Below are 273,654 nucleotides of genomic sequence, written 5' to 3' on the forward strand. Positions count from 1 at the left end.
GAGAGGGGTGAGTGGTGAGGGTGAGTGGTGAGCGTGAGTGGTGAGGGACAGGGGTGAGTGGTGAGGGTGAGTGGTGAGGGAAAGGGGTGAGTGGTGAGGGTGAATGGTGAGCGTGAGTGATGAGGGAGAAGGGTGAGTGGTGAGTAGTGAGGATGATTGGTGAGTGGTGAGTGGTGAGGGTGAGTGGTGAGGGTGAGTGGTGAGCGTGAGTGGTTAGGGAGAGGGGTGAGTGGTGATGGTGAGTGGTGAAGGAGAGGGGTGAGTGGTGAGGGTGAGTGGTGAGCGTGAGTTGTGAGGGAGAGGGGTGAGGATGAGTGGTGAGGAAGAATGGTGAGTTGTGAGGGTGAGTGGGGAGGGTGAGAGGTGAGTGGTGAGCGTGAGTGGTGAGGGAGAGGGGTGAGTGGTGAGGGTGAGTGGTGAGGGAGAGGGGTGAGTGGTGAGTGGTGATGGTGAGTGGTGAGTGGTTAGGGTGAGTGGTGAGTGGTGAGTGTGAGTGGTGAGGGTGAGTGGTGAGCGGTGAGAGTGAGGGTGAGTGGTGAGAGTGAGTGGTGAGGGTGAGTGGTGAGGGTCAGTGGTGAGTGGTGAGAGGTGAGTGGTGAGGGTGAGTGGTGAGGGTGAGTGGTGAGGGTGAGTAGTGAGGGTGAGTGGTGGTGGTGAGGGTGAGTGCTGAGGGTGAGTGGTGGTGGTGAGGTTGAGTGTGGTGGTGAGGGTGAGTGTTGAGGGTGAGTGGTGGTGGCGAGGGTGAGTGAGTGTGAGTGGTGAGGGTGAGTGGTGGTGGTGAGGGTGAGAGTGAGTGGTGAGCGTGAGTGTTGAGAGAGTGGTAAGGGAGAGTGGTTATGGAGAGTGGTGAGGGTGAGCGTGAATGGTGAGGGTGAGTGGTGAGTAGTGAGTGGTGAGGGAGAGGGTTGAGTGGTGAGGTTGAATGGTGAGCGTGAGTGGTGAGAGTGAGTGGTGAGGGTGAGTGGTGAGGGTGAGTGGTGAGTGTGAGTGGTGAGCATGAGTGGTTAGGGAGAGGGGTGAGTTGTGATGGTGAGTGGTGAGGGAGAGGGGTGAGTGGTGAGGGTGACTGGTGAGCGTGAGGGGTGAGGGAGAGGGGTGAGTGGTGATGGAGAGGGGTGAGTGGTGAGGGTGAGTGGTGAGGGAGAGGGGTGAGTGGTGAGGGTGAGTGGTGAGGGAGAGGGGTGAGTGGTGAGGTTTAGTGGTGAGCGTGAGTGGTGAGTGGTGAGGGTGAGTGGTGAGGGTGAGTGGTGAGCGTGAGTGGTTAGGGAGAGGGGTGAGTGGTGATGGTGAGTGGTGAGGGAGAGGGGTGAGTGGTGAGGGTGAGTGGTGAGGGTGACTGGTGAGGGTGAGTGGTGAGCGTGAGTGGTTAGGGAGAGGGGTGAGAGGGGTGAGTGGTGAGGGTGAGTGGTGAGCATGAGTGGTGAGGGAGAGGGGTGAGTGGTGAGGGTGAGTGGTGAGGGAGAGGGGTGAGTGGTGAGGGTGAATGGTGAGCGTGAGTGATGAGGGAGAAGGGTGAGTGGTGAGGGTGAGTGGTGAGTAGTGAGGATGATTGGTGAGGGTGAGTGGTGAGGGTGAGTGGTGAGGGTGAGTGGTGAGCGTGAGTGGTTAGGGAGATGGGTGAGTGGTGATGGTGAGTGGTGAGGGAGAGGGGTGAGTGGTGAGGGTGAGTGGTGAGTCGTGAGGGTGACTGGTGAGCGTGAGGGGTGAGGGAGAGGGGTGAGTGGTGATGGAGAGGGGTGAGTGGTGAGGGCGAGTGGTGAGGGTGAGGGGTGAGTGGTGAGGGTGAGTGGTGAGGGAGAGGGGTGAGTGGTGAGTGGTGAGGTTTAGTGGTGAGCGTGAGTGGTGAGAGTGAGTGGTGAGTGGTGAGGGTGAGTGGTGAGGGTGAGTGGTGAGCGTGAGTGGTTAGGGAGAGGGGTGAATGGTGATGGTGAGTGGTGAGGGAGAGGGGTGAGTGGTGAGGGTGAGTGGTGAGGGTGACTGGTGAGAGTGAGTGGTGAGCGTGAGTGGTTAGGGAGAGGGGTGAGAGAGAGGGGTGAGTGGTGAGGGTGAGTGGTGAGCGTGAGTGGTGAGGGACAGGGGTGAGTGGTGAGGGTGAGTGGTGAGGGAGAGGGGTGAGTGGTGAGGGTGAATGGTGAGCGTGAGTGATGAGGGAGAAGGGTGAGTGGTGAGGGTGAGTGGTGAGTAGTGAGGATGATTGGTGAGTGGTGAGGGTGAGTGGTGAGGGTGAGTGGTGAGCGTGAGTGGTTAGGGAGAGGGGTGAGTGGTGATGGTGAGTGGTGAAGGAGAGGGGTGAGTGGTGAGGGTGAGTGGTGAGCGTGAGTTGTGAGGGAGAGGGGTGAGTGGTGACGGAACGGGGTGAGGGCGAGTGGTAAAGGGTGACTGCTGAGGGTGAGCGTGAGTGGTGAGGGAGAGGGGTGAGTGGTGAGGGTGAGTGGTGAGCGTGAGTGGTGAGGATGAGTGGTGAGTGGTGAGGGTGAGTGGTGAGGGTGAGTGGTGAGGGTGAGTGGTGGTGGTGAGGGTGAGTGGTGAGAGTTAGTGGTGAGGGAGAGGGGTGAGTGGTGAGGGTGAATGGTAAGCGTGAGTGATGAGGGAGAAGGGTGAGTGGTGAGGGTTTGTGGTGAGTAGTGAGGATGATTGGTGAGTGGTGAGTGGTGAGGGTGAGTGGTGAGGGTGAGTGGTAAGCGTGAGTGGTTAGGGAGAGGGGTGAGTGGTGATGGTGAGTGGTGAAGCAGAGGGGTGAGTGGTGAGGGTGAGTGGTGAGCGTGAGTTGTGAGGGAGAGGGGTGAGTGGTGACGGAACGGGGTGAGGGCGAGTGGTAAAGGGTGACTGCTGAGGGTGAGCGTGAGTGGTGAGGGAGAGGGGTGAGTGGTGAGGCTGAGTGGTGAGCGTGAGTGGTGAGGATGAGTGGTGAGTGGTGAGGGTGAGTGGTGGTGGTGAGGGTGAGTGGTGAGAGTTAGTGGTGAGGGTGAATGGTGAGAGGTGAGTGGTGAGGGTGAGTGTTGTGGGTGAGTGGTGGTGGTGAGGGTGAGTGTTCAGTGTGATTCGTCAGGGTGAGTGGTGGTGGTGGGGGTGTGTAGTGAGAGTGAGTGGTAAGTGGTGAGGGTGAGTGTTGAGTGTGAGTGGTCAGGGTGAGTGGTGGTGGTGAGGGTGAGTAGTGAGAGTGAGTGGTGAGTGGTGAGGGTGAGTGTTGTGGGTGAGTGGTGAGTGGTGAGGGTGAGTGTGAGTGGTCAGGGTGAGTGGTGGTGGTGAGGATGAGTGGTGAGAGAGTGGTGAGGGTGAGTAGTCATGGTGAGGGTGAGTAGTGAGGGTGAGTGATGGTGAGTGGTGTGAGAGAGTGGTGAGGGTGTATATATTTTTGCCTATGATGACAGCAGTACATGCTGACGTTTAGTATTTTAAATGTAAAAGCTAAATGTGTGAATGTGTGTGTCTGTTGGTAATGTTAAGCAAACTTTGCGACATGCAGATTTTAAAACGGGAATAGTGCGATTCTAAAGTAATCTACAACCTTCGATCATTCCTTTGCGTGATTCAAAGAATCGATTCCTGGCGTGTTTGGGGTTTACATTTTGAATTACAGAGTTTTATTTTCATTGTTATGTTATGTTTTAATGTTTTCAGGAGTTTTTAATTATATTTTTGCCCCGGTCAACGCCGGACATTTCCCGTTCGTAGCAGTTTATATCGACTCTATAACCAACTTATAGTAAACGGGAAAAGGCCGATTCTAAAGGAGTCTACAACGTTCGATTCATTTGCACGATTCAGAGAATCGATTCTTGGCTCGGTCGGGTTTAAAATTTTTATTACACAGTTGTATTTTCATTGGTATGTTATGTTTTAAAGTTTTCAAAAGATTTTAAATGTATTTTTCCCCTGGGCAACGCTGGGTATATCGAGTTTATAGCACAAAGTCTTCGCCTGACACGTGTGGGGTGTCGAGGCCTAGTACCGTGCAGAGCCTCCGGCCTCGCCTAGATTGCCCACCCGGCCGAGGCTGGGGGCTGGGCCGCTACCCCCACCCCCCCCACCCCCCCGCGCTACAAAAATACTGTCTAATCGCTATAATTTTATTATCTACCGACCGTATAATAGTAAGTGCATACATTGGGGTGGGGGAAAGTGAAACTTTGATGAATTTACCTCAGCGTCGCGTGTTAATGCGTGCGCATATTTTTAACGGGAATAAAAAATGGCGTCCACCCCGCAACGACGGCGTTGCTGCCCGTTGCCAGGGGCAACCACCCTGGTCGGCGTCTCGCGCATGCGCAACGGCATGCTTCGTCACGTGCCGGCCGGCAATAGTAAATAAATAAATATAGAGAAAATATATAAATAAAGAGAAATCGCACTAAATCGATAATCGAACCGATTTAAAGGCGACGGACGAAAAATCGGAAATACCTATGTTGACCGCGGGGCACGGGACGTGCCTCCCGGCAAATTTTTTTTGTCCTAAACCCCACGGCCCGAGCGCCAAATCCCTCGCAAGCGAGTGTACGCAGACAGACAGACAGACGGACAGACAGACAAAAAGTGACGTTTATAGGTAAGATTGTTCAAGTTCTGGTCCGGCATGTCGTCACCAACTATGATAATATATTAATATCATAATTGATAATTACAATAATAATAATTTCCTTCTTTATCCAGGAAAGCCACGCTGAGTCGCAGGGCTCGTTATCAGGAGAGTCCTGCCACTACATTGGACTTTTTCTTTGAACTGTTTTCAGCAAATGAATGAGCTGTTTATACAAGTGGGAGGAAACCAGAGCACCTGGAGAAAATCTTGATTTGAAGCTTTCGTGACTGCAGGAATCCATACTCTTTGGTTCTTTCGGTAAATTCACGTAGTTAGAAATAAAAAAAACAAATCACAACGTTTCGATTGCAACACAAGCGATCATCATGTGGCAAAACTACAAGAAGAAAAAAATTGCTGAAGTGGGAGATAGCTGCCATGGCAAGAGGCTATATAGGTGTAGTGACCAGTAGCTTCACTACTGTGTAAACACACGCACACACATGTGTGAAGTCACCATGCGGGGGAGTGTCACTACCACGCGGGTCTACACACACACAAGACTTCATCCCGGCTGGAGGCGGGGATGACGTCAGGGCTGGTTCTGGACTCAGGAGGCCACGGGGGTTGTGTGAGGCCATGGCACTCTCTGTGACCCTGGCTGGACACGTGACCGGATCCTGGTGGGGGCCGTCGGCCCGGGGGGCACCTTGGGGGGCACGTGGACAGCAGGGAGGCTTCGAGAGGAGTTTTCCGAAGGGATGCGTGACCAGGACGGGGCCCGGGCGTGACCGGGGCGGGGCCCGGGCGGGGCCCGGGCGTGACCAGGGGCGGGGCCCGGGCGGGGCCCGGGCACGCCGAGGCCCATATAAGCAGCTTCCTCACGAGGTTCGGGGCTGCCCGTGTCAAGAATGAAGGTGCATCGTGGAAACGCCGAGAAGAGAGAAGCCTCCAGTCAGCAGTAGCCCACCTGGCTGGGTCACGCGAAGTGTATCCGAGAGTCAGTGCTAGAGAGGATGGTGTGTGTTAGCTAGAGAGGACGGTGTGTGTTAGCTAGAGCAAAGATGTGTCCATGAAGCCATCCAGATATACAAACATAGACACAACTTCAACCGACAGGATGGTTTTAAATTAAGCAATCATTGGAAAGATGTCATCAACCAAGCCAAACTCTAGCTGCCTTATAATTATACAGCCATAGTAATTTTTTTAGCTTTTCACACACTGCTTGCCTGCTTTGGAATATAACCCACCAGCGAGCATAACAAAAGGCGGCTTAATCCTAGCTTGCTTATCTACTTCCGCCATCCACATCACAAAGTTCCAGGCATGTGTGCAGCTGCAGCGCCAGGCGTTGTCTCGGCCCATCCTGGCTCCTTCCCCCTCCCCTTCACCAGTATTTAAGGTCGTGTCTCTTAGAGCTCTCTTCACTTGATACAGTAATTTTGTTGTGACAGTTCCACCTGAAGACGGAAGCTTGTGTTGCCTCCGAAACGTCGTGATTTAATGTATTTGTTTTCTTTTAACCTACGTGACTTTACCGAAAAAACCAAAGAGTATTAATAAACAGTGTTGCCTCCCGAGGAGTTGTGAGCGCCTATCTGAGCCCATTACATTTGGTGCCAGAAGTGGCAATAACTAAGGTTAGACTTACTTTTAGGCGCTATATCCACATGCTGTAGGCAACTTGGAAGGCGCTCTTCTGAGCAGGAGGAGGACGACGGGTCCCGCCGAGGTGTCGCCGGCGGTGGAGCAGCGCTGCGGGGTCCGGCCGGCGGATTCATCTCCGGCCGAAGATCGGTGGACGATGAGCGCCCAATCGGGGAGTTGGTGGGCACAGTGGCGGAGCTGGTGGCCAAATTGGACGTCGGCCAGCCGGCGTCGAGCGAGCCAGGACCGCGGAGCGACGCCGCGACAGCGGCGTTGCAACCGCGGAATTTTCCCCCCATTCCGGCAGACCACGTGGCAGCCATTTTGGCGGGAGCACGCGGCGTGAAGGCCGTCATTTCCACTCATCCACCAGGCACGCAGTGGGAGGACCCTGCGCTGCATCGCCGACTCCCCTTTGTGAGGGAATTTTCCGCGGCTGGCGGGGATTGAGGGGCGTTCAAACGGTGGTTCACCGCGGGTTGCACCATGGCAGGGTGGTCAGATGAGAAAGTGCTGAGGGCGCTCCCGACGTGTCTTGACGACGACTCGTTGGGGGCATTTTCCACCTGTGCGGCGCTCCTCGCTGGCGTCGGCTTTTAAGGAGATGGCCACCATCTATGACCCGCCGTCCACCATTCGCAACCGATTTGTGAAACGACGGCGGGGGGAAACCGAGTCGCCCCTCGCCTTCAGAAGTGCCCTCCTGTCACTGGCACAGGCGGCATTCTCGGACCTTGGGCCGACGGGGGTCGACTCCCTTGTGCTGGACCGGTTGTTGGGTTTGGCCAAGGAATTGAACATTCTCCTGCCCGTGACCGAGAACGACAACCCGACGTCCCTCGTGATCGCCCAGTGTATTCAGTCCCATCTTGGGTTGAAGAAGCACTCAGGCCTCATGGCCTGCATTGCACCAGCGGAGGAGACATCCAAGGAGGACGAGGCCGCTCCTTCCTGTGCCGCCGTGACCTCCTCGTCTTCCTCCTCGCCCAGGCTCCACTCGCGGCGTCTGCTTTAACTGCGGGTGGCCGGGTTATGTCGCCATGGAGTTCCGGGCGCCACATCGAGGACGCCCGGGGCCTCCGTCTTCGTCTCCTCACCCGCCTTCGATGTCCAAGGATCCCCAGGTGAGTCTCGGTGCACCACACATTCGGCCCTCGGTTCCACCTCACCCATCTGTTGATCGTGCCGATCCATGCACGGTCGTCGTTCCGTCACATCGGGGTGCGTCGCGTGGCCGTTCCATCGCGTCGAGTGAGACGTGGGCCATTGGGCGCGCTCGGTGGTCGCTGTTGGCTCATCGAGTTGTAGCCGCGGCCATTGGGTCATCCACGGTCGTCGGTACTGTACAGGGTATTGATGTGCGGATTCTCATTGACACCGGCGCCTCCGCCACCATCATTTCGGAACTTATCTTTAACATCTTGCCGGCTCATTGCCGTCGGTTGCATCCCATCCCTGTCCCATAATTTGTGGCTAACGGGGGGTTGCTGGGGATTTTGGGCCAGATTGATGCGGAGGTTTTGATCGGCAGCATTTCACTGACGGGAGCCATCTTGGTGTCCGAGTCCCTGGCAGTACCGTGTCTGTTAGGGGCGAACTTCATTGGGAAGATGCCCCTGAAATTTTTGACTGACCATAGGTGTCTGGAATTGCCCTCAGGACGGAGGTTGGCGTTCTTGTCGCCGGCCAGGGATACACCCAGGGGTTGTGCGTCAGTGCAGGCACTGGTGACAGACACAGTGACGATTCCCCCAGGGGGTCAGATGCTCGTTCCCCTCCAGTTGCGCAAGCCGCTTGATCATGATGCCACCGAGGGGGGAGTCGTCCTTATGCCCATGAATAATGCGGCCTGGGTGATGGCACTTTTGGGAGCGCAGACATTGGTGTCTCGGGACCGCCAGCCCTTTCTCCAGGTGTTGAATGTGGGTGCCAACGCGACTGTGATCCAAGCCGGTACAGTGCTCGCTCACGCATCGGCTGTAGGGGTTGACTGTGTTGCAGAGGTGGAAGGGTCGCGGGATAGCAGGCAGGTGCGGCCTTGTGATGACAAGTGGGTTGACGCCCTTTGTGAGGAGAATCGGGACCTCTCCCTCAGTCAGAGATCAGCATTGCGGGCTTTGTTGCTCGAATTCGGGGACGTGTTTAGTCACGGAAAGTTCGATCTGGGTGGCACCACCCTGTTGAGCAACCACATTGACACTGGTGACTCCCCCCCTATTCGACAAAACCCCTTGGCAGGACTCCAGTGGGATTCCTGCTTCATTTACCTAGACGACATGATCGTCTTTGGACGCACGTTCGAGGAGCACCTCGGTAGGTTGCGCGCTCTTTTCCTCAAAATGAGACAGGCCAACCTCAAATTAAAACCCCAGAAGTGCCATTTGTTGAGCAAATCGGGCATCGCGACTGATCCTGGGAAAACTGAGTGCATGCGCACATGGCCCACCCCCACGTCCATGGGCGAGGTCCACAGTTTTATCAGCTTGACTTCATATTATCGCCGATTTGTGCTGGGATTCGCCACCGTTGCCAAGCCTCTACATGCTCTCACAGCAAAGGGGCAGAAGTTTCATTGGGGGGACGAGGAGGAGGCCGCCTTTGTTGTCTTCCGGGATGGGTTGGTGCACGTCCCTCCCCTATGATACCCAGACTTCGCCCGGCCCTTCATCTTGGACATCGATGCCAGTAATACGGGCATCGGTGCTGTTCTGTCCCAGTGGCATATGGGAGCAGGGTGCTCTTGCCAGGCGAGCAGCGTTACTGTGTAACGAGGAGAGAGCTGCTCGCCATTGTTTATTTCGTGCAGCAGTATCGGCCCTATTTATATGGCTGGACTTGTGGGGTGCGCTCCGACCACGCTGCACTCCAATACACTCTGCGCGTTGACCAGCCTTCAGGATAATTGTCTGGCTGGCTGGAGATAATCCTGGACCACTCCTTCCGGGTGTTGCATCGAATAGGGACCCTGCACACGAATGCTGATGCGTTGTCGCGGCTTTCCCCGGGCAGCCATTGCGCCTGCCTGTTGAGTTCTCTCCGCTGTCGGTCTCCGGAGGCTCGATTGCCTGTTCAGCTGGTCCTGGCAGCCTCGACGTCCTCCTCCGAGACCCCCATCCCGTACGATTCTGTCCTAGAGGTGTCCCGCTCTGAGTGGGGGCGCCTCCAGACCGAGGACGCTTCCCTGACGAAACTGCGCCGCCGGGTTGATGGCCGTCATGATGCCGCGGGCCATCGTGATGTTGCTCCGGTCATCCTTAAAGGGGGCTTGTTGATGTGTTGGGATGGCGGGCTGCAACGGTATAATGTCGTGGTGCCCACATGCCTCAGAGGCAGGCTGGTCGTCGCCGTGCATGAACGGCTGATTCATTTAGGACGGCACAAAATGCTTGCTGCCCTCAAATTAGATTGTTTCTGGCCAGGTATGGTGGCAGATGTCACGAATATCATTAAGGGGTGTATGTGTAGTGGTGATACGCGCTGGGGTAGAGATCGTGTGCCAGCGCATAGTGATTGGCTGTGTGTGTTGGTGACGCGCGCTGACGGTGAAGGATCAGGGGTCAGCGCGGGGTCGGGGTTATGACGCAGTGATTGGCTGGGTATCGGTGACGCGCGCTGACAGCGATGGGATCCTGGGGCAAGCGCGCGGGGATTGGTCAACTAAGGGGGATGCTCACGTCGAGGTCCGCATACGCTCCGTCTCCCGAGAGCGGGGGCTATATAAGGTGGTGCGCACAGGCGCAAAGGGAGTTGGTGACCAGCGAAGACTGAAGACGGAGGAGGAAGAGATAGGGCCCTGCGGCACCTAGTCCCGCTGTCCTTGTAAGGGCCGGGGCTCTGTGTGACCCAGAGGCGGGACCCTGGGACCCGGGGCCGAACGTCCGTGTGAGGGCCGGCCCTCGGGACCCAGAGGTTGTGACCCACGCCCAAGCTGGGGTGGGCCTGGAGGCTCCACGGACGTTACGGGGCTGGAGTGCAGTGTGAGCATGCAGTGTGAGCATGCAGCGTGAGCCATAGTAACTACACGTGTCAAGTGGAGTGTGTAGTGGGAAAGGTAGTGACCACACGTGTCAAGTGAAGTGTGTGTAGTGTGAGGAATAGTGACCACACGTTGTATCGTGACAAGTCAAGGTTTAATAAAAAGTGTGCTACCCGTCAAGAGGTTTCCTGCCGTCATTCCGATACTTCATATGCAGTGTGCACGCCGGAAGCCGCCGCCTGTTAAAGGCTGCCCGCCCTTGCAATCTATAAAGGTGTCCCGCATAAATGAGCTGGTGGATCTGGACATATTGGGCACCTACCCCATTTCCGCCCGGGTGAACACATTTTTGCTGGTCAGGGTCAAATATTTTTCCCAATGGCCTGTCACGTGGCCGCTCCCAAATCAGATGGCTACCAGCATTACTGAGGAGTTCCTGCACGGGTACATGCTGGATAAGGGGGCCCCGGAACGCCTCTTGACGGACCAGGGGAGACATTTTTCGGCAGGGTTGCTGAAAGAGGTGTGTAACTTTCTGGGTATCGAGAAGGTCCGCATATCGCCTTACCACCCACAAACAGATGGGATGGTAGAGCGGCTAAATCGGACCCTTGTCTCGATGGTCAGCCACTAGATGGTCGAATCCCAGAAGGATTGGGACCTATGCGTCCCGGGGGTGCTTGCAGCCTACAGGATGGCCCCCCCATTGACATTCAGCTCAGGGCCGGCACTTCTAAGGCCCTGGTGGTCATTCCCGAGCCGATGCGAGTTACCCTACAGCGTATTTTGGAGGCGCGCGAGGCCTCCAGGGCCCATTCGGCTGCTATTCAGAGGGCAAACGAACGTTTGCGGGGTCGTCGGGTGGCGGGCAAGCAGTGGGTTCCTGGGGACAGGGCCTGGCTACACTGCCCGCAGGTGCCAGCCGGGACGTCCCCTAAGTTGTACAAACCTTGGCGGGGGCCAGTCGAGGTCGTGCTGGCCGACCGCCCCCAATGTGTGAAGATTCAGTTTGGTCGTTGGTCGTGGTTTGTTCACTCATCGCCGCTTAAACCATTCATTCCGCCCTGGTTCGTTTAATCATCCCCAATCCCTGAGGGCCACGTGTCTGGTGCGCCGGGCAAGCATGGGGACGCGCCTGCTGAGGTGCTCCCTCAGGGTGGTTCTGTGATTCCGCCCACAGGACCGGAAACAGTGACCTCACCCACACATCTTCTTGGTTCTTTCGGTAAAGTCACGTAGAATGGAAATAATAAAATAATAAAAATAAAACATAATAAAATAATTCTCACGACGTTTCGGCATCAACGCAAGTAGCCGTCCTCAGGTGAAGAACAGGTCTGTCGATAAGACAGAGTCTGAATGACACGTCCTGGGCTTGGAGCGTCTATTTAAGCTGGGAGGGAGGAGGAAGAGCGCCTTGACAAAATAATTTGCATATCAAGAGGATTTTTTAGCATATTTATGTGATATTACACCCTACTGCACACCACACTGCTGCATATTCACCATACAACTACGAATTTTAGCATATTCATGGGAAATGCAGATATGCGACTAGTACTACTTGTGAATGCGTCTAACCACCCTACTGCACACCACACTGTTGCATATTCACCATACAACTACGACACCGTGTATTACCTTGTACATTGTATTAAACATTACAATTTTATACTATTTATTATTATACAATCCGCTATATACTATACCATTGACCGTAGCGTGAAAGATACTAAGAGGAAGCAGCGAAATATGTCAATGGGAGAGTGGTGAGTTTAACACGTAGGCTTTCGAGACCAATATTATTCATAATCAACGTTTTTGGGTTTAGATCGCGTTATTTATAAATGTGTCGTAACCCTCCACCACCCGACACGGCCAATCAGTAAAAAAGTGTCACGTTGACAAAAGACAAATAGTTCACTGCTTTAGCCCACCGGTGTGTTGAAGCGTGAAACCACAACATTTACAATTTGAGTACGACGTTTCGCTGGTAATTGCGATTTAAAGGTTTTTATTAACTTCTCAACGGGTACAAGGAAAACCAAAGAGAGTACTGAAAACCACTCCTTCCCGGGCGCCCCGGTTGGCCCCTTCGAGTCTCCGTCACATCCGCGGGCTCCACCCACATACAATGCAACAAAACAAAGCTCGCAACCATAACGCACACCGCCCCGTTCCCCTTATTCACATTCATCACCACCATTCACCCATGCGCTGCTCCATCACATCGCCTTCCCCCGATCGAACACGTACATTCCTCGCCCACACGATTTAGCAGGCCGGCTAAAATGTGCGTGGCCATCCTTCACTATCCCTTCCCTATACCCGCCGGTCCCCTCGCTACCCCACCCCGGGTAGGGGCCACTTCCACTTCACACCTGCGGCCTTGTATCCCAGCCTAACCCGGTCTACTTCCATCACCCTTTCTAGCAACCTCCTCGCCCAGTAGCACACCTCCACCGGTGATATAGGGGACCCATCCAACTCTTTTCTGCGAGCTCCCCACAAGGCCTCCTTTGTCGCGCCTATTATAGCCCACGTTCGATCTCTGTCATCTCCCCGCACCTCCCTTAAGACTCCCCACATAATGTCCCGACTTATCATCTGCGACGGGTAAAACCAGGACAACAGCGGACTGCTCAGTCTCCACACCTCCTGTGCGAAGGGACACCTCACCATGACGTGCACCGCGTCCTCATCTGTGTTGCAGCCCCTCGGGCATTTGGGCGAACGTGCCATTCGGCGAGAAAACATGAAGCCCCTCGTCTCCAATCTATCCCACACCGCCAACCAGGACAGATCTCTCTGTTCTTTTGTGAGCGCCGTTGATGAAGTGTTCCTCCACACTTGACGGTACATAGTCCTCTTCGCGCCCATCACCCCCTCGCAGGCCTCCCCTTCGTTTACTTTGGCCAATACCTCCTTGGAGTTCCACGATCCCCCTCTCTGACTCAAATTGTACTCTTTTATGTAGTCACCCACCGCCGCATTCAGCCATCCTTGTGGCCAGGCCAAGGGCGTGCCCGCCGGTAATTGGGTCATCCCAAGCCCCCTCAGGAGCCACATCAGGCGATACCTTAAATAACACGCGGCCTTCCCCCGGGGCTCTTCGGAAAAGAATAACCTCAAAGTGTTGCACACAAAAATTGAGGACAGCACACGTGCAATATTTGGGGCACCCTTCCCCCCGTTCTCGACACGTTTACACATCACCACTCTCTTCACTCTATCCATCCCGCCTCCCCAAATGAATTTAAACAACATCGATTCCAGGATTCTTGCCTCCCTCCTACCTGGCGGGTACACATATGCGAGGTAGTTGAGTGTTGGTAAAACCACCACCCTCACTACCAGAATCCTCCCTTCCATCGTGAGCCGTCTCCCGGCCCACTTGCCTAACTGTCCCTTTACCTGCTTTATCCTCCCGTCCCAGTTTCGTTCCGCCGACCTTTCTCGGCAAAAGGACACTCCCAAGACCTTGACTTCCTCCGTCTTTATCCCCAACTCAGGCGGCCGACCCTCAAATAGTCTCGGGTCCCCGAAGGCCATCAATCCGCTCTTCCTCGCATTCACCTTCAAGCCGGAGGCCAGGCCGAAGCGGTTTGTCTCCTTCATGGCCCCCCACACTGATGCCACGTCCCTACAGAGCACGACTACGTCATCCATATATAGCGCCACCTTCCCCTGTTCCTTATTCCCGGGGATGGTCACTCCCTTAATCTCCTCATTGTTTCTTATTGCCTGTGCAAGGGGTTCCATACACATTACAAATAGAACCGCGGACATCGGGCACCCCTGTCTCACCCCTGACTCTACTGGAATTGTCCCCGAGAGCTCCCCATTTATCAGTAGTCTGGTCTTGAGCCCTTGGTAAAGACGCCTCACCCAATCGACCAAGGGTCCCCTCACTCCTATTTTTTCCAACACTGCGAACATATACTCGTGCGAGAGGCGGTCGAAAGCTTTCTCAAGATCCAGGCTAAGAAGCCCTAGGGGGCATCCCCTCTCTCCTTCTACCTCCATTGCCTCCCTTAATAAAATCAGGGAGTCCGAAATCCTTCTTCCTGGCACCGCACACGTCTGGTCGGGTTCGATTACTCCCTCCACCACCTTCCCCAGTCGCGTCGCAGCTATTTTTGCCATAATCTTGTAGTCCGAGTTCAGGAGCGTAACTGGACGCCAGTTTCCCAACTCTCTCCGGTCCCCCTTCTTATACATCAGTATGATGAGCCCCTCACACATTTCTTCTGGCACCAGTCCACCCTCCAGCATTTCCCTATACATCTGCAGCATGTCCCCTTTCATTAAATCCCAGAATGTAATATAGAATTCTGCTGGAATTCCATCCAGTCCTGGCGTCCTATTCTTATTCTGCCTCCTCACTGCCTCCTCCACTTCCTCCATCTGGATCCTCCCTCCCAGTACCTCTGGGTTCTTAACCTCATGTCTTAGCTCCCCTAGTAGTGCCTCCCTTATTCCCTTATCCGTTCCCTTCCTCCCATACAACTCCCCATAGTACTCCTCCGCTATCTCTATCATACCCTCTGTCGTTGCCTGCCTGCCTCTGACCGGACTCACCAATTCCCTAAGTGTGTTGTCTCCTGCCTTGCATTTCTTAAAGAAGAAACTCGTACATTTCTCTCCCTGTTCCGTTTCCCTGACCCTTGCCCTGTATGCCATTTGTTTGACTCTTTTCTCCAATACCGAGGATAACCTTCCCTTCAATCTCCATATATCCTCACCCACCGGGAATCCCAGCTCAAGTAACCTGTGCTTCTTCTCGATTCTAGCGTTCCACAGCTGCAGTTCCCTGTTTACACTCCTCCTTCTACTATGTGTCTGGAAGAGGGCCTTTATCCGGCCCTTCACCATGCTCCACCACTCCACCCTCGTGGCAAAGCATTCCTGCAGGGTCGTCCAGTCTTCGTACTTCCTTACAAAGTCTTCCACAACCCTTCTGTCTTCCAACAGGCTCACATTCATTTTCCAGGTTCCCTTCCCCATCTTCAGGCCACCTGGAATACCGAGCTTTGCCTTCACCAAATTGTGATCTGACAAGGGGAAGGGTTCCAGGTCTGCTCCATCCACCTTCACATTGGCAGACACAAAGATGAAATCTATTCGTGATTGCCTTCTACCACCCTTATCCGACCACGTGTATCCCGGTCTCACCGGGTGTACCTTTCTGAAGGTGTCAGTCATTTTAAAATCCTCTATCAGCTCCTTCAACTTCCTAGAGGAAGGATCGAGCCTCCTCCTCCCAGCCACCGATAATAGGTCTGCCAGGCACAACGGGCAGTTAAAATCACCCCCCATTATGACTTGCCGTCTCGTCACGAGTAGGGTCGCTACATTATTCCATAGGTCCACTCTTTCTGTGCACGTCGTGGGGGCGTACACATTTATTAGTCTCAGGTCTGCCTCTCCATAAGACACGTCCACATAATGGAGGCGGCCCGGGATCACCTCTTGGGCCCCGACTATCTGTATACCCCTCCTGCCTAGGAGGGTAACCACCCCCGTGCATCGATTTTCATTACTCCCGGACCAAAAGTAGTAGCCATCCCAGCTCTCCAACAGCTCCTCCCGGCCCAGGGTGTACGGTAGGTGGCATTCCTGGAGGAAGACCACCTCCCACTTGGTAGCCTGTAGCAGTTGTATTATTGCTCCTCTCCTCCCCTTTCCCTTCAAGCTCCTCACATTTACGGACGCCACGGAAAGTTCCATGTTGGGATGTGTCAGTCCGAAGTGGCCTTCTCCGCTCGCCCTCCGTAACCGTCTTCATTCGCCAGTTCCCGCAATTTTATTTTGCCCCTTGTTCTCAAGGGTGTCCCCCTGCGCTGGCTCTCCACCCTTTCCTCCATCCGCTCCCTCGAGGCCTCTGTGTCCAGCGAGGAGTCCGAGGATTCCGTGCTGCCTAAAGGGGTGCCTCTTTTTGGGGCTCTCCGTATCCTCCTTTTCCTTCCGATTGGTCCCTCCCATGTCTCGCTACTGCCTTCCTCCTGCTGTCGTTCCCCTTTTCCTTCATCCTCCTCCACTGCCTCCGCCCAGTCTTCCACGGTCGTCTCGGAGATGCTGCCCATGCCGTCGCTCCCCTCCCCCGCCAGCCCCTCTTCCTGCTCGCTCGATGTCGATTCTGCTCTTTTTGCATGCCTCTCCCCTTCTCCCCCTCCATCCGTCGCTGGTGGCTGCTGCTCAGCCACCTCCCCACGTCCTTCCCTCACCAGTTCCTTATCCGGGTCCAGTTTGGTTCCACCCTCTTCCTCATCCCTCACTCCTCCTACCCTATACGCCCTAACCTTGTTGGCGTACGACTCCGGACAATTTTTGTACAGATGTTCTCGGCTACCGCAGAGGTTACATTGTGCCGGAACACTGCATTCTTCTACCTCGTGGTCCAGTGCCTTGCATCTATAGCAGACTTTTGTCTTGCACACTGCAGCCAGGTGACCGCTGCCCCCACACCTCCTACACAGTTTAGGTTGTCCGGCATACACAACATATCCCCGGTTGCCTCCTATGTTCAGGGCACTCGGGATGTGTCTCAAGGTCCCTCCCTCTGTTTTCAGCCGCACCCTCCATTGTCTTGCCCCTGTCCATATCCCCACTGAGTCCCTCACCTTTTTACAGCCCGACACTACCGAGCAGTGCTGTCTTAACCAGACCTCCACGTCGTGGTCATGTAGGGCTTCATTGTATAGGAAAATAGTCACCACCTTCGTGTCCAGCTCTGATAACAGTTGTAGCTTCATTGATATCAATGGCTTCTCCTCCGCCTTTTCCTCGAAGCGGGTCATAAATCTTTGTAGCAGGGGGCTTGAGTTGAAGCTTACATCAAACGCCCTCCCTCCCGGCAGAGTTATCAAACAGTACAAGTCTGTCGGCTCTATTTGTAGCAAGCCCATCATTATTGACCGTACAAAGGTCGCTCGGTCGATGGTCACTTCTTCTGCTACCTCGTCCTTCATCATTACTCTGACGCAATTATGTCGTTTGACATGAGGTGGTGTCAGACTCACCCCTGCCCCGCCTCGCCATTTCCCGTCTCGTTCCCGGGGCCTCCCAGCTCCCACCGGTCCAGCGTCCACTGTCGCGTTCTCCCTCCGGGCCTCCCCCTGCCCCAGGGTTGCTGGCGTCTCTCTGGCTTCGTTCCCCACCCTCCGCTCGGGGGCACCCGCATCTCTGCGTCCGGACGCCGTACCTTTTTCTCCTCGGCCTCCCTCACCCACTCCATCAGCTCCCGCCCTCCCATCCAGTTCCTCCATCCTCTCCTTCTGCCGTGCCTCCGCCACGTTCCCCTCCATCCGTCTCCATGCCTCCTCCACGCATCCCCCTGCTGCCAGCGGGTCGGTCTGGTTGCCCCAGTCCCCTCCGGCAGCGTAGGTGGTGTCGGTGGCCCTCTGCTTTCGCCGCGTCTTCTTCTTATCTCCTGCAGTCACCGTCTGGCCGACTCTGTCGTCCCAGGCTCCCTCAGCAGTGCAGGTGGCATTCATTTCTCTTGACGCACTCCCCACTTCCTTTTCATCTGCTGCGAGCATAAGCTGGGTGGCTCGGTCATCCCGGTCTCCTTCAGCAACTCGGGTGGCCCTCGTGGTCCTTGACTCTTGCCGTTTCCCCTCTTCGTCTGTTGCGATTTCCGTCTCCATTCTCCAGCAGTCCCCGCTTCTTGGCAGCGTGGTCATCCCTGGCCACACGGTCAGGGCCCTTGCAGGCCTCGGGGCTGGTGGCTAGGTCTCACTTGAGATCCGGACGGGCTGGAAGGATCACCTCGATGCTCCTGGTGTCTCCCCTGGCAAGCCAGGGCAGTTTCCCCCTCATCGGGCAATTCGCCAGAATGGTGAGGCTCTGCTGTGTCTCCCGTTCTTATATAGAGCAGCAGCAGGGTGACTTCATCATTAACTCATTAATTCGTCAGGTGCAAAGATTTGAGGGGGGGTTATTGTAATTATATACTAGATTAGTAATCAGGCTATTGTTACGATGCGAGTTGTAGATTAGTAATCATTTGCCATGTGTTTTATTGTGATTATGCTACATTAGTAATCAGTTAGTGTTTGTTTCCCTTATAAGGAATTGTAATGTATCTTATTTAATAATACGCTTCCAGGCCGCACTAAGCCTGTAGCTGTCTGAGCGATTAAAGTTATTTCTGTTTCTCTCAATTTCAATGGATTCTCTCATTAGTCTTTGCCAGTAGTAACTAGTTTTACACAATACTTCAACGTTGTCAAAATCAATTGAGTGTCCCTGTTGGCATGCATGTTCTGCCACTGCCGACAGTTGTGTTTGCGATAGTTTAATATTTCTCTGGTGTTCTTTTAGTCTTACACTAACGTTTACGCCCTGTCTGTCCAATATAGCATCTGCCACATACACAATTAATCCGATATACACCTTCTGTTGATAATTTAGGTAATTCGTCTTTAGTGCACGTTACTAGTTGTTGAATTTTGTGTACTGTACCAAATCTTACTGTAATGTTTTGCTTTTGCAAAACACGGGCTAATTTGTCAGTTACTCCTGAGATAAATGGTATTTTTATTGTTTTGATAATCTGATCGCTTTCAGCAGTGTTGCTTTGCGATCGTGATTTGGCATTTAGTGCTCTGTTAATTTGAGCATTATTGTAGCCATTCTGTCTTAGTGCTTCTTTAACATGTTTAATCTCTCTCACTAGACTTTCACCATCTGACACTGTTTTAGCCCGATGCATGAGCGTCTTGATAAGAGAGGATTTCTGAGCTGGGTGATGATGTGAATCTGCATTCAGATAGGCATCAGTGTGCGTTTGCTTTCTGTAAACGCTGTGTGTTATTTTACCATTTAGGCAATGCCCAAGTAAAATATCTAGGAACGGGAGTGTGTTAATCACCTCCATTTCCATGGTGAACTGAATGGCCGGGTTTTATGCATTGAGATGATTTAGACAACCAAAGTGTCATCCACGTATCTAAACCAAAAGGATGGTTTTAATGTGCTCGAGGCAAGTGCTCTGAGTATGCTCTGATTATGTGAGAGTGGTGGTTGGAGACTTGCTGCGGAGCAAAGAATCCATTCCCTGCGGAGAATACAAGATATATAGTCAATGCCAGTGAGTGGAACGCGGTGTGAAAGTCACTGTAAACGTGAACACAATCAGTTATGATCAGAAATGGGTTATTACGTCCTTCCAATGATTACTGAGCCAGAATCCATGTCGGATCTTAACTGATTGTGTTCACGTTTACAGTGACTTTCAGACCGCGTTCCACTCACTGGCATTGACTATATATCTTGTATTCTCCGCAGGGAATGGATTCTTTGCTCCGCTGCAAGTCTCCAACCACCACTCTCCCATTGACATATTTCGCTGCTTCCTCTTAGTATCTTTCACGCTACGGTCAATGGTATAGTATATAGCGGATTGTATAATAATAAATAGTATAAACTTGTAATGTTTAATACAATGTACAAGGTAATACATGGTGTCGTAGTTGTATGGTGAATATGCAGCAGTGTGGTTTGCAGTGGGGTGGTTAGACGCATTTCACAAGTAGTACTAGTCGCATATCTGCATTTCCCATAAATATTCTAAAATTCGTAGTTGTATGGTGAACATGCAGCAGTGTGGTGTGCAGTAGGGTGGGTAGAATAATACATAGTGTAATATCACATAAATATGCAAAAAACTCCTCTTGATATGCCAATTATTTTGTCAAGGCGCTCTTCCTCCTCCCTCCCAGCTTAAATAGACGCTCCAAGCCCAGGACGTGTCATTCAGACTCTGTCTTATCGACAGACCTGTTCTTCACCTGAGGACGGCTACTTGCGTTGATGCCGAAACGTCGTAAGAATTATTTTATTGTTTTATTTTTATTATTTTATTATTTCCATTCTACGTGACTTTACCGAAAGAACCAAGAAGATGAATCCCTGCAGTCATGAAAGCTTCAAATCGAAACTCACCCACACAGTCGTGTGCTGCTTGTCCGAATAGCCGGAGGGGCCGCGGCCACCTACCTGTGGTGACGTTGGCCCGTCGACCTCCGGCACGTTTCGGCCAGCCTCGGACGGTGGTCCGGCCACGCGATGCTCGCGTTGTTCTGTTGTCGTGCCCGCGCGTTGTTCGGCGGTGTGGGCAGGGCTGGGTTGGCGTGCGAGTTGTTTCTTCTAGACATAACTTCAACGAGAAGATGGATTCAAATTTAGCAATCATTGGAAGGATGTTATTAACCAGGTAGAACCTTAACTGCTTTATGGACATGTCTATCATATCTGCCGGGTACTAGTCTATTTTTCCGAGTTAATTTCCCTCCGCATCCCCAGCTCTCTCGGCCTCACACTTCCAGCCCCGCCCACTTCCCCCCCATCCTCGCGTCCTCTCTCTCCCTAGTGCTCACGCAGCGCCCCCCCTCTCTCCCTCCTTGCCCCTCCCCCCTTTCTTTTACCTATATAACCTCTTGCCACGGCAGCTCTTTCTCCCACTTCAGCTATTTTTTCTTGCTGTGGTTTTCCCACCTGGAGAAAACCTACGCTTTGCATGAATGCCGAAACACTCTATCCCCGTAAAGATGGAAACAGATGGATATTCATCTTCTTGGTTCTTTCGGTAAAGTCACGTAGATGGGAAATAATAAAATATTAGTTCTTTCGGTATATTATTTCCCTTCTACGTGACTTTACCGAAAGAACCAAGAAGATGAATCCCTGCAGTCACGAAAGCTTTAAATCGAAAGATGGATATTCATCAATTTGTTGTACTGCTTTCTCCTGGCAAGCCAGACTATGGCACCTCCTCGATGCCTATGGGAAGAGAGTTGCACAACATTTGTGCAATCCATCAACCTTCTCTGCCTCCACAGTGCTGGATTACAGGCGTGCATAGCCACCACCAGCCATATATACACTACTTCTATGGCAGTTATATATTGTATAATAAGGTGTAGTCACTGCCCAAGCACAGTAAAACATGTTCCATGTGTAAAACAGTTTGCACTTAATATTTGTTGTCCAGTAACCTATTTGTGCATGGTACGACAGCCATTCTAGCCAGGCAGTGGTGGCACACACATGTAGTCCAGCAATGTGGAGAGGCGAGGGTTGGTGGATCACACAAATATCGGGAACCCCTTCACGTGTGTATTGACGTTGCCATATCTTGGCTCGCCAGAGTTATCTCCGGGAACTCTGTTTTTTCCCAAGTATATAAATACTAATGAAAGGAGTTGGCCAAACTCTAAAATCTAGTCACAGAACTTGGGCAATTGTTGGTGCCGATTCAGACTAACTTCCGATTTGTCTGGTTTTCCATGCCTCTGAATGTAAGGAAATGTGTGCGTGTTATAATTGTTTTACTTTATTATCTAGAGATAATGTTATCTTTTTTACATACGTATGCAGCTATACCTGCGCCCGCAGTGAGTCACATATGTGAGACTGTGGCTCAGCGCTAGATCGACCAGCTCACACTTGGAAGGTCGCAAGTTCAAATCCTGGTCGGGAGTTCACTTACTCTATTATCCCTCTGGGCCATTTTGTGTGGAAGTCAACAATGGTTGTCCTATTAAAGTGGAATTGTCGCCACTTGCTCAGGGCTAAACACAGGTGATGAGCACTTCCCAACTTCTCGTAGAAGCAAGGTACCATTTTGGCTATAGAGCCATATGCAAAGAACGAAAATACTCCAATGCAAAAATACCTATCGGCGAGGGCAGTTAAATGCTTGACTTGAAAGCTAAGCGGTAAACTCACGCGACTCCTCACCCACGCTCTGGGCATCTCTGTCTCACGCACTCAACTTGTGACTGACACAAATACGCTTAGAAAGGTGGCTTGTGCAAAGAGCAAGCAGTAATAAAACTCAGATAATCATTATAAGTCCTTTCTTTGTTAATACATGGGTGCAAAGTTGTATACAAAATATATGTAAGATGTGTAAAGCAACGATTTATATCACTAGTGTAATTGTTTGTCATATGACGGGTTCATAAAAATGCTATTTAATGAGAAATAATGAAATGTAGAGATTGTATTCAATTTATTTAATAAAACATGTATCTATATATCACATTTGGTGTAAATTGACGATCATCTCCCAAAAGTTTTCCTTAAGATGAATTTTGTTGAATCGGCACTTTGATGTTGGTTGGATTTTTGCATCTTGACAAAGCAACATGAAGTTGTCCATGGGACAAAAACAGATTCGTTGAGATGAAGTCCAACATACTCAAAACTTTGTCCTTGTGACTTATTGACAGTGATAGCAAATGCAGGAATAATTGGAAACTGCCTTCGCTTCTAAATAAATGGTAAATTGACATCAGACGGTGCCAGATCGATTCTGGGAATGAAGGCAATATCTCCACAATTGTATTCTGAAATTATTTTTCCCACAACACAATTACAGTAAATTTCACAAATCACAAGAAGTGTGCTATTGCATCATACTTTTTTGGGGTTGAGATTTGGAAAACAGCATTACAATGGTTCCTTTATTCAAAACCAATTCATGAGGTGGCATTCCAGATTATATTAGCATGTGCAGAAATTCTACTGCATAATTTATGACGTCACTTGGATCAACGTCGTAGCCTACCCAGCGTTAAACATTGCATACAGAGTGGCAGGCGTTAGGCACAGATCACCAAAACCATACAGTGAGGGAAAAAAGTCTTTGATCCCCTGCTGATTTTGTACGTTTGCCCACTGACAAAGAAATTATCAGTCTATAAATTTTATGGTAGGTTTATTTGAACAGTAAGAGACAGAATAACAACAACAAAATCCAGAAAAACACATGTCAAAAATGTTATAAATTTATTTGCATTTTAATGAGGGAAATAAGTATTTGACCCCTCTGCAAAACATGACTTAGTACTTGGTGGCAAAACCCTTGTTGGCAATCACAGAGGTCAGACGTTTCTTGTAGTTGGCCACCAGATTTGCACACATCTCAGGAGGGATTTTGTCCCACTCCTCTTTGCAGATCTTCTCCAAGTCCTTAAGGTTTCGAGGCTGATGTTTGGCAACTCGAACTTCAGACGGGCATGTATATGTGCTTTCTTGAGCAGGGGGACCTTGCAGGCGCTGCAGGATTTCAGTCCTTCACGGCATAGTGTGTTACCAACTGTTTTCTTGGTGACTATGGTCCCAGCTGCCTTGAGATCATTGACAAGATCTTCCCGTGTAGTTCTGGGCTGATTCCTCACCGTTTTCATGATCATTGCAACTCCACGATGTGAGATCTTGCATGGAGCCCCAGGCCGAGGGAGATTGACAGTTCTTTTGTGTTTCTTCCATTTGCGAATAATCACACCAAATGTTGTCACCTTCTCACCAAGCTGCTTGGCGATGGTCTTGTAGCCCATCCCAGCCATGTGTAGGTCTACAATCTTGTCCCTGACATCCTTGGAGAGCTCTTTGGTCTTGGCCATGGTGGAGAGTTTGGAATCTGATTGATTGATTGCTTCTGTGAACAGGTCTCTTTTAAACAGGTGTAATGCGGGCGCGGGCGACCTCCCGGATGTGACGTCACGGAGAGGTGGAGTTAGGTGACGTGGGAGCAAGGTTAAGGTTCTTAAGGGATGAGACCGGAAGAGGAGGGGAGAGAGTGGGAGACTGGACAAGAGTAAGGCCACGTTGGGCGAAGCCAGGAAGAGTGGCACCGGCGGCCAGCGGTGGCCAGCTAAGGGAGCAGCCAGCGGAGCTGCGAGAGAAGACAGCAGTGTGGCTGCTGGAGAGAGGGTGGTTGAGGAGCTGCGGTGAACACAGCCGGCGAGGCTGTGTGTGAGAGGCTACGAGAGTGACGAGAAGAGAAACAGCAGCGAGTACAGCCAGTGGGGGCTGCGTGAGGGTAGCAGCGGCGAGGCTGCTGGAAGGTTACGAGAACAACGGGAGACCAACAGAGGAGCTGTTGGCGTGACGGGGTAAACAGCAGTATCAGTATCAGTGCGGAAGGCGTATAGAAGGAAAGCCGTGTGGGTTGCGAGGAAGAACCGAATAAAGGACACCAAGCCAGACTTCGTGGTCGAGTCCTTTATTACATTGGTGTCGGAAGTGCAACGGCATGTCGAAACAAGTGAGAAAGAAAAATGTTCCAGCGCCAGCATCGGCTTCTTCGTCCGAAGACGACGACTTCCCTCCAAACATGGATCCTGCCGGGGTGGTGGAGGAGAGCCCTGCTGAAACGAGTGCGGGGACTGGGGTTGAAGATGTAGTCGCAGTGTCGGGGCCGCCGACAACATCAGACGCTGATCCGCGATGGCTGCAGGTGGCGGAGCAACTGGAGACTCTCAAGGACGTCCTGGGCCAATTGTGTCATCTCGTCACCCCAAGGACGGCGACGGAGAGGGCGGAGAGTGCTCCACAGGCCGCCACGGTATCTTCGCTCCCGGCGCCATTGGCCACGCGGCAGGAGGCCGCCATCTTGCGCGTTCCGTGGCGGGAAACCGCCATCTTGACCACGCCGCGGTTCGACGCCATTTTGAATTTGCCACCGGAGGAGCCATCAGCGGAGGGCGGAGTAAAGAGAAGTCGGAGTCGCCATCTCACCACGGTCAAAGAATTCGCCATTGGGGGCGACTGGAGCGCTTTCGCCTGCAGATTTTTGGCGGCGGTCCGTTCTGCGAGATGGACCGATGCTGAGGCCTTAGAAGTGTTGCCGACTCTTCTGGACGACGAATCTGTTCGATTTTTTCGTTCCATTAAGGCCGAAAAGAAGAAGACATTATATGGAGTTTTTCAAGAAATGGCCGACGCCTACGAGCCACCTGACGACGCGCATCGGCGATTTGCTCAACGACAACGAGCGCCCGAGGAATCGCCCGTGGCATACAGGGGTGCGGTGCTTGATTTGGCTATGGCCGCGTATCCAGAAACAACACCTGACCTGCTCGAGCCTCTCATCTTGGGCAAGATGCTCGAGCTGTCGCGGGATCTTGGGATTCCCATGCCGGTGTGTGGGCATGAGAAGCTCACTTCCCGGGCGGCGGCAAAATGTCTGGATGCACAATTCAACCTCCGACGGTGGAAACAAGTCGCGGCGTGGACAGGGGGGCCCGTCGCAGAGGGTGGTGCTCTGGGTTGGGACCCTACGAAGTCGGTATACGTGCCGGATGGGGGGGGCCCTCAGGAGCTGACGGCCGCCTCTGGGCCATGGTCAGGCCGCGGTGGGCCGGCCTCTCGCGCTGCACCACCGGTACGGGGCCGGAGGGATGCAAGGCCTGCGCTTCGGCGCAACGACGCCGATTGTTTCCGCTGCGGACGGAGGGGCCACTACGCGAAGGACTGCTGGGCCCGCATCCCGGGTCCGCCGCAACAGGAGGCCTCATCAACGGCCAAGCCGACCAAGGAACCACCGAACCAGGCAAGTCGGCACGCACCAGACACCCGGCAAGGCTTTACACCTCACCCATCACCTTCGTTGTGCGATCCTAGTGTTGTTGTTAAAGAGAGACCTTCGACGGGGCCTTGTCGCTCTGTGACGCAGTGGCGCAAATTGGCACGGAGGGTTGTCGCGGCCGCTACGGGTTCGTCCACCGTGCCGGGGTCTATACAAGGGGTGGACGTGCGCATTTTGGTCGATTCCGGAGCGTCCGCGACTATAATATCGGATGTCATTTTTCATCTGTTGGGCATCTCACCCGGGGCCGTGCGTCCGGTTTACGGGTCGTGCGTCGCTGCGAACGGGGGTAGTATGGGCATCGTGGGCCAGGTGGACGCTAAAATATCTATCGGGGATGTGTCGGCCTCGGGCGTTGTGTTGATTTCAAGATCCTTGGCAGTTCCTTGTTTATTGGGCACTGATTTCCTGGCTAAGATGCCTATTTTGATCAAAATTAATGAGAATTGTATTGAACTGCCGGGTGGCCGTCAAATTTCGTTTCTGCCGTCGCCCTGGGGGCGACCTGCTTCGGCCGTACAAGTGCAAGCGCTATCCGTGGCATCTGTTGACATCCCACCTGGCTCACAGATGCTTATTCCCTTGCGGTATCGGAAGCCCCTGCCTAGTCAGCTAGGAGCGGTTGGGGTCTTGTTGTCACCTTCAGCCTCGATAACGGCCGGGTTGGCGCTGGTTGGGGCACAGACCATCGTCCGGCCAGATCAATTGCCGTTTTTGCAGGTGCTCAACGCGGGTACTGAAAATGTTCGCGTCCCGGCTGGCACGGTTGTGGCACATGCCACTACGGCATTTACGGCTCACGATTGTTCGCATAGCCAGGAAGTGGTTGCTGGTGTTTCCGAGCCTGTGGCTTCGGATGATCGCTGGATTGCTAGCTTATGTGACGGAAATTCTTCCCTGTCTGTGGATCAACGGGGTGCGCTTCACAAATTATTACTGACGTATTCGGATGTGTTCAGCTCCAATGATTTGGATTTGGGACGCACCTCGTTGCTTCACCATCATATTGATACAGGCGACGCTGCCCCTATTCGGTTGAATTCGCACCGAATGAGTCCCGCCGAGCGAGAACACGTTCGGGGGGCAGTGGAAGACATGTTGGCTGCGGATATTATATCGCCATCAAACAGCCCATGGGGCGCGCCTGTGGTTTTGGTTAAGAAAAAGGATGGCAAATTGCGATTCTGTGTTGACTTTCGAAAATTGAATAAGATATCGGTGGCAGATGCGTATCCCCTGCCGCGTATGGACGACTCCCTCGACGCATTGTCGGGGGCTAAGTTCTTCTCTACACTGGACCTCTCTTCGGGATTTTGGCAGCTTCCCCTTGACGAGCCCTCACGGGAGAAGACCGCATTCCGTACGCCGCAGGGGTTATTTCAATTTAACTGCCTTCCGATGGGGCTGAATGCGGCCCCTGCCACATTTCAAAGGCTCATGGAGCTCGTTTTGACGGGGTTGCAGTGGGAGACATGTCTCATATATTTGGACGATATTATTGTCTTCAGCCGCACATTTGATGAACATTTAAGGCGGTTGGAGACGGTGTTCGCGAGGATGCGCTCCGCGAACTTGAAATTCAAACCAAAGAAATGTCACCTACTGCAACGGTCCGTCCGTTATTTGGGGCACATGGTGAGCGCTGAGGGGGTGTCTACGGACCCGGAAAAAACGGCGTGCGTCCGAGATTGGCCAACTCCGGCCACCGTGGGGGATGTACGTCGCTTTCTGGGATTTGCCTCGTATTATCGAAGATTTGTACCGAATTTTGCGACCATCGCGAGGCCCTTGCACCTCCTTACGGGTAAGGGACGTAAGTTTGTGTGGGGACCGCCAGAAGAGGCGGCCTTTCAGAGTCTGCGTAATCTGTTGGCTACGGCCCCAACATTGGATTATCCCGATTTCGATCAACCGTTCATCCTTGATACGGACGCGAGTGACACAGGTATTGGCGCGGTGTTATCTCAGTCTAAAGGGGGCGTAGAGCGCGTCGTTGCGTATGGTAGCCGGGTCTTGTCGCCCGCGGAAACCCGCTACTGTGTCACTCGCAGGGAACTCCTAGCCATTGTTTTTTTCCTACGTCAGTTTCGACCGTACCTATACGGCCGTTCCTTTCTCGTACGTACGGATCATGCGGCCTTGCAATATGCCCTTAAAATGGATCAACCTTCCGGCCAGCTGGCGCGTTGGTTGGACACGCTACAGGAATTTTCATTTCAAATTCACCATCGCAAAGGGGTGCGCCATGCGAACGCAGACGCACTTTCCAGATTGCCGCAGCGCTCCCCTTGCAAATGTGCGTCGGGGACGCATAGATGTACGCCCAGCCTATCCCCCCCTCAGCCGCTGGTGTTGGCTGTTGAGGAGCCGGATGCTCCTGTGAAACCGGGGCCGACTGATGGGGTTTTGAATCTGCCACGGTCTGTTTGGATACGGGAGCAGATGATGGATGATTCGTTAGTGTCCTTGCGGAAGCGATCTAAAGTGGAGATGGGGGGTCCGGTTACGGAGGGTGCGCCGGAAACCGCGATCCGAGATGGTCTGCTCATGTGGAGGGAAGGTCTCCAGGAGCGCTGGCGTCTGGTGGTGCCTGCGTCCCTGCGATACGAGTTGATTAGAACTCTCCATTGTGACACGCTATTACATCTGGGTGTGCAGAAGACCTTGTTGACGTTGCAACGTCATTATTTTTGGCATGGCATGGCGACGGATGTCGTGGGGCACGTCCGCGCGTGCCCTGATTGTGCCCGACATAAGCCACCTAAACATCCTTATGTGCCGCCTTTACAGTCAATTCAGGTGTCGCGGGTTAATGAATTGGTGGCACTGGACATTTTGGGACCTTTCCCACCATCGGCGAGGGGTAATAAATATTTGCTGGTCGGGGTTGAGTACCTCTCCCGTTGGCCGATGGCCTGGCCGTTGCCCGACCAATCGGCCTTGGCCATTACCAACGCCTTTTTGTTCGGATACGTTATGGACAAGGGTGCGCCGGAGAGACTCCTCACGGACCAGGGCCGAAATTTATCTTCTAAATTATTGGCGGAAGTATGCGCGGGCCTAGGGACTAAGAAGGTCCGGACATCCCCATACCATCCGCAAACGGATGGTATGGTTGAGCGGCTAAACCGGACATTGTCTGCCATGCTGTGCCATACGGTGAGTGAACAACAATCGGATTGGGACCTGCACATCCCAGGGGTGCTTTCGGCGTACAGGATGACTCCTCATGCGGCTACGGGTTATTCGCTGTTTTACCTTATGTATGGTCGGGAAAACGTGCCGCCGATGGATGTGCAGCTGGGAACCGGTGTGAAGGGACCTTGTAAACCACTCCCTGACTACATTCGGGACATTGTTCGCCGGGTCTCGGAGGCGCGGGAGAGTGCCCGCGTGGCTACGGCCAAAGCCCAGGCCCGGAACGAGAGGTATGCACGGCGTTCCAAGGGGGAATGCCCCTGGAAGGTTGGGGACCTGGCCTGGCTCCATTGTCCGCAGGTGCGGCCGGGTACCTCTCCCAAATTTCACAAACCTTGGCAAGGGCCCGTCCGCCTTATTGAGGTTCCTAACCCTCAGTCGGCGCGTGTTCAGATTGGTTCTCGCCGCTGGTTTGTTCACACGTCGCGCTTGAAACCGTATGTTGCTCCCCTACATGATGCTTCATCTCCCAATGTTGCCTTGCCGGGGTCTGTTGCTGCCGACTCTCCCCCGCCTGCGTCCATTGATCTTGCTAGAGCGCCTGTCATACCTGTTCCAGGCAGGCCGGCCTTGACATCAGAGGGGACGAGGCGCCCTGCTCGGAGGGTGCCTGCCAGATCTGCGGGAACTTCGAGCCCTGCAGCCCTTCCGACCCCGCTGCAGACACATCCGCGGGACACGCCCGAGACTGATCCTTCAGGGACACGGGACGTTGGTGGACTTCCAACAGCGACAGGGGGATTTCACCCTGTCACTCCTCAAACTCCATCACGTTCCCGTTCCGCGGATGGGCCGCCGACCGTCCGGGACGGGCCGGCGACCCGCACACGTTCTAAATCCCTTGTGTTTCGTTGATTGTTACGTTGCGTTATTGCTCTTACTGTGTATTTATTGCCTGCTTCTGCTACGTTACTTGATTATTGAGTTGTGTTGATTGTTCTTACTGTTATATTGCATGGTTGGTGTCCTTTGGTGTGTTAGGGTCGGTTTCGCCCGCATTACTGTTGGTGTTGTTCAGCCGAGGTCGGCTGGGTTTTTCTCCACGGGGGAGGGTGGTGTAATGCGGGCGCGGGCGACCTCCCGGATGTGACGTCACGGAGAGGTGGAGTTAGGTGACGTGGGAGCAAGGTTAAGGTTCTTAAGGGATGAGACCGGAAGAGGAGGGGAGAGAGTGGGAGACTGGACAAGAGTAAGGCCACGTTAGGCGAAGCCAGGAAGAATGGCACCGGCGGCTAGCGGTGGCCAGCTAAGGGAGCAGCCAGCGGAGCTGCGAGAGAAGACAGCAGTGTGGCTGCTGGAGAGAGGGTGGTTGAGGAGCTGCGGTGAACACAGCCGGCGAGGCTGTGTGTGAGAGGCTACGAGAGCGACGAGAAGAGAAACAGCAGCGAGTGCAGCCAGTGGGGGCTGCGTGAGGGTAGCAGCGGCGAGGCTGCTGGAAGGTTACGAGAACAACGGGAGACCAACAGAGGAGCTGTTGGCGTGACGGGGTAAACAGCAGTATCAGTATCAGTGCGGAAGGCGTATAGAAGGACAGCCGTGTGGGTTGCGAGGAAGAACCGAATAAAGGACACCAAGCCAGACTTCGTGGTCGAGTCCTTTATTACACAGGTAACAAGCTGAGATTTTGAGCACTCCCTTTAAGAGTGTGCTCCTAATCTCAGCTCGTTACCTGTATAAAGACACCTGGGAGCCAGAAATCTTTCTGACTGAGAGGGGGTCAAATACTTATTTCCCTCAATAAAATGCAAATCAATTTATAACATTTTTGACATGCGTTTTTCTAGATTGTGTTGTTGTTATTCAGTCTCTCACTGTTCAAATAAACCTACCATTAAAAATTATAGACTGATCATTTCTTTGTCAGTGGGCAAACGTACAAAATCAGCAGGGGATCAAATACTTTTTTCCCTCACTGTATGTATAATTATAGTAATTGGTAAGGGCTTTGACCACCTTCTGCCAGGTCCAGCGTCATTTTCATGAATAAAAATACCAAACAAAATGAGTTGTCAGCAATATGTCATATTTGAATTCCGCAGCCTTCAACAACACAAATAATTTTAGCGAAGCAGGGTGGGCCAGGATCGTGCTTGAATGGGTGACTCCCATATCCTCAAAGAAGATCTAACGAGGTGATGTGGACAGTAGAGGGCAGTGCACGAAATCCATTGTGCTGTCCACCACCAACCTAAACAATCATCATGTTTAGTTTTATATCATGTCGTTGTTTGTGAAAATTGCATCTCATATTCACGGAGGAACCATACACAACCTGGAAGGCAGCGAGACGATGAGCCTGCATAACACATTTTCAACCTATGCAGGTCTCTATATATTAAAATAGTTTAAGCCAATTAATGAGTTATTATATGTGGGAGGACATTTTGAGTAACGAGTTAAAACAATCAGCTCAATGACACTGTCATCACAATGTAACGATTAGCAACACACTGGAGGCGCCGATTCAATTCCATCTCCCACTGCGACAGTTGAAACAATGGTGCAGGTTTCTTAAATCCTCCCCGTTGCCTCTGTTCACCCAACAGTGTGAATGGGTTCAACACAGTTGCAAAAGAAGGTCAAAACCCCTCTTGAGGGCGGCTTTCTGGGGCTCCCTCCAGTGGAGGCTCTTCTGCCAGTAGTGGCGTAAACAATTGCAGGGTTGCACCTTTATCTTACGTTCCACAACTTCATAACAATTTTAATATTCACTTAGTCCCTGCCTATTGGCCTTCCAGCCGCATGTGTTTACGCACGCAACTCTAGTCCAGTTTCATTCTTCAAGGCTCATCAGCAGTGTCAGGCATGATAAATCAATATTGCTGGTTCACCAACTATTATTGGCAAGTGCCATCTCTCGACACCATGTAGGTAAAATAATTATCAACAACGGCCTCCCCCAAGGCTCAATATGAGCAGCGTCACTATGTAACCTGCCATGTGTATCATCTTGCAAGTTCATATATGCAGATGGTTTAATACGTAGGCTTTCGCGACCAATATTATTATAATAAAGGTTTTCTTGGTTAGATCGCATACATATGTGTCAGTAAACCCGCCAATACAGCCAATCATTAAGGTTTGTCACGTAAATACAACTTACCAATTAGTTACTACTTCAGCACGCCGGTGTGTTGAAAAGTAAACCCACAACGTTTACAATGTGAGTACGAAGTACGAAGTTTCGCCAGTGAACTTCCTCTATTTACAAATCTTAAATAGAGGAAGTTGCAATGGATCATGATAATCTGAGAATATGCCATACCTCTTCTTGGTTGGGTTAGTCACAGTAAATCAACATACATAATGTATGTACACATGATGTTGACATACCCTTTTCTGTACAGGGCCCAAACCTCAAAAACATTACCAATACTCTAATAGCTGATCTAATGTTACTATTAACATATTTCCTCGCTGGAGACTGACCATATCCTTCAAAAACCACCACACACGCCTTCCACCTCAACAATAATGTAGCAGATCCTACCTTTGATGTGGAATTCTGTAGTAGCGCTGTGTGCTATGATCCCACTCCAAAATATCTAGGGGTTATCATGCATTGAAGCCTGACCTTCAAGCCCCACATAAAACGTATCTGTGAAAAGACCAAGTCAAGAATCAACCTGCTATAGAAACTTACAGAAATAACCTGGGCTACCTCAGCTGATCTGCTGCAAACCGCCACCTAGCCCGGTTCAGGAGCTTATACAAAAACATATAGATTCACAAACAAATAACCAGAACACTCAAGCCGACACCAATCCCCTGTGCACGGTGGTCATCCGTCCAAGCACTATCCAGGCTCAAGCCTGCTTGGTTTCCGAGATCTGAAGAGATTGGACGCATTGAGGCTGATTTGGTTCGCTCTTAGCGTGTGATTAATTAATTATACATTCCACACTAACGTCCAGCCCACGACACTATAGTAAGGCCTTACTTTTAGCCGGAGTTATTTGGAGTTGAGCTCTGGGAAATATTCTCGCACCCGGCACACAACATCCAGTGCATCTCTCGCTACGGCTGCGGATACCAGTCACGTGACACCTTCTGGTCTACCAGCACCCCAGAGAATATTCATGTGGCATGCGCCACATGAATATGGAATTCCACATTACCGGGAACCGCCGCCAATAAAGGTTATGGAGGTAAAGAAGATAATGCACAACCACCAGCACTTTATTGAAGGACACCACATGTCAATATTTGACTGATCACAGATTCCCAAGCCACTTGGTCTCTCGCCGTGTCTATGGCGCCACCGAGTGGAGAACTATTAACACTACGGCTTATAAGCTGTGAGTGTATGGGCCATTCTAAATAGATGATCATTATTTAAAACCAGATGACAGGCCACTGACATACGTTGATCTCATGCGTAGTGAGCTGACGGTCTCAATTTCTAATGATTGGATAAAAAAAACTTAACATTAATTTTCGTTCCGCTTCATTTGGCAAAATTCCGAGATTTTAAATATTGGTTTGGCATATAACGAAAATTACTTTCATATGCAGAGCAGGTGGGGAGATGTTTTACTGTGTGAATCAGAGGTCCCTTGAAGAAATCTCAATGGAATGATATGTTTCTGCAGGCCGTTATCTACCACTAAGGGTTGCACTACTCTGCAAGAGATGCCAATGGATATTTTGCCACCATTTTCCTCTCATTCTCCCATCCTCTTTTTATTTCCTCCTCTTCAGCCTCATTCTCGCTCCTTTGATCACAACTAGAGAATGCTACGATTACGGTCGGACACGTCGCTCACTCAGAAGGTGTGTACCCCGGTTCCTTGTGTCTCTGCACTGAAAATATAAATAAAATATCTTCTCCCCCTGCTCTGCATGGATTTCTTCCGGGATAAAAAAAACAATGTAACTGGTATTGGCCAAACATCCCATTGCTGAAAAATGTTCTGCAAATTACTCAATCGAGATCACATATAGCAACATCGCCCACTCCTGTGAAAACCAGGCAGAACCTTAGAGAACAAAACACTTTTGAGACTCGGTGTGACTTTCTTGGGTTAGCAAGAGTAATAATTACGAAAAAAGTGTCCATTGAGGTCAGGAATGTTCTGTCAAAAGTGGTCTTTTAATGTCAAGCGCCAATGTAAAAAACGTTGCACCAACGTCAAGTGTGTGATCCAGAAGGCTGCTATATTTCTGGTACAGATCACTGCCTTCACTATAAGTCTAGCCCCCATGAGGCGCCCTCCCCGTTTATCCCGCACTCCCCTAACGTGCACGACCCCTTAGCACACACGCCTCAGACATTCACACATCCCGCACACCCTCTCTACCGTGTGTCCCCGTGCCCTTGTCACTCAAGCTGCTGATGCCCACCTACCCGCAGTTGGCTCACGATCTGCCCGGCCTTCTCGAGCGAGATGTCTCCTCACCGGCTCAGCAGCTGCTGCACCGTCTTGAGGACATTGCACGCCATGGTGACGTCGGTGACGTCACGTGTAGAGGTGCCCACCCCTCTCCTGCAGCATCGAGAACACCTGCGCGGCCAAGCGCTCGCGCAGGAGGTCCTGCACGTACACCTGGGGGGGGGGGGGGGCGATGGCAGTGTGGCGGGCACAGATGCAGCCGGAACATCGGACATGAGACACGCCTGAACTCATCTAAGGCAGATTAGTGATGATGATGGTGGTTAGGATAGAGCTGCTCACATTGGGCGTGCTGTGCTCGTGTGAGCGATGGTGGTGAATGGTGTTCACCTTGGGGGTGCTGGGCTCGCGTGAGTACGCCGTGTGCACCTCGGAGAAGACGCCTTTGCTGCGTGCGAGCTCCGTCTCGTCAGAGTAGATATGATCCACGTCTCTCTCCCTGCAACCAAACAGCAGCATCATCCCACACGGATGCACACCTGTAGCACAGACAAAGATTACCATGTAGCCTCAAGAGACTGTTGGGGCAAGTGCTGTAAACGAACACCTATGAAGGCTAACACGGCACACGAGATGGTGATGTGGCTAGTACCACAGAAGGCTGCCATTATCTACGCCAGGGGTCCTCAAACTTTTTAAATAGGGGGCCAGTTCACTGTCCCTCAGACCGTTGGAGGGCCGGACTATAGTTAAAAAAAACTATAAACAAATTCCTATGCACACTGCATATATCTTATTTTGAAGTGAAGAAACAAAACGAGAATAAATACAATATTTAAAATGAAGAACAAGTAAAGTTAAATCAACAAACTTTCCAGTATTTCAATGGGAACTATGGGCCTGCTTTTGGCTAATGAGATGGTCAATGTCCGGTTCCATATTTGTCACTGCTAGTCGTAACAAGTGATGCAAGTGTGCATCCGTTCTGGTTGGAGATTTCAAATGTATCATTCTGGAAAAAGTCTGTTCACAGACATAAGTGCTGCCAAAGATGGTTGCCATTTTGAGTGCATGGTTCCTGAGATGAGGATATGTCTCAGAGGGGAGAGATGCATAGAAATTATGAAGGCTGCTTGACTTGAATGCATCTTTCAGAGAGTCACAATTCTGCAGTTCAGCCAGTTCCATTTGGTAAATTGTATCCACATTTTCAATGTCAATAGAAAATGGGTTACGGAAAAGCTGTATGTCCTGTTCATGGAGATGAAGCTCTTTAAATCTAAATTGGAACTCATTTTGCAATTTTTCCAGTGAATCCACACATTTTTTGTTTGGGAATGCAACCAATGGTTTTTCCGCTAACAGATTTTGAGTTGTGGGGAGATGGCAGACGTTTTCCTTGTTCACTTGTTTGATGAGGAGGCCTAATTTTACTTCAAATGCTTTGACATGTGATTGCATATCACAGATGAGCTTCCCCTTTCCTTGAAGTTGCACATTGAAACTGTTGAGTAGCTCTGTTACATCTGTCAGAAAGGCAAGGTGCCATTTCCATTCTGCATCATTGAGCTCTGGTACTTCTTTGTTTTTTGAAAGCAGAAAAGCTGTAATCTATGGAAGTAAGTCATAGAAACGTTTCAAACCTCTCCCTCGACTCAGCCAACTGACTCCTGTGTGGTACAGAACATCTTCATAGTCAACATTTAGCTCAGACAGAAATTCCTGAAATTGTCTGTGGTTTAGTGCATGAGCTCTAATGAAGTTAACACAAGATACCACAATTTTCATAACAGAGTCCCACTTCAGTGATTTACTACACAGCGCTTGTTGGTGGATGAGGCAGTGTATGGCTATTGGATGAGAATGGTTATGTTTGTCCATCTCTTGGTTAATGCGAGCAATTACTCCTTTCTTAGATCCCACCATGCTAGGAGCACCATCAGTTGTCACACTGGCTAGTTTAGCCCAGTTCAGCTCCAAAACATTCACAGTTTGGCAAACCTTTTCATAGATATCCTCTCATGTAGTTGTTCCTTTGATGCTTTGCAGTGCAGCAAGCTCTTCTGTGACTTCGAAATAGTCATTCGTCCCACGAATAAAAATTAGAAGTTGTGCAGAATCACGAACATCATTGCTTTCGTCGAGTGCCAAGGAAAAATAGGAAAGTTTTTTTGTGGAGTTTTGCAAATGCTGATGCAAATTGTCTCCCATTTCTTCAATCCTCCGTGTGATTGTAGGTCCTGAAAGACTCACTGTACTAAATAAATCGGACTTCTCTGAACACATCTCTTTGGCAACAGAAAGAAGGCATTATTTAACAAATTCTCCCTCCACGAATGGTCTGCCAGTGCACGCTATTCGCTTGGCAACTTGAAAACTTGCTCGCAGTAATGAAATATTTAGCTGCTTCTGCTTCACAAAAGTATTTTGCTGAGTTGTTAATGTATTTTTCAGTTTTAATATTTTATCTTTTCTCCCTTCTCCGACCAAACAATCATATTTATCTTTATGTTGAGTTTCATAGTGTATTCTTTGAACACAGACACTATATTCTGGCATATCAGACACACAGCTCTTTCCTTGTACTGCATGAAAAAGTAATCATAAGTCCACTGTTCTTTGAATATCCTACACTCCGAGTCAATTTTTCTCTTTCTTGACATCATTGTTTCCTAGGGAGTCAAAATTGCTATTAGTAAAATACCAATATATATACAGCGCCACAAAAACAATATACCAGCAATAACTTTGCCCACACAGAGACATACAGACTGCACTGCCCATCAATGCAGTCTGATTGGGGGAACTCCGCTTTTACCCCAGGCTCACACTGGTGCGGGTGCCATTAAAAAGTTAATTACACCTGCAGTTTTGTTCACAGATCGCAGTGCGATCTGCGAACTCGCATAGGAATCTGATCGCATGGGGGAGAAGACCCATGCGATCCGATTCCACTGCAGGAAAAAAGAAGGCACATGTGCCTTTTTTCTTCCGAATCTAATGCAAGTTCAGCCATACAAGCAAATGGCTGAACTCGCACTGCTCAGAGATCGCAACAGTATGAACCGGGGCTTACACAACATACAACATATAACCTCATACAACTGAATAGCAATCAGAATATAAATGCACTTACTGTCATTTAAATTGGGTTTCCTACTCCTCGGCTGTCTGTCACTGACCAGCACGGGAAAACAGCAGGCAGCCCCTCCAGAGATCAGAGATCACTCTGTTATTACCCCTCTATCATTTACTCAGCGGTGCGTGTGCTGGGGATCTACATCCCCAGCACACAGGAATATCACTGGGAGTGGAGCCGAGGGGCAAGTGAGGGAGCTGAGGGAGGGAGAGCCAGTCAAGCGCAGCCAGGGGAGGGCTGGCAGCCTTAGGCCTGGGGGGCAAGTCCAGTCAATTGGCCCATTGAACCATTCACCAGCGCAGCCCAATGAGTGCCCACCGCCGCAGCTCAATCAGTGCCCACCGCCGCAGCTCAATCAGTGCTCACCAGCGCAGCCAAATCAGTGCTCACCACCGCAGCCCAATCAGTGCCCACCACCGCAGCCCAATTAGTGCTCACAAGCGCAGCCCAATTAGTGACCATGGGCTGGATAAATATCCTCGGCGGGCCGCATGTGGCCCGCGGGCCGTAGTTTGAGGACCCCTGATCTACGCAATGCTGATGCTTACACACTGCACCAGGTGCTAATTTAAGACTGAGTCGACGTACGGGAGACTCAGTATCAGTTCAGATAATCGCCACTGACGTTGGCCATGAGCAGAAATAAAACTTGGGTCGCTGGTTTTATTACGCAGTGTGCTAATCACTGTATCACTACTCCCTGTGCACCACACACACGTGTGTGTGGATTACTAGTAGATGAGGTTGCGTGGTGGTTGAATATATCGTGTGGTAGTGGTGGTTATGGTTTTTGTTGTGGTTGAATAGTGGTTGTGTTGTAGTGTTGGTTGAGCTGGTGTTGATATGTTGTCAGGATATCCTCCACATACACCTGGGGGGTGAGTGGGTGAGAGGGGAGCATGTATGCTGGTGTGGAGGAGGTGGTGGAGGTGATGAAGACTGCTTCGTGAAGGTGGCGGTGGAGAAAATCTTGACCACATTGAAGGGGATCGTAACCCTTATTTGTCACGACACAGTATCCACATCACGAGATGCAGTATCCCTTCAGATCTCTCAGAGCAGTGCGACCTCCTCGTGTTGGAGAATGGACAACTGAAACGAATATCACAGAGCTACTTTACAAGACCCTTAAAAGTGACCTCTGGTCCACACACAGACCTCTGGTCTTCATCAGCAGTAGATCATGGTCCATTTAACGTCTCGATTATTAAAATGCAAGCTGCTGTGCACCTACTCGTAACTAGGGTACGCATTACTAGCCGCATCGGTTGTGTTCACTCTGACTCACACTCCAAACACGGAACTGCTACTGACATGAGTGTTAATCGGCCTAGCCAGGCAATCTCCACCGTTGCATGTCAACCAGTGGATAGCAGTAGTGTAACAGCGTGTTGCGCTACGAACACGGCGACCCGAGTTCAGTTCTCGCTCACGACCAACACCAGTGACGAATATCTGAACCAGTCGTGGGCCTCCTCTAGGTCGACTCAGGCTCAGATGTGTGCCTGGTGTGGTGTATAAACATCGTCACTAGGGAGACAAAGGTGGTCGGGTGTGATGCTGGCCACCCACCCTCTCATGTACCATTCCGGACTTCATAGGCACTTGTAGTGCCACGGCCACGGAGCAACTCCGCAAGCGCCGCGACTCACCCCTGCCCCCCTACCCTGAACACACGCAGCACACACACACAAAGTTAGTCCGCAGCAAAGGAAGGGAAAAATAACGAGCCTACCTTTACCCTACATTTTACCTTACCACAATACAATCATTCTACCCTTACCTTTTACCCTTTAACAAGGTAAGGTAATAAGGTAAAAGTTAAAAAGCAAGAGCCTACCTTTACCCTACCTTTTACCCTTACCCCATGCAAATGACCTGATTACAGGATTATTACCGGGGTACTACACATGAAAAAGGTTTATAACAGGTAAATACGAGGTAGAGCGCTTTATTCGTATAGAATATTCTCGAATCGGGCGTTGAGGCTGTCGACGACACCGTCCTCCATAACCTCCTCTCCCCAGTCATCTTAGTCGATGACGATCTCATCAACAACCTGATCAAGTTCGTCATTGCCGTCATCCTCGGACGAACGACGGGCAATAAGATCCTGTGCCACTCCGGCCCGGTTAGACGGGACCTTCAGGCAGCCGGCCGCGATCCACGAGTGCAAGCACGAGGACTGGATGCAGAGCGTCGATAACAGCGACTGGCGAACGCATGTGAACTCCCTCCCGCTCCGATTTTTGCGCGTTCGCAGGGAGTTGACGTCACCAGCGCTCCCAAATAGTCGCAGTAGGCAGGGAGCAGCTCTTTGCGGGGAGACCACCACTTCATTACGTCAATGAAGGCGCTGGCGGTCGTGACGCCCATGCTCAGAAAACGACCAACTTCATCGTCGTCGTCGATGGACGTTGCTGAATAGGGTGCTGAACAGCGACCCCTCCTCCATATGGGCAGCGACTGCCGTCGGCGGGATCGCGAGCACGTCCGAGTAGCGATGCTGCAGGACAGAGCGGATCGTGGCCCCTTAGTGTCGGCAGCTCGTCTTGGTCTATCGTTTTCGGCAGCTGTGGATTCAAGTAGGATGCCACAATGGCGGGTTCTTGAAACTGGAAGTCGCGGTACTGCACCAGCTCGACCTTCATCCCCGTCGCGGTCAAGGACTCATCGACTGCTCTAAGAGCAGCTTCACCGCGATCGCAATGACGGATCAGGTGCTCCATCGTCACCGGCACGAGACCTAATGAAGACTTGCGGTCCGCCGACAACGAGGTCATGACCTGGCGCGGCATTCTCAGGAATGCTGTCACACCCTCGATGTTTCCCCACTGCAGTTCAGAGAAAGCACCGACGCCGATCACATCCTGGAAGCGCGCCATGATAATGTCCAATGGGACACGCTTTTTGATGGCGTCGTCTCCCATGTCAAACGTCGAATTCCACCTGGTCGGCGAGTCCTGGTGCGTCGGCTCTTTGCTGGCGAGCTTGGCGATCTCGGTCTCGCGACTGCCGGACGATCTTGCTGTGCCTGATATTGACGAGCGCCTTGCGCAGTTTGGCGTTGGTCGACTTTATCAGTTTCAGAACTTGGACGACGCCGATCTGGACCGAATATGGTGGCAAGCCCGCAACTGCTCATATCCGGCGTCCGGGTTGACCAGGGCAAACAAGGTTTTGACAGCACTGATCATATCGGAGCCATTGGTGACAGCGAGCAGCTTAGTCGAGACATTGTTCCCGAGGCTTTGGAGGTGCTCAAATACAGCGGTGCCAATGTGCTTGCCAACACCCCTTCCGGACTGCACATAGAGGATCGTCAGCATCATGGATTTCGACGCACCAGATTTGGTGTCGATCCAGTGCACCATGACCATCCAAAATTCCTTCAGGTTGCGGTTTGACCACCCGTCGATGGTGAGCGAGATGGCAATATCCAGGTTGGAGGAGAACACCCCGACGATGGGCAGCATGATGGTGTGAAGCTTCACAATCCTGCTAATGACGGTGCGGGTCGACGGGCCCTCGTATCCCTGCGTCAATATGTGAACCAAGGTCTTGAACTTGTCGCTGCTGGCGACCCGCAAAGAGATTGCACCTTGTAAAACAAAATCAACCACCGCGTTCTCAAACTTTACCAGGAGGCGATCCAGGATTGCTGGCCGGCTCAGCGTTTGCTGCATTCGGTGGCTCACCGACGCCGACATCCCGACCTCCCTGCCTGGGGGCGAGCACGTTGTGCTTCTTGAGGTGAACTTTCCACCCCGACGCGTTCGTGTGGGAGGAAAACCACTTGCAGCAGTGCATGTGTAATATCTTCAATAATGGCGGGAGACGAGTTGATGGGGCAGCACTGTTTATTCACAACGGTTGCACACGTAACAGTCCCAACCGAGATAACACCTATGTCACGCGTGCCTGACTTGGCCACGCACTCCGTCTCCCCCGTGGGGTACGCGTACCTAACTCTGCCTCGACTCAGGCTCTCCGGCTACGTTCTTCCCACGGGGAGCTATCAGACCCCTACGCGCAACCGGCTCGGGCCGCACTCAGTCTCTCCCGTAGGGTACGCGTGCCTATCTCTGCCTCGACTCAGGCTCTCCGGCTACGCTCTCCCCACGGGGAGCTATCAGACCCGCCTTGTCAGGCCACGGGTCTCGACCACTGGGTTACACAGCCGAGCCCTTACAAGGGCGTCGGACCGTGAATCCCAAGGCCTCGCCTCTGAGCCTCACAGAGCCCCGGCCCTTACAAGGGCAGCGGGGCTAGGGGTCCCAGGGCCTATCTCTTCCTCCGTCTTCTGTCTTCACTGGTTACCAACTCCCCGAGTGCCCGCGCGCATCGCCTTACATAGCCCTCCGCTCCTGAGGGGGCGGAGCCTATGCGGACCGCGATGTGAGCACCCACTTGCGGACCGTGATGTAACCACCCACCACGCGCTGCCTCACGATCCCCCCTGCCAGCACGTATCACCACTACACATGCACTGCCACTTTCCTTACTGCCCACAGGGATCACTCTGCATCCAATCGTGCATGTGCTCCCATGGTAACCATGCCGCTGCCTCTTTCGATTGCTGTGCGCAGCGATCCTCGACCTCATCCTCTACCTCAAGAACGTGGTCTGTCTCCATCTGGTCCGACATCAATGATTCAAATTTCAAATGAAGGCCACGGACTGCGCCACGGAGCTATTAGCGAGCGGTAAACAGCGTATTTACCGGGTAACACTTTGCGCTACCTTTACCCTACTGGGTAATTCTTCCGCGCTACCTTTACCCACCCTTTACCTTACCCCTTGGCATGGTCGACACCTTTACCCTTTACCTTTAGCCTTTTACCCGGTAAAAAGGGTAAATTACCTTACCTTGCCGAGGCCTACATGTAGTGTCCCCGTGGGAGATCGCCTGGCACAATTGGTTTTCATACAAAGGGCCCCTAGGTGGGAAGTCCCGCGGTTTCCCAGTGCCAGGAGATTGGCCGACCCTCCAAGGACAAATCACATTGCGGCGCCCCTAAAATTGTCTTAAAATTGTATAGGCGCACAAAGGTTCACCGGGCCAGCAGCAATGAGTCACGCACGACATCAGGGAGAGGGCTGGGGTGAAATATTAAGTGAGCAGAGCAGACAATGACGGCGGGGGGATCCTAGCGCCACCGACCAAGTAGAAACTAACCGGGTGTGTATTCGCCAGCTGTACGCCCTCCAAGATTAAACCAGCTGAGTCAGGGATTAATGAGTACGGGCGCAGAGACAATGGGCCGATAAATAACGTAACGTAACACTTAATGTAAGGGTAGAAAAACTTTGAAAATCACAGGTAGGTGCACGATTGGCTGCGCAGGATAACGTATCCCTGGATGTCTTTTTTTAAATCAAGGGGCATAAAAAGGCGAGCCCGAAACGATTCAGTTCAGTTCTCTCATCTCTGACCGCTTGGCCGCCCAGACAGACTCCCTGCCGGCCTGCCTCCTCGAGCTGCTCGCAGCATCCGCGTGATGCCATTGAGTGATGCTACGTGACGGGGTAGCGCATAACCACCCGCCGGCGCGCGCGTGTTCACACAGCCGCTTAGCGAGAGTCTTAGTGTGGGTGCGGGGTAGCGTATAGCCGCCCGCTGGCGCACGCATGTTCGCCCCACCGCTGTAGCGCTAGTCTACGGACGCACATTTGGATATACTTTCCGCAGGCACACGCGCGTTCACGCAGCCCCTAGCGTTAGCTGTAGTGTGTGTTAAGAGGAAACCGCTCGCAGGTTTTAGTGTTGGTGTGTGTGCAAGTGAGGACTAACTCTGTACAGCGGTAAGCCAATAGTTCAGTCATGTCCCTCAGAGAGAGCGCTAGCGGGGGGCCGATCACCCGGTCGGCGGGGGCCCGGCGGGGGCCCGCCCCACCTACCCAGTGAGGTCAGTGGGGCGGATGCCGGCCCCCACACACTCGCTGACAGCACCTGCCCCAACAGTCTGTTAAGGCTACACGGGGGATCTTTGTCTTTGTTTGTGGTTCGTGTGCTCAAACCACCAGCTCTGCCCCTGAAGCTGCTGAAGTTGGCGACTCCTCCACCTTGCTGCTCCGGCCTCCCCACGTCGTTCGACGCACTCCTCCTTCCTGCTATCCTCTGTTCACTCGTCTGCTCGTCAAGTTGTCCCGACGAGGAGATTATTGCATCATCCTCATTATGGGCCACTCTCAATTGCGACATAGACAGCCTCACCAACAAATTCAACCACAACGATCACATGGGGGCGGCCACACAGCAGCGTCATCCCGCACGGACACACCTGCAGCAAAGACACCCCGACAATGATGTTCATCTGCAACGCACAACAACACCATCCTAATTGTGGCTGGAACTATAGTTGTGGTTGAGTAGTGGTTGTGGTTCAACCGTAGTTGTGGTTGAGTTGTGGTTGAACTGTATTTGTGGTTTGGTGGTTGTGGTTGAACTGTAGTTGTGGTCGAGTAGTGGTTGAACCATAGTTAGGACCGTCAAATGGAAGTATTACATCTAACACGTTGACGTCGAAACACCAAGCCCTAGGGACAGCTCTGACTGTAGTTGTGGTTATGGTTAAACCATTGTTGTTGTTTAGTACTGGCTGAGTTGTGGTTGAACCGTAGATGCGGTTGGGTTGAGCTTGAACCGTCGTTGGGGTTGGGTTGTGATTGAAGCATAGTTTAGTTGTGGTTGAACCGTAGTTGTGGTTGCCTTGTGGATGGACCATAGTTGTGGTTGCATTGTAGTTGTGGTTGGACCGTAGTTGTGGTTGAACCGTAGTTGTGGTTGCGTGTGACTGCACCTTGGTGGTTGATTTCATGGAGCCGCTCCTGCCAGAACCCACGGAACGGAGCGATGCCTGTTCTGGGACCAATGAGGATGCAGGGCAGGCTGGGGTCAGAGGGCTGATGGAACACCGGAGCCCTGCCACCACAATCAGACACCAAATAATAACAACAAAAAGCAACGATGGTTCACGACAGATTATTTCTTGATTAGTTAGGCCTTTCAATTGTCTCACGAAAAAAATATCCTCCACCACCCGACATGGCCAAATAAATTGACAGGTATATAAGCGTTTAATGTGTAAATTAGCATCGTTACAGCTTACCGGAAAGCTGAGGCACAAATCTCACGACCGAATTTAGCAATTAGTTCAAATCGATGGCAATAATTCCAAGAAATTTTTATTTGGCCATGTGCAGGGTCTTACAACACAACTCAGATCGTGGCCTAACCCAAAGACAATTTCATAGACATCTGAATTACATTGCAGTTTAAACAAAAGTATCCACGTGTCTGCGTTCATGTACAGTATATTTTGCTCGGTGAGTTCAGAGCCAGGGCTGAGCCAGGACGAGCAGAAGCCGTGGAGCAGGGCCCGTGGCTATATAAGGTGCGTGTGATAATGCAATTCGAGTCCGAACACACAACACTGAAGACTGCAGCGCCTCTGGGAGTATTGTGAGCTGGTTGTGCTTGTGGTACTGACCTCATCGTCCCCGTACTTCATGCGGCTGCTTCTGGAGTCAGCCCAGGTGGGCCGATGGAGGTTGTTGGGCAGCTTCCAAATTATCGTGGCAGTCTTTTCCAGACCAGTGATCGGCGTGACTCTGTGGTCGACTCGATATTTATTTCCATTGGCTGAGCTGGAGAACTGTAAGTCTGTATGAAGAATATGGATTGGAGAACTTAGACTGTTGTACAACACAGTTATTTTATTGTTTTTACTCTCTGATGTATTTGGAAGATATAAAGTCGCTCAGGCAGTATTCCCCCACCAGGCTCATGCACCTCTCGCCTTTTGACTTTCCCCAATTATCTTCAAAGGCATATAGAATGAAGAGTTGGTTGAAAATTGTGCATGATGGGGGGAAATGGAGAGGGATGGACGGATTAAGGTGGTAGGAACACAGAGAAGCCCTGAGGTAAATGTAACCAGACTAGAGGTCCTCCCTGTCTGGTTTCCAGACCCAAGAGTCCTGCTTTGTGCAGACAGGTTGCGCGGCCTTCCTTCATGGCTATCCAACTCCGGTGGTTTTGTGCAATGCTAGGTCTATTGAAAACAAGACCACTGTAATCACTGACTCACTCACACATCATACACTCACTCACACTACCACTGACTTACTCACACATCATACACTGACTCACTCATCATACGCTGACTCACACATCATACACTTGTAGAGGTGGTACGTACCGGGGTGTAGCGAGCCATTATGTAGCCGGTGTCTACATCACGGTCCGTGCATGGGGTGGCTACATCGACGTCCGCATATAGCCCCACCCCTTGGGGCAGGGGGGTATATAGGGTTATGCGCGAGAGAGCTCGGGGAGTTGTTGGAGCCAGTGAAGAAGGAAGACGGAGCAAGCTAGATAGGACCATGGGACCCCTAGCCCCGCCGCCCTTATCAGGGCCGGGACTCTGTGTGGCTCAGTGGTGAGACCCTGGGAACCCCCGGCCCGACGTCCTTATCAGGGCTGGGTCCAATGGGCCAGTGGTTGGGACCCGTACCCTGGCTAGGTCGGGTCAGATAGCCTCCTCTAGGAATTAGATAGCCGGAGGACCTGAGAGCGTAGCCGGTGTCAGGCACGCGTAGCCGTAGGCTGTGTTCCTAGGCTGTATAGCTGACTGTTACTGTAAAGTGTTATAAATAAATACGTGTTGCCTCCGTCAACTCGTCTCCTGCATAATTTACACCATTACAACTGGAGTCAGAAGTGAAACTGTCTTCACGTGATGGATACCAGGAAGACAATTCGTACTCACGAGCCGGGCCAGGGCGATGACCAGGAGGAGACGAGTCAGCAGGCCTTGGACGGGGAACCAGAGGGGGTGCCGACGCTGCAGCACCCATCGCGGACACCTGACACACCGCTGCAGATGGGGGGTGGGCTCCAGGATGCTCACTCCCGCCTGGCTGAGTTGCTGCTCGCCGCTACCTCCATATTGGCGGAGATTACTGCATCTGGAGGAGGGGGGGCTGGTGCCCGTGGAGAGAATTGGCGCCAAGCGCCAGCTCGCACCAGCATCGCGCCGCAACGCAAGGATTGGCGCCAAAATCAGGCTCCCGCCACGAACACTGAAGTTGGCGCCATTGTTCCGCCCAGTTCATTGACTGGCGAAAACCGAGAGCATCACGTGAGGGAGGGGTTCCAGTCACCGTCTCCCACGTCATCGTGACGCGACAAATGTCGCCATGAACAACCCGTGGAAGGGGCCGTCATTTTCCTGGGCGACGGCGCTGCGCGGGAAAATCAACAGCCGGGAGAGGGGCAGGCATTCCAACAGCGACTGCCCACGTTGACGGCTTTTCAAGCTGAGGGAGGCGACTGGGGAGCCTTTCAACGGAGGTTCCTCGCTCACCAAGAGATGTCGGGGTGGACCGATGCCGAGGCACTGCGCGCGCTACCAGCGACTCTGGATGATGACGCTCTGGCCACCTTCAGGTCGACTCCAAGGTCTGGCTGCTCCACACTTTATGCTGCGCTTCGCCTGATGGCCAGGGTCTACGGACTGCCGTCTGCCTGTCGCCACCACTTCTATGCTCGCCGTAAAGGGGAGACGGAAACTCCTCTCGCCTACCGCACTGCACTTCTGGCTCTCGCTGACGCCGCTTTTCTTCGCATGAACGAAGAGGGCAAAGACGCAATGGTCACGAAGCAGATTTTGGCATTGGCACAGGACTTGGGTGTTCCTATTAACGCGGCAGATGAGGTAGATATATGCTCGTTGCGAGTTGCTACGAGCATTCACGCGCACGAAGTTCTTAAACGAAAACGGCCTGTCATTGTCTGCGCCTCAGCCTCAGTTTCTGCCTCAGCCTCGGTGCCCAGCGAACCCCAAGGCGCTCTATCACAGGAGGAGGTCTTCGCCACGGCACGGTCGGGGGACTGGAGGTCTGGAGGTCGTTCACCCCTGTGAACGCCACGCAAGCTGGAGCGACCGAAATCAGCGACGGCTCTTGTCACATGTTACAACTGCGGCCTTCGAGGCCACATTGCTTCTGGGTGCCGGGCTCCACGTCAACGCGCTACAGGACCTCGGCTGGACGACGCCCAAGGTCCCAAGTCGTCCCAACAGTCCCCGGCAAGTCGCAGCACCACACATGCTCGGCCCACTCACATGTTGCACACGAGTCACTGCGCCACGCCTGATGGGCCACGGCATTCGGGTGCCGGTTCAGTGTGGGGAGGGGGGTTCGTACGGGAGCTCGGACCAGGCCAATTGTCTGAGCCTTCCCATAGGGTGGTGGCTGCGTCGGCCGGTTCATCCGTGGTTACTGGGTCGATCGAGGGTGTTGAGATTCGTGTTTTGGTTGACACGGGGGTGTCGGCAACGATCATTTCCGACCTTATTTATAATATTCTTCCTGTTCAATGTCGACCCTTACTCCCGGTAGGCGTTCCATGTTATGCGGCGAATGGAGGATCCTTGGGTATTGTGGGTCAGATCCGGGCGGGTATTTGCATTGGGGATATTAAATTGTCGGGACCTGTCTTGGTCTCATCGTCTCTTGCGGTCCCATGTTTATTGAGAACGGATTTTCTAGCTAAAATGCCGATCAAGATCCTCATTGATCAGGGTTGCATCAAGCTCCCCTCGGGCCAATGCATAGCATTTTTGTCCTCCCCCAGCAATCTATGCACGGCCTGTGCAACGGTGCAGGCGATGGTAACCCAGACGGTACGCGTACCCCCGGGGTCACAGATGTTAGTGCCCCTACGCTTGCGGAAATCTCTTGGGGTGGGTATGACGGAGCATGGTGTACTGTTAGGCGCGTCTAACGCAGCTGTCAGGGGTTTGGATTTGGCGGTGGCTCAGACGGTGGTGCGGGGAGACCCCTTCATTGTGGTTTTAAATGCGGGGTCACGGGCAGCTGTGATTCCACAGGGTACCGTGCTCGCTCATGCAGCACCGGTGCCCGTGGGAGAGCCGCTGATAGCGCATGTTGATACTGCTCCGGCTCCGCATCTTAAATCGGGGGGTGATCAGGGGTGGTTGGATTCACTGTGTTCTGGAACCAGTGACCTGTCTAGTTCACAGCTGGCGGCATTACGCGCCCTGTTGCTCGAATTTTCGGACGTTTTTCAGCAAGCACAAATATGATATTGGTTGCACTGACCTATTACGTCACCACATTGACACGGGTGACGCTGCCCCCATTCGGCAAAATCCCTTCCGGCTGAGCCCAGCCGAGAAGGAACATGTGCAATCAGCTGTTAATGACATGCTGTCTGCTGACATCATTTCGCCCTCATCCAGTCCATGGGGGGCTCCCATTGTGCTTGTGAAAAAACACGATGGGTTCCTGAGGTTTTGCATTGATTTCCGTCGCCTTAATAAGATCTATGTGGCTGACGCATTTCCGCTCCCCAGGATGGACGAATCCTTGGATGTTTTAGCGGAGGCACGATATTTTTCCACATTGGACCTGCTATCGGGATTCTGGCAACTACCCCTTGATGAGGTGTCGAAACCCAAGACCGCGTTTCGGACACCTGTGGGCCTTTTTCAGTTCAATCGGTTGCCCATGGGACTCCATTCAGCTCCCACAACGTTCCAGAGGTTAATGGAATTGGTTTTGTCCGGCCTTCAATGGGATACCTGTTTAATTTCCCTGGATGACGTCATCATCTTTAGTAGAACGTTCGAGGAGCACCTCCAACGTTTGAGGGCAGTGTTCCTCAGGATGCAATCCGCCAAATTGAAGTTTAAGCCACAAAAGTGCCACTTACTCCGGGAATCGGTACGGTACTTAGGGCACATCGTCGGCCGTTCGGGTATCTCCACTGATCCCGCTAAGACACATTGTGTCAGTTCTTGGCCAACGCCCTCAGCGAGGTCCGTAGTTTTATTGGGTTTGCCTCCTATTACCGGCGTTTCGTCGAACAGTTTGCCACCATAGCCAAACCCCTGCACGCCTTGACGGCAAAAGGTGGGAAGTTTCGCTGGGGGCCGGAGGAGGAAGCCGCTTTTCGCTCCCTTCGTGACGCCTTGGTGAGTGCTCCGCCCTTGTTACCCTGATTTCACCGAGCCGTTTTTGCTTGACACGGACGCCAGTAACACGTTGTCGCCTATGATAGCAGTGTTTTGTCGCCGGCGGAACAGAGGTACTGCGTGACCCGTCGCGAGTTACTGGCTATTGTGGTTTTCATCCAACAGTTTCGACCGTATCTCTACGGCTGACACTTCACTGTCCGTACAGACCACGCGGCGCTTCAATACGCGCTTCGCGTTGCCCAGCCATTGGGCCAGTTGTCCCGATGGTTGGAGGTCCTCCAGGACTATCAATTCACAGCTACTTACCGTAAGGGTGTCCGCCATACCAACGCGGATGCCCTGTCACGGTTGACACCGCGTATGGAATGTGCGTGTCTTTTGGGATCGGGACATTGCAAACCCCAGACTCTCGTCCCTCCAGCAGCTCTGGCCACTGCAGCCAATGCACTGCGACCCAAGATTCCCTTCTCTCCGACGGGTGCGGATTCTTTGCTCAAATTGTCCCTCGTTGAGTGGGGCCACCTCCAAATGGTCGACGCGTCCCTGCTCGCGCTGCGTTGCAAGGCAAATGGTTCCAATGAGGGTGCAGCTGGCGTCGACTCATGGGTAGTGAAACAGGGCCTCCTTATGAATTGGGACGGTGCGTCCCTATGTCATAGGCTTGTTGTGCCATCTGCTGTGCGGGGTAGGGTTGTTCTAGCCGCTCATGAACGACTGTTACATTTGGGATTTCACAAAACCCTTGCTCTGCTCCAGTGTGATTACTATTGGCCGGGTATGGCGAAGGATGTGTCCACCATTCTCAAAGGGTGTGTGCAGTGCGCCCAACGGAAACCGCCTCCCATTGCGGCTAACCCACCATTGCAATCTATTCAGGTCTCGCGCATCAATGAACTTGTTGCGCTTGATATTTTGGGGCCCTTCCCGGTGACACCTAGAGGTAACAAGTACCTGCTGGTTGGCGTGAAATATTTCACTCGATGGCTCATGGCTTGGCCACTTGCCAACCAGTTGGCAGCGGCCGTTGCCGAGGCCTTTGTCCAGGGTTATGTCTTGGACAAAGGTGCACCGGAGCGGTTGCTGACCGACCAGGGGAAAATATTTTCGGGCACTAAAAAGGTGCGTACCTCCCCATACCACCCACAGACTGATGGGATGGTGGAGAGGCTCCACAGGACGATTACGTCCATGTTGTGCCATCAGGTGTGCGAAGCTCAAGTGGATTGGGACTTACAGATTCCAGGTGTCCTCGCCGCTTACAGGATGGCTCCCCACGCGGCAACGGGGTTTTCTCCCTTCTTTCTTATGTATGGCCAGGACGCTGATCCGCCCGTGGATGCCCAGTTGGGGATTTCCGAACCCCGTGCTAAGTCGAAATTGGCTGATCACATCAAATTTAAAATTTCTAAATTGGCCGAGGCACGGGAAGCAGCGAGGTTGAACTCGAGATCTTGCCAGATGGCGAACGAGCGGTTGCATGCACAGCGGATTCAGGACTGGGGCTACGCATGGCACAAGGCCTCAACACGCCTATGGTAAGTACAAAGTTCCTTGCTTCTTACGCTAACAACTCAAGTCCATTGTTTACTATTGTTAAACACATTAGTTGACAAACATTACTATATTAATGTTTGTGTGCTGATAAAAAATATGCTTCATTGCTTACCATTATGAAACAAGTTCACAGATGTTACAATAATTATGTTTGTGTGAAGATAACAACTCAGGTTCAATGTTTGCCATTATGAAACAAGTTAACATGTTACAATAATTATGTTTGTGTACACAAAACTCTTTTTGGATTTTTGGGTTGCTCAATTTCCCCTTTTTTGCTGCGCTTTTATGACGCTGCCACGGTCTACTGCCAGTCTGTGATTTCAGCTTATTTCTTCAATGCATTTCTATTGTTTCCATCACTCACGTCACGCTCTTTACTCATACGTAGTACTGCGATACTGATAGCTGTGCCATCATCGCGGATTTCTGTGCCCATTGATGTGTGTGTTTGACTCCATGTGTGTGTCTTTGAGTCCATGTGTGTGTGCGTGTAGAGCCATGCGTGTCTTTAACTCCATGTGAGTGTCTTTTTCGAACGGACGTCAAAGTGTTTATGTGTGTGTGTTAGTCCATGTGTGTGTGTCAGTCGATCTGTGTGCGTGTACGTCGATGTGTATGTCAGTCCATATGTGTGTGTGTTAGTCCACATGTGTGTGTAAGTTTATACATGTGTGTGTCACTCGATGTGTGTGTGTAAGTCAATGCATCTGTGTGTGAGTCCATGTGTGTTAATCCATGTCTGTGTATCTAAAGTAGATATCTGTGTGTCACAGTCCATATGGGTATGTGTGTGTAGCGCTATGTGTGTGCCAGTCTATGTATGTGTAAGTTGATGTGTGTGTCTTAGTCCATATGTGTGTGTGTGTAAGTACATATGTGTGTTTACGTCAATGTGTGTTTTAGTCCACGTATGGCTGTGTGCGAGTTGGTGTGTGTGTGTGTGTGAGTCGCTGTATGTGTGTACGTCCATATATGTGTGTGCAACTCCATGTGTGTATATCTCAAGTGAATGTCTGTGTGACAGTCCACATGTGTATGTGTGTGTACGACAATGTGTGTGTCACTCTATGTATGTGTGTGTGTCGCTGTATGTGTGTACGTCGATATGGCTGTGTAACTCCATGTGTGCGTCTGTAAGTCCATGTGTTTGTGTGTGTCAGTCCATATGTGTGTGTGTGTGTCTCAGTCCATGTGCGTGTGTATTAGTCGCTGTGTGTGCATGCCTCCATGTTAGTCAGTGTAACTCCATTTCTTTGCGTGTCTGTAGGTCCATGTGTGCATATTAGTCCATGCGTGTGCTTTATTGACCTGCTCAAGGCCTATGATACCATCAGTAGGCCTGGCCTCTGGGTTGCTCTTCGTGCTTTCCGAGTCCCGAACCCACTCATCACGATCCTTAAGGACCTTCATGATGGTGAGCGGCCCCGCGTCTTAACTACGTGGCCGTGAGTCAGAGCCATTCTCTTTACACCTTCGGGTGCAACAGGGATGTCCTCTGGCTCCCACATTTGACCACGTAGTTCGTCGAGCCTTCAATGCCTGTACCGGAATAATTTCCATCTGCTACAGATACAATGGGAGGCTGATCGATGCCTGGGTGCGGTCAAGGGATGGCTCCCTATTGCTCAACCACGTTATGTATGCCGATGATCTGCTAATGGCTGCTCACTCGGAGGAGGAGTTCGAGGTGCTGCTGCTGAACCTGGAGCTTGCCACCAACAGGTGGGGCCTTACCATCAGCCCAACCAAAGCTAAGCACCTGCCTGGTTATTTTGTACCATCGGACACTCCACCCCCACAACTCCCAATTGGTGATGGGGCAGTTGTGGAGACAGTGGAGAGTTTCCCTGGGCAGTGTGCTAATGACCGGCCCCGGTTTAACAGCAGAGGTCTCACTTCGAATCAGTCGAGCTGCAGTATTTTTTCGTTGGCTGCGTAACGCTGTGTGGAAGCTACCTGGTCTATCACTCCGTACGAAGCTTCAGGTCTTCTCGGCCACGGTCATTCCCTCCCTTCTCTACGCTTGCGAAACTTGGACCCCCCTAATGGAACATCTTCGCCGGTTAGAAACATTTAGGCTGGCCTGCCTATGATCCATCCTGGGTTTAACCAGGCTGCATTGTGTGAGGAGCTCACAAATCCTTGAAAGATGTGGACAAAGTCCCATCGGTGACCTCCGGCAGGCAAGGCTGCGTTGCCTGAGTCATGTAGCCCGCATGGCCAACCACCGCATGCCTAAACAGCTTTTGTTCCGCCGGATCGAGGGGGCTAAACGGGCGCGGCACAGGCTGGAGAAGACATGGAGTGAGGTGCTACAGGAGGACTTGGAGCTGAGTCCACTTGCGGATGACTGGTACCAGCCGTGTCAAGATCGGCCACTGTGGAGGAGGCTCCTGAAGGATGCTACTGGCCAGTTGGAGGCAGTCACCTTCCAACAACAACGGAGGGTGGAGGAGCGATGCCTTCAACAATGAGCGGAGCGCCGGGTGGCTAAAGCACAGAAAGTTGCCACAGTAGGGGCCACAGGTGGTGCATCAGCCAGTCGTCTCAGTCAGTCGACCTGTGCCATCTGGGTTTGCCCCGTGACCTCTTGCCAGCGGCCGTTCGACACTTCACGTGGCCTCAAGGTACACATAGCCTGGCACAAGCGTTGTTGTGACGTCACCACCACTTAGTGGCGAATGGTGGTTGTTGTTGTTCAGTCTATGTATGTATGTGTGAGTCCATTTGTGCGTGTAACTTTATGTGTCTGTATCAATGGATTTGCGTGTGTAACTACATGTGTCTGCCTTTTTCGCCCGGACAACGCCGGGTACTAACCGCTAGTACCAAATAAATGAACTTGAACAGATCGGCTTGCGACATTGTATCTTGTATGCATCACTGAGACCTGGCTGGATGACAATGCTGGCTAAATTTTGGATTCAGCTATTCCAGCAATGTATTCTGTGATCGCAAGGTTGGTGGCGAAGCTGACCACATCAAACCGAACATGGAATCCTGTTGTTATTTTTAACAATGGCTTTTACTTTTAAATCACAAATGTTCGCACCTCTGATTTGCACGGTTGGCTACGTACTCTGTGAACGAAGTCCGACATCTTACATGTGAGCCGTTGGCAATTCCTTTCTTCCATCTGAGGAATATCACCCAGATTAGAACACTTGGTTACCTCTGCTGATGTTCCCACCTTGGTTTATGTCTACGTGACCACTCACTTTTATGACTGCAACTCACTATACCTAGGGCTACTATGGGTTTATGTCCATCGTCTGCAGCCGGTGCAGAATGAAGCAGCCAGTTTATTGACTGGTAACGTCTAGGAATAGTCACATATCCCCTGTGCACCGTGGACTGCACTGGCTGCCAGTACGATGGCATTTTATCTTCAAAGTCGGTCTCCTGACCCATAAAGTCCGACATGACCAGGAAACCTGCTATCTGAAAATATTATTTCTCCCTACTGCCCCTTTCGACTGCTCCATTAAGAATTGCCAAACATCCCTAGAGTGTGACACGAAGCTACTGGGTCCTGTGCATGTTTTATGGCTCCTACCCTGTCGAATTCCCTTGTCTGATAAGGGACTGCCTGACCGCTGTTTTAAAAAAACCCGTTAAATATACCTCTACAAACTGGCTTTCGCAGATGAAAACTAAACTGATTGTACTCAATGTATGGTTGAAGCTCAATCTAATTTACATTTTTATGAAATGGTATTAAAAATGTTAAAATATTATTTTATGTACAGGGCCTTGGTTATAAGGTGCCTTTTTAACGGAAATAAAGTTTAGCTAAAGGGTTCCCCATGTCATTGTAGGTCATTTTACCATACTTCACGATGTCATTGCAGGTTGGTGAAAGGGGGTGCCCAGGACCGTTTTGTTACAGATGGCATAGCCCTGGCTGGGAATTCAACTCAGGAGTACAGGTTCATAGTGCAGTGCACTGTTAGATCACAAATTAAATAACGCTCAATTGTTTTGGAGTATATCTTCATTTAATAAAGCACTTGTAACAAATAACAAATGGTTGCATAAACGAACACACAGATGCCATGCACAGATATAATTTTGTAACATTTGCAAAGCAGCACAAATCCCGAGACCTGAATTTGGTCAACTCGGAGGCCTACGAATATATTTGACGCTTAAATGTTGCACTACGACCGACACAAAAATATACTGTGACAGAAACTTTGGCAAACTCCTTAAAAGTTATTTTGGATTTACAGTAGAACTTCAGTAAATGCGGTGATGTCGCGTGTCATCTGGCGAACGGAATATAGACATCCTCAAAATGTGTTGGATGGACACTGTAAAGTTTATTGAGAGTTTGTTGACAGGCTGTAGGTATAAATTGGAGACAAACTCGTGGGTTCGGGCTCATGTGAGTGGATTTGGATTTTAGAATCTCCGCCCCGACAGATTATAGGAGTGGTCACGGTAGCAGGGGGTGCAGATTATTGTCACGCTGATTTTTTGAAGTTCTGCTATATATCCATTTACAATGAAAGCCCCAACGTTACATTTTAAAATGCGACATTGTGCCAAATGTTCACAATGCAATGAAACTATTCCTGTATTTTTTATAAAAAGACAAAAATGCAAAAACAACAAACACCGTTACCAACGTGAGATTAGCCCAATTTGTTCGATGAAAAATCAAGAATTTACTGCAGACCAGGGTGACAGGTTTTCTTTTGTAACAACGAAAGTACCAAGGCAGTGAGTAAGTACATACTGCTTTGATTAATTAATGTTATATTGGGCCTCACCTGTGCCAGTAGGAGCTGGACTTTGTACAATAATTATGACAAATAACACACACCTACAAAGATAAAGATCCCCCTATAACATATACTAGACTGTTGGGGCAAGTGCTGTTAACGAGCACGTATTAAGGCCAGTGTGAACAAGGGGATGGTGGCCACACCTTGCCTGGCCGCCTTTGTTTCCCCAGTCCTGTTTATACACTGCACCAGTTACTAATTTTAACAACTTAGGGCAGCCATGGCTGAGAATAAAACTCAGGTCACCAGGTTCAGAGTGTAGTGCGCTAACCACTACACACCACCGCTCCCCAAATACATCCACACATACTTGAAGGTTGATGTTCTGCAAGACTTACTAAATTGTTCACATATAAAGAAGGCATGTAATTTAGAAATGAGATAGAATTAACTCTTTATTCGTATCACTGCAACCCGGCACGAATGCAAAGTGGTAGAGGCTTCTAGCTGTGCAGGTGTATAGGCTGTGTGCTTTACAATGAAAATAATTTAGTTGCTTCAGTTCGTCGAGACAAAATAAAAGTCCACGCGTGCAGGTGGATTGAGTAAAGGGAATGTGATGGCTAAATGCTATGGACTCACATAAACTAACACGTAAACCCAGAGACACACAAAGAGACCCATTGACTTACATAGAGACACAGTGAGAAAATGGAATGCGCTGGCAGTAGCTTCATCATCTTTCTCTAGAAGATCAGAGCACACAGCCCACCAGCTTCCTAGTAGAACTGCCCTGGTAGGAGCCCAGCACTGGTGCATTATCATCACGTGCTGGCGTCACATTCCAATAATCGGGGCACCTGCACATGTTCTAACAATGAGTAAACATGAAAACCTGGACTGTGGCAATGGGATGTGAAGACTGAAGTTTGGAATGTCCCCGGGTTAGGTAGTGAGTGAGATGTTTGTGATAACAGCAGCTTCCTCTGCCCTGCTCCAGCTCACACAGGTGATGTTCACAGGCGAAGATTCGTGTTTACGAGAAAACCCTGTGAGACACAAAGCGGCATTAGCCCCTCCGATCGTTAATTAGGTTTTTGGAATTTTGCATCAGCAAGGTTGTTTTCACGCTGCACCTGCCTGCAATGAAGCAAAGTTAGCTTGATCAAAATTGCCCCCATTCAGTCGTCATTAATTTAGCCTCTTCCAATGTGATACCCAGCTTCTGAAGGTCTTTGGTCATTGATCGCTGACAGAGAGCACCCACTCCCGTGAGTGATCTAGGCAGCTCGTCACAATTTATACATTGCTCATGGCCGAACCAAATGAACCTGCGCGTCCTTACGATAATTTTGGTGATGTGTGGTCAGTCAGTTCTTTCACTGATGGTGCCTTTAATAGCTGTCTTTGCTACGTATCCTCAGCGTATTTCGGATTCAATGACTATCGAAGGCATCGAGCTTTCACTCTCGTACTTCACCCAGTGTCCAGCCTTAAAGCATAGGCTGCAAGGCTGCAGCTGAATATGGAAGGCAGACTGCAAATGATGCAGAACCATTTACAACAAAGGAAAACTCATTAATATAATCCAGCAATTTGAGGCAATATTGCGGGTTACGTGGATGGTGAGTTTGCCCCTGAACAGGAGTGCTCTATCCCAAGGTTGCGCAAACTTTAGTTGCAGCTGAACTTCAGAACTAGCTGGCTAGGGGGCAAATTCCCAGTTGTCTGGTGGCCCAGTCTAATCCTGCAGACAACCTGGATATATTTAAAATGTCCATTTTACATTATGCCAATTCAATATGAATACACTTCAGTATAAATGTGTGTTGCTCTGAGGTACCTACCATATTGAAAACTGGCCATTTTGGCCAACGGGGGAGATGCAAACCCAAGCCAAAAGGACTACATGAAAATGTGCAAACACGTTTTTCCTTCCAGCTACTCTTCAACTTCCATCATCATCATCAGCCATGGTCAGTCCACTTGTGGATGAAAGCCTCCCCAAGTTGCTGCCACATCTCACAACCCGGCGATGTAACAATCCATCTAGCAGCTTCAGGTGAACTGATTTCATAGCTCTATCTCAGTTGTTCTTAACCTTTACTGCAGCCTGCACCCCTTTGGATTCTCAATCGTAAAAAACATGTTAATAAATACATAGTCTTTGATGAAACAAAGTAGGTGTACTAATGTGCCTGTGCTTAATTTGTTATCGATGATTTACCTTAAAAAATAATCTGGCATGTCTCGCACCCCCAAAAAGGGCATCTCGCCACTCCCAGGGGGTGCGTGCACCCCAGGTTAAGAATCACTTCTTTATCTCCTTGGTGAAATTCGTCTTGGTTTCTGTACTGTTGATTAAATACTTCTGAAGACAATCTCATGTTGGAAAGCATTACACAATTTATGAATATGCATTATTTTTCTTGTTTTATTTTGCACGGCACTCACTCCTCGTGCTCCTTGTCACTCTGCGCGATAGACGCTGATCGCAGACGTGTGGTCACTTCGAACGTGCGCAGGGTCACGCCGAAGATGTCCTCGTGGTAGCGGCCTTCGTCCTGTGGCAAGAGGGATGAGCAGCACGCGACGCCGGTCAGTGAAGTCCGCTAGCGAGCCCCGCCATGTTTAAGATGCATTAATAATCCACACTGGTGAACTCCTCTTCTAAGATGCATTAATAAGCCACAGGGGAACTCTAGTAGCAAGCTACCTTGGCGAGCTCCAGTAGTAAGCTTTGTTATTATACATCGGGAAGCTCTGATGATATGCTGCATTGATGATTTCCACTGACAACATTAATTGGTAAGCCACATTTATGATCTCCGGTGGCAAGCTACATTGGTAAGCCATACTATACTGCTGCCATCTTGCTAGGACCCTATTTGGATGGGTTTGTCATGGATAAATACAGATAAAAAATAGACACCACAAACATTTACACTTTCTGCATATACATTAACTTCATTATTATGTGTGTGTTTGCATAGGAAAGCTTCATTGCATCTCAACTCTTTTTCAGGAGGGTCCTGCCAAGCCTTTTACAGAAGGGTACAATGTTGCTATATATAACCCGAATCGAGTAACTTTTACACGTAGGCTTTCGCGACTAACATTATTCACGATAACGTTTTTTGGATCAGATCGCGTACTTGGAAATGTGTCGAAAACCCACCTCCACCCAACACAGCCAATTAGTAAGGTTTGTCATGTGAACAGAACGTGACACTTTGTGTATTAGATGTCTTCCTGATGATGGTTGCAATCACGAGTGAAAGATCTATTCAAATTGTAAATGTTGTGGGTTTGCTCTCTAACACACCAGTGTGCTGAAGTAGTGATACATTGGCAGGTTTTGTTTATGTCATACACCTTACTAATTGGCTTGGTCGGACAGAGGTCGATTTTCAACACATTTACCTTTAAATGATCTAACCTAAAATAAGTGTATTGGTCACGAAAGCCTACGTGTTAAAATGTATCAAAATTGAGTAATTTTCTGGAAATGTATCATCATTGGGATGTTTGGGCCAATACCATTTGCATTGTGTCGTTGTGTTTTGATAGGGAAGGAAACCAGGGAACATGGAGGAAACCCATACAGAACAAGGGGAGAACATACAAACTTCACATAGAAAGGTACCCAAGTCAGAGATCAAACCCAAGCACTTTTTGGTGTTTTGGTGAGAGACACCTCTGCGCCACCATGCTGCCCTGTGTTCACACATCCCATGCACCCCCCGCCCCCTCCCCAACGTGTGTCCCCGTGCCCTTGCCGCTCAAGCCGCTGGCGCTCACGTACCCGCAGGCGGCTCACGATCTGCCCGGCCTTCTCGAGCGAGATGTCTCCGTGCCGGCTCAGCACCTGCTGCACCGTCTTGAGGACGTCGCCCGCCATGGTGACGTCGCCGCACACGTACAGGTGCCCACCCCTCTCCTGCAGCACCGAGAACACCTGGGCAGCCAAGCGCTCGCGCAGGAGGTCCTGCACGTACATCTGGGATGGGGCAGTGTGGGGGCCACAGATGCAGCCCGAACATCAGACATGAGACACGCTTGACCTCATCTAAGGCAGATGAGTGATGATGATGGTAATGACGGTGGTGATGATGGTGTAACTCACCTTGAGCGTGCTGGACTCACGTGAGTGATGGTAGTGATGCTGGTGATGGTGGTGATGGTGGTAATGGTGACTGTGCTCACCTTGGGGGTGCTGGGCTCGCGTGAGTACGCCGTGTGCACCTCGGAGAAGACGCCCTTGCTGCGTGCGAGCTCCGTCTCGTCACGGTAGATATGATCCACGTCCCTCTCCCGGCAACCAAACAGCAGCATCATCCCACACGGATGCACACCTGCAGCACAGACAAAGATTACCATGTAGCCTCAAGAGACTGTTGGGGCAATTGCGGTAACCGAGCAGCTATGAAGGCCAACACAGCACACGAGAGGATGATCTGGCCAGTACCACACAAGGCTGCCATTATCTCCCCAATGCTGATGTTTACACACTGTACCAGGTGCTCATTTAAGACTGAGTCGACGTAATGGAGACTCCGTGTCAGTTCATATAATCGCCACTGATGTTGGCCATGAGCAGGAATCAAACGTGGGTCGATGGTTTCACAGTGCAGTGCGCTAATCACTGTACCACTACTCCCTGTGCATCTCACACACACCTGTGTGTGGATTACTGGTGGCTGAAGTGGCATGGTGGTTGAGCAAAGCATGAGTTAATGTTGTGTGGTGGTTATGGTTTTTGTTGTTGTTGAATGGTGGTTGTGTTGTAGAGGTGGTTGAGCTGGTATTAATTTGTGGTTGTTGAAATCGACATTATCGGGACATCCTTAAAACTACATATTGAGCAGCACATTGCAGAGAAACATGTGGGTTTTCATGCAGGACATAGTACTATTGAGTAAGTGTTTGTATGGAGACACATGTGGTCGTGGATGAGTTGTGAATGAGGCTGTGATTGAGTAGTGGTTGAATTGTGGTTAGGCTATGGTTGTGTTTGAGTAGTGGTTGAGTTGTGGTTGTGGTTGAACTGTAGTTACGGTTGAGTAGTGGTTGTACCAAAGTTGTGGTTGAGTAGTGGTTGAAGTGTAGTTGAGTTGTTGTTGAACCCTAGTTGTGGTTGGGTTGTGTTTGTGGTTAAACCATAGTTATGGTTGAGTAGTGGTTGGGTTGTGGCTTTGCCGTAGTTGTGGTTGAATTGTGGTTGAGCCATAGACGTGGTTTTGTTGTGGTTAAACCATAGTTGTTGTTGAGTTGTGTTTGAACCAAAGTTGTGGTTGTAGTTGAACCGTATTTGTGGTTGCATTGTGGTTGTGGTTGGACCGTAGTTGTGGTTGAACTGTAGTTGTGGTTGCGTGTGACTGTGACTGCACCTCGGTGCTCGATGTCGTGCAGCCGGTCCTGCCAGAACCCACGGAATGGAGCGATGCCCGTGCCGGGACCAATCAGGATGCAGGGCAGGCTGGGGTCAGAGGGCAGGCGGAACCCCGGGGCCCTGCCACCACCAAAGCCACCACCATGATCAGGACACCAAATACAATGTCAATTACAACAAAGAACAATGAGTGATGTTTAGAATTTTTAATGGATGTCAAAATTGCATTGAATAAAAAAAAGTCAAAACCAAAGGATTCACGGGTTTGGGTTCAATTTATCTGGGGTCACGCATTTGGGTTCATGTATCTGGGGTTGCACTTCTGGTATCACTAGGTTCGCGGATCTGGGTTCGGAGCTCACGGGCGCACGAAGCAGGGCACACTGTGCCCGGGCTCAATGTGGCTGAACCAGGACGAGCAGACGCCGTGATGCAGGGGTCCATTTTCCCCTGCACATGGGGTCACAGGGGTCACGGGGTCATGGGACAAGGAGAGGGCGCACATGTTACACCACGACCTGTTGAACAACAATATCAACCGCTACCTGCCTGGGGTCATATCTAGGGTGGCGTATTCGGTTTCTACCTCACTGACTTCAACGTAAAGCAGTCAGATTGACTGATAATCCAGCACTCACGGATTTACTCCAGTTGCACACTACACTGCCGGTCAGTCACTATCGCTGCTTGTTTCCGTTCCTGTGAACTTGATACATTCGTTCCTCCACTCGTGTTCAGAACTTTGTCTACAGACGGTACTCAACAACCACACTGCAGGTCATAACACTTATCTGCTTCTTCCCTCACACTGTATTGACTTTAGAATTACATTAAATCTTTTATTTTCCCAAGTTCTGATAATAATTTTGCTCAATTCTATAAAGATGTTAACTTTTTATCAATTACAACTTTAATAGTGCTATTGTTGCAGACCGCTAGGTGTTTTGAGCCTTTAGGCCTTTCCTGAGTAACCATGAAGAAAAAATAAAAGTTGCATTGGGTTCCACGATGGGCACGCGTCTCACCGTCCGTGCGATAGGAGACCACAGCGATGGTGGCGTGGATCTGTCCGGGCTGCGTGCGTGGGGACGAGCTGATGGAGTAGTAGCGCGGCTGCAGCAGCGGCAGCTGAGATACGAGCAGCGAGGCGGGGACGCGCACGCCGGGAAACTCGCACAGCGCCTCCAGCACCGAGGGGTTGCCCCTCCACTTCCACTCCTCGTAGGCCTGCTGACCCTGGGGGCAGCGCAGTGGTGGCGGCTCAGTGAAGCGCCAGCCTGGCACTCAGCTCTTTTTGATGTCTCCATTCTCTGCATTATGCGACGCTCCAGAAAATAAGCAAGACGCACCCCAAACTCATGGCAGGTGTCAGTAGAGTTACACCGATCTGGTCGCCCACACCCACCTACCAGACTATAAGATGCATCCCCAGCTTTTGCTTTAAAAAACAGAGCCACAAAGTGCGTGTTATGATCCGATGAATACAGTCCTATCCCAGTGCATAGCCATTTGTAAGGTACTAACCCTAATCTAATCGCAACATTGAATCCTACCTTTAACTCCATGTCTCTTACCCTCGATACAACACTGGCCCTTTACCTGACTCGCAGTAACACACTGTCCATGTGTCCCTCACCTTGGCAAGGAAGTGCAGGCGCTTGCGCTCTTCCTCGTCGTCGGTTAGCCCCGCGAAGTGGAGCAGCAGCTGTGGAGACGGGGGCGTCGTGATGTCCAGGAAGTGCGAGAAAGCCTGCGCCAGCGAGCAAGGGGGCAGCCGCCCCTCAGCCTGCCACTCGCTCACCGTGCCTGCACCATACACGCAGGAATGAGGACATCTTCCCCAGCAAACCACATTCCTTACGTGGCCAACCTGGCTGCCCAAATGAGTAAATGATACAGCAGCAAGCACTCATTTAAGGCTTTGTCACATTAGAGGAGTCGCGAGACATGTTAATATACCACACATCTCTGGCAGCCTATGCTTTTCATGGCTAAGGATCTAATTCAGGTTAATGGGATCGTAGTTGTCAAACATACACAGTTTCATACAGATATCAGGTGGGAAAGCATGGTCTGCTGCCTCATCAGTAGACCATGCTTTCCCACCTGATGACGAACGCTTGTGTTGCGCCCGAAACGTCATGATTTATTTTATTTCATACCTACGTGACTTTACCGAAAGAACCAAAGAGCATAAAAAGATACACATTTACACAGACATCTGTTTACATTAATTATGAACATGCTGTGCTCGAGGATGTACTTGCAACGCTTGGCCACTTGGTGATGCTATTGCTATTATATATGAACCATGGGCAGCTACGTTTAATGGATAGAATGCCATTCTTTTGGCTAGACTGCAGTACATCACGGCGACTTACACATCTAACAAAGTGATCTCCATAACCCTCTATTTCAGTGGTTCTCAAGCTGTAATCTGCAGACCACTGAGGGTCCACAAAACAGTGGGAAGTGGTCCACGGAACACACACATCATCAAGAAAGATGTGTGTGATTTGAGGATTCTAACAAAGTGCGAACTGGCGATATCACAACCTGTCAAACTTTGGGTTGGTGTTGGGTTTATTGTTCAGGGCTCTCTATCAAAATTATTGAATGATCCCAATGAAAGTGAATGGCAGTCACTTGAACTGATGGAAATGAATGTAAATGGCAGCGTGGACACCATCACACTTCCTAAAACTTCAGCACGCTGGGAAGCAACAGCTCCGTTCAGTTTTCATACCCTGAATAAACACGCTTATCAGCTTCAGCTCCGTCAACAACATCACATGCTACCATAGGAGGGGTGGTGACATGGCTTAGCCGCAGTGCTATCGCTGCTTGTTGCAGAGGTTCACGGTTAAAATACAGCGCCAACCATAATTTATTCATATTGTGAATGTATTAACCATAAAATTAAGCATTATTTATTTTAATGTGGACGCTAAAGATCCCGTGACATTAATTTGCTAGTGTAGGCCATTGAGTGCCAGCTCCATGGTCCAAATTTGCCCAATAAAGAACGTGTCCAAAAATTACTCGATTGAAATACACAAAGCAATTACTGGCCCCAACTGCAAAAAACTGGCAGGACCCTCCTAAAAACGAGTCATTACTCATTGAGGCTTTCCTGGGTAAACAAGCACCTCCGATTAGCACGGTTGGCTACGTATGCTGCAAAATAAGTTCAACATATGCATACATAGAAGAATAATTAGTTGTAGATCCCTCGACACCATAACACTACCATAAGTTACAGCACTGTGGACACCATCACGCCTGCATCAGATTCAGCACCCTGGAAAGCTGCACCTTCCGCTTGAGAACCTTCCTTCAACCCAGAGAGGTGCAATCACCGAAGGGAGTGTCGTGCTCCCGGGAAACCTGCAGGAGCACGGTCTGTGTGGCGAGCAATGCGTCCTGGAGTCGCGCCAGCAGCTCGTGCACCAGCTCGTCCCGGTTGGACGGGAACACACCCAGGTGGTCGCCCGGTTCGTAGCTCAGCTCCGGGAGACCGTGCACGTCCAGACGAATCAGCACCGTGGATCGGCTTCAGCACCATGGAGAGTGCAGCAGCAATATTTAAATCATTACACTAACCTCAACACCATCACCAATAGTGAAAATAACTCTACATGAATCAGGACTTAACTATTTTTCTAGTCCCTTTTGGTGCTGTTTCCTTCCTAATATCTCCTTACAGTGCTCTCTCCTCTCTCTGTTCACTGCAGTGTCTTGGCAGAATATAATCATAATATTTATACTAGAGGAATTCTATGAGCTACAAAGCTAATTTTTATAGATGTCCAGTCGGGGCGGGTCAGAACGTTACAACAACAAACAATACAAAAAACACGATAAGAATGCAAAGTACAGAAAAAGTGAACAAATCGCTAAAGAAAATATACAAATAAAACTAAACTATATTTTACATTAACGGGTAAAGCTCACTAAGCTATTAACTCACTGGCGGAGCCAGTGGGGGGGGGGGGGGTGGCACGTGCCCCCACAATGATCCGATCGAAATCCCTAATTTTGATCGGATAATTGGGGTTTATTAGTAATAAATCGGCATTTTGCGACCCCCACTGCCACTGTGTAGCATATTATTATGTGCCAGGGACTCTATGAGATGATAGGACAATAGTCTTGAGTCCATAATTGGCAATAAGTAATGGCAAAGCAGTTATAAGTGACTCACAGAATTGTGCGCACTTGCGTATACAGTGCACAACTTCCCTGAAGGCAAACACCTTCAGCGAGCGCGATGCCGATTACACACGGTTCGAATTCGACCCTCGATCGATGGCTGCGCCATCGCCGCACACGCGTCGAATAAAAAGCAAGGGACAAGCCCTTACTAACAACTATCATTTTTCATTGCTGGAGGAGTTGCCCCCCCCCCCTACCTCAAAATCGTGGCTCTGCCATTGTATTAACTTATCTTTCAGAAGAGACCTGGCCACAAATGATAGCTCAACAAAGTGGCTTAGGTCGAAATTTGTAGCAGCAAAATATTCTAAATGCATGTTTCTAAATGTGGAGGGAAAAACCAGAGGACCCCGATAAATTATCCATACCACCACGGGGAGAACATGCAAACTAAAAAAATGCAGACGTCGGGGTCGCAATCGAACCCCTAACCTGCATACCAGATGAGGAAGATAACATGAGACAGCTTCCATCTCATCATGGGACCTCCTTTGCCAGTACTAAAATATGATAATAGGTTTTCCCCTTTTTTCTGGCAGCAAAACAGGTGTTAAGATGTTAAAACACCAAACTGAAACCTTTAATAAGGAATCATGTCTGCATTAACCACAATACTTGTGGTCAGAATGCAAAAAAAAGTATTGTGGTTAATGTAGACATGATTCCTTGTAGAAGGTTTCAGTTTGGTATTTTAACATCTTAACACCTCTTTTGTTGCCAGAAAAAAGGGGAAAACCTATTATCACAGCTTCCATCCCATCCAGTGCTTGTTGTTTGCAACCAGTTAAGATCATGGTCTTCCCCAACACCAACTTTGCCACTATCATCACCATCCTTTGCAGCCAGTCACCATTTTTGCTGGCCACGTGTCCAACGTGCATTAGCTCCCCCTAATAATATCGGGAAATGTGATTCTTAGCAGAATGATGCAGGTTTAAATAACTTTAAGGTCATATTCTTGATCACGACTCGGCCCAGGCTTGGCTCTGGATCAAGTGAGCCAGCTCAATGCCACGCTTAACCTGAGCAAGGTCCCAGCCAGGCTCCAGAATTTAATGAGCTGATCCAAGCCATGCCTTAGCCGCTCATTCGTCTTTGAAAGCAACTGAGTATCTCTAGCCTGAGCTGGGCTGTGTTAGAGGCCAAGTCAAAGACGAGGCGAGACTAATAATCTGGCCCTTCGTTTGTGCTGCTGTCGACCTGGAGTTGCTGCTTTGCAGATTTTCCCGGGAAATGAGCGGCGCCGAGGAAATCTTCCGCTTGTGGATCTTAAAGAGAGCTGCATGGCGAGGAGAGGGCAAAGGGTCACAGGCAAGAGGTCATTGAGGCAGGGTCAAGAATAAGGCATTGGCATGGGATCACCCACCCTGAACTAAATGAATATTTTTCGATTTAAAGCTTTCGTGACTGCAGGGATTCATCATATGCAAATTCCTTTGTCAAAGCGCCCTCCTCCTCTAACCCAGCTTAAATAAACGTTGCCAAGCTTGGTGGTGTTCATTCAGACGCTGTCTTTCCGACAGCCCTGTTCTTCACCTGAGGACGGCTGCTTGCGTTGTGGCCGAAACTTCGTAAGAATTGTATTTTATTATGTAAAATTTTTATTATTTAATTATTTCCCTTCTACGCGACTTTACCGAAAGAACCAAGAAGATAAATGAATATTTTACCAGTTTAACATTAAGTTAAATGGTGCAAGTTTTCTGCAATATTGTTTAATGCAAAAATCATGCAGCAATGTTTAAACCTATTTATCTGTATTTACTGAGCTACAAAAATGTGGAAATTAAGATGCATTTCGATCGCGTAAATATATAAATGTCTCGTTAAAACCCGCCACCACCCGACACAGTCAACGACTAAGGGTTGTCACGTAAACAGAACATGCCAATTCGTCACTAGTACAGCACACTGGTGTGTTGGAGAGCCAAACCACAACATTTACAATCCAAGTACGACGTTTCGCCAGTAATTACAACCAGCTTCATCAGGCGACAGCCAGAATTGTGGAGAAGTCCACCTGTTTCGTTCCTTATATAGAGGCGTAGAAATAATTCTGATTGAGAGCGGGTCAAATACTTATTTCCCTCATTAAAATGCAAATACATTTATAACATTTTTGACATGCGTTTTTCTGGATTTTGTTGTTGTTATTCTGTCTCTCACTGTTCAAATAAACCTACCATTAAAATTATAGACTGATCATTTCTTTGTCAGTGGGCAAACGTACAAAATCAGCAGGGGATCAAATACTTTTTTCCCTCACTGTATATCACCACTGATCTTAGTGATGACCAGAAATAAACCCCAAGTCACGGATTTTAGTGCATTGCGTTACCGACTGCACTACTGCTCCAATGGTAACACGAATGGGCAATTACAGATTTAGAGTCCTTTTGTGGCAGGGTGGCAAAGCTGTAGCCCTTGTGCCCCACAGCAAGAACATCCTGAGTTATTTGTGTGGCGTTTGTACATTCTCCTCCTGTTCTGCATGGATCTCTTCCAGATTCTCTGGTACACTCTACAGCTAAAAATCAATCAATATAACTGGTATTGGCCAAACATTCCAATGCTGAAAAATTACTTGCAAATTACTCAATTGGAATGACAAACAGCAACATTTCCCCCTACTACAAAATATTGGCGGGACCCTACAAAACATTTCTCGAGGTTCAGTGAAGCCTTCCTGCCAATGCAGTTCGCAAGCACCTGTGATGAGGTCGGGGGCCTCGCTGGCTGGCACGAGGCGGTAACGGTCAGGGCGCCATGCACGCTCACTCCGCACCAGGGAATTCGCCACCTTGTCCATGTTCACGTCATCTCCGACGCAGAACACGTCACATGCAGCCTGAAATTCCATTGTGAAAATGGGCAACAATTCTGAAATGGATCGTTCTCCGACGTATTTTCAGCTTTACTGCATGTTGTTCGGCATGATATCCAACATTTCACTCCACCTGCTGAGAGCCATTCCTAAAGAAGCTTCCAGCACGATGAGCTTAACGTGAGCTGGGTTCATGGTGAGAGATCAGCACCTGGAAGACGCGGCGCGCCCAGGTGCGGAATGCTTCCTCCTGCCCCCCCAGCTCGTCTCCCTCCCCTATTCGCAGGATCCTCTCCCCACCCAGGTCTCCGAGCAGTGCGTCCACTGCGTGGCCAAACGCCGCAAAGTGAGGGTAGGCACGGGAGCCCAGCCCAAACACCGAGAACCTGAAAAACACCGGCACCACGGAGACACCATAGAAATATTACGCGCATACCACAATAACCACAATTCATATTCTTTGGGTCTTTCGGTAAAGTCATGTAGATAGGCGTGACTTTACCGAAAGACCCAAAGAATATGAATTCCTGCAGTCACGAAAGCTTTAAGTCAAGATTTAACCACTATTAATTTTAGAACCTTTTAAGATATAGGCTTCACAAAGTGTTTAAACTCCAACTGAATGCCCTTCTTGATGTTAAACAATGGATGAATCCATAAAGGAAGGGGGTGTGAGAGAAATGGGAAGAAAGTTCTGTTAGCCCCTGTAGCCTTACAGGAAGTGTTTTGTCCCCAACCAAGGATAGACCACGGGCTCTCAAACCATTGTGGACAGTAACTCCCACTTTAGGAATCTGTCAGGACAAACAGGTCCCGATTTCCTCTACCCTTCATAGACAATCCCCCTTCTGGGGTAACCCGTCCCTTAGAATAGTGGGCAAAGGGATTGGCCACTCTGGAAAGCAGTCGTTCCTACAGATTAGAGACGCCATTACTAAATCCCCAAATAATGACCTCTCTAGCGACTATCACCCCGTAATTAAATATCTCTCAGTAGGATGGGATAAATACAAAATGGCGGAGGCATATCGACTCCCTCACTCTGGGGAAGAACAGACCAGATTGAAAACTAAAAGGCTATGGGAAGGACAGTTGAGTTATGTTGTCCCATTCCAGAAGAGGACACAAATCTGGCACGCCCCTGCTACCGGTCCTAGGTTGCTCCCTTTTAAGGTTATTCAATACAAACGTATACATGGAACTTATCTCACCAATGAGAAGAGGGCAACGTTCTCAAACACCTCTCCAGACTGCCCTAGGTACCCACGGGGCACCACCCAGACTTACCTGCATGCCTTTTGGCCGTGCCCGGATATTACTGAATTTCACAAGGACATTGACAAGCACTTTAGTAAAATCTGCGGCACAAGCGTTAGGCCTTCGGTAGACTCCTTTCTATGGAACTTGAAACCAGTCAGACTATCATAGTCACAACACACTCTACTCCAAGCCTTTAATGTTATAGCGAGGAGAGTCATCCTCGCTGACTGGAAAGACCATGAAATATATAGAAACGAAAAAACATGACATAATGGATAAAATTCAGCAAGTAAAAATACATCTCAGTACTGAGAAATATTAGTAAAAACATAATTGAACAGATATGTCTTCAGGACAGTGATTGGCAGATCCTACTGAGGGTAATGAAAAGTTCCATAGATTAGGATGGTAATTCAAGTAGGTTCTATCACCTTCAGTGGACATTTTGAACCAAAATCTAAATAGTCCAGCATTTTGTGAATCAACTAAACAACTTGGGTCAAAATGAGATAGGAGTTGAGTTAGGTAAGAGGGGACGAACCCTTAGAATTTTAAAGCAAAATTTGAAATCTACTTGAAAACAAACTCGGAGTCAAAGTAATGAGGCCATAATTGGAGTAGCATGGACATATTTCTGGCAGCAGCATTTTGTACATATTGTAGCCAGGATAATTGCTTTGTAGATATTCCAATAAGGAGAGCATTGCATTAATAGTTTTAGATTAAAGAATACAGTACACCACGGAAACTTCTAATTATTGATCCCAGCCTGGACAAAGAAAACTTAAACTTACCAAATGCATACCATAATAGTGTCTGCGCTCGATTCACAAAAGCGTCGATGATTTAAATCCAAGTCAAGGGTGTCATACGGCAAGGGTCGAAAAAGCAGGTACCACTTTCCAGCAAGTCTAAATTGGCAATTCTGTAAAAGACTGGCTGCCACCATGGAAATAATAATTGACACTTATAAAAACATGTTTCACCCAGAGGTCGCAAGGTGCTGTACAGAGCTAAAAGCAAGTAGGTAAATAACTCACGCAATTCTAAAACATAATATAAGCACGCAGGCTCATGATTTCACCACGGATACAAATATACCCCCACACTCCCAAAACACATAACTAAATGAACAAGGAGAAAGGCCTTTAAAAATGTGGGATATCCAATGCTGACAGCCAAGACTGGCGAATACTTGGGCAAGGAGATACTTGAATTGCATAGCTATCCAACGTGTTTTCCGGTTGTCATGCGTATTGTTCAGCATTATACCTGCCATTTCACTCCATGTTCTAGTAGCTTCTTCAGGAACTAATACATTAATTTAGTTTGACATCGCATGGCCAATAAACGCATCTCCTACACAAGTGGATAAAATATAGTTCCACCTGTGACTGTGGAGTAGGATAAATGGATTACATAATCAACTACTCGCCCATCACGACCATTGAACAGCAGCACCAAAACGATCCACCAGCTTACAGCCAGCGATCTTGAATGGCCGAAGAACCCAGACATCGATATACATATTAGTAACATTTGCCACTGTTACAAAAGAGAGCTGCTTATTTCTGAAAAAGCTCTCAATATGTGGAGCAAATTGTCGGACATCAAAACAACATGAGGTGCAATCCAAAAGCATACCAGAGAACCATACGGCACAACAACGAACATCTACAAAGCGTTACACGGACTTGATGGTGACTACGAAAAAAAACACAAGGATAACCAGGGGTGCGCGCAAACCAACATGCATGTCACTACCTGACATTGGCCAAGGGTCCCGCACTCTGCAGCCGCTCCCGCTCACCACCGGCAGCACCACCGCCGGTGCTGCTGCCAATGGTCTCCTGGGAGGAAGGGGGCACGTCTTTCCCTGAGGACACACTGTTAAAGCGAACCTTGTAGCTCCTGGAGGCCAACCCCGAAAGGGAGATGGTAGAGGTGGAGTGGTGATACCGCCGGTGCGAGTTAAGAGACAGGGTTAGAGGTAAGGTAAAGAAAATAGTATGGTTAGAGTTATGGGTTAGAGTTGTAAGAGTTACGATTTATAATTGTGGTCAGAGTTATTGTCGTGGTTGTGGTTCAAGTCGGGATTATAGTCATGGTGAACATGAAGGTTGATAGTGTTTGTGTAAGGTCATGGTTAGGGTTATGAGCAAGAGTTAGTATCAGTGATGGTTATAGTCATCGTCAGGGTTAGGGTTCGCATGAGAGTTAGGGTTAGTACCCGGGTTAGTGTTAGAGTTTGGGTCAGGGGTAAGATATAATTATGGTTTGGGATAATGTTAGGGTTAGTAAGGGTTAAAATTAAGGTGAAGATTAGTGTTAGGGTTTGTGTCAAGAATTTAGTTATTGTTAGCATGAAGTGTTTTAGATCGGGATATGGTCACGGGTATTGTCAGGGTTAATGTTTTGTTGGGGGTTTTAGTAATTCTTAGAGTTATGGTGTTGTGGTTATGGTCAGATTAATGGATTAGATGTATTGGTCAGGGTTATGTTGTTAGGGTTTCGGCCAGCGTTACGATCAAGGGGAGGGTAAGACACACAGAAGCGTGGAGAAGTAGGCACCAGTTAAACAGAAGCAGCCCCATTGCAGTGGCAGTCACAAGCAGCAGGAGGCCAAAGAAGCAGCAGCGATTTTATTGAAAGATACGATTAAGTTCAAAGAATCACACAAGCGACATGTGCGTAAATATATTTACGCATGTATTTAAACATTTATGTGCATGCATGTTTACGTACATAAATGAGTGCGTATGTGCAAATGGGTTACACATGTTACACATAAAATAGTTTAGGTGTATGCGCAATAAACGTGTGTGGTGTGCAGAGAATGCCGCGTGTCATTGCCAGAACAACAAATTTAAAACAGACGGACACACAGTTGTGCGGGCGTGGGGACCATGGCAGCGTTGGATGGGGAGTGGAGCCAGGACGGGCAGCAGCGAGGGGAGGGGCGCAGAAGGGGGGTGGGAAAGAGAAAGCAGGTGCCTCGGGGTCAGCAAATACAGCACACCACTGCACCACTCACCCCAGATTGGCTTATGCGGTCAGAGAGCCAAACAAAAGATTACATGGCTTTCATGGACAGTGCTGTAGGAAGAATTTTGGACTGTACTGAATCTCCAAAATTCTAAACAAACATAAGATCCAAGTCCGATTCAGTACAGTGCATAAAATCCGTGATCTGCGTCCATCTGTGAAGGATGTCGTTCCTGACTTACAGTATCCTGGAGTCTACAAACTAAGTTGCAGTTGTGGTGATTGCTACATTGGAGAAACGAAACGTCATGTTTCTGATCGTGTCCGCGAGCACAAGTCAGATCTGAAACACGGCAGAACTGATTCTTTGGCCGTTGCCGATCATTGCTACAACTCTGTGGGCTCTCATGAAATTGTCTTTTCCGAGACCAAGGTGCTCTGCAAACCTCCTGGCTACCATCAAAGGTTTGTACACGAAGCCATACAAATATACAAACACAGACATAATTTCAACCGTGATAATGGTTACAAACTGAGTAATCATTGGAAAGATGTGATTAACCATGCAAAAAAGATTTAACTACACTTATTTGGACCATCTTATTTGACAGACAACTATTACAGGTTATAGATAGACAGCAAGTTTTGTTTTACCAGGTTTAGTTTTTTCTTTTTTCACACTTTTGTTATGTAGGCTAGGCATAGTCACAAACCGCACCTCTCCATAACAAAGGCTCAGTCTTTTGTTATGCAGTCTATTCTTAGTCATAAGCCTCACCTTACCATATTAATAAAAAGTGTGCCGTACTTGGCCCTTCCCCTCTTCAACCATTATATATACGGAGTGGTAGCTCTTGTAATCTCTCATTTACTTGATACAGCTGTCGTGGCTGTGACGGTTCCACCTGAAGACGGAAGCTTGTGTTGCCTCCGAAACGTCGTGATTTTTATTTTTTATTTTTATTTTATTTTACTTTTATTAATTTTAATTTTAATTTTTTACCTACGTGACTTTACCGAAAAAACCTAAGAATATTGTAATCTGATTACTTGATTTGTCATCATTTATTTCATTAAACATGCATTCAGTTGCTTTAACCTGCTGTGAGCACGCATTACTCAACCCTGCTAATGCCATCCTTTCTTCTGTTTATTTGTCTTTAGAATATTTTTGGAATTTGCGAAATGAAAGTAATCATAAATAGTAAGACGAAGGTACTCTGCAAACCCACTGGCTATCAACAAAGATTCGTTGATGAAGCCATCCATATATACTGTATAGACACAATTTCAACCGAAAAGATGGGTACAAACTGAGCAATCATTGGAAGGACGTTATTAACCAGTTTAAATCAAAACTGGCTTTGATGTTTCCATCCTACATTCCGATGTTAGCAGTTATTTCCGACTCTCTGATTTTACATTAACAGGTTCACACTAACAAAGCCGCCGTTTACATTGACATGCCAATCTCTTACATTGACATGCTAACCTTTTTCTTGGTTCTTTCGGTAAAGTCACGTAGAAGGGAAGTAATAAAATAATAAAAATTAAACATAATAAATGATATAATAATTTTTTTTTTTAATTACCGAAAGAACCAAGAAGATGAATCCCTGCAGTCACGAAAGCTTTAAATCGAAATTTATTCACTCATTATTCATGAACTTGCTATTTGCTATTTTTGCTATCTGTGAATCGCATCTGGAACTTTACCTGACTTCATCGCAAAAGAAAAATAAAGTGATGCGATAAAGCGATCAGAGAGAATGTGATGCGAGAAAGTGATTAGATAAAGTTATGAGAAAGTGATGAGATAAAGAGATGCGAGAGATAGATAACTTATTGAAGCTTTAGAAGCATCTGCAGACGTTGCGCATACGAAATTTGTATGCCAATATCTTTATCCGCAAAATTTGCTATTCATGAGCATCTCTGGAACGTATCCGTCGCGAATAATGATTACAAAAATACTCCAGCACACCTAAGACTTTGCCGCAGCACACAGATGTGCCGGTTGTGAAACACTGGACCAGTCTAAACATTAGCCTGTCGTTGTAACATAATTTTCAGAAAATGAAAAACATCCATTATTACAGGCACAAATTGATGCATATATGGTGAGCATTAATAATTCATATTAATCGTTACACCCATAGTTTGAGCTTCACATGGACACTTATAATGCCAGAAGTGAATTATTAATAAAAAGTGAAAGATCTACATTTGGGATTGGAGGGGAATGCGCAGACTGGGTTTGGCAGAGGAAACTAGTCAAGCAGCCACGAGCCCTAGCCCTAACAAACTAGCCAGACATTCGTCCTCTCATGGACCCTTAATACTTGTGCCACTGATGAGTTCAAGTCAGGCCCCGTTTCCACTTTTCATCAATGTTTCATTTTTGGTGTAAAAGAGCCAGACATTAAAAACACTGAGTTGGTATTTCCGTGGTCATGTAATGCAGACGGAAGTCTCTCCTCTCCCCCTCGAGGGGCAGGGCTTCCGCCGGCAGTTTTCATCGTAGAATTCTGGCACTGGCGCTGAGACAGAATATTAATCTCTTCATAACAGTGGACCCTGGCGATGGCCACCGGTGAAAACCAGGCCTAACGTAAAATCGAAAGCAAAGTATTGAACCCAGGTTGCTGCAATTCATAGTACAGTTTGCTAGGCATCACATTGACTTTCTTCTGCATTTGGTATTAATTTTAGGCATGGCTGTACAGAGGGGAGACAGGAATTAATGGTGAGCAACATTGCACTGAGCACTCACAAACACAGCCACTGGAAAAATTAGCAAATTGATTAATGAGTTACAAATAACTTGGCTATGAAAACAGCGATGAGTAATCCCCTTTAGGCTAAGGTGATGACATCACACACGATGCGCGCGCTCGCCTCCACTTGAAATAATTACGTATGATGCCATCTCGTGATGTCCCTCGTGATATGATTGCAAATGAAAAACCTCTGATAACAACCACACATTACATAAGCCATGCATATGCATGAAATTCTTTTTTGTGTTTTTGTGTCTTCCTGTAATGACGAGGATGAACTCACTTGGGCTGTTCTTCTGCCGTCGAGTGCTGCTGCAGCATGGCCATCAGGGTGGACGAAAACCTCTGCAAGCAAGACAACGAGACATCATCCCAGTGCTGAATTACTCAATTGGGATTACACATAGCAACATCGCCCCCTACTGCAAAAAAACAATTATTAGCAGGACCCTCCTAAAAAAAGTATTTAGACTCAGTGAAGCCTCCTGGGTAAACAGGAATTATATAAATGAAAAATATAATGACCACGTACCAAACCCTGGTCCCCAACCCCACCATGCTCACAGGCCAGATCAGCGGCTGGTTATGTCTGCACCCGCCAGCCCCTTCACTCCCTCAAAATATTTTGATATGGCTCATAAAGAGCAAGAAAAGGTTAAGGGGAAGCCCTGCAATTAATTGCACTTGCCACTGATGGTGAAAGGGCCTCCGCTTTAGCGAGCTCTGGACAGTATTTTTGATTAATGGGTATTTTAACCTCCTCTTGTACGCTGGACCAGATGTTTTGAAAGAGGTGGGAATAACCACACTTTATCCCACCACATGCCAGCTGCCGAACAACTATCTGTGGTTTACCCATTCATATTGCTGGGTGCACAACATTTAAAATTCCTTGGGGATTTAACTAAATTGTTCATTGTTCAACTACCACGCCGAGGGAGATCGATCTAGCTACCTATGGATTGCAGGTCCAGCGTGCTATAATCATTGCACTATGACATTAGCCGTTGTGCTTATGTAGTGAGTTCAGCTGAGTCGCAGACGTACTCTTGGAGGCAACACATTTATCTAGCACCAACACACGGGGTAACTGCCCCTTAACAGAATAACAACCTGTGGTGGTGACCACCAGGCTAACTACACTAATTACTACGTAACTAGCTACAACGGACAGGAGCACAGCTCGGGTCCAGGTCCACGTGTTGGAGACTCGGTAGAACGTAGAACGTAGACGAAGGTTTCATCAGGATGAACAACAACCCCGACCCTTCTGGGGGACCCGGATTATATTCTCTGCGGCGTGACTGGCTCCGTCCTTGGCTACGACCGCCTTCCAGAATCCTCGGGCAGGATCTGGACCCCGACCACGTGACCACCCCTAGCCCCCATTTGCTACAATTTTCGTTATAGAATGCACAATTTATGTTTTTCCCCTCAACTACCCCAGCCACATAACCCTGATCCCATTCTCAAGCCCCACCTGGACCCCTCTCACCATCTTGCTCTTCCAGACAAAGATCCCCCATGTAGCCTTAGCGGACTGTTGGGGAAAGTGCTGTTAGCGAGCATGTATGAAGGCCGGCACTGCACACGAAGGGGTGGGTGGCCAGCACCATACCCGGTCGCCCCTGTCTCCCGAGTGGCGATGTTTACACACCGCACTAGGTGCTCATTTGTGGCTGAGTCGACCTAGGGGAGGCCCAGGACCAGTTCAGATAATCGTCACTGGTGATAGCCGTGAGCGGGAATCGACTCCAGGTCGCCAGGTTCGTAGAGTAGCACACTAACCGCTACACTACTGCTCCTCCAGACAGACACCCCCCCTCCCCAGCTCACCTCCCCATTCTCGGGGGGGTCCCCATTGCCGAAGGTGCTGGTGACGACCAGAACGAGCGCCTCGTGCTCCAGGTCCACCGTGTCGTAGTCTTGCATGCACACTACCTGTAAAAACAACGCACCATCATAATTAGCCATGATGAATCCACCGGGAGGTGAAGGGCTCCCCAAACCATCACAATCTCTCACGATCCTGTATGGATCCTGTAATGTAACAATAATGTTATCACTCCATCTCCATGATGAATGCCCTCTCAGGTGTTCCCTCCTTTGACTGACACTCTGTAATTAGTCTCGACCACAGGCCACAATCCCTTCTAATGACGTGTCCTGTCCAAGCTCACTTATCTTTCCTTGCTTCTTTGCAAACTTTTTCACATTTTGTTCAGACAAAATTGTCAATGTACCTGTACACATACTTGTAATACATTTACTATGAATAACATGATGCCCTACATAAAAAAAAAACCATATAGCCCCATGCCAAGTCTGTCATGGGGTTTGTTTGTTTTCTACCATACTTCACAAAGCTGAAAAGTGTGGGATGGGTGAAGGAGTTGTCCAGAATAGTTTCAGATATAATTTCCAACTAATGTTAGCCATGGCCAGGAAACAAAATCAGGTCCGCTGGGTTCATAGAGCAGTGGGCTAACCACTGCACCACCGCTCTACCGCTAAATGAATTGCATGAATAAAAAGTCACAATATTCTTACATGACTTACATGTTTTCAAATCACACAGTCGTTGAGATGTACATTTCTGAAGAGTTTCTTTTCAAACCAAATGTTTTTTTGCGGATCATACTTTTCTAATGATTTAAAATCATATTATTTTTTTTAATTCCAATTGTGCTATCAGCATCATGTCATGAGATGAGGCCATTCCCATTTGGAACTCTCAGGCAGCAGTGCACCACCCTGTGTTAGACAACAGCCGTGAAAATATATTATATTATTTATCATGCTTGTTAATTCAGGAAAGCCTCACGGAGTCTCAAGACACTTTTTAGAAGGGTCTTGCCAAGTTATTACAGTAGGGGGTGACGTGATATGTAATCTCAATTGATTCATGTGCAGGTAATTTCCAGCACTGCAATGTTACATTTTGGTTTTGTTACTATGGGAGGAATGCAAAAAGCTCTGAGTAACCCCATTGAAAGCATGGGGAGAACGTGCAAACTCCACACAGAAAGGCACCAGAGTCAGGAATCAAACCCAGACCCTTCTTGCTGTGAGGCCCTAGTGTTACCACTGTCACCCCACCACCCAAATATTTAATTAACATTTCTTAAAGCACTTTCATTGCCTTTCAGCTACATACATTTGAAGAACACCTATTGAGCTCACTTTCAATTACGATCTGAAATTCGCTATCGTGTCAGCTGACCCACCTTGGCATCAAACGCATGCAGAAAGATCTCGCAGAGCGTCTTGGCGTACGCCTGTGACTTCCCAGTCTCCGTGGCATACAGCACCGTGGCCTTGACGCGCCGCGCCATAGCCTGTCCCATCAGCTTTGCCGAGAATTTGACGGCCCTGGGGAGAACGGGTGAGGGGTCAGACACACAGAACACATGCTGTAGTCAGCACTGTTGGGCCAGCAGGCTGACGCAGCATTAACACTAGTACCGCATAGGAGAAATGGCCTGGGTTTGATTGCCAACTTGGGTGCCTTTATGCATGAGTTTCCTCTAGGTCCTCCACTTGTCCTCCCCATAGCTAAAAAACATACAATGTAACTGGTATTGGCCAAACATCCCATTGCTGTAAAAAATATTTGAAAAATTACTCAATTGGTATGACACACAGCAACATCACCCCCGACTACAGGACCTTCCTGAAAAATAGTATTGAGACTGAGTGAGGTTTCTCTGAGTAAAGCACTATTATAATCATAAGTGAGGCCAGATGAAGATGATGACTAAGCCCTCCCTGCAGCAGGTGAAACCTTGTTGGTAAACAAAAGGCTGCCCCAATTTATTACCATGAATATCCATATATTCAGCTGCCTTGTACACGAATATATTTTGTATCGATCCCATCAATGTTCCAAACCTCTTTTGCTCGAATTAACATCACTTACTTGGGCAAAATTATTAACAAATTGAAAACCCAGTTAAAAGACAAAAATACAGACCCAAACTTAAATCAAACATCAAAAGGCAAGATTCTCATCTGTCATGGGACATTGCTGAAAACCAAATTCCCATCTCTATTCAACAGCTGCAGGTAACATTTTCAGCCCCTCTACAATGTGCATTCATATATGTTACAAACATAAGAAATGTAAGCACATATACATGCAATGACATATACAAAGACAAAAATCCCCTATATCTCCATATATATAAAAGGCAAAGTTGTGAATATGTGTGTCTGTTCAAAATGTTTAGCGTACTTCCCGACATGCAACAAACTAGACATTTGCCATGTGGGTACTTTCCAGACTGTACACCAGGGGTCCTCAAACTTTTTAAATAGGGGGCCAGTTCACTGTCCCTCAGACCGTTGGAGGGCCGGACTATAGTTAAAAAAAACTATGAACAAATTCCTATGCACACTGCATATATCTTATTTTGAAGTGAAGAAACAAAACGAGAACAAATACAATATTTAAAATGAAGAACAAGTAAAGTTAAATCAACAAACTTGCCAGTATTTCAATGGGAACTATGGGCCTGCTTTTGGCTAATGAGATGGTCAATGTCCGGTTCCATATTTGTCACTGCTAGTCGTAACAAGTGATGCAAGTGTGCATCCGTTAGTCTAGATCTGGTTGGAGATTTCAAATGTTTCATTCTGGAAAAAGTCTGTTCACAGACATAAGTGCTGCCAAAGATGGTTGCCATTTTGAGTGCATGGTTCCTGAGATGAGGATATGTCTCAGAGGGGAGAGATGCATAGAAATTATGAAGGCTGCTTGACTTGAATGCATCTTTCAGAGAGTCACAATTCTGCAGTTCAGCCAGTTCCATTTGGTAAATTGTATCCACATTTTCAATGTCAATAGAAAATGGGTTACGGAAAAGCTGTATGTCCTGTTCATGGAGATGAAGCTCTTTAAATCTAAATTGGAACTCATTTTGCATTTTTTCCAGTGAATCCACACATGTTTTGTTTGGGAATGCAACCAATGGTTTTTCCGCTAACAGATTTTGAGTTGTGGGGAGATGGCAGACGTTTTCCTTGTTCACTTGTTTGATGAGGAGGCCTAATTTTACTTCAAATGCTTTGACATGTGATTGCATATCACAGATGAGCTTCCCCTTTCCTTGAAGTTGCACATTGAAACTGTTGAGTAGCTCTGTTACATCTGTCAGAAAGGCAAGGTGCCATTTCCATTCTGCATCATTGAGCTCTGGTACTTCTTTGTTTTTTGAAAGCAGAAAAGCTGTAATCTATGGAAGTAAGTCATAGAAACGTTTCAAACCTCTCCCTCGACTCAGCCAACTGACTCCTGTGTGGTACAGAACATCTTCATAGTCAACATTTAGCTCAGACAGAAATTCCTGAAATTGTCTGTGGTTTAGTGCATGAGCTCTAATGAAGTTAACACAAGATACCACAATTTTCATAACAGAGTCCCACTTCAGTGATTTACTACACAGCGCTTGTTGGTGGATGAGGCAGTGTATGGCTATTGGATGAGAATGGTTATGTTTGTCCATCTCTTGGTTAATGCGAGCAATTACTCCTTTCTTAGATCCCACCATGCTAGGAGCACCATCAGTTGTCACACTGGCTAGTTTAGCCCAGTTCAGCTCCAAAACATTCACAGTTTGGCAAACCTTTTCATAGATATCCTCTCATGTAGTTGTTCCTTTGATGCTTTGCAGTGCAGCAAGCTCTTCTGTGACTTCGAAATAGTCATTCGTCCCACGAATAAAAATTAGAAGTTGTGCAGAATCACGAACATCATTGCTTTCGTCGAGTGCCAAGGAAAAATAGGAAAGTTTTTTTGTGGAGTTTTGCAAATGCTGATGCAAATTGTCTCCCATTTCTTCAATCCTCCGTGTAATTGTAGGTCCTGAAAGACTCACTGTACTAAATAAATCGGCCCTCTCTGAACACATCTCTTTGGCAACAGAAAGAAGGCATTCTTTAACAAATTCTCCCTCCACGAATGGTCTGCCAGTGCACGCTATTAGCTTGGCAACTTGAAAACTTGCTCGCAGTAATGAAATATTTAGCTGCTTCTGCTTCACAAAAGTATTTTGCTGAGTTGTTAATGTATTTTTCAGTTTTAATATTTTATCTTTTCTCCCTTCTCCGACCAAACAATCATATTTATCTTTATGTTGAGTTTCATAGTGTCGACGTAAATTGTATTCTTTGAACACAGACACTATATTCTGGCATATCAGACACACAGCTCTTTCCTTGTACTGCATGAAAAAGTAATCATAAGTCCACTGTTCTTTGAATATCCTACACTCCGAGTCATTTTTTCTCTTTCTTGACATCATTGTTTCCTAGGGAGTCAAAATTGCTATTAGTAAAATACCAATATATATACAGCGCCACAAAAACAATATACCAGCAATAACTTTGCCCACACAGAGACATACAGACTGCACTGCCCATCAATGCAGTCTGATTGGGGGAACTCCGCTTTTACCCCAGGCTCACACTGGTGCGGGTGCCATTAAAAAGTTAATTACACCTGCAGTTTTGTTCACAGATCGCAGTGCGATCTGCGAACTCGCGTAGGAATCTGATCGCATGGGGGAGAAGACCCATGCGATCCGATTCCACTGCAGGAAAAAAGAAGGCACATGTGCCTTTTTTCTTCCGAATCTAATGCAAGTTCAGCCATACAAGCAAATGGCTGAACTCGCACTGCTCAGAGATCGCAACAGTATGAACCGGGGCTTACACAACATACAACATATAACCTCATACAACTGAATAGCAATCAGAATATAAATGCACTTACTGTCATTTAAATTGGGTTTCCTACTCCTCGGCTGTCTGTCACTGACCAGCACGGGAAAACAGCAGGCAGCCCCTCCAGAGATCAGAGATCACTCTGTTATTACCCCTCTATCATTTACTCAGCGGTGCGTGTGCTGGGGATCTACATCCCCAGCACACAGGAATATCACTGGGAGTGGAGCCGAGGGGCAAGTGAGGGAGCTGAGGGAGGGAGAGCCAGTCAAGCGCAGCCAGGGGAGGGCTGGCAGCCTTAGGCCTGGGGGGCAAGTCCAGTCAATTGGCCCATTGAACCATTCACCAGCGCAGCCCAATGAGTGCTCACCACCGCAGCCCAATCAGTGCCCACCACCGCAGCCCAATGAGTGCTCACCACCGCAGCCCAATTAGTGCTCACAAGCGCAGCCCAATTAGTGACCATGGGCCGGATAAATGTCCTCGGCGGGCCGCATGTGGCCCGCGGGCCGTAGTTTGAGGACCCCTGCTGTACACCATGCAAAAATTATACAAATACACTTTTTTTGGGGGGGGGGGAGCTCAAGTGAGCTGTGACGTCAAATCTGTCACGTGACCCACGCATGTGGAAGCGTAACGCATTGTAGTGTAGTGGTTAGCGCGCTGCGCTACAAACCCGGCGACCCGAGTTCGATTCCTGCTCACGGCCACCACCGGTGACGATTATTTTAACCGGTCCTGGGCCTCCCCTAGGTCGACTCAGCCTCAAATAATTAACTAATCGTGTTGCTGGCCACCGACCCCCTCGTCCCCTATATAGCCTACACGACCTGGTGGGGCTAGTGCTGTTAGGGAGCATCTATTAAGGCCGGTATGCCACACGAGGAGGTCGGTGGTCGGCACCATGCCTGGCCATCTTTGTCCCCCCACAGCTGACATGTACACACCACACTAGATACTCATTTACGGCAGAGTTCACATAGGTGAGGCCAAGGACCGTTGCGAGGAATCAAATTCAAATTGCCGGATACGTAGCACAGAATGCTAATCACTATGCTACCACTCCTCACAATCAGAACACACCAATGCAGACATAGGCACACATAGTCATGAACAAACACACACACACACTAAGGCCTGTATCCTTAGTCACAGCTCAGGCTTAGCTCTGGCTCAAGTGAGCCAACTCAAAGCAACGTTTAACTTGAGCCAGCTTTAAGCATGGTCCCAATCATAATCAGAACAATCCTTGAGCGGAGCCTGAGTCAAGCCATGGCCGAGCCACTCATGCAACTTTGAAAGAAACTGAGTGGCTCAATTTTGAGCTGAGTCGTGTTAGAGCCCAAGCCAGAGCCAAGCCGTAACTAAAAATATGACCCAAAGCTGCAATCTTGCCATACTCAGCCAGTTTCTTGAAACTGATCACTTTCTTCTTATTTGCTGACTTCCATGTTTTCCAGGGTGCCGGCTGGCAGAGCGGGCAATGGGGGTGGCAAGACGGTGGAGATAGGGTGAGGGGGAGGTTGGAAAGGGAATTCATAAGAAGAAGAGGGTTGAGAGGGTAACAGTGAGTAGAGGGTAAACAAAAATGTGTTATTTTCAGCCTGCATCCATATAACATGTGTTATAGAGTGTAATGTAAATACGCATTCATAATTCAACCTAGTAGATGGTCAGGTGAACAGTGCAGATGTCTCACCTGGTAGAGGAAAGTCAAGTGAAGGGTGGAGGTGTCTCACCTGGTAGAGGAAGGATGGGGAGAGCGTGTAGTTGAGCATCTCCTGGTGGAAGGCCGGCGTGAGCGAGCTGGACATGGGCGGCACGATCCACACCCAGTCGGCCGGGCAACCCCCGCGCGCCTGGTACTCATTCTCCATGTGCTTGAGGAACGACTCCGCGGCCGTGTGATGGTCCACAATGGTCACCTTGTCGCTCTGGGTGGAGCACACACACGTGCAACAATATTGTTTGAATTAACACTCTATTTTATGATAACTCTATCTACAACCCTAACACTTAGGCCAAACGTGAAGTCAACGTGTTTAATTTGCTATTATTTCTATGGTTGTTTACTGAGTAGAGGCTCAGTCTCAGAACTCCGTCTCCAAGTGGTTCTACATCACAACACTGTTTTGCAGTTGGCGTTGACATCGCTATGTATAATCCCAATTGAGTAATGTGACAGGTATTTTATTAGCATTAGGACGTTTGGTCAATACAAATAACTTCGTGTATTTTTTAGTGATGGAAGATAACCAGATCACTCAGAGGAAACCCATGTGGAACAGAGGGAGCACACGCGTACAAACTCTACACAGAAAAGCACCCGAGTTGGAAATCAAACCCAGGTGCTTCTTGTGAGGCACGAAGGGTGACACCTGATGACAGCGTCAAACCTGATGAGACAAAACCTGGTGAGTAGTGACACCAGGTAGGTAGTGACACCAGGTGGGTAGTGACACCTGGTGGGTAGTGACACCAGGTGGGAGTGTGACACCTGGTAACTGTGCAGCACGGCGATGTTGATCTCCACGGCCGCCTGGTCCTTCCAAAGGGACGTCACGTTCCCCGTGTCCAAACCCAGCCTCTTGCCCACATCCTGGAGGCAGGCAGAGTGGAGAGTCAGGAGCGATGGGGACCATAGGGTGAGCCTGCATCTCTGCTCCACAATTAAATAACGTCCTTAACTTAAGGTGGCTGGATGGCGCAGTGATAATACTGCTGCCTTGCAGCAAGAAGGGAACTGATATCTATTCCTGACTGGGCACCCTTCTGCGTGGAATTTTTATGTTCTTGTCCTGTTCTGAATGGGTTTCCTCCGAGTTCTCTTGGTTCCCGCCACTGCTAAACAAAAATGTATAATGTAACTGGCATTTGCCAAACATCGCATTGCTGAAATGTACCTGTATATTACCGTGCTAATCGGCGGTACAGGATAACTCAATTGGGATGTTGAATCCCCATTGGGATGTTTAATCCTAATTTAGCACGGTTGGCTGTGCACGTTGCGAAAGAAGTTCAACATACACATAGCAAAGTCACGCCCTATTGCAAAAAACTTGGCAGAACCCTCCTGATAAAAAATATTGAGACACAGTGAGGCTTTCCTGATGAAACAATCATACTATTCACTTACCTAGAAAATCCTCACTGATGTCCCAATACTTTTTCAGCATCTAAGCTCCTTTAATGAGTATTTTGTGCCATGTAGGAGACAAGGAGCAAACAATCTCACTTTTAAGCATAAGACACAACGATGACACAGTCATCTTCATAGAACATAAAACCGATTCTCACACGCACAATTTGATGCATATATCCTGAACCAATGGAAGGAACGTGTCTGAGATGGCATCCACCAGGGAGATGGAGCGATGAAGTCAGCATGTATGCAGTTGCTGGATGGATTGTTGTATCGCAGGATTGTGGGGGGTGGTGACAGCTTCGGGAAGTCTCCATCCAGCATACAAATCTATGTTTAGTCATGAATCGAATCCTTGTCCCTTTCCAAGTTTTAAGCACCATCAGCACCACAAAGCTTTAAACATGTTATGCCTGGAGATGTTAACATTTTAAGCATTACGGACACTTGTGACTGCTACACAGATAAATCAATTTCTCATAAACGGAGCTGTTTTTACAAACTCTTAAATCATTGCAAAGGTATAGACTGTGAGACACTCTCTTGATGGTGATAATGAATCACGGCGATGTGAGAGTGGAGAATGAGTAGTAATGATTTCCAAAACCCAACCACAAACAAAAATAATGTCATGCTTTAAGAAAAACTAGTAAAGTATGAAATGAAACCATAGTTAGAACATTAAAAGCAATACAGAAATTGTGGGTCAAAATGTCTCCCTGGTCAAATGAGCAATTGAGCAGGCCTTACCTCTGTATGGCATAGAATAGTAATGTGTAGTGGCATAGAATAGTAATGTGTAGTGGCATAGAATAGTAATGTAGCAGCATAGCGCTGGTTGCTGGGAGGGAAGGAGATCTGTGGCTTACGGCAGCCCTGGCGTCAGCAGGCCAGGTTATACACCAGAGGGGGGATCTAAGGGAATGGTCACAGAAGGGACACACCAAGAACACGCTGGTAGGTTCTAGAAAGGGGGCGTTGCCAGGGGTGGAGCCCGGCCACGCTGAGAGTATAAGAAGGGCCCCTGTAGAAAACCTAGGGGATGTTACGTGGAGTGGGATCCCCGTCATGCTGCTGAAGTCTTCGTCACCATTCTTCTCCTCGCCTTCGACGTCCTCCGCCCTGCCAACATCCGCTTCCTCAGGCCCGCAGGCAAGTCGTGATGCATCAGACACCCGGCCGCAAATGTCACATAATACATCCCCCTTGATGAGCGCGTCGGGTTCGCACACTGTCATCCCTCATCGTGTTATGGCGCATGAGCAACGGACTTCGGCGTCGTACAGTTCGCCGCGGGGGGTGGGGCAGTGGAATGCGTTGGCGCACCGTGTTGTGGCGGCGGGCTCATCCACGGTAGTTGGATATGTTCAGGGGATAGATCGGAGGGTGCTGATCGACACAGGGGCGTCGGCTAGTATGATTTCTGAGCTTATTTCGAAGTCTTTGCCATCGAGGTCCTGCTGTCTTAGCCCGGTCACTCGTGCGTGTGTCGCCGCGAATGGCGGGAGGTTGGGCATTATAGGCCAAATATTGGTGAAAGTCCGTATTGGGGACATTGAGTTGACAGGGCCGGTGTTGGTTTCTAGGACATTGGCTGTGATCTTCTCGCGAGGATGCCCCTTAAGATTCTTGTTGATCAGGGTTGTATTGAATTGTCGTCGGAACGGCGGTTGGCTTTTCTGAAGTCTCCGACCCGGTAAAAAGGGCCGAAGGAAACTGTTACGGTTCCTCCAGGTGCTCAGATGTTGGTGCCCTTGCGGTTGCGGAAGCAACTTGCTTTAACGGATATCGTTGAAGGGGTCCTTTTAACCCCTTCGAACAAGGCGATTCGGGGTCTCGCGTTGGTGGGGGCCCAAACTATAGTAAGAGGGGACCAGGAGCCCTTTCTGCAAGTACTGAATGTCGGGCTGGGGGCTGCGGTGGTCCAAGCGGATACAATTTTGTTCTATGCGACGGCGCTATGAAGAGGCCCGCGGGGGGGCTGCAGAAGTCATTGCCATGGCGGAGCGAGGAGGCAAGTCGGATGGGGCTTGGACGCGTTGTGTGGGGAAAATTCGAAATTGTCCAGGGAACAGCAGGGCGAGTTGCATGCCTTGCTACGAGAATTCGAGGATATTTTTAACCAGGGGAAATTTGATATTGGCCTCACATCACTAATGCAACATCGCATCAACACGGGTGCCGGCCAATGTAAACCACCAGCTGCGGAATTGCCATGTGCTGTTGTGGCCTCCATTGATGTTCCACCACCCGCAACAACTGCTCCTTGTGACAACACAATTGGTCTCACGCACGCTGAATGGAGACGCCTCCAGGTAGAAGATGCCTCCTTGTTAAAGTTGTGGCGTCACGTTGGGACGAGGGGGAGTAAAAATATGCCAGCGGAAATGTCCCTTATAAGACTCTATGACGGACTGTTGATAAGGTGGGATGAGGAACTGCAAAGTCATTGCATTGTAGTGCCGACTGCTCTACGGGGTAAACTTACACGGGCTGTCCACGTGAAATTAATGCACCTTGGGGTACGTAAAACTTTGCCGACACTGAAGCGTGACTTATTTTGGCCCGGGATGACGGATGATGTGTACCACATGGTCAGGGGATGCACTGACTGCGCACGCCGCTAGCCGCTGCTGAGGCAGGTCCAGCTGCCGTTACAATACATTACGGTGTCTCGTATTAACGAGCTGGTTGCTCTGGACATCCTCGGGCCATTTCCCGCCACTCAGAGGGGAAATAAATTCCTCCTCGTTGGGGTGGAATACCTGTCCCAGTGGCCGGTTGCGTGGCCTCTGCCAGATCAGTCGGCCGGATCCATTGCGGACACATTTTTACACGGGTACGTTTTGGACAAAGGGGCCCCGGAACAACTCCTTATGGACGAGGGGTGACATTTTTCTTCGAAATTGTTAAAGGAGGTGTGCGATTCCCTGCGTACAAAAACATCCAGACATCGCCCTACCATCCCCAGACGGACGGGATGGTAGAACGCTTGCACAAGACTCTTACGTCCATGTTGTGCCAACAGGTTCACGAGCCACATTCCAGGTGTCCTGCCCTTATATAGGATGGCCTCTCACGCCTCAATAGGATTCTCGCCGTTTTACCTCATGTATGGGAGGGAAAGTGACCCTCCCATGGAGGCTCAGTTAGGCATGGACTTGGGCAAAAAAGTCCATTATGCCCTATTAGGCGGCTGACGGAGGCGCAGGAGGCGTCTCGAGAGAATTCGGCTAAGCGACAGACCGCGAATGAAAAACTTGTAGGGCAACGGGAGTCCGGGACCCCATGAACCGCTGGGGACAGGCGTGGTTGCATTGTCTCCAGGTGCCCCTAGGTACGTCCCCCAAATTGCACCGGCCGTGGCAGGGCCATGTTGAGGTGATTGAGGTTAAGAAGCTGCAGTGTATGCCTATACGGGTCGGTTGCCGGCGCTGGTTTGTGCACCCATCACGGTTGAAGCCCTATATTGCACCCTGTGTTGACAGTTCATCTCCACCTCCTGAGTGCCGGGTGTCTGACGTGTCCGACAAACCAGGGCGAGTGAGCCCGGAGGTTATGCCTCAGGATTCCATTATATCACCCACAAAATGCCAGCGCCTGATGCCCGCAGATCCACCGACAGCGCCTCTGAAGGACGGACCGGGGGTGACAGACCGGTTGCCATCTTCTTCCCGGCAGGGGCCGCGCCCATTAGGCCATTTCCGTATTATAATTGGTTCTTTACCCTTCTATCTGGCAACAAAACTGACACCTTTTTGCAAGGAGTCATGTTTGCATAGACCGCAATACCTGCAGTCATAAATACAAACAAAAGACATAACTCTGATAGTGTGCACTGTCCCTGAAGTTGATTGGTCCACACCCGAGACAGCTTTCCTTCGAGCCTAGTCTCATATGGGTTGGACCAGATGACGCCAAAAGGCGCCTTTTGGTGTCATCTGGTCCAACCCATATGAGACTAGGCTCGAAGGAAAGCTGTCTCGGGTGTGGACCAATCAACTTCAGGGACAGTGCACACTATCAGAGTTATGTCTTTTGTTTGTATTTATGACTGCAGGTATTGCGGTCTATGCAAACATGACTCCTTGCAAAAAGGTGTCAGTTTTGTTGCCAGATAGAAGGGTAAAGAACCAATTATCATATTTTTACTGGCAAATGAGGTCCCCATAGTGTACATTTCCGTATTGTCCCCGGGGTCCCCAGCACGCCAATTCCCATCCCAGCTAGGGGTCCAGCAGCGAGGACCCACTCGAAAAGTGTTTAGTTTCGATAACCCGCCCCTTTTCCATTGTTCACTTCCTTGCGGTTCGGGTTTGTTGTTGAGGGTTCTCGCCTAGAATTTGTTATTCCTCCATGTTAGCTTTGTTGCATTAGCGCATTTGTGCAGTTCCCCTCTACATAGGTGATTGATGTCAGCCGGGATGGCTGTTTTTTTTTTCACGGAGGTAGGTGATGTGGTGGTATAAAATAGTAAAGTGTAAATCTTAACTTAAAGCTTTCATAACTGCAGGAATTCATATTCTTTGGGTCTTTCGGTAAAGCCACGTAGATAGAAAAATAATCAAAATGTTATTTTCTTATTATTTTTATATCTACGTGGCTTTACCAAAAGACCCAAAAAATAGTAATGTGTAGTGGCATAGAATAGTAATGTAGCAACATAGCACTGGCTGCTGGCAGGGAAAGGGATCTGCGGCTTACGGCAGCCCTGACGTCAAGCAGGCCAGGTTATACACCAGAGGGGGATCTAAGGGAAAGGTCACAGAAGGGGCACACCAAGAACCCCCTGGTAGGTTCTAGAAAGGGGGGGCCGGGAGTGGAGCCCTGCCACGCTGAGAGTATAACAAGGGCCCCTGTAGGGGACCTCGGGGCTGTTGTGTGGAGTGGGATCCCCATCGTGCTGCTGAAGTCTTTGTCACAGTTCTTCTCGTCGTCTTCACCATCCTTCTTGTCATCGTCTTCACCATCTCGGGGCGTCGCCAGTCAGGCAGCCTACCAACTGTCCTGACTGAGTAATGTCGCCGACAATAGACGGACTAATTATAAAGTGTTAACCCCGATGGTGCTTGTTAATAAAAGAAGTGCCTCCAACTCTTATCGTCTCCGAGATAGTCACTACACCTCCATTTGTAGCTCTTAGCCAGTAGCGAAAATTCCACATTCTCATTGCATGGACCAGTCAAGACATAGAAACACAACTTATATTTTTATAGGTAGGCTTTCACAACCAATATTGATTCATACTTAGTTTATTTTGGGTTAGGTTGTGTAGGTATGGCACCTGAGTACTACCTGGAAAGTAATTATGAATAATAATAATACAAAGAATCGTAATGATGCCAATGTAATGTGACCATTTGAAATGACACTTAACTAAAATCGTGATAACATGGAAAAAATATCTTCAATCAACCCCGTATTACTAAACTCCTCATTGTACTAACCCTCATGTAATACTAAATTGATCGGAAAGCAACATATCTTCTATGACTAATTCCTCACAGTTCTACACCCATAATGTTAATTGTATTAACCCTATTGACCATTTAATGCTGAACAATAGCATTGCAACTTTTACTGCATTACTAACACAATATATAATTGTGTTAATAATATAATTAATATAATTAAGGAAAGCCTATTTTCACAACCACTAAACAGATTAACCTTATTACACAAATCTACTCTGCCAATCACAACCAATCAACCAACAATCAAAGCTAATTGTTAAACTGGTTCACCTGTATGCCTGTCTTGATGATTTCATGGCACCGACCTAAGGACTTAAACCGGGAAGCTCCTTTAAACAAGATTTGAGCTTTTATTACCACCTCATGATGCTGGATGTAATGTACAACGAAACAAATACAATTGCAAAATGTGTATTGCTTTTCAACATTCCGGTTTTCTGAAAACCCAAATCAATTGCCATTTTGCCCACCTAACAAATGTATTTAATTGGCTATGTTTGGTGATAGTTCTTTTTAAAAAATGTCATACCTCCACAAGCTCGCCGAAAAGACACAAATTATAGGATCAAAAACACTACTGTTGAATGTTGCCCACCTTGTACTCGTTTTTTAATCAATCTCATAGGATTTATGAGCTTAGGCAACCCTTGACGGTTGACCTGGATGTGAACTGGCAATCTAATTGCGAGTAGAGTGCTTTGTTAACAATTACCACTATACTGATTTAAATTCATGATTGTTTAATGCAAGATTTCCAATAACTCCTGTTGGTTTCTCCACACTAAGTGGTTGAGTTCACCAAGTGGAGCTCATGATATAGATTCATAGAACCTGCAAAAATATGCTGGACCACTCAATGTAGAGACAACCAGTGTCTTAATGCGTGGGGATTAGCTCCCACCACAGGAACGTGGAATTTCCACCAATGCCACTTAGCCAGCATTAAGCAAGCACCTGTGACAGCATGGACCCTTGTTTGATGCTGGTTGAATGGTTCCGAGGAGAGGGAGCAATAAAATCAGCTCTTTGTGGATGAGGCTGGAAAGATTGTTTCATCTCAGGGCCATGAGAGATGGAAACGGCATGGGGTAGGTATCATCCAAGCATTGAATTGATAATGGATGATGATGATTAGTTTGTGACATTGCCCAGAGGTAACGTGTTTCCAGAGGTTGGCAGTTTGAGCCCAGCGCCCAGCACGGTTTATATTGCGGGAATATTAACCGTAAAAATATGCACTGTCTGCTTCACAGTGAACATTAAAAATCCCGTGACGAATTAAAAAAAGAGTCGGCCATGTGTGGCAGCGTCATGATCCGTATTTGATCAATTACTCACAATTTATTTAACTGGGACAAAAATAGTAACATTTACTTCTCCCAATGCCCACATTCTGGCCTCTGCTGCGTGCTCATTGTGCCTTGCAGGGACAGGTGCCTACAAGTGCCCCCTGCTGTAGCACGCCGTAATCCAGCCCCGAGGTTGGTCCCAATCACGCATAGAATTTCCATGAGTCGTGCCTGAACTAAGCCATGCATGTATGAATGTTGAACTTCTTTCGCACCGTACGTAGCCAACTGCGTTAATTGAAGATGTGGGGGAAGGACAACAGACTATCACCGAGCTGCTCATGCATGTTTGAAAGCAACTGAACAGCTCAAGCCTGAGCTGAGCCGTATTAGAGGCCATGGCAGAGCCGAACTGCCACTAAATATACGGCCCTAAGTGATGATAAGCAGGTGCCTGGCACAACACCCAGTTACCTGGATCACGTTGAGTCGGCCAGTGTCGCAGAAGTCCCTTAGCCCGATCTCGGTGCCCATGTACCAGCCGTTAAAGGGACACGCGGTGAACTCCAGGCCGCCCACCTCCAGGGCCATGTTGGCCACGGCTGGCACCGCATACCAGCGTAGACCCATATCCACAAACCAGTCATACCTGCCAGAGAGTACGGAGAGGTCAAGAGGTTGTGAGAGGTCTAGAAGATCACAGTGAGATCAAAAGGAAGTTGTCACATGAAGGTCACAGTTCAAGGTCATGAGGAGATCACAGGGCAGTCACACGCAAGTCAAAAGGTCATTGCCAGGTTAGGTTATCAGGTTATGCGGAGGCCAATGTAAATTTAATGGAAGGACAAGAGGTCATGGGGAATTCATAGAGAGGTCAACAGGAAGTCAATGTTAAGGTCATACAGAAGCCATGGGGAGATGAGGCTTATTTAACAAGTGAAATATTTCAACTAAGATCGTTGTTATGAATCGTTAAAGTTTCATTTTTGTAAAACTTTGTTAACCTCCATAAATATTTTAAGGGGGCAACTCAATCGGGCTGTTAAACTGGCTCCAATGAGACGGCATTTGTCAATATTTAATCATGTATTCACGAGCAGAGGTTTGTACGCATGATATCGACGTGTGTGCCACCCCAGGCCTAGTTTGTGTACAGCCCTTTGTCAATCCACTGCTGAATGTGGGCCACCCTTCAGTGGATGAGGATTATTTGACCATACTTCACCATGCTTGTCAGCATGAATTTATCAAGGCAGGGAGCATAGGAGTACTATACAGTATAATGGATTTTGGCGCACTGCCCTCTGCTCGACAGCCTATAACGCCTAGTATACGCTGTGGCCATCCATCCAAGCACTATCCAGGCTCAAATCTGCTGAGCTTCCGAGATCTGACAAGACCAGGCGTACTTCGGGTGATTTGGTTACAGGCGAGTTATTGCTCTGATGTGTAAATTTGATTCTGTCTGCTTTTATACAGAAAATACAACATCCCTAAACCAGTTTTCGTGACTGCAGGACTAACTTCTTGGCTCTTTCGGTAAAGTCACGTAGGAATAAAATTAATTAATTAAGTAATAAAATACGACGTTTCTATTGCAACACAAGCAATCATCATCAGGTACAAATGATAAGAGAAAAACCTAGTAAACTTAGAAATATAATGCAATACAACACAGGGTGGTCGGCTAACATAACAGTCAAGTTTAAACCACCTCTACGGGGAGGATTTAAGTTAGTTTTCTCTCTCTCCCTGTGTCTCTGTGTTGTCTCTCTCTGCTTATGTGTCTGTCCATGTTTCTCCGTGTCTGTGTTTTGTCTCTCTCTCAAATGTAGCACTCTTTGGAAGGACGTAATCAACCAGGTAGGGTATTGACTGTTATATTAGCCGACTCTCTGTGTTGTATTGCATTATATTTCTAAGTTTACTAGGTTTTTTCTTCTCATTCATTTGTACCTGATGATGATTGCTTGTTTTGCAATCGAAACGTCGTATTCTATTATTTAATTAATTTTCTTTCTATGTGCCTTTACCGAAAGATCTAAACAGTTATCCCTAAACCAATTACGAGAAAACTCGCCATAGCTTGTCAGTACCAATTTAGAGTTCTGTGTAGTTTTGTGGCAAAATTAGCAAGAAAAAACCGTCAAAAAGCAAGTTTATTATTTAAAAAAACCATTATTATTCTGTATCAGTATGATTAACGCACTTGCATTACAACACAAGCAAGTTGGTTGGTGTTGGAGCCTAACGTGCATGTCCATGAGCAAACACATATATTTGTGAATGGGGTCCAGTGCTCTTACCAATAACACCTGCTAATCCAGCAGCATTTGTTTAACAAGCTTGGCTGTTGATGAGACCCAGAGGGTCAAAACAAGTTCAGTTTGCTTCCTTAAATGAACGCTTTTGGATAATATTAATCTGAAAAATAATACTGATCTACAAATGTTTTATTTATATGTGGAGATACAGAAGGAGTTCTGCTTATATTTTGTTGAAACCACATTTTTACAAAGTTGGATCTCCTAGTGGTGATTGGCACAGTTACGGCTTTGTACGGTGCAAAATAAGCTCAACATTCATACATAGTTAGTTGTATTGAATTTCATGTTTTTACGTATGATTGCAGGTACAGACGTACAGGTCGGACATGTATTTCCAACAATGATAATAAGCGCCGTGCACAGACTCCCTTGTTATCTTAATTTTAATATGGGGACGTACTCTGTCTCGACATGTGCTCAGTGGGATATATTGTGCAGGTGGTACAAAGGGGTCCAGGTGCCAGTCTACACAGGAAGGGGTTGGGGGGCAGGAGAAAGGACCCTCCATTTCAGTCCTTATGCCAGGGCCCCATGACAACCAAGCTACTGATTTTCATGTTCTAGAAGAGCCCACACTATGCATTTCTAGAGGTATTACGTAACGGGGTGTGGCGAGCTGTTACGTTGGGGGTGTCTACATCAACGTCCGCAAACGGTCACCACCCTGGGGGGCTGTGTGGAGGCTGTGGCTGGGATCCCACACAGCCCCGCCCCTCGGGGGGGAGGGAGGTTGGGTATATAAGGCGGTGAGAGAGAGAGAGCTCTAGGCAGTCGTCGGAGTCAGAAGACGATGAAGAGCCAGTGAAGATTGAAGACCGACTAGCCTAGCCCTGGGACTACTCCCCTGTCTCGCAGTTCTTATAAGAGCCAAGCAGGGCAAGCCAGGGGCGACCTCAGAGAGCGAGGTCTGGGTCCCTGTGAGGGCCAGACTCGAGTGGCTGAGGGTCGGACCTGAGCCGAAGCTGGGCCAGGTCAGTTAGCCTCCTTTAGGATGGTCTGAGACAGAGGGGTGTAGTAGGAGCTAACGAAGAACGTTAGCTGAGGAACATATCCTCTAGTAGAATCGGGTGAAAGGGCCGTTACCCCTTCAAGTGTGAGGGTTCGCTACGTGCTGTATCGTAGCTCCTGTTAATAAATACGTGTTGCCTCCATCGACGTCTCCTGCGCTACTTACGCTCACTACACATTGGCCACCAACTCCTCTATTCTCAAACCTTAGCACCTCGCGTCACAGTCACGGTTGTGAGACCTGCTGGGGTTTTGGGTGCCTTTGCTATATTTATTTGTGTATCTTCTATGAACTGACTGATCCTAACCATCATCATCAGCCAAGATTAATCCACTGCTGGATGAAGACCCAGGCGCCAGACCAAGAAGAGGAGGACAAATTGAACAGGAGTGCCAATGCCAACTGTGCTACGCCACTGCCTCTATGCCCAATGCCTCCCCCCCACCACCAGACTTTCAACCCCTCTCCATCCCGAACTGAGCTGACATCATCGTATTTTCTCATCAAACTTCGGTGACTAAGCCCATAGCTGACCACACGTGGTCGGTAGGCAGCCCTCACAAATCACATTAACGGAGTCGTGCTCGGAATGGAAATGCATGCATGCGAATGAGAGGGGGTCATGTGGGGTGCAACTGGAAAGGGTGACCCCTCCAAATTGATTTGTGTGTGTTCTCTCCTTTGGAAAAGTGTGCAGCCGGTGGTAAAAAACAAATCAAAGGAACGAAGGTATATGCGCGTTGCACATTGGTCCCGGCAGGGTCAAGCAATGAGCCTAAGCAAACTGTGTCACTCGAATTTTATCATTCTCCAATTGTTGTGTTCGCATATGTGTATACAGCATACATACACACAGCCAATATATACACACACACACATTTACACACACCCCGCATGGGGACAGAGGAACATATACACGTAAAGACAAAGATCCCATATAGCCTTAACAGACTGTTGGGACAAGTACTGTAAGCGAGCGCACATGAAGGTCGGCAAGGGCACACGAGGGAGTGGGTGGCCAGTACCACAATATTAATAATAAACGTATTAAAAAGTCAGGCCTAAATTACAAACAAAGGGGAATGGCCCATGCTTGACCCATGCTCTGGCAGTTGGTGAGGTGATGATTAAAAACAGTCAGGTGATGCAGTAGTTCATTGTCTAATGAAGCTCAACGCAGTTAAAGTAAAACATCGGATTTTATGTAAAATTCGGTTATGAAAAAGTCTCAAGCCATCGGTGAGATTCATTGGTCAGAATTGGATAAATACATTGGCACAAATAAATGACATATTTGTAAACGTGACAATCTTGTTGAATGCTGGAAGGTTAATGATCAGAATTGACATAAAACTACCACGTGGCCTAACCCGAAAAAAAAATACGCATCATCACCAAATAATTTGTGAAATGCAAACTGCATCACCAGTAACTTTGTATGGTTTATTTTTATCTATGAGAAAAGAATCTGAAAACTCGGAGGAAAGCCATGCAGAACAGGGGGATAACCTATAAACTCATACACAAAACCCAAGCTGGGAATCGAACACAGGACCTATTTGTTGTGATCCCCAATTGTTACCACTGCAACACCCTGCTGTCCTATATAGAAATATACAGTACATTTACATGTCATAATCAACGTTTTTGGGTTTAGATCGCGTTATTTATAAATGTGTCGTAACCCTCCACCACCCGACACGGCCAATCAGTAAAAAGTGTCACGTTGACAAAAGACAAATAGTTCACTGCTTTAGCCCACCGGTGTGTTGAAGAGTGAAACCACAACATTTACAATTTTTGAGTACGACGTTCGCTGGTAATTGCATCCAGCATCATCGGGCAATTCGCCAGAATGGAGGGTTACGACACATTTATAAATAACGCGATCTAAACCCAAAAACGTTGATTATGAATAATATTGGTCGCGAAAGCCTACGTGTTAAACTGACATTTACATGTGTCTGAACTGGTACTGGTCAGTAAACTGAAGCTTGAAGTATGATAAAAAAAAAACATTATGATCAAAAGGCGAGGGCGACGGAAAATAAAATATTAAAAGATCCCCTGTACAGCCTTAACAGACTGTTGGGGCAAGTGCTATTAGCGAGCACCTATGAAGGCCGGAACGGTACACGAGGGGGTGGGTGGCCAGCATCACGCCCGACCGCCTTTGTCTCCCTAGTGGCAATGTTTACATACCAAACCAGGTACTTATTTCAGGCTGAGTCGACCTAGGGGAGGTCCAGCACCAGTTCAAATAATCGTTACTGGTGTTGGCCGTGAGCAGAAATCGAACTCGGGTCGCTGGGTTCATAGCGCAGTGCGCTAACCACTACACTGCCGCTCCCCATACATATGCCCACTCACACACCCATACCTGCACGTTCAATGTCCCTCCTGCTTCTCCTACGATTCGGTGTCACGGCGGGAGGTCGTGGGTTTAGATGTGTGCATGCGTCAATGTGGCTCCACATTATTACATTTGGATGCAATAAATTAGTTTTATGGATCAGGCTTACTCGCATCTGGCTTGATCTATAAACCATTCTCTTGCAGTGGAGTTAAGAGTCCACATTGGGGTGGGGGGTGTGAACATTGGCAGAGGAAGGAGCAATATTTAGGGGGTGCAAGTGATGCACGGGCGACATCGTGGCACAGTGGTAACACTTATGCCTCACAGCAAGATTTGCCTGATTCCTGACTCGGGCACCTTTCTGCGTGGAGTTTGTATGTTCTTCCACAATGTTCTGCACGGATTTCCTCTGGGTTTTCTAATTTCCTCCCATAGCTAAAAAAACCAATGTAAGTTGTATTGGCAATACATCCCAATGCTTAAACATGTCTTGAAAATTACCTCATTTGGCGTATACACAGTAACATCGCTGCCTACTGCGAACACTTGGCAGGAACTTCCTGAAAACAGACTTCAGACTTAGTGAGTGAGCTTTTCCTGGGTAAACATGTATAATTTAGTTTTAAATACACGGTTAGGGAGAGGGATATCGCACTGCAGACCACATGACTCCATAGTCTACAGTCTGACTGCTGCATGATTAGTAAAATGTGTTTTTCGATATGTACAGGAGACCATTGAATATCGCAGGAGTTACGTTCTGAGAAAGTTCCACAAAAGCCAAAATCGCGATATTCAATACTAAAGCCTTTCTTAAATAATGGGGTTAGGTATATGGCAAGAAAATCTAGATACATCACAATTTAAATAAGTACTGTACTGTATGCCAAATAAACTAAACACTAAATCATGAAAAAATAAGAATAGGCTTTATCCTTTCTGGCAATAAAGCAGGTGTTATAATGTTTAAACAACAAATAAATACCTATTGCAAGGCATCAAATTTGCATTAACCACATATACTTGTGGCAAAACATGCAAACATGCTCTGATAATATATGCATCATCTTTGAAAGACCTATATAAGAGAAAGCCTTCTTTATGGCCTTGTCTCACCAATGTTAGACTAGAGAAGGTATCAAAGTATTAAAAATATCTCAGATTAAGCAGTTATATCTACAGGACTTTTTTGGCAAAAAGTGATGGGCAATGGTGTAGCAGTTAGCACACTGCGCTACACACCCGGCGATCCGAGTTCGATTCCTGCTCACGGCCAACACCAGTGACGATTATATGAACCAGTCCTGGGCCTCCCCTAGGTCGACTCAGCCTCAATTGAGTACCTGGTGCGGTGTGTAAACATCGCCACTGAGGATACAAAGGCGTCACTGGTGTTGGCCGTGATCGGGAATTGAACTCGGATCGCTGTGTTTGTAGAGCAGCACACTAACCGCTACACTACTATTCCCTCACACTCACTTCCACACACACACATAGGCTGACTCATTACATCTCGCGGAGGATCCCTCCACTGAACAAAATAGTTCTGCAGTTCAGTTTGTAATTGCGAGTTCCTGTTTTAAGTTAATGTTAAAAAATCGTGGAAGCTGGTTCGTAAGTACGGGTGTTCGTAAGTCAGGTATTCGTAAGTTGAGGACTATCTGTATATTTGTATGTGTGCATGTGTGTGCATATATCTGTGTGTATGTGTATGTATGCGATTAGCACAGTTGGCTATGTACAGTGTGAAAGAAGTTCAACATACATGCATGCATGTGGATGATCTGATGATCGCCCACTCTGAGGAAGAGTTGGAGGTGCTACTGCTGAACCTGGAGCATACTACAAAGTGATGGGGCCTTAACATCAGCCGCACAAAAACGAAGCACCTGCCTGGGTATTTTATGTTATCAAATGCTCCCCTCCATCAATCCCCATGAATGATGGTGCAGTTGTAGAGAGAGTGGAAAAGTTTTCGTTCTTGGGCAGTGTGCTTTTGACCAGCTCTGGTTTCGCAGCCGAGGTCTCACTCTGAATCAGTCGGGCGACATTATCTTTTCATCAGCTGCGTAACGCTGTATGGAAGCTGCCTGGCCTGTCGCTCCATGCAAAGCTATTTGGTGCTCTCTAAAGGAACATCTGTGCCAGTTAGAAACATTGAGGCTGGCCTGCCAACAATCCATCTCGGGTTCAACCAGGCTGGATTGTGTGAGGAGCTCACAAACCTTTTGAAAGATCTGGACATATTCCCATCAGTGAGCTCCTCCAGCAGGCAAAGCTGCGTTGGCTGGGTCATGTAGCCTGCATGCCCAGCCATCGTATGCCCAAACAGCTTATGTCTTGTCAGATAGAGGGGGATAATCGGGCACGACATAGGCTGTATAAGAGATGGACTGATGCGGTACAGAAGGATGTGGAGCTGAGTGGACTTGGGGATGACTGGTAGCAGCGGTGTCAAGATCGCCCTCTATGGAGGAGGCTCGTGAAAGACGCCACTGGGCTGTTGGAGACAGTCGCCCTCCAACAAAACAGAGGGCAGAGGAGCGACGCTCACAATAACAAGCGGAGCACCGGGCGGATAAAATATAGCAAGTTGGCAAAGTAGCGGGCGCAGTCAGTCAACCCATGATCTCCTGTCAGCGAGCCTTCGACACTTCACATAGTCTCAGAGTGCACGTGGCCTGGCACAAGCGTCATGGTGATGTTACCGCCACTTTATGGCAATTGATGGCTGGTGATGTTGTTGCATCTGTGTTGTCCTTACTTGGGGTGTCGGATGGGCACCTCCAGCAACAGCTCAGGTGGCAGCACAAAGAGTTCGGGCTCCCCGTTCCCCTGCAGCACCATGGGCAGCACGTCGAAGCGTGTACGGGGGGGCTGCCAGCCCAGCTCCACACACAGCTGAAGGATAGCACAAATGCGTGCACACAGGATGGCACGGAGGCACAGTCACACAGGGACACGTGGACCAAGGAAATGGGGACATGAGGCATGGAGACAAAGGAACGACGGGACGCGGGGGTGCACAGGAATGGGAACATGAGGGCAGAGAAACACGGAGACACGAGGACATGGGAACACGGGGGCACAGTGACACAGTAACATATATACGACACGGGGAAACAGCCCCCCCCCCGCACCCTCCCATGCCCCCACCTCTGTGAACTCCACGTAAGCCGGGTCCCCCAGGACGGAGCCATCGGGCTGCCTGTAGCCCGCGTAGCTGATCAGCTGCGAATTCCACACGCGGAAGTCGTGCTGCCCGTCCATGCGCTGCCGGAACACCGTGATGGCAGAGCTGGTGGTGAAGAGATGTGCTGTTAGCGAGCGCCTGTTAAGGTGTTAGGGTATCACGGCAAGCTTGAGAGAGGGCGGTGGTGTCAGTTCAGCACCACGCACGCTTGACCACCTTTGTATTAAAACTATGGACCGTAAGAGGTGGTGGCGGCTTTGAATGTGACTGGTGACGATAAAAATGGAGCAAGAGTCATGATCTCGCAATGTGACTTACTTAATTTACATCAGTAAAAAAGGTAATGGTGCAGCCCTGCAATTTCCTTGTCACGCCAATGGTGGAAAGGTTCTCCAAAAGAGGGAGCTCTGGAGAACCCCTCTCGAGTATTTTAGGCCTACTCTTCCATGCTAGATAGACATTTGGGACATGACCTGCCGATTGACGAACTGTGGTGAACTCATTTAATCTGCCGCGGGGACAGAGGTGGTGGCAGTGGGGCTTTAATAAACTTTCCTGTTGCATCAACTGCCACACCAAGACATTGAACCAGCGACCACTGGATTGCAAACTCCAGTGTGCTCACCTTGACATCACGACAGCATCCCTTTGAATTAGTCATTTGTATTTAAGAGCAATGGACATTTAAAAGAATACAACATGTCAGGTCTCAGCAACGATTACACATTGAGGTGCTCACGGTGCTGTAAATAAGAACAATTAAAGATACTGTCTATTAACAAAAAAACACATTTGAATAGGATGTTAAATGTTTGATGGGAAAATTATATAATTATGAGATTAGAACTGCTCATTGAGTGAATTTAATAATAGTGGGAGATGATTTGGATGCAAAGGTCAGATACAAATCGCCCGTCTTTGTGTGAGAGCGAATTAAATGATCATGGACATACATTTACATTCACTCTTTAATTTGTTGGAGGCATGGTGGCGCAGTGGTAAAACTTGTGCCTTCCAGGAAACTAATCATTAGTTCAATTCATAATAGTTTTTTTGGGTTAGATCGCAAAAGCACAATACTATTATGGTTTGTAATCCCTCCTCCACCGAATACAGCCAAAAAATGTAGTTGTAATGTGAACACGTAATTTTATTGTTTCAATACACCAGAATGTTAAAATATAACCCACACATTTAACAATTTACTGTAAAAAAATAACACATTTGAATAACATGTTGTTCGTACCTAATTATTAAATGTGTGGATTACTCTTCGTTATAGCATTGTACGATAATAATGGCGCTAATACAAATTTTACCAAATTAATATTGTTCCATTTGCGAGCTGGCAAACTGGATCCAGTGAAAATATGAGTAAGTTGATGAGCAGGCGAAGAAATAGGGAGTGGAGCAAGTGAACGTGTCAGCAAGTGAACATGTGAGCTGGTAAACAGGCAAACCGGTGAGCAAGTGAACAAGTGGGAAAATAAACAGATACGTTGGTAAGCAGGTGGATAGGTGAACAGGTAAAAGTGTGATCAAAAAGTGGTGAACAATCAAAAACTCACACAGGTAGTAGCTGCAGGAAATGCTCACCGTATATTGCCCCGGTTAGTTGCATACTTGATGTGGTTGCAGATATAAGTGAACATGTCACTTGCAGTGTTGCAGTGTCTCGCGTCAAACAGCTGCCGGCACAGCGAGAATTTGTATGAGTTCAAGATGCTGAAACATTGACAGAGGGGTCACGGTGTGGTGGTGGCAGCTGTCACTGGAGTACACATACAAGTTAGAGTTAAGGTTAATCCACTGCTGGATGAGGGCCTACCCACGCTGTGCAGACTGTGCGGGTTAGTTTGACTATACACTGGCCAGTGCAGCTTATAGCTGGGAAGCCACCGATAAAAGTCCTGCTATACATAGTGGTCACCAGCACAATTAATGTCCAGGCTGTACCTGCTTAGCTTCCAAGATCTGACGAGATCGGCACGTTCAGGGAGAGTTGGTCACAGCCGTTATCCTGGTATTATCAATTAAATTGTGAATATGAAAAATCCTCCATAACCTGTAATTAATTTAATCAGTTTATTCATTCATTAACTCATACATTTGTAATTGCACTGTCGGCTATTCTCAATTACTTTGAAAATTGTTTTATTTTTGTCCATTTTGAGTGACTGAGTCAACCAGGACAAATTCAGATAAATAGCAAAGCCGAGCCTGTGCCACACTAAATGACACACTTTGCGGCCACGTGGAGTGAAGTATGTTCTCTGGAAGGTCACGAGACAGACCCAGGTGTCATGGTATAAATGACTGAGATGACTGCTAGATGCCACCACCTGTGGTTCCCAGTGTTAACTTACTGTGATAACAAACACAAAGATCCCCTTATAGTCTGTTCAGTTCTTGGGACAAGCACTGTTAGCAAGCACATATGAATACCAGTATAGCACACAAGATGGTGGTGTGGCCTGGACCAGGCCTGGCCGCCTTTGTTTCCCCAGTGCTGATGTTTACATATCTCCTAGATACTCATTTAAGGCTGAGTCAACCTATGAGAGGCCAGGACTAGTTCAGATATTCACCACTGGTGTTGGTTGTGTGCGGGAATCAAACTCAAGTAGGCAGGTTCATAGTGCAGCATGTTAACCACGCTATCTATGGTGCCACCACTCGACCCATGGTACACAAAAATCCCCCATACAGCCTTTAATAGAATCTTAATTTTGGAGCTTTCGTGACTGCAGGAATTATTCTTTGGTTCTTTCGGTAAAGTCACGTATAAAGATAAAATAATAATATTATTTAATTTATTATTTTATCTTTATACGTGACTTTACCGAAAGAACCAAAGAAGCCTTTAATAGACTTTTGGGGAACGTGCAGTTAGCTGGCACGGCAAATGGCGGGATGGTGTGGTCAGGACCACGCCTGGTCACCTTTGTCTCCCTGATGATGTTGAAGTCAGGAAGACCCACCATTGGTTCGGGAATCAAACTCGGGTCACCGGGTTCGTAGCGCAGTGAGATAACCACAACACTGCCACTTTCTCACAATCACTTGCCATTCCCTTGCATTCACTCTCTCATTCTCACAGTCACCTGCAGTTTGGACCACTGGATGCGGCCGATGCACCTGGCTGCGTTGCGCCACGCGGTCTTGGCCCCGTAGATGAGCTCAGTGTCTGTGAGAGAATAGGTACCACTCTCCTCCACCGCTCGTGCCACCTCCATCAGTCGCTCCGTGTGTGCATCGGAGTCCTGCCTGCACAGGGAACATGGCACCCGGGAGCAAACCACGACTCTTGTGGGGTTCGACATCCAGAGCTGAGGAATACCCTTGTTCAGACACAGTGGGCAAAGCTCGCAGGTGAATGAATACATAAATGAATGAAAGTGTGGGCATGCGTACGATGAGTGTGTGCACAAACGAGTTACAATATGAGTGAATGAGTGCGTGGGTGGGGTAGGAGTGAAATCAATGAATAAATAAATGAGTAAACAAGTAATTGCTGACAGACCGTTTGATGGAGGAGTAGTATTGAGTGATGAATTTCTGCGCCTCCTCCAGTAGCTCCGCGCGTGGTTTGGGGGAGGCCCTGCTGGGGCACGTAAGCTCCTCGGGGGACATGATGGAGCCTTTGCATATCCCTCCCATGCAGCTGACGGGCTGTGGGGGTGAAGATGGTGATCAGGGCGGAACGGAGCTGTACCGGCTGTGCAGGGTATGCAGGGTATGCAGGGTGTGCAGGGTGTGAATTATGTTAAACTTCTTTCGCACCGTACGCCGCCAACCGTGGTAATGCGAGGTGCGGGGGAAGGAAAACAAACTGAACACAAAAAGCAGTTCTAAAAAAAATAGTTTTCAATCTAGATGATTTAAAATTGAATAGCTCCCAATTGCTGCCTTATATGTGTGCAGGATGTGAAGGGTGTCTGGGGTGTGCAGAGTGTGTAGGGTTTTCGAGGTATGCAGGGTGTCTGGAGTGTGTGAAGTGTGCAGGGTGTGCAGGATGTGCAGTGTGTGCAGTGTCTGCAGTGTGTGCAGGGTGTATAGGGAACCTTATTCCCTTGCAGGTGCAGGGTATCTCGGAACTCGTGTCCCGTCTCTATATTTCGCAGATTCACGAAGCGCGCCCTGCGAGACACGGCACTGTGAGGGCACAAGCTGGGCGCCACTCCCTGCACACACACAGATATACACACATAATATACACTGGCAAGCATGGAGAGGTATTACCAAATAACACCTACAATCAGCACAGCATGGGAAGGTTCTCATCCAGCAGTGGATTAATAATAATCATGCCGTTTTTAACGAGCAGAATAATTGACAGACATAATTGACTGTGACTGAGGCCCGAAGCCAAGCTCAGTTTCACTTGAAAGCTAGGCGATAGAGGTGGGCCTTTTAAGTGTCTCATAAAAGTGTAATAAAGCTCTTTGAGACGACTTCTGGAATTCGTCTTTTATTCACTTTAGGTTACAGTTACTTCACGCTGCTGATAGGCAACGTGAAGGAAACAGATAGACCGAGAGAGATGCACTGCCACGTGGCAGCTCGGAGCCCCGCTCCCGCGTGGCCCCTTCCTCCGTTCGTTCCCGTTCTGACCACGTGTCGTTCCTCTCTACCCCTATTTAATACCCGGGTCACGTGGTACGCTTCAGCCAATCCTCGTTAGCCTGCATCGAATCTTCCAGGCTCCCTCGTCAGCTCCCGGGACCACGCCCCTGACTCATCTCCCCATTGGCTGAGGCCAAAGCCAGCAGAACCAATCTCCATAGCTGTCACCTCTCCATCACGTCAGGGCCATGCCCCAAGGCTTCCCCCCCATTGGCTGTAAACCAGGACCGGCAGAGCCAATCACCATGACGAGTTGTGATACGTCAGTGAGCCGGATATAGCCTCATATTACATCACCCCCCCCCCCCCCGGTGTAAAAAGTCAGCCGTCTCGGCTGGGAAAAGGGTGACAAGCCGAATCCAATTTAGATAATTATTAGGGCGTCTGAGACGCATTGACAAGGTAAGGGGGGGGGGAATAGGCGTCTACGCGTCAAGGACTTCAACCATTAACAACAGACATACATTAGGGCGCCCCTGTAGCGCAGTAACAACAGGGTAACAGACCGCAAGGCAATCATTACTAACGAAACGGAAGAAATTTCGACCGCGTACGTGACGCAGGACCCTCTCGTTTTTCGCGCATGGTCGCCTCGCCCCCCGATCTGCAGGAGGTGGTTGCCGTGGAGAAGAAAAAGAAGAATGTTCGGTTTCGGTCGTATCTGGGATAGGTCCCGTTGGAGGAGAAACGTCGGGGGTCTCGTTGTCCCTCAAAACCTGTTCATCTGCCGGGTGTCCGATTTGTGCCGACTCGGCCGAGGGTGTCGTGGATCCGCACCCGGTGGAGGAGATGGAAGTCAACTCGACGGAAGCGGAGAAGGCAGAGGCCGGCAGCGGCAATCGCGGGCGAAATGGCCCCGTCGGCCACACTTGAAGCACGTGGCCGTCGTCGCCCGGCGGTCGCTCGTCCCGGGCCCTGCACGTGGTCGACCGGCGTCTCGGGACCCAGCACGGAACAGCAGCCACCACCTCGTCGTCGCCGGAGTCATCGGAGCAGTGGACGACCCGCCGTGGAAACCACCCCAACGGTGGACCGTCTATTTGGGGGTTCCCCGTCCATGCCGCCATCTGATCCCAGCGCTTCAGATTGAACTTAGCATCCAAGCAGCGTGCCACCCATCACGACGTGAGCAGTTCATGGCCGCATACCGGCAGCGAGATGTTCAGTTCATGAGATAGCTCAAGCATTCGGGAAAGGATGAGAGGATCCAGGAGATCAGCCGTCGAGTCGGGGTAGGCGGCCATGGCCAACGCTAACAGCGCCCCCCGGTAGGCCAAGGGCGATTCCTCTGATCCTCGACGACGTGACATACATTTTCTGGTAACCACCGTCGGCGGGTCGTAAAACTCCGCCATCTCTGTGAAAGCATCACGAAGTGTCTTCTTCTTGGTCGCCGGGATGGATCGGAAGACCGCCAGGGAGACATCATCCAGCAGCGTGGGCAGCGCCTCCAGTGCCTCCGCCTCCGTCCATCAAACGGATCTAAAGGTCGACTCGAAGCACCATGTGAAGGCACTCCAATCGCCCCCGGCGATAAATTCCTTAATTTGAGGAAGACGATGTCCGCGGTGAATGGCCGATGCCTCGAGTGTCTCTATTCCCGCTTCCCGCGTTCTTCGCGTCTCCGTCAAAATGGTGTCTGGCGGCCGCGTGGTGACAGCCCTACCCAAGATGGCGTCCGGCAGCTCCATCACAGCCGCCCCGTCCAAGATGAAAGCCTCTCCCCGCGCGGCAGGAGCAATGGCGGACGTCGATTCCCGCTGAAAATCTTGGTCCTCGGCACTCGGCTGAAACCCCGGCGGCCGACCTAGAGCAGTTGAGGATGCGACCGCCGTCACCAGACTGAGAAAAATCGCGCGGAGCGACTCGATCTGCTCCGCCATTAGCCGCCATCCTTCGTCCGCATTTGAGGCCGTCGCTTCTGCAGCCTGTCGGTGATGAGCGGCGCCGAGGAGAGCAGCAGCCGGAGGCAGAGGAGCCGTAGCTCCCAGCAGTTCGTCCTCGTCCGTCTCAACTTCTTCCTCCGACGGAGGGTCCGGTGGATTCTTTTTTCTGAGGTGCTTGGACATCTTGAAAGATCGTCCAAACGGTCCCAGAAGAGACTTCTGACACCAATGTAATAAAGCTCTTTGAGACTACTTCTGGGATCCGTCTTTTATTCACTTTAGGTTACAGTTACTTCACGCTGCTGATAGGCAACGTGAAGGGAACAGATAGACCGAGAGAGACGCACTGCCACGTGGCAGCTCGGAGCCCCGCTCCCGCGTGGCCCCTCCCTCCGTTCGTTCCCGTTCTGACCACGTGTCGTTCCTCTCTACCCCTATTTAATACCTGGGTCACGTGGTACGCTTCAGCCAATCCTCGTTAGCCTGCATTGAATCTTCCAGGCTCCCTCGTCAGCTCATGGGACCACGCCCCTGACCCCATTGGCTGAGGCCAAAGCCAGCAGAACCAATCTCCATAGCTGTCACCTCTCCATCACGTCAGGGCCATGCCCCTAGGCTTCCCCCCCATTGGCTGTAAACCAGCACCGGCAGAGCCAATCACCATGACGAGTTGTGATACGTCAGTGAGCCGGATATAGCCTCATATTACAAAAATATGTGCAGATTGAATGTTGTTATTGTAAAGCAAGATGATGGCATTCCAGTTGGTGAGGGTTGCCATGTAGAAACGATGTCCGGCAGTTGACGGTCGTTGTCCTCGGTGTAGAAAGGAAGGAGGTTGTGATTTGTGGGAGGAGAGTTCTACCGTGAACTGCAGTGCAGCATGACAGGAGCGAAGAGTGATCAGGTGGACTACTGAAAGCAAGGGAGCCGTTGACCCTGCTGGCGATGGGAAGCCAGTGGAGGGAGCAGAGGGAGTCGAGGGAATCCAGCCAAGGATGATGGACACCAAGGAGGACGCAGGCGAGATTGTTTTGCAACCATTGGGAGTTCCTTGAGGGTACTCGATGACGGAATTGGAGTAATCGTGGCAAGGCCCAACTACACTGTAGACGAGGGTGTAGGTGATTTCAGTGGTAATGAGTGGACGTTGATGACATTGTTGGAGGGCGACTGCCTCCAACAGCCCAGTAGTGTCCTTCACGAGCCTCCCCCACAGAGGCCACAAGTCCATGTCCTCCCTTACCACATCAGCCCATCTCTTATCTCTTCTCTAGCCCATCCTGCGCCTGTTTAGCCCCCTCTATTCGGCCAAACTAAAATTGCTTAAATATGCAGTGGCTGGGCATGCAGGCTACATCACCTAGCCAACTCTGTCTTGTCTGACGAGTGAGCTTAACGATGGGACTGTGTCCAGATCTTTTAAGGTTCTTTGAGCTCTTCATACAATCCAACCTGTAAAACCCAGGATAAGTCAGACCAGCCTGAATGTTTCAAACTGGTGTAGATGTTCAATTAGAGGGATCCACATTTCACAAGCATAGAGAAGAGAGGGCATAACTGTGGCCAAGAAGACCCAAAGATTCGTGAGGAGCAACAGGCCAGGTAGCTTCGACACAGCATTACCCATCTGATGAAATAATAATGGATCTCGACTCAAGAGTCAGACCTCTGCTACCAGACCAGAGCTGGTCATAATCACACTACCCACCGGTGCACACACACCCACTCTCTTCTCACGTACATACTCAAAGATACACAAAAACTCAAACGTAACAAGACAAACATCCCCTGTATTACCTGCATAGACTGTTGGGACAAGTGCTGATAGTGAGCAATTATGAAGGGAATCTAACTCCGGTTACTGGGTTTGTAGCATAGTGCGTGAATTAACATGCCACTGCTCCCCAAAAAGACATGCATACAATGAATTTATAGTCACTTGCAAGCCGGAGGCATCAACAATGATAATTAAGGAAAGTATAATTTTTAAAAAGAATACAAAATTCGCCGTGTGTTAATCTGCCTATAACCTATGAACTTTAGTTAATGGAGGTTTGCATACTTTATCATTATGGTTGTTTACCCAGGAAACCCTCACTGAGTCTCGATTCTTGCAGAAGTGACCGATGTTGCAATGCGTATCCAAATTGTACATCTTCAGCATTGGGATGTTTAGCCAAAACTAGTTCAAAAGTACTTTTTTTTACCAATGGATAAAAACCGGAGGAGCCAGAGAAAACCTATGTAGAACTGGAGGATAACATGAAGCTCCACACAGCAAAAATCGCCCGAGTCTGAAATCGAATCCAGGCGCTTCTTTCTGTGGGGCACATATGTTAATCTGCACCAACCTGCTGCTCCCAGGCTATATGAGAGTCGTCGTCTGTCTGGAGTCCCGGGTGGTGGGGATAGGGGTTACCTGCGAGGGTCGTGAGCTCTTAGTCTCCATCGTCTTCCCTTGGCTGAGTGGACACAGAGAGAGGGGACATGAGGGAGTAAAAATATAGCGCACGTATAGACCACACTAAACGTACAGAGGCAAAGATCTCCCGTATAGCCAAGGTTAACAAGTTGTCAGGACAAGTACTGTCAGTGAGCGCTTACAAAGGCCGATATAGCACACGATGGGGTGGGTGGCCAGAACCACGCCTGGCCGCCTTTGTCTCCCTTATGGCAACGTTTAAACACCGCACCAGGTACTCATGTGAAGCTGAGTCGACCTAGGGGAGACCGAGGATCAGTTCAGATGATCGTCACGGGTGTTGGCCGTGAGCAGAAATCGAACTTGTGTAGCCGGGTTTGTAGCGCAGCGTAGCGTTAACCGCTACACTACACAACACTAAACCAAATCTAGAACTAAACCAGGGGTCGGAAACCGGCAGCTCCAGAGCCGCATGCGGCTCTTTAAGGACTGCTTCATGACGTTATTTATTAAGGACTATCTCATATTCACATTAGTTTTTTTTACTAATTCGAAAACAATGGCTCCTCTTGTTTTTTTGGTTGCCGACCCCTGCACTAAACATAATTCACCCCACACACCACATTCGATATACCATACAGATACGATACAGCAGTTCGGATACATTACGCCAGCATTACACACCACAGTAAAACTACACAAACCAGATACATTACACCATTACTACTATAATGAGCCAAGAATGCCTGTTTGTGTGTAACGCGCGTGACGTCAATCCACATGCCGCACCCCCCCACCTCATTAATATTCATGAGCGGGTGGATTTTTACACTCACGCAGAAGGTCGAGCGGAAATATATTTTTTGGGAAATTCGCTTTAAGTTGGACGTTTTCTTTATTGAAAGTAAATATAATAAATAAATCTACGCAGCAACAAAGTGGATTTTGTCTTTATTTATTCATTCAACACTTGAGACGTAAGTTAAGTCTAATTTATGCTTCTACATTATGGTAAAATAAACATTTATTGGTGATTTTGCAGATATTGTATCTTATTCCAATTTATTTCAACCCCAGCGACCGAAAGCAGAAGAGAATAAAGTATCAGAGCAGTGAATTTGAATAAATTGAAGGTCAGTTATATACAGTGCTACAGTGACATGAAGTGAGGTGTTTTATGACGTAGTTTTGTGCAAGAATCACTGCCATTAATACAGTACTCCAGTGAAATGCAGTCAAGTGTTGGATGACATATGTGGTGCCACAGCAACGGAGCAACTCCGCCGGTGCTGCTATCCCCTTGCACCCCTCTACACGAACGCACGCACACCCCAACTAAACACACACATGCACCCACATAGGGTCTCGTGGGGGGGTCACCTGGTACCACGGGTTTTTACCCGAGGGGCCCCTAGCGGGGATGTCCCACGGTTTCCCAGTGCCAGGAGATTGGCTGACCCCCCCCAGGCCAAATTGCATTGCGGCCCCCGTGAATTGGCTTAAAGTTGTATGGGCACGACGAAGCTCACCGAGCGAACCGCAATGAGAACACTCACAGCACAGAGAGATAGGGCCTTGGGGGCAAACACCCAGCGAGCAGCGCATAAGAGGAGGTGGGAGGGAAATTCCTGGACTGACTGACGCTATGGACCCGGGACGACCGCCCCGATCAAACCGATTGATTCCGGGGTGGGGAGGACTGGCGCGTAGACAATGGATCAAGGCGTAATGGAAAGCGACGCTCCAAGTAGGGGCGGGGCATCGGTTGAAAATCAATAAGTAGGCACCCGACTGGCCGCGCAGGATAACACCACATGACCCTGGATTTTTGGATTCCGAGGGCATGAGAGGGAGGGAAAAAAACGTTGGGCAGTTCTCCTCCAGCCGTTCAGCTACCCGGTCGGACTCCCAGCCGCTCGAAGCGTCCGAGGGACGCTGGCGAGTGCTGCTACGACTGGACCCCAGACAGAGTCCTCTCGTACCCTCGTCCCTCCGATTCCCACCGCGAGGTGAGAAGTAGAGTAAGAGTCCACCCAGGAATTGAATAGGAATAGGCTTGGCGCTGCTCGCTGAGAATTTTGCTCCGGGCCACGCAGGGTCTTTTTTTATCGACGCGCCATTAATAAACTTGAGCACAGAGCACCGACGCCGCGTGATTTCTGTGTGTGTGGGGAGAGCGTAGGTGTGGTGTGAGTATGTGCGTGTCAAGCGCGCATGTATTCCATCATAAACGGTCGCTGACACTCGTGTGCGTGTTTACACAGCGCGTTTTACGCAGTGTGTTTACATAGCGACGATCGCATTAACGGTGGGGCGTGCGTATATTATCAGCAATACGGCCGTCGTTGTGCCCGAGTGCTTATGCCCGCGTGCGTGTTTGTACAGCGGATTAAGGCTGACCCAACAGGAGGGGGGAGGGGCATGTGCATATTCATACGGCTATTTTTATTTTTAGCACAAGCCGTGGTGAGCGAAGGTGAGCCTACGCAGGCACGCGCGAGCACGCAGCCACCTCTGCATTAGTGGTGGTGTACGTGGGGAGTGTGGGATAACTCCGGACGGTGGTGAGCCAGCCACTTAGCCATGTCCCTCAGAGAGGACACTGGTGCGGGGGGGCCGATCATGCGATCGGCTGCAGCCCGGCCATAAAGTGGCCGAGGAGGAGGGGGGAGAGGAAAAGGGGGGCGTCAGCCCCCACACATACTTTTGTGCCATTAAATTTACACAAGATACAATTATACTCTGCTCAATTTTTTCGCAAATATTACAGCTTCCGTCCTAGGTCGGGCAAACAAGCTAGTATCAGATAAACACAGATACACCACCACAGGACACATCGCAAACATGCCACACCAGGCATATACATCAAGCACTGCGGGTGACTGGAAGGGAGAGATAAACTCACATCCTCCCGTGATATTTTATACCCTCTTCCTCGCTCCACCTCTTTTCCTCTCCATCAGTATCACCCCATTTCTCCCCGGTCCCCGATGGTCGGTCCCCTTATCGCCGTATGTCACCGCACATCACCTTATGTCATCGCCACATCACCTTATGTCACCGGCACATCATACCCACGCTCCCCTTGCCCCGACAACTCCCGCCCGTTATCCAAAAGCAAAAATGTCTCCTCCTCACCCTCCTCTGTTTCCCCGCTCCCCTCAGCCGGGAGCCCTTTTGGGTCACTACAATCGTTACCTGAGAATTGAGTTCATCGGCCTGTAGGCTTTACAGAACTAAATAATCCAGCAACGTAAGTCTCATTAGCAAAGATGGGAAGGTGAATTATTTCCCCCTAGTACAGTATTTATTGTATTACTTGATTGTTCATGGTGTTTGTATTAATACAAGCGTAAATGTATAGCAAACCATTTCCTCTCGCAAGGTTTAGCTATCGCGGTTTTGCGCCAAATTTATTGAGGTACAGTTTGCCTTTGGCGGTTGACAGCCACATTTCCTGTAAGCATTATACCTGTGCCGCTATACATTTACCGCAAGGGTTTGCTATACGTAAAATGTTTCATTCACTTTAAATTAAAATATTTTATTTACAGTACTTGGTAAAGCCCATTGAACTATTAGCTATTTTTCAGAAGCGACCTGGCCACAAATTATATCTTGAAGTGGCTAATCATCTGGAAATTTATAGCAGCCAAATAATCTAAACGCATGTTTCTAGTTTTACAGAGAAAACCGGAAGACCAAGAGAACAATCCACGCGACCACGGGGAGACACCGCGAACTCCAAATATACAGCAGGTGTCGGGATCGAACCCACGTCCTCCTGTATACCAGGCGAGGTAGATAATATCTCGCCACCACGGTGCCCCAAATCTAACAAAACGAAGCAATAAACACTGAACAGCAGTATTTATGTTATACCTACGTGACTTTACCGAAAGAACCAGAGTACTGAACAGCATTTATTAATCTTCTTGGTTCTTTCGGTAAAGTCACGTAGAAGGAAAATAATAAAATGATAAAAATAAAACATAATAAAATAATTATCACGACGTTTCGGCCACAACGCAAGCAGCCGTCTTCAGGTGGAGAACAGGTCTGTCGAGAGACGGCTGCTTGCGTTGTGGCCGAAACGTCGTGAGAATTATTTTATTATGTTTTATTTTTATTATTTTATTATGTTCCTTCTACGTGACTTTACCGAAAGAACCAAGAAGATGAATCCCTGCAGCCACGAAAGCTTTAAATCGAGCGTTTATTAACTTATTGGTTCTTTCGGTAAAGTCACGTAGAAGGGAAATAATAAAATAATAAAAATAAATCTTAATAAAAAAAACATAATAAAATGTTTCATTTTTATTATTTTATTATTTCCCTTCTACGTGACTTTACCGAAATAACCAATAAGATGAATCCCTGCAGCCACGAAAGCTTTAAATCGAGCATTTATCAACTTAATAATTATGCTCAAGTTAACGCTTCGGTTAACCCCTTGAATCACATTTTACTGTGACATTCGAAAGGAAAATGTTTACTGCAAAAATTTACCTCTGTCGATGCCTGCTTCTCTCTCTGAGTCTCAGGGAATGCCTCAGTGAGTGAAGTATCTCAGTGAGTGTCTTATAGTGAGTGAAATGTATCAGTGTCTGTGAGTGAAGTGAGTGTCTCAGTGAGTGAAATGTCTCTGTCTCAGTGAGTGTATGAGTGAATGCAGTGTCTCAGCGAATGTCTCGGTGTGTCTCGCCAGTATCTTGAGGCGAGTACCAAGCTCTACGCACGAGTTGCCACTGACGGACCACGGCAAAATGAGCCTTCGAGTTGTCCTCTCTCGCCGTACTGGTTAAATAGGCGAGGGATCGTGGCCAATTAAACGGGTTACTCCAAAATCTGGAAGGCGCAGGGTTTTTTTCATGTACTCTACATAACCGGTTAAACCGGTAATTTAATAATTGTATGGTTCGACTCTGCCTGCAGCACCATCCTGAAAAAACGTATCAGCGAGGCTTCCCAAGGTAAAATTAATATTTATTCAGTGTCTATAGCACAATTAGACACTATCGCGGGCGCTTTGTATTCAACTGTGATTATTTTAATTAATTTGCCAATCTGATATTGGATGAAGGCTGTCTCACGTCGTGTCGACCGTGGGGTAATTTGACCATACTTCACCCCGCTGGTCCGTGCGGGTTGGTGAAGGCGACGGATTGACAGCGGCGGAGCACAGAGGAACGGTACAGCGCACTGCCTCTGCCTGCCACGACGTCTGATGACGACGGTTTCATTCGTACGGTGGTCGCCCCATCCATACACCATCCAGGCACAAACCCTTGCTTAGCTTGCGGGACCTGACGAGGAAGAGCTTCGTTGAGCATTGAATGTTGATGATTTTGTTGGCGATGGGACAAATCACGACTAGGTTCCTATCTGAACAGATGCCCGAGATCCATATCTGATTCTGATGATGATTATGACTGCAACGATGTTGCTGCTGCTGATGTTGTTCAAGATTGTCATAACGATGCTGATGATTACGATGACCACAGCGATACTACTGAAAACGATGATAGCGATGGTGCATTCAAAGGCCCGGTATCTCACACAATCGATATTTCACAACAAGGATAAAGACATAGATCCCCCGTATAGCCGATGACAGACACTTGGGGCAAGTGCACCTATGAAGGCTGGCACGGCACACGAGGGGACGGGTGGGTGACCAACAACACGTCCGGACGCCTTTGCCTCCCCAGTGCTGATGTTCACACACCGCTCCAGGTACTAATTCAAGGCTGAGTCGACCGCGAGGAGGTCCAGGACTGGTTGAAATATTCGCCATTGTCATTGGTCGTGAGCGCTCACCCCCACACGACTCAACAATAAACCCGGGGCCGTCAACTTGCAGCTCCGGAGCCGCATACGGCTCTTCAAGGACTGCTTCGTGATGTTATTTATTAAGTAATGTAGGGTGTTTTTTTTACCAAATTCGAAAAAAATGTCTCTTCTCGTTATTTTGGTTGCCGGCCATTGCACTACACATACTCTACCCCATACACCACCACATTCGATACACCATACAGATACGAAACAGTTCAGATACCTTATGCCAGGCATGTCCAAAGTCCGGCCCGCGGGCCAATCACGGCCCGCGGTCAGATTTCATACGGCCCCCAGCTTCGGTCTTATAATGTGTTATTCATGGCTCGCTATCTCTTGTCAGAATAAATAAATCATAAAACTTCCTCCTTCCGCCACACGATGGCAGCACCATTTTAATACCCTCTGGCTTTGCATACGTGCCGCGAACCCTTCTCGAATTATTTCTGCCATGGCGACTGCAAAAAAAAGAGAAAAGTTGACAGTGATGGCCGCCGCTTTCAGGAGCGGTGGGAATTACAATACTTCTTCACTGGAAATCGAGGCAATTGTGTTTGTCTAATTTGTAAAGAGACGGATGCCTTGTTTAAGGATTTCAACGTAAAGAGACACTACAAAACTAAACATGCTACAACATACGACAAGCTAACAGGGAGTGACCGCGCTGAAAAGTGAAGCAACTCCGTGCTGCTCTGGCATCGCAACAGCGATTCTTCACGCGGGCCTGTGAGTCAAAGGAAAACATCACCAAAGCCAGCTACGAAGTGGCCATGTTAATAGCTAAACATGGCAAACCTTTTACTGAAGGTGCATTTATCAAATACTGTGTCATGAAAATGGTGGAGAACATTTGCCCCGAGAAGAAGCAATACTTTATGAATGTTTGCCTGGCACGCAACACTGTGGCATGGAGAGTTGAGGACATATCATCAGATATTCCGAGACAACAGGCTTTTGATTATTTCTCATCAGCCTGCAATGAAAGCACCGATGCATCTGACACTGCACAACTACTTGTTTTTTTTAAGGCGGAGTTGATGACAACCTGAACGTGACAGAGGAGCTGCTTGACCTCAAAAGCCTTAATGGGCAAACCAGAGGAACAGATTTTTTTTCGTTTCTGTTTGTGAAGCTTTTGATGATATGAAACTACCATGGAGTAAAGTTTCTGGGATCATTACCGATGGTGCACCTGCCATGGCTGGTGAGCGAAGTGGATTGTCCACACTGATCTGCAAAAAAGTCAGCGAAGAAGCAGGCAACGCTTTTAAACTTCACTGTATCATTCACCAGCAGGCTCTCTGCGCCAAACATCTCAAATTTGACGATGTTATGAAACCAGTGGCAAAGGCAATCAATTATATTCGCTCTAAAGCTCTATACCACTGACAGTTTCAGCAGTTCTTGCGTGACATCCAGGCTGAATACGGTGACGTAATATATCACAACGATGTGAGGTGGCTAAGTCGGGGGTCCGCACTGCAGCGATTTTTCTCTCTCAAAGAGGAAATTGGACATTTTTTGGGTGAGAAGGGACAACGAATGGAAGAACTGTCCGATCCTGTATTGTTGGCAAATCTGGCTTTTTTGGTTGACATAACGAAGCATCTGAATGCGCTGAATGTTAATCTTCAAGGAAAAGATGCAGTGGTGAGCCAGCTATATGCTCACATCAAGGCCTTTGGAACCAAACTACAACTTTTCCAAAGACACTTGTCCCAAACAGAGCCCTGCACCGCGCACTTCCCAGCTTTGAAAGAGGTCATTGACAGTTTCCCACAGGACAACATCGGTGCGCAAATGAAGAGTTATGCAACAGCTATCGCAACTCTTTCTGTGGAATTTAACAAACGCTTTCGGGTCTTTGCAGTTATTGAAAAGGACATGTTGCTTTTCTCTTCTCCCTTCTCCGTGGACCCTGATGATGCTCCTCCACAGCTGCAGCTGGAGCTCATTGAGCTGCAGTGTGACGATGAGTGCCGCGGAAAACACCAGCAGTGTTCTCTTGTTGACTTTTACCGGCAGCTGGACAAAAGCAGGTTTCCATAAATGCGGTCATTCGCTAAGAAAATGCTGAGCTTATTCGGCTCCACATATTTGTGTGAGCAAACATTCTCAGTCATGAACTTAAATAAGAACCGATTGAGGTCAAGGATGAGTGACTCCCACTTACGTGGCATTTTACGCATCTCAACTACTGCCCTCAAGCCAGACCTGGTCTCTTTACTGAAATCTATATCTCAGTATCAACCTTCTCATTAGTATCAGAAAGTTATCTGTTCCTTGATCAATCTGAAATTGAGTGTTTTGAACGGTAACATCTGTCACTATTAACAGTGAAAAGCCTAAAGCACACTAATGCACTTGGACTTATGGCACTTGTTTTATTAAACTCTTGAATAAGATTTGGTTATAACTGTTGATGTTATGTACCTGTAGATGTGACACAAACTATTGCTTTCTGAAAGATCTTGTAAAAGGCAAGGGCAAAATTCACTCATTTGAAAGTTTAATGATAACAGACCACTTTGCATTACTTATAACTCCTGTTTAAAATGTTCATGAGGTAAAGATATTTAACTCATGGAAATGTAAGGTATTCTATACAGTTTGTTCAATGTTATCTGACTGAATGAAAGGCAGAATTGTGTTTTTAGAGTTGTTCACGTCTGCCTGAGTGACTTATATTTGGTTACATTGTCATTTGAAAAATAAAGGTAATTGTGACAATGAGAATTGTTTTATAACAGTGTGTGTTTTCACGTAACTTTTGTGGTAAAAAAATGTCGGAAGGAACTATTGGCCCCCGGGCATCTTCACTTTAGCAAATTTGGCCCTCTTTGCAAAAAGTTTGGACACCCCTGCCTTACGCCATCGTTACACACCAGAGTAAAAGCACACAAACCGCATTACACCATACCAGATTAACCGCACCTTACACGTACACCACAACATAGACACACCACCACACAGACACATCGCAAACATTCCACACCAGGCATAAACATCACTCATCACAAATATATATATAACTACCACTGAATGACCGCATTCCTGGGATTTTTACCTCCAGCCATTATCAATCAATCACGAGTTGGACAGTCACATTTAGTGCATGTGAATCTTGCAGATGACCGTAAGGCAGAGATAGCAATGCCACTTAGGGGCCGTCCATAAATGACGTCACGCGATTTTGGACGATTTTTGACCCCCCCCCCCCCCCCCCTTCGTCACACGGTGTCACAAAAAGTCAGACCCCCCCTCAAATATGATATCACAAAGCTCTGCCCCCCCCCCAACTATATTTCCATTTTGAAAATAAAACATGCTTCAAATCGCTTTAAACTATTGTCATTGTAGTGCGTATTTAATGTGGCGCTGCACTCTCATGTTGTAGGAAATAAGTAATATTTAAAAATACTTTTTTTTAAACATGCTTTAATGAAATAACAGAACTCCACGACTCCAGGAAGTGACCCCGAGGCTTGCCACAACGTAAGGGACCGTGGTGATTTACAGCCAACGTGAGTTGAGCGTCGACAATTAGACCCAAGCCGAAACATAAAATATAAAAAAGATTTTTAAAAATGTTTTTTTATTTTCAATGATAGAATATAATATTGTCACCAGTATGACATACGTATACCAAGTTTGCAGTCGATACGACATTGGGAAGTGAGTGAAAATTGAGTTACAAAATTTGAGGATACGACAACAGACAGAGTGAGTTTATCAAAAGCGTGTAAAATAATGTTTTCAAATATATGTTTAAGATTTTTTTATGATAGAATATAGTCTTGTCATCAGTATGACATAAGTATACCAAGTTTGCAGTCGATAGCACATTGGGAAGTGGGTAAAAATTGAGTTACAATATTTTTTGAGGATACGACAACATACCGAGTGAGTTAAATAAAAGCGTGTAAATAAAAACTTTTATTAAAAAGTCTATTTAATTAAGTAGAACGTGTTATCTATATTTATTTAAAGTTGCGCATTTTGGTGTGACGTCACACATCGTCACAAATATCTGACCCCCCCCCCCCCCCACCGGTGCGTGACGTCATTTATGGAAGGCCCCTTATCTAACAACTACATTCTACAGTCATCTTTTATACCCTCTTCCTCGCTCCACCTCTTATCCTCTCGTCAGTATTACCCAATTTCTCCCCGGTCCCCGATGGACTGTCCCATATCGCTGTATGTCAACGTCACATCACCTAACGTTACCACCACATCACCTTATGTCACCGCCACACCATACCTGTAGTCCCCTTGCCCGACATCTCCCGCCCATTTTCCAATTGCATAAATGTCTCCTCCTCACCCTCCTGTTACCCTGCTCCCCTCAGCCAGTAGCCCTATTGGCACTACAATTGTTACCTGATAATTGAGTCCATCGCCCTGCATATAGGCTTTGTAGACCAAAATAATCCAGCAACTTGTGTTTAAGCAAGCAAACTCTGGACCGGATTCGACCTGCCAAGTCTCATCAGTAGACATGAGAAGGTGAATTATTCCCCCCTAGTACAGTATGTATAGATGTGTGAGATACACTGTACCATAATCGCGGGAAAATTGGCGAGAAGATACGAGGTTTTTTTTCCCGATAATTTTGCTCAAGCAAAAATATCTTGAGTGCAAATACAACAGTGATATTTAATTTAAGGGGCCGCGCGTAGCATTACATGAGACAATAATTAAATTAAAGATTATAGCGACCTTGATATATGCTGTGTAATGTTCATTGTATTACTTGATAGCTCATGGTGTTTGTATTAATACAAGTGTAATACGAGAGTTCATCGATGAGCGCCGATCAATGGATAGGCTCCGCCGCTTGGGCCATCACCCAATTAGAGGGATGGGCCGAGGTTAGGGGCGGAGCTTAAAAGGCTCGGGGGAAGTAACCATCTCGAAGTTTCGTGAGGGGGCGTGACTGTAGGCGGGGATTGGTGACGGTTTTGTGTGGATTTTCGTAAATTGAATAAGGTATCCGTGGCAGATGCGTACCCCCTGCCACGGATGGACGACTCCCTGGATGCCCTGTCAGGAGCTAAAAAAAAATCCACCCTCGATCTCTCACAAGTGTAGGGAACTGTAAAGATAAAGTGTGTACATGTTAAGACAATTAATAACAGATGGTAAAAGGGCACTGGACAGATAATTAATTAAATATCCATGTTGAGTTGATTGGGAACAGGTGGCCGAGGGGCTCAGTAGAGGGGACAGTGAAATGTACACGTTGAGATAATTGAAGACATGTGCCACAGTGACGTGGAGGGCACTGTCCGATTAGGGGCGGGCCGAGAAGGTATAAAGCAGAGTGAGGCCCGGAGTCTGGGCACTTGCCTGGGACCAACAAGATACAAGGTGGAAGACATCGGGGTTGACTGTTCATGGAACAACAAGATGGAAACCATTGGGGCTGACTGTTCGTGGAGCTGTATATACGTTATTCTTTAGAAAATAAAGAATTCATCTTTTTAGAATTGACGTCTTCATACACTAGTGGCAGCGGTGGGATTCTGTATATGGTATCCTGAAGAGGAGCTCAATTAGAAGAAGAGACGTCATCCCTAAGTGCCCCAGGTTCTCGAGACCCGGAGACCAGCAGAAGCTGGACTCCACTAGCGACTACATTCCCGAAGGAGGTGGAGGCACCACTGCAGACTAGATAACTAGAAACGCTGCGCCAGGAGGGCTCCCACAATGGCTGGAAGCAATTAGCTGAGGTGGACCACCTTACCTCATCAATCGATAAGCTGCTGACGGTGAGCCGACATCGCCGGGCTAGAGCCGCCGCCACCCCTCGCAGCACGGTGGGCCGAGATTCCAGAGCAGCTGGCTCTCCTCACAGCACAGCAAGCTGAGGCTGATCAACTTGCCCGGCCATTGTTGCTGACTGCACCGCTGACCGGAGCCACCCTGCTCACACGGGGGCTGCTTCCAGCGGTGCCGCAAGCTGATGCTGTACCGCCAAAGTTACTACCCCGGCAGCTTTCTGAACCAACCCGGGGACCGACGGAGCGAATGCGCAGGCCATTAAGAAATTCATGGCCAGCGGAGGCAACTGGTCGGCCTTTTGAGGCGACGATCAAAGTCAGCGGGTGGAACGAAGAGGCGGCCCTCTGACCAATACCTACGGTGCTCGACGATGGAGCCAGGCAACAATTTTCGAACCGGCGGCAAAAAGACAACGAACCGCCGATGGCATACCGTAGCGCCCTTTTGGCGCTCGCTAAGGTGGCATTCCCAAGGATGGACGAGGTGCCCAGGGACGTGCTGGTGGCGGACCGAATATGGGGCCTCATGTAGAGAAGTGGCCTTGTACTATCCATTGTGCCAGAGAGCGACCGGACGTTGTGGTTCACGAAGTGCCTCCAAGCACATTAAGAAGCAGGAGCGCCGACCCAGATGGTGACAGAGACATCTGAGAATGCAGGAGCAAGAGAACCAACAGAACGACCAGGAGCAGCGACTTCGTCAGCCACCACCGGCCACAGCATGAGCAGCGATCTACAAGTGATCTTGGATCAGATGGCAGCAGCCATCCGTGAATTTAACAACCGATGGCGTGATCGACAGCAGCAGCGACCATGGCAGATCTGCGGAGGAACACAGGATAGATCCGAGATAAACTGCTACCACTGTGGAAAGCTGGGCCACATCGCAAAAGTATGCTGGGGTGAAGTCAACTCGACACAAGCAAGTATTTTCCGATCAACAATGCGGGACTTCACAAGAAATAATCTGGCTAGTTGCAGCACCATGGGCACCTGGCCAGACCATACACACACCTCATCATCAAACCCCTCATCGCCATTTTCAGCTGCACACCACTCAATCGCAGCGACCCAGTGCGACACGGCGGGGTAAAATTGGCCAACATCAAAATCATAATGGAAAAGGCTAGCAAGACAGGTTTTAGCAGCAGCCACAGGGACGTCGGTGCTAGCAGGAGCGATAAGGGGAAATCCCGTTTAGGTGTTGATGGACACAGGGGCATCAGTCACCATCGTATCCATGCTCGTGTTTGACATGCTACTTAAGGCTCGCCATCGCCTAGAACTGGTATACAGTAAATTAGTTGTGGTAAATCGGGGGTAACTTGGGAATTGTCGGGGAAGTGAAGCTAGCAGTGCCATGTTTATTGGGAACTGATTATGTAGGTCGGTTACCCATTAAAAAACAAATTGACCAGGACTGAATAGACACCGTCGGGAAGACAAATGTATGTTTTGTAGTTAGGCACGGATACCGGGAAAAGCCAGAGTCCATGCCCTGGTAAACTAATCGATGGCACAAATGTTAATTCCATTGCGCTATCACTCGCCGCTAATTACATAATGCGGGGATGCACTGATTATAGTATCACCACTGGGGCCAACTGTTAGTATTCATTAGTGGCAGCGGACACCATTTTTAGAAGGAAGCAAACATTGTGCCTACAGGTTCTAAACACATCTGAGCGGGTGGTTACACTACGAGAAGGGACAGTGATAGCCCAGATCTCCCCCGCAGACAAAATACAGAAAGATAAAGTAGTAGTGGGTATACAAGAAGTGAAGAATGGGGTATGGACCCCCTTTGGTGGATGAAATCGCTCAGCGGAACCCTGAATTGACTCAAGGGCAAAGACATCGACAGCAAAGTTTCCTACAGTAATTCGAGGATGTTTTCCGTTAAGGCCCATATGATCTAGGGTGCACCGATTTGATGCAGTACAATATTAAAACGGGGAGTACTTAACCCGTATGGCAGAACTCGTATAGTGTAGGGCCAGCAGAGAAAGAGCAGATCCGTCGAGCTACATACGGGATGCTATAAGTGGAGATAATCTTTCCATCAACCAGACCCTGGGGAGCATTGATGGTGCTAGTTAAGAAGCTAAATGGCTCCATGAGTTTTTGTGTGGATTTTCAGCACCTAAGTAAAGTTGCAATAGCAGATGCATATCCCCTGCCGCGTATTCCTGATTAAATTAGATGAGTTGGCGGTAGCGAAAATTTTCGCTACGGGGAAGTTTTAAGCTTATCTTTTTTCTCTCTCTCTGGTTTTTTGTTTTCTCTCTCTGCCTGTGTTCTCTCTTTGGAATTTTCACACTTAAATTCTAACTTAGCAATCTTTGAAATACGTAATCAACCAGGCTATGCGTTAATTGTGTGTTGACCGACTCTCTGTGTTGCATTACATTACATTTCGATATTTTTCTAGGTTATTAAATTTTAGTGTGTCTTTCTCCTAATTTTCAAGCTTGCGTACCGTACCACGTCGTCGTCCACTCATTGACATGCTAATTTTGTCTCTGCCCCCTCCCTCTCTCTGCCCCCGCCCCCTCTCTATATTTAAGGCTTCGTCACAGAGACGATCTCTCTCTTTGTGCCGATACGTGTTCTTTATCTGTGTATCTTTGTGATATCTGTCTGCTTATATGTCTGTCTATAGTTTTCTGGTTAGATTTTTGTTGCTATTTTTTTATACCTGATGATAATTGCTTGTGTTGCAATCGAAACGTCGTAGTATGCTATTATTTAATTTATTACTTTATCTTTATACGTGACTTTACCGAAAGAACCAAAGAATAATACACTATAATATTATACACTACACTAAATACTACGATACTATAGACTACTATATACTACACTATTAAACAGTACACCATACACTGCTATACACTACTATACACTACACTATTCTACGCTATCCTATTATACACTACACTATACACTGGTATAAACTACGCAATACACTATTATAAACTTTGCTACACAATTCTGAACACTACACAATACACAACTATACCCGAAACACTACTATAGACTCCTATCCACTCTACTATAATACACTACACTATACACTGGTATACACTACACAATATACTACCATACACTAAACTACTATACACCACAGAATACACTATACTATACACTACTATACAAAACACTACTATACACTACACTATCCACTACACTATACGTTACCATACAATACACTACTATACACTACAACCAAAGGGTAAAGGTGGAACACGCTACAGCAAAATTACTGTAGTGAATAAAGAGAGCTGTTTAGAGACACGTGATTATACCCTATGGTAAGCGAAGGGGGGAGGAGCACCAATTGGGTCGAGGCTCAAAAGAAAGCCGTCCCTTGGTGTGGACCAATCAGTTTCAAGGACAATGCATATATTATCATAGTATGTTTTTTTGTTTGCATTTTGACTGCAAGTATTGTGGTTAATGCAGACATGAATCCTTGTAAAAATGTTTCAGTTTTGTTGCCAGAAAAAAGGGGGAAAACCCTATTATTATATTTTGGTACTGGCAAAGGAGGTCTAATGATGTAGATGCTCACCCCGAGCCCTCATTACTTTGATAGTGCATTGTCTTTGAGCTGTACGCCTTTTGGCGTCCTTTGGTCGAGCACCAATTGGGTCGAGGCTCAAAAGAAAGCCGTCCCTTGGTGTGGACCAATCCGTTTCAAGGACAATGCATATATTATCATAGTATGTTTTTTTTTGTTTGCATTTTGACTGCAAGTATTGTGGTTAATGCAGACATGAATCCTCGTAAAAAGGTTTCAGTTTTGTTGCCATAAAAAAGGGGAAAACGCCTATTATATGAATGGGGAGGAGTCAAGAAGTCGGGGGGGGGGGGGGGTGGGCGGGGGATTATCTGATTAACAGATAATATCAGGGTAAGTGTAAGAGCAGTAAGGCAGCCAGGTCGGACCAAGCATTGGGGTGCGGATACTATAGAAGCTCCTGGGCTCCTGGGCATAATGCTCCTGGGCGTAATGCTATGGGGTGGAGAGGGCGAGTATTGGGGCACTATTAAAACACTGTACGTCAAATTTCTGACTGATGGTAGTGTATAAAGCTGGGAGTAAAAAGAATGGAAATATGGATATGACTGTAAAACTATGAAGTAGATAAAGTTTAACTTGGTTAATTACATCCTTCCAATGATTGCTCAATTTGAATCCATCCTCTCGGTTGAAGTTATGTCTATGTTTGCATATCTGGATGGCTTCGTGGACAAATCTTTGGTAGTATCCAGGAGGCTTGCAGAATACCTTGGTATCAGAAAACACAATGTCATGGGAACCAGCAGTATTATAACAGTGGTCAGCTACGGCTGAATAATTCGTCCTGCCGTGCTTCAAATCCGACTTGTGCTCGCGAATGCGGTCAGAAATATGTCGTTTCATTTCCCCGATATAACAATCACCACAGGTGCAACTCAGTTTGTAGACACCGGGGGTACTGTAAGTCAGGAATGACATCCTTTACGGATGGGATCAGATCACGGATCTTGTGTACTGTACTGAATCGGACCTGGATCTTGTGTTTGTTTAGAATTTTGGAAATATTTTTGGTAACGCCTGCTATGTATGGCAACGTAATGATTTTGATCGGAGTCTCAGGGGGCTGTTTCTCCACGGTGGCCTACACCGACTTCGGTACAGAAGGTGCGGCGATTACCTGAGGTTTGTTTCGTATTATAGCCGATTTGTACCCCGATTCAATACAATAGCGGAACCTTAGGGGTGGGTCAGAGAGGGTATACAGTGAGGGAAAAAGAGTATTTGATCGCCTGCTGATTTTGTACGTTTGCCCACTGACAAAGAAATGATCAGTCTATAATTTTAATGATAGGTATATTTGAACAGTGAGAGACGGATTAACAACAAAAAATCCAGAAAAACGCATGTCAAAAATGTTATGAATTGATTTGCATTTTAATGAGGGAAATACGTATTTGACCCCTCTGCAAAACATGACTTAGTACTTGGTCGCAAAACCCTTGTTGGCAATCACAGAGGTCAGACGTTTCTTGTAGTTGGCCACCAGGTTTGCACACATCTCAGGAGGGATTTTGTCCCACTCCTCTTTGCAGATCTTCTCCAAGTCATTAAGGTTTTGAGGCTGACGTTTGGCAACTCGAACCTTCAGCTCCCTCCATAGATTGTCTATGGGATTAAGGTCTGGAGACTGGCTAGGCCACTCCAGGACCTTAATGTGCTTCTTCTTGAGCCACTCCTTTGTTGCCTTGGCCGTGTGTTTTGGGTCATTGTCATGCTGGAATACCCATCCACGATCCATTTTCAATGCCCTGGTTGAGGGAAGGAGGTTCTCACCCAAGATTTGACGGTACATGGCTCCGTCCATCGTCCCTTTGATGCGGTGAAGTTGTCCTGTCCCCTTAGCATAAAAACACCCCCAAAGCATAATGTTTGTGTAGGTCTACAATCTTGTCCCTGACATCCTTGGATAGCTCTTTGGTCTTGGCCATGGTGGAGAGTTTGGAATCTGATTGATTGCTTCTGTGAACAGGTGTCTTTTATACAGGTGTAGGACTTGAAATGACACGCGCCACGCGTTTGATTGCTATGCGAGCGTGCAGCGGACAGTGGGGGCAACTGAGGATATACAGTTGTTGTTGCGCCAATTAAGGGGTGAGGTCATTAAGAGATGCCACAGGTGTTAAGGGTAACTGAGGACGCAGGCCGGTGATTGGTCGAGAGGGTGAGTCGTTGATGACTGGCGTCGGGGTGGCGACGATAACAGGATCACGTGAGGCTGGGGGCCTGGGGGCGAGTAGCGAAGCGGGGGATGACATAATTAATTGGGGCTGATTGGTTCGGGGATAAAGGCAGTGAGTGTATGGAGATACGGGAGTCATTGTTAGTGTTGGAGTCGCAGTTGGAGTTAGAGTTGGAGTGGGTGTCTGGGACAAGAGTGTATAGTATAGGGTTAGCAGTGGACAAGAGTGTATAGTATAAGTGTAATGCGGGCGTAAACGACCTCCCGGAAGTGACGTCATGGGGGGAGGAGTTACGTCACGTGGGGGAGAGGGTTCAGGTCTATAAGGAGAGAAACCGGAAGCAGTAGGGGAGTGATCGGAGACTGGGAAAGTGTGAGGCCACGCCGGGCGGAGTGGGAAAGAGAGAGTGGCGAGATCGCCACACACACGGACCCCGAGGATCGGCACCGTCGGCCAACGGTGACCGACCCCGGGGCAGGAGGAGCAGCGAGGAGACTGCAGAGAGAGCAGCGGGTCTGCAAGGACGGAGTTGGGCAGCGGGGGTCTGCACGACGAGACAGCAGCGGGTCTGCAAGGAGGGAAGTGGGCTACGTGAGCGACAGCAGCCTGGGGGCTGCAGAGCGAAGAGTATATAGGGGAGTGCTGTGAGAGGGCTACGTGAGCGATAGCAGCCTGGGGCTGCAGAGCGAAGTGTAAGGGGGAGTGCCGTGAGGGAAAAGAGATCGAACCCAAATAAAGCACACAGGACAGAGAGAAGCGTCCGAGTCTGTTATTACACTGGTGTTGGAAGTGTAACGGCATGGCAAAACAACTGAGGAAAAAGAATATTCCGTCTCCGGCATCGGCTTCATCTTCCAAACGATGATGACCTTCCTCCTGCGGTGGACCTGACTCCGGCAGAGGAGGAGATCCGTGCTGGGACGAGTGCTGGTCCGGGGGTCCAAGAGGTCGCCGCGTCGTCGGACCCGTCTACACCAAAGGACGCGGATTTAAGATGGAGTCAGATGGCGGAGCAACTTGAAACTCTCAAGAACGTACTTGCACAGTTGTGTGAGCTCGTCACGCCGAGGACGGCGTCCGAAGGAGATGTTGGTGGTCCGCAGGAGCCCGGGTTGTCTTCGCTGTCGACGCCATCAGCCACGCGGTGCGAAGACGCCATCTTGGGCGTGGCGCACGAGGAAAGGCGGGAAGCCGCCATTTTGGGCCCTTCGCGGCGGAAGGCCGCCATCTTGTCGACACCACGTTGCGACGCCATGTTGAATCTGCCACCGGATGAGTCAGCGGCTGGTGGGAGCGCGCCAAGAAGTCGCAGTCGTCACTTAACGACTGTCAAAGAATTCTCCATCGGGGGCGATTGGAGTGCGTTCGCCTGCAGATTTTTGGCAGCGGTACGCACGGCGAGGTGGACTGACGCCGAGGCATTAGAAGTTCTTCCGACTCTTCTCGATGACGAGTCCGTTAGATTCTTTCGCTCGATAAAAGCCGCAAAGAAGAAAACGTTGCGAGGTGTGTTCGACGAAATGGCAGACGCTTACGAGCCGCCGGACGATGCTCATCGCCGGTTTGTGCAACGACAACGCGCACCCGAGGAGTCTCCGGTGGCGTATAGGGGCGCGGTACTGGAACTGGCTATGGCTGCATACCCGGAGACGGAGCCTGACCTGCTGGAACCTCTCATCCTGGGGAAGATGCTGGAGCTGTCACGGGATCTCGGCATTCCTATGCTGGTATGTGGTCATGAGAAGCTCACATCCCGGGCTGCGGCCAAATGTCTAGATGCCCAGTTCAACCTGCGCCGGTGGAAGCAAGTTACGGCGTGGACGGGGGGGCCTATCGTCGAAGGGGGAGCCTTGGGTTGGGACCCCAAGAAGGCAGTTTATGTGCCGGACGACAGGAGCCCGCAAGAGCTGTCGGCTGCCGCGGCTCCGTGGACGGGCCGAGGTGGGCCGGGGCCGCGGGCTGCGCCGCCGACACGGCCGCGTCGGGACGGGGCGTCCGCAGCGCGGCGCAACGACATCGACTGTTTCCGCTGCGGGCGTAAGGGCCATTACGCTAGGGACTGCTGGGCCCGCGTTTCGGGTCCGCCCCAGCAGGAGGCCTCGACTGCGGCCGCTCCAAGAAAGGATTCGCCAGCACAGGCAAGTCGGTGCGCACCAGACACCCGGCAAGGCTTGACACCTCACTCATCACCGTTGTCATGCGATCCGGGTGTTGTTAATAACGGGAGGCCATTGACTGCGCCTTGTCGCTCGGTAACGCAGTGGCGTAAGTTGGCTCGGCGGGTTGTCGCGGCCGCTACCAGTTCGTCCACCGTACCTGGGTCGATACAAGGGGTGGACGTACGGATTTTGGTAGATTCCGGAGCGTCCGCGACCATTATTTCTGATGTAATATTCCATTTCTTGAACATCCAACCAGAGGCCGTGAGTCCGGCTTACGCTTCCTGCGTCGCCGCGAACGGGGGTAGCATGGGCATTGTGGGCCAGGTGGACGCTAACATTGCTATCGGGGGAGTGTCGGCCTCGGGAATTGTGTTAATTTCGAGGTCTCTTGCGGTTCCTTGTTTGTTGGGGACCGATTTTCTGGCCAAAATGCCCATTCTAATTCGAATTAATGAGAACTGCATTGAACTACCGGAAGGCCGAAAAATTGCGTTTTTGCCGTCGCCCTGGGGGCGACCTGATCCTGTCGCCCAGGTGCAGGCGTTGTCCGAGGTGTCTGTCAATATTCCACCTGGCTCACAGATACTCATTCCCTTGCGTTATCAGAAGCCTGTACCTGGTCGTCAAGGAGCGATTGGTGTTTTGTTGTCGCCGTCCGCCACTATCACGGGTGGATCGGCGCTGGTTGGGGCACAAACTATTGTTCGGCCAGACCAACAGCCGTTTTTGCAGGTGCTTAACGCGGGTACCGAAAGCGTGTGTGTGCCGGCGGGTACTGTTGTGGCACATGCCACTACTGCGTTTACAGCTCATGATAATCTGTCCAGCCGGGGTTTTGTGGGAGGTCTTTCGGGGCCCGAAGCTGCAGATGATCGCTGGATCGCTGAATTGTGTGGGGAGAATTCAGCTCTTTCCGGGGAACAACGTTGTGCGATTCGTAAATTATTATTGAGCTATTCTGATGTGTTTAGCTCCGACGATTTGGACTTGGGACGCACCTCGTTGCTTTACCATCATATTGACACAGGGGACGCTGCCCCTATTCGGTTAGACTCGCATCGGATGAGTCCGGCTGAGCGCGAGCATGTTCGAGGGGCAGTGGATGACATGTTGGCTGCGGACGTAATATCTCCGTCTAACAGCCCATGGGGCGCGCCTGTTGTTTTGGTCAAAAAGAAAGATGGCAAATTGCGATTTTGTGTAGATTTTCGTAAATTAAATAAAGTGTCGGTGGCAGATGCGTATCCCCTGCCGCGTATGGACGACTCTCTCGATGCCTTGTCGGGGGCGAAGTTCTTTTCAACGCTAGATCTCTCTTCGGGCTTCTGGCAGCTTCCCCTTGATGAGTCCTCGCGAGAAAAAACTGCTTTCCGTACGCCGCAGGGGTTATTCCAATTTAACTGCCTTCCGATGGGGCTGAATGCGGCCCCTGCCACTTTTCAAAGGCTGATGGAGTTGGTATTAACGGGGTTGCAGTGGGAGACGTGTCTTATATATTTAGACGATGTTATCGTCTTCAGCCGCACATTTGACGAGCATTTATCGCGGTTGGAGGCTGTGTTCACCAGGATGCGTTCTGCTAATTTGAAATTTAAGCCTAAGAAATGTCACCTACTGCAACACTCCGTGCGTTATCTGGGGCACATCGTCAGTGCGGACGGGGTGGCCACGGATCCGGACAAGACTGCGTGCGTCCGTGACTGGCCTACCCCTGCCAAGGTGGGGGATGTGCGTCGGTTTTTGGGGTTCGCCTCATATTATCGGAGGTTTGTTCCAAATTTTGCTACGATCGCGAGGCCTTTGCATCTCCTTACGGGAAAAGGACACAAATTTGCTTGGGGACCGCCAGAGAAGGCAGCGTTTCGAAGCCTACGCGATCTATTGGCTACGGCGCCGACGTTGGATTATCCGGATTTTGAACATCCCTTTATTCTGGATACGGACGCGAGTGACACGGGCATTGGGGCGGTGTTGTCTCAGTCCAAAGGCGGTGTGGAACGCGTGGTGGCGTATGGTAGCCGGGTTTTGTCTCCCGCTGAAACCCGCTACTGCGTCACACGCAGGGAACTTTTGGCTATTGTTTTTTTTCTCCGCCAATTTCGACCCTACCTGTACGGTCGTTCGTTTATTGTTCGCACGGATCATGCGGCCTTGCAGTATGCTTTTAAGATGGACCAACCATCCGGCCAGCTGGGGCGGTGGTTGGACACGCTGCAAGAATTTTCCTTCCAAATTCACCATCGGAAGGGAGTGCGTCACGCTAATGCGGACGCACTTTCCAGGGTGCCGCAGCGATCCCCTTGCGCGTGTGCGTCGGGGACGCATAGGTGTGGCCCGATTCAGCACCCTCCTCAGCCTGTCGCGTTGGCAGTCGAGGTGCCTGCAGCTCCGCTTGAGCCGGGGCCGGCTGATGGGGGACCGGCTGATGACATTTTACATCTTCCGAGGTCTGTGTGGATTCGGGAACAAATGTTGGATGATTCTTTGGTGTCATTACGTAAGCGGCCAGTGAGGGGGAGTGGGGGTCTCTGTGCGGGGGGTGTGCCGGAAACCGCTCTCCGTGATGGCTTGCTGATGTGGAGGGAAGGGATACAGGAACGCTGGCGTCTTGTTGTACCGGCATCATTGCGGTACGAATTGATTAGGACTCTGCATTGTGACACGCTTTTACATCTGGGGGCGCAGAAGACCCTATTGACGCTGCAGCGAGATTACTATTGGCACGGCATGACGACGGATGTCGTCGGGCACGTTCGTGCGTGTCCCGATTGTGCCCGCCGTAAGCCACCTAAACATCCATATGTGCCGCCTATACAATCTATTCAGGTGTCTCGAGTTAATGAGTTGGTGGCGTTAGATATTTTGGGACCCTTTCCGCCATCCGCTAGGGGAAATAAATATTTGCTGGTAGGGGTGGAGTACCTCTCCCGCTGGCCGATGGCCTGGCCTTTGCCTGACCAGTCAGCGGCGTCTATCACAGACGCCTTTCTATTTGGGTATGTTATGGACAAGGGGGCGCCGGAGAGGCTCCTTACAGACCAATGCCGGAATTTTTCGTCTAAATTGTTGGGGGAGGTGTGTGCGGCTCTTGGAACAAAGAAAATTCGGACATCTCCCTACCACCCACAAACGGATGGTATGGTGGAACGGCTAAATCGGACTCTGTCTGCCATGTTGTGCCATACGGTTAGTGAAAAACAATCGGATTGGGATTTGCATATCCCTGGGGTGCTTTCTGCGTACCGGATGACGCCGCACGCGGCTACAGGATATTCGCCGTTTTTTCTTATGTACGGTCGTGAAAACGTACCGCCGATTAATGTACAGTTGGGAACCGGAGCGAGGGGACCTGCTAAGCCTCTTCCTGATTATATTCAGGACACCGTTCGCCGAGTCACTGTGGCGCGGGAAGGGGCCCGCATGGCTACGGCCAAAGCCCAGGCTCGGAACGAGAGGTGTGCGCGACGTTCAAAAGGGGAATGCCCCTGGAAAACGGGGGACCTGGCCTGGCTTCATTGTCCACAGGTGCGGCCAGGTACCTCTCCCAAGTTACATAAACCATGGCAGGGGCCGGTTCGCCTCATCGAGGTTCCCAACCCACAGTCGGCGCATGTTCGGTTTGGATCTCGGCGTTGGTTCGTCCACACATCTCGGTTGAAACCATACGTGGCCCCTCGACCTGATGCGTCATCTCCTGAGATTGCCTTGCCGGGGTCTGTTGCTGCCGACGCGCCTTTGCCTGTGCCTTCTGACCTTGCAAGAGCGCCTGTCATGCCTTTTACAGACGAGCCGGCCGTGACGTGGCAGGGGAAAGAAGACTCAGCTCGGGGTGCGCCTAACACGGCTGCGGAACCTTTGAGACCCGCAGTCCTTCCAACCCCGCCGCGGACGCGATTGCGGGACGCCTCTGATGCTGCGCCTTCGAGAATAGGGGACCGGGACGTTGCCAGGCCTCCAATAGCGACAGACGAACTTCAGCCTGTCGCTCTTAAAACCCTGCCACGTTCCCGCTCGGCGGGAGGGCCGCCGACCGTCCGGGACGGTCCGGCGACCCGCACCCGCTCAAAATCCCTCACATTTCGTTAATTGTTGTGTTGTGTTCTTGTTCTTTCGATATAATATTGTGTGTTCTTTGTCCTTTTTCGTATTCGGTCGTGTTCGCTCGCATTGCTTGTTGGAGTTGTGTTCAGCCGAGGTCGGCTGGATTTTCTCTGCGGGGGAGGGTGGTGTAATGCGGGCGTAAACGACCTCCCGGAAGTGACGTCATGGGGGGAGGAGTTACGTCACGTGGGGGAGAGGGTTCAGGTCTATAAGGGGAGAAACCGGAAACAGTAGGGGAGTGATCGGAGACTGGGAAAGTGTGAGGCCACGCAGGGCGGAGTGGGAAAGAGAGAGTGGCGAGATCGCCACACACACGGACCCCGAGGATCGGCACCGTCGGCCAACGGTGACCGACCCCGGGGCAGGAGGAGCAGCGAGGAGACTGCAGAGAGAGCAGCGGGTCTGCAAGGACGGAGTTGGGCAGCGGGGGTCTGCACGACGAGACAGCAGCGGGTCTGCAAGGAGGGAAGTGGGCTACGTGAGCGACAGCAGCCTGGGGCTGCAGAGCGAAGAGTAAGGGGGAGTGCCGTGAGGGAAAAGAGATCGAATCCAAATAAAGGACACAGGACAGAGAGAAGCGTCCGAGTCTTTTATTACACAAGGTAGCAGTGGACAAGAGTGTATAGTATAAGGTAGCAGTGGGCAAGAGTGTATAGTATAAGGTAGCAGTGGATAAGAGTGTATAGTATAAGGTAGCAGTGGACAATGAGAATACAGTATATGGTAGCAGTGGATATAGAGCGTACGGACAGCGTAGCAACAACGGAGCGAGTACAGCGTAGCGAAGCAGCGGAGTAACGGACCTTGGTGGAGAGAGAGAGAGCGAGCGAAGCAGCAGAGCGAGCGTACGGAGGGACATCGAGTGGGGCTGATGGAGAATTGTACATTGAAGAGTATGAAGGAACATTGAACGATGCTGTCGGAGATGTGAACTATATGCGAAATAAAAGGAACGAGAAAGACAAAGAAGTTGTCGCGTCAGTAAGAGTCCTACACAGGTAACAAGCTGAGATTATGAGCACTCCCTTTAAGAGTGTGCTCCTAATCCCAGCACGTTACCTGTATAAAAGACCCCTGGGAGCCAGAAATCTTTCTGATTGAGAGGGGGTCAAATACTTATTTCCCTCATTAAAATGCAAATCAATTTATAACATTTTTGACATGCGTTTTTCTGGATTTTGTTGTTGTTATTCTGTCTCTTACTGTTCAAATAAACATACCATTAAAATGATAGACTGATCATTTCTTTGGCAGTGGGCAAACGTACAAAATCAGCAGGGGATCAAATACGTGTTTCCCTCATTGTATAAGTAGAGCGTGGCCCGCAGTCTGGGAGCTTGCCCAGGACCAACAAGCTACAAAGTGGAAGACATCGGGGCTGACTGTTCGCGGAGCTGTATATACATTATTCTTGAGAAAAATGGATGCCTCCAATGACCTTCTTTACACAAGCATAAGAGTACAGCAAACCATTCCCTCTCGCAAGTTTTAGCTATCGTGGTTTTGTGCCAAATGTATTGAAGCACAGTTCGCCTTTGGTGGTTGACAGCCAGATTCTTGTAGGCATCTTAACTGTGCTGCTCTAGATGATGATGATGCTGCCACAGAAGAACACACGTGGCGTCATCTCGTCACCATATTGCCTGCCAAGCAGCCCATCGTGGGTTCCAGGCTACGCGGTGTTCCCAGCCTCCAGCGAGGAGGAGGCAGTTGGGTACAGCCGCACCATTTGTCTACGCGGCTACTAACGTGTATAGTATAGTACGCTCCGTTATTTTTTGTCATTTTATCCATTTACCATACAAGTTGTACTTAACGCTAGAAAATATTAACCCTATTTTAGATTCAAAATAGTTACTGTTGAATGTTTGGGTTGATGTTTGGTGTGAACCAAACCCTTGTTTTTCCAATGGGCTTTGAGTCTGCGAATCGCGGATTTGCCGATTGCGGCTATTTTAAAGAATGTAACCCCTGCGATGGGCAAGGGTGTGTTGTACATAAAATTATGCATTCACCATAAACTAAATATTTTACTTACTAGGAAAAGCCCACTGAGCTATCAGCTCTTTTTCAGAAACGACCTGGCCACAAATGATAGCTTGACAAAGTGACTTATGTAGAAATGTATGGCAGCCAAACACTCTAAACGCATGTTTACACATTTGGAGGGATAAATGGAGAACCCAGAGAAAAATCCACGTGACCAAGAGGAGAGACATCGCAAACTCCAAATATACAGCAGGCGTCATGGTCGGGATCAACCCCATGAACTCCTGCACACAAGCGAGGAAGAGAACATCTCTCCACCACGGCGCCCCAAAGCCATAGAACGAAGTAATAAACACTGCACAGCATTTATCAACTTTACGTTAACCCCTTGAATTACATTTTACTGTGATATTCGAATGTAAACTATATTTGCTGTTAAAATTGACGTGTCGATGCGTGCGTCTCTTTCTCCGAGTCTCAGGGAATGTCTGTATCAGTGAAGTGCGTGTATCTGTGAGTGCAGTGTCTCATTGACTGTCTCGGTGTGTCTCACCAGTATCTTGAGGCGAGTACCAGGCTCCGCGCACGAGTTGTCACTGACGGACCACGGCAAAATGAGCCCTCGAGTTGTCCTCTCGCGCCGTACTGGTCAACTGGGCGAGGGATCGTGGCCAATTAAACGGGTCACTCCAAAACCGAGAAGACGCGGTTCATTTCATGTACTCTACATAACCGGTTAAACCGGTAATTTAATTATTTCATGGTTCGACTCTGGATGCAGCACCAGCCTGAAAAAAATATCAGCGAAGCTTTTCAAGGTAAATTTCATTTTTATTATTGTCTATAGCACAATTAGGCACTATCGCAGCGCTATGTGTTCAACTGATTATTTTGCCAATCTGATATCACCGATTGTGTCGGTCGTGAGGTTATTTCACCAAACGTCACTACGCTTGGGCAGTGCGGGTTGGTGAATGCAGCGAATTGACGGCGGCAGTGCAGGTAAGGCCCACTGAGCTTTACAGCTCTTTTTAAGAAACGACCTGGCCACAAATTATAGGTCAACGAAGTGTGAAATTTTCTAGCAGAAAAGCCCACGCGACCACGGGGAGAAGATGCAAACTCCAAATATACAGGCATCGTCGGGGTCGGGGTCGAACCCACGACCTCCTGCATAGCAGGCGAGATTTTTGACATATCGCCACTGGCGCCAGATACGGTACAGTGCAATGCCCTCTTCCGCCCACAGCGCCTATAACACCGGTCCCATGTATATGGTGGTGGTCCATCCTAACACGATCCAGGCACAACCCGTGAGCAGGACGTGGCGAGGAGGGGGGCTCGTGGTTCACTCGGGAACCATTGAATGTTGATTCATCACGATGTTGATTCAATGATCAACGATTGGTCTAATTGGGCTGATCTTGAGACCCCGATGATTGATATTTAACACCGTAAATAGATTACATGTGTTTATTACTCTAGTACTAGTGAAGTACCGGTGAAGACGCTTGACGCCGAGGTTGAGGCACACGTATATTTATTTCACAATACGACAGTGGGCATATACACACTCGAGGGGGTATCGGCCCCCTCACCCGTATAACTCGGGATACACCCCTAGCTAACTCTGTCCTAGCCCCGAATCCTCCACTAATGGGCTAGGGGAGGCTAACTGGCCCGACACTGGTAAGTCGGGCCCGGTACCCGGAGTTCCAGACCAGCTCTTACAAGAGCACCGGCTCTGGCTTTCGGGACCACGCCGCTGGCTCAGTCCTGTCCGGCCCTGAAAAGGACATCGAACTAGGGGAGTCCAGGGCTCTATCTAAGACGTCTTCAGTCTTCTTCCCTTAGCTTAAACATAACTGACTCGAGCCCTTTGAACATCCCCTTTTATACCCAACCCCTCCCTGAGGGGTGGGGCCCCGGGGGATCATAACGTTCGAACCAGCCCCCCCCAGGGTGTCTGGCTCGGACGTCGTAGAGGGCACCTCCTCGTGCACTTACGTAGCCCCGCCCACTGTGTTTGTTTTCCATAGGCTGCCATGCATAACGGGCCCTCTCTTTAACACCCCTACATCACCCCCCCCCCGCATAGCTTGCAGCCGTCCCGGCTGCCAACATACAAAAATGACAATAAAAGTGCATTTACACCTTGACCGCGCGTGTGCCTCACTATTTTTCAACAATAACAAGAACACAACAAAATGCAACAGCAAGAAGAGAAAACAACCCGACGCACCCCCCCTTGAATAAATACGAATTCCGTAAAAAAAACAACCTATATACAATTTGCAGGGAACCCACCATACACACAACACCAGGTGAACCCAACGTATGTACATTTCAATGGGCAGGGAACACACCACCCACACAACACACAATGAACCCAACATATGTACATTCAATGGGCAGGGAACACACCACCCACACAACACACGATGAACACAACCTATGTACACATCTTCCGGCCTCATAACAGTCTGCGCATTTTTGCGCGCGTCCTTGCAGCGGGCCCCTCACACGGGGTAACCCCGGGTGGCGGACCGTCAGGTGGCAATTGTCCGTCCCGGAGTGAGTCCTCATCCGATGCCGCGCGACCGTCGGTATCCCCAGGAGGGGTGGTCGGGCGTGAGCCCGTCAGTCCTGATGCACCTGGAGGTGGCACGGCCGGCAAGGCATTAGGTGAGAACGACGGAGACGGACCCAATGAGTCGGTCGACCCCCCACACGTTTGGCCACGCATGTGTGAAGTGGGTTTGTGTACCGCAACGAAGGGTTTTAACCTAGAGGGGTGCACGAACCATCGCCGCTTCCCCCATTTAATGCGCACGCACTGTGGTCGCAAAACTTCGACCACCTCCACAGGGCCCCGCCACGGCCGCACCAGCTTAGAGGAGGTAGCCAGTGGCACTTGGGGACAGTGCAGCCATGCCTTGTCCCCCGGCTTCCACTGTATCATGTGCGCCCGACCCAGCCTGAGGCGCTCATTCGCCTTTTGACGGAGGTCCGAGTTTAGCATTGCAGCATCCCGCGCCTCTGTTAATTTGGCCAGATTAAATTTGACGTGGTCAGCCAATTTAGTTTTCCCTTGTGGCTCGGGGATCTGCAGCTGGGCGCGAACAGGCGGGTCGGGTTCGCGACCGTACATGAGGTAAAAGGGGGAAAATCCCGTAGCTGCATGGGGTGCCATCCGGTATGCCGCCAAGACCCCTTGAATATGCAGGTCCCAGTCAGTCTGTGAGTCCGAGACCTGCTGTGACATCATTGACGTAATGGTGCGATGCAGGCGCTCGACCATCCCGTCAGTTTGCGGGTGATACGGGGAGGTACGAATTTTCTTCGTGCCTAGGAGGTCACAGACTTGTTTGAGTAATTTACCGGAAAAATTTCTGCCCTGGTCGGTCAGCAGCCGCTCCGGAGCACCTTTGTCCAGGACGTATCCCTGAACAAAGGCCTCCACGATGGCTGCTGCCGACTGGTTGGCCAGGGGCCAGGCCATAGGCCAGCGTGTAAAATACTCGACACCAGTCAACAAATACCTATTGCCCCTGGGGGTGGCGGGAAATGGGCCCAAAATGTCCAGCGCGACAAGCTCATTTATTCTGGACACTTTGATCGATTGCAAGGGCGGGTTAGACTCCCGCGCCGGCGGTTTCCGTTGCGCACACCGAGGGCATGATCCCAATAGATCCCCAACATCCCTCGTCATGCCAGGCCAAAAAAAATCAAGTTGTAGCAGTGCAAGAGTCTTTTGGGTCCCCAGGTGTAATAGGCGCTCATGCGCGGCCCACACCACCTTGCCTCGCAACCCAGAAGGGACCCCTAGCCGATGTCGCTCGGATTTGCCGTCCCAATGCATCAGCAGACCTTGCACCATTTCCCATGCATCCGAATCACCCTTCACACGCCCAGCACCCCCGACGCGACGATGCCACCCGAGGAGGGAGGTATCCTCCATTTGGAGGCGCCCCCATTCAGTGACGGGCAACCCCAACAGGGAATCTCTTCCCTGTTGTTCGATCGAATTAGTAACCAATGGTTCGTCGTCGTCGGTGGCTGCCAAGATCGGAACCGATGCGTCCCCTGAAGGCCTGCAACGTCCCGACCCCAGGAGGCATGCACATTCGGAGGTGGTTGGCATGCGCGACAGAGCGTCCGCATTCGTATGGCGAACGCCCTTACGGTAGGTGGTTTCAAAATCAAAGTCCTGGAGAACCTCCAACCATCGAGACAACTGTCCCGATGGTTGTTGAACTCGCAGGGCATACTGTAGTGCCGCATGATCTGTGCAGACGGTGAAATGCCGACCGTACAGATATGGGCGATATTGTTGGATGAAATAGACAATTGCCAACAGTTCCCTACGGGTGACACAATATCTTTGCTCCGCAGGAGACAACACCCGACTACCGTACGCGACCACCCGTTCCACGCCATCAACCACCTGGGAAAGCACACCCCCAATACCCGTGTTGCTCGCATCGGTGTCGAGCAAAAAGGGCTTAGAAAAATCTGGGTAAATCAAGGGAGGGGCTTTTACCAGGGCGTCCCGAAGGGAGCAGAAAGCAGCCTCCTTCTCTTGACCCCAGTGGAACCGAACCCCTTTAGATGTTAAAGCGTGCAGGGGTTTTGCAATTGTCGCAAAATCAGCGACGAACCGTCGGTAATACGACGCGAACCCAATGAAACTCCTGACCTCTCCCACCGAGGTGGGAGTCGGCCAGGAGCTGACACACTGCGTTTTGGCGGGATCGGTAGCAATACCTGAGCGTCCCACGATGTGCCCCAAATAACGCACCGAATCGCGCAACAAATGGCATTTTTGGGGCTTGAATTTCAAATTAGCAGCCCGCATCTTTAGGAAAACCGCCCGCAACCTCTGGAGATGTTCGTCAAAAGTTTTACTAAAGACGATAACGTCATCCAAATAAATGAGGCACGACTCCCATTGCAATCCAGCCAAAACCAATTCCATCAAACGCTGGAAAGTTGCCGGCGCTGAGTGTAAGCCCATCGGCAACCGGTTGAATTGGAACAGGCCATGCGGTGTACGGAAAGCAGTTTTAGGCTTTGAATCATCGTCCAGAGGAAGCTGCCAGAATCCCGAAAGTAAATCCAGTGTGGAAAAGAATTGCGCTCCTGCCAAGGCGTCCAGCGATTCATCCATCCGAGGGAGCGGGTATGCGTCGGCAACCGAAATTTTGTTAAGACGCCGGAAATCAACGCAAAACCGCAACGAACCGTCCTGCTTTTTAACCAGGACGATCGGCGCTCCCCAAGGGCTGGTGGAAGGAGAAATGATGTCGGCGGCCAACATGTCATCAACAGCCGATTTGACATGGTCCTTTTCGGCGGGACTCAACCGAAACGGATTTTGGCGAATTGGCGCGCTGTCACCCGTGTCAATATGGTGACGCAGCAGGTGAGTACAACCCAAATCGTATTTATTCCGACTAAAAACGTCGGAAAATTCCCGCAGTAGTGTTTTAAGTTGTTGACGCTCTGAATCTGACAGGTCCGTCGATCCCGCACAAAGCGCCTCGAGCCACCCTTCATCGCTGTCCGAATGCGGTCGCGGCGCAGGGACAACGCTGACGTGATTTGCGACGGGTTCCTCACATGGCACCGGCGTTGCGTGAGCAAGCACGGTCCCCTGTGGGACCACCACCGTCTGCGAGCCCACATTGAGGACCGCGATGAAGGGTTCACCGTCCCCTCTTACTATGGTCTGGGCCGGAAGTAAATGAGGTCCACTAACCCCGGCCCTAGACGGCCCCAGCAGAACCCCTTGGGCCCCAACACCCTTAGCGAAGGGCCGCCGAAGTTTCAAGGGAATCAACATTTGCGCCCCCGGAGGGACGCGCACCGTTCTCTCTACGAATGCCGGCACCGTCGCGAACGCCGTCCGAGTCGTAACAGGCGATGGCAGAAACGCCATGCGTCTGCCCGACGGGAGCTCAATACATCCCTGGTCGATCAATATCCTAATCGGCATTTTGGCCAGGAAGTCCGTCCCCAGCAGGCACGGAACCGCCAGCGAGGAGGAAACAAAAATCGGCCCAGACAATTTAATATCCCCAATACAAATTTGGGCACGAATTTGTCCGATGATGCCAAGTGAGCCCCCGTTAGCCGCATAGAATGGTACGTTAACAGGCATCAAAGGACGACTCCGGACAGGGAGAATATTGTAAATCAACTCCGAAATAATGGTCGCCGATGCTCCCGTATCGACCAGGATGCGCACTTCAACCCCGTCGATGTGCCCCACAACGGCCGACGACCCCGACGATGCGGCTACCACACGATCGGCCAGCACGGACCACTGGCCGGGTTCGATATGAGTACCCGGGGTGGTGCGTGATGGTGCGATGGTGCGCGATATCGGCCCCCCTCTCGTTGCGGTGTTTGAGTGCGTGACGGGTGTGTGCGTGGGCCAAACATGTGGGGTGCCGCGACTCGCCGGGTTATGATGGTGGAGCTTGTGATGAGGCCCGTCGTCCCGTTGAGGTGTCGTCCCGCGCTGTCGAGGAGCGCGGCACCCCGAGGCGACGTGGCCCCGGACGCCGCAGTTGAAACACCGCGGGAGCGCCGTTGGAGGAGACGGATGGTTGAAACGGCCCGGCCCGTCCCGGCCCTTCCGTGCTCCTGTCGCCTGTTGCGGTCGGTGGTCGACGGCATAGAGCTCCTCCGTCGGAATGGTGGCTGCAGCCACCGCACGCCCCGCCGATGCCCTGCTGGCTTTCTGCCGCAGTGACAGGAGGTTGGCGTGGAGGAGCCGCGCCGCCTGGAGCGATGTCATCTCCTCGTCCTCCCGGGCGATGACCGCGATGTCAAGGTCGTCTGCCAGGAGGAGGATCTTCTCCGTGACCATCGCGTCCACGCCGTCGTCGTCCATACGAGGGAAGGCCGACTTAGCCATCGCCAGGAGGCTCGTCCGATATGCTAGGGGCGACTCCTTCTCACCCCGCTTGCGGTCGTAAAATTGCTGTCGGCATTCAGCCGATGGTCCATAGACCCCGCCCAGCAGCTGTAGTGCCATCGGTAACGTAGACCGCTTCTCTCTCGGCGCCGATGTGAGGGCGGCGAGCGCGTCGCCGTCGAGGAGCGCCGGCAGCGCGCAGAGAGCCTCCTCATCGGACCATTTCGCCATCTCCTGATGGGCGAGGAAACGTCGGCGAAAACCGGCCCAGTCCCCCTCCGCGCCGATGAACTCCTTCAGCGGGGGCAGTCTCTGATGAAGCGCAGCGGTCGTTGTGGACTCCCGCAGGCTGATGTCACCACCACTCGGCTGTGCGTCGGTGCGAACGGCCGATGGGATCGCCTGTCGCGCTTGTGATGACGTTGCAGCTTCAGCGACGGCGATGTCGGAGCGGATGTCTAGGCTGGCCACGCCCCGAACAGCTGTAGCGTCGATGGCGGGAATTTCAAATTCGGACTGCTCCGAAATGGCGGGAAGGCGCCCTGGTCGTTGGCTCGCCTCGCCCCGTGTTGGATCACCGGCCCCTAGTCGCGTGATGGTCTCCAGCGTGGCGGCAGCGGCATACAGCAGCTCCGCCAGCCTCCCGTGAGCCAGCCGTAACGCGTCTGGCTGCGGCCCCTCTTCATTTCGATGCCCCGGTAAGGAGGCGTCAGGCCCCGGCTGCACCTTGTCTTGTGGAGCCGTCTCGGGCTCGACGATCTCGGCAGTGTCTTCCTCCTGCGGTACTTTGGCCCGCGCTGTTTTCCGCGTGCCATGTTCGAATTACTTCTGACACCAGTTGAAGTACCGGTGAAGACGCTTGACGCCGAGGTTGAGGCACACGTATATTTATTTCACAATACGACAGTGGGCATATACACACTCGAGGGGGTATCGGCCCCCTCACCCGTATAACTCGGGATACACCCCTAGCTAACTCTGTCCTAGCCCCGAATCCTCCACTAATGGGCTAGGGGAGGCTAACTGGCCCGACACTGGTAAGTCGGGCCCGGTACCCGGAGTTCCAGACCAGCTCTTACAAGAGCACCGGCTCTGGCTTTCGGGACCACGCCGCTGGCTCAGTCCTGTCCGGCCCTGAAAAGGACATCGAACTAGGGGAGTCCAGGGCTCTATCTAAGACGTCTTCAGTCTTCTTCCCTTAGCTTAAACATAACTGACTCGAGCCCTTTGAACATCCCCTTTTATACCCAACCCCTCCCTGAGGGGTGGGGCCCCGGGGGATCATAACGTTCGAACCAGCCCCCCCCCAGGGTGTCTGGCTCGGACGTCGTAGAGGGCACCTCCTCGTGCACTTACGTAGCCCCGCCCACTGTGTTTGTTTTCCATAGGCTGCCATGCATAACGGGCCCTCTCTTTAACACCCCTACACTAGGTCCATATCTAAACAGCTTGGAATTACGGGACCCCCCCCTTCCCCGGTCGTGATGTCCAAGATCCGTCTGCTTCTGATGATGATTATTATGACTGCAACGATGTTGCTGCTGCTTAAACATGATGTTGTTCATGATTGTCATAACGATGCTGATGATTACGATGACGACAGCGATGCTGCTGACAACGATGAGAGCGATCGTGCATTCCAAGGCGCGGTATCTCAGACAATCGATATTTCACAACAAGGATAAAGACACAGATCCCCCGTATAGCCGTTGACAGACACTTGGGGCAAGTGCACCTATGAAGGCTGGCACGGGGGGTGGGGTAACTAGCACCACGCCTGGCCGCCTTTGTCTCCCCAGGGTTGATGTTCACACCGCACCAGGTACTAATTCAAGGCTGAGTCGACCTAGGGGTGTTCCAGGACTGGTTAAAATATTCGCCACTGATATTGGTCGTGAGCGGGAATTTAACTCTGGTCGCTGGGTTCGTACACATACACAGAAAGACGTGCACACAGACACGAAACAAAGATAAACATCACCCATTGAAGGTACAGATACTACAATATAAGTGAAAGTCCACACACTTACATGTACACAAACACAGTGTGAGATTTCCCAGCGGAAAAGCGTTCGCCGCTTATGTCAGATGTCTCACGGTTCAGTGACGAAAGGCCGCCCTGGTTAATACTGCAGGTGTATTAACCCTGAAATATGCGCCGTCTGCTTCACAGTGAATTGGTCCAAATAAGATAAATTAGCAAAATCACCCGAAAACGACATTGGAATTACACAGAACAATCATCCCCTGTCCGGTTAAACCACTGCAGACTGTGTTTGTGCAAGACAAGCAGCGGTTTTCTGCGTTATAGCCTTGCGCGACAGGAATGGCGCGAATTTAAAATATACGAAATTATAACTTTTTTATTACATTTACAAAAACAAAGATCCCCAGTTTTAGCCTCAACAGACTATTGCGGAAAGTGTTGTTAGCGAGCACCGACTAAGGCCAGAACGGCACACGAGGATGTGGGTTTGCCCATTAGCAACCACACCCGGCCGCCTTTGTCTCACACAAACGCGTGCGCGCACTCACGCGGCGTCGCTGCTGGCGTGGAGGTGCTGCTGCTGTTGCTGCTCCTGTCCCGGCAGCTGCTCGCTCGCGGGTCGGGGAGGCACGGGGCCCCGCGGGGTCCCCCTGAGTCCCGCGCGCTCCCCCGGGGCCGGACGCCCCGAGCACATTGACACCAGGGCCTCCTTCACCCCGCCGCCTGCAGGGGTCGCGTCGGGACCCGAAGGGGTCCCTCCCGCGGGGGAGCTTGCCGACTGACCCATCTCGCTTTGCCTCCTCGACGCTCCTGCAGATGATGTTGCTGGTGGTGGTGGTAATGGTTGATGTGATGATGAGGGTGGTGGCACTGCTGGTGATTCTGCTGCTGCTAATGGTACTGATTATTGGGATGATAAAGCTGGTGGTGGAGAAATCGTTAGTGATATTAAAGGTGCTGGTGCTGACGGAGGTGGTGGTGCTGGTATTGATGATGTAAATGCTGCTGTCGGTGATTATGATGGAGCTAAAGGTTAAGCTGGTGCTGCTGCTGATGCTAGTGCTGCTGATGATGGTGCTGTTCGTGCTATTGCTGCCAATTACGGTTATTCGCTGTATCTGCTGATGCTGATTATGCTAATTATGATTATGATAATAGTGACTGCTGATGAGTCAAAGATTGCTGCTGATGATGAATCCGTCACTGATAGTGCCGCTGCCTTAACTGATGATGTTGCTACTTTTTGCTCTTGCGGCTGATTATTTTAATTCTGCTGCTGCTGATGTTGTTTCTTCTCTTGTTGCTCCTGCTGTTGTCCCTGCCGATGTGACTTCTGGTGTTGCTGCTACTGTTTAATCCCTTCGCCTAGCTCTGATCTCTCTGATCGCCGGGACCGGCTCTGTTCAAAACGCGCTGGTCGCATGCATGGACCTACACGTCAACTTCAGCCTCACGCGTGGGAGGAAGGAACGGGGAGGGAGGCAGCAGGGAGGAGGGAGCAAGAGAGAGGAGAGTACATTCACTGTTATAGAGCAGGGGAGAACAGGGACGGTGAGAGAGAGTAAGGCGATGGGAGGCAAAGGCTGTAGAAAAAAAGGGAGAATGAGCAGCAGAGGAGGAGAGGAATCATGTGGATATGAGAAGCTTTGTTGGCCGTGCCTGCGAATGTAAATGACAGCGCAGTGCGCTAACCATTGCGCCACCGCTCCCCTCACATGCTTCAGTGACTTCACAGGCTAGACGCCTCATTCCCATGCACAGGTCCCGTTTTACGGAAAAAATATCTTATTCAAATAACGCAGGGACCTTTGGGTTACGAATTATTAATACACAAATGCCTGGCTCTTGTGTCCATCCCCTGCTGGATGAGGCCCCCCCACCGCGCCGTTGCGGGTTGTGGGTTTTTTTTCCCATACTTCACTCAGGTGTTGAAGGCATTGAGCGTATACGTGGAAGCATAAGTACAGTACAACAATTGATTTTGCTGCAATGTCCTCGGCGTAGGTCCGCAACCTGTAACACCTATTCCAGGATTTGGTCAATCATTTCATTATTTATTACATTGGTAAATCATTAAAATCGCTTATTGCATCAACGCATATCATCTGTTTATTATAAAGCTGAGCCAGAGCGCTGGGTTTATTGTATCCTGTTACAGCGCAGAGGCAAGCGGACTGCACTTTTGAGTTCGATTCTCGACGAGGGCTAACATCGGTGGAAAATTAAATCTGAGCAAGTCCTCTTCGTCAACCCGCAGTGGCCAAGAGGAAGAGAAGACCTAACGGGCCAGATGGTGGGATGAGGCTGTCAGGCAAGCTCATGTAGATCACTGGGCATCTATTGTGCAGCAGCTGCGGGGTCTCGGTAGAAATTTGCAGGTAGCGAGGTGTAGTGGTGGTGGTGGTGGCATCACGGCCTTGGCCACGATGACTTCTAGATCTGATTGCTGCAATATGGGATGAATGAACCCCGCACGAAGTCTTGGACTCAGGCATTGAGCCGGGTGTTTTGGCAGGCACCCTGCAACATGTGCAGACAGCAAGGCGTAGATAAGCCCACGATACAATGGCTCCCTTCAACCAATACATATTGGATGTCGTGAAGGGAATCTCGAGTAATGAGAAGACATCACCGAGAGGTAGTGCGATTGCCACTGGTCAAATATGTTCGCGGCTCAAACCCTGTGGCCACCCCGGTCAATAGAGCTAGTGTATGGACCGAAAAAAATACGTGCCATCTTCACAGTGGACTTTATAAATCCCAGGACGTTTGAAGAAGACTAAGCCGGTTGTGCTGCCTCATAGTCTTAATTTTATAAACGACTCTAAAATTATTTAACTGGGAAGCTACATTGCACCCTACTAACGCCCACTTGCTGGGCAGTGCTGCTTGTACATTGTGCCGCGTAGGAACAGCTGCCTCCGGGTGTCCCCTGCTGCAGGGCGCCTTGAGATGCACTGCATGGGAGGGGTTAATATATATGTTGTTTATACGTTACAAAAAGTACATAGACCATCAGCCATGATCAACCAACTGCAAGACGAAGGCTTGCCCAAGCCGTCGCTATCTCACGCGATTCTGCGATGTAACACTCCACCCAGCACCTGCACACAAACTGTTTTCGTTGCTTCATCTCGGTGTAAGTCCTCTCGCACGCGTTCAATTCCTTGGTTGCTGCTCCGTCATTATTCTTGAACATCGGCCACGTCCCTTTTAGCAATCACGTGCCCTCTGCCGAGGCCCACTCACTTTTCATGGTTTGGACGCTCCCTCTACCTTGCGTGTGTTCTCTAATCTACGTGCTCCTTCCTTCTCTCAGTATAATTCCCAGCGTGCGCCTCTCCGTTCTTCTCTGTGCACGTCTCAGTTTTTTGTTCAATATTTTTCGTTCATGATCACGGTGTTTCTTAACCGTGTGTGACTACCAGGCGGCACAATGCACTGATTGAAAACTCTCTCTCCTCGGCCACATCGCTGTGTACATTCTCATTGTGGGGTTCGGTTTTCCAAAAGTATTCCACCCTGTTCTCTTTCGCCTCTTTATTTCATCGTGTTGATTCCTGTCCGCCTTCAATAAACGCCATTGGTGCACATAGTTTGCTGTGTTTTTCGGCTAGGACTATTCAAATATCGATGGCCACGTGTTAACCCGAATCCAGGTCGCCCCGGGTTCACAGCGTAATGCGTCAATCGCTGCTCCACTTCGCGAGCAGTTAATGGCAGTTGTATTCTGGACATGCAGACACCCGCCATAGGAAAGTGGAATTTTCACCGGCTAAGGGCCGTTATCGGAGATGAACAACGTCCCATCGCTCGTTTCGAGGACGGAGATGCTACGGGGCAGCGGTAACACTTGTGCTTCACCAGCAAGTAAAGTCTGGGTTTGATACCCAAACAATGTATATTCCCCGTCTGTTCTGCGTGGGTTTTCTCTGGGTTCTCCAATTTTCTCCCATAGCTAAAACATGACAATGTAACTGGTATTGAGCGAATGTTATAATTTTGAAAATGTCCCTACAATTTACTCGTTAAATTTTACAAACAGCAGCAGCAACATCATGCCCCTCCTGCGAAAACTTGGCAGGACTCTCGTGAAGAATCGTTTTGAGACTCAGTGCTGCTTTCCTGGGTCAATAAGCGGAATAATAATGATGATGATAATATTTTAGGGTAAAAGAGAACGGATCTCACAGAAGGAGGGGAGCTATGGCGAGGCATGGACCTCTATCAGCTGTGAGGACATCTCCAGCTTAAACCCATGGGGCGAATCCCCAGACACGTAATGTAAGGAGCCACCTCGGGTTCGGGGCAAACGGGGTTGGGTGTGATGTTCATTCGAGACTTACATACACCTCCAGACTTGACCCGGATCACTCTCGCGATTGAGGCTGCCCTGGTCTCCTGAGTTCTCAGGAGAAGAGGTCAGACGAGTCTAGGTGGAGAGTGGGTAAAGAAACGAGAGATGAGAGAGAAAGAAGATTGATGACGGGAAGCGAAGGGGATGTGAGAGCGGAGGCGGGGGAGAAGATGAGAGACCAAAGCAGCAAAAGGGAGATGAGGTGAGGGAAAATGCTGAGAGGGGAGATGAGGGGAGAGGGTGGAGAGGACGCGAGTCGGGTTTCTCCCTCTCGGGGCAGTGATGCCAAAGACATTCCTGCGACTGATATCAAGTGGATCCATCAGCGAGCAAAGGACACAACGATACATATGTAATAAACGACTCTGTCAGGCTCTCTTGGTCTCCGTTGTCGTTTATTTAGGTTCTTCGTATCGCACCCCGCTGGTCCTCGGCCGGACCCGCGCCGCCTCCGCCGCGCACCCCGCGCACGCTCCGTGTGGCCCGCACTCGCTGGTGGCCGCTCCGCTCTCTCCGTGTGCCCCGCACACGCCGCCAGCCACACCGCTCGCTCCGTGTGCCCCGCACACTCCACTAGTCACTCACTAGCCACGTGTGCCCCGCACACTCTGCTAGCCCCTCACACACCGCTAGCCCCGTCTACCCCACGCACACCGCTGGCCGACGGTGTGCGTAGGTCTGCGACCACGTGGCAGATGGCGCCGCTCCTCCCGCACTGCCCAGCGTGGCTTCCCCTATTCTCGCTCCGTTCCAACTCCTCGATCTCTTCCGGCTCTCTCCCTATATCCTTCCCATCACGTCCTTGACTCCTCCTTCCCATACTGCCCCCGTCTCCGCCCCCCGTTCACCTCGTCTCCCATTGGAGCCGAGGTGAGCAGTGGCTCCTCCCACATGCTCCGCCGACCAGGCTCCGCCCCCCAATGCTCCGGGCCGTGTGATTGGCGCGGAGGCCAGCAACCACCCCGTTAATGCTCGCATTACATGACCCCCCCCCCCTGATGAAAAAGCCAGCCGTCCCCGGCTGCAGCATAACAATAATAATGCGAGCAACAACATGACAATCAGGAATCACAATACATAACGGAGATTAGAACAACAACAATTCACGAAACGGGAGGGACTTAGAACGAGTGCGGGTCGCCGGCCCGTCCTGCACGGGGGGCGGCCCCCGCACAGACCGTGATCTTGACAGGGTTTTAGGAGCGGCGGGACCAGAACCGCCCGCTGCTGGTGGAGGCCTGTCAATCCCAGCGTCTCGTTCCCCAGAGAGGCCCGTCGTCGGGGCCTCCTGCAACTGCACCCGCGGCGGGGTGGGAGGGGCAGCGGGGCCAAGTGTCCCCGTCGCCGTGGTAGGCCCACCTGGTGCAGGAATCCCTGTGTCCGGCAGGATCACAGCCGGTCCGTCTACAGGAGGCACGACAGGTGCGCTTGCCGGTTGAACAGGTAAGGTCAGTGGCGCGTCGGCCGCGACAGACACTGGCAAGGCAACATTATGAGATGACGCATCCACCCGCGGGGCCACGTAGGGTTTCAATCGAGACGTATGAACGTACCAGCGCCGCGATCCGAACCGAACACGCGCGGACTGCGGATTAGGAACCTCAATAAGCACAACCGGCCCCTGCCACGGTTTGTGCAACTTAGGGGAGGTCCCCACCGGTACCTGTGGGCATTGCAGCCAGGCCATGTCCCCCACCCGCCATGAGGACTCACCATGCGAGCGCCGTGCACAACGTTCGTTCCGGGCCTGGGTCTTGGCCGTAGCCAATCGGGCCGCCTCCCGCGCCTCTGCCACGCGATGAACGGTGTCCCGAATATACTCAGGGAGAGGCTTGACAGGACCCTTCGCCCGCGTGCCCAGTTGCACTTCTACCGGCGGCACATTCTCGTGGCCGTACATCAAAAAGAAAGGTGAGTACCCTGTCGGCGCATGTGGCATCATCCGGTATGCGGAGAGCACCCCAGGGATATGCAAATCCCAATCAGCCTGCTTTTCGCTAACCGTATGACAGAGCATGGTCGACAGGGCCTACGTATTTTATTCCCCTGAGCGGACGGCGGAAAGGGCCCCAAAATATCCAACGCCACCAACTCGTTAATCCGTGACACCTGTATGGACTGCACTGGTGGAACATATGGGTGTTTAGGCAGCTTCCGCCGGGCACAGTCGGAGCACGCCCGAATGTGCCCGACGATATCAGTCGTCATGCCGTGCCAAAAATAATCCCGCTGTAACGTCAACAAGGTTTTCTGCACCCCGAAATGTAACAACTTCTCAGAATGCAGAGTCCCAATCAACTCATATCGCAACGACGACGGCACAACAAGACGCCAGCGATCGTGCAAGCCTTCCCTCCACATGAACAAGCCATCACGGAGAGCAGCTCCCGGCGTCCCATCGGACAGCGGCCCTCCTCTCTCCTTCGCAGCCCGACCCCGCAAGGCCCCCAGTGACTCATCGAGCAATTGCTCGCGAACCCATAAAGAACGCGGCAAATTCAAAACCCCATCAGCCAGTTCCGGACACGCGGGAGCCTCAGGCACCTCCACAGCGGACATAACAGACCGCGGGGGCTGCGGAACCCGCGTGCACCTATTCGTGCCCGAAGCACAGGTGCAAGGGGGCCCCTGCGGCAATCTGGAGAACGCGTCCGCGTTTGCCTGATGCGATCCTTTATGATACTGAACCTCAAACAAAAATTCCTGCAAGGTTTCCAACCATCGTGCCAATTGGCCAGACGGTTGGTCAACCCTCAGGGAATATTGCAAAGCCGCATGGTCAGTTGCGCACAATAAACTTACGGCCGTATAAATACGGGCGATATTGATGAAGAAAATGCACTATAGCGAAGAGTTTCCGACGAGTAACGCAGTAGCAGGTCTCCACCGGAGATAGCACGCGGCTACTGTAAGCCACCACGCGTTCGACGCCGTCCTTAGACTGGGACAGAACGGCCCCAATCCCGGTGTCACTAGCGTCAGTATCCAGAATAAAAGGCCGAGTAAAATCTGGATAGTCCAGCGTCGGCGCCGACGCCAAATGATCGCGTAGGCCCTGAAACGCCGCCTCCTCCGTTGGCCCCCAGCTGAACCTCCGGCCCTTTGCCGTAAGGAGGTGCAACGGCCTAGCGATCGTGGCAAAGTTTGGAACGAACCTGCGGTAATAGGAAGCGAACCCAACGAACCGACGCACATCCCCCACTGTGTCCAAAGTCGGCCAGTTTCGGACGCACACCGTCTTCTCCGGGTCCATGGCCACCCCGTCCGAACTGATTATGTGGCCCAAATAGCGCACAGATCGTTGCAACAGGTGACACTTTTTGGGCTTAAATTTCAAATTGGCGGAACGCATCCTAGCAAATACCGCATCCAATCTCCGAAGATGTTCCTCAAACGTGCGGCTGAAGGCTGAAGACGATAACATCATCCAAATATATCAAACACGTGTCCCACTGCAGACCGGTCAACACGAGCTCCATCAACCGCTGGAACATCGCGGGGACGGCGTTCAAGCCCATGGGAAGACAATTGCGCACCAGACAAGGCATCGAGGGAATCATCCATACGCGGCAGAGGGTACGCGTCCACAACCGACACCTTATTTAACCTGCGGAAATCGACACAAAATCGCAATTTCCCATCCTTATTCTTCACAAGGACCACCGGAGCGCCCCACGGACTGTTTGACAGGGAAATAATGTCAGAGGCCAGCATATCCTCCACTGCGCCGCGTACATGATCCCGCTCCGCCGGACTCAACTGGTGTGGGTTCATCCGAATCGGAGCGGCATCCCCCATATCAATATGGTGGGAGAACAACGAGGTGCATCCCAGATCGAAATCGTCCAAACTAAAGACATCCGAATACTTCCCCAACAGCGTGCGAAGCGCGGACCGTTGGTCCGCAGTCAAGGACGCATTTTCCTGGCACAACTCGGCAATCCATCGATTATCCTGTGCCGTCGAGGTCGAGATCCCCCCTATGAGGCCCTGGTGGCCCCGATCGTCATGGGCCGTGAAGGCAGTCGTAGCATGTGCCAAAACCGTTCCAGCCGGCACAATGACATTTTCCCCGCTCCCATTCAACACTTGCAAAACGGAAGCTGACCCGGCCGAACAATCGTCTGTGCTGCGACCAGCGTCAAGCCACCCGTAATCGCTTTGGACGGCGACAGCAACACGCCTGCTGCACCCTCAATTCCTGGCACCGGCTTCCGATACCGCAGCGGAATAAGCATCTGCGAGCCAGGTGGAATGTCAACCGAAACCTCGGACAGTGCCTGCACCTGGCGGTCAGGAGCGGACTGGCCCCACGGTGACGGCAAGAAGGAAATTTTCTGGCCCCCTGGTAATTCAATACAATTCTGATCCACCCTTATCTGAATGGGCATTTTCGCCAGGAAATCGGTCCCCAATAGGCATGGCACCGCGAGGGACCAACTGATATACCCGCGTCCACCTGACCCACGATGCCCATACTCCCTCCGTTCGCCGCTATGCACGAGTCGTAAACCGGTCGTACCCGCCCTGGCGGAATGGACAGGAGATGGAATATCACGTCGGAAATAATGGTCGCGGACGCACCCGAGTCCACCAAAATGTGCACGTCAACCCCTTGGATTGAGCCCGGCACAGTCGACGACCCAGTAGCGGCCGCAACCACCCTCCGTGCCAATTTCCGCCACTGCTTCAGCGAGCGACACGGATCTCTCAGCTCCCCCCTGTTAGGAATGTCTCCCGGACCGCATAGTGACAGTGATGCATGAGATGACAGGCCTTGCCGGGTGTCTGATGCGTACCGACTTGCCTGACATGGTTGATTTTTCCGCGTCGCGCCCCTGGCAGGGACCTCCGGCTGGAGAGGCGGCCGAGAGCGACCCCAACACTCCCTCGCGAAGTGTCCCCGACGGCCGCAGCGAAAGCACAACGAGTCGGCTCGTCGTCCGGCTCCCCCTCTGTCTCGCCGATCTGAGCCCGAGCGTAACTCCACTCCCCTTCGAGTAGCCCACTGTGCCGATGCTACCGCCAGCTCCTCAGGCCCCCTCTCGTCCCGTACGTAGACGGCTTTGGACGGATCCCACCCGGCGGTACCACCTTCGATGTTGGGACTCCCCGTCCAGGCCGTCACCTGCTTCCACCAGCGTAGGTTGAATTGCGCATCCAGGCACTTAGCCGCCATCCGGGAGGTCAGCTGCTCATGGCCGCACACCGGCATGGGGATGCCCAAATCCCTGGACAGCTCCAACATCTTGCCCAATATTAAAGGCTCCAGCAAGTCAGGCTCCGTGTCCGGATATGCGGCCATAGCCAGTTCTAACACAGCGCCCCGGAAAGCCACTGGCGATTCTTTTGGTGCCCGTTGCCGCTGCACGAATCTGCGATGTGCGTCGTCTGGGGGCTCGTAAGCCTCCGCCATTTCCTCGAACACTCCTTTCAGCGTCGTCTTCCTCGCAGCCTTAATGGAGCGGAAGAATCTCACAGACTCGTCGTCCAGGAGCGTCGGCAGGACCTCCAAGGCTTCCGCATCCGTCCACTTGGCGGATCGGACCGCCGCCTCAAAACGGCAGGCAAATGCACTCCAATCCCTGCCAACTGAGAACTCCTTAACCGTCTTCAGACGATGGCTGCAGGTGCCCGAGTCGCCGTCTCCCGCTGCAGGTGTTCCACGCGGTGGCGACAAGATGGCGTCTCCATGTGGCGGGGGCAAGATGGCGGCTTCCCACAGTGGAGGCGACAAGATGGCGGCTTCCCGCTGTTCGTCCCCGACCACACCCAAGATGGCGGCGTCTTGCCGCGTGTCGGAGAGGGCGGGAAGCGTCGCACAGGCCCCAATGGCGGACGGCTCGGCCCCACTCAAAGGCTTCCCGCTTGGGCGATCCGGCATCGTCGCTGGCGCCACCAGGGTGAGTAATTGCAGCAGAACGGCCCGCAGCGAATCAAGCTGGACTGCCACGTGTCGCCAGCCGTCCTCGACGCCCGTCGACGCAGGCGGCCCGGCCGCCCCGACGACATCTTGTACTCCTGGCATGTCGCTCGCCGCCACTTCGCCCACGCCTTCCATGGTCAGGACTGCTACCGCCGGAGGACGATCCTCTTCATCTTCTGAAGATGGTGCCGGTATATTCTTTTTCTTGAGATGTTTAGACATCACATTCCACTTCTGACCCCAATGTAATAAACGACTCTGTCAGGCTCTCTTGGTCTCCGTTGTCGTTTATTTAGGTTCTTCGTATCGCACCCCGCTGGTCCTCAGCCGGACCCGCGTCGCCTCCGCCGCATGCCCCGCGCACGCTCCGTGTGGCCCGCACTCACTGGTGGCCGCTCCGCTCTCTCCGTGTGCCCCGCACACGCCGCCAGCCACACCACTCGCTCCGTGTGCCCCGCACACTCCGCTAGTCACTCACTAGCCACGTGTGCCCCGCACACTCTGCTAGCCCCTCACACACCGCTAGCCCCGTCTACCCCACGCACACCGTTGGTCGACGGTGTGCGTAGGTTTGCGACCACGTGGCAGATGGCGCCGGTCCTCCCGCACTGCCCAGCGTGGCTTCCCCTATTCTCGCTCCGTTCCAACTCCTCGATCTCTTCCGGCTCTCTCCCTATATCCTTCCCATCACGTCCCTGACTCCTCCTTCCCGTACTGACCCCGTCTCTGCCCCCCGTTCACCTCGTCTCCCATTGGAGCCGAGGTGAGCAGTGACTCCTCCCACACGCTCCGCTGACCAGGCTCCGCCCCCCAATGCTCCAGGCCGTGTGATTGGCGAGGAGGCCAGCAACCACTCCGTTTATGCTCGTATTACACATATATACACAGACACAACGACACATATACACACAGACACAGCGACACATATATATACAGACACAACGACACATACACACAGACACAATGACACATACACAGCGACACATATATATACAGACACAACGACACATACACACAGACACAATGACACATACACAACGACGCATATATACACAGATACAACGTAAAGGCGCAGCTCTGCAAGTACTTACTGACGTCACTTCTGGCCGAGAAGCCTCCAATAGAGGGAGCTCTAGAGATCCCCTATGGAGAGTATTTGGTCTACTCTTCCACGCTGGTCAGACGCTTTTGAAAAGGCTGGAGTGCCCACACCTTTCGCCACTGCAGACGAGCCGCCGATCGCCTGTGGTGAACTAATTTCTACTGCTCGGAGGCGAGAAGCGAGGGGGGGGGTGTATTTAATAAAATGTCACTGTTTCAACTGCGATGCTTCGAGATCTTTCGAACCGAGGTCTGCAAGTCTAGTGTCACAATGATTACAACCATGGCAGCATCCGCACACACTCGCGGTCATAACAAAAAACGTAATCACAACACTGCCACGCAAACACGAATATCCATCCCACCTGTTTCCTTTAACGACAGACTGTTGGAGCAAATCCTGTCAGCGAGCACCTACGAAGGCCGGCACGGCCTACCAGAGGGTGGGTGGCCAGCACCACGCCCGGCCGCATGCCACACCAGGTACTCATTTGATGCTGAGTCGACTTAGGGGAGACTCGGGTCCTGTCCAGATATGCGCCACCGATGTTTGACTGTGAGCGGGAATGGAACTTGCCGGGTTCGAAGCGAAGTGCGCTCACCCCGACACCACCGCTCCTCACGTTCGAGCTCCTACACTGAGAGCAACGTCAAAGGTCCCCATTATAGCCTTCATCGACAAACTAAGGGGTGGGTGGCCAACGCCACACCTGCCCACCTTTGTCTCCCCGGTACTGAAGCTTACACCTTGCACCAGGGTACTCATTTAAGGCCTAGGGGAGGCCAGGGGCGGTTCAAATGTCCATCACTGTTATTGCTCGTGAGCGGGAATCGAATCCGGATGGCCATGTTTGTAGCGCAGTGCGCTAACTACTACAATACCGCTCCCCACGCGCACGCTTACATGGATACATGACTAGACAACCGCCATTTACCACTAAGGTACCAGGCTATGTGCACCTTGAGGCTACGTGAATTGTCAAAGGGTCGCTGAGAGGGGGTCAAACAGGACCCAGGTGTCATGGGTTGACGGACAGATGACTGGCAGATGCACAACCTCTGCTGCCTGCTGTGCCACCTCGCTGCGTTTTATCCGCCCAGAACTCGGCTTGTTGTTGTGAGCGTCACACCTCTTGCCGTCCGTTGCTCCTGGATGGCGACTGCCTCTACTGCCCAGTAGCAGCGTCCTTCACGACCCTCCTCCACAGAGGCCGATCTTGACGCAGTTGGTACCAGTCATTGACAAGTTCGGTCAACTCCACGTCCTCCTGTACCGCATCAGTCCATCTCTTCTCTAGTCCGGTGCCGTGCCATGCCCCGTTTAGCCCCTATATCCGGCCAAACCAAAACTGTCTGAATTTGTGAGTTTCTCACACAAGTCCGGCCTGGTTAAACCTAAAATGGTTCGTAGGCAGGTAAGCCTGGACGTTTCAAAGCGGTACAGATGTTCCTTTAAAGTGCTCCATGCAAACACAAAGACACACAGACAACACCACACGCACATTGCACGTGCGCCCCGCATATTGCCGCATGAATGGGACCCCGAGATACAGCACAGACGAGATCGAAGGTCCGCGGCGAGACGGGAGACAATGGCGCTCTGTGTGAGCGCACGTTCGCGCATTCCACGTGGCATTCCACTGCGATGTTTCAGAGCAATTATCGAGGAGAGCTCTAAGGGAGCATGTTTTTTCTTCATATTCAAATATATAACCTTAGGACCGAGTTTTAATGAAAGTAGTGGTGTAAAAATTATTCCATTAAAACAACTTTATATTTAACCAGTTTAACTTTACTGAGCTGTTCATTGTTGTTTTTTTTAGAAGCGACCTGACCATAAATGGTAGCTCAACGAAGTGGTTTATCATACTCTAAATGCATATTTCTAATTCTCGCCATAACACGACCGTCGTTGACTTCCCACAAAGTTCTACCTATTTTATCGACCTCTTTAAAGATGATTGGCTAGTCGACCCTCGAACGCCACACAACCTCTGGGTTATTGAGACTTCTTCGTATGGCTGATGTAGAGCAGCGACTAATTTAAATTGAGGTGGCTGAGCCAGATGATTGCGTCAGGAGTATTATCTCTGTGGGGATAACTCCACATTCGTGTTCGTCAATCAGGCAGAGCCGTTACATGTTCCTTGGACTATGATGCCGGGGTGTCCACAGTCGTCGCACACCGCCTGAACGTTCCTAAAATTGCAATTGATGAATTTTAGAGGCAGATGAAAGAGGGGCGGAGTGTTTTTGGAATGACGACCTCGACAATGGAAATTAACAGAACAACAACAGTAGGCGAGTACTGCCAATAGAAGGACGGGGAGACGCATGCTTGGATTTGCATCGAGTGACAAAGAGAGGAACGCGTGGATTAGAAAACACACGCAGGTTAAGGACGTAATTCATGCTCGGTAAGTAGACGTCGCTAGAAGCGATGATGGTTGACGGTCGAGAATAACGATGGAGTGGCAGCCAAAGAACGGAACGCGTCGGAGAAGACGGAAACCAGGGAGACGGAGTAATGGAATCAGCCCGTGTGCAGGTGCAAGGTGGATCGTCACGTCGCACGATCTTGAGATACGGGAACGCCTTGAGGAGAAGGCCGTTATCCAGCATTGGATTGATCACGCTGACGAGGATGAAGTCTCCACAACGGATGCGATCGTCTCCACATGCGGCTATGGAACTGGGCTCGAGAGGCGCCCGGGCGCTCAGCGCGAGCTCCGCGCCATTTGGCGGAGTCCCCCTGCGTCGACCCTCGCCTTCTGGAGCGCTCGCGGTGACCTTGCGTCGATCGGAGTCGTCCCTGGGCTCACGCGGCCCTCAAATGTCTCTGAATCTCAGCGGCTCGCCCGACTCTGGGAGTCAACATCTCGCCACACTGTTGCCTTAAAATAGAAACGTATATCGGCAACATTTTGGGAAATGTTCCTTTTTCATAACACATCGAGAGAAAGAGGGATAGCATGGGTCATGAGTTGGGGACTTTGCTTTATGCCATGGAGTCTGATGAGAATTACATTTAAAAAAGGTTTCCCGACGAACAGTTTTAAAATTGGCATGCGAATACATACCTATTTTTTTTTATAGCTATTGAGTAACAAACAATTCCTTCCATAATCAACTAATTTGTATTCAAATGAAACTCATTTGTATTACATTTATAAATGTTGCTGGCACAGTCAATCTTTATTTGGTATGGCGCCCTTTTACAAAAACAAATTGTAAGGCATTTCAAACATTCAACGGCAATAAACAATAGTCAATAATTATATAGCAACTAAATAAATTAAAATTCTTTACAGAGATCAATGTAAATGCAAAACGATACAGGGCAAACACACTTGAATTCGGATGTACCTGCGCTGGTAAGGCATTGCCTCACCAACACTTATTTTACCTGGAATGACACCTTTTACAAACACAATGAGGGTACCCCTATGGGCTCCCCCTTGTCACCAGTGATAGCCAACGTGTTCATGGAAAAGTTTGAATCAGGCGCCATCCAGACATCCACCCTGCGTCCTTCCCTGTGGAAGAGGTATGTGGATGACACTTTCGTCATTTGGCCACATGGCCTCCCAGCATTGAACCACTTCTTGGACCACATCAATTCCAGACACCCATCCATCAGATTCACCATTGAAGTGGAGAAAGATGGCAAACTACCATTTTTAGATATTGTGTTTGAGAGGAGACCTGACGGATCCTTGGGACATTCTGTCTACAGGAAAGCCACCCACACAGATTGCTACTTGAAACCAGATTCCCACCACCACCCATCTCAAAAGAATTCTCTCATCAAAACGCTATACCACAGAGCTCATGGCATTTCTGACCAACACCACCTGGCCAGTGAATTAAGACATGTACATCGGGCCCTCAGGATGAATGGATACTCTGAACGCACCATCCGCCAAGCTGTTTCTCCCACCATACAGAAACAACCACTTGAAACTCCGATCAAAACTATCACGTTGCCATATATAGCAGGCGTGACCAAAAAAATCTCCAAAATTCTAAACAAACATAAGATCCAAGTCCGATTCAGTACAGTACATAAAATCCGTGATCTAATTCCATCTGTGAAGGATGTCATCCCTGACTTGCAATACCCTGGAGTCTATAAACTGAGTTGCAGCTGTGGTGACTGTTACATTGGGGAAACGAAACGTCATGTCTCTGATCGTGTCCGCGAGCACAAGTCAGATTTGAAACACGGCAAAATTGAGTCTTCCGACGTTGCCGATCATTGCTACAACGCGGTGGGCTCTCATGATATTGTTTTTTTCCGAGACTAAGGTGCTCTGCAAACCCTCTGGCTACCATCAAAGGTTTGTACACGAAGCCATTCAGATATACAAACACAGACATAATTTCAACCGTGATGATGGGTACAAACTTAGTAATCATTGGAAAGATGTTATTAACCATGTAAAAAAGATTTAACTATACATTTTTGGACCATCTTATCTGACAGGCACTATTTTACTTTACCGAGTGTTAACATCCCCAGTGTTTAACAGTACTCTCTTTATTGTCAGCCAACACTGGTATAAACATGGGCATTTTCGTTCTTTTCTATCATGTGCATCAACAGGTGCTTGTGCACAGGCATGTCCACGTACACTTGCACCCCGTGCTCTCTTTTAGCCTCCCCCCCCCCTTTCAATACGTTATCATGTGCAACAACAATGACTTGCACACAAACACGTCCACGTCGTCGACGCCTACGAGCACCTCGTGCCCTCTTTTAGCCCCCCCCCCCTCCCGATACATTCCATTCATTGGCTACCACATTCTGATAAGCCCCCCCCTCTCCTCCCCCTTAACTTGTATTTAAGAGCTTGCATCTTGAATCCCTGCCTCACTTGATGCAGCAAATCTGGCTGTGACGGTCCCACCTGATGACGGAGACTTGTGTTGCCTACGAAACGTCGTGATTTTTATTTTATTTGTATTAATTTTAATTAAATTTTTTACCTACGTGACTTTACCGAAAGAACTAAGAGTATACACTCCAGTCTGAAAGCGATATATATTATCACACAAGTGTGTGGTCTCACACGGCGCGACAGGTTGGTGCTTCGCGTGTGAATTCGGAAGCCAATTCCATCATTCGTTGGGAAGGGGGGGCAGGGGCCTTTACCAAAGTGATGGGCCACCTTTGTGTGTTCTTGTGCAAAACCTTATGGACCTTAGCGAGCAATCCTGCGTCCTTGAGGGTCGCAGTGGTCGGCTTGGAATATATGGAATCAGAATAGCATTTAAATATAAAGGAGCCAAACCAATTCATATTTTGTAACGAATACGCATAACTTTAACATCGACCCTAAACGTTAAGAGAAGCCAATGTAGGGATATCAATACCGGTGTAATATGACCATGTCTTCTGATTATTGTTAAAACAAATCTCACAAGTTGTGCAATTGGGATAACCCATATCTGGGAATACCAGAAACCGGCACAATGCTTCAAGCCTGGATGTTATGAACGCACGAAGTATCAATCTCTCTGCATATTCCTCATAAACAAAGTGTCTTAAATTAGAGACATGTATTAGATGAATCAAAACAAGTGAGGTGTTTTTTTCCCCGATATAAAGTTCGTATGAGAGATCTGGATGAAAAATGACACCTGGATTTGTCATTTCAGACCTCAACTTAAGTGGGAAGCTGTCAATTGCAAGAACATATGGGAAAGTATGTTTAATATATGACTTAATCCCAAATCATAACCTCCGTTTTATTAGCATTTAACAATAGTCGACTGATTTGACATCCATTGTTTACAATAGGCCAGATAGTGATGATATTTCCGAATGAGGTGTCACCTGGTTCAGTAGATACTAATATAATTGAAATGTATCTGCATAGCAGTGAACATTGAGCCCATGTCTCTAGATAACACCACCCAAACGGTGCGCGCAGAGGGAGAACAACATTGGACCAAGAGCGGAACCTTATGGAACGCCACATTTCATTTTCGGTGAAGAACAGTTGTAACATCTTGAAATGTATTTGAAAGATAGGATCTAAACGATGACAAAACATTACCCGCCAGTCCTACAAGATACAATCGGTTTTTGGGTTAGATCTTGAAAATATAAATGTGTCGTTAAAACCACCACCGCCCGACACAGCCAATTAGTAAGGTTTGTCACGTAAATAAAACATGCCAATTCATTACGATTTACAATTCGAGTACGACGTTTTGCCAGTAATTACACTTAAATAGAGGTATAAATGTGATGTTGTCACTTGTGAGCCAATCAGCTGCAAAGGCCAGATGGATTAATCGCCATTTGTTTCCACTGTAGGGGATAGAGTGTTGCCCCCTCACGCACAAGCGTTTTCTCCGAGTGCTGAAGTTTCCTCCCACTCATTATTTGGCTGAAAACATATTAAAATAAAAACCCAATGTAGGACATTCTTAAAAAGAATCCGATGTCTCAGTGTAACTTTCCTGGATAAATAAGTCAAAACTCGTATTATTATTACCACTGTGCAGCCTGCCAAACTACAGTTCCATTGGCCCACAGCCTCACTGGGATATTTAATTGAAAAATTTCCAAACAAAACTCACATTTGTTAATGATACTGTGGACTTAAGAGGACAATTATACAAGAGGTTACATTTCGGGCAATGGCCCTTCTTCGTAGGACATAAATAGAAAGATCACAGAGATGGAGTGGGCAATATGAAATGGAGACTGGAATTAACACTACGGTGCCTGGTGATAATTAGTTTTTCTAATTTATGTTTTTAAATGTTTTCTCATGACCAGTTACACATTGATCACTCTGGGCCACACGGTGCAGTTCTAGTAAGAAGGGTGTTGCACAGTGCAGGAGACTACTGATGCCGCCGAAAAGAATGTACGTCAGTGCTTTGCAACTGGTGTGCTGCGGAATTATAGGATAGAGAAGAACCTCACTGTTCACAAGCTGGGTCAGACGGACTCTTCGTGCCATTCAGTGGACGATCCAGCCTCCACCGCCACCTCGCTCAGACCAGCAAAAGAAAGCGATTTTGAATTTTCTATCAGCTCCTCCCCCCTGGGCCCACGGTGAGTTTTTTGTTCGGTATGCCGTAAAGGTCGAGAAAACTCGAAAAGTGAGTGCCATGGAGTGCAGTACATTAACAATTCCGGACAGCAATAATTATATAATTAGTTCACCTTTCGACTACCCTTACATACTTATTATTCCTGTTTATTGCCTTGGTACGTTTGCCGGTGAAACTATTTGCATTATATAACAAGGCAAACATGTATCAAAGCATGCAATATGTTTTTCTTGCCCTACAGCAAAAACTCTTATTCAAAACCGATCCAGGCAACACCCACATTCTTTCACACGGGCACACACAGTCTGTGGGTTGTTCACTGCCTCCTCCTCGTCAGCCCATGCCATGCCCGTTTAGCCCCCCTCTATCCAGCCAAACAGAGGCTGCTTGGGCATGCGGCATCTGTGGGCACACGGGCTACGTAGCCCAGCCAACGCAGTCTAGCCAACGCAGCCTCGCACAATTCAGTTTGGTTAAACCCAGGACGGATTATAGCCAGCTAAACCTGAATGTTTCAAACCGAATCAGTCGAGTGGCATTATATTTTCATCAACTGCGTAACGCTGTGTGGAAGCTACCTGGCCTGTCACTACGAAGATCCAGGTCTTCTCGATCACAGTTATGTCCTCCCTATGCTTGCGAAACGTGAACCCTTCTGAAGGCACATCTGCACTGGTTTGTATAAATGTTGAACTTCGTTTGCACTGTACGCAGCCAACCGTGCTCAATGGCGGAGCCAGGATTTTCAGGTAGGGGGGCAGCCCCTCCAGCAATGAAAAATGATAGGAATTGTTAGTAAGGACTTGTCCCTTGCTTTTTATTCGACGCGTGTTGCGGCGATGGCGCAGCCATCGATCGAGGGTCGAATTCGAACCGCTTGTGATCGGCATCGCGCTCGCTGAAGGTGTTTGCCTTCAGGGAAGTCGTGTAACGTACACGCAACTGCGCACAATTCTGAGTCACTTATAACTGCTTTGCCGTTACTTATTGCCAATTATGGACTCAGACTATTGTCCTGTCATCTCAAAGAGTCCCTGGCACATAATAATATGCTACACAGTGGCAGTGGGGGTCGCAAAATGCCGATTTATTACTAATAAACCTCAATGATCCGTTAGAAATCCCAAATTTCGATCGGATCATTGGGAGGGCACGTGCCACCCCCCCCCCACTGGCTCCGCCAGTGACCGTGCTAATTGTAGGTACGGGGGAAGGATACAAAACTGAACTGCGTATGTTTAGTTTGTTTTCCTTCCCTTCTAAGCGCCTGCCATGTGCAACGTTGAAGTGAGCCGAGTGTCGATTCTTCCACGATCGTTTTAAACCGTCCACTTTGAGTAGCGACCAGTGCCTCCTTAGTCAGGTGATGACTGGCCACCTCAGCCACCTGGAAGCACACTTCGCAACCTGTTTCCCTGATCTGGACACGACAACGTTTGAATACAAACCCCAGTTCAATGCTAGCCTGAAACAATGGATCTGCCACCAGTTGAGATCGAAAAGCTCATTGATATATCATGCAATCCGCTCTTTGCATGGAACACATTCCTGAGCTAGTCTTCCAGACGTCTGGTGGGTGCCCTTTGCAAGCACGTATTGTGCACGTGTGAACCCGGATTGAGCGCACGCGTTTGGATCAGGTCTGAGTTACAGACCGACTCTGGATGCCACAGCTAAGGCCAGATGTGCCGCCAGATTTGCGAACCTGTGCTGCGTGTCTCAAGCCCATGTGACCAATAGACCTCGCGAGTCCATCAACTAATGACTTAATCATTTCGTAATCAAAACGTGTTTTCATATTTGTTGTTCTACAAAACCAAACTTAAGCAAAAACAATATTCAACGTATTATGTTACTTGATATGTTAAATTATCGTCGTTGATGGGTGGTATGAATTGTGTAAAATGGGGCCACATTGGAAACCCATTTGAGAGGCGCTGCTTGAGCAGTACAAATGTTTACATGGCTTTATACACGCGAATTACTTGATAGCCCCCACTCGTTTCAGATACGTATCACATAATTCAGCTATAACGCTCTTTTTTCCACAGATGTCCAGTAGGGCGGGTAAGAGCGTTACAACAAAAATGCAAAAACACGATAGTAGTGCAAAGTAAAGGCAAACAAATCGCCCAAAAATATACAAATATAAAACTAAACCATGCCGATCATACCAGGCAAAGCCCACTGACGTATTACCTTATACCTTATACTGGTAGGAACCTCCAGTTTACACCAGCCCACATTATTGTGTCCGTCCGTCCGTCCGTCGTGCAGGGAGGGGCTGGGTGGGGCTGGGTGGGGGGTGGGAGGGGTGGGGCTGGGTGGGGAGGGGAGGGGCTGGTCACCCCGTGGTGCCCTTATAAAACTCAACCTTTAACCTACTCACGCCGGCTTGTTCCCGCCCTCACAGTCGGGCATATTTGCGGAATACACCACGCTGCCATTGACCCTGGCCATTGACCGAGCAACCCAACGTTCCTACCAGCTCCCTCCGCAGGAATGTGTTGTTTCAGGAGCGACCTGGTCACTGTTGCTAACCATGTAAAGCCATTGGATCCCGCAAAAATGTGACGTCAGCTCGAGGTGGTACGGGCGAGTGAACCATGAGTCGGGGCTCGTGGCTTCTCGAGGCCATTGAGAAAGCCGCTGGGCCACACGCGGCTCATCCGCGCGCGCTTCCGAAGAACGCCTCCTAAAGCACTCCGCCAATCATAACGAACGAGTTGTCATTGGAAAGCCAATTACTGTTTATGTCCAACAACAATAACGTATCTGCCCCCGGCGCTGGATATCACAATAGCACGACGCATTACCCGAATCCCGTATCAAAATGATACAATCGATAGGGGTGTACTGTTTGCAGGGAGATGTGGGGGGACTTGAATAAAGGTAAAGAGGCTGGAGCCACCACCCAAAGGACGGTCCGCCCTCTTGTTTAGCAATCATCAGGTGTGTGGAATGGTGGCGAATTGGAAACCAATCGCGAGGTCGGTCAGTCAGTGTTGCCGACTACCAACTACGACTTTCAAAATAATACGTCAAAATAATCATGTACAGACCTTTGAAAATCCACTACTGGATGCATGTCTACCAACACCGCATTTATCATTGTAGTTGTTTCACCACATTTGATTTTGCTGGTCGGGGAATGTTCAAGAACTCGGGATAGGTTCGGAAATCCAACTCAGATGGCCGGGCTCGGAGCACAGCGCGCTAATAACTGCGCCACTGCCCCCGAATAAGACGCATCGACTAAAATATTGATGTCTTATTATTAAACACAAGTGGCGATATTCTGAGCACCGACGCATTTGATTTAGCATGTGCGCGTCTTGGCGTATATTCCGCTCGCTTTGCGAATACCGCCAAATGAGAACATAGCCAAACCCACGTGCATCCACCGCAGCAGCGGCTCCCACATGCCGGCCTGCTTCGGCCAGCTCGTGTAGGAACAGTCTCGCACAATGGGCGTGCAGCCGCGTAATTGAATGGGGCTGAACGACAGCGGCGCGCGCGGGCTTCAATTAGGAGGCGCGGGCCACGCAGCTGTCGCCAATAATTACTCTTAAGGGCCCTAATAAGGGTGGTGGAAGGGGGGGTGCACAGACGCCGGAGAGAGACGCGGCGCTTCACGTGTTCATTGCCCTGCCTCGCCGCGGCTGTGAGGCGAGATGGGTGAGGGGAGGGGCGAGGCGAGATGGGTGAGGGGGGGGGCGAGGCGAGATGGGTGAGGGGGGGGGCGAGGCGAGATGGGTGAGGGGAGGGGCGAGGCGAATGCGCGCCCACTTGACAATTCGTTTTATCCCGAACTATTCCACCGTGAGATAAAAGGGAGATCTTACACACACGTACAGCACACACGCATATACCGAAACAAACATCCCCTGTATAGACTGTTGGGGCAAGTGCTGTTAGCGAGCACCTATGAAGGCTCGCAAGGCACACGAGGAGGTGGGTTGGGCAGCACCACGCCCTACCGAATTTGTCTCCCCAGTGGCGATGCTTTTACATACCGCACCAGGTATTCATTTGAGGCTAAGTCGACCTAGGGGAGGCCCAAAACTGGTTCAGATAATCGTCATTGGTGTTGGCCGTGAGCGGGAATCGAACTCAGGTCGCCGGGTCCAGGAGCCCAGCATAATACACAAATTCATGCACACAATAAAAAAAACACGCGCTCGCGACAAAGATCTCTGATCCGTTTTCGAGTTTCTCAGTTCAGAAACCTGAGCTCTCAGTACGTGGAGCGAAACGTCGGACGTCGTGCTAAACAGGTTGTGGAACAATCCGAACACGCAGCGAGGGGCTTCCTGTACTTGCCTAAATTGAACCTCCAGACGTCTACAGGGAAAACATCTCCTAAAAGAACACCACCGGCTATCAGCCAACGAAGCACTCCTACTGACAAACCACCTCAAAATCCCCCCCCAACGGACACACGTCTGAAATCCCGCAGCCCCGACTGACGCAACTCCTGGTTGACTGCAAACGTCACCAATTGCGACCTGGTAACTGACCCTGAGCGGTGAAGTCACCCTAGGGTTCAACCGACCTCGCAAATATTGGACAACCCTTAACCGCTTGAGGACAGGCCAGTGGAGATGTGGCACCTTGCTACGCAAGTGAAACATGAGCAGTCCAAATTGTGACTGTGGCCACCCAAGTTAGACAATCGCCCACGTACTGAACTCACAAACCTGTCAACCACTTATCAGTGCCTGCCTTATTACAGACCCAATTCAGAACGTATTGGTCACCCCATGCCTTTATAAAGCTCAACGTTCATTCTACAAAGCCTATAGTGAAACGGCTGTACGCCGTATGAACCTGAAAACTAAATTTGCCTTTACAAAATTCGGGTAAACCGTGTTTGTTGACAGGTATGAACTCATGCCCACGTACTGAACTCCTGCCCTAAGAGATCCGTCCTCGATGACATCACAACTATGCACTCTGCCTCACATGAAGCCGTTGAATGGATTTGCTAACCTCAACATCAAACTATAACTGCTGCTCCAGCCATACGAAGAAGAATAAGACCACTACAACCTATGCAACAGTAAAGACAAAGATCCACAATAGTCTTTATACCCTGTTGGGGAAAATGCAATTAGCAAGAACCAATTAACGCTGCCACGGCGCACGAGGAGGTGGTGTGGCCAACACAAACTCCGGCTGATTTTTTTCAATCTTGTGTTTCTGTGTTAGTTGAGGCCCCTTCTATCCAGCCAAACAGAAGCTGCTTGGGGATGCGGGCTACATGATCCAGACAACGCAGCCTCGCCTGCCAGAGGAGCTCGCTGATGGGATTGTGTCCAGAACTTTCTAGGACCTGAGAGCTCCTCATACAAACCATTCAGGTCAGCCTGCATGGTTCTAATTGTCGCAAATTGAATGCAGCGCTGCCAAGCCAACCCACTACCCAGGTAGAGGAACTCCTCCAGCCTCTTCACCATGGAGAGTGGAGGCGGTGGAGTGATCGATAGCACGGACTGCCCAGAGGCAGCTGCTGTATTTTGGGGCTAATTGTAAGGCCCAATCTCTTAATAGCCCTATACAGGTTTAGCAAGTGTCTCCAAATTCTTCTCAGTGACCAGCAATTACCAGATCGCCAGGATACATAACATTGATTGACATCCTCTGATCGCTCCCTTATATCAATCAGCCACCTCGTGTCTTGTATCAGATGGAAGCTCTATTGCTACATGCCATGAATGCTTCTCAAACCACTTGGTCAAAGAAGATATTCGGTAATGTCGGGGCCAGAGGACATCCCTGTCGTACCCCGAAGCTCACAACAAGGCGCAATTACCCCCCATTTAGCGTGATTATAGACTGCTGGGGTAAGTTCTGTTACCGAGACCTATGAAGGCGTGTATGCGGTGAGTATATGGGGTATGTAGCTGGCGAGTAAGGGTGAGGAGGTGGTGGTGAGTGGACAGGGAGTGGAGGAGGTGGTGAGTGGACAGGGTGAGGAGGAGGTGAGTGGACAGGGTGAGGATGAGTAGGTGAGTGGACAGGGTGAGGAGGAGGTGTTGAGTGGACAGGGTGAGGAGGAGGTGGTGAGTGGACAGGGAGTGGAGGAGGAGGTGAGTGGACAGGGTGAGGAGGAGGTGAGTGGACAGGGAGTGGAGGAGGAGGTGAGTGGACAGGGTGAGGAGGAGGTGAGTGGACAAGGTGAGGAGGTGGTGGTGAGTGGACAGGGTGAGGAGGAGGTGGTGAGTGGACAGGGAGTGGAGGAGGAGGTGAGTGGACAGGGTGAGGAGGAGAAGGTGAATGGACAGGGTGAGGAGGAGGTGAGTGCACAGGGTGAGGAGGTGGTGAGTGGACAGGCAGTGGAGGAGGTGGTGAGTGGACAGGGTGAGGAGGTGGTGAATGGACCGGGTGAGGAGGTGGTGAGTGGACAGGGTGAGGAGGTGGTGAGTGGACAGGCAGTGGAGGAGGTGGTGAGTGGACAGGGTGAGGAGGTGGTGAGTGGACCGGGTGAGGAGGTGGTGAGTGGACAGGGTGAGGAGATGGTGAGTGGACAGGGAGTGGAGGAGGTGGTGAGTGGACAGGGTGAGGAGGTGGTGAGTGGACAGGGAGTGGAGGAGGTGGTGAGTGGACAGGGTGAGGAGGTGGTGAGTGGACAGGGTGAGGAGGTGGTGAGTGGACCGGGTGAGGAGGTGGTGAGTGGACAGGGTGAAGAGGTGGTGGTGAGTGGACAGGGTGAGGAGGTGGTGAGTGGACCGGGTGAGGAGGTGGTGAGTGGACAGGGAGTAGAGGAGGTGGTGAGTGGACAAGGTGAGGAGGAGGTGGTGAGTGGACAGGGTGAGGAGGAGGTGAGTGGACAGGGTGAGGAGGAGGTGAGTGGACAGGGTGAGGAGGAGGTGGTGAGTAGACAGGGTGAGGAGGAGGAGGTGAGTGGACAGGGTGAGGAGGAGGTGGTGAGTGGACAGGGTGAGCAGGAAGTGGTGAGTGGACAGGGTGAGGAGGAGGTGAGTGGACAGGGTGAGGAGGAGGAGATGAGTGGAGAGGGTGAGAAGGAGGTGGTGAGTGGACAGGGTGAGGAGGAGGAGGTGAGTGGACATGTTGAGGAGGTGGTGGTGAGTGGACAGGGAGTGGAGGAGGTGGTGAGTGGACAAGGTGAGGAGGTGGTGGTGAGTGGACAGGGTGAGGAGGTGGTGGTGAGTGGACAGGGTGAGAAGGAGGTGAGTGGACAGGGTGAGGAGGAGGTGAGTGGACAGGATGAGGAGGTGGTGGTGAGTGGACAGGGTGAGGAGGAGGTGGTGAGTGGACAGGGCAAGGAGGAGGAGGTGAGTGGACAGGGTGAGGAGGTGGTGGTGAGTGGACAGGGTGAGGAGGTGGTGATGAGTGGACAGGGAGTGGAGGAGGTGGTGAGTGGACAGGGTGAGGAGGAGGTGAGTGGACAGGGTGAGGAGGGGGTGAGTGGGCAGGGTGAGGAGGAGGTGGTGAGTGGACAGGGTGAGGAGGAGGTAGTGAGTGGACAGGGTGAGGAGGAGGTGAGTGGACAGGGTGAGGAGGAGGAGATGAGTGGAGAGGGTGAGGAGGAGATGGTGAGTGGACAGGGTGAAGAGGTGGTGAGTGGACAGGGTGAGGAGGAAGAGCTGAGTGGACAGAGTGAGGAGGTGGTGGTGAGTGGACAGGGTGAGGAGGAGGTGGTGAGTGGACAGGGTGAGGAGGAGGAGGTGAGTGGACAGGGTGAGGAGGAGAAGGTGAGTGGACAGGGTGAGGAGGTGAGTGGACAGAGTGAGGAGGTGGTGGTGAGTGTACAGGGTGAGGAAGAGGTGGTGAGTGGACAGGGTGAGGAGGAGGTGGTGAGTGGACAGGGTGAGGAGGAGGTGGTGAGTGGACAGGGTGAGGAGGTGGTGAGTGGACAGGGTGAGGAGGTGGTGGTGAGTGGACAGGGTGAGGAGGTTTTGAGTGGACAGGGTGAGGAGGAGGTGGTGAGTGGACAGGGTGAGGAGGAGGTGGTGAGTGGACAGGGTGAGGAGGAGGTGGTGAGTGGACAGGGTGAGGAGGAGGTGGTGAGTGGACAGGGTGAGGAGGAGGTGGTGAGTGGACTGGGTGAGGAGGAGGAGGTGAGTGGACAGGGTGAGGAGGAGGTGGTGAGTGGACAGGGTGAGGAGGAGGTGAGTGGACAGGGTGAGGAGGTGGTGGTGAGTGGACAGGGTGAGGAGGTTTTGAGTGGACAGGGTGAGGAGGAGGAGGTGGTGAGTGGACAGGGTGAGGAGGAGGTGGTGAGTGGACAGGGTGAGGAGGAGGTGAGTGGACAGGGTGAGGAGGGGGTGAGTGGGCAGGGTGAGGAGGAGGTGGTGAGTGGACAGGGTGAGGAGGAGGTAGTGAGTGGACAGGGTGAGGAGGAGGTGAGTGGACAGGGTGAGGAGGAGGAGATGAGTGGAGAGGGTGAGGAGGAGATGGTGAGTGGACAGGGTGAAGAGGTGGTGAGTGGACAGGGTGAGGAGGAAGAGCTGAGTGGACAGAGTGAGGAGGTGGTGGTGAGTGGACAGGGTGAGGAGGAGGTGGTGAGTGGACAGGGTGAGGAGGAGGAGGTGAGTGGACAGGGTGAGGAGGAGAAGGTGAGTGGACAGGGTGAGGAGGTGAGTGGACAGAGTGAGGAGGTGGTGGTGAGTGTACAGGGTGAGGAAGAGGTGGTGAGTGGACAGGGTGAGGAGATGGTGAGTGGGCGGGGTGAGTAGGTGGTGGTGAGTGGACAGGGTGAGGAGGTGGTGGTGAGTGGACAGGGTGAGGAGGAGGTGGTGAGTGGACAGGGCGAGGAGGAGGTGAGTGGACAGGGTGAGGAGTTGGTGAGTGGACAGGGTGAGGAGGAGGAGGTGAGTGGACAGGGTGAGGAGGAGGTGGTGAGTGGACAGGGTGAGGAGGAGGTGGTGAGTGGACAGGGTGAGGAGGAGGAGGTGAGTGGACAGGGTGAGGAGGAGGCGGTGAGTGGACAGGGTGAGGAGGTGGTGGTGAGTGGACAGGGTGAGGAGGAGGTGGTGAGTGGACAGGGTGAGGAGGAGGTGGTGAGTGGACAGGGTGAGGAGGAGGTGGTGAGTGGACAGGGTGAGGAGGAGGTGGTGAGTGTACAGGGTGAGGAGGTGGTGAGTGGACAGGGTGAGGAGGTGGTGAGTGGACAGGGTGAGGAGGTGGTGGTGAGTGGACAGGGTGAGGAGGTGGTGGTGGTGAGTGGACAGGGTGAGGAGGAGGTGGTGAGTGGACAGGGTGAGGAGGAGGTGGTGAGTGGACAGGGTGAGGAGGTTTTGAGTGGACAGGGTGAGGAGGAGGTGGTGAGTGGACAGGGTGAGGAGGAGGAGGTGAGTGGACAGGGTGAGGAGGAGGAGATGAGTGGACAGGGTGAGGAGGAGGTGGTGAGTGGACAGGGTGAGGAGGAGGAGGTGAGTGGACAGGTGAGGAGGAGGAGGTGAGTGGACAGAGTGAGGAGGTGGTGGTGAGTGGACAGGGTGAGGAGGAGGTGGTGAGTGGACAGGGTGAGGAGGAGGAGGTGAGTGGACAGGGTGAGGAGGAGTCGGTGAGTGGACAGGGTGAGGAAGTGGTGGTGAGTGGACAGGGTGAGGAGGAGGTGGTGAGTGGACAGGGTGAGGAGGAGGTGGTGAGTGGACAGGGTGAGGAGGAGGTGGTGAGTGGACAGGGTGAGGAGGAGGTGAGTGGACAGGGTGAGGAGATGGTGAGTGGACAGGGTGAGGAGGAGGAGGTGAGTGGACAGGGTGAGGAGGAGGAGGTGAGTGGACAGGGTGAGGAGGAGGAGGTGAGTGGACAGAGTGAGGAGGTGGTGGTGAGTGGACAGGGTGAGGAGGAGGTGGTGAGTGGACAGGGTGAGGAGGAGGAGGTGAGTGGACAGGGTGAGGAGGAGGCGGTGAGTGGACAGGGTGAGGAGGTGGTGGTAAGTGGACAGGGTGAGGAGGAGGTGGTGAGTGGACAGGGTGAGGAGGAGGTGGTGAGTGGACAGGGTGAGGAGGAGGTGGTGAGTGGACAGGGTGAAGAGGAGGTGGTGAGTGTACAGGGTGAGGAGGTGGTGACTGGACAGGGTGAGGAGGTGGTGGTGAGTGGACAGGGTGAGGAGGTGGTGAGTGGACAGGGTGAGGAGGAGGTGGTGAGTGGACAGGGTGAGGAGGTGGTGGTGAGTGTACAGGGTGAGGAGGTGGTGAGTGGACAGGGTGAGGAGGTTCTGAGTGGACAGGGTGAGGAGGAGGTGGTGAGTGGACAAGGTGAGGAGGTGGTGGTGAGTGTACAGGGTGAGGAGGTGGTGAGTGGACAGGGTGAGGAGGAGGTGGTGAGTGGACAGGGTGAGGAGGTTCTGAGTGGACAGGGTGAGGAGGAGGTGGTGAGTGGACAGGGTGAGGAGGAGGTGGTGAGTGGACAGGGTGAGGAGGAGGTGGTTAGTGGACAGGGTGAGGAGGTTCTGAGTGGACAGGGTGAGGAGGAGGTGGTGAGTGGACAGGGTGAGGAGGAGGTGGTGAGTGGACAGGGTGAGGAGATGGTGAGTGGGCGGGGTGAGTAGGTGGTGGTGAGTGGACAGGGTGAGGAGGTGGTGGTGAGTGGACAGGGTGAGGAGGAGGTGGTGAGTGGACAGGGTGAGGAGGAGGTGAGTGGACAGGGTGAGGAGTTGGTGAGTGGACAGGGTGAGGAGGAGGAGGTGAGTGGACAGGGTGAGGAGGAGGTGGTGAGTGGACAGGGTGAGGAGGAGGTGGTGAGTGGACAGGGTGAGGAGGAGGAGGTGAGTGGACAGGGTGAGGAGGAGGCGGTGAGTGGACAGGGTGAGGAGGTGGTGGTGAGTGGACAGGGTGAGGAGGAGGTGGTGAGTGGACAGGGTGAGGAGGAGGTGGTGAGTGGACAGGGTGAGGAGTAGGTGGTGAGTGGACAGGGTGAGGAGGAGGTGGTGAGTGTACAGGGTGAGGAGGTGGTGAGTGGACAGGGTGAGGAGGTGGTGGTGAGTGGACAGGGTGAGGAGGTGGTGGTGGTGAGTGGACAGGGTGAGGAGGAGGTGGTGAGTGGACAGGGTGAGGAGGAGGTGGTGAGTGGACAGGGTGAGGAGGTTTTGAGTGGACAGGGTGAGGAGGAGGTGGTGAGTGGACAGGGTGAGGAGGAGGAGGTGAGTGGACAGGGTGAGGAGGAGGAGATGAGTGGACAGGGTGAGGAGGAGGTGGTGAGTGGACAGGGTGAGGAGGAGGAGGTGAGTGGACAGGTGAGGAGGAGGAGGTGAGTGGACAGAGTGAGGAGGTGGTGGTGAGTGGACAGGGTGAGGAGGAGGTGGTGAGTGGACAGGGTGAGGAGGAGGAGGTGAGTGGACAGGGTGAGGAGGAGTCGGTGAGTGGACAGGGTGAGGAAGTGGTGGTGAGTGGACAGGGTGAGGAGGAGGTGGTGAGTGGACAGGGTGAGGAGGAGGTGGTGAGTGGACAGGGTGAGGAGGAGGTGGTGAGTGGACAGGGTGAGGAGGAGGTGAGTGGACAGGGTGAGGAGATGGTGAGTGGACAGGGTGAGGAGGAGGAGGTGAGTGGACAGGGTGAGGAGGAGGAGGTGAGTGGACAGGGTGAGGAGGAGGAGGTGAGTGGACAGAGTGAGGAGGTGGTGGTGAGTGGACAGGGTGAGGAGGAGGTGGTGAGTGGACAGGGTGAGGAGGAGGAGGTGAGTGGACAGGGTGAGGAGGAGGCGGTGAGTGGACAGGGTGAGGAGGTGGTGGTAAGTGGACAGGGTGAGGAGGAGGTGGTGAGTGGACAGGGTGAGGAGGAGGTGGTGAGTGGACAGGGTGAGGAGGAGGTGGTGAGTGGACAGGGTGAAGAGGAGGTGGTGAGTGTACAGGGTGAGGAGGTGGTGACTGGACAGGGTGAGGAGGTGGTGGTGAGTGGACAGGGTGAGGAGGTGGTGAGTGGACAGGGTGAGGAGGAGGTGGTGAGTGGACAGGGTGAGGAGGTGGTGGTGAGTGTACAGGGTGAGGAGGTGGTGAGTGGACAGGGTGAGGAGGTTCTGAGTGGACAGGGTGAGGAGGAGGTGGTGAGTGGACAGGGTGAGGAGGTGGTGGTGAGTGTACAGGGTGAGGAGGTGGTGAGTGGACAGGGTGAGGAGGAGGTGGTGAGTGGACAGGGTGAGGAGGTTCTGAGTGGACAGGGTGAGGAGGAGGTGGTGAGTGGACAGGGTGAGGAGGAGGTGGTGAGTGGACAGGGTGAGGAGGAGATGAGTGGACAGAGTGAGGAGGAGGTGGTGAGTGGACAGGGTGAGGAGGAGGTGGTGAGTGGACAGGGTGAGGAGGAGGTGGTGAGTGGACAGGGTGAGGAGGAGGTGGTGAGTGGACAGGGTGAGGAGGAGGTGAGTGGACAGGGTGAGGAGATGGTGAGTGGACAGGGTGAGGAGGAGGAGGTGAGTGGACAGGGTGAGGAGGAGGAGGTGAGTGGACAGGGTGAGGAGGAGGAGGTGAGTGGACAGAGTGAGGAGGTGGTGGTGAGTGGACAGGGTGAGGAGGAGGTGGTGAGTGGACAGGGTGAGGAGGAGGAGGTGAGTGGACAGGGTGAGGAGGAGGCGGTGAGTGGACAGGGTGAGGAGGTGGTGGTAAGTGGACAGGGTGAGGAGGAGGTGGTGAGTGGACAGGGTGAGGAGGAGGTGGTGAGTGGACAGGGTGAGGAGGAGGTGGTGAGTGGACAGGGTGAAGAGGAGGTGGTGAGTGTACAGGGTGAGGTGGTGGTGACTGGACAGGGTGAGGAGGTGGTGGTGAGTGGACAGGGTGAGGAGGTGGTGAGTGGACAGGGTGAGGAGGAGGTGGTGAGTGGACAGGGTGAGGAGGTGGTGGTGAGTGTACAGGGTGAGGAGGTGGTGAGTGGACAGGGTGAGGAGGTTCTGAGTGGACAGGGTGAGGAGGAGGTGGTGAGTGGACAGGGTGATGAGGTGGTGGTGAGTGTACAGGGTGAGGAGGTGGTGAGTGGACAGGGTGAGGAGGAGGTGGTGAGTGGACAGGGTGAGGAGGAGATGAGTGGACAGAGTGAGGAGGAGGTGGTGAGTGGACAGGGTGAGGAGGAGGTGGTGAGTGGACAGGGTGAGGAGATGGTGAGTGGGCGGGGTGAGGAGGTGGTGGTGAGTGGACAGGGTGAGGAGGTGGTGGTGAGTGGACAGGGTGAGGAGGAGGTGGTGAGTGGACAGGGTGAGGAGGAGGTGAGTGGACAGGGTGAGGAGATGGTGAGTGGACTGGGTGAGGAGGAGGAGGTGAGTGGACAGGGTGAGGAGGAGGTGGTGAGTGGACAGGGTGAGGAGGAGGTGGTGAGTGGACAGGGTGAGGAGGAGGTGAGTGGACAGGGTGAGGAGGAGGTGGTGAGTGGACAGGGTGAGGAGGAGGAGGTGAGTGGACAGGGTGAGGAGGAGTTGGTGAATGGACAGGGTGAGGAGGAGGAGGTGAGTGGACAGGGTGAGGAGGAGGAGGTGAGTGGACAGGGTGAGGAGGAGGTGGTGAGTGGACAGGGTGAGGAGGAGGAGGTGAGTGGACAGAGTGAGGAGGTGGTGGTGAGTGGACAGGGTGAGGAGGAGGTGGTGAGTGGACAGGGTGAGGAGGAGGAGGTGAGTGGACAGGGTGAGGAGGAAGCGGTGAGTGGACAGGGTGAGGTGGTGGTGGTGAGTGGACAGGGTGAGGAGGAGGTGGTGAGTGGACAGGGTGAGGAGGAGGTGGTGAGTGGGCAGGGTGAGGAGGAGGTGGTGAGTGGACAGGGTGAGGAGGTGGTGGTGAGTGGACAGGGTGAGGAGGTTGTGAGTGGACAGGGTGAGGAGGAGGTGGTGAGTGGACAGGGTGAGGAGGAGGTGGTGAGTGGACAGGGTGAGGAGGTGGTGGTGAGTGGACAGGGTGAGGAGATGGTGGTGAGTGGACAAGGTGAGGAGGTTTTGAGTGGACAGGGTGAGGAGGAGGTGGTGAGTGGACAGGGTGAGGAGGAGGTGGTGAGTGGACAGGGTGAGGAGGAGGTGAGTGGACAGGGTGAGGAGGAGGTGGTGAGTGGACAGGGTGAGGAGGAGGTGGTGAGTGGACAGGGTGAGGAGGTGGTGAGTGGACAGGGTGAGGAGGAGGTGGTGTTGAGTGGACAGGGTGAGGAGGAGATGGTGAGTAGACGGAGTGGAGGAGGTGGAAAGAATTTCGGTAGTTTTGGCTCCGTCCCATCTGGAGTCAATCATAAATCATCGATTGGGCGCAGCGCCCCAAGGCCCGCAGGAACCACAGGCGCGGAGCTCTCCCAGTCGACGCCTGTGCCTGGGGCAGCCCCAACAAAGCAAAGAGCGGCAGCATCCCCGGGGTGCACGAAGGGTGGCGATGGGGGGGGTCGGGGGTCACCTCCCCCCTCGCTAGGGGCAGCTTCTCGATCCACCTTTCAACGAAATCAGATAAGATGCCTCATTAGCATATTGGCAGCGCAGCAGCATTCGTTCCAGCTTGTATACGCAGCCTCTCACGACCAATGTGATTCGCAATGGGTTTCTTTTGGTTACGTCGTGTGATAATGCTCAATGTTGATTTGTCATTTCATTGAGGGGCTGTGCGTTCTCCTGGTGTGGTCTGGAACTGTTCTATTATTTTTGCTGCCATGCCCAAACCTGATTAATCAGTTTAACACGTAGGCTTTCGCGACCAATGTTATTCATAATCAACGTTTTTGGGTTTAGATCGCGTTTATTTATAAATGTGTCGTAACCCTCCACCACCCGACACGGCCAATCAGTAAAAATGTGTCACGTTGACAAAGACAAATAGTTCACTGCTTTAGCCCACCGGTGTGTTGAAGCCACAACATTTACAATTTGAGTACGACGTTTCGCTGGTAATTGCAACCAGCATCATCGGGCAATTACTTATAAGGGAAACAACCACTAACTGATTACTAATGTAGCATAATCACACAAAAAAAAAACCATTCCAAATGATTACTAATCTACAACTCGCATCGTAACAATAGCCTGATTACTAATCTAGTATATAATTACAATCACTCCCCCCTTGAATCTTTGCACCTGATGAGTTGATGAGTTAATGATGACGTCACCCTGCTGCTGCTCTATATAAGAACGGGAGACAGCAGAGCCTCACCATTCTGGCGAATTGCCCGATGATGCTGGTTGCAATTACCAGCGAAACGTCGTACTCAAATTGTAAATGTTGTGGCTTCAACACACCGGTGGGCTAAAGCAGTGAACTATTTGTCTTTGTCAACGTGACACATTTTTACTGATTAATCAGACTTACATAATATTTAACACGTTGGCTTTCGATACCAATATCATCCATAATAGAAGTTTTTGGATTAGATCGCGTAAATATATAAATGCGTCGTTAAAACCCGCCACTACAGCCAACTAGTAAGGGTTGTCACATAAACAGAACGTGGTCAATTCGTCACTAGTACAGCAACACCAGTGTGTTGGAGAGCCAAGCCACAACATTTACAATCTGTATTCTTGGTTCTTTCGGTAAAGTCACGTAGAGAGAAAATACTATTAAAATAACCCACGACGTTTCGATCACAACACAAGCGGTCTTCTCCGCCTGATGAAGACCGCTTGTGTTGCCATCGAAACGTCGTGGGTTTTTAGCTTTTATTTTATTTTTTATTTTATTTTCTTATTTTCCTTTTCTATCTACGTGACTTTACCAAAAGAATCAAGAACATGAATTCCTCCAGTCACGAAAGTTTTAAGTCAAAATTTACAATCTGATAAAGCTAGTTGTAATTACTGGCGAAACGTCGTACTCAAACTGTAAATGTTGTGGCGTGGCTCTCCATCACACCGGTGTGCTGTACAAGTGACGAATTGGCATCTTCTGTTTACGTGACAACCCTTACTAGTTGATTGTCGGGTGGTGGCGGGTTTTAACGACACATTTATATATTTACGCGATCTAACCCAAAAACCTCTATTATGGATTACAATTTTTATTTATCGCTTGCTTACCTATTGTATATTTTGCACTCGTATCGTGTTTTTCTATTGCTTGCTGTTGTAACTTGCTGACCCGCCCAAACTGGACATCTGTGAAAAAGAGGTCCATAGCTCATCGGATTCCTCCTGCAGTCTAAATCGAGATTCGGATTCAGAATAAATTTTGTGGCACACTGAATTAATAAAATTGTCACGTAATAAAAGTGTCACGTGTCAAATGTTTTCCTGCTGGAAGCGCACTACCAGTTTTGTTGCAGATTAATCTCACAACATTTACGTGTCAAGAAGATTCTTGGAAACATGATTTTTTAAGGGAGTTGAGCTTTATTTCTTCGAAGTATATACAGTTTGAGCATAACGACTGCTACACTGATTATGGCTATGGCTATCTTAAGCACCGGTGGTTTCCACTATATTGAGTCTCGAACAATCAACCCCGTTGGTTTCCACGATGTTGAGTCTTGAACAGTCCACCCCGATGGTTTCCACGATGTCGATTTAGAACAGTTGGCCCCAATGTCATCCACCTCTGGTCGTCGATTAGACCCCAAGCAAGCGCGCCGAGTGCGAGCCTCGCTCCCCCTTATATACTCGCTCGGCCCCGCCCCCCATCAGACAGTGAGCCCCCCACTTAATTATAACGTGACAGTTCCTTCCGGCCATCTGTTTTCAACCATCTCAACTCGCCCTTCCTGAACCTTCTCTTGTACAGCCCCCTACATCACCCACCCCCCCACCCGTCGAAAAACATAACTGTTCTAGCTACAACTTAATTTTTGCAATAGGGAACTGAACACAAGTGAACTATGGGATCTCACAAGGGTATTTTTCCTGGGGACATGGGGTGCTTAACATTTAACCTTGAGGTCAACGCATAACATAGGCCCTTGAAGCAAGGGAGGGAATGCGTTATGACCCTCTTAAGGGTAAACATTACAACACGAAGCAATACACAATCATCTACTGCAACACGTCAATGTGTGTGTGTGCGGTAGAAAAACACGTTGGTCCCGGCGACGAAGCTCCCCGGCACTATCTCGCATGACTCCGTCGGCCTTCCCCATCCTGCCGATCCTCCTTGTGGTCGTGCCTGAGAAGAGGGGAAGAGAGTGCGGAGCAGCATTTTCCCGAGGATGCCTTTTTTCCCCGGATTTTGTCACGACATCCCTGAGCCCGGCCCTTCTGAACTTGAATGACACCTGGTGTCAGAGGTTCCTTATAACGTTCCAGACGGCTCGGATGAACCCACTCATCGCCGTCGTCCAATCTGGATGCATACACCTTGTGGCCGAGGAATTTAGACAATCTCTACCGGGCCCTGCCAGGGATGGTGCAGCTTAGCCGACGTGCCCACCCGGACCTGGGGACAGTGTAACCAGGCCCAATCTCCCTGCCCGAAAGACATTGGCGTTTCTGTCCTCTTTCGCACGCGTTCGTTCCCTGATTGCGATCTGCCAGACTCCACTATCGCTGCCTTGCGAGCTCCTCGCAGCCTTTCTAGTGGCAGCCTGAGGGAGGCCGGCCACAAAACCGATTTAGCAGGAAAAGCCACTAGTTGGTCCTCAATAGGTGGCTCAGGGTCCCTCCCGTACATCAAAAAAAAGGGGGAGAGCGCGGTCGATACATGTGGTGCTCTACAGTATGCCCCTAGGACTCATGGGATGTGTAAGTCCCAGTCTGTGTGATCATCCGTGATCACTGAGGGTGGTACGGTGAAGTTCAAATTTCCTTAGTGCCCATGATATCACAGACATTATACAAAATTTAGACCCTGGTCTGTGAGCAGTTTCTCAGGGGGGCTTTTGTCCAATACATAGCCATGGAGAAAGGTATCTGTTATAGTCACAGCCGTCTGGTCTGGTTGTGGCCATGCGACGGGCCAACGAGTGCAATACTCGGTCAGTTTAACAAAAATTTGGCTGTCACCTGATGAAGCTCGTTGTAATTACTGGCAAAAACATCATACTCAGATTGCAAATGTCGTGAATTTGCCCTCCAACACAGCGGTGTGCTGTACTAGTAACGAATTGGCGTGTTCTGTTTTACGTGACAAACCTTACACATTGGCTGTCGGGTGGTGGCTGGTTTAACACCACATTTATATTTACGTGATCTAACCCAAAAAAAACTATTTTATGGGCAATACTCCGTCCTAACAAGCAAATATTTATTTCCCCTTGATGTTTTAGGGAATGGACCCATGATATCCAACGCCGCCAGCTTGTTTACCCGTGACACTGTGATCGACTGCAGGGGGGGGGGCTGTATAAGGCTGGCAAGGTTTCCTTCTTGCACACTCTTGACAACAATTAACCCACTCTCACACATCCTTAGATATACCCGGCCAAAATATTGAGATTGCAGCGTGAGCAATGTTTTACGGTGGCCCAAGTGCATAAGTTGTTCGGCGTGCACTTCTAATAACAACTGTTATTGGAGGGAGGTGGGTACCACCACCAGGCAACGACGCTGTATCTTAGCGTCCCACCTCATCAAAAGGCCTCGCCATTTAACAAATAGCGCCCCCGCTTGACAATTTTTAGCGGATTCGGCTGCTTGTGCAGCAAAGCACTGCAGTGAGCCATCATCTTACTGTAGTTAAATCCATTCGGCCCTTATCGACCCGAGATCACAATCTATGGGCGGTACATAATTTTCCCGCACTGTTGCATTTATTGACGTCGCCTGTCCAGGCAAAGTTAGAGAGGGTCGGTTGACACAGGGCCCCATTGTACATGCACATGGGTCTTTGCACGGTAATCTTAATAACGCGTCAGCATTACGACGGATACCCTTCCTGTTTGTGACATCGTAAGAGTACTCCTAGATTTTCGATGTAAAGCTTTCGTGACTGCAGTGATTCATCTACTTGGTTCTTTCGGTAATGTCACGTAGAAGGAAAATAATAAAATAATAAAAATAAAACATAATAAAATAATTCTCACGACGTTTCTGCCTTCTCGACAGACCTGTTCTCCACCTGAAGACGGCTGCTTGCGTTGTGGCCGAAACGTCGTGAGAATTATTATATTATGTTTTATTTTTATTATTTTATTATTTTCCTTCTACGTGACTTTACCGAAAGAACCAAGAAGAAGTACTCCTAGAGTTTTTCAATCCACCTCGCCATCTGTCCCGACGATTGATCCATTCTGAGCGAGAATTGCAATGCCGCATAATCGGTCCACGCGATAAACCGGTGGCCGTCTCGGTCGGGCCGAAACAACGTGGCAAATTTTACCACTGCCAGAAGTTATCCACGAGTCACACGGGAGCACTGTTCAGCGGTGGAAAGCACACGACTCCCATACGCAATCACTTCTGTTTTCCCTTATATTCGTGACACCACAGCACCTATACCGACATCACTAGCATCAGTATCTAAAATGAACGGTGGTAAGAAAATGGATATGCTAGTGGGGGAGCATTAGTCAACCTTGAATGAAGCGCTTGGAATGCCGACTCGTCTTCCTCCCCCCACCGGAATCGCACCCGTTTTGGTGATGATGGCGTGCAAGGGTTTCACCACTGTAGCGATTCGGGGTACAAATCTTCGATAGTAGGAAACAAATCCTAGGAATCGTCGCACTTCCTGTGCCGAAGTGGGTGTCGACCAATTATTAACCGTGGATGTTTTCTCAGGGTCTGTTGCTACCCCCTTCCCGCTGACCACATGACCCAAATATTAATGGAACCCTGCACAAAATGGCATGTTGAGGGTTTCAATTTTAGTCTGGCAGCTTGCACTTTCAAGAAAACTTGATTCAACCTCAGAAGGTGCTCCTCAAACGACCTACGAAAAACAATGACGTCTAACTAAATCAAACATATCTGCCATTGCGGGCCCGACAGTACAAGTTCCATGAGGCGTTGGAAGGTTGCAAGCACAGTGAGTACCAATACAAGGGAAGTTGTCACAATCCTCATGAAAGATCCAATGTAAAATATTTTTCTCCCACTAATGCATCTTGTGAGTCGTCAATACGTGGCAGGTGATACGCGTCCGCTATCGTAACTTTATTTTAGTCATCGGAAATACACGCAAAACCTCATGGACCCATCTGGCTTTTTAACCAGTGCTACTGGTGCTCCCCAAGGGCTGGTTGATGGCGAAAGTATTTCTGCTTTTACCATCTCGTCTGTAGCTCGACGGATCTGCTCCTTTTCTGCCGGTCCCACTCTATACAAGTTCTGTTTCACTGGTTGAGCATTCCCCATTCAAATGTGGTGCTTCATCAAGTCAGTGCAGCCCAGATAATATGGGCACGTAATGAAAATATCGAATTCATGAAGAAGACTTTTAAGCAAGTATCTTTGACCTTGAGTCAACTCACGGTTCCGCTGAACGATTTCCTCCACCCAGGGAGACCCTACCCCACCCTTCACTTCCTGTATCCCTGCTACTACTTCATCTTCTTGAATTTCTTTTGATGGGGAAATATGTGCAATTACTGTCCTTTCTCGCAGTGTAATCGCCTGCTCTGATGTGTTCAACACTTGCATACACAATCGATGGTTCTGTTTTAAAATGGTGTCCGCCGCCGTGAGTTAATGTCGACTGATCGTTGGTCCCAATGGTGACACTATGATTGGCGTGATTGATATCGCAAGGGAACCAACACCTGTGCTAGCGGCGGAATCGTCATCGACTTTCTCACCAGGGCATGTACTCTGGCGGCCTTTTCGGTCTCCGTGTCATGCCGCAAATCCCTCTTCCCGACAGCGTCTCAATACAGCCCTAGTATATTAATATCTTAATGGGTAGCCGACTTAATCAGTTCCCAATAAATATGGTACTGCTAGGGACGAAGAGACCAATATGGGGCCTGAAAAACACATCTCCCCTATGCGGATTTCTGTTTTTACTTTATAGACAATTCCTAGGCTACTGCCGTTTGCCACAACAAATTTACTATAAACCTGTTCAAGGCGACGCTAATTCGCAGGTAACATATCGAACACGAGTGCAAAAATAATGGTGACTGATGCTCTCGTCTCCACCAACACCCGAACGGGATTTTCCCCCGATCGCTCTCACCAAAACCGATGTCCCCACAGCTGCTGCTACAATCCGTATTGCAATTTTTTTCCATTTAGCCTTTGATGTTAGCCAAATTTGCCCTGCTGTGTCGCCCTGGGTCGCCGCAAACGAGTGATGTGCCGGTGATAATGGTGATGAACGGTTTGATGATGATGTCTTAAGTGTGGTCTGGCCGGGTGTCCGGGGTGTTGCGACTAGCCTGATTCTTTCTTTAGAAGTCCCGCGATGTTGCCCAGAGCTGGCTTGGTTGTCTCGGGTCGACCTGCCCTGGGCATCCTCTTTCGATATGTCCCGGCCCCCCGCAGCGGTAGCAGCGGATCTCCACGCGGTCCTTGGTTCGTCCGCGGGTCTGCAATGATCGCTGCTGTTGTAGTTCGCGCCTTGGGTTGTTGAATCCCCGGATGGCCGCTGCCATCTCCTCGAAGGTCGCCTGAAGATCAGCCTCCCCGTGCTGGGTCCGGCGGCGGCCCCCCTTGTCGCTACTCCTGTCGGCTCTGCTGGTCCTCTGGCTCCTCCATTCTGCGTCGCCCTTGACACCTAAGCCGCTATCTCAGATGGCGCTCTTGCTTTTTCGTGTGCCCTGAAAAATTTTGGGAACCACGTTGAAGTCTGGTCGCTCTCCGGCAGAATTGGTAATACGAGGCCACTCCGATCGATGAGGCTTCGCAGTCCCTCCGTCACCAACGCGTCCCGGGCCACCTCGTCCATCAGCGGGAATGCCAAAATTGGGAGCGCCAACAAGGCACTATGGTAGGCCATCAGCGACTCATTCTCTCCTCCCCGCTGGGCTAAAAATCGCTGCCTTGCGCTAGACATAGGGAAGAAAATCTCTGCCATCCCCTCACAAGCCTGTCGTAGCGTGGTGCGTTGATTCTGCGGCGTCATGTAGAAGGCCGTCAACGTTCCGTCATCCAGCAACGTGGGCAGTGCTTGAAGGGACTCTTCATCGCTCCATCGGCTGACTTTGATGGCTGCTTCAAATCTCCAGTTGCCGTAAACTCTTTCACTGGATCCAACCATCGTGTATGTTCCTGCATGGCCAAGGGGGTCAAAGACTGCGATGCAGTCAACCGCTCTCGCTGGATCCCGGGGCACTTCGGATCGATGGTTCTTCCTCTAAAGGAGGTCCTCGGAGGTCTTCTTTCTCTATCATAGACGTGATCCCACTGCTGCCACCAGTGTAAAGCTCCTTGGAGACATCCATTTTCAAGGGAGTTGAGCTTTACTTCTCCGAAGTATATACAGGTTGAACATAATGATTGCTAAACTGATTATGGCTCTGGCTATCTTCAGCCCTGGTGGTTTCCACTATGGTGAATCTTTAACAGTCGGCCCCAATATCATCACCTCTGGTCGTCAATTTAGTCTCCAAGCAAGCGCGCCGACCGCGAGCCTCGCTCCTCCTTATATACTCGCTCGGCCCCGCCCCCATCCGACAATGAGTCCCCCACATAATTATAACACGTGTGACAGTGCCTTACGGCCACCTGTTTTCAACCATCTCAACTTGCCCTTCCAGAACCTTCCCTTGTACAATCCCCTACACGTAACGACGTTTCACTGGAGAATACATCTAGCATCATCAGGTCGTTAACAAGAACTCACATCTCGACATTGACTGCTGATGAGAGACACTGTCAGTCGGAAACCGGTCCAGAGATTTGCTTGTGTTGCACTGGATGCTGCTGAAATTATGCAGTCCCATGATCCAGCCATGTGGCTGATTGGATGTGGAAAAGATATGTCAAGGGTGCTCATTATTTTATGGGAACATTCTGCTAGCTTTACCAGATGTTGGAAGGTTCCCTCCCTCCACACCCTGCGCCTTGAGCCATCAGCACAAACACACAAGACTGTTATTTGGGATTCAAAATCAGCCTATGTGTGAATTTTAGCTAATCACAAACGTAATCAAGTGTGTTAAATTGGATTATGCTGTGCTGAAAATACAAAGTTTTAAATGATAGTTAATGGCTTACAGATAAATGGAATCCAATTAAACAAAGTGCGTTGCTGCTTTGAATAGACAACTAGCCAAGAGGCCCCTCCCCTTCAACACCCGAATGGACCAGCGTAGTGAAGTATGGTCAAACTACCCCCATGACCGACACGGCGTGGGGAGGCCTTAATCTAGGAGTGGATTGACAAAGGGCTGTAAATTATGATCTACATTAGTATTGTTGTTATGCTATGAGTCAAAGGGGACCATGATTTGGCTCCGAAAATTAATACAGGCGTGTCTCGCTTAACGAGCGAAATACAGGTACTCATTTTAGGCTGAGTCGACCTAGGGGAGGCCCAGGACCGGCTCAGATAATCATCACTGGTGTTGGCCGTGAGCGGGAAACCAACTCGGATCGCCGGGTTTGTAGCATCGCACGCTATCCGTTACACCACCGCTCTCCTCCCGCCACCCTCCCATTACAGGGCCACCACGAGGCACCCCTCACCACAAAGAACGCAGCACAGCTGGCAAACAAAGAGCTGCGGGCCATCGTCCGCCACCTTCCGCCACGGTACGCATGTTTATTGATCAGTCTCCGCTCAACAAGCGAAAAATGTTCTCGTTTTTAAAAGAAATGGGTTTAATTAAAATTGCTCGTGATAGTGAATTATAGTGGAAAGAACGCTCGTTAAGCCAGACACGCCTGTATATTCGTTTGACTGTCGTGCAACAAACCTCACTCTCATATGCAGAACGAGTGAGAGGTGTTGCCCTCTGCTGTGTGTGGACCAGAGGTCTGTGATATCCTCGATCCGTGAGCCATTTCTCAAACACGACGGGTTGCGCTCCCCAGCGAGAGTGCTGAAAGGATACCTCCTCTCGTGATATGGAAATCCAGTGGGAACACGTCCACCGAGACCCCATTTTCACTGGCACATCCAATCCGCGCTCACATGGGGCCCTCCCAGTACGAGTGGTTTTCTCACGGGTTTTTCGCTAAGCTAGGCCATAACCAAACTGTGACATCTGAATATGAATTAGAGGAAAGCAGGGCCAGGGATAGGATGAATATTTTTTTGTCAGTGTGACGTTAGTGGCACAATCGAGATAAAAATTGCTGATGACAACACGTTCAAATAATAATGACTCCAAGAATTCACTCATGGAGTCATCACTAATTTAAATCTGTAAATGTGCCTGCATTGAACATCCTTGTGTGTTGTTCGATCCAAGAGCCCTCAACTCTCAGATTGTGGCATCGCAAGCGGTGGTCGCTGTAAAGTGGTGCGCGACGCGCAGTCGAGTATGTCGACTGCCCGTACGCGTCACGGCGACCCCCACGTTTCCCTGCAGTTCCTTTGCGGCGCTGATGAGACACGAATTCCCAAGAGTACAGAGCGCGTTGAGAGCCTCATGTCGCCTCTCAGCCCCCAAGACTCGAGAGCAAATGACGGCCACTCCAACACGGCTCGCGGCGCACCCAGCCAGAAGAGCCAGAGCCCCCATTATCGCCGGTGTCGCTGTTCGTGTTTGCGTGATTAAGTATTAATTACCAACCGTGCAAATCATTCTCGTTTTGGTTCAATTAAGATGCGATTCCGTGCGTGTTCAGCGACGTGCCGTGAGAATGAAGTTAGCAGCTTGGGTGTGTTGTGTTACTACTGCAGGAGCAGCCGCAATATCAGTTTGTCTTTTTAAAATATACAACGTATTTTCTCTTGACTGGGCAAAAATTAGTAAGTGTCTCCCTGATCAAACAACTTGTGACAAATCCACATTGCCTTGTCGGGGCTTGTGATATCCATCGGGCAGTCACTGTTGTCTTTCCACAAAGTGGTACCGATTTCATTGACAGGGGGATGATGAGTCAACCACTGCGCCTGCATTACACAACCTCACTCACCACCACTATAATCCTCACCACCACAATCACCATCACCCTCAGGACTACCAACCACTACCACAAGAACAGTATCTACTAAATATCCCTCACGTCATAATCACCATCACCACAATCTTCACCACCAGCATACTGTATCACTCACTGCATATATACCCCAAGAACCATCTCAGCTCCCTCACTGCCATCCCACTGCCACCATCACTTTCACCATCCACATGATCATCATTTTCATCATTCTCACCATAATCTCCATCATCCTCGCCATTACTCACCATCCCTGTCATCCTCACCATCAACCATCATCAGCACTATCCTCAACACGGCCACCACCAATGTCTCACTCCCCCCCAAGCGCCGCACAAGCGAACACAGTGGCTCAGTGAAGCGGCACCACAGTATTTATATGTACACGCACATGAACACATTTCACCTCTAACCCTGAACGCAGGCTCAATTCAAGCACAATCAGAACATTAAAGGGAGGAGCGAATCCGTGCAAATCATTGCATTGCAATTTTTTCCATATCAGCACAATAATAAAAAATAAAATAAAATAAGAATTACTCCACGTGTCCAGGAAGCCTCGCCCAGTCTAAAGACTAATTTGCAGGAAGATAGAGGTGCAGCCCTACAAGTGCTTACTCACGCCACTGCTGGCAGAAGGGCCTTCACTCGGGGGAGCTCTGGTCGGTACTCATTTAGGCTCAGTCATTCTAGGAGAGGCTCAGGACAAGTTTAGAAAGCACCAGCCACTGATGATGCACACCACTGTGCTAACCACTGCACCACTTATCCTTACATGCACACACAGACTACACACAGGCGTACGTACGCACACGCGTGCAGTGAACACAATCCGATGATTGTGTACAATGGTAAAACACCACGATTTCAAACGGCGCGCGTTTCTGCTTTTAATATACTTGTTATTGTTATCCTGAATATTTAATCGGTTAAAATACGGAGGAAGAAAAAAAAATCGGTCGTTTCAGCCGACGAGCCTTACTCAGGTGCAAAGAGTCTCGATGAGTTCCGGACGAATTAAATATTCATTGAATTCATGTAGTTTAAATATTAAAGTCTATTAAAATTACAATTACCCACTGTGTCACTATTCAGGATAACAGTGGCAAAACGCAAAGGCCTAACATTTCATGAAACATCGAAACATACATCCCAATAGCGACACCGATGCAGCACAAACACTCAGCAGTAGCGAGCGCAGGGAACACGATCCCAGTGGTAATGATCAGTGGCACGTCGGTGAAGGGTCGCCGAGTGTAACTCCGCACGGAGACCGAGGCTGACCACATCACTCTTACAGTGTTACCCATTCACACACAACACGGGAGTGATTCCACTCAAAGATCAACGAGTGGAAGTGTATTTCTTCTAACACGAGCAATGGGTTAGCGGTCTCATAACTTGAGCACGCTGTGCTGTGAACCCGGGGACCCGAGTTGAATTCTGTCACAGAAAAGCGAGCGATATCTGAACTGGTCCTGGGCTCCCCACTTCACCAGTCCGCATTGTCCAGCATGGTGAAGTATGGTCAAGCCGCTCCTGTGACCAACACGATGTGTGGACACCTTCATCAAGCAGTGGATTGACAAAGGGCAGTATCAGTCAATTGACCCCATTAGATTGTTTAAGTTGTACAGTGAGGTGGCCATCACGGTATATGATGCACCGTCACCGGCAGGTGACTCCCCGTCATGGCACACGACGCGCCGTCATGTCACACTGAAGAATTGTGGGACAGCAGCATTGTTGACTTTCACATTCCTTTGACAGGGACCAATTGTATCCAGAGGAGAGCCACAGTTGACTGACCAGCAATTTGTACAATTTTTCTTGGATAGACTGGGTCGAGCCTCAGCTGGGAAATGAACTGCCAAATTTTGTTTATGCCAGCCGGACTTCTTGATTTAGTGACATAGAACTGCAGTGACAGGACATCTATCGACAACCGCTGTCTATCTCAGCAATTCATTCTTCCCCTTATCCAATTTTGGAGAGTAAGTGTGTTTCATTGTTAAATCAAAGTGATTTCCTGCTCAAATAAGCATTGAGGCAGTGTTCATGTCCTGTTCACAGCACTGTGTCAGTGGCATGAATTCCACCTTCCCATGGCAGGGGCCAGTACATCCATTGGAAATCACTGTTGACTTCCCTACAAAGTGGAACTCGTTGTACTGACCCTAACGGGAGGGACGAATCGGCCGAGTCAACCCCCAAGCAGGGATTTTAACTAAAAAATCTTCCGATTGTGAGCCACCCACTCTGCCACTGAGCAACCAGATGGCCCGGACCAAAGTCTTCAGGGACTCCTCCGCCAGCGCAGGGAGGCGCGTGGCCGCTCCCAGTGACCCGCTCGCTTCAAGCGTCCTGTAGCCAACAGCGCAGCCTCACATTTAATCCGGAGACGGCGACGCACGGCCTTGATGATTAACCGGCGGTCCGCAACGGCTTCAAACGCACGCGCTTCCCTCTATATATATATATAGCCGTGCCGCTGCGTTAGTGCATGGGCACTTTCGTGTACGGGTCACAGAGCTGGACTCTTAATAAGGCCATGAGGAAATGAGCGCCTGAGTAGAGTTGCACTCGGAATTCTACAGGGTGTTTAAAATAGATGGACCCAATTTCAAAGCAGTAACTTTCAGGATGGCAACATGTTACAATTACACAAAAAATTACAAACGGTTTAATGAGTTATAAAGTTTTACTAACCATTATATTAATGCTCTATGTGCCCTCCACCTGCTGTACGGACAACATCGAGACGATAGTTGAATTTGTCCCAAACGCCTCTTTTCTCACGTTTTCCTGAGGTACGTGGTCGCCCCGTACTCTTCCCCTTACATAAACAGCCTGTTTCCTCAAATTGTCGGTACCAACGACGAATGCTCTTTGACATTGGCGGATCAATGCCAAAACGCCGTTGAAACGCACGCTGCACCGCAACTACGGATTCAGTCTTGCTGAACTGCAGAACGCAAAACGCCCCTTGTGTTGTGGGGTCACCATCTTGCGAATGACTGAGGCTAGGGGCTGTTTGTGCGCTGGGAGAGGCATCTAGCGGTAATCATTGGAAACTCTATGTCCCACCCTTTCAAGTGATAAGAGTTTCATTCATGGGCGTTTCGTGGTTGCAGAGATATAGCGATTTCAAATCGGGTCCATCTTTTTCAAACACCCTGTATTGCATGATAGGGTAACCTACTTGGGAGGTTCGGTTTATAACGTGGTACACAAGTGCTGTATGTGCCATCGAGAGGAGGTAATGATGGGCGGGACACGTGTGCTGGGTGGAGGAGCAGTCACCGAGACGGGCATTGGAGTGGCACTCAGATGCCGGCGACCTCGGGGATGGCCCACAAGCACATGATGGTGTTGATGGTGATGTGTATATGTTGTGGGGAGCGGTAGTGTAGCGGTTAGTGCACTGCGCTTCGAACCCGGTGGCACGAGTTTGATTCCCGCTCACGGCCAACACCAGTGACAATGATCTGAACCAGTCCTGGGCCTCCCCTAGGACGACTCTAGGGAGACAAAGGTGGCCGGGCGTGGTGCTGGCCACGTACCCCCTCGTGTACCGTTACGGCCTTCATAGGTGCTTGCTAACAGCACTTGCCCCAACAGTCTGTTAAGGCTATACGGGGGATCTTTGTCTTTTTGTATATATGTTGAACTTCTTTTGCACCGTGCGTAGCCAAACGTGTGGGGGAAGGACAACAAACGCAACTGCTTGTGTTTAGTTTGTTTTCCTTCCCCCGCACCACCAAAGAACACGGTCGACTACGTACGGTGCGAAAGCAGCTCAACATATATACATCCAGACCAGTGCAGATGTTCCTTCAGAAGGGTCCACGTTTTGCAAGCATAGAGAAGGGAGGGCATAATTGTGGCCACGAAGACTTAGATCTTCGTATGTAACGACAGTCGAGGTAGGACAACTAAACACTGATGAGACTGTAAGAGCGGTCTTTGGAGGTCAGCTACAACAACTATGGGATATGGCAAAAGCATTGGCAAAGTGTGGTGGTGGCAACAGCAGCACTGCCGGATATCACCTCGCAATCTCGCATTCTGGTTATTGTTTCTTTTTTTTATCACGCTCGTTTTCCCAGGAAAGCCTCACGGAGTCTCAAGGCTCTTTTCAGGAGGGTCCTGCCAGGTTTTTGTAGTAAAGGGTGGTACTGCTGTGTATAATATATATTGTTTAATTTGCGGGTAAGTTTTCCACATTGGGATGTTTTGGCCAATACCAGTTACATTTTATGTTTTTTTCTCGCTATGGGAGGAAACAGAGAATTCTGGAGGGACACATGCAGAACAGGGGGAGATCGTACAAACTCTACATTCAACTAAAAAATATTTTTAATTTTTCCAGCTCAGGCCCATTGAGCTATATATGTTTTTCAGAAGCGACCTGGCCACAAATGATCACTCGACGAAGTGGCTTATCACGTGGAAATTTATAGCAGGCCAAATACTCTAAACAGCAAGATGCCCGAGTCGGTAAGTGAACGCAGGGGCCTTCTCGCTGCAGCTACCCTGCTCAGCTCTGGGATCCAGTGGACTGGACAGACTCGCCGCTCTCGCCGAGCTTCTCTCAACCTCGGAGCCAGCGACGGCGACGTCTGGTGGCGTCAACAAACATTCGTCACGATGACCTCTTGAACTTAAACGACTACAACAGAAGTGTGCGCGCTCCGGGACCCATTGATTTGAAAGCGCGCCGCACGCCACACGGTGACGCGCTTGGTGCCTGACGCATGTTCATTCCTGATCTCTGGGCCACGAGGAAATTGAAGTGCAAGTCAGTGTTGGTGCGAGCATCGACACGGTGTTACGACTCGGCTCAAAACACAAAATCAATGTAACTCGAGTGCACGCCGCAGTCCTTCGCTCACGCCTACGTAAAAATAATAGTTGGCGGGGAGGGGGGGGATCCATTTACCACACTCAAATCCGAGCGAGAAATTACGACGAGGCACCGGCGTTACCAACCGCGCCGCCCGAGGCAGGTGGCTATAAATAAGTACCTGCTGCGGCATATGGGCAAGCGCTGACCAGTGTTCAACTAATCCCCATGACACAAACGGCGTGGGGAGGCCCCTCATCCAGCAGCGTGTTAAGAAGGGCCACTCTGCTTGTGCGTGCCTCCTATAGGAGCTACCATTCGCGGTGTTGGCCACACCGCCACCTCATCACACCGTATCAGCCTTATTAGGTGCTCACCAACTGCATTTTCCCCTACAGTCTGTATGACTATGTATGTATGTCGAACTTCTTTCGCACCGTACGTAGCCAACCGTGCTAATCAAAGGTGCGGGGGAAAGACAACAAACTAAACACAAAAAACAGTTTTAAATAAATTCGTTTTCAATCTAGATCATTTAAAAGTGCATAGCTCAATCTTTGTTTTGCATGCATACAACTGTTGAATGTTTCTGTAACTTAGTTGCACTGTGAATGAATTACAATTACTTTGTCTGCAATATTTTGTTTCTTCTGTCATGTGGTTTATTTTGCATTCCCGTCTATTTGCTTCATTGCTGTACTTGAATGCACGTGGTTGCTTTTGTCATGATGGTGACCCAGGTTACTCTTGCAAATTCTAGTCTCTTCAATGTCTCACCTGCAGGTTAAATAAATAAACTCAAAATAAAGTCAAAAATGACTTCCTGCTCAAATGAGCACTGAGGTGGTGTTCGGCCCTAATTACAAATTACAGCCCTATCGTCACAACTCCATAGTCCAATGGTGGGGGCGAGTCTATCCATAGGACGACCACAGTTGCTTGCCCTATAAATAAACGATGGGCCGAGGCGGCCACCAACCAGGATTTGAATTTGCGACGTTCCAATTGCGAGCCACCTGCTCTGCTGCTAAGCCACCTGCCTCAACTGGATGAAACGAGGAAGAGGTTCCGCAATGGTTCGTGGTGGCGAAGGGGTGAGGAGGCGTGCGGGGTTTGGCGTTGGCGTCGGGGATCGCAGCGCGTGGGTGTTCGAGGCTCGGCGACGAGAGAGAACGTGGAGTCAGATACCGGTGGAGCATCTGGCTCAGGGATTATTGTGCAGGGTCAGCAGGGATATAGACTGGGATCTGATTTCCACACCAACAAGCGAAATGAAACCTTCACGTAAATAAAAAAAGGGAACAACATAAAAATAAGAGTGACGTAAATTTCGACAACCGAACGTACCGGCTGCGGCGCTTTAGTGCCGACAGTGGCAGCGGCAACAGTGAAACACGCAGCACAGGCCATGTGTCCGCCCGACACGCACACAAACACCGCACGTGGCACCGCGGCTCCTACGCAGCTGCGGCGCGGACCGGCGGCGGCAGTTCGCTTGGCGACGCGTCGGGGAGCCAGCGCGGCCAAAACAAAGCAGGCCGAGAGGATGGCCGCCGTGGAGATAGAGTCACGAGTTCAGCTGCTGCGCAGGAGCGCGGAGCAATTGCGGCATCGTGAGCTTTAGGGATGGTGACGGCTTGGGTGAGGTCTGCATCCAGCAGTAGATCGTGGCTGACGACGATGATGATGATAACGACGATGAGGCCGTGTGTAGAACAAGATGAGCGGTGGATAGGTGTGGTTAATGGATTGGCTTGGTGGCACTGGAGGCAGAAGACGAGCATTTGGTTCCAGATTGGAGTCCGAGTCTGGGTCGCTTGGGGGCGAGGATCGGCTCGGTCCTGGCGAGAAGGAGGAGGAGGCGACGAGGCAGCTCCAGCGTCAAACCCTGCACGAAGACACGGAGAGCGGGAGGAACACAACACAAGTGAGAAGCACTTAGTGCGAGGGCTGACAACTAGGAGGCCAAGATGGTCAGACTCCCAGGATTGCCGCCTAGCCTTGGCAGCTTTTACAATCAATTCAACATCATCATCATTAGCCATGGTCAATCCACTGCAATATGAACGCTTGCCCAAGCCATGGCCATCTCACGCGCTTCTGCGCTGCAACACTCCACCCAGCACCTGCACACAAACTGTTTTCGTCGTTCCATCTCCGCGGTGTAAGTCCTCTCGCACGCGTTCAATTCCTTGGCTGCTTCTCCGTCATTATTCTTGAACATCGGCCACGTCCCTTCTAGTGACGACGTGCCCTGTGCCTAGGCCCACTCACTTTTCTTCATGGTTTGGACGCTGCCTCTACCCTGCGTGTGTTCTCTAATCCAGATGCTGCTTCTTTCCTTCTCTCAATGTAATTCCCAGCATGCGCCTCTCCGTACTTCTCTGTGCACTTCTCAGTTTTTTGTTCAATATTTTTCGTTCATGACCACGGTGTTTCTGAACCGTGTGTGACAAGCAGGCAACACCAAGCACTGATTGAAAACTCTCTCTCCTTTAGGCCACATCGCTGTTCTAATTTTAAATGTGGAGTTCGGTTTTCCAAAAGCACTCCACCCTGCTCTCGTCCACCTCTTTATTTCGTCGTTTTGATTTCGGTCTTCAAGTCCGAAAAACAAAACAGTGATGTCGAAATGCAATGACACCTCATGCCGCTGCTCAGACGCAGTGCGCAGAGCCACATTAAACAGACACGCGGTCAGTCATGGACAGAGTAAAAAAAGGTTTAGAGCATGGGTTTCAACAGGGGCAGGGAGTCACCAGCATGGATGTCTGGGGGAATGGAGTTCCAGGCTATGAGAGGGCAACAGAGGCAAATACGCGACCCCTCGCACTGAGAGAAAGTTGACTTGCGGCTTCAACGGAAGCCCGGCCTGCTAGAGTGTGCAATGCCCCTTTGAGAAATCCACACAACTGTATTGGGGCTCGGTTGGGACTGTGAACAGCCAGGCAAAGGAGTGCGGGCACCCATGGCTGCTCCGAGCCACGCGGTGCAGCCAGCGCAGAAGCGAGCAGGAGACGTGGGAGAGCTGTACGCAAGAGTAGGGAGATGAGATGGGAGAGATTTTGTGAAATACAAAAGGTGTAGCCAAAAGACAACTACTCAGTTGGATGTGGTAGGAGAGATGTAGATTAGAGAGACATGACAAGGATTAAAATATTGACTTGAGCTGATCTTTGATGCGCCCATATTTCCTCATGAGTCTGGGTCACCTGAGGCTGCTTGGGACCACAACCCTTTGCTGAGTTTGCTTACGCCTAGCACCGCCACAATCATCACCAAACGCGGGATGCAAATGAATAGAGACTGCTAACCGCGCTTCGCGATACACAAACGGGTCCGTGTATTGTTATTATTATTATTCCGGCTGGGTGGCTCTGTGGCACAGCGCTTGGAAGGTTGCAGCTTCAAATCGTGGGGCTGACTAAGCCCATCATCATCGTCATCATCATCATCAAATTCATCATCGTCATCTTTATTATATTCATCATCGTCATCATATTCATCATCGTCGTCATCATCATATTCATCGTCGTCATCATCATCATATTCATCATCGTCATCATCGTCATCATCCACCCTTCCAGGGGCTTCAAACCGCGTGCCACTTTGTGGAGTGTCAACAGTAGTTGTCCCATGGATAGTCTGCACCCTGCCATCGGAACGTGGCTTTTTCCACCACAGGTTCAGGGCTGCCAATGGCACTACGATGACCACACACGTACACCGTACGCTCGGCATGAGGACATTCTGTGTTGTGTTTGAAAAAAAGAACTTCCCGTGAATCCTGCTGCTGCAGCCTCCCCACCCACCCAATTGTGTACATACAGTCTGGTCTCCAATAATGCCGCGTGGTATTTTCCAAACGCGAATTAGATTAATGTATGAGGCAAAATGTTTGTATAACGCGGATGCGAACTGGATATAACGGGATTGAGTGAACGGAACTACGTCGTGCAAGTCGGAATAAGCAGTCGTACGGCTGGCGTGGCGTAGCATCACACAAGGCGGGACGCTGCTGGATGCTTCTAGATGCTATCCAAACGCATCAGTCTTTGTTCATCCTGCATACGCATCTTACGTGTTATTGCGGACTTTGCTTTAGCCTATATTATACATTATTTATTATAACGCGATTTTTCAAGAACGCAACTACCACCGCGTTATCGGAGACGATTTGCGCCAGCAAGTCAACCAATACTCAACGTTTTAAAACGATATTCGAGCCACGAGTAAGGGATGCCCCCCATGCCACCTCCTGCTTCTCATGGCCAGTCGGCATGTCCAGCATCATCCGTGCACTCACGACAATTTGAGGACATTTCTTACCAAATCGTCGTCTGTTTATATGACCTGCTACCACAGCCACACTACACTCACACCCCCACTACATGCACACACTCACTACACACTCACTACAGGCACACTCACTGCACTTCGCTCACATCAGGGGCATCACCTGTGCACTAAATCTCAACACCCGTGCACTGTATCTCATCACCTGTGCACTAAATCTCATCACCTGTGCACTAAATCTCATCACCTGTGCACTATATCTCATCACCTGTGCACTGTATCACATCACCTGTGCACTATATCACATCACCTGTGCACTATATCTCATCACCTGTGCACTATATCTCATCACCTGTGCACTATATCTCATCACCTGTGCACTATATCTCATCACCTGTGCACTATATCACATCACCTGTGCACTATATCTCATCACCTGTGCACTATATCACATCACCTGTGCACTATATCTCATCACCTGTGCACTATATCTCATCACCTGTGCACTATATCTCATCACCTGTGCACTGTATCACATCACCTGTGCACTATATCTCATCACCTGTGCACTATATCTCATCACCTGTGCACTATATCACATCACCTGTGCACTATATCTCATCACCTGTGCACTATATCTCATCACCTGTGCACTATATCACATCACCTGTGCACTATATCTCATCACCTGTGCACTATATCTCATCACCTGTGCACTATATCTCATCACCTGTGCACTATATCTCATCACCTGTGCACTATATCACATCACCTGTGCACTATATCTCATCACCTGTGCACTGTATCTCATCACCTGAGCACTATATCTCATCACCTGTGCACTGTATCTCATCACCTGAGCACTATATCACATCACCTGTGCACTATATCTCATCACCTGTGCACTGTATCTCATCACCTGAGCACTATATCACATCACCTGTGCACTATATCTCATCACCTGTGCACTATATCACATCACCTGTGCACTATATCTCATCACCTGTGCACTATATCACATCACCTGTGCACTATATCTCATCACCTGTGCACTGTATCTCATCACCTGTGCACTGTATCACATCACCTGTGCACTGTATCACATCACCTGTGCACTATATCTCATCACCTGTGCACTGTATCACATCACCTGTGCACTGTATCACATCACCTGTGCACTATATCACATCACCTGTGCACTATATCTCATCACCTGTACACTGTATCTCATCACCTGTGCACTGTATCACATCACCTGTGCACTGTATCTCATCACCTGTGCACTGTATCACATCACCTGTGCACTATATCTCATCACCTGTGCACTGAATCACATCACCTGTGCACTGTATCTCATCACCTGTGCACTATATCACATCACCTGTGCACTATATCTCATCACCTGTGCACTGTATCTTATCACCTGTGCACTATATCTCATCACCTGTGCACTGTATCTTATCACCTGTGCACTGTATCTCATCACCTGTGCACTATATCTCATCACCTCTGCACTGTATCTTATCACCTGTGCACTATATCTCATCACCTGTGCACTATATCTCATCACCTGTGCACTATATCTCATCACCTGTGCACTGTATCTTATCACCTGTGCACTATATCTCATCACCTGTGCACTGTATCACATCACGTGTGCACTATATCTCATCACCTGTGCACTGTATCACATCACCTGTGCACTGTATCACATCACCTGTGCACTGTATCACAACACCTGTGCACTATATCTCATCACCTGTGCACTGTATCACATCACCTGTGCACTGTATCACATCACCTGTGCACTATATCTCATCACCTGTGCACTGTATCACATCACCTGTGCACTGTATCTCATCACCTGTGCACTATATCACATCACCTGTGCACTATATCTCATCACCTGTGCACTGTATAACATCACCTGTGCACTGTATCTCATCACCTGTGCACTATATCTCATCACCTGTGCACTGTATCACATCAACTGTGCTCTATATCTCATCACCTGTGCTCTATATCTCATCACCTGTGCACTATATCTCATCACCTGTGCACTGTATCACATCACCTGTGCACTGTATCTCATCACCTGTGCACTATATCACATCACCTGTGCACTATATCTCATCACCTGTGCACTGTATAACATCACCTGTGCACTGTATCTCATCACCTGTGCACTATATCTCATCACCTGTGCACTGTATCACATCAACTGTGCTCTATATCTCATCACCTGTGCTCTATATCTCATCACCTGTGCACTATATCTCATCACCTGTGCACTATATCTTATCATCTATGCAGTATATATATTAAGAAGACCTCCGTTCAGCACAGTTGGCTACGTATGGTGCGAAAGAATTTCAACGCACATACAAGTCACAGTAAAATAACCGTTCCATGAATTTGCTGCATCACACTCATCCGTGCGCATGGAGGGGCGCCGTGCGCCCCTTGGCCACTCCACAGGCACGTGGTGGGCTCGGGAGGTTCACAAATCTCGACGTGATCCACCAACCCTTGCGTCCAAAGCTCTGGATGACAGGCGTGTGCCACCCACGACCTTCCTTGACCAATGGTGTTTCTAAACCCTGTGGTGGAAATTCCACATTCCCATGCAAGTATCAGTCCTTGCCGTGTGACGGCCGCTGTCCACTTCCCACACACGGCCCAGGTACGCGCACCTGGGCTGGATGAAAGTCTCCCTGCCTGCGACATGCAGACGAGTCACTGCTTCACAACACTTCACCATGCCAGTCAGTGAGGGTTGGCGAATGTGGGGGTGAGTGCAGAACAACAGTTGGGTTTGCGGCACTGCCCTCTGCTGCACATGACGCCGACTGCACCCATTTTACGCGGTGTGGTCACCCATCTGAGCATTATAATCGAGGCTCAACCCTGATTAAATTCCGAAAAACAACAAGGAGACACTGCGATCAAAAGCCTCCACTCGGCCGATGTGAACGCGGTGCGAACGACTTGAACGCAGCGACATTATTCACGCGTCAAATATCGCGCGTGCAAGCCGAGCATACGTCTGCATTGATCCTAATTGGAAAACACAAAAAACTCAATCTATTTATAGCGAGCGGTCGCCGCAAACGACGTGATCCGTCTCGACGCCTTCCCACGACGTTGTGCAGAATTTACATCAACGGTAATGCCACCCGCAACTCTGCGTGTCGAGGGAGGCTGTCCTGTGGGAATGAGGAATTTCTACCGCCGGCTCCAGACTGTCAGAAGCAATGAGAACTTCCCAATGTTTGTTTGAGCGTAGAGAGACTCGGATAGTCACTGTAAAAGCAATACACGTATCCGCCTGCACATACGCGCGCCGCGTGATAAATGGTTCAGATTGGTTTTACACTGAGCACTCATCGAGAAGTCAAAACTAGTTCCACAATTACGTAACGTGACACAGGAGATGCTCTTGGTACTCGGTAAGCCAGAATGGAGTATAGGATTGTGTTATAACCATGCTAGCCTTGGCCGGGAAGCGAATGTTGGTCGATCGATTTATAGGGCAGTGCGTGAACCGCAGACGGATACATTCGCAGAACCTCCACGTATAAAGATCCTCTGGATAGCCTAAAAAGATTGCTGGGACAAGTGCTGTTAGCAAGCACCTATGAAGGCTGGCTTGGCGCCCAAAGGGGTGACGTAGCCACCACTATGCCTGGCTGCCTCTGTATACGTCCACACACGCACGCCATTACTCTCTCCACAGAAGTTAGTCATTGAAGCCAGAGTCGTATCCTACCCTCCTCTGCACATGAATCATGCTGGCACAGTCTTAAATGTCCACGAGTGCCGGCACACGCGGGGCACTTCATTTCCACGTCCGACTGTGCGCCAATTTAATTTGCCGCTGCCCAATTCCCCCCCCCCCTCCCATCACGATTGTTATTGTTGTTGTGGCTTATATTGTCCGCGCGTAGCCTGCTTTCTGTGCACCACTCCTCCTAAATGAGTCGAGCTGTGGCCGCAGCGAGGGTTCGTCTGCAATCACGGCATCTCCCTGTCGGGAGTGCTCTTCACGCGGGGCCTGTCAAAAAGTTTTGGGACGGTTTGCGCCGTGACTTTACGCACACATTCCTGCTCCGCGCGTCATCGATTCCGTCTCTCGGTTCAAAGAGGTTTTCATTCTGCCGTCATATCGAGGGAGAAGCACCCAGTTCCTACCGCACGTCCATGGCGCTTGCGGAGAACAAAAAATTAAGCTAAAGTTTTGGAGCTCAGTGGAATGAGCAACTTGTGTTTAAAATCAGGTGCGATGAGATCCCATGCGGAGAGCTCGTCCCTCCCGAAAGGGAGGCCCATGGCAGGGAACCAGACCAATGAAACCACACAGTGTGTGCTCGACTTGCGCCGGGAACGAGCAGTGCTCCCCTCTGTCGACAGCTCTTAGTCAATGGTGGAAAGTCCCAATTTACATTTACAAAACTAAACTATACACTCACACCACATACACACGTGTTGCTATGCCACGTTCGTGTGACTACGTTAAAGCCCACTGAGCTATATAGCTCATTTTCAGAAGCGACTTGGCCACAAATTGTAGCTCAACAAAGTGGCTTATCATGTAGAAATTTATAGCATAATAGTAGGTTTTTACCCTTTTAACTGGTACAAAACTGACACCTTTATTTTGTACCAGTTAAAAGGGTAAAAACCTACTATTATATTTTGCCACTGGTAAAAGAGATCTCATAGTGTAAATTTATAGCAGCCAAATACTCGAAATACATGTTTGGCTCCAAACGCATATATGCGTATGTTGAACTCTTTTCGCATCGTACGTAGCCAATCGTGCTAATCAGAGGTGTGGGGGAAGGACAACAAACTAAACACAAAAACTAACTGAACACAAAACCATTATTGGCCTACCACAAACTGGTACCAAATTTACTGACTGTGGAGGGAAGATAAATCAACCCCCTTCATGAGATTGTATTATTATTACTGTGCTTGTTTACCCAGGAAAGCCTCACAGAGTATAAAGATTCCTTTTTCGGAGGGTCCTAAAAAGCTTGTATGTAATGTTTCAACAATAGGATATATTTTTTGCCAATACCATTTACGTTGTGTGTAGTTTTTAGAGCTATGGCAGGAAACCGTAAAAACGGGAGACCAATGCAGAACAGGGGGAGAACACACAAACTCCACGCAGAGAGGAACCCAAGTCGGGAATCGAACCCAGGAGCTTCTTGTTGTAAGGTGAGTAGCGCCGCCACAGCGACGCGCTGCCACCCTACGCCCTCCCGATGCCAACAGCAAGTCAATCGCTTCAACTGCAGCGCCACCCCGGCCGCAGATTCCCTGACGAGGAGTCGGCTGAGTAACCAAGTCACGTGAGGTCCGGGTGTCGAACCCGTGGCCCTGTCCCCCTGGGTCACGCTGCTGCTGCGCACGCCCCACGGAGTGCGCTCCACCTGGCCACCGCGCCTGCCAGCCCCCAATACCGCTTCACAATCGATAAAAAACACGCAAATACATCAATACCAATTTACCCCTCGGAAAATTATTAAGCGTGCAACGGATCCATTATGAGAAATTATCTAAGCTAAGCGCTGTAATGGAGTCGGAGACTCGTGATAAATCACGGAGCCCTGTGCAAGCTATATAACTTATATATACACACACATACTGGCTTTATAAATTACACACACACACTAGCTATATGAATTACATACAACGGCTATATAAATGACACACACACTGACTCTATACATTACACACACACCGGCTAAATGAATTACATACATTATAGGCGCTCACTCGTAGCGGCACGTGATTTATATGCTCACCACATCAACGATAAAGCCACTGTGAGTGCTGTCGGTGAGAGCACCCATCACGAGCACCCGTGGCTATCTCGACCTGGCCTCAGCCTCCCCCACGTTGACTCAGCACAACGTCAGCAGTTCGTGGTGTGAAGGTGTTGGTCGTGAGCCTCAGAAATGGAAGACGAAGGCGGTTGGGCATGCACTGTGCTGGCCACATGAATCACCACCACCTGTGTGTGTCACGGCCGGCCTTAACGGGCGCTCGCCAACAGCACGTCTTAACTATCTCTGCGTGTGCTTCAGAACACCGCACGCACGCAGCCGAGTGCCGAGTGGATTGCCTCTGCTTCAGTGATCAGACACGGATTGATTAAAGAAAAATAATAAAAGATCAAAGAAAATAATGAAGTGAAATAAATGTTTTGTTGTTGAGAGAGAACAGGGCTGACATTTTAAACCATCTGGCCTTCTGCAGGATAAAGGTTTTGGGTTTTTCCCCGCAGACAAAGAATCCCTGTGCAATGATACGACTCCTCGGCACAGGTGCAGAGCCGCAGGTGCCTGCTCAGGCCACTGCTGGCAGAAGGGCCTCCGCTGGAGGGAGTTCGACATAGCTCCTTCAAAGGGCATTGTTTTGGCCTACTCTGCCGCGTTGGCCCGACGACTTGGAGAAGGTACCCACGCATTACCCCACCACACATCCATTAATAGCGCTGAGTTGGAGTCAACACAGAAGTGCCGTCGTTTCCGACTGCCGCGTCGGAAGATCGAACCGACAACCTCTGGGTTGCAAATCCAGCGTGTTCACCTTTAATAATAATAATACTTACACTTTGTAACACAGTATTTGCTTTAACACGTAGGCTTTCGCGACCAATATTATTCATTATATAGGTTTTTGGGTCAGATCGCGTTATTTATAAATGTGTCGTAACCCTGCACCACCCGACACGGCCAAACAGTAAAAAATGTGTCACGTTTTCAAAGGACAAATTAATTGACTTCTTTAGCCCACCGATGTGCTGAAGAGAGAATCAACAGCATTTTAAAATTTGAGTACGATGTTTCGCTGATAATTACAATCAGCTTCATCGGGCAAGAATGGTGAAGCTCTCATGTTGCTTCCGGTCTTAAATAGGGAAACAAATACCAATTGAATGATTACCAATCTATATAATTACAATACCCTCCCCCTCCTTGCCTCGAATCACTGCACCAGATTGAATTGAATTAAATGATGACGTCACCCTGATGCTGCTCTATTTAAGACCGGAAGCAACAGGAGAGCTTGACCATTCTTGCCCAATGAAGCTGATTGTAATTATCAGCGAAACGTCATACTCAAATTTTTAATTTATAAATAACGCGATCTGACCCAAAAATCTATATTATGAACAGTATTTGCTCACTTCCATATAGAGAAAGAACGGCTGGGAGTCGTGAGGAGGAACCAGAGACGAGCGGGAAGGCAGCAGCCACGCAATGAGGCGCTGCCAACAATTGCCCAAGCTCTGTGGTTCTCTATATATTAATGTGTTAGGGGGAGGGATCCTGAGCACCCTGAGGAAACCCACGTGCACGAGGGGGAAACGCTCTATGGCATACAGATGGAACAGGCGGAGTCCACATTTTTGCGGTACCGTCTTCTCCTGGCGAGCCAGGGTACGGCTCCTCAACGTGATTAACCGATCCTGAATGCTGCCTCCACAGCGCTGGATCACAGGCAGCCACGTGCAGCAGCGCAGACAGCACCGTGTGGCCCCTTGCTGAACGTACAAACATCATATACAGAGCCAGTGACACCCCGTTTGGAGAGAGACTGTTGGGGGGAAATGCTGTTGAGGCCCGTACGGCGCTCCAGGCGATGACGTGGCCAGCACCTGGCACGGCCACCTTTGTCCCCACAGTGCTGATGCTTAGACACCGAACGGTACTCGCTGAGACGATGACTGAATGATGTTTTGTTCGCGCATAAACATGTAATGTGTAGCCCTCTTGGGAATCCACTGCTGGACGAAGGCCTCCCCATGCCGCCTTAGTCACCGGAGTTATTTGACCATGCTTCAACCACGCCAGTCAGTGCAGGTTTACAAAGGCGGAAGTAGGACCGTTGTAGATGATCGCCACTGACATTAGCTGTGGCCGAATATCAAACTCAGGTCTCCGGGTTGGTGCACGAACCACCACACTACCACCGCACCAGCCTCCTACTCCACGAAGGCACGCGCACGCACCGTACAATGTACACAAATGCACACAAAAGTCAGTAACGTAATTACCCAGGTCTGCGTTGGGATGACGGATCGCCTGCATCACGTCATTAGAACAGTCATAAAGTAATGATGTTGCGCATTGAAACAATACGCACTTATCATCATCATCAGCAGCAGGAGCAAACACGAGAGCAGCACGGCCGCTCGTGATAAATAACGCAATTCCCGCTTGAAACAGCCCCACGGCCACGTGGTATTTCATATGAGCTGCGAGCTGTGTGATTGTATCGCGCATGACAAGATCATTCCCACAGTCAGCTGCGTGTGGCCATAGTCCATGCTTCACAGCAGTCTGATTTGGGAACGTGTCTGTGTGTCTTCCTTGATTGTGGGAACAGTGGCGCAGTGATTAGCGTCACGTCTCTACGTATTGTGTGTGTATGTCTGTGGTGTGAGTGTCCACTGTGTGTGTGTGTACGGTGTGTGTGTATGTGTACACTGTGTGTATGATGTGTGTAGGGTTTTACCATCAGTCCCACCAAAACTAAGCACCTGCCTGGGTATTTTGTGCCACCAAACACTCCACCCCTCAGCTCCCCCATTGGTGATGGAGCAGTTGTGGAGATAGTGGAGAGTTTCCCACACGTGGGCAGTGTGCTTATGACCAGCTCCGGTTTTACAGCAGAGGTCTCACTCCGAATCGATCCGGCGGCATCATCTTTTCATCGGCTGCGTAATGCTGTGTGGAAGCTACCTGGTCTGTCGCTCTGCACAAAGATTTGGGTCTTCTCGGCCACAGTCATGCCCTCCCTTCTCTATGCTTGTGAAACGTGGACCCCTTTAATGGAAAAGCTGCGCCAGTTAGAAACATTCAGGCTGGCCTGCCTACGATTGATCCTGGGTTTAACCAGGCTGGATTGTGTGAGGAGCTCACAAATCCTTGAAAGATCTGGACACATTCCCATCAGTGAGCTTCCCCGTTAGCTGGGTCATGTAGCCTGCATGCCCAGCCACCGCATGCCCAAGCAGCTTCTGATTGGCTGCATAGAGGGGGCTAAACAGGCACAACATGGGCTGGAGAAGAGATGGACTGATGCGGTACAGAAGGATGTGGAGCTGAGTGGACTTGCCGACGACTGCTACCGGCGGTCTCAAAATCAGCCTTCATGGAGGAGCATCATGAAGGACGCTACTGGGCAATTGGGGGCAGTCGCCCTTCAGCAACAACGGAGGGCAGAGGAGCGACGCTCACAACAACGAGTGGAGCGCCGGGTGGCTAAAATACAGCAAGTTGGCACAATAGGAGGTACAGCTGGTGCATCTATCAGTCATCTCAGTCAGCCAACTCATGGCACATGGGTCTATCCCGAGACCTCCTGTCAGTGAGCCTTCGACACTTCAAGTGGCCGCAAAGTGCACCTGGCCTGGGACAGGCGCCACAGTGACGTCACCGTCACTTAGTGAATGGCGGGTATTGTGCGTATATGTACGCTGTGTGTGTGTGTACGCTGTGTGTGTATGTGTACGCTGTGTGTGTGTGTGTGTGTACGCTGTGTATACTGTGTATGTGTACGCTGCGTGTGTGGAGGGAATTTTTGTCATTATCTTTGCATAATCGCGAGTCGAATAAATGACGGGCAAGTTCCTCCACCTCTCTGCACTCAGTAGCAGTATCGATGGGTAACACCACTGGTGCCAGTGGTGGTGTAAAGACGTCTGGCCGAGCGTGGAAGAGTGGCTCATGAACACCCTCTCTAGAGGGGCTCTCGAGAGCTTCCCACTCGTGGAGGCCCTTCCCGACAGCAGCGGAGCGAGCGAGCGGTAGCAGGGCAGTGCCTCCACGATGGGGCTAAGCGAGGATCTCTGTCGCCGTGCGTGCGAGTGCGTGCTTTGCTACTCTCTCTCGCCGTGCGTGCGTGCGAGTGAGAGCGTCGCCACCCGGTGTGCTCACTCCCAGGATTAGGGCACGCGTGTGCGTAAAAGCGGGCAAGGGCAGTTAGGCAATGTCGCGCTAATAAGACTCTCCCGCTGTCCTCTGGATAGCCTCCACTGTCATTACTGCCTCTACGAATTATGGCCGGTTTGGGTTCTGGGTGTGACGAGCGACGTTAAACGTCGGACGTCACATGGAAGAAGACGTGGCACGCATGGCAGAGCTAAACAGCACGTCATTAATTTGCAATGCCCCGTTTCGTCATCAGAGATGGAATAACCACAAAACTTTAGAACGCGGGATTACAATCTCGGGTGGCTGACACGCACATGTGACCCCTCGTACTCAGCGATGCCGGCTCCGCGTCTCCGCATGACGCAGCAGCGACTCGTCCCTAGATCCACCGATACCACACGGCGCCTACGCTGCTTTCTCAAAATCATCTTGGAAGTGGGGCGGCGGGGGGGAAGGGTCCTTCTCCCAACCACTTATGGGGGGCTCCATCCCGGCAGGACGCGGTGGCGACGCGCGCCCCTACTCAGGAAACTTGGGAGGCTTTGCAGATCACGCTGAGACACCATCACGCGTGCAGGGTACTTCACCTGCATAGCTAGACAGGGCGTAGACCTGGGAGGCAGCACTGAGAGGAGATTTTACGACCCCTTGAACACCGTGGGTTTCCCCCGGGGCATCTAGATTCCTGCATAAATAAAGGCCGAGAATGATAAACATTTCGATTTAAAGCTTTCGTGACTGCAGGGATTCATCTTCTTGTTTCTTTCGGTAAAGTCACGTAGAAGGGAAGTAATAAAATAATAAAAATAAAACATAATAAAACAATTCTCACGACGTTTCGGCTACAACGCAAGCAGCCGTCTTCAGGTGAAGAATGAGACACTACCAAACTAGGAGCTTATATATAAGCTGCATTGGGGGTTGAAGAGCGCCTTAACAAAAAGAATGTGCATGTGAAGAGGAATTTAGCATATTCATGGAAAATGCGTAGGCGTTGGGCGGGGGGGTGTCAAAGTCATATTATGCCCATGCATTATGCAGGATCAGCAGCAACCAAGGGGGGTGCAGGGATTAGCAGTAACAAAGGAAAGGAATGTTAATGATATGTAGCTGCAGTTACTCAAACAACCACGTAGAAAACTAAAGTATAAACTACATAAAAAACTAAAGTATAAACTGCATCGCACCATCAGTATACTTACTATACTCTATAATAAGCTGAGTTACTAACAGCAAGTAATACATTACAATTCTACCTCGTAAAAATTCTATAATATGCTTCCATCTAAACCTTATTCTCTTATATCACACGAGCATATACCGTACTATATACTGCCATAGATAAACCCAACATTAAATTATATACTGTATTGCTGTAAACCAACCTATATCTTATACATTTAATATAACACTATGTATTATTCTACACACCCTAATGTGTATCGAAATGGTTTATTACGTCAGCAATCATTGGAAGGACGTAATAAACCATTTCGATACACATTAGGGTGTGTAGAATAATACATAGTGTTATATTAAATGTATAAGATATAGGTTGGTTTACAGCAATACAGTATATAATTTAATGTTGGGTTTATCTATGGCAGTATATAGTACGGTATATGCTCGTGTGATATAAGAGAATAAGGTTTAGATGGAAGCATATTATAGAATTTTTACGAGGTAGAATTGTAATGTATTACTTGCTGTTAGTAACTCAGCTTATTATAGAGTATAGTAAGTATACTGATGGTGCGATGCAGTTTATACTTTAGTTTTTTATGTAGTTTATACTTTAGTTTTCTACGTGGTTGTTGAGTAACTGCAGCTACATATCATTAACATTCCTTTCCTTTGTTACTGCTAATCCCTGCACCCCCCTTGGTTGCTGCTGATCCTGCATAATGCATGGGCATAATATGACTTTGACACCCCCCCGCCCAACGCCTACGCATTTTCCATGAATATGCTAAATTCCTCTTCACATGCACATTCTTTTTGTTAAGGCGCTCTTCAACCCCCAATGCAGCTTATATATAAGCTCCTAGTTTGGTAGTGTCTCATTCTTCACCTGAAGACGGCTGCTTGCGTTGTAGCCGAAACGTCGTGAGAATTGTTTTATTATGTTTTATTTTTATTATTTTATTACTTCCCTTCTACGTGACTTTACCGAAAGAAACAAGAAAATGATAAACATGGCGAGCGATGACGGTGATGGTGCAGCGGTTCGCACGGCACACTAACCATTTAACATCCGGCCATAGCATAGTGAAGTATGGTCAAACAGTCCACAAACAATCCACATGAGTGACGTAGTGCGGGAAGCCTTTTGTCCAGCAGTGAATTGATGGAGGGCAGTAAGAGACAGTGAGGGATTATAAAAAGGGGTTAAACGTGAGATGCAGAGCCAGGGCTATGTTTATTACATTAACCGCACAAGGGGAAGTCTGCACAATGCCCCTGCAGCAACATTTGAACTATGTGAACTGATGACTACTGGATGAACCTAACCAGGTCTAATAATACAAAATTAATGTGATGTCCTTTCATATTCCAGAAAAATATCGACAAGTCCCAAGACCGTTTTAAAGAGGTTATTGCATTGGGCTGCTTTGGGAGTTGTTTTTAACACTTTCCAAGCAAGGCTCAAAGCGTTTCAGCATTCACTGTACATCCGTCTGTAACGGGTGTCACGATAATTCTCGTGAACATGATCCAGCCTGAACCAAACTGCCATGTACAGCACAGCTGTGTTGCTATTAGAGACTCTCGAGAAAACCGGCCACATTGATCAAAGCTTCTCATAAAAACCCAGACACAAACCAGCGCAAAACAAACTCTGCTGAGACTCATCCTCACTTGCATCCTCGGCCACATTCTGCATATCATTGACTCTGGTTCCATAGTCGCCGTCATTACCCTTGACATCTACTCTGCTTTCGTCGGCATAAACCACAACAACACCCTCGTCCACCTCCTTTTCTATGATTTCGGCATCACTGGTACAGTACTCGGCAGGATAAAATCTTGAATCTCCGACAGGAGTATTTGGCAACTTTTCATCACCTTATTTCACAACAGGCTGTGGCAACCCTCAGGGATCCATTCTCGGACCACTACTATTCTTTGCATTCACATCACCCATTGGACGACTCATCCACAGCTTAGGAATTCACCATCACTTATACGCCGACGACACTCTTCTTTTTTCGGCCTTCACCCCCCCCCCCCACCCATATGACACCTCTGGGCTTGCACACCTTTCTGACGGCTTTTTCGCACTCCAGCGCTGGTTCTGGTCTCACGGTCTCTCTCACTCAACCCTCTCTCACTCAACCCTTCCAAATCTAAAGCCATCCTCATCAGTACCAGACAAAAGCTAGCATCATTTTCAACACCTACAACCATCCTAATCGCTGGGTTCGCTGTTACATTTACTGACCATTTAAAATTTCTAGGTGTCACCATGGACCCCACCTTGTCGTTCAATACTCACACCAACCTGGTCATCAGAAACTGTAACTATCACCTTAGAGCCCTTCGTCATCTTATATCGCAAACACATTCGCATGCAGCATCATCAGTTCACGCTTCGACTACTGCAAATCGGTATTCACACAGTCCTCCCAAAACAACCTAACAAAACTTCAACGTCTACAAAACCACCTCGCATGCACTGTCCTCACCTCCCACTAACCTGACCTCCGACTTCACTCTCCGGGCTCTCCACTGACTCCCAATCTCCATCAGAATCACCTCCAAAATCGCCTGCCTCTGTTACGGGACCGGTTGCCCCCCCATGCCTCTCGGGCCTCCTGACGCCCTGCTCCCAAACCACCACAAGAACTCTCCGCAGCTCTAGGAATTACTCTCAACGCCGAGATTCGGGACCACGATCGCCATACATCGTTTCTCCATTGTCGGCCCCTCCACCTAGAGAACGACGCCATCCCCCTCCACATTTGCAGCGCTGACTTTACCTACCTTTTAGCGCCTACTCGAAAACACATTTCTATTTCACTTTAACTGAGCTGATCTCTGAGCTGGGCTCTGCGCCTCAGGGTTGCGGCCTTCGTGCAAGTGAAAATTGTGCGTGTTACAAATGTAATGAGAGAGCACCACCCAGGGGGTGCCAGAGGGTAACGGGTACAGCATCCAATCCTAAGGGGGGATAATATTTGGGCCAAAAAGGACGGGGGCGAGGCTAGAGGCGGAACTTAGCTCCGCCGGGAGGGATATAAGGCAGATCGGGGGAAGACTCGGGGTCGGTGTTGGAATCCTGGAGTCCAGAACGCGTCGCTGCTCATCCCCTCCTCGCCGCGGGCCACGTGGCGGATCCTCCAACGGAGCTCACCTCTCCTTCCGGAACGCCGTCAGTCAGCGGCGAGGCCGGGAGAGCGGAGTGAGCATCGTGGGTGCTCGGAGGGGGACGCCTCGTCTACGGCGGTGTGAAGAGGGAAATCACCCGGAGGGGGAAGGAGCGGAGCTGTGTGGAAGTCATTTATTACACAAATTAACATTATTATTATTATTAAAAGGACCACGCCTTGGCGTCCTAGCCCTGCCACCTGACGCATGCCCTCACGGGCACAACCGCTATGCGAGCCCCGCGGTCTCACTGTGGCCTACGGAGGCACTGCTTCGTGGCGACAGCGTGACTGTTATCTCAATTTAACGACTTCCTTTGACACACGCACGATGGAAAGTGTTCCAGGATCCATGCGCAAGCGTTATTTTTAAAAATCTTTTTGCCGATGCAGGGAGTGTTTTCTATGTGGGAGGAAAGCGAAACATCTGGAAAAAAACCCGACTCAAAGGCCCGCACAAAACATCACAATCCCACTAACTGTACTGTCAACCTCTTGGTCACTTCATAATCACGTCCGATGCAAGGTGAACATAATGGTATAATCCATCACCACCTATTCATGAAATAATGATAATTTGACAGCAGTTTGAGCAGGTGGGTTACCCTACACAGACCCAGCTTTGTTCATAACTGAGCTTTCGGTAAGGCCCACTTAATGATCTGATCAAATCTGTGTCGTCTAGACCCTCTACCACCCGACACAGCCACACCAATGAGTCGTGCCGTGTGCAGGCACGCTGTTGGTGGAAGTTCAGTTCGCTCAATGGTGAACTGCCACATTCAGCAACTGGCTACACAGCAATTCGTCTGGAATTACGTCAAGCGTCAACCAGGTCCTGGAAGTTAGAATCACAATCTAGGAAGTCTGAAGACGGAATGAGAGCGTCACACTTGACCGTGCGAGGGTTGTACCATGCGAGCTTCATGCCTCTTCGCCTGCAAGTGCCCTCCGTGGCGTTAGCGACACCCCATGTGTCACATTGGGAGAGTGCCACGCGTCTGCTGGCTTCTCACGGCTGCTGACACGTGCTGCGGAGGCTCACTTAAGCGCTCCAGTTTTGAAAAACATAAATAAATCATGAGTTCATATATACAATTCTGCTCTTTTGTGTTGAACAATTGTTTAGATGAATGCTCACACCAATATCTGGCAACCCAGCAGCTTTAACAAGCTGACTGCTGATGAGACCCAGAAAATTGAAATTTGTCCAGTTTGTTTGCTTAAAGAAATACTGCCGCTGGATATCATTGGTCTGGAAAGCCAAGAGGCTGGTGAAGTAAATATATACAGTGAAGGAAAAAAGTATTTGATCCCCTGCTGATTTTGTACGTTTGCCCATTGACGAAGAAATGATCAGTCTAAAATTTTAATGGTAGGTTTATTTGAACAGTGAGAGACAGAATAACAACAAAACAATCCAGAAAAACGCATGTCAAAAATGTTATAAATTGATTGGCATTTTAATGAGGGAAATAAGTATTTGACCCCTCTGCAAAACATGACTTAGTACTTGGTGGCAAAACCCTTGTTGGCAATCACAGAGGTCAGACGTTTCTTGTAGTTGGCCACCAGGTTTGCACACATCTCAGGAGGGATTTTGTCCTACTCCTCTTTGCAGATCTTCTCCAAGTCATTAAGGTTTCGAGGCTGACGTTTGGCAACTCGAACCTTCAGCTCCCTCCATAGATTTTCTATGGGATTAAGGTCTGGAGACTGGCTAGGCCACTCCAGGACCTTAATGTGCTTCTTCTTGAGCCACTCCTTTGTTGCCTTGGCCGTGTGTTTTGGGTCATTGTCATGCTGGAATACCCATCCACGACCCATTTTCAATGCCCTGGCTGAGGGAAGGAGGTTCTCACCCAAGATTTGACGGTACATGGCCCCGCCCATGGTCCATTTGATGCGGTGAAGTTGTCCTGTCCCCTTAGCAGAAAAACACCCCCAAAGCATAATGTTTCCACCTCCATGTTTGACGGTGGGGATGGTGTTCTTGGGGTCATAGGCAGCATTCCTCCTCCTCCAAACACGACGAGTTGAATCTTAACTTTGGAGCTTTCGTGACTGCAGGAATTATTCTTTGGTTCTTTCGGTAAAGTCACGTATAAAGAAAAAATAATAAATTAAATAATAACATACGACGTTTCGATTGCAACACAAGCAATCATCATCAGGTATAATGAAATAGCTACATAAAATCTAACCAGAAAAAATTATAGACAGACATATAAGCAGACAGATATCACCAAGATACACACAGCGAACAACACAGGTACAGAGAGGAGTGATCGTCTCTGTGGGGTGGCCTTAAATAGACAGAGGGGGGCGGAGGCAGCGAGAGGGAGGGGTTAGAAACAAAATTTACATGTCAATGAGTACAACAAAAGGAGTGAGCAGGCTTCTCTTTCTCCCCCTAAGCCTGCTCACTCCTTTTGTTGTACTCATTGACATGTAAATTTTGTTTCTAACCCCTCCCTCTCGCTGCCTCCGCCCCCCTCTGTCTATTTAAGGCCACCCCACAGAGACGATCACTCCTCTCTGTACCTGTGTTGTTCGCTGTGTGTATCTTGGTGATATCTGTCTGCTTATATGTCTGTCTATAATTTTTTCTGGTTAGATTTTATGTAGCTATTTCATTATACCTGATGATGATTGCTTGTGTTGCAATCGAAACGTCGTATGTTATTATTTAATTTATTATTTTTTCTTTATACGTGACTTTACCGAAAGAACCAAAGAATACGACGAGTTGAGTTGATGCCAAAGAGCTCTATTTTGGTCTCATCTGACCACAACACTTTCACCCAGTTGTCCTCTGAATCATTCAGATGTTCATTGGCAAACTTCAGACGGGCATGTATATGTGCTTTATTGAGCAGGGGGGGCTTGTGGGCGCTGCAGGATTTCAGTCCTTCACGGCGTAGTGTGTTACCAACTGTTTTCTTGGTGACTATGGTCCCAGCTGCCTTGAGATCATTGACAAGATCCTCCCGTGTAGTTCTGGGCTGATTCCTCACCGTTCTCATGATCATTGGAACTCCACGAGGTGAGATCTTGCATGGAACCCCAGGCCGAGGGAGATTGACAGTTATTTTGTATTTCTTCCATTTGCGAATATTCACACCAACTGTTGTCACCTTCTCACCAAGCTGCTTGGCGATGGTCTTGTAGCCCATTCCAGCCTTGTGTAAGTCTATAATCTTGTCCCTGACATCCTTGGAGAGCTCTTTGGTCTTGGCCATGGTGGAGAGTTTGAAATATGATTGATTGATTACTTCTGTAAACAGGTGTCTTTTATACAGGTAACAAGCTGAGATTAGGAGCACTCCCTTTAAGAGTGTGCTCCTAATTTCGGCTCGTTACCTGTATAAAAGACACCTGGGAACCAGAAATCTTTCGGATTGAGAGGGGGTCAAATACTTATTTCCCTCATTAAAATGCCTATCAATTTATAACATTTTTGACATGCGTTTTTCTGGATTATTTTGTTGTTATTCTGTCTCTCACTGTTCAAATAAACCTACCATTAAAATTATAGATTGATCATTTCTTTGTCAGTGGGCAAACGTACAAAATCAGCAGGGGATCAAATACTTTTTTCCCTCACTGTATCTTAGAGGAGACAGAATGGAGTTTTGCTTACATTGTTTTACTATGAGGATGACGCTGCCAACATTTCAACCTTGCTGTTCAAACTGCTATCTAATTTCAATTGTTTGATGATGGATAGCACCTCTGTGCACACTGTATATTTGCTGTATTATAAGTGACCGCTCCAGGTCACTAACTCGGACCCTAAAGTCACGGGCTCAAGAGTATTGCTGTTGACTGGAAGCTCAAGAGTTATTTTGTTTTTTAAGGAAAAATATCAGCATCTTCCTTATCACAGTAAGAGGCAATTTCCAACCAATTCACAATGTCGGCGTTATTTTTGTTCTCGGAATGTGTTGCGACGCATTGGGTTATCAGTGACATTTTCAATGAGTCTTTGTACATTGCACCTGCCAGCGCCGTCTTTGGAACCTTCGCCATCAAAATGAAGGCCAATAAGTTAACGCATATCCTTGTTTTAACCCTGAGCTGGTGGAAAATCCACATTTTGATGGCAGGGCCTGGCTATCCAAAGAACAATGACTTCCCACAAAGCGGTACTAATTTTATGAACCGTATGAGGACGATGGGTGACCCAGTCGAGCAATCTCCCACTGGGCCGGATGTGATACATGTTTCAGGAGGTCATCTCGATCAACACCAATGCACCTCACCATCACTTCCTTCCTTCTGCTAGAGCCCTCAGCCGTTGCACAGATGACAGCAGGACCTCCTACGTCCACTCTCACAGACTCCCAGCACCTGGGTCTTCCCCTTGGAGCCGGGCCTCTGGGTGCCATTCCAATGCCAGTCTCGGTGACTGGTACTCCTCCTCCATCCACCCTGCACACGTGTCCCGCCCATCACAACCTCCTCCTCCTGATTGCATCTTCAACGCTTGTGCACCACGTCCTATTCTCAACCTCCCAAGTTGCTCACCCTATCCTCCTGCCACCCTCTTTCTACCCTGCACAAGTGTCCCACCCATCACAAAACTCCTCCTCCTCATTTCATCTAAAACCAGAGATGGATGTAGAAACCTCCCAAGGGAGGATGGCAGTCCCAAAATGTCAAGATTTGTAAATAGAGCCCTATTTAACATTTGGTGTATTTTCTCTGGTGAATATCAATAAAACACCAATATCCAGGGTCTTGCGGTGGGGGTGATCGGCCCCATCGCCCCCTCCCCTTGCGTCCCCCACTGTCTACAGCGCGTCCGTGCCACGATCCATTCTAAACATTAAAAGTTTGGTGTTGCACTCTCTGTAACACAACCATTCATATTAATAATATTGATGTATATAGTAATTTTCTGTGCATTTTGTACACGCACAGCGTTTCATCAATCCACTGCTGGATGAGGGCTTCCCCGCGCCATGCGAGTCGTAGGGGATATTCGACCATACTTCACGGTGGTCAATGCAGATTGGTAAAGGATGGTGAGCACAGACTCCAGAGCATAGAAGTACTCTACAATAATGGATTTTATTGCACTGTTTCCTGTTGCCCGCAACGTAGCCGCACACCCTATAGCACCTGTTACACACGGTGGCAGCACACACAAAATTCTACAGGCTTGGCCCGGCTTAGCTTCCGAGATGTGAGAGAAAAAGCCACTTTGCGGGTGAAATGGTCATTGGGGCACATTTTGTATGCGGTACGAAATCATCAATCACCGCAAACCGATCTGGGCCTCACCCCCCCAGTGAGGTCATGTGGTGTTGTCAATGCTGCCCTATGACAGGTCAAAGGGCAGATTCAAATGACTTCAGGTAGAGTCAAAAATGGCCACAGTTGGTACCGTATAATGAGGATTATCGAAATATTTGAATGACGTTTTTTAAGCTATGGGAAGAAATTGGATAACCTGGAGGAAACCCATGCATAACAGAACGTACACACAGAGAAAGTGCCGTCGCATTGAACGACTTTCACTTGGAAGCGATGCGGTTCCTTGGCGTAGTGGTTAGCGCACTGTGCTATGAGCCTAGCGTCCCGAGTTCCATCGCAAACTACGGCTAAGATCAGCGGTGAGCGATAACTGAACCAGTCCTGACCCAGCACCTTCGCCAACCCACACTCACCATCGTGGTGAAGTATGGCCAAACAATCCCCACACCTGACACGGCATGGGGAGGCCTTCATCCAGCAGCACATGGAGATTACGATTTCACAAGGGCTGTAAATAAGGATGTATTATGAATAGTTATATATTCTGTGAGACTGCTGAGTTGCACTGTAGGGGATGGGAGAGTGGTGCTGTGGTGCTGTCGAATGCTGCTCACTGCGGTGTCAGTCGCTCCGACACTGCTCACAAATGTGCATCAGCTGGCATTGCGGCCGCTGCGAACGGATTTCCCTGCAAATGCCAACATTGCCACTCCGCTCCGCACTCCGACCAATTCGTGTCATCTCAGAAATGGGTTGTCTGATTTTACTTCCATCAAGTCGAACAAATGAGTGAACAGAAACGTGAGTTTCGTTTTAGATACAGGCAGACCTCGCCGAACACGGAGGGGAGCGAGGGGGGTTACGTTCCGTGCCGTGTTGGGAAAAACCATGTTCAACAAATAATAGACTTCATGGGAACACTGGGGTTGTGTTCTTGGGTCTGAAATTATCACCCCCTTCCTCTTTGTTAAACGATTTCTACACGATTCCCCATCCTTGTTATTGTACTAAAGGATGCTGAGTCGTTCTCCATTTCTTGTGTGTGTATAGACGATTTACTTTTCAATGTCACCTCAACACAAAACCCCGGTCTCCATCACTCTTTCCGCACCACGGCATTCAATCTCAACGCTCGTCCCTAACATTGACACTTGAACGTTAACGATTCACCGTCCGGGCGTCCGTACGACTGACGTCCTCAACGAGTGGTCGGCTAGATCCATGCGGCAAAGTGTGAAAATTTGAGTTGTATTACACCCAAAAAAACCATTCACAAAGAGCACACGTGGTAAATAAATCGTTCTCACAGTCGATTCATTCACACCAGAGTATCTTCCAACGGATGCAGCGCTCCCACATCTCGCGAGCCTCTCTAACAACAAGACAAGCGAAATCACACACTCCTTTTCGACGTGGAGATGAGAATCTAAGCGGCGGCAAACCACGTACAGTAATTCACCAGTTTATGTCGGGGATGCGTTCCTGAAAGATGCGACGACGAATATCGAAACGACGTAAATCAAAGCAATTTGCAGGGTAGGTGGTGGTGGTGGTGGTGAAGGCTGAGAGGCAATGGATACGAGAAAGTGGCGTAAGTATGGGTTGAAGTGACGCAAATTGGGTAGCGGTATTAATAAATCGGTGACGTATTTGCAAAATTAAGTAAAAGGGGGAGATGTAAATCAGGGTATTACTGTAACGTCAAAACTTCACCCCTGTGTTTGGCGAGATTTTCCTGATTTAATGTTCACTTTGGCGGAGGAATTTATGTTTCTAAACAAAGTAATTCAGATGTCATGTAATCTCTACAGCACAGTGGTGTGTTGGAGAGCCAAGCCACAACATTTACAAGCTGAGCACGACGTTTCACCAGTAATTACAACTAGCTTCATCAGGCGACAGCCAGATTTGTGGAGAAGTCTTACTGTTTCGTTCCTTATCTAGAGGCGTAGATGTGTTGACCACCCTTCTGTGCTCTTGCACAATGTGGGGGGGGGGGGGGGGGGAATTACTGAGGCAACGCACATTATGCGTGTGCATTATGCGAGCCCTTTGAACTTGTCCTTCCTGTCTATTGTGTTTATTAAAATAGCCCTACCAACGGTAATCCCTATTGAAGTACGCTGCCCTTTGTAGGCATGCATTTAAATAATGTATTATTTGATGATTCGTCAAAAACTTTGAACTCTGAACATCTCGTAAATATAATTAAAGATATTAAGCTTAATCCTAATGAACGGCACATGAGCAGGTGGGTGGCCAACACCACACCCGGCCGCCTTTGTCCCCGAAGTGGCGATGTTTACACACCACACCAGGTACTCATTTGAGACTGAGTCGACCTAGGGGAGGGCCAGGGCTGATTCAAATAATAGTCACTGGTGTTGGCTGTGAACGGGAACCGAACTCGGGTTTCTGGGTTTGTAGAGCAGCGTGCTTACCACTACACTACCGTATACGCACGCATAGCTGCGTGTGTGTGTGTAGACACCGTGCGCTACACAATAGTATTCCGATTCAGAATGCACGTGCATTCAGTCAGCCGACGCATGAACTTGCACCCTAAGCTGCTGCGGAGTGAATAGAAGACACAACGGCTGCGGGGAGGGGGTGCCGGTCTTGAAAGGTGAGCAGTGATGGAGCGTAAACGCATTCGCCACTTGTTGCAGGGGTTCGCGGTTTGAATCCGGCAGGCTGCCCTGGTTATTAATGCAGCATGTATTAATCATAAATACTACGGGGCAATCTGCTTCAAAGTGGATGTTACAGATCGCATGACGTTATTCAAGAATAGTCGTAGGCCCCTGTGTGCCGGAGTCACGGTCCAAGTTGCTAAATTTCAAAAGTACCTAAAGTTGTTGAGTTGGAATCGCACACAGCAGCAACATCGCCCCCTCCTGTGAAACTAGTTTGTGAAACACAGCGGCGCCTTCCTTCAATGAAACAATGCAGAATTGATGCGTATAACATGCACATAAGTTTCACGCATGCACGCTGTGCTGCACGCGAGATCTAGACCGCAAACCGGCACGAATTTAACTTTTTTATTTTACCAGGCAAGGCCTACTGGGCTATATAGCTCTTTTTCAGAAGCGACCTGGCCACAAATAATAGCTCAACCAAGTCGCTTATCATGTGGAAATTTATAGCAGCCAAATATTCTAAATGCATGTTTCTAAATGTGGAGGAAAAAATCGGAACACCCGGAGAAAAATCCATACGACCACGGGGAGAGAGACATGCAAACTCCAAATATAGAGTCAGGGTCAGGATCGAACCCACGACCTCCTGTATACGATGCATTGTAGTTAACATCTCCTAGCCACCGTGGAGCCCTATGACCAGGCACGAAGACAGTCACAGCTCACGATGCTCCGAGCGCACAGAGATCTGGAGCTTCTCCTTGATTTAACTTGACTGGCGCTGCGCAAGACAGCGTGGCTAGCACCGCATTTCCCTGTGTCAATGAGAGTGTGCGTGTGTGCGAGTACATGTGCGCATGTGTGCGTGTGTGTGGGGAGCGGTGGCGCAGTGGTTATTGCAATGAGCTAAAAACCCGGCGCCCTGAGTTTGATTCCGCTCAGTCAACATCGGTAACAAATATCTAAACCGGTTCTGGGCATCTCCTAGATTGACTCAGCCTTAAACGGGTACCCAGGGCAGTATGTAAACATCAGCACTGGGAAGACAAATATGGCCGGGCGTGGTGCTGGCCACCCGCCCCCTAATGTGCCGTGCTAGCCTTAATAGTTGCTCGCTAACAGCACTTGTCCCAAACGGTCTGTTAAAAGTTATATGAGGGATATTTTAGTGCGTGCGTGAGTGAGTACAGGCAGATCTCACTTAGTGCGACCCCGTAGAACGCCGATTCGTTATTGTGCTCTTAGTCCCAGGGAAAACTTTTACTCCAAAAAATTATGAAAATCCAAAAATCGCTAACGAGTAAGAACACGAAAGCAGCGAGGAAACACACCAGCCGCCATATTTATTTACATTCGTTCAACCAATCAGAGAGACCCACGCTCTGAGCCAACCAGCACCCCACCCCCCGCGTTTCGATTTCACCGTTATTACGGTACGGTTGTTTGTTATTAGATGTTATTACAGTTCTCTCCAAGCCACGCAGCGCTCACCAGTTTAACAAAAACACACACACTGCCCTGCCGACGTGTTTTCTCCGCCTTGGTCTCTCTCTCTCCATCGTATCTCTGTGCATCTTTGTGAGCATTTTAGACCCATAATGTCTGGAAAAAGTCCAACAAGTGTTAGTGCTGCAAATTTGACCAAAGTGTCAAAGAAAAGTATCGCTTTGGATGTTTTGGATGTTACAATGCACGTGATGAGGCGGGTCACGGCGGTGAGCGTCAGGTGGATGCACTGGCGAGTACAGTACATAATACTTACAGATGATGCACTGGACAGAAATAATGCTGTCGGGAATGAATCCCCATACGTACAATTGTATCATGGCCCCTTTTAGCGCTGATTCGGTTTGCGCTCATTTCTCCAGGAATGCATCTTGAGCTAAGCCAGGTCTGCCTGTACAGTCAAACCTCTTCATTTCCCGATTTTTCTTGAGCGAAGTCCAATTATATTTAATCACAATTTTATATTTGTATATCAGTTTAACTTTCGCACCTTTTTCCTTCGTAAGGATTACTGTACTTGCTCAGTAGGACAGTGGATTGTGGCCCATGTCCCGTGATTCACATGCTGAAGTTTTTACTCTTCAGGTGCCTTTTTCACAATTTTTGCCTAATTTGTGGTGTTTTTTTACTTGAATCATGGCTCCTGTACATCAAGTGAGTGGAGGAAGTGAGAGCAAGCGTAAAAGGCAGCTCAAAAAGCAGAGTTGGATAGACTTGCTCATGGTGACTTTGCGTTTCCCATTGGCCGCCATTACATGGTAAACGAGTCAGCAGTTGGATTTAAAATGAAAAACGAGAAGACAATCAAGGACAGTGTGGCGGCAAGTGCACCTATGCCAGGCAAAGTAGAATCATCATCATCAGCACCGCACTCCCATCATCATCCAAGGTAAATAAAACTTTAAAAACTTCCAGTATCATTTATTCATGTGTTTTGTATTATTTGTGTTATTACCTATTCGTATTATTGTCGAATTCAATACGTATATGGGTGTTATTCATGTGTACAGTACAATAGGAATGTTATGAAACAATTTAATGTTCTCCTGTATGTTTAGTTGATCTCGGAATCCTCACCCCCTTTCTCCCATATAAATATCGTATCTACATTCGCGAGTTCTCCTTTCGCGCAGATTTTCAAGAACCTAACCCTCATGGATGTCGAGGCCTGACTGTAAGCGCGCGAGTGAGGGTGAAAGTGTGGCAGTGAGTGTGCAAATGAGTGAGTGTGTGAGCGAATGACTATGCAAGTGAGTGAGCATCTATGCGAGTTTGTTAGCGTGCAAAGTCGCGAGTGGATGAGCATATGAGTGAGCGTGGGCAGAGCGAGCGTGCGACTGAGGAGGGAGCGAGCGTACAAGCCTTACTCTCCCGCACGCCAGAAGTTTCCCCCAGGCTGCGAGTGGCGCCGGTTCAGCTTTGGCAGCTTCTCGATTTGGCCCATGAGCTGCGGGAACGTGGGCCGAGCGATGGTCTCAAACGCCCAGCAGCTTGTCAGGATTTCCTGTCCACGAAATGGGAAAGAGAAAAATCACGTGTGCACCCTCGGAGGTAGTCAGCTAACCGTACGCAAGCCGACGGACGGGTGGCTGTCGGGGCAAAAACGTATTTACATTTGTGTCTTGCCAAGTTTTGCTTGCAACCCTCTGAACAATGTGGCCGGTTTTAGCCCCATATTGGACCATGTTTACACAAGTTATTGTGTCCCCCCCCCCCCCACCGTTATAAACAATTATACAGTCTGACAGAGATAATGCATAACACATTTTAACCTCAACTAGAAATCCATTAAATATGAATCGCACCGCTAATTAGAACGCATGGAGCCTCCACTCACCAGGGCCTCCCTCCCCATGCCAGTGCTGTCAAGGTGCGGCTTCAACCCACGGCCCCCCTGCCAGATAATGGACTCTGCCGGCTGCTGCTTGTACGGCCATTCACGGCAGTGCAGCTCATACCATATGGTCCTGCAAGACGGGGGGGGGGGGGGGAAGGGTAAGGTATGGGGGCACAGGAAGTCACGTTATTATTCGAGCTCTATTAAAGAGAATGGGAATCGCTCTACTTAAGCAATTTTTAGGATGGTTAATTGCAGTGGCTGTTGATAATCATCACTAAAAGTGGATTGCGTTAATTGACAGAACTCTACGAGAGCAAATGGCATTGGCCTTAATTGATTTCTAGCTAAGTGTCTGCCATTTGAATAGCTGCCTCTTGAGGAAGACAACAATCACTTTAAATAACGTTTCAATGAACGTGCATCGCTTTAACAGGCATCTGTCACGACAGATGTTATTTTTTATTATTACTACCATCATCATTACCCAGGAAAACTTCACTGAGTCTCAAGACTCTTTTTTCAGGACGGTCCCGCCAAGTTTTCAGTCGGGGGTGATCTTGCTGCTGCTGCGAGATCCCTGTTGAGTAATTTGCAGGTGGCCAATACCGGCCACATTGCATGACGGTTTTTTTTAGCTATGGGAGGAAAGGGGACAACCCGGAGAAAACCCTTGAGGAACAGGGGGAGAACATACAAACTCCACTCAGAAAGGTGCCCGAGTCAGGAATCAAACGCAGGTGCTGCTTGTTGTGAGGCACAAGCTGTTACTACGGCACCACTGCTATGATGTGGTTGGTACTATTTAACATTGTTGTAGGATTGCTGTTGTTGTTGTAGTCATTGTAGACATTGTTAATGATGGTGGTGTTATCATTGTTGTAGGTGTTGTCAATGTTTTTATTGTTGTTGCAGGCTATGTCGATATTCTTGTTTTGGGTGTTGTTGTGAGTGTTGTGGGTGTTGTTGTGGGAGCAGTGGCACAGCGGTTAGCGCACTGTGCAACAAACCCGGTGACCCGGATTCGACCAATGACAGTGGCGAATATTTGAACCGGTCCTGGGCCTCCACTAGGTCGACTCAGCTTCAAATGAGTAACTGGTGCAATGTATAAACATGGCCACTGGGGAGACAAAGGTGGCCTGGCATGGTGCTAGCCACCTACCCCCTCCTGTGCCGTGTCAGCCTTCATATGTGCATGCTAACAGCATTTGCCCCAAAAGTCTATTTAGGCTATATGGGGGATTGTGTCTTTGTTGTTAATGGTGTTGTTGTGGGTGTTGTTAATGGTTTTGTTGTTGTAATTGATGGTGTTGTTCATGATGTTGTTGATGGTGTTGCTGTGGGTGTTGTTAATGGTGTTGTTGTTGGTTTGTGGGTTTTGTTGATGGTGGTATTCATCTTCTTGGTTCTTTCGGTAAAATCACGTAGAAGGGAAGTAATAAAATAATAAAAATAAAACATAATAAAATAATTCTCACGACGTTTCGGCCACAACGCAAGCAGCCGTCCTCAGGTGAAAACCAGGTCTGTCGAGGCGACAGCGTCTGAATGAAACAGCAAACGTGCTTGGAGCCTTCTTATCACGGAGCTTGTTGAAGGATCTCAAAGTTATGTGAAATCCCTCCCCGTAGAGGTGGTTAAATTTCGATTTAAAGCTTTCGTGACTGCAGGGATTCATCTTCTTGGTTCTTTCGGTAAAGTCACGTAGAAGGGAAGTAATAAAATAATAAAATAAACATAATAAAATCATTCTCACGACGTTTCGGCCACAACGCAAGCAGCCGTCCTCAGGTGAAAACCAGGTCTGTCGAGAAGGCAGACTCTGCCTTCTCGACAGACCACAACGCAAGCAGCCGTCTTCAGGTGGAGAACAGGTCTGTCGAGAAGGCAGACTCTGCCTCTTCAGGTGGAGACGGCTGCTTGCGTTGTGGCCGAAACGTCGTGAGAATTATTTTATTATGTTTTATTTTTATTATTTTATTACTTCCCTTCTACGTGACTTTACCGAAAGAACCAAAAAGATGAATCCCTGCAGTCACGAAAGCTTTAAATCGAGATGGTGGTATTGTTGTGGTGGATGCGATGGCATAGGCAGGGACACGGCGCCACTCACCCGAAGGCAAACACGTCGGTGTTGTTGGAGAACGGCAGGAGGTCCTGGTCGGTGCCCGGCGCCAGCTGGCGAATGATCTCGGGCGCCAGGTAACACAGCCACCCCCGGGGCAGCTTCAGCTCCTGATGGCTCCTGCCCGGGAGGGTGAAGGGGCGGTCACGAGAAGATGGTGGCACGGCGCCGAGAAGCGACGGCTCATCAACACGTTGCGTGGGAAACTCAACGCGGCACGGATCGGAACGGCCACACAAGGGGTGAAGAATAGTGAAGTCGCGACACAGAGGTTGAGGGCCTCCCCACACCGCATCGGGCTGTGGCGGTTTTTGGGTCATACTTCACCATGCTGGTCAGTGCGGGTCGGTGAAGACAGGGTGCATAGATATGCCAGAATAGTACAGTTCGGGTCCAGTTCAATGTATTCTACATTGCCCTCTGCTGCCCACCGCTCACAGTGAAGCCAGTCCCCGATATTGGTATCGAGCATCGGTATTGGATCAACGCCCGGCCGGCCAGCATTAACGTCGGATGAATTCCGCGAATCGCTGGCCTCGGTGACATGCCACCGGAATTTATATATGGAGCTGTCGGTGTCGTTAAATCTTGCCTTGGCGTTCATCACGGGACTCCCGGCAGATATTGGCAGCGGTGTAAATTATGAACGTGGCATGACAAAAGATGCGCGGTGGCGGAACAAATCAAAAACTCCCCAAGACCCGTGTGGACGATGTGCGAAGAGCCTCATGCAGCAGTGGATTGACAAGGCACCTTACAGTACACGTGGCTACACGGAGGCAGCGCTGTTGTGTTCTCTGGTTAGTGTGAAGATGCAACTTTAGATAACAACCCCCCCCCCCATAGAGGCCCTATTGAGCTTCTTCTCGTGACGACCCTTCTGCCAGCAGTGGTGTGAGCGATCAATTGTGCCACTGCGCCTTTACAGTTTTACACACACGACCATTGGCGCACGTGGCGGCCGTTACGCGGTTTAATACGAGAGCGGCGGGCGTCAAGTGGAGGGCCGTGCGCCGCCGTGTAGCGGGCCGTCACCATGTATGCCGTTAATTAGATTCGAGTGACGCGGTGACCTGCGCCCGCTGCCCCCCCCGACCCCCGCGATCCCCGCACACGGCCGTAACGTCGTAACATGGCCGCGCCGTAACTTCAACGACGCCGAGCGTGAAATAGATTCGCAGCCACCGTAACGGGGCGGCGGGATCATTGCCGTGGCGGCGGCACGGCGGTGGCGGAGCAGGGGGTGGCGGATGGGGGTGGGGGGTCAGTGGAGGACAGTGAGAAGCGAAACGCAGTGTCTGGATCACGGTGGGGCGGGGGGGGAATTTCGAGGCAGTGCCGGATCAATACTGCGGCTATGGGGAAACAGGCGGTTTGGACGACCCAAAGTCAATGATAAGAAGTGAACAAATCTTGCTTCACTGAAAGTGGTTTGGCCATCATTTATATTTTGTATTTTCCTCTAGTGCACCCTCGGCATCGCTTCCCGAGATACTGAACCTGCCTGGCTTTGTGTCAGAGAACGGCCCGCAGAAGTGCATGTCACAGGGTCACTTCTAAGAGTCACCTCTGCCATATGGATGGAACTAAAATAAAAAGTCATGGTGTCTCCGTTGTCATAAGAATATTGGCGGTTGCCGCTCATCTCACTTGATAGCTCTAAGCCAGCGATGAAAAGCTCCACATTTCATGTATGGCCACTGTTCACGCTGCACAAAATTGTACTTGCTTTAAATACCCGGTAGGGATGATGGGTTGAGTGAAACCCCAACCAAGATTTGAACTCACAACCGTCTGATTACGAGTCAAGCACTCTGACCGCAGTGCTGCACAGACACAGCCACTAATCTCGAACGATAACTGCATTTTCGCCGAGTAACATAATTACCGTTACTCACCATGCACCCGGCTGATGGTACTGCACAATGAGTTCAATGATTCAAAGATCATTTGAAAAACAATGATTGGTGAGAAATGATCGCTTCGGCAGCTCGGGTTAACAGTAACCGCCAATTCATAGATATCACAAAACAACGATCACGCATTTACAGCACGATTATAACGCTCGTTTGTGCAAAAATTCCAGTAAAAAAAAACTGCGCCAAATCGATGTCCGAGGGCTCCCGGGATATAAGCATGAATTCGGCACACATTGGCCCTTGTGCGATGCTCGCACCTGCCATCTTGAACGACGCCAGAAATGCTGAAGAGTCCAAAGTCAGTGATGATGACCTTGCCATTGTCATAGAAGACGTTCTTGGACTTGAGATCCTTGTGCACGATGCCCTTGTGGTGGAGGTAGCCCATACCCTGTGAGAACGCACGCATGTGCACGCACATACACGCACACACACGCATGCATAAACACGCACATACACGGAACACACAAACACGCACGCACAGACATACACGTACAAATGCGCACGGGTAAACACACACACCCCCGCATGCACAAACACGCACCCACAAATACATGCATACACATGCCCACAGACACGCACACACACACATGCGCAAACACGCACACACACACACAAACAAAGACAAAGATCCCTCGTATAGCCTTAACAGACTGTAGGGGCAAGTGCTGTTAGCGAGCACCTATGAAGGCCAGAACGGCACACGTGGGGGTGAGTGGCCAGCAACACGCCCGACCGCCTTTGTCTCCCCAGTGGCGATGTTTACACACCGCACCAGGTACTCATTTGAGGCTGAGTCGACCTAGGGGAGGCCCAGGACCTGTTCAGATAATCGTCGCTGTGGTGTTGGCCTTGAGCGGGAATCGAACCCGTGTCACTGGGTTCATAGCGCAGCGCGCTAACCGCTACACTACCGCTCCCCACACAAACGCACACGCTTGCACAAACACGCACAAACAAGCATGCGCCATTCGCTATAGAAGTTCCCTGCTTGTTTGTTGCCTGTGTATTTCAGGAGCGAGTGATATCTGAACCCTGGGCCCCCATTCACCAACCCACGCTGACCTGTGTGATTATTGCGATGTAACCTACAGATTATCTTTCATTCTCCAATAAACGAAATCCTCTTTATCATTCGGCTCTAACATTCACCTTGGAACTCATCATTGTGAGCTTTTTCTCAAGCTTTAAACTTATCTCACCTCGCCAAAGTTGAGCAGAGACCTGCACTACATCTAAATCAGGTCAGTATCTCAACGGATGTTCTCTCTTCACCCATTACACAATCCAAGAAACCGTAGGTGGACCTCTGATTGCCTGGTGACCGTGCTAGATTGAGAACTCTGCTTCCAGGGCATCGTCTGGCACTGCACCCACATTGTGGATGTCCTCATGACCAACCTCAATATTCCACATGTGCCTTATCCAGCTGCGTGTGTTAACGTCTGCCTGCAGGACTCACCACCGCTACTTTTGCTTTGAACGCTGGAGCCCAGCTCCGTTACGTCTGAGGCTGTGCACACGGTTTGTTTATGCAAACGTCTGTGATACGAATTTTTTACACTATTGTTCATTAATGTGTGTAAGCATTATCTGTAGTGAGCAGTGCAGGCAGTGGGTTTCGTGTAAATAATCTGCTGTTGTTGTTGCTGCTGCTCTGGTTGGTTGCAGATTTCCTCCACCCTGCGATGATGTCCGGTAACCGCAGCCACTGCCACACGGTCTTGGGGCCGTGGTCATTGTGGCAACAGAGCTGCTTGACTATACGGGGCCTTAGCAGCTGAAATAATAAAGTCTGAGTCCATGAGTCCCGAAGTGACTATGGATCTCTGCAACTCTAAGAAACTCTATGTATCTCTGTGGCTCTAAATGTAACTCTGGATCTCTATGTAACTCTATTGATCTCTATGTAACTCCATGGATGTCGCTGTGCCGTTTCTGTGCTGGGGAAATGGGTTCCTCCCTTTGGGTTGAATTTATTTCCTCTATTTTGAATTTCATTTTCAACTTGACATTTCTCATTGCATTATTTTCATTGTGCTCTTTAATGTTCTTTATTTTCAGTTTAATGTATCGATTTCACAGCTTAGATTCAGACTGCTCCATTTATCCTCTGATTTTCTCAGTCTCAACATCGTTTATCATTATTTGTATATTTTCAATTTTGCCTTGGAAATATACAAACAATTCATATTTTAAGTGACATCTAAACTATCAACTATTCCTGCTGCGCAATCAAACATAGCCAAATGTAAATACAGTAAAAGTGAAACCTCTTCATTCATGGATGTTTTTTTACCATTTTGAGAATTGGTTACCGATTCCAAAGTTCAGGAACCCGGTAACCTCCTCCTGTGAAATGCGAACAATTAATAAGACCAAATGGCACGCATAAGCCAACAAGTGGCACAGCGGCTTGTGCCATGGCATGATACATTTGCCCTCTTTTCCCAGTTGCCCTCATTTCCCACGGTGGCGAGATGTTAACTACATCGCCCGGTATACAGGAGGTCGTGAGTTCGATCCCGAACCTGACGCCTGTTGTATGTTTGGAGTTTGTATGCTATCCCCCTGGTCGTCTGGATTTTTCTCCAGGTCCTCTGGTTTTTTCCTCCACATTTAAAAACGTGCATTGTATTTGGCTGCTATAAATTTCCACGTGATAAGCCACTTCGTTGAGCTATCATTTGTCCCCAGGTCGTTTCTGAAAAAGAGCTACAGAGCTCAATGAGCTTTACCTGGTGAAATTAAAATAGATAGAATACATAGAAAAGATAAAGGTGCAGCCCTGCTATTGTTTGGTTAATCCGATGAGCACGGTTGGCTACGTATGGTGTGAAAGAAGTTCAACATACAATACGTACATAAGCCACTGCTGGCAGAAGGATCTTTCCACGAGAGCCCCCCTAGGGGGTATTTGGTCGACTCTTGTGGGAGTTCCCACACTTTACCCCACCACACGCGAGCTGCCGATCGACTGTACTGCTGAGTGAGCAGAGGCGTTGGGGGGGGAGGGTGGAATTTAATAAGTTTTACTCATTGGTTCAATGGCCGGGCCGGGAGATGGAATCGAACCAGGGTTCTCTGGATTGCCAGTCAAACGTGCTGCGAACTGTTACTCTATGAAACAACACGATGACTAACTTTTCTTGTTAACAAATTCTATTTTATTTACCAGGTCAAGCCCACTGAGCTATGTAGCTCTTTTTAAGAAGCGACCTGGCTAAAATAAATGATAGCTCAACGAAGTGGCTTATCGTGTGGAAATTGATAGCAGCAGCCAAACAATCCAAAGACCCCGCGCGTCCCGTTAATGGCGAGCGGCGGTGTAGGTTGGCACCTTGAGGATCTCGCGAGCGATCTGGTTCGTCTTGTTGATGTCGAGCGGAACTTTTGGATCCCGCACGACCGCGTACAACGTCCGGCCTTTGCAGAAGCTGCAGGGTGTGGTGGGGGGCGGGGGGGGGACAGCGGTGGATTGACAAAAAACCGTGGATTATCATCGTTATGATGATTATTTACTGGCCCACCAACAGGGATTGTGCAAGAAGGGGTGACGATTGTCAATCTACCAGCATCCTAGGCACATAACCTAGGTGACATGAAACTAGTCACGGCATGATCGCTGTGCTTGGTGACAGGAAGTCAGTCAAGCTAAACACATGCACATACAACATAACCAGTATTGGCCAAATATCCTTCTCCTGCAAATGGCTCAACTGCTACTGAACACGGCAACATTGCCCCCGTCCTGCAAAAACCCGAGACTCGGTGAGGCTTTCCTGTGAAAATGAGCACAATTAATTTTAAGTAAATCTACCGCGGGCAGCGTCACTAGCACTGGGTCTACGGGTGGTTGGCATCGCGGCCCCGACGGGACGGGGGGGGGGGGGGGGCGCGGCGTCACCTGGTCACGATGGCCAGGTGCGGCGGGTTCATGCAGGCGCCCATGAACAGCACGACGTTCTCGTGCCGCGTCTGCCGGTAGGTGAGCACCTCCTGCTTGAAGAGGCGCAGCCGCTGCTGCTCATGGCCCTCCACCGTGACCAGGCGCACCGCCACCTCCCCGTACCAGCGGCCGCGGTGGACCGCCCCAAACCGCCCGCGCCCAATGAGCTCCCCCAGCTCCACACGTTCGAACGGGATGTTCCACTCCTGCTCGATGCCACGGGGGCCCACGGGGGGGAGGTTGTTAAAATCGTGTGTTTGCATGAGCTGTAACCGCGTGGAAAAAAGTATAAAAAACTGTTACCGGTGTGTGGCAAATATAGAAATGTTTACAGCAATAAACACAACACGTTCAACTTCTTAACTGAGAGACTAAGGAAGCTGCCACATTGGTGATGTAACAGCAGCTCACTGGTCTTGCAATCCAGAGGTCGCGGATTCGATTCCATCTCTCGGCACGGCAGTTAAGAACAATGGGGTTCAGTCTGTGAGTTCATCACTAGAATTCCACTGAAATCATTTACCGGTTCTGCAAGTCAGCAACCGGTACCTGATTCTGAAAACATTGACCGGTTTAGCGGTTATCGTTGAACAAGCCTAGTTAGTGACTATAACATCACTACGGTGTAGGCTTTCAATATTATGCTTGGGGTGTACCGCGTGTAGTATGGCGCAATGATTTGAAGTGGATGCCCTAGGGACGTCATCACCGGTTCATTTTGAAGAGTGAAAAAGTGCTCAGGGAGATCGCAGTGTCCAGCTGAGCTGCAGGGAATGTTCACGAGCACCAATTAATGCTGGCATGGAACACCAGGGGGTGGGTGGCCAGCACCACATCTGACCACTTTTGTCTCCCCAGTGGCAAAGTTTACAAACGCACTAGGAACTCATTTGAGACTGAGTCAACCTAGGAGAGGCCCAGGACTGGTTCGGATAATTGAATCATCACTGTTGTTGACCATGAGTGGGAATCAAACTCTGGTCGCCAGGTTCGTAGCGCAGCACGCTAATCAACGGACCAACGCTCCCCATACACTCAGGCACACGCGCGCGTGCATGCACGCACCTTGAGCAGGATGCTGGTTTGCGTGCGTCCCCCTCGCGCCGCGTAGTTCAGCTCCCCCACCGTCTCGGAGCTCTCGGCGGAGTCCGGTATGTCCCCTGGCTTTGGCGACGTCGCCACCTCCACCACCGGCTGCTTCTCCTCCACGCCCTGCCAGGCGAGGCACAACAACAATGATAACCACGGTTCAACACACTAACTAATAACGACTAAACAATTTTTTATTTTACCAGGTAAGGCCCACTGAGCTATATAGCTCTTTTTTAGAATCAACCTGGCCACAAATGATGGCTCAACAAAGTGGCTTACCATGTGTAAATGTATAACAGCCAAATACTCTAAAGGCATGTTTTTAAATGTGGAGCTAAAAACCGTAGGACCCGAAGAAAAGTCCACGCGACCACGGGGAGAACATGCAGCCTCCAAATATATAGGCATTGTCAGGGTCGAGATCGAACCCACGACCTCCTGTACACCGGTTAAGTAGTCAACATCTCGCCACCATGACACCCATCACTGGTGTAAAGACGAGATGATTGTTATAACAGTAACTATCACCTCGTACGAGTGATATTCGCGCGGTTCCTATAGCCCAAGGCTATCCCAAAGAAAGGCGCTGCTGTGCGTCACAAACACGGGCATGCAGTGTGTAATCCCAACTGAGAAATGTTGTGATGTCATTTTGTAGAATTTTATACATTTGGACCATGACGCCGGCACACAATGGCTTAACGATTGCGAATGACGTCACGGGTATGTTAACGTTCACTTCGGCTATTTTCTGGCCAATACATAGTAATAACCAGGGCAGCCAGTCAGATTCAAACCGTGAACCTCTGCCACAAGTGGCGAACGCGCTCCTGCTGGGCCGCTTCACCGTCCCAATAATTGCTACGAGGCGGCAACCTCGTAGCAATTGGTGTTTTAACTGAACCCTAACAATGTTGGATGTTTAACTCTGAGACCAAGATGGAAGCTTCCATGGAACCCTAGAGAATGAAAATATATCACCTCGGATATTTGACCACCGAGTGTTGTAAGTGAATCCTAAAAATCCTAAATCACTCCATACGCCTTAACCTAGACCTTGCTAGAGCCGCCACCCTCCACACATGGACACTGATGTCCCAGCATGCATCGCGGGTGGTGGCCACCACTTACCTCGCTCGCTGACAGCCCACCGTGCGGTTTCTCTGATGAGTTGCCTTCATCAGCGGTTGGCGTGCGTGGAGAGACACCGTCACCACCGCTACCGCCGCTGCCATCGCCGCTGAACGAATGAGAGCGAGTGACACATTAAACAACCCGGCACGAGACGGCGCAGCAGTGTGCAACGTGGCGTAGGTCATGGCGGTTCACATTTTCAAGTTGTATCTGCAATTGAGGCTGCGCGGTCAGTAGCGGACAGCAGTGCAGCACAATCCATTGGGGCACAGGACTCTACATCTGTGCTCCCACTTTCATCAACCCCCACTTACCAGTGTGGTGAAGTATGGTCAAACAACCCCATGACCGACACGGCATTTGAAGGAGACCTCCTTACAGAATTGCATTTGCACTACTATGTCGGGACTATACGAGCGTAGGGATATATGAGGTCATTACTGTGTTGGCTCGGTATGGGGGCTGTAGGCGGGTGTCACGGGGGTCGTGTCAGGCCGTGGCACTCCACGTGAACCCAACAGGACATGTGACCGGATAAGGGGGAAGATTGGGGGTCACGTGGTTGGGGGCCCGGACCTTCCCGAAGGATCGAGAAGGGGGGCGTGGCCTGGGGTGGAGCCGGCCACGCCGGAGCGGTTATAAGCGGGGTGTGAACGGGGAGCTGGGCTGTTCTACTCCGGGATGAAGACGCCATGAGAAGTCATCAAGTCTCCGATCGTCATTCGTGACCAGGCAGCCGTCACCTGCCCGGGGCCACGCTGTGTCGTGTTGCCCGAGTGTTAGTTGGTGTTATGTGTTAATAAATCATGTTGCCTCCAAGTCGAGTGTGCACCTCAATCGAACCCATAACACATTGACAAAAGGCTGTTTATTCAATGTTTTACACTCTATTGGGAGGGTCTTACCCAGTTTTGCATAAGAGGTTTGCAATGCATCGTCCCAATTGAGTAATTTGCTGATAATATATCACCATTGGGATGATTGGGCAATACCAGTTCCACTGTGTGTGTGTTTAGCTACGGGAGAAAACCGGAGGACCTGGAAGAAGCCCATGTGGAGCAGAACACAGGCGCCAAAACTGAGAATCGAACCCAGTCGCTTCTTGCTGTCAGGCGTGAGTGTCACCACTGCGCCGCCACCCTGCTACCCAAACTGGCTCGTAGAGTCACCATGACGTACGTCCGCGGGTTGGGGAAGAGAGCCACGGAGAAATCCGAGGATGTCGTGTTGTCCGCTCCCGAGGGGATGTCTGTGTGGTGCAGATGGACACACAGAGGTACGCACACAAGCGCACATACACGCACTGGTGAGCATGCTAGAATCATGTAAAAGGTAACGGCACAGCCCTGCAATTGCCTGCTGATGCCAACGTTAGCAGAAAAGCCTCCTACATGAGGAAGCCCTTGAGAGCCCCTCTAGAGGGTATTTGGCCTACTCTTCCACACTATGCCAGACGTCTTGGAAGAGGTCTGTGTAACCACACTTTACCCCACCTGCCCGTCGACTCTGGTGAACCCATTTCTACTGTTGAGTGGACGAACGGGGTGGGGGGTGGGAGGGAATGTAAGAAACTGGTCCCATTGTTTCAGCTGCCACACCAGGAGATCAAATAAGCGATATTTGGATTGCAGGTCCAGTGCGCTAACCATTATACCACGGCAGCAAACACATAGATACGCAAAAAAATGTATCAACCCTTTAGACCTCACCGGCTGATGGGACAAGTGCTGTTAGTTAACACATACGAAGCATACACATGGCCCCCGAGAGCGCACGCAAACATTCCAGCGGTCTCGCTTGAACATTTTATTTACTTCATCATCAAAAACAACAAAGCAAGACAACACAAACATTAAGAACATCGGAGAATAGAACAGTATAAATATGCAATATTCACCGCACAGGTCTTCACAGCAGCAGCCGTGCTGCTGCTGTGAAGACCTGCGGGGCGCCGCCCAGTGCGAGGAGTGACATTTCGCTCCTGAACAAGCTTTCAGCACGTGGAGCGAAACTTCAGACATCGTGGGCCCACAAGGCGGGCTACAACTCCCAAACACGCGGGAGAGCCGCGCAACACTCGGCACCCACAATCCGTAAATCAGGTCAATGTTTTTTTGTGGCCGGATTTACGAGTCGCGGCTCACTCTCTAACATGCTTGGCTCAGGCTCGAGCCACTCAGTGGCTTGCACAGACCACACGAGCAGCTCAACCGTGGCTCGGCTCAGGCTCTACTCAGGTAAGTCCTGAGCACGGCAGGTGGGATCCAGCTAAAGTTGGTTTTGAGCCATGGCCGACTTGAGCCAGAGCCGAATCGGAGCCGAGCCGGAGCCGAGCGACGATGTCTATTCTTTATTTAAGAGTCGGCCCGAGTGAGAATCCGCGCCACGCGCTGGATTTCCGGTGATGGATGACAACCGAAGATCGATCACGAACCGCCGCATCGCTGATACGATGGCGCCGTGGAACACCACAGCAGACGACGAATCACCGCGTTCGCAAACGCGTCTCGTCACCGGTAACGGGAACGCTTCTCACAATCCGCCGCTTTGGAGCGTCGGGGGTGACTTGGCCAGGCACTCATCACTGCCAGAAGGGAACATTGGCCGGGTGGAGCGGTAGTCAAAGGAAGAAAATGCGCCAGAGAGGATGTCCACAGCGGAGGAGGAACGATCAAATCGGCTTGCGTGCAGCGGGAGCTCGTCAGATTGTTGGACTGGGGAGGCGTTCATCCAGCAGCAGACAGATCATGGCTGATGATAGAAGTAGCATTAAAAACAAAATGCACAAACCCGAGATTGCTTAACTGCATTCATGGGAGGTGGTGGCACGTGTTCCAGTTTGTGCTTAACAACCACTTCAATCCGAGTCCTCTCATTTGCATCTGTTCTTTAAATGCATTTGAACGGAGCTATCTTCAGTTTAACACGTAGGCTATCTTCTCCCCTCCTCCATCCCTGCTTAAAGGCGTCGCATCATCGTCCCATCATCCCGAGTATGGCTCAGGCCAGACAACAGGGACGGCAACCGTGACCCCGCCCGCAACACGCGCAGGTGGGCAACCATTTAGAGAGGGGAGTCAGTCTTTTCAATTTGGAAAAGCAAACATGAGCCGGACGTATCTGAGGCCGCGATCAGTCTGCTCGCTAAACAGGCGCGATAACCTCAATCATCACTCAAGGACTTCCGTAAAATCGCGTGTCCTCCACGAGCGTGCGCGTGTATTACTGGGAACGGTGGGGCTGCAGTTAACGCCATGCGGCGCTGCGAACCCGGGACACTCGAGTTCGATTCGACTCAGCCTTGTGTGTTTACGTGTGTAGGAATGTGTCCACATATGTGCATGATGACTTGTGTGTAGACGTGTTAACGTGTATTGACGTCAGTGTGTGATTATGTATGTGCATCGTTGTGACTAGCTGTACTTATGTGGGTGTGTTCGTTATGTCTGCTTGCTAACAGCACTTACCCCAAAAGTGTTGAGGCTATATGGGGGATCTTGCCTTTGTTGTTTTGTGCATGTATGGGGAGTGGTGGCGCAGTGGTTCCCTCACTCTCCCATGAATGTGGTCACCTGAGTTTGATATCTGACCATGACTAACATCATTGGCAAGTGATGTATGAAGAGGTCAGCACCGGGGAGAGATAAGTAGCCGGCTGGGGTTCTGGCCACACCAGCCACTCGGGTACGGTGCCAGTATAATTAGGTACTCGCTAACAGTATTTGCCCCATTCGTTTGGTAAAGGCTATGTGGAGGATCGTTGTCTCTGAGTATAGATCGCTAACATCTCGGCCAAAAGTGTTGTCTCTCTGTTGTCAAATTCTGCTGAACTTCTCTCTTAGAACTCAACACCGGCGCAGCGCAGCACCGGTACCGTTCTATGTGGAGACAGCACACTGTTAATTCCCACCACTAGCTCTTGCAAGAGCTGGGAGTACCCACACTTTACCCCAACTGTGGTTGAACCCATTTATCCTGCTCGGTGGACAGAGGCGGCAGGGATGGGGGCCGATTTAAAACTATAAACTACTATAAACAATTTTTATTTGACCAAGTAAGGCCAACTGAGCTATGTAGCTCTTTTTGAGAAGCGACCTGGCCACAAATGAGAGCTCAATGAAGTGGCTTACCATGTGTAAATGTCTAGCAGCCAAATACTCTAAATGCACGTTAATTATAAATGTGGAGGGAAAAACCAGAGGACCTGGAGAAATATCCACACGACCATGGGAAGAGAGAACACGAATCCTCCAAATATACAGGTATCGTCAGGGTCGGGATCGGGATCGAACCCACGACCTCCTGTATACCGGGCAAGGTAGTTCACATCTCGCCACCGTGGCGCCCCTTAAGAAACTTGCCCCCATTGTTTGAACTGCCACACCGGGAGGTAGAATAGAAGCGGTGGCCTCTGGACCACGACTCCAGTGTGCGCTCACCGCCACACCGCTGCGGCAGCGTCCTGGGGCTGCTAATAGAGACAAACGCGGCACCCCACGTTCATCTGAGCACCAATCAACTTTGACTCCCATTTGTTATCGTTACCTCCCTCCATGCACCCCCCCCCCCACTCACCCACCCGCAGACGTGCACCACACAGCCGGCTTGCCTTCGGAAATTCGCAAACATTTCATTTATGTGCAAATGTAAAGTACCCCGACGGAAAAAAATTACCGACGATAAGCGCGTGAAAAAAAACGGCAGGAAAATTACTTTGAGAGATGCACTTTGAGAGATACATGCAGTGTACAAGCACCGTACTTGCAGTGTACAAGCACCGTACTTGCAGTGTACAAGCACCGTACTTGCAGTGTACAAGCACCGAGATGGTTATCTCCCCCCCCCCCCCCCCCGCGACTCATTGGCTCCTCCCTGCCCAGCACCCTATAAAAAAACACGTGTCTTGAATAGCTTTCTTCACACGCTACAGTAATTTTACTGGAGCAGTTACACCTGATGACGGAGGCTTGTGTTGCTTCCGAAACGTCGTGATTTAATTTAGTTATTTTCATTTATTTTTATTTTACTTTATTATTATTTTACCTACGTGACTTTACCAAAAGAACCTAAGAGTATGAATCCTTGCAGTCATGAAAGCTTCAAATCTAGAGATAAATAGAAATGGGCATATACAGGCCACTCGGCAGCTCTCGGCACAGGTGCCAGGGGTGGCCGGGTGGCCCGGGGGGAATTCATCCTGGCTGTGTCGGTGCACTGAGCCTGGCCGGCACTGCGGCGATGCTGGCTTAGGGCTCAGGCTTGTTAAAGAGTAACCACGGGAAGAATCGGTTACAGGTTGCAAAGTTCAGGAACTCAGTAACCGTTTCCAGTGAAATGTGAGCAATGAATGGCGCCGAGTGGCACGCGTGAGCCAACGAATGGCCTGTGCCATGGTACATTTGCCAAAATTTCCCAGTTAAAAGTTAAAGGTGCAGCCCTGCAATTGCTTGGTTGAGCCACTGCTGGAAGAAAGGATCTCTACAAGACAGCCCGCCCCCGCCCAGAGGTATTGTTCTGTTTAACACGTCGGCTTTCGCGACCAATTTCATCCATAAGAGGTTTTTTGGGGTTAGATCGCGTAAATATCATCAAATAATGCATTGTTTAAATGCATGCCTATACAGGCCACCATACTTCAATAGGGATTACCTTTGATACGGTTATTTTAATACACACAACGGACAGGAATGACAAGATCAAAGGGCTCGCATAATGCTCATGCATAATGTACGTTGACTTATTAATCCCCCCCCCCCCCCCCCACTTTGCCCAAGGAGCTCAGAAGCGTGGTCACCACATCTACGCCTCTATATAAGGAACGAAACAGGTGGACTTCTCCACAAATATGGCTGTCACCTGATGAGGCTAGTTGTAATTACTGGTGAAACGTCGTACTCTGATTGTAAATGTTGTGGCTTAGCTCTCCAACACACCGGTGTCCTGTACTAGTGACGAATGGGCACGTTCTGTTTAGATGACAACCCTTACTCGTTGGTTGTGTCGGGTTTTAACGACCCAGACTTGACCCCACCACACGCGATTGCTTGCCATGCTCGCTCCACCACCGCTGACGGAAGGGCCTGCATTGGAGGGGGGCGCGAGAGGGTATTTGGCCTGACTATTCCAGACGTATTGGAAGAGGTGGGCGTACCCACACTTCACCCCACCACACGTGACCTGCCGACCGACAAGTTCAGCGTTGTTGCCGCGACGCTGTTGCGGCAGCTCCCTCCGTGACTCAGTGAACAAGCTACGACTGTCAGGAGACGTTTCACCGTGCGCGGCACCGGTAACGCAAACCAAAGACTATTTTAACCGCTCTGGTTAATCTCCACGTGCTGGCCGCCTCCAATGAAACTGTATTCCCAGGCGCAGCAAGCTGATGGCCTCATCTCGCTCATCAGGAACCGCATAACGCATGTGTATGTATAGTGACATCGCGGGATATCACTGTGTGGTGCCGGCCCGAGAGGCACGGCGTGCGATGTAACGACATCGTGGACACCATGTCTGTTGTGTGGGTTGTTTGTCCATAATGAACTGTTTTGGGGATTGTGTTTGCTGTTGTTTACCTCTCTTGCCCAAGCTTCGGCATTGATGTACTTATGCAATTTGAATGTAAAAACGTTATTTATGGATAGTGATTCGTTTACCTTTCCTATTCTTTACACTCCTACCGTGTTTTTGCATTGTTTGTTGTTGTAACTTTCTGACCTGCCCCGACTGGACATCTGTGAAAAAAAGCTCCATAGCCCATCGGATTCCTCCAGGATGAATAAAGATTCTGATTCTGAATGGACGATACTGGTCAGTGGGTGGCCACGCAGAGCCCTTGCGCTGTGACCACCCTGACTATCCACCAGGCCTGCCGACACCGCCGTTCCGAACCTCCACTTGGCAGTGATCCCTCCATTCTAGAGAAGGGCACCCTCTGAAGCGTTCACCTCCTGTGTAGACTCCCTTGCCGTGAGAGTTCTGACTCATACAGCTACGAGTTGACGAGGAGTAGTAGAGGTAGTACAGAAAGTAGCTTCCTGAGCCATCTACATGGGCTCGAGTGTTATCTGCATGGATGCGTGGATTTTTTTAAATTCCAGTTTGCATTTAATAACACGCAGGTGTGCAACGTTGCACGTAAGCTCCTGACCTTTTCCAGAACACCAGTTACAAAAAACTGAACGTGTGTGGCCATGTTGTCGTTTACAGCCACCGACCCTGAGAGTGTAAGAAACACATGGCCGTCCCAACAACAACAGGCGGCAGTTAGACAAAGTCAACTGTGGACTGGATACCATTCTCATATTAGGACTCCTCAATACAGTAGAGTCTGTTCTCCTATAACATGGCGGTAGTTGCGTTCCTGAAGAACGCAGCGTAATGGAAAAATCGCGTTATAGAAATAATGTATAATGTAGGCTAAAGCACAGTCTACGATAACACGTGAGATGCGTACGCAGGCTGAACAAAGACTGAGGCGCGTGGGTAGCATCGAGAAGCATCCAGCAGTATCCCGCCTTGTGTGATAATGCTACGCCGAGGCAGCCCGTATCACCGCTTATTCTCACTCGCGCGACGTTATTCTGTTCACTCGGTCACGTTATATCCAATTCGCATCCGCGTTATAAAAAATGCGTTCCCTAATACATTCATCACGTTGTATTCAATTCGCGTTATGAAAACACCACACGTTAAAGTAGAACAGGCTGTACAGTCATCAATGTTCGCTGCAGCCCGATGCCTCTGGGAGCAGAATTAAAAATCCCTCACTAAGCAAGAATTGGACAAAGATCCCAAGGCAGGGCCTCTTTCATGCAGAACCCTTGGGGCTCGGTGAGGCGTTGGAGTTGAGGGCCCCGACCGTGACCACAGACTTATCTCCTTCAGTCTGCGTTTGGGCACAACTCCCACTGCGGCCAATTTGCGTGCAGTCCGGCTTTGAACCAGCACACGGTGAGGGAGGTGCGGGTGGGCAGTGAAGGCGAGGGGTGAGGGGGGTGAGGGGTAATGGCGGGCAGTGAAGGAGGGGTGGCGAACTTTTTGGTCATAAGCAGCCGACACGGTGACATCCCGAGTATGCATGAGCACCATACGGCGCGGCAAAGCAAACACTGTTTAAAAACGAACGCGGTATTGCACGTCCGCATTTTTGATGATGATGATGATGATCTTCTTATTCTTGATGTTGTTTGTCACAATCTCCTGTTTTCACGAGGCCCAGCCTTCGCTCCTTCTAGTGGCCACTCAAATATAAATCACGACATCGCGGACGCCCGCTGTGGTTAACCCGGCTACGAGCAGCAACAGTAGCAGCAGTAACAGCAGGAGTAGCAACAGTAGCAGCAGCAGTAGCAGCAGTAGTAGTAGCAGCAGTAGTAATAGCAGCAGCAGTATGAGCAGTTGTAGCAGCAGCAGTAGTAGCGGCAGTAGTAGCAGCAGTAGGAACAGCAGCAGAAGCAGTAGTAATAGCAGCAGTATGAGCAGCAGTAGTAGTAGCAGGAGCAGCAGTAGTAGTTGTAACAGCAGTAGCGGCAGTAGTAGCAAGCAGTAGTAGTAACAGCAGTAGTAGTAACAGCAGTAGTAGTAGCAGGAGCAGCAGTAGTAATAACAGCAGTAGTAGTAGCAGGAGCAGCAGTAGTAGAAACAGCAGCAGTAGTAGCAGGAGCAGCAGCCGTAGTAACAGCAGTAGTAGTAGCAGGAGCAGCAGCAGTAGTAGTAACAGCAGCAGTAGTAGTAGCAGCAGCAGCACCATCAGAACCTTCATTTCCCCACCAAAGCAGTAGCCAAGTAATCATATCACCATCATTCATGACCTATCCACTGTTGAATGAAAGCCTCCCCAAGCCACCGCCATCTCTCGCGGTTCTACAATGCAACAATCCACCTAGCGCCTGCACACAAGTTGATGTAATTGCTCCATCTCCACGCTGGACGTGCCCTTATTTGGCTGCCGCGCTGACGTTCAGTCTAGAGCGCCGATCGCCAGCCACATCTCGTCAAAGCCCACTTACTTTTCCCAGCAGTCAGCGTGATGTCTCTAACGTACACGCGTCCTCAGATCCCAAGTTGTCCATCTGTCTCGCAATGCAATCCTAATGCTGCGTCTCTGCACGCTACTTTGCGCCCTTTGCAGCTGCTTCTGCGTTTCCTCTGCCAGTGTCCGTGCTTCTGATTGGTACGTCGCGGCAGGTTTTGCGCGATGGTTAAATTACTTTCTTCCTCAGGGCTCGCTGACAACACAGAGGTCGCGCGCAATACACTCGCTCAACAACTGCAGACATACGGGACTGCGAGTGCCTCAGGCAGGTGTTGAAGGCGGTCCCGGCATCGAACCGGACCAACGATGAGAAGCGATGGAGCGATGTTGCCGACCGCCTCTCCGCGAAAAATCAAGCGCGGCTCAGTGACGAACGCAAGAGAGCAAAGCAATCCGGTAACAATGGGATCTGAATCCAGGTCACAACCGAGGATGGTTTAACCACGCGATTAAACCGTGCACAATGGTGTACATTGTTGCTGGCGTAGCATTGTGTGTAGATAAATATATAAATATAGTCGGGTCCTCCGGAGGTACACTGGACGTGGTATGAGCGGGGGATTAATTTCTCGCCGAGCGTTTTCCAGCTCGCCGGAGCGAGCGACATGTGGGGCCATGGCAGCCACGGGCGTAGCGAGAGGTAGAGTGGACGCGGTGGGAGCAGGGCGCCTACCGGGGAAGCTGAAGGAGCCACTGGCGGGACCCGTGCGCGGGGAGTTGCATGGCGTGGAGCTGGGGGTACAGGAGCCGGCGGACGACGGGGGTGATGAGGCGCATGACGACGCGGCGCTGCCGCCCGCCACCGGCTGCTGGTAGGGGATGGGCGCCCGCTCCTGCACAGGCAAAAGGTCCCCCGTGTAGAATTTGACAGACTGTCGGGGGTGAGTGCTGTTGGCGAGTATCTATCGTTAATATTGCCACGCTCGTTTGCCCATGAAAGTCTGGATAAGTTTCAAGACTCATTGAGAGGGTCTTCGCAGGATTTCGCAGTACAGGGCGATGTTGCTGTGCTGTGAATCCAATTGAACAATTCGTGGTTTTCAGCATTTGGATGTTTGGCCAAGACCAGTTATGTTGTGTGGGTTTTGGCTATGGCAGGAAATCGGAAAACCCAGATAAAACCCATGTAAAACAGGGAGAGAACATACAAACTCCACACACTCTCATTCACCTAGACTCGCACACACATACGCAAAGACAAAGACCCACCGTATAGGCCTAAGCAGATTGTTGGGGCAAGTGCTGTTAACGCGCATCTATGAAGGCCCGCACGGCACATGAGGGGTTGGGCGTTCAGCACCACGCCTGGCCGCCTTTATCCCCGAGTAGCGATGCTTACACACTGCACCAGGTATGCATTTGAGGCTGAGTCGACCTAAGGGAGGCCCAGGACCGGTTCAGATAATCGTCACACGTGTTGGCCATGAGCAGGAATCGAACTCGGGTGACAGCGCGCTAATCGCTACACTATCGCTCGCTCTCCCTCTGCCCAACAATGGGAGGCCTAAATTTTGCTTTAAAGCTTTCGTGACTGCAGGGATTCATCTTCTTGGTTCTTTCGGTAAAGTCACGTAGAATGGAAATAATAAAATAATAAAAATAAAACATAATAAAATAATTCTCACGACGTTTCGGCCACAACGCAAGCAGCCGTCCTCAGGTGAAGACCAGGTCTGTCGGGGAGACAGCGTCTGAATGAAACAGCACCATGCTTGGAGCGTATATTTAAGCTGGGTTGGAAGGGGGGGAAGAGCGCCTTGACAAAATAATTAGCATATCAACATGAATTTAGCATATTTATGGGAAATGCAGGTATGTGATTAGTACTACTTATGCCCGTGCATTATGCAGGATTAGCAGCATCAAAGGGAGGGGATATGGGAAATGTAGGTATGTGATCCTGCATAATGCACGGGCATAAGGAGTACTAATCACATACCTGCATTTCCCATAAATATGCTAAATTCCTGTTGATATGCAAATTATTTTGTCAAGGCGCCCTTCCCCCCCTTCCAACCCAGCTTAAATATACTCTCCAAGCATGGTGCTGTTTCATTCAGGCGCTGTCTCCCCGACAGACCTGATTTTCACCTGAGGACGGCTGCTTGCGTTGTGGCCGAAACGTCGTGAGAAGAATTTTATTATGTTTTATTTTTATTATTTTATTATTTCCATTCTACGTGACTTTACCGAAAGAACCAAGAAAATGGGAGGCCTAGTCAGGAATCGAACTCGGGCATCCTCGCCATGAGTCACGAGCGCTACCGCCACGCCACCGCCACCCGGGAGCCCACGCAGGGCAGCACGGCGCAGCCTGGAGGCGGTGGTGGTGCGGCGCACACCTTGACTCGCGAGGGGAAGTTGATGGTGCGCGTGCCCGAGAGGCCGGTCCCCGACGGTGGGGGGGTCTCCCCGCCGCCGGGGTCCACGCCGTTGCCGGACGCCTTGATCCGCGCCGGCAGCGAGTTGTGTTCGTACGCCAGCGTGTTCGCTGCACACACACAAAGACAAATCACCACACACACACACACGTGCATGCGTGAGTGTGGGCGTGCATGCGTGAATGTGTGTATGTTAATGTGCGCATGTGTGTGCATGCGTGAGTGTGCGTGTGTGACTCTCACGTGGGAAAATGAGGATCTGGCACGAGGGAGCATTTTTCATGCACTTGTTGTGACACTGCAGCCTGCCCACACATGCACAGAAACAAAGACAATCACACACACACCCGTACGCACACACATATATGCACACAAACACAACAGACGATTCAATCCCCCGTATAGTCTTAACAGACTGTTGGGGTAAGTGCTGTTAGCGAGCACCTATGACGGCTAGAACGGTACACGACGGGGTGGGTGGCCAGCACCACGCCCGACCGCCTTTGTCTCCCCAGTGGCGATGTTTACACACCGCACCAGGTACTCATTTGAGACTGTCTACCTAGGGGATGCCCACGACTGGTTCAGATCATCGTCACTGGTGTAGGCCATGAGCGGGAATCGAATACTGGTTGCCAGGTTCGTAGCACAGCGCGCTAACCGCTAAACTCTCCACAAGCGTAAACACACACGCACACACATACACAACAATAAATATACAAATATGCCCTGTAAAGCCTCGAACGGACTTTTGGGGCAAGTGCTGTTGTCGAAGACCTACGAAGGTACATGAGGGAGGGCGGGTGGCCAACACACACAGATTCCCATTCGACAAGGACGTCTAGAGGCTGCTGCAAATTTTGTGGGGGCCACGAACAGCTGTGGGGAGGACCAGGCTGGCGGCCCGGGCACACCGCCCACGTATCGTGTCGGCCTTGACGGGCGCTCTGAGTCAAACTGCAAGTCAAAGCTCTCCTGGAGTCGGAATGTGCAGAGGGATAAATTCCACATTCCGATGATGGGGAGCATGAATGTCGACTTTCCTCAAACTGGTCCTCATTATACGAATCCCTTAGCGGACGATACGGTTCGAAACGCCAGGACCAGAATGCACACAGACAGCCTCCGTGTCACGAGGAGGTGAAACGGACGCAAAGATTAGTCTGCGACAAAAAAGCTCGTGGAGGCGCTTGTCAACCCAACAAAAGCACGACGGCTATTGTTGAATGCAATAGCCGATGATCGGACGCCGCGCCGGGCGGGCCAGCATTTAAACCCATGTCGCTGGGTATGTAGCACACGTGTGAGAGTGTGGGAGCGTGCGCTCACGCGACGGGGCGGGTGGCGTGCCTGTGTGTTTTTTAAACGATATTCGAATGACAGCGAACGTCCCATTGAGATGATTGTTTTCGCTGACAATTTTAAAAATGACTTGAGCATCCAGCAGCAGATGTGACATTAGCTCCCTGACGGGACTCCACAGATTGCAAATAAATATAATTACAAAGCAGCCACATCACTCGTGGCTTAATTGGGTTGTTAGCAATATGCGACTCATTTTTGCTGCCAAACAAATTAAGGCAACGAGCGCAAATTTGACGGCGCGCTCTGCATTACGCTCGTCTAATGAAGCGCTCTTGACGAGTGAGAAATCCACAAAGGGTGGAAATGGCCAAAAAAATGTAACAAAGATTAAGAAGGGAAAGAAATAACGAGGACATTCTGCAGAGCGCTGCCACCGCTGCCACCACCACCGCCGGCGCCGCCGCCGCCGCAAGGGAGTTAGCTGGCGGCAGCAGCGCCGGCACGCCGCACCTGCCGCCCGGTTTGTTTCCGATGCCGTGGGTTCACCTTTGCTGCTCTCCATCTCAACTCCTGCAACGGCTCGATATGCCCCTCTTTAATAGAGTTCGGATTCACAATAAAACCAAGACAGCCCTGGGGTTGATATTAATCATACTACTTTCATTTTATATCGCCTCATTCACGATTATAGCATCCCATAACGCTGTACATTAATTATATATAAGGACCAAATCCCACATACAGCCACTCCGATTATCACAGTTGGGTATGTACAGTGCGAAATAAGTTCAACATACAAGCAAATAAAAACCCTATTACTACTAAGCATTCACATCAACAAGTGCTCATTTATGGCTGGGTCTACCTAAAGGGCCGAATGTTACGGTAAATCATCCCACCAGTCTCACTAGTACCAAGAGAAGTACAAACTCGTGCTGGGGAGTGATCGTCACTGCTGGTGGCTGAGAACGAATGACGGCAATTCCACATGTCTAAGGCAGTATCGCTCTTTCGAATGTTAGCGACGTCAGAGGGACGACGATAATGGTAATGAGCGGGCATTTAACGACTCGCCCCCTCCCCCCAGTGCAGCTTGAAACTTAACGCTATTACCGCTAATTAAGCACCTCTGAGCAAACGCCCGCGCTGGGAAATAGCGGCGGGACGCGTGCGTATGCGTAGTTTTTTTTCCCTCGTTCAGGGTGCGCCTCGCCGCGTCAACACGCCGAAGCGCTGCCATTGCCCGCGGTGCGCGTCCACTCACTGACAGTTCTTGCAGCGAACTCCGAACATGATGCCACGCTCGCACACGCTGCAAACCTCCGAGCGCCACCACGTCTTGGTGGTGAACCTGGTGGAGGCACGGAGGAGGTCGGGGCGGCAACAGCAGCAGCGACAGCAGCAACGGCAGCGTGAGCAGGATGCAAGCTCGCGTGGCCAGCGCTTGCCAGTGGGTGAACGACGGCCAGATCGAGGTCGCGACCTGGCGGTCACCGATGGCGCAACCGCACGGCAGTCGCCCCTGAAGGGCCGCTCGCCAACACAGTTCCTACACCAGGGTTTCAAGCCTCCCCTCTGGCTTTCATCCTTCAGGAACAGCTCTGTCTCAGGCCGGCATCTTCCATCAAGTCTTGCCCCTCATCTCACGATAAACATATGCATCGCACGCTCCCAGTAGACTTGCAGTGAACAGGAGTGGCACTAAGTTTAACTCTGCTGGGCAGGGCTAAGGCGAGATAGGAACGAACTGAGAATTAAAAAAAGAAAAGAGTGTATAAATGTTATCGGAAAATGGCAAAATAAAATTTAAAAAACAATGCTGCAGGAACAACAATTATGTTTGCAGGAGAGGCAGTCAGAAGTCGTTATGGAAAATCGAACCATCCCATGACTTGAAGATACATTTTATGCAACACAAGTCGCACTCGCCATGGTCAAGCAGCGGGCACAGCCACGAGCGGCACATCCTTACGCTCGTTACCCTGCAAAGCCTCACCGAGTCTTTGTGAGGAGAGCCTCGCCAGGATTTACGCAGTTGGGGGGAGGTGTTGCTTCTAATTGAGTACTACGCACATCATATTTTATAATAGCCATAATTACAAATTCTATATGGACAAATGACACTTGCAAATTCACAGTGGCAAATATGGCTGTAGCCGACATCAAGCACAGCCGACACCGGCCTACGCCGTGACTAGAAAGCAATGTCGAATATGTGTGGCTTGTGACATTGCATCTTGTCTTTTTCCCCAATTCTCTTCGGACCGTGATATCGGGTGGTGCGCCCTGGGAATTCATTTGGAGGGCTCCTTCGCACACTTCTTGAAGTGGCCTCTTCATCTGCACAGTAGGGGGCGGCGTTTCCAAAAATGTTCTCTCCTCGTCTTCATCTCTCCCACCTCAACTCGCTTTCACCTCATCGCAAATGTTCTTCCTCTCCTCTAGCAAACTCCGGATCGCTCTTCTACGACCCCTCACTATCGTCCTCGCTTATGTTACTCTCATTATCTCCCTTGCTCACTCTCTCCTGCTGTCTCTCTCTCTCTCCATGCGACTACTCACAGCTGCAAGCGAAGACACCAAACGAGGCTGATTCGAGTCGTGACTCTGACGCTGCTGCCAATGTGTGCGCTGACCTGCACAGTGATCACGCAACACTCACGCAACACTCACACGCAACACTAAACACTCACACACAGCACTCAACACTCACACGCAACACTCACATGCAACACTCACACGCAACACTCACACTCAACACTCACGCAACACTCACACGCAACACTCAACACTCACACGCAACACTCAACACTAACAGGCAACACTCACACTCAACACACAACACTCACACTCAACACACAACACTCACACCCAACACTCACACACAACACTCACGCAACACTCAACACTAACACACAACACTCACATGCAATACTCACATGCAACACTCACACTCAACACACAACACAAACACTCACACTCAACACTCACATGCAACACAAACACTCCCACTCAACACTCAACACACACACAACACTAACACGCAACACTGACACTCAACACTAACAGGCAACACACAACACTAACAGGCAACACTCACACTCAACACTAACAGGCAACACTCAACACTCACACTCAACACTCACATGCAACACTCACACACAACACTAACAGGCAACACTCACACACAACACTCACACTCAACACACAACACTCACACGTAACACTCACACTCAACACTCACACTCACACTCAACGCTCACACGCAACACTCACACACAACACTAAAAGGCAACACTCACACACAACACTCACACTCAACACACAACACTCACACGTAACACTCACACTCAACACTCGCACTCAACACTCACACTCAACACTCACACTCAACACTCTCACACAACACTAACAGGCAACACTCACACACAACACTCACACTCAACACACAACACTCACACGTAACACTCACACTCAACACTCCACGCAACACTCACAAGTAACACTCCTCACACAACACTCTCACACAACACTAACAGGCAACACTCACACACAACACTCACACACAACACTCAACACTAACAGGCAACACTCACACACAACACTCAACATAACACGCAACACTCAACACTCACACACAACACTCAACACACAACACTAGCACGCAACACTCAACACTCACACACAACACTCAACACACAACACTAACAGGCAACACTCACACTCAACACTCTCACTCAAAAGTCACACCCAACACTAAGACTCAATACACAACACTGATACACAACACTCACAATCAACACTCACACAAGATAGTAATGGGTTTTTACCCTTTCAACTGGTACAAAAACTGACACTTTATACAAGGGATCATGTTTGCAATAACCACAACACAAGCAGTCAAAAATTAAACCGTAAAAACAAAGTTTTTCACTCTAAATCCTTTATATGCGTGGCGGCTAGAGTCCTCTCGTCCTCTGGCTTGAGATGGCTGCCACCTATGGGTCAGATGATTGTCTGCCAGCATTAAGCAATTGGTAATTAAATATTTTTAAAAATTTCCCTAAACAGTGTAAAATTTTGAAAACATTTTTTCACGAAAATTCATTGTCACGCACAACGAGTCTGTGTGGAAAATGTCAGCTCGATTGGATCACGGGAAGTGGGTTAAAAACGACCTAAAGATTTGCACGGTCGTAAGCAAGCAAGCCCGCAAGCAAGCAAGCAAGCGAACTTAATATAAAGAATTTAAAAAGGCAAACAAAAAGAAACAACTCTGATAATGATAATGATATGCACTGTCCTTGAAGTTGATTGGTCCACACCTGAGACAGCTTTTCTTAGAGCCTAGTCTCCATTGGTGTTGGACCAGATGATGCCAAAAGGCGTACCAGTTGAAAGGGTAAAAACCCATTACTATATTTTGCACTGGTAAAGGAGGTCTCATAGTGTAAATACTCACACAACACTCAAGCAACACTCAACACTAACACCCACACAAAACTGAACACTCACCACTCACGCAACAGTCACACTCATCAATCACTCAACACGCACGTGACACGCCACTGCCCCTCCCCTACCACCCGACCACACACACACAAGGCCATCCCGGTGCCTTAACGCGACCCCTGACCCTGTCCGCTGCAGCCCCTGACAGCCTGGCGAGGGATACGGGGAGACAGAGAGACGGAGCAAGGTGACATCGCCACTCGCTAATGAGCCGGCGCGAGTGACGATCCATCCACGCCCCGTGACCTCCCGTCCCGTAGGCACTGACACAGCAGCCCCCCCCCCACACCCGCCAGCTCCCAGCGGCCTTCACTGGGCACCGAGATGTCGCGTTTCACCGACGGTGACAAGGATGCTGCCGATGGCTCAAGCCTTTCCCACCCACTTATAGCTGCATATCAGCTAAAGGCGCAGCCCTTGCAATTGCTGGCTCAGGTCACTCTAGAGAGCCCCTATGGAGAGTGTTTGGTCTACTCTTCCACACCGACCAGATGTTTTGGAAGAGGTTGGAGTAGCCACAATTTACCCCGCGTGACCCACCGATCGACTTTACCGTAGTGAACTAAATTACGTTGCTGGGCGGGACAAAGGTGGTGGGGAGGATTTCAGAAACCCCCATGCCCCGCCCCCATTGCTTCGACTGCCGTTCCTGGAGATGAAACTGAATCGGTGACCTTGGAATTGCCAGTCCCGTGCGCCGCTCCCCACCACGCCACGGTGAGCAGCGTCTCAAACTGCGGGTGCCATCGTGTTTAACACGAGCGCCGGAGGGGAGGGAGGGAGGGGAAGGAGGGGAGGGAGGGAGGGGAGGGAGGGGAGGGAGGGGAGGGAGGGCCCCCCCCGTGACTCTGCGCATAAATGATCATCATGATTGAGCACTGGGGTCGAAGCCGTTGCGCGCAGATACCCGGCGTGAGAGCCGGGGCGGAACGCGCCGTGCACCGGCGTTGGTTTAACCGCGACCGCGTCACTCCCCGCGGGGGCTCTCGCCGACGGAGCCGTCATGAAGACGCCGGGAGAGTTTCCCACCGCGGGGGGGGGGGGGGGGGCTCCCAGGGTGCGGACGAGGGGCGAGGGGAGCAGTGCCGCTGCGGGCGAGTTGGCGGGTGAAGCTTGGGGAGGGGGGGGTGGCGGTCGAGTGAGGGTGGAGATGGACGCACACAGGGAGAGTGAGAGAGAGAGGGAAAGGGAGGGAGTGAAAGGGAGAGAGATAGAGGGAGAGAGAAGGAGAGAGAGGGAGAAGGCTAATGAGGCGAGAAAAGTCACAGAGGCCCTGGCAGGGAGCCGCACAAGCAGTGACGATGAAGGAGTTGAGGTCGAGCTGATGGATACGTGAGCGAGCGAGCTCAAATCAAACTGGCAGGATGGCAGTGGCACCGTAGTGGTAAATCTCATGCCTCACAGCAACAAGTGACTGGTTTTCGTACATCCCTCTCCCTGTGTGAGAGTGAGTGTTTGGAGGTTGTATTCCCTCCCCCTGTTCTGCCTGCAGTTCCCAGGGGGTCTCCGGTTTCCTCCCATTGCTAAAAAACTATACAATGGATTTGGTGTCACAACATGGCCCACTACTCCAAACACTTGGCAGGATCATCCTGAATAAGAGTCTTGGGACTCGGGTGAGGTACCTAGGTAAATAATATAATAATGCATTATCGTGCAAGTTAATTACATGAATTAGATCATGCATCTGTAACTTGGCAATTATAAGTGAGTGGCTTGCTGTGTAATTATCATCAATATGTGAATGAGTGAGGTAATAAAGAAGTTAACTGAATGATAAATTATGAATCAGTGATCACATGAATAATATAATGAATGAGTGAACTGAATGAGTGAAGAAATTAGAAAAATAATGAGACTGAATGCATGAAGGATAGAGAGATTAAGTAAATAAATTAGTGCTTTGCATAATAAATTGGTACTTACGTGAATGAACACAAGAATGAATGAAACGCAACTGAATAGGTGATTGAATGAATTACTATGCGAATGAATGAGTGAGTGAATGAGTGATTGAAAGAGAGGTGCGGCCACCTGTGCTTGATGGAGTTGACGAGGTCACGGCGATGGTTCTGTGGGGACCAGCGCGGCACGCCCAGCGAGTCTGTGGTGCAGAGGTGAGGGGGGCAACACACGCACGTAACAAGACAAAGGTCCACCTATGAACGCCGGCACAGCAACGAGGGGATGGGTGGCAAGCACCATGCCCGGTTGCTTTTGTCTCCGCAGTGCCGATGTTTAAACACCACACACGACATAGACAAACGCACACTACACAAAGACACACACATACTGCACACTACACAGAGACACACACATGCTACACACTACACAGAGACATGCTACATAAAAACAACAACCGCCATTGGCCACTAAGTGGTGGCGATGTCACCACGGCGCTTGTGCCAGGCTATGTGCACTTTAAGGCCACGTGAGGTTTAGAACGCCCACTGGCAGGAGATCACGGGACAGACCGAGGTGCCATGCGTTGACTGACTGAGATGACTGGCAGATGAACCACCTGTGCCCCCTACAGTGAAAACTTGCTGTGTTTTAGCGGCCCGGCCCTCCGCTCATTGTTGTGAGCGTCGCTCCTCTGCCCTCCACTGTTGAGGGCGACTGCCTCCAACTGCCCAGTAGCAGCGTCCTTGACGAGCCTCCTCCATCGAGGCCGATCTTGACACCACTGTTACCAGTCATTCACAAGTCCACTCAGCTCCATTTCATCTTGTACCACACCATTTGATCTCTCCTCTAGCCCGTGACACACCCGTTCTATCCATCATTATCAGAGTTTTTTTTTTGCTTTTTTGACTACTTGTGTTGTGGTTATTGCAAACATGATGCCTTGAATAAAGGTGTCAGTTTTGTACCAGTTTAAAAGGGTAAAAACCTACTACTATAGGGTGTAAGAGGGCAGCAGCAGGGCGAGCAGCCAGGCGGTGCCAAGGCCACGGGGCGACCGTTTCCTCCCTCAAGCTTTCAGACTCCGCTGCCAATAATGTGTGGGGAGAGCGTAAGGGAATAGGACGCTTGATGCGCGGCCAGAACCCAGGGGCCCTCGTATGGCCGACAGATGACTGCGACCACAACCCGCGCCAGCCTTAGTCCATTTCAAACCTCCAAGTTGCTTACCCTATCCCGGCCTTAATTTCCAAACGTCTTCTGCGAGCACCGCCATTCAAACACCGGGAGTTAACTTTGGGACAATATCGGATTAAAACAAAACATTGTCGAAGCTGGAAATAATGGGCCAAACGTTGCAGCGCTTCTACAAGCCCGAGTTTGCCAAGTCAATCACAACCCCGGCTGTGACCTATTCGTGTTCATTATCGCTTCCCTCGATGCGGTGTGGATTTAATTTAATCGCATTGCTCCCCTCCACGGCTTATTTATCAAAAGCCGCCCAAGCGAGGCCCCTTCAATCTAAGTGGAGATGGCGATGAGTGCCGGCGGTGCCCTGGCAGAGCTGACATGTCAATTAACAATTAACCCAGCACCCCCCTCCTGTCAATCAGTGAGGGGCGGCCATGCGGGTGGGTGGGTGAGTGGGTTGGTTGGTGAGTGGGTAAGTGAGTGAGTGAACTAGTGATTGGGAAAGCACGTAAGAAAGTGGTGATGAGTAACTGGGTGGGTAGAAGTGTGAGTGCATGGGTGGGTGAGACAGTGGGTGGGTAGGGGTGTGAGTGGGTGAGTGGGTAGGTGTGTGAGTGGGTGGGTAGGTGTGGGCGTGGGTGGGTAGCCAAGGCAGTGGGTGGGTAGGTGTACAAGTGGGTGGGTAGGTGTGTGAGTGGGTGGATTGGTGAGACAGTGGGTGGGTAGGTGTGTGAGTGGGTGGGTGGGTAGATGAGGCAGTGAGTGGATAGGTGTGTGAGCGCGTGGGTAGGTGTGTAAGTGGGTGTGTCGGTGTGCGAGTGCGTGGGTAGGGTGAGGCAGTTAGTGGATAGGTGTGCGAGTGTGTGGGTAGGTGTGTAAGTGGGTGTGTAGGTGTGCGAGTGGGTGTGTGGGTATGTGAGGCAGTGAGTGGATAGGTGTGTGAGTGCATGGGTAGGTGTGTAAGTGGGTGAGTGAGGCAGTGGGTGGGTGCGTAAGGCAGTGAGTGGTAGGTGTGTGAGTGGGTAGACAGACAAGGAAGTGAATGATGGTGCAAGTCGGTGGTGGGTGGATCAGTGAGTGAACAAGGAGTACGAGCGAGTGAGTGAACGAGTGAGTGAGTGAATAAGCGAGTGGGGTGCACTCTGACCCGCGGAGGAGGGGGAGGGGTGGGTGTGAGCGCCGGGTGGTGAGGCTGTGGCCAGGGCTGGGTCGGATGCCCGGTGACCCCCGGAGAGGGGTGACCGCTGCTGCTGCTGCTGCTGCTGGGGGAGGCTCTCGCAGCTCACGGCACCGCCGCCCAGCAGCAGGTTCAGTAACGGAGGGCGCTTCTTGGGCGACCTAATTGAGCAAGGGGGTAAAGTGGGGGGGGGGGGGGGGGGGCGGTCGGCACAGATGGAGGGAACGGCACGGGTGAGACGGACGCGAGCAGCTTCCGAGATAAGAATACGAAGCGTAGTGATAATGTAGAACATTTGGAACTGTATTCTCATGGCTCTCATTCTCATGGCTCAGGGCTATCCCTGATGTGTGTCACATGGTCTGCTGTAGCATCACAGTAGGGGCTAACGTGGCTGTGTCCACGTATTTGAGTATAAACTGCGGGTCAAATTTTTTGCACTTGGCAATTCTGGACCCTGCCGCCGGGACACACGAGGGCCTAACGTTTGTGAATGACGTCAAGGGTATCCCTAACATCCACCGACTGTGAAGTAGGCGGCTGCGAGAGTACAATTCTTACGGAACACCCAAGGGTCTCTCCGTGCGAGTCTGAATCTCCACGCAGGGTCGAAATCCTGCACGGTACCGTAGTTTCCATCGCTCGCTGGTGGCAGTGCTCCAGATGTTCACCGGGCTCCTCCTGAAGCTGTCCGCTGGCTCACTCGGCGGCCTCGAGACGAACGTCTGAACACTCAACTAAAACTATAAACCAAACTATGTTTTAATTTACCAGGTGTAAGGGTAATTGAGCTATATATAGCTGCTTTTCAGAAGCGACCTGGCCACAAATGATTGCTCAACGAAGTGGCTTGTCACGTGGAATGTATATATAGCAGCAGCCAAATAAACGCATGATGTTGATTCTAAATGTGGAGGGAAAAACCGGAGGACCTGGACAAAATCCACGCGACCACTGGTGAGAGTCGCAAACTCCAAATATACAACAGGCGTCATGGTTAGGATCGAACCCACGATCTCCTGTATACCAGGTGAGGTAGTTAACATCTCTATGAAGGCTACGAGGGGAATGCCACGGTGGCGAGCGGCCGGTGCGTCACGGTGGGACAAAACACAACTCGCAGAGGAGAGCTCAACAGGGCCCTCGTCGAGTGGAGAGGCGGGGAGTGAGAGGCCGACAGAGGAGCTCCTGCAAAGACGGCGCGGAGGAGAGGGTGCGGCTTTTTCCCCAAGAGGGCCGCTCTGAGTCAGCGCTCTTCACTGTCTGACTGCGCTTGACTCGTCCGGTCCTTCACGCGGAGTTGGAGCCGCCTACGAGCCCATGAGCTGGAGCCGTCCCAACAGTTCCATCCACGCTGTCGATAATTTACTACAGCACCCGGAGTCAATTCATGATTAAACACAGCCATCGATTAGTTAACAGCTACTGGACAACAGTGAAAAAGAGCTTCAGAGCTCACCGGATTTCTCCAGGATAAGTAAAGATTGTGATTATGAACAATTCTTGGCTGTTTACCAGAAGGCAGTGTAGCAAAATCCATTGCTCTACTGTACTTCGACGATCCTCCACCACGGCAGTCACACTGACTACTACCGTGGTGAAGCAAGGTCATATAAATCCCAATCGAGTAATTTGCAAGTTATTTAGATGTATGGCCAATGCCAGTTACGTTGTCTATGTTTTTTCACTATCGGAGTAAACCAGAGAACCTGGAGAAAACCCATGCAGAACAGGGGGACAACATACAAACTCGACGCAGAGTCAGGAATTACAACCCAAGTCCTTGTTGTTGTAAGGCGCGAGTGTCCCCACTGCGCCTCCCAGCTACCACTCTGCCAGCCTCGCCTCTCTGCCATCATGGATACAGAACCCGGATCAATGAGTGACAGGGTTGTCCGAGCGCATCCCTTTTTGTCAATCCACCGCTGAGTGATGGCCTTCTCGCTCTGTGCGGGACGTAGGGGCCGTTTGGCCGTACTTTAACACACCGGTCAGTCCGGGTCGCTGAAGGTGGGGGATCATGGACGTGGCAGAGTGCATCGTGCTGCACTGCGCTCTTCTGCCCCCGCAACGTAGCGCAGAAGCAGCGGCACCAGCAGCAGCATATAGCAACCGGCTGTGGCGGAAGCCCGTCCAATTTATTATCCAGGCCCAAGTTCTGCTTAGCTTCTGAGATCTGATCTGAGATTTGTGCATTTGACGACGTAAAAGTTTACGAGAGCCTAAGCTCACCGCCGATCCAGCACTCTGGCCGAGCATCTAGCGGAAGAGGTGGAGGAGTAGGGGGGGTGGAGGAGGTGGCAGATGAGGAGCTGCCTCCACCACGTCTTCTTCATTTAATGATCATCACGGCTGCAAATCAGGAGTGGCTCTGAGCATCGCACCTGTGGTCACCAACTCACGTTGAATTACAACAAAAGTAAACTACCCCACACTGAACCACCCACATCTACACCCCGACACCTACACACCCACACACCAGGTCCTCATGTGAGGCTGAGTCGACCTAGGGGAGGCTCAGGACTGGTTCAGATAATCGTCACTGATGATGGCCGTGAGCGGGAATCGAACTCAGGTCGCCAGGTTCGTAGCGCAGCACACTAACCACTACCCTACCACTCCCACACACCCACCACACCCACCCACACACCGACATGTACACACCCACACATCCACACCGAACCACTCACACCCACAGGCACCCGCAACCACCCATCCTCACACACTCACGCGCACAAACCCATCCACACCTAACAGCATTGACCAACCCGTACACACTAACGTAATCGGACCCATCCGTTGACCAAAATGCCCATCCACTCGCCTGTAACTCCGTGCCTTGCGGAACACTAATAATTAATCACTAATAACGCACACTCCGAGCACGCCCAGCGCTCTCCGTCGGGCAGCGAGTGACTGCCCGGTGGGGAGCGTCTCACGGGAAAGGTCGCAATCACCAATGCTGCTCGTGGATGCTTCCACTCGAGTTTGGGACCAAACAAAACAAGCGCTGAGTGTCTCTCTCCGCCGGCCCATCACAAGTACCTCGCTTCTGCCTTCAAGTGCTCTACGGAAATTGCTGAGTTTTCCAAAACCAGTGGCGGTGAATTGGCTGTCACGTTGCGTGCGTGTCCTGCGCGCTGTATTTTTCGAAGCGGAATTCTCTTGTGTGTTGCGAGGTTTAGTCACCGCAAAATCTGTAGTCAATGTCACAAGTTGCGCATGAATGTAATCGTGCATTCATTGGGGCGGCTCAGAGGTGGCAGCACCCGGGTTCGATTCCCAACTTGGGTGCCTCTATTCTGCACGGGTTTCCTCCCGGGTTCTCATGTTTCCTCCCATTGCAAGAATAAAATAAACAATGTAACCGGTATTGGCCCAATGCTGAAATATCCCCTGCAAATGACTCAACCGGGATTAAAGGCACAGCATCGTCGCTCCCCGACTGCAAAAACACAGCAGACTTAATGAATCACAGCGCCACCTTTCTTCGCGATAGCAAATACCAAATATGCTACATAATTGATATGTCTTGACTTAAAGCTTACGTTACTGCAGTAATTCAAATTATTTGGGTCTTTCGGTATCTACGTGACTTTACCGAAAGACCCAAAGAATATCATTTCTATGATTATTATTATGCAGTTTAAGACGCCAAAACACCAACAGGGGTCGTGTAGCGGGGCAGCGGTCGGGTCGATGATATTGCAATGCAGGGCGTGACTCCGACATGACCCTGCCACCTCAACACCGGCACAAATATCCGAAACGCGCACGCGTGCACATCCACTCACGTGCATCCCCTGTTTATGCAGCGTCAAGAGATTATCCTGCAGGGTAAATATTCCCCTCCAAGACATTTCTCTCTCTCCACACTGTTTCTGGTGAGTCTCAGACGAAGCCAAGTTGCCAGCAGCCGCGTGGAGGAGGCTCTGACTCAGCGATCGACTCGCAATCGCAAAGTTCTGAGTTTGCATCTCCTCATCAGAAAGGAGTGGCGGCGTGAGCGGTCAGGCAACTGGGGACCGATAGAGGAAGGAGGCAGGGACTAAAGAAGAAAAGTGCGGGGCCTGCCTAGATTGCTTGGCTGCTATATATCTCCACATGTTGAGCCACTTCGTTGGGCTATCATTTGTAGACACGTTGCTCCAAGAAAAGAAGCTAATAGCTCAGTGGGCTTTACCTGGTAAAATACAAAGAATTAATATTTTACTTGAGTGATTTGTTTACCTTTCCGATACTTTGCACTGATAGCTGTTTTTGGTTTGTGTGTTGTTGTAACTTTATAGCTCATCAGATTCCTCCAGTATGAATAAATATTCTGATTCTGATAACAGAAGCACAGAATCAAACACATGCAGCAGCAGAGCTCTAGTGGCGCAAGATGCGGCGACAGGCCGACTCGTCGTTGATCAACCACCGTTGCTGAGGTCAGGCCCAGAATAAAATTTCAAGTGGACGGCAACCAACGGCACGTTTGAAGGCTTGAGAGATAATAATGAATGTCTCCTGACGTTATGACAAGGAACTTGGGGAGACAGAGGGAGAAGGGAGGAATTCCAGACCAGTGGGAGGTAAGAAGCAGAATGAGAATGCTGCAAGCTGCAGGGCGGTGGTGGTGGTGGTTGTTGCACGCAGGATGGATGCCAGGGACGCGTCTGACAGTCCCCAGCATGGGTGGAGGAATCGAGGAGTGAAGTTCACGGCAATGGTAGCCATGGCAGCAGCGATTGTTGTTGTTGAAAAAAAGGCCCTGAATTATTTGTTAAAATCCCGAGCAGATGCACATCAATTAATGTGCCCTCGCACTGAGAACAGCCTTGTACAGCACGACACATTTATTTCTGCTTTCATCACATTTAACGTCTCCCCCTCCCGCCCCATTTAAAGGTCGCTCATCACGCTCCGCGCTCCAATTACTCGCAGGATGGCAGAGGGGGCCGAGGGGGCGAAGGGACCAAGGGGGCAGAGGGGGCGGAGGGGACCGAGGGGGCCGAGGGAGCCGAGGTGGTGGAGGGGGCGGGGGGGAAAGGGGGGGCCGAGGGTGCTCCACTACCCAATGGCCGCCCCTCAACACCAACAGCGTGGACGTCGAGGTGACGATACCACCGCTCGCCGCTTCCGCTCACTGCTCGGCGTGCACGACACGCCACCAGATCCCCCGTGTAGCCCACACGGGCTGTTCGGGCAAGTGCTGTTACCAAGCATCTATGAAGGCCAGAATGGCACAGGGTGGGTGGCCAGCATCACGCCAGGGCACCTTTGTTTGCCAATTGCTGACGTTTTTACACTATGCCAGCTACTTATTTTGAGGCTGCGTCGACCTAGGAGAGGCCCAGATATTTGCCAGTGATGTTAGTCATGAGCTCAAGTCACTGAGTTGGTAGCGCGTTGTAGTGGTGGTGGTGGGGGGGGAGGTAACGGGGCGGAACGGCGCGGCGTTGGCGCCGCTAATGAGCGCGCTGGGTCATGGAGCACCATGGGCCCTCCGTGCCCCTCGCCCCACCTAATGAGACGCTCCTAAATTCAATTACCGATTCAAAGCAGAGATAAAACGGCCGCCATTTAGCCCCGTGGCAGTTGCCCACGGGCACGCGCCGTTAACGAGCGCTCACTCGCCAACGGGGGCGCACTCGGGAGGAGTACGGTGCGCCCAGCCGCCTTTGTCTCTCTACAGTGCCGACGTCAGCGACCCCAATCGTGCTCGCCGTAGCTCACGACGTAGCTCCGCAGCAGCCGATAATATCTGTCACGCATTGGTGGTCGCCCCATCCAAGCATTATCTAGGCTCAAGCCTACTGAGTCCTCAGGTTTTTCCCTCCACATTTAGAAACACTTCTTTCGCACCGTACATAGCCAACCGTGCTAATCGGAGGTGCAGAGGAAGGACAACAACTAAACACAAAATGCAGTTCTAAAAAAATTTGTTTGGCCGATAAAAAAATGAACGTAATAAGCCACTTCGTTAAGCTATCATTTGCGGCCAGGTCGCTTAAAAAAAAAAATTAAGAGCTCAGTAGGCCTTACCTGATCAAATTAATAGTTTAGTTTTGAATAGTTGTTTAGTTTCAGCATCTGAGTCCTGACGATTTCGGGTGCACTGCGGTCGATTTGGTAAAAGGCGAGGCCCGTGTGTGCACCAGGAACCGAGTATGCGTCCCAGGTGGTTATGGGTACGGTTGCAGCCCGGGTTGCCCATTCCAGTTTAGCGGAACCGAGACAACGGGCCTGGGCCCTGGTGGCTGCACTGGACTGCGGCGTCGTTCAACGTGAAATGGCTCCCGCGCTCAAACGACCATCAACAGGGGCGGACGTCTCCATTGGCCACGGCGCTACCTGGATGGCTTCTGATTTACACATTACCCTAGCAGAGGTCATGGGGCAACCAATGCCCAAGCAAATAACCCGGATGGCCACTGGGCAGGCATCCCAGTCACCAGTCCCATGTGGGTCCACCCCGGAGAGGTGCACGAAGCACCCAGGGACAGGGTTCCTCAACTCCTGTCCCATCCCCCCGCGGTGCAGATTCCCACAATCACTAATCATCAGGTGCGTGCAGTGTACATTGGACACTGTGGGGTGGCGAGAACCAGAAATTGAGATTCCTGCCCGAGAGGATTCCCCTCCAACAACCCGGAGTAACCCCCCCCCACACCTCCTGTGCCCTTCCTAGGGGCAAGGCTCGGGCAGGAGGCTCGTACCTCAAGCGGGCAACGAGTCCCAGGGTCACAGAGTTCAAATAAATATCTTAAAGTGGCACTGAGCAAGCGACAACGCAATGCACTACATGTCCAACACACCAGCTGACACATCTGGCGGGAGGCAGGGGAAGGGTGGGGGGCGAGGAGTGCGGGGGGGAGGAGGTGGGGGGGTTGTGGCCGGCGCTCACTTGGGTGTAACAGGAGGCTCGTCCACGCGGTTGTGAAGCTGCGACTCGTGCGACTTGCTGCGGCTGATGGTGGGCAGGCTGGGCAAAAGCGCCAGCGCGCCCAGGCCCAGCCCCGAGCCCGAGCCGGAGCCCAGCCTCCGCTGGTGCTTTGACATGGCGGCGGGCAGCGCCGCCCTGCGGGAGGCCGGGGGCGTGACAGCCGATTGGACCTTGGGGTTGCTGCTGCCGCTGATGCTGCCGGCCACGCTCGTGCTGCTGGTGCCAGAGTTTACGCCGCCGACGTTGCCGCCGCTCGTGCTGCCGGTGGATGGGCGGGGGCCACGTCGGGTGGCCGCTCCGGCGGCACCTGCGTTGCCGGTGCCGCGCCGGCCCAGGTCCGGGGAGGAGGGCAGTGAGCGCGAGCCTTTTGCGGCGTCGCCGGCAGCCTTGGCCAGGCCCAGCATCCGCACGGCGTCGCACGACTCTGGGGGGTGGCGGCCGAGATTTCGGAAACTGATCACGGGCTGCGTGAGTAGGACGTCCGGACTCAATACCTCAAGGTCAGGGGCGGCGGGGCAGCAGCACACGTCGTCTTTCCGCGAGGACGGAGGATTTGCAGCAGAGGTCACTCACTTACTAAGCCTCAGCGACTCAAATCGCCTTGCACCTCATAGCTTCTCAACCCTCCCAATGCCCTGCTGCGATCTAGCCGAGGGGACACCCAGTGGCAGCTGTCCTTGCATGGAACACGGTACACACAGCACCAGCTCGCATGTTGGCATTAGCCTGCCAGTAGGCCGACCACGGTCTCCTTCTAACGAAGTGGTTCTCAATACCAGCCAGTGGCAAGATGTTAACTACCTCGCCTCGTATATAGGGGTCGTGGGTTCGATCCCCACACTGATGCCTGTACATTTGGAGTTTGCGTGTCTCTCTCCCTGTGGTCACATGGAATTTTCTCTGGGTCCTCTGGTTTTTCCCTCCACATTTAGAAACATGCGTTTAGAGTATTTGGCTGCTATAAATTTCACATGATAAGCCACTTCATTGAGCTAACATTTGTGGTCAGGTCGCTTCTGACAAAGATCTACATAGCTCAGTGGGCCTTACCTTGTAAAATTAAAAGAAGTTTATAGATTAGTAGTTTACATACATCCAATTATAGTTCAAAACCGCAATCTAAATTAGTCGAATTCAATCACATTAAATTAATGCAAGGAACAAGGGAATTAAGAGGTAGGTTGATGTGCACATTCTCTGGACGACAGTCGACTACTTTCATGATTTGATTTCTAAACGACTGAAAATCGTCACCTGCTGCTTGATCATTCACAATCTGCCAAGTCGTTGACTGCGAGTGACCGATTCAATGATGTAGGGTCCGTTCCTTCAAAGTGGATGAGGCCAGCGTGAGGCTGAGTGGGATCAAACTTGATTTCTCAGCCGAGTGTACAATATAACATTTGCCGCACTGGTCACACGGGCTGATTTCATCGCTCCATCTCCATGCTAGACGTGCTCTATGGACAGGACTATACTCGACCGGGCAGCGACGCAGTCGGAGTACGCGGCGGCATAGCCGTAATGTTGCAAGTTCAGATCGCGGTGAGGGAACCCATTCTGCCTATCACCATTCGGGATTTTAAGCACTGGCTCAGGGCAATCAATGGAGATAAGTTATTATTATTATTGTGATGCTCATTTACCTCTCTTTCTTTTTAAGGGGGGTCCTGCCAAGTGTTCACAGCAGGGGGGCGATGTTGCTGCTGCTGCTGCTGTGTGTGATCCCTATTGAGTAATGTGCAGGAAAACGTTCAGCATCGGAATGCTTTGGGCAAATCCAGCTACATTGAGGATGTTTTATTTAATTATTGAAGGAAACCAGAGAACCCGGAGGAAACCCACATTGAACAGGGGGAGAACATACAAACTCCACAGAGAAAGGCGTCGAGGTTAAGAATCAAACCCAGGATCTTAACGCTGTGAGGTAAGGGTATCACCTCTGCGCTGCCACCCTCTTCCCCTAGTTTGTCGCGTTCGCGGCCCCCATTCGTGTCTCTGTGTCTCAGCCGCACTCGCACGGGAGACGTGGCTGCGACACGGCCAGGCAAATATCCCATCCCCCGCTGCGGTTAATGGCTCATTCTCTGTGCAAATGAGCCACGGGGTGGCACCCGCGTCCATTGGCAGGCCCGAGCGGGCGCCGGGGACGGCCTCCCCGTCGACTCAAGCGTCGCTCACTGCGCTCCGCCGGGACGCGGCGGCGTGTCCCAGATACGTCACCGTCAGCGCGAGTGACGGGTCACGGACCGGTTCAAGTGCTCTTCGCAGAGCCGCACTTAACGATGGAAGCAGTGAGTAGTACCAATTTGCCTGAAGACGTTTCCACGTTGGCAGGTGACTCAATCGTGAAATACCGCGCAGTCGTGCGGTCCACAGTGGACGTTAAAGATCCCGTGATGTTATCCGAAGAGAACAGGCCACTTTTTGCTGGTGTCAAGGTCTAAATTAGTTTTTGTTTTTTATTGCACCACAGAGTTCTCAAGTTGGTTGACACACAGCAACATCGCCCTCGACTATGAAACGACTGTGTTAAACACAGCAGTGCATTCGTGATGATATCCTGGTGCTGTAGGAATGGCGCGAATACCAATTGTGCTAAATCGTTGCTGTTTTTACCTCCCATGACAGTCGGATCAGAAACATGCACCAGAAGAGAAACATGCACCAGAACAAACAAATCGACAATGGTGGAAAGTGCGCAAAGAGGACTGTCGAGGTGCACGCCTGGAATTAAAAGGATGTTTAAATAAAGTAAACTAAACTATTCTTATTTCATCAGGCAAGGCCCCACTGAGCTGTAGAGCTCTTTTTCAGAAGCAAACTGGTCACAAACGATGGCTCAATGAAGTGGCGCATCACATGGAAATTTGTAGCAGCAGCCAAATGACTCTAAATGCCGTTTCAATGCCGACGGAGCGCTTGAGAAGCGTCTAAACGCACAGCACACCGACCACCCACGGAGGCCGTGCGCCACGGTGAGCACAGCGGGTGACTGGGGCCGTTCGTGATGGAGGCTCCCCCAGAGCTCCCCCTGGCGGCGGCTCTGCCGCCAGCAGTGGCGCGTGACTGCCATTGCGGGTGCTGCGCCTTTGCCTCCACGCCGGACCGCACACCAAAAGGGAGGAATCAAAATTCCAGGATTCGTTCCTTTCTATTGGCCGCCACCAAATCAGTCACCCGTCGGGCAACACCGCAGCACTCCACTGCGGCGCCATGGGTCGTGAGCCAAACCGCGGGGGAAGTCATCCGCGCCGTGACAGACGACGTCACCGAGCCGTCAAGGCCCGCGACAACGCGCCCATTAAACCGGCCGACAAAGCCGGCGGCGCCATGGTGTCCGGGCCACTGACCTTGCAGAGAGAGGGGAGGGAGCGTGCGGACATCCGCATGATGCCTGTCCCTGCCGCGAGGTTCACCACGACCTCACGGCAAGACACTGACACACCGTGGGGGGACGGTTTTACAGTCACTTAAAACTAAAAACGATTCTGTTATTTTACCAGGTAAGGCCCCACTGAGCTATGTAGCTCTTTTTCAGAAGCTACCTGGCTATCACAAATGTTAGCTCTACGAAGTGGCTTTTCACGTGGAAATTTACGGCAGCCAAAAAACTCTAAATGTGGAGGGAAAAACCGGAGGACCCAGAGAAAAATTCATGTGACCACGGAGAGAGAGAAACGCAAACTCCAAATACACAGGCGTCAGGGTCAGGATCGAACCCATAACCTCCTGTATACCAAGTGAGGTAGTTAACATAACGCCACCGCGACGCCACCCCTGACTTATCAGTCTTATCAGTCGGGGGTGGTGCTGCTTTACCTGAGACTTCACTACCAGACCCCTTGGGCACTGCCTGTCCCTCCCCTACCCAACTAAGATCCAGTGTGCGAAGGACAACACAGTGTCTGTGCACCACCAACCCACATCCAACAGGCGCAGCTCGGTAAATGCTTGCTCACACTGCTACTGGCCGAAGGGCTTCCACTCGAGGAAGTTCTTGAGAGCCCTTCTCAAGGGTATTTGGGCTACTCTTCCATGCTGGGTAGAAATCTTGGAAAACGTGGGAGTACCCACACTTTACCGCAGCACACATGACCTGACAATTGAATAACTCGGAACCGCTGGATTGCAGGACCAATGTGCTAACCAATGGCCTGGCGTGCTGGCCTGAACAGAGGGCGAGTGAGTGAATGTGAGACATCCAGCGGGTCAGTGAATGAATGAGCAAGCGAGCGAGTGAGTGAATTTATCCGTGATTGAGCCAACAAAATAAACGAGTGAGCGAGTGAGTAAGCAAGCGGTTGAGCGGGCGGGTGAGCGAGCGAGTAAACGAGCGCGTTTCTGACCGGGAGAGAGCTGCACGGTGCCGTTGCTGTGTGCGTGGCGGGAGCGTGATGGGGGCGACGGCGATGGCGGCGGGGGGGTCACGGTGACGCCCATGGGGGACTCGGCGTGCCCCTCGTCCGGCCACCGGATCACCACCTCGTCGGCCGGTACCTCGCCATCTGCGTAACGAGATGGCCGTCGTGGTGCTCAGAGCACCCCTCCGAGCTCGCGACGAGCAGCGACGTCCCCTCCCAGCTCGCCGGGATTACGCGGAGCGACGTCGCACCCTGTCACCACCAAAAACTCGGCAGGACCCTCTTGAAAAGAGTCTTGAGACTCAGCGAGGCTTAAGTGGGTGAACAAACGTGATTATATTAAATAAAGTACAACACTCTTGTGCATGTGCGTGGCCACCCCAGCCCCAACCCCTGAAAGCGAGGGTTACAATCTTGACCGTGTAGGTGCACCCAAGTGCTTGACTGAGTGTGTCTGAGTGACGCGGGCGGCTGCCTTCGGCAGAGGCAACGAACGACGCCGGACGCAGAGCACCAAGCGGGAAGCTGAGATTGCATCCCGAGGCAGCGGTCCACCGCGCCCTCTGGTGGCCAAGGCTATAACGACAGTCAAGACCCAATTCTCAAAACACCAGATGTAGATGCCACCACCGCCATCTGTTGCGCAGCGGTTGAACTTACGACTCCGAACAGGCAACTGGACATTCGGACAGGTTTGTTCGTATCCCTGAAATTTTGTAAGTGGAATGTTTGTAAGTTGAGGAGTCCCTGTACAGTAGATCATCGATTATCTGGCACACGATTATTCGGCTTCCAACATTATCCGGCGGTCTTGGGCCAATCTGGTGAAACTGGCATAACTGCTCCAAAGGCTGTACCAATCCGGCGATCGGCACCATGTGCGTGACAAAAACAGTAGCTATTCTTGATTTCTGTGTCAAATATTCTAGACAGTACATTGTACACTACATACAACTTAAACAATGAAAATACTGCACGTGTATACGTTTTGCATGACTAATAACTACAGTAATAAAAACAGAAAATATGCGCGGTGCGATCTGGCAAAAAGTGCGTGTAATTCGGCATTCGCTGGAGCACCGGTCTAAAGGCTGCATAAGTCCGACGATCGTCAAACACGTGGTCGTCCAACAGATGGTTCATGAAACAAGAGCGTAGTAGTACGTACATCACCCCATGTAGTCTTCGAGATTGGAGTGGTAAGTACGGTAAAATAAATACGGTAACTTTTTACAGTATATTTATTTTTGTCTATATGTATGTTTATTTATGATAATTTCATATAGTAAACATTTTAACACTAAAAAACATACAACACCTAAAACATGTCATAAAAGAATGCCCAAAAATAATCTATTTTAAATAATGATGAGTGATAATTATCTGGCGTTTTTTTTTATTCCTGGCGCCCCCTCCCTCCGAAGCAGTCAGATAATTATAATCGATGATCGACTGTATTTATCATCCCACGCTTGATTACCCAGTAAAGTGTCCCTGAGACTTAAGCATCTTATCGGGAGGGTCCTGCCAAGTTTTAGAAGTGGGAGAGGAGGCGACGTTGCTGCTGTGTGTAATCCTGATGAGTAATTATAGAAGTTTTCAGAATTGTGATGTTTTGGCCAATACGATTTGCATTGCATATGTTTTTTTGTGATTGGAGCAAACCAGAGAGCCTGGAGGAAACCCACGCAGAACAGGAGGGACAGAATACAAACTCCACACAGAAAGGCGCCCAGGGTCGGGGATTGAACCCAGAGGGCTTAGCGCTGTGAGGCGAGAGTGCCAGAGCCTTGACCGGGTTTTCTTGGAGAAGTGCTGTGGGAAACCCCTCCCTCGGTCGTTCTCCAACTCACGCAGCGTGCCACTCGGCCACGTTTACAAACTAGGTCCGTTGCCTCACTGACGCGACGCCAATGGCACAATTGGAGCAAATCTTTTTATTAATTCCATAAAGATTGACCGATCCTCGCACAAGTGCTGTCGGGACATCGGCTGCCACTGTGGTGGTACATGGCAGTAGTTGTGGATATTTAGTCGTTGCTGCTGTTGTATACCTGTGTAGCTCTGCACGAGACGTAAGGAGGCCAGGGCTGCATTCAGGCGAGCGCACCCTTCATACTCGGCTCCCATGGCCGCCATGGCGTCGCTCACCTCCGCGTCGCTCATCGCCAGCAGCACCTCGAGCGACGCAACAACGGTGGCGCCACCCACCGCGCCCGCTCCTCCCTGCAGCACAATCGCACTGTCAACATCAACAACACCAATACCAACACCACCATCACGTCAACCCCTCCACCCTGCGACATCTCCACCATGTGTTTGGATGCAGCTATCAAGTAGTTTGTTTGCAAAAACATTCTTCATTTACCCTGCGTAAGGCAAGAGGTTGTCACATTCACAAAGATGTTATATGTGAAGAAATATATAGTAATACATTACAATTATTAAGCGACTTTCTGCAAGGTATTCAAGGCCAACGGGAAAAGAAACTCAGAGGTACGGACGGTTATTGGGAGAAGCGCGAGCAAGAGAGAGAAAGTGACAATGTCACAAACAGAGCGGAGTTCAACACCGCCACCATCTCTAAATCACGAACAAAGCTGTGTTTAAATACTGCCACCCTCTGAAATCACGAACGGAGCGGGGTTTAAACACCGCCACCATCTCTAAATCACGAACAGAGCGGGGTTGAAACACTGCCACCCTCTGAAATCACGAACGGAGCGGGGTTTAAACACCACCACCCTCTGAAATCACGAACGGAGCGGGGTTTAAATACCACCACCAACTCTGAAATCACGAACGGAGCGGGGTTTAAACACCACCACCATCTCTGAATCACGAACAGAGCGGGGTTTAAACACCACCGCCAACTCTGAATCACGAACAGAGCGGGATTTAAACACCGCCACCATCTCTGAATCACGAACAGAACGGGGTTTAAACACCGCCACCATCTCTGAATCACGAACAGAGCGGGGTTTAAACACCGCCATCCTCTCTGAATCACGAACAGAGCGGGGTTTAAACACCGCCAACATCTCTGAATCACGAAAAGAGCGGAGTTTAAACACCGCCACCATCTCTGAATCACGAACAGAGCGGAGCTTAAACACCACCACCATCTCTGAATCACGAACAGAGCGGGGTTTAAACACTGCCAACATCTCTGAATCACAAACAGAGCGGGGTTTAAACACCACCACCATCTCTGAATCACGAAGAGAGCGGGGTTTAAACACCGCCAACATCTCTGAATCACGAACAGAGTGGAGTTTAAACACCGCCAACATCTCTGAATCACGAACAGAGCGGAGTTTAAACACCGCCACCATCTCTGAATCATGAACAGAGCGGGGTTTAAACACCGCCAACATCTCTGAATCACGAACAGAGCGGAGTTTAAACACCACCACCATCTCTGAATCACTAACAGAGCGGAGTTTAAACACCGCCAACATCTCTGAATCACGAACAGAGCGGAGTTTAAACACCGCCAACATCTCTGAATCACGAACAGAGCGGAGTTTAAACACCACCACCATCTCTGAATCACGAACAGAGCGGGGTTTAAACACCACCACCAACTCTGAATCACGAACAGAGCGGGGTTTAAACACCACCACCAACTCTGAATCATGAACAGAGCAGGGTTAAACACCGCCACCATCGCTGAATCACGAACAGAGCGGGGTTAAAACACCGCCAACATCTCTGAATCACGAACAGAGTGGGGTTTAAACACCACCACCAACTCTGAATCACGAACAGAGCGGGGTTTAAACACCGCCAACATCTCTGAATCACGAACAGAGCGGGGTTTAAACACCACCACCATCTCTGAATCACGAAAAAAGTGGGGTTTAAACATCGCCAACATCTCTGAATCACGAACAGAGCGGGGTTTAAACACCACCACCATCTCTGAATCACGAACAAAGCGGGGTTTAAACACCACCATCTCTGAATCACGAACAGAGTGGGGTTTAAACACTGCCAACATCTCTGAATCACGAACAGAGCGGAGTTTAAACGCCGCCAACATCTCTGAATCACGAACAGAGCGGAGTTTAAACACCACCACCATCTCTGAATCACGAACAGAGCGGGGTTTAAACACCACCACCAACTCTGAATCACGAACAGAGCGGGGTTTAAACACCACCACCAACTCTGAATCATGAACAGAGCAGGGTTTAAACACCGCCACCATCGCTGAATCACGAACAGAGCGAGGTTAAAACACCGCCAACATCTCTGAATCACGAACAGAGTGGGGTTTAAACACCACCACCAACTCTGAATCACGAACAGAGCGGGGTTTAAACACCGCCAACATCTCTGAATCACGAACAGAGCGGGGTTTAAACACCACCAACATCTCTGAATCACGAACAAAGTGGGGTTTAAACACCACCACCATCTCTGAATCACGAACAGAGCGGGGTTTAAACACCACCATCTCTGAATCACGAACAGAGTGGGGTTTAAACACCGCCAACATCTCTGAATCACGAACAGAGCGGGGTTTAAACACCACCACCATCTCTGAATCACGAACAGAGCGGGGTTTAAACACCGCCAACATCTCTGAATCACGAACAGAGCAGAGTTTAAACACCGCCAACATCTCTGAATCACGAACAGAGCGGAGTTTAAACACCACCACCATCTCTGAATCACGAACAGAGCGGGGTTTAAACACCACCACCAACTCTGAATCACGAACAGAGCGGGGTTTAAACACCGCCACCATCGCTGAATCACGAACAGAGCGAGGTTAAAACACCGCCAACATCGCTGAATCACGAACAGAGCGGGGTTAAAACACCGCCACCAACTCTGAATCACGAACAGAGCGGGGTTTAAACACCACCACCAACTCTGAATCATGAACAGAGCGGGGTTTAAACACCACCACCAACTCTGAATCACGAACAGAGCGGAGTTTAAACACCGCCAACATCTCTGAATCACGAACAGAGCGGAGTTTAAACACCACCACCATCTCTGAATCACGAACAGAGCGGGGTTTAAACACCACCACCAACTCTGAATCACGAACAGAGCGGGGTTTAAACACCACCACCAACTCTGAATCATGAACAGAGCAGGGTTTAAACACCGCCACCATCGCTGAATCACGAACAGAGCGGGGTTAAAACACCGCCACCATCTCTGAATCACGAACAGAGTGGGGTTTAAACACCACCACCATCTCTGAATCACGAAGAGAGCGGGGTTTAAACACCGCCAACATCTCTGAATCACGAACAGAGTGGAGTTTAAACACCGCCAACATCTCTGAATCACGAACAGAGCGGAGTTTAAACACCGCCACCATCTCTGAATCATGAACAGAGCGGGGTTTAAACACCGCCAACATCTCTGAATCACGAACAGAGCGGAGTTTAAACACCACCACCATCTCTGAATCACTAACAGAGCGGAGTTTAAACACCGCCAACATCTCTGAATCACGAACAGAGCGGAGTTTAAACACCGCCAACATCTCTGAATCACGAACAGAGCGGAGTTTAAACACCACCACCATCTCTGAATCACGAACAGAGCGGGGTTTAAACACCACCACCAACTCTGAATCACGAACAGAGCGGGGTTTAAACACCACCACCAACTCTGAATCATGAACAGAGCAGGGTTAAACACCGCCACCATCGCTGAATCACGAACAGAGCGGGGTTAAAACACCGCCAACATCTCTGAATCACGAACAGAGTGGGGTTTAAACACCACCACCAACTCTGAATCACGAACAGAGCGGGGTTTAAACACCGCCAACATCTCTGAATCACGAACAGAGCGGGGTTTAAACACCACCAACATCTCTGAATCACGAAAAAAGTGGGGTTTAAACACCGCCAACATCTCTGAATCACGAACAGAGCGGGGTTTAAACACCACCACCATCTCTGAATCACGAACAGAGCGGGGTTTAAACACCACCATCTCTGAATCACGAACAGAGTGGGGTTTAAACACTGCCAACATCTCTGAATCACGAACAGAGCGGAGTTTAAACGCCGCCAACATCTCTGAATCACGAACAGAGCGGAGTTTAAACACCACCACCATCTCTGAATCACGAACAGAGCGGGGTTTAAACACCACCACCAACTCTGAATCACGAACAGAGCGGGGTTTAAACACCACCACCAACTCTGAATCATGAACAGAGCAGGGTTTAAACACCGCCACCATCGCTGAATCACGAACAGAGCGAGGTTAAAACACCGCCAACATCTCTGAATCACGAACAGAGTGGGGTTTAAACACCACCACCAACTCTGAATCACGAACAGAGCGGGGTTTAAACACCGCCAACATCTCTGAATCACGAACAGAGCGGGGTTTAAACACCACCAACATCTCTGAATCACGAACAAAGTGGGGTTTAAACACCACCACCATCTCTGAATCACGAACAGAGCGGGGTTTAAACACCACCATCTCTGAATCACGAACAGAGTGGGGTTTAAACACCGCCAACATCTCTGAATCACGAACAGAGCGGGGTTTAAACACCACCACCATCTCTGAATCACGAACAGAGCGGGGTTTAAACACCGCCAACATCTCTGAATCACGAACAGAGCAGAGTTTAAACACCGCCAACATCTCTGAATCACGAACAGAGCGGAGTTTAAACACCACCACCATCTCTGAATCACGAACAGAGCGGGGTTTAAACACCACCACCAACTCTGAATCACGAACAGAGCGGGGTTTAAACACCGCCACCATCGCTGAATCACGAACAGAGCGAGGTTAAAACACCGCCAACATCGCTGAATCACGAACAGAGCGGGGTTAAAACACCGCCACCAACTCTGAATCACGAACAGAGCGGGGTTTAAACACCACCACCAACTCTGAATCATGAACAGAGCGGGGTTTAAACACCACCACCAACTCTGAATCACGAACAGAGCGGAGTTTAAACACCGCCAACATCTCTGAATCACGAACAGAGCGGGGTTTAAACACCACCACCATCTCTGAATCACGAACAGAGCGGGGTTTAAACACCACCACCATCTCTGAATCACGAACAGAGCGGGGTTTAAACACCACCACCATCTCTGAATCATGAACAGAGCAGGGTTTAAACACCTCCGCCACCCTCGCCCTGCAATCACGAACAGAGGCATGGGTTCAACACCGACCACCATCCTCTGAATCACTGAACAGAGCGGGTTTAAACAACCACCACCATCTCGAATCACGAACAGAGCGGGTTTACACACGCCCAACATCTCTGAATCACGAACAGAGCGGAGTTTAACACCACCACCATCTTGAATCCTAACAGAGCGGAGTTTAAACACCGCCAAACATCTCTGCAATCACGAACAGAGCGGAGTTTAAACACCGCAACAGCTCTGAATCACGAACAGAGCGGAGTTTAAACACCACCACCATCTCTGAATCACGAACAGAGCGGGGGTTTTTAAAAAAACCACCACCACTTGATCACGAACAGAGCGGGTTTAAACACCACCACCAACTCTGAATCATGAACAGAGCAGGGTTTAAACACCCGCCACATCGCTGACTCACGACAGAGCGGGGTTAACAACCGCCAACATCTCTGAATCCGACAGAGTGTGTTTAAACCACCACCACCAACTCTGAATCACGAACAGAGCGGGGTTTAAACACCGCCAACATCTCTGAATCACGAACAGAGCGGGGTTTAAACACCACCAACATCTCTGAATCACGAAAAAAGTGGGGTTTAAACACCGCCAACATCTCTGAATCACGAACAGAGCGGGGTTTAAACACCACCACCATCTCTGAATCACGAACAGAGCGGGGTTTAAACACCACCATCTCTGAATCACGAACAGAGTGGGGTTTAAACACTGCCAACATCTCTGAATCACGAACAGAGCGGAGTTTAAACGCCGCCAACATCTCTGAATCACGAACAGAGCGGAGTTTAAACACCACCACCATCTCTGAATCACGAACAGAGCGGGGTTTAAACACCACCACCAACTCTGAATCACGAACAGAGCGGGGTTTAAACACCACCCAACTCTGAATCATGAACAGAGCAGGGTTTAAACACCGCCACCATCGCTGAATCACGAACAGAGCGAGGTTAAAACACCGCCAACATCTCTGAATCACGAACAGAGTGGGTTTAAACACCACCACCAACTCTGAATCACGAACAGAGCGGGGTTTAAACACCGCCAACATCTCTGAATCACGAACAGAGCGGGGTTTTAAACACCACCAACATCTCTGAATCACGAACAAAGTGGGGTTTAAACACAACCACCATCTCTGAATCACGAACAGAGCGGGGTTTAAACACCACCATCTCTGAATCATGAACAGAGTGGGGTTTAAACACCGCCAACATCTCTGAATCACGAACAGAGCGGGGTTTAAACACCACCACCATCTCTGAATCACGAACAGAGCGGGGTTTAACACCGCCAACATCTCTGAATCACGAACAGAGCAGAGTTTAAACACCGCCAACATCTCTGAATCACGAACAGAGCGGAGTTTAAAACACCACCACCATCTCTGAATCACGAACAGAGCGGGGTTTAAACACCACCACCAACTCTGAATCACGAACAGAGCGGGGTTTAAACACCGCCACCATCGCTGAATCACGAACAGAGCGAGGTTAAA

The 273,654-nt window shown here is 50.0% G+C and overlaps 2 protein-coding genes, 1 long non-coding RNA gene and 1 pseudogene across 8 annotated transcripts; 1 reads left to right on the forward strand and 3 right to left on the reverse strand.

Annotated features, from left to right (window-relative positions):
- Positions 1-32,534: 32,534 nt before the first annotated feature.
- On the reverse strand, positions 32,535-49,532 carry LOC133348709 (nitric oxide synthase 3-like; annotated as a pseudogene).
- A 913-nt stretch (positions 49,533-50,445) lies between these two features.
- On the forward strand, positions 50,446-59,137 carry LOC133348738 (uncharacterized). The gene is made up of 4 exons (XR_009755828.1): positions 50,446-50,743; positions 57,437-57,557; positions 57,981-58,093; positions 59,066-59,137. It is a non-coding gene; the product is annotated as an uncharacterized LOC133348738 (long non-coding RNA).
- On the reverse strand, positions 54,748-162,297 carry LOC133348736 (nitric oxide synthase 1-like). Of its 5 annotated transcripts, XM_061561673.1 has the most exons (29): positions 162,280-162,297; positions 144,501-145,401; positions 109,399-109,441; positions 104,529-104,648; positions 103,988-104,136; positions 103,569-103,731; positions 102,061-102,152; positions 100,428-100,569; positions 100,036-100,172; positions 92,054-92,228; positions 84,172-84,273; positions 83,414-83,608; positions 83,075-83,142; positions 78,179-78,323; positions 76,788-76,892; positions 75,235-75,296; positions 70,951-71,097; positions 68,138-68,312; positions 67,812-67,950; positions 66,303-66,381; positions 64,247-64,440; positions 62,524-62,693; positions 61,913-62,123; positions 61,250-61,337; positions 60,886-61,007; positions 59,702-59,850; positions 59,301-59,495; positions 57,950-58,059; positions 54,748-56,544 (listed from the first exon to the last, which is right to left on the reverse strand). In XM_061561673.1, exons 2-29 carry the CDS (start codon positions 144,737-144,739, stop codon positions 56,532-56,534), a joined length of 3,729 nt encoding a protein of 1,242 aa, XP_061417657.1. In that variant the 5' UTR covers positions 144,740-145,401; positions 162,280-162,297; the 3' UTR covers positions 54,748-56,531. The 5 variants fall into 5 exon arrangements, with proteins under 5 accessions (XP_061417657.1, XP_061417658.1, XP_061417656.1 ...); XM_061561674.1 differs by lacking the exon at positions 162,280-162,297 and having other exon boundaries at positions 70,951-71,073; positions 144,501-145,457; XM_061561672.1 differs by lacking the exon at positions 162,280-162,297 and having other exon boundaries at positions 144,501-145,457.
- Positions 162,298-187,603: 25,306 nt separating this feature from the next.
- Positions 187,604-267,290, reverse strand: LOC133348739 (kinase suppressor of Ras 2-like). 2 transcript variants are annotated; one of them, XM_061561678.1, is made up of 19 exons: positions 267,030-267,290; positions 264,961-265,119; positions 260,573-261,035; positions 253,654-253,844; positions 251,445-251,514; positions 246,163-246,249; positions 243,837-243,898; positions 243,555-243,703; positions 241,886-242,045; positions 233,358-233,427; positions 232,176-232,284; positions 231,018-231,164; positions 229,911-230,158; positions 229,344-229,440; positions 226,261-226,394; positions 224,073-224,204; positions 221,957-222,086; positions 221,487-221,623; positions 187,604-193,978 (listed from the first exon to the last, which is right to left on the reverse strand). In XM_061561678.1, exons 1-19 carry the CDS (start codon positions 267,139-267,141, stop codon positions 193,972-193,974), a joined length of 2,664 nt encoding a protein of 887 aa, XP_061417662.1. In that variant the 5' UTR covers positions 267,142-267,290; the 3' UTR covers positions 187,604-193,971. The 2 variants fall into 2 exon arrangements, with proteins under 2 accessions (XP_061417662.1, XP_061417663.1); XM_061561679.1 differs by having other exon boundaries at positions 221,478-221,623.
- Between the last annotated feature and the right edge of the window lie 6,364 nt (positions 267,291-273,654).

Source organism: Lethenteron reissneri, chromosome 28 (assembly GCF_015708825.2).
Source record: "Lethenteron reissneri isolate LAM-NWPU_2019-01 chromosome 28, ASM1570882v1, whole genome shotgun sequence".
NCBI lineage: Eukaryota > Metazoa > Chordata > Hyperoartia > Petromyzontiformes > Petromyzontidae > Lethenteron > Lethenteron reissneri.

Excerpts from the sequence above, each read along its gene's own strand:
- LOC133348736 (XM_061561677.1), bottom strand. The coding sequence starts at position 144,739 with ATGGGTCAGTCGGCAAGCTCCCCCGCGGGAGGGACCCCTTCGGGTCCC. Across the intron at positions 66,382-67,811 it reads GGCCCCCGACCTCATCACAG|CTCTCTTTAAGATCCACAAG; the intron begins GTGCTTGCGAAC and ends CTCGCCATGCAG. Across the intron at positions 61,008-61,249 it reads GTGCCCTGCTTCGTGCGCCC|GGCCCCGGGGTTCCGCCTGC; the intron begins GTGAGCTCCGAA and ends TGGTGGTGGCAG.
- LOC133348739 (XM_061561678.1), bottom strand. The coding sequence starts at position 267,141 with ATGAGCGACGCGGAGGTGAGCGACGCCATGGCGGCCATGGGAGCCGAG. Across the intron at positions 261,036-264,960 it reads CACCGTGCAGCTCTCTCCCG|AGTCGTGCGACGCCGTGCGG; the intron begins GTCAGAAACGCG and ends GCCACCCCCCAG. Across the intron at positions 222,087-224,072 it reads ACCGACGTGTTTGCCTTCGG|GACCATATGGTATGAGCTGC; the intron begins GTGAGTGGCGCC and ends CCCGTCTTGCAG.